Here is a 288,358-nt window from a genome sequence, read left to right as displayed (position 1 = left end):
TTGGGGACTGGTTCTGTAGTTTTTATCAGATTCTCAAGGTGTTTTATGGCTCCCCAAACAGTTAAGAATGACTGCCATAAGGGGCACTAATAAAATATTAAAGCTAAAATGGATATTAGAAGTTGTCTTATGCAGCCTCCTCATTTTACAGAATGAGTGAACTGAGTTTTGAGGAAGTTTAGTGCTTTTCAGGTCTTGCAACAAATTAGAGTCTAGGCTAGCACCTAAATCACTGGATTACCATGCCCTTATCACACTGTCTCCTGTAAATGATCGGTTTTCAAAATAAATTAATAAATTATTTTAGTTAAAAAAAAAACTGGGAAGCCAGACCATAGTAATCATTATTTTCTAGACAAGGAGTCCCTCTACAGGTTAGAATTTGGATTTCAGTTTATAAGAGATGCAATGTTTGAGATCTAAGCTTCTTACAATTTTTCTGGGATATCCTTGGTTCTTAGATAATAGAGCAAGACAAGAATCTCAAAGAACAAGGCTCTCCCAAGAGATTGATATTGTTTCCTGATTCTTAAAATGAGATCAACATATGTAAGTACAGTAATGTCAGCTATATAGATTCCCATCCTAACCACACAGGTTGGGTAAAAAGGAATGTTTTTAAATGAGAGAAATTTAACCAATCCCATCACGACATCTTGGAGTTTGGAGTGTAAATATACTTAGAGCAAATGGAGAATTAGGAGAACTATTTATGAAATAGAATAAACACAGTCACCAATTACATTAACAAGATACTTGTCACCTCCACTTAATTCTGCTTCTCAATACAGGCCATACCATACTCTTTAATGTATCCATCTTTGAAAGGAAATATTATTGCTCAAATACAGCTTCCTTTAAGGTCACATTAAATCTTCTAATAGCCAGGGTTCTAATATTCAAAGCATATAGTAATTCAAGGTAAAACAAATAGTAGGTAACATCTAGGTTAAACATATAATAGTTCCAAATACAGCCAAGAGATTTCATTTACAAAACAGATTCTTAATATTCTATAAGAAAATCTGAACAGATAAGTTTGTTTCCATACTGTCTGCCTGACATGACTTCAGTTGTAAGGTAGTATAGCCAATATGTGTTATTTACCTTTCCAAAGGTGGCTGCACAGGCTGGCTCCAGTTTCTCTTTCCGGCAGAAATCTAAATAGTGTGCATAAAGGATGCACCGTGGTAAGCAAACTCCTTCACATACAATGTAATTCTCTTCAAGCCTAAGAAAAAGGGCAAAGAATTAGGTCAAACCTTTTCTTTATTTCTTCTTTCCTTTCCCCTCTCACGTTGATTTAATGCTCCTTTTGAATACAGACTCTATACCAATGAGTTCTTGAGCAGACATGAGTAGACTTCTTTTATTCTGGATAATATTAAAAATATGATCAGAAGGATTAAAGTTAGAAGAGCAAGAACCCCAATGAACACCTGCTAGTGCAGTTAAAATACCATGGCTAAGACAAAACCACTCCTGTGTGGTCCACATCCCAACGAATAGGTCTTAACTTCTGTGTAAGTCTTCCCTGTTCAACACGCTTTGCTCTGTGATAATCAAATATGAATAGTGAAATTGAAGGTGATGGTTTTTAAAAATAACATTCTCAACACTAAAGTGCTGCCAGGCTTCAGGTTGGCAAATGTCTACAATCTCTTACTTTCTTTCACAAACTAGTTCCAAACACTGAATAGTTAGGGAAGCATGGTGATACATTTATTTGCAAAATACATAAGAGTAAATTAACTTCACTTAAGTTCGAAATGGTACCGATCTATTTCTATCTCTACACTTTTTACTGTAATCAGGACTTACAATTACCTAAAAGATCCCGTACACTTGAAACATACTGTTATTCTCTATAGATGCCTCCAAACATGACACATAAATTCAGCTCCATATTATAAACATAATTATATAAACTTTGAAAATTTAGAAGTAATTCCATTTAATTTGGATGCCTGCAATTGCAATTACACACAATTTATATAAATGTAATAACATATATTTAAGTGTTATAAATATCTGAACAGCAATCAGAACATCAGAACTTGTAGATTCTACTCTCAATTTTTCTAACCTTTCAGTAGATGATATTGGCTAAAATTTACTTATACTCTTTTTATGTATAGTAAAATCATAATTACTACTATACAAGAGCAATGCAATATAGAATATGCATTCAGATTAAAATTGAGTGAAACTCTTCTAAACTCTTTAGATCTCTGATTTAACACGTTCCCAAGGTGCATGAGATAAAAGCTACAGAACGTGTTTCCTAAGCAGGTAAAGTATCAGACATCCATTTTTCTATGACAAAGGAAAAAAATGAATCAAAACCCAATAAAATTTGCATACATAAAACCAAACACCTAGTTGACGGTGAAAATTGAAGTTAGGCAGATTTTTCACTTTAATTTTCAATTCTACAGTTTAACATCCCCGCTATAATCTATAACCTTAAGGAAAAAATTATCAGAAGGTAAATAACTCACCTAGGCTATTTTTTTTTAATTATATAACACTTTTTTAAGAGAGAGTATGGAGAATTCAAACAAAATGACAACATTTTATAGTTTCAAAAAATACGAAAATTACTGAGAAATATTCAACTATTTAAAACTATATTTTAATGACACGCATATAATGCCCACTTTTTCACCTGGCTATTTTGATGGTGTAGGCATTATTTTTGTCTTCAAAATACTGAAAAATCCTATACATAAGTATAATGTTAATTTTGGGTATGACTTTTTTCTTTAATTGTAATGCATTTACATTTATAAAATAAAAACCCAAGTTTGTTTCCATTCATTCAAGTTGAACTGAATAATGCAAGTGATCACTCAAAAGACCTTCATAATATATCTGAAGTCAAAACCTTTTAGCTCCAATTATCCTAAAAAAAATAGTGTGTCCTAAATATTTCAGATAATTAGCTCAACTATTTACTGCTCTAGTAGATTCTTAACCAGTAAATGTGATATCAACTTCAATAGTTAAACCATAATTTTAGAAAGATATTTAGTTTATATTTCAAATATTTGAAAGAGTTAAGGATATAATTACAAAAATTTACTACATGCAAATTGTAATTCAGTGTTTAAATAAAATAAGATGTGCTAGTTTTTTTAAGATACTGTTTTCTCTAGTGTATTTTTCTAAGATTTAGATCACACTTTACATATAAACAGATCATGTAACTTATCAGCAAGTAGACATTTTTACTTATTTGCGCCTTTTTTGGAATTTGGAAGGAAATTTATAGTTCTATTTCTTCACGCTACATAGAGAAGTTTAATATTATGTTTTTACTTTAAATTTCTCTTCCTTTTAGAATATTATAAAATGTACTGTATATGAAGAGAGCCTACTGATAAACTCTTGGTTTTTAAAGATTTTCCACAAAATCCAATTAGTGATATTTCACTGTAATAAATCATATGTGAAAGGTAGTTGAACATTTATTTAAGTTAATAGCGTCATCTTAACTGATTTTTCTATGTCTTCTAGTCCAAACACATTTCATCTTATGGCCAATACACAATTTTGAATTTGCTCTCTACGGATAAAGACACCGTTAAGATCCTTCCTCCTTTTAAGTTGTTTTTAAGAATCATGTTTTATAAACATAAAAATAACAAATATATAAGGACTGAATTGATTGCATGTTAAGCAAATAAGTAATAAAAAATTCATTATTGCTTACATTCGAAGAAATTATAGTTTTAGTCAATAATGAACAGAGTGATGGTTTTTATTTGTATTGCAGATCATTTTTCACCAGTACCAGAGTATGTCTCTATACCAAATATTCAGTGAAAACAATTTTTGGATGAATTTCTAATCGGTATTTTAAACTTCTCCAAGAAAGTCTGAGGGAGAAGCAAATTGAGAAAAGCAAAGAATCTGAATATACTGACTTTAAAAATTCAACAGGTGCTTAAGGGTATCCTTGGGCGAGTCTTACCACTGCAGGGTGAGCTGAGTCTGCTTCTTTTTATCCTTCATAATCTGCGTGATGGTTTTCTTCTGAGAGAGGTGTGGATCGGTTGCTTTGGTTTTGCTGTCTTGATTGTCCGCAACCTCTTCTTCAGAGGAAAAGTTACCATTGCTTAAATGCATTTCTGATTGCAAGTTGAAAAGATGATAAAGAAAATCAGAATATACAATCAATTAATTAGCCTCTAAATGTATCTTGGCGTCAAACAGGGTGGCCTATGGGGTTCAGAGGAGAGCTATGTAAAATCCTTTCGACTTAATTTCTATTTAACAATCATTTTCCTAGGGGAAATACATGCGCGTTTGCGGTATGTTTCTTTTTATTATCGGATGCCCTGTAAAAAATACATCCGCGTCCCAATCACGTCCCGGGAGACGGCAGAGCACTCACCGGCTTTAACTCCCACCGGCAGCTCCGGGTCGTCCCCTTTCTCCCCGCTGCCCAGCGCAACCCCGGGCTGCCCTTCAGCCGCCAGGTACACCCTTTCTTCGGGGAAAACGAGCAAACCCTTGCTCAGGAGCTGCACACAACACTCCTCCTGGACTTCGGGGGAAACCTGGGGAGAAGCCTGCACCTGCAGGAAGGCGTCTTCCAGCTCCGGGACCTTGGCCATCCTCCTGGCCAAGGAGACTCGGGCACCCGCCGCTCGACCGGCTCCCAGCGGAGCCCCGAGGCCGAGGCGGGGCGGGGCGGGGCGGGGCGGGGCTGGGGACCCGGGGCAGCTGGGGCGGGGACGGAGGCTGCGGCTCGGGATCCCCCGGGCGTCGCGGAGAAGGAAGGCCGCGCACAGGTACGGCTCGGACAGCCCTGGGAACTGGGTGGGCCGAGGCGGGACTGACTCTCTCCACCTGTCTGCCATCCTGGCAGATGCTCAGCTTGGAACTCACTTCCTCACCTGCGCTCGTCGAGCCTGAGTAATGGAGTCCCATTCCGCACATCTCCTTTCCCCCCTTTCCTCCTTTTCTCTCATCTTGCCCTGGGACCGAGCACTCTTTCCACACCCAAAGATCCCAGAAAGAACCAAGGCTGCTTCCGCGGACAGCCTTGACTCTGCAGGCCCAGGCCAGGAGAGGAGGACCCCAGAGCACCGCTCAGTCTTTGCACATGTCCTCGGCTGATTTATTACTGGAGTAATCCTAGGGGGTGGTGAAGGCCCTTCTCAGTGACTTGGGACAGACGCCATCGCATCCCACGAGTGTCCAGAGGGCCCTGCTCCCGGGTGCAGAATGCCGGGCCTCTCTGCCCTCCAGGATCTGGCCCTGAGCTTGGAGGAAAAGATGCATTCACTCCCTACACGTTTTGTAATTTAAACGCGTCCCTGACGATCCTCACCTCTTATACCCAGTAGTAGTGCAATGGACGTTTGTTGAAATGAAAAATGAAAGAAATCGCCGTATTTCATTTCCAATCCAAAATGGCAAGAAAGTCATGTGGTTGAAAATATCTTGTTCTCTAAGAAGAAGTCAATAGACTTGGGGTCTTTGTTGCCTGACTGCCACATAATCCTTCATTCCTTTCATCTTCTGTTCTTTTGACAGATAATGCCCTGTGCTTGCTATCTATATGCTTAGTGCTCTCCAGAAAGAGCAAGAATCCTGCTTTGGTTCACATCACCTCACCACAACCTGCAACCTGTCACCCTCATTTGGAGCGTTAGAAAGATAAATCACCCTTGACGTTTACTTTAATATTAAACTATATTACATCAAAATATAGCATAGAAAAAACAAAATGGGACCCAAGGTGATAGATGGCTGAAGGGTGGATTTTGGGGAGGAGTAATACAATCTAAGAGCATTAACTTGCCTAGGTGGCCAAGATTATGAGTGTATTTGACCCTTACCCATTTTTTTTAGCACCACTTATGGGAAAGGCACCACCTCTCTGTCAAAGGTTTTCTCCTTAGCTGTACCTCCAGAAGCTGGGTCCAGGCTAGGGCCATCTACCCATCCAGGCACCCAAAGTTCTGAGGCTATACCACCACCTCTCCCCACAACCTTGCAAATCAATCTCCTCTACCCAGTCCCCCCCACCCCCAAAGCCTCAGAGTTTTCTCAGTCCATGGGGCTTAGCTCTACAATACTAAACTTTAGAATCTTCCTTCTTTACAGAGACACCCTCAGACTCATTTTGTAAAGGAAGTCATAGTGGTTAACTGTACACAAGACTCTGCCCACTTATATCACATAATCAGAAGAAAAACATTCAGGAAAATTACTGGGATTAAAAAAAATTTTTTTTAATAGCACTTGATATCCAGGTTGATTGTGTGTGTGTAAGTCACACAGACACTAAGTGAATATCTGGCACTTATCCAGAATTGATCAGTGAAAACACAAACCATTTAAGGCTCTAAATGAACTTTTTGCCTTAATTTTAAGTAAACTCTCTGCCTAACAAAATAACATGTAAGTTCTTTGTACTACTGGTCAGAGATAGAAATCTGAAAGACTTACAATAAGTAAAGAAATTTAACTAGTAATAAAAACACTTCCAACATATAAAAGCCTAGGACAAGATGGCGGCAATGCTGAGTTATACCAAATGTTTAAAAAAGAGTTAATGCCAATCCCTCTCAAACTTATGTGATGCAGTAAAGTGGTGTTGTGAGCAGGGGAAAAACAACTTCTATCATCCTAAATTGCCATCTGTGATAATTATAATTTGACCTCATGAGAACAATGTTTTAGAGACATAATAGTGATAAGCAAGTCATAAAAACCTAGGCAGGAAAATAGGTAAATATAGAGAATGATCTTTTAAAATAGTGGTTCTAAACATTTTGTTTTTTATATTCCCATTAAGAAATTTGTGTAAGCCATAGATTCTCTCCCCAGAAGAGGAAAAGCACACACATACACTCACATACAAAATTCTGCATGCAATTTGACAGATCCCAAAAAAAGAATATCTAAAAAAGTTTATTCTGTTTGAAGAAAATAACACAACGATATACAAAAAAGGAGATTCTTGGAAGTTCCCAAATGACATCTTCCTGACTGGAGGCACCACATTAAAGGGGAAAGGAATTTGGAGTCCGATACATTAGCATTCATTCACTTTGTGACTCTGCGCACTTAACCTTTCTGTTTCTTTCTCTCTAAATTGGAAAAAAAATAATACGTCATCTGTAGCAGACTCATGGGTGCTTGCCCAGATCCTCTTGGATCCCCCTCACATTTTCAAACCACCCTTTCTCCAGCTTCAACTTCCTTTTGTTTCCAGTAACCAGCTCCACCACGAACACCACCTGAAAGCAACTGAGACTCTTCTTTGGAGGAGCTGCCCTTGGCTCCTGGACCACCATTGCCCACAGCAGAGCGAGCAAGCACCTCAGTGTTTATACATCCCCTGGGTAGCCCTTAGCCAATGACTGATGATTAAGGAGAATAAAAGTCCAGCTCATTAACCTCATGGTAGATAAATCTGAGTTGCAGTTTACAATCCAGAGCTCCTCTGTAGGATCAGGCTGAAGCATTCTCTGCTGGATAATTCCTGGAATCCCACCCTTGTTTGGCTACTTCCCCTTCTCTGTCCTGCTATCCCTACTCCTTTACCTGTTTCTCCTAGAAACACTTTCTTAAAAATCACATTTGTAGATGACTGCTTGACTCATGTTCTGCTGACATAAGACACCACATTATAGCACTGATGTAAGAATTAAATAAAACATTATAGGGCTTCCCTGGTGCTGCAGTGGTTGAGAGTCCGCCTGCCGATGCAGGGGACACGGGTTCGTGCCCCGGTCCGGGAAGATCCCACATGCCGCGGAGCGGCTGGGCCCATGAGCCATGGCCGCTGAGCCTGTGCGTCCGGAGCCTGCGCTCCGCAACGGGAGAGGCCACAACAGTGAGAGGCCCACGTACCGCAAAAAAAAAAAAGCATTATAAAAATCCCTAATACAGTGCCTGCAACAGTAAGCATTCAATAAAAGGTACCTAATATTTTTATTCTGAAACTTTAGATTGCTTTTGGTGCTCATAGGCAAAAAAAAGAAAATTTTTCTTTCATTGCAGAATGATTCTGAGAAACATCTTCCTCCTTGTCTAGACTCTTTCTGAGTGTAGTATGATCTGCAGTGACCATATATTATGAAACTTTCTTCTGTGAAAGTTCATACCTCACCTAATTTTTTTTATGTTCACCAAGATTACTTTTTAAATATAGAAACTACTTATTTTACCTTCAGGTAAAAAATATCATGTTGTTGCTACATTCAAGTAAAAGTAAGATCAGTTGTGAACCTAACAACAGATCCCCCAAATACATGAAGCAAATACTGATTTTGCAAAGATGCTAAGACCATTCAATGAAAAAAAAATTGCCTTTTCAACAAATGCTGCTGAAACAACTGGATATCCACATGCAAAAGAAAACCTTTCCACATGAATCTGAAACTTTTCTTCACACTATGTACAAAAATTAACTCAAAATGGATGAGACCTAAATATAAGAGCTAAAACTGTACAACTCTTTCATTTTATTTATTTTATTTTTAAAATATTTCTTTATTTATTTATTTTGACTATGCTGGATCTTAGTTGTGGGATCTTTTTGTTGCGGCATGCCAACTCTTAGTTGCAGTATGCATGTGGGATCTACTTCCCCGACCAGGGATCGAACCCAGGCCCCCTGCATTGGGAGTGCAGAGTCGTACTCACTCGACCACCAGGGAAGTCCCTAAAACTGTACAACTCTTAAAAGGAAATCTAAGTGTAAACCTTCATGACCTGAGACTAAGCAAATATTTCTTAAATATGACACCAAAAGCACAGCAACAAGCAAAAAAGATAAATTGAACTCCACTAAAATGTGTGCATCAAAGAATACTAACAAGCAAGTGAAAAGGAAACACCCAGAATGGCAGAACACTTAAAAATCATTTGCCTGATAAGGGTCTAGAATCCAAAATATATAAAGAGTTGTTATAATTCATCAAAAGATAGCAGCCCAATCTATAAATGGACCAAAGATTTGAATAGACATTCTCCAAAGAAGATAAACTAATGTTCCATAAGCACATGAAAAGATGCTCAATATCATTTTCTTAGGGAAATGCAAATCAAAACCACAATGAAATAGCACTTTACTCCCACTAGGATGGTTATAATTTTTTAAAATGAAAATGAAAATAAAATGTGGAGAAATTGGAAGTCTCATACATTGCTGATGAGCATGTAGAATGCAGCCACTGTGGAAAACAGTTTGGCAGTTCCTCAAATAAACATGGAGCTACTATACGACCCAGTAATTCCATTCCAAGATATTTACCCAGGAGAATTGAAAACATATGTTCCCATCAAAACTTGAATACAACTGCTTATAGCATAATTATGCCTAATAGTCGAAGCAGATACAACCCAATGTCCATCACTATTGAGTAGATTAATAAACTGTGGTATATTCATAAAAAGGAATATTATTCAGCTATAAAAAATAAACAAGAACTGATATATGCTACAATATGGGTGAAACTTGAAAATATAATGGTAAGTGAATGAGGTCAAATATAAAGGCCACATATTGTATGAGTCCATCCATATGAAATGTGCAGAATAAGCAAATCCATAAAGGCAGAAAGTAAATTAGTGATTGTGAGAGGCTGGAGGTGGGAGTAACGGGAAGTGACCGCTTAATGAATATGGAGTTTCTTTTTTGGGTAATGAAAACGTTCTGGAATTAGTGGTGATGGTTGCACAACATTGTGAATATGCTAAAAGCCACTGAATCGTACACTTCAAAATGGTTAAAATGGTGGATTTTATCTCAATAAAGAAAAAATATTTAAATAGGCAAGTTCAGGTTATAAGGATATCTTACCAGATAAGAATGACTACTTAGTCCAAGACTTTGCTATGAAGAAAATGTACAAAGTTTGGACAAACTTCCCAGGCTTATTCTTAAAATTTGAGCTATTAGTTTTGCAATTTTCCTATAAATTTCAGCTAATTATGTCTACATTCCTTCTTCAAGTCTAATTTCTTCCTCCTTCAGTCTTGAGTGTGCCATGTTATTTTCTCCTTCCTTCCCTCCTTTCTCCCTCCCCGCCTTCCACCTCTTTCTTCCTTGTTCTTACTGCATGTAGGATGAGAAAGAAGTACTAGAAAACAAAGAACAAAGAGGAGATAAAGAAAGAAAAAGGATCAAGAAATGTTGAGAGGATTGAGGGAGTCAGTAAAAATAAAGATGAAATATGTCCAGTTGGTTAGAATTTAGTTGATGGCTCCAGTTTAGATGCAGGCAGAACCATTTTTTTCCCCATAACTGCAAATCAATGTAAAACGTCAATTAATTTGGGGAAAAGCCAGGAAAATGGGTTTCAAGGAAGCTATCGCTGGATTCCATCTGGGCAGTGATCAGGACCAGGAAAGGGAACGTGCCCTTGGAAATGGGATAAATGGCAGGTATTAATGTTATTTAAAGGGAGGATCAACATTGCCTGGTGACAAATGGACAAGTCTTGCATGAAAAAGAAATTTCCCAGGTTGCAGTTTTTAGGAACTATGAAATAAAACAAAATAAAATAATTGCTATGTAAAATAATCACTCAGCTCCTTGCTTGACACTGAGCCAGAACTCACTGTAGCCATTGCCAAACAGTTACCAGACAATTTCATGAATAACAGTTACCTCTTTTACCACCATCATTCCAAAGATAGAGACTTTAGCCTGAACTGAAGTCAAGAGCTAATAACTCAGTCCTGAAGCAGAAGTGACTCTGCTGAGAGAGTGCTGCTCAACCCCATTCAGGTGTCTAGACATTTCATCAGATTTTCCTAAGGGCTGTGATAAGATACTCTTCTTGCCTTGTAGCTCTCCATACTATAAACCCTGCTGAGTGACTGATGCTAATATGTTTATTTCTTATTTGATATGTTGTTTAGAAAAGTAAAAATGCCAGGATAGAGAGTACATATGTGCATGTTATGTTACTCACTTTATTTTTCTCTAGATCAAAACTGCTTCAAAACAAAATTTAAAAAGCAGGGTAAATCTTATCTTTAGTAAAATTTTGACCTCTGGTTGTTTATAAATAAAAGATATTTATATAATTCTAGGGGTGCATATATACATGTAAAATATATTAAAGCTTGAGAAATATATATATATTTATTACAAAGTTACTGTTAAAAATGGAGAGAGAGTATATTTCAAATATTTGAATATTCACTTATTTAGTTAAAATAAAATCACTCTACTCTTATTGAAAGTTACTTTGTTCAACCTTAATATCCAGTGTCTCCGGTAACCTTTATCCTTCACATGTAAATAACCACTTACTTCTCTCTCCACTTCAAATACAAGATAGTCTAACAGTCTTTTTTTAATATAAGATCAATTGTATGTTTGCAACAGTGAAGAAAATAGATTAGATTAGTCCATATATAATAGTAAGTTATGTACTACTTTATGTGTATTTGAGAATTACTTCTTACATAGTGTTGTAATAAATACATATAGTAAAAAGGAAAAATATAATATGCAAATCAAATATTAGATGTATATGTTAAACCATAGCTGGTACATAGTAGATACCTACAAATATTTATTACAAAAACAAATGGAAAGTGGTAGCAGTTCTCCAACTTCTCTTCATTCACAAATAAATAAGACATGATTTCTCTCTTTCAATATTCTCAGTGAATTGGAGGAGGCAGACAAATTAGAATATAATAAGATAAATACTATAATGGTTACATGCACAAAGTGCTCTAAGAGCACAAAGGCAAGAGTGACCATCTCAGGCAAGGGCAGCCTCAGTCCAAGGAGGACAGTCAGAAACCTTCACAGAGAACATCTGAACTAATTTTGAAGGATTGGTATGCATTCACAGGTGGAAGACAAAACAGAATGTACAGAGGCACAAAGGCAAGAAAGGGCTAGTTGGTGGAGTCAGTAGTTGGGTGTAGCTGGAGAATAAGGAGCATCATGGGACATGGAGGATCATGAATTGAGGTCAGATCTTGAAGGGTCTTGTTCAAGCTAAGAAATGTATAACTAAAAACAAGTCACGCTGAGAGATTTTAGGGAGAAAAGTATAAAGCGTGAGTGAATTGTGGATGAGGAAGGTTAGGAAGACCAAGTGATAAAACAAAGGCTTAGACTAGAGCAACGGCAGTGAAAATGGAAAAGAAAGGAGTGATTCAAGAACATATTGAGGACACATACATGGTGATGGTGATAGATTTTTACAGTATTGGCTCCTAATGATTCATGCATTCTCCAGTCATACTTTTGGGTAATTCCTTACTATGTTGACTCTGAACTTGTCTATTAGCAAACATGCAAGCAGAGGCTTGAAAAGACTTATGCACTGGGCTCCACTTCTGTTGCTGATGCTGGAAACCCTGATATACCACCATGTGGCCAAGGCCAGGCGAGCTTGCTGGAGACATGTCAGACCCATCACTCCAGCTGCCACCCAGAATTAATTAATAGCAAGAACCAACTGCCAGACACATGAGTGATTTAAATGAAGCCATTGTAAAGTAACCAGCCTCCAGCTGACTTGCCAGTGAGTGCAGCTTCATGAGTGAGTCTCAGTGAAGCCCAGTCCAGCTGAGCTCAACCCAAATTGCTGACCCATAAAATTATGCACAAATAAATGATTGTGGCTTTAAGCCAGTAAAGTTTGGGGTGGTTTGTTACACATCAAAAACTCACTGATTGAGTGATGGATTGGTTATAGCCTTGCATGTCACAAAAAGTTGGTTGAACTTTGAGACACTGAAGTAGCAGTAGCTCGTGGGAAAAGCAATTTGGCAAGTATGTGTAGAGCAATTTTTTATTTTTTGTTTTTCATGGGGTTTTTGTTTTGTGTTTGTTTTTTTTTTAGATGAGGAAGAATAGAACTCAAAGGTGAGGGAGATTTTTGAATAATAAAACCTACTTCAAAGGGTTCAAATAAAGATCAAATGCAACAATATACACAAAAACACCAAATGAAAAATAACTGTTACCTTATACATCTGTATATATGCAGACTATATGTAGTTTATTTTTTACTTGACTTTTTAAGAAATTCACACTAGTGGGTATACACACACACAGATCTACATCTGCATCCCATTTTTGGGAGAAACAACATGGAGTGCCCAGTACACTCTAAAACAGGTCTCTCTAAAGTTTCTGGCTACAGGTAGAATGTAATTTTTGTAGGCACATCTCTTTTTCTATCCCCAAACCCAGCAAATTATGCACTTGCTTCTTCAAAATAAAGAGTCCACACAGAGTCACACTCTGTGGGTATAAACAGAACAAGATCTTCCAAGTGTGAACACTAAACCCTCTGAATAAATTAAGCATGTTTGAGGGCTAAGCAAACTCTATTCATTTTCAAACTTTTTAGTTACAGTATTATATTTACCACACAGTGGCCTTGGTGCTGAAGTAACTATTATTTCAGATAAATAATTTATGTAAAAAGATATGCTATTTAATCAACATTTAATTTCAAAACATAATGTGTAGTGTATAAGATGAAGACAGTATAGTGTCCCAAGGCAAAAGAAATAAAAGCAAAAATAAACAAATGGGACCTAATCAAACTTAAAAGCTTTTGCACAGCCAAGGAAACCATAAACAAAATGAAAAGACAACCTACAGAATGGGAGAAAATATTTACAAATGACGTGACCATCAAGGGCTTAATTTCCAAAATTTACCAACATCTCATACAGCTCAATAACAAAATACAAATAACCCAATCAAAAAACATGGTTTAGAAAACCTAAACAGACATTTAATTTCTTCAAAGAAGATACACAGATGGCCAACAGGCACATGAAAAGATGCTCAACATTGCTAATTATTGGAGAAATGCAAATCAAAACTACAAGGAGGTATCACCTCATGCCAGTTAGAATAGCCATTATCAAAACGTCTACAAATAATGAGGGTGGAGTCAAGGTGGCGGTGTGGGAAGATATTGAGTTAGTGTCTCCCTGCAACTAAGGTGCCTGATGGCCATTGGTGGGGGACCCTGACACCCAAGGAGATGGGAGGAACCCCCAAGAGAACTAGTAGGATGTGCAGGGACAGAGTGGGGGAGGAGAAGTGGAGGCCAGACAGGATCAGCATCCCTGAGGCCAGGGAGATCAGGAGAGGTAGGTGGGAGGGGCCCTCCAGAAGGAGTGGGAAAGGAGCAGAGGGAAATCTCCTGGCCCACTCACCTCAGGGAGCCTGCAGAGCTCCCAGGCCAGCCCCCTGCCCTCCAAGTTCCCCTCCTCCCCCTGGGTGCATTGGTCCTGGGGGCATAGGAAGAAGGACAAGGGGAGAACAGGAGAGGCAGGTGGGAGGGGCCCTCTGGGACAGGAGAAGCAGGAGGAGCAGGAGAGGAGGGCGTTTGCCCTGCCCACTCAAGCCCAGGAAGCCTGCTGGACTCCCAGGTGAGGTCCCCTGCCCTCTGAGACCTGGGGTGGGGGGCATGTCTGGGGCCCTTCTGTTCCTTGAGCCTAAGCGCCACCCCCCACAGCCCCCAAGGCCTTTTCCAGTCCTGTGGGTCCTGAGCATTGGTCCCGCCCACTGCCCAAACCTTTCCCTTGCTGAGGCCCTGCACTCCACAGCCAAGGCTTTTTCCCTGTTTTTCTTTTTTTTCTCTTTTCCCTCCTCCTTTTTTTTTTTTACTACTGTGGTACTATTGTACCTTCCAGTTGTTGACTCATCTATATTTTTATATTCTTTACAACATATCTGTTAGTTTCCTAGTCTAATTTTATTTTTTACTTTGTTATTGTTCTCTCTTTTTTTTTTTGCCACCACACATGGCTTGCAGGATCTTGGTTCATGAGCTGGCGGTTGGGCCAAAGCTCCTGTGGTGGGAGCTCCATGTTGGAACCACTGGACTAACAGAGAACCTCAGACCCCAGGGAATATTCATTGGAGTGAGGTCTCACGGAGGTTCTCATCTCAGCACCAAGACCCAGCTCTACCAAACAGCCTACAAACTCCAGCGTTGGAAGCCTCAGGACAAACAACCAGTAAGACAAGAACACAATCCCACTCCAAAAAAAAAAAAAAAAATGAGATGGCAAAAAAATATGTCACCAATGAAGGAGCAATGTAAAAACCTACAAAACCAAATAAATGAAGGGGAAATAGGCAATCTACCTGAAAAAGAATTCAGAGTAATTACAGTAAAGATGACCCAGAATCTCAGAAATAGAATGGAGGCACGGGTTGAGAAAATACAAGAAATGTTTAACAAACATCTAGAAGAACTAACGAACAAACAAACAGAGATGAACTACACAATAACTGAAATGAAAAATACACTAGAAGGAATCAATAATAGAATAACTGAGGCAGAAGAACGAATAAGTGAGCTGGAAGACAAAATGGTGGAAATAAGTGCCGAGGAGCAGAATAAAGATAAAAGAATGAAAAGAATTGAAGACAATCTCAGAGACCTCTGGGACAGCACTAAACACACTAACATTTGAATTATAGGGGTCCCAGAAGAAGAAGAGAAAAAGAAAGGGTCTGAGAAAATATTTGAAGAGATTATAGTCAAACATTTCCCTAACATGGGAAAGGAAATAGTCACCCAAGTCCAGGAAGCACAGAGAGTCCCATACAGGATAAATCTAGGAAAAACACACCAAGACACATATTAATCAAACAAAAATTAAATTCAAAGAAAAAATATTAAAAGCAACAAGGGAAAAACAAAAAATAACATGTAAAGGAATCCCCATAAGGTTATCAGCTGATTTTTCAGCAGAAACTCTGCAGGCCAGAAGGATATACTTAAAGTGATGAAAGAGGAAAACCTACAACCAAGATGACTCTGTCCAGCAAGGATCTCATTCAGATTCAGTGGAGAAATCAAAAGCTTTTCAGACAAGCAAAAGCTAAGAAAATTCAGCACCACCAAACCAGCTTTAAAACAAATGCTAAAGAAACTTCTCTAGGTGGGAAACACAAGAGAAGAAAAAGACCCACAAATAAAACCCCAAAACAATTAATAAAATGGTAATAGGAACATACATATCGATAATAACCTTGAATGTAAATGGATAAAATGCCCCAACCAAAAGACACAGACTGGCTGAATGGATACAAAAACAAGACCCATATATATGCTATCTACTAGAGACCCAATTCAGACTTAGGGACACATACAGACTGTAGGTGGAGGGATGGAAAATGATATTCCATGCAAATGGAAATCAAAAGAAAGCTGGAGTAGCAATACTGGTATCAGATAAAATAGACTTTAAAATAAAGACTATTACAAGAGACAAAGAAGGACACTACATAATGATCAAAGGATCAATCCAAGAAGAAGATATAACAATTATATATGTTTATGCACCCAACATAGGAGCACCTCAATACATAAGGCAAATGCTAACAACCATGAAAGGAGAAATCAACAGTAACACAATAATAGTAGTGGAGTTTAACACCCCACTTACACCAATGGACAGATCATCCAAACAGAAAATAAATAAGGAAACACAAGCTTTAAATGACACAACAGACCAGATAGATTTAATTGATATTTATAGAACATTCCACCCAAAATCGGCAGAATACACTTTCTTCTCAAGTGCACATGGATCATGCTCCAGGATAGATCACATCTTGGGTCAAAAATCAAGCTTTGGTAAATTTAAGAAAATTGAAATCGTATCAAGTATCTTTTCTGACAGTAATGCTATGAGATTGGAAATCAATTACAGGAAAAAAACTGTAAAAAAGACAAGTAGGGCTTCCCTGATGGCGCAGTGGTTGAGAGTCCACCTGCCAATACAGGGGACATGGATTCGTGCCCTGGTCTGGGAAGATCCCACATGCCGCAGAGCGGCTGGGCCCGTAAGCCATGGCCGCTGAGCCTGTGCATCTGCTCTGCAACGGGAGAGGCCACAACAGTGAGAGACCCGCGTACCGAAAAAAAAAAAAAATTAGAAAAGAAGATCAAAGAAAACCCAAAGTCAGTAGAAGGAAAGAAATCATAAAAATTAGAGCAGAAATAAATGAAATAGAAATGAAGAAAACAATAGCAAAGATCAATAAAACTAACAGTTGGTTTTTTGAGAAGATAAACAAAATTGATAAACCATTAGCCAGACTTATCAAGAAAAAAAGGGAGAGGACACAAATCAATAAAATTAGAAAAGAAAAAGGAGAAATCACAACTGACACTGCAGAAATACAAAGGATTATAAGAGACTACTACAAATAACTGTATGCCAATAAAATGGACAACCATGAAGAAATGGACAAATTCTTGGAAAGGTACGATTTTCCAAAACTAAACCAGGAAGAATGAAAAAATATAAACAGACCTATCACAAGTAATGAAATTGAGACTGTAATTAAAAATCTTCCAACAAACAAAAGTCCAGGACCAGATGACTTCACAGGTGAATTCTATCAAACATTTAGAGAAGAGCTAACACCCATCCTTCTCAAACTCTTCCAAAAAACTACAGAGGGAGAAACACTCCCAAATTCATTCTATGAAGCCACCATCACCCTGATACCAAAACCAGAAAAAAAATCACAAAAAAAGAAAATTATAGACCAATATCACTGATGAACATAGATGCAAAAATCCTGAACAAAATACCAGCAAACAGAAATGAGAAACACATTAAAAGGATCCTACACCATGATCAAGAGGGATTTATCCCAGGGATGCGAGGATTCTTCAATATACGCAAATCAATCAATGTGATACACCACATTAACAAATTAAGGAATAAAAACCATATGATCTTCTCAATAGATACAGAAAACGCTTTTAACAAAATTCAACACCAATTTATGAAAAAAACTCTCCAGAAAATGGGCATAGAGGGAAGCTACCTCAACATAATAAAGGCCCTATATGACAAACCCACAGCAAGCATCATACTCAATGGTGAAAAACTGAAAGCATTTCCACTAATCAGGAACAAGACAAGGATGTCCACTCTCACCACTCTTATTCAACATAGTTTTGAAGTCCTAGTCACAGAAATCAGAAAAGTAAAAGAAATAAAGGAATACAAATTGGAGAAGAAGAAGTAAAACTATCACTGTGGATGACATGATACTATACATAGAAAATCTTAAATATGCCACCAGAAAACTACTAGAACTAATCAATGAATTTGGTAAGGTTGCAGGATACCAAATTACTGCACAGAAATTTCTGGCATTCCTATACATCAACAATGAAAAATCAGAAAGAGAAAGTAAAGAAACAATCTCAGTTACTGCAACAAAAAGAATAAAATACCTAGGAATAAACCTGCCTAAGGAGGCAAAAGACTTGTACTCAGAAACCTATAAAGCAATGATGAAAGAAATCAAAGATGATATAAACAGATGGAGAAACATACCATGTTCTTGGATTGGAAGAATCAATATTGTGAAAATCACTATACTACCCAAAGCAATCTACAGATTCAATACAATCCCTATCAAACTATCAATGGCGTTCTTCACAGAATTAGAACAAAAAATTTTACAGTTTGTATGGAAACATAAAAGACCCCGAATAGCCAAAGCAATCTTGAGAAAGAAAAACGGAGTTGGAGGAATCAGGCACCCCAACTTCAAACTATACCACAAAGCTACAGTAATCAAGACAGTATGGCACAAAAACAGAAATACAGATCAATGGTACAGGATAGAATGCCCAGAGATAAACCCACGCACATATGGTCACCTAATTTACAACAAGGAAGGCAAGAACATACAATGGAGAAAGGACAGCCTCTTCAATAAGTGGTGCTGGGAAAACTGGACAGCTACATGTAAAAGAATGAAATTAGAACACCACCTAACACATACACAAAAATAAACTCCAAATGGATTAAAGACTTAAATGTAAAACCAGACACTATAAAACTCTTAGAGGGAAAACATAGGAAAAACACCCTTTGACATAAACCACAGCAAGATCTTTTTTGACCCACCTCCTAGAGTAACAGAAATAAAAACAAAAATAAACAAATGGAACTTAATTAAACTTAAAAGCTTTTGCACAGCAAAGGAAACCATAAACAAGACAAAAAGACAACCCTCAGAATGGGAGAAAATATTTGCAAATGAAACAACAGACAAAGGATTAATCTCCAAAATATACAAACAGCTCATGGAGCTCAATATCAAAAAAAAAAAACCAGAAAAGTCCAATTAAGAAATGGGCAGAAGACCTAAATAGACATTTCACCAAGGAAGACATACAGATGGCCAAGAGGCACATGAAAAGATGCTCAATCTCTAATTATTAGAGAAATGCAAATCAAAACTACAATGAGGTATCACCTCATGCCGGTCAGAATGGCTATTATAAAAAAACTAGGGCTTCCCTGGTGGCGCAGTGGTTGAGAGTCCGCCTGCCAATGCAGGGGACACAGGTTCGTGCCCCGGTCCGGGAAGATCCCACATGCCGCGGAGCGACTGGGCCCATGAGCCATGGCCGCTGAGCCTGCATGTCCAGAGCCTGTGCTCTGCAACGGGAGAGGCCACAACAGTGAGAGGCCTGCATACCGCAAAAAAAAAAAAAATCTAGAAATAATAAATGCTGGAAAGTGTGTGGTGAAAAGGGGACCCTCCTGCACTGTTGGTGGTAATGTAAATTGATACAACCACTATGGAAAACAGTATGGAGGTTCCTTAAAAAACTAAAAATAAAACTACCATATGACCCAGCAATCCCACTATTGGGCATATACCCTGAGAAAACAATAATTCAAAAAGAGTCATGTACCACAATGTTCACTGCAGCACTATTTATAATAGCCAGGACATGGAAGCAACCTAAGTGTCCATCGACAGATGAATGGATAAAGAAGATGTGGCACATATATACAATGGAATATTACTCAGCCATAAAAAGAAACAAAACTGAGTTATTTGTAGTGAGGTGGATGGATCTAGAGTCTGTCATACAGAGTGAAGTAAATCAGAAAGAGAGAAACAAATACTGTATTTTAACACATATATATGAAATCTAAAAAAAAAATGGTACTGATGAACCTAGTTGCAGGGCAGGAATAAACATGTAGACATAGAAAATGGACTTGAGGACACAGGGTGGGAGAGGGAAGCTGGGGCGAAGTGAGAGTAGCATTGACACATATACACTACCAAACATAAAATAGTTAGCTAGTGGGAAGCAGCAGCATAGCACAGGGAGATCAGCTCGGTGCTTTGCAATGGCCTAGAGGGCTGGGATAGGGAGGATGGGAGGGAGGCTCAAGAGGGAGGGGATATGGGGACATGTGTATGCATATGGCTGATTCACTTTGGTGTACAACAGAAACTAACACAGTATTGTCAAGTAATTATACTCCAATAAAGATCTATTTTAAAAAAAAGTCTACAAATAATAAATACCAAAAAGGGTCTGGAGAAAAGGGAAACCTCTTACACTGTTGGTGGGAATGTAGATTGGTGAAGCCACTGTGGAGAATAGTATGGAGGTTCCTTAAAAAACTAAAAACTAAAAACAGAGTTACCATATGAACCAGTAACCCCACTCTTGGGCATATATCCAGAAAAGATGAAAATTCTAATTTGAAAAGATACATACACCCCAATGTTCATAGCAGCACTATTACTAATAGCCAAGACATAGAAGCAACCTAAGCATCCATCAACAGATGAATGGATAAAGAACATGTGGGGTGTGTGTGTGTGTGTATATATATATATATATATATATATATATATATATTTCTGGTGGAATATTACTCAGCCATAAAAAAAGAATGAAATAATGCCATTTGCAGCAATATGGATGGACCTAGTTATGATCATGCTAAGTGAAATAAGTCAAGCAGAGAAAGACAAATATCACATGATATCACTTATATGTAGAATCTTAAAAAAATGATTCAAATGAGCTTATTTACAAAACAGAAAAAGACTCACAGACACAGAATACAAACTTATGGTTATCAAAGGGGAAAAGGGGGAAGAGATAAATTAGGATTTGGGGTTAACAGATAGACACCACTATATATAAAATAAATAAACAAGGACCTACTGTATAGCACAGGGAGCTATATTCAATATCTTGTAGTAACCTATATGGAAAATAATCTGAAAAAGATTATATATATATATATATATATATATATATATATATATATATATATGAATCACTTTGCTGTACACCTGAAACTAACACAATATTGTGAATCAACTATAGTTTAATTTAAAAAAAAAAAAAAAGATAAAGACAGGAAACTGCTTCATGTAATGCCAGTGTTTACTTGGGAGAAATGGGCAAAACCATAAATGCTTTTTAGTCCTAATATCCCCATCATAACAAGGCCAATAATTAAAGTTAAAAGATGTGCATTGTAGGTATGAATTTTCAGTCATGTTGTATCTACTGTCATGGACAATTTAGAAGAAATTAGATGATCTAATTTAAGGCAGCACACATTATTTATCATAATTTTGTCCTTACCTTTTTTTAAGTCAATAGCTGGCTCCAAACCTGTTTTTCTTCTAAGTATACTTCTGTACATCATTGCCCAGTTGTGACATACTCTCTAAGTAAAGGGATTCCTTTACTTAGAATCCCTCTTCCATGAATACTGAAGATTGTAGCTTTTATTTTTTCTCAGCCTTTGAATTTTTGTATTTTACAAAATTAACATGTGAATATACTGTTTGTAATCACTTTACTGTATATCATAGTTTGACTAATAATCACTAGTAATTTTGATGAAATACATTGCTTTTTAAATGTAATACTGAAATCAATTAACTCTTTTAAGAGCTCATGTAATTTCCTCAAGCTAAACAAGATTAGTTTTGCTTAGATCACTAATTTTGTAACTTGTCAGTGAGTGGAATGGATACTATGCCTACTAACTGCAGGTTGTGGTTCTAAGGCTGTGTGTACAATGTATTTATTCCTCATCTCTCACTCTGCTTGAAAGCTTTTGAGCCCAATATATCATCTTTACCGAACAATTTATCAATTGGAGGAACTGAGTAAATGTTACTCTTTCCATAACGCATTGCTTTTGGGTGCCAGTAAAGGATAAAGAACGATAGAATAACGTAATAAGTAAGTAAACATTAGGTCAAGAGAAGAGGTAGTTGGTCAGATCTAATGCAAGGTTTAAAATGGTACTTCTTGAAGTTGGACCATTTGCACCAGAATTACACAGGAAATATGCAGATACCTAACTCAGAACCAGGGAATCACTGCATGAAATGGATTTTATCAATATAGTGTCATAAATTTCTCCCATCAAGATAAGAAAAATTGGCTTTTTGAAGATATGAGGGAGGAAAATATGTCTCAGCCTAAGCCACAGTCTAAAACCTTAGAGACATAATAAAGGATCCGTCAATGAGATTATGATTTAGCATTGGCTCATTGAGAACAGAGTGTGGAGGAGAGAGTTGGAGGAAGGAGGAGGGGATGAATATGGAGGGGAGGCTGAGGAATGAGGAGGTGATCATAATCTCTCGGTAGACTCAGCTGTGCTTTCCTGGTTTTTCACATCATGGCACATGTAGAAAATGATAACGTTATATCCAACACACTGGGGTAAACAGATGAATCTTCTGATAGAGAGGGGTAAGCAGACCAGAGACTCTGAATGCCCCAAAAGAGACTGAGGGGGATCAGTGCTATCCCCTTGGGGACACTCTGTTGGGAAACTCCTCCAGGGAGCAGCCATCACTCTCTAGGTCGGCGTGTACATCACTACATGGTTTTAGCAATGCCTGGGCACTGCCTGCACCTTCTCTGCTTTGAAGAATAGGAAAACTAATACCAAGAAGTTGCTGGGTCTTTCTCCAGCTCCTAATAAAGAAAGTCATGGGATAATTTCTCCATTTCCACAGTCAACTTGTGAATACTATTAAATGGATAGAACACTACATGTGGAATATTCTTCTTGATTACTACAAGAAATAATTTACATTTGAATGAAATAATTTAATAATTACTGTATCAGAAAGCATGTTACATATGTTATCTTTTTGATTAGCCATATATGTATGATGTGAAGTGAAATTTCAAGAGAATTTTTACTATTCTACATAAAATAAGGAAATATAAAGTTAAAAAATGCAGAATATATAGAAAGGTAATAGAACCCATATTTATCCTGAGATGAAAACTGTTTGCTAATCATGTTGGCAAACAAACAAAAAACATCTTGCATTTCAGCTTAAAAAAAAAAAACAAAGGTGGGGAGGGGTAGTCAATAAGAGACAGAGAAGTAAAAAATTGGCTTTGATATTAACTTTATACAATCAAAAATAGCTAGAACCATCAGGTGATTAATATTTCAAATACAAATCCTTATTGATCATTTTCCTAAATTCTGTAGTACTAAAAATGTGTTTCCATATATCCATTAAGTCGACTGTGTTGAATTTTAGCAATATATCTTTCAACATCAATTGTATGCATCAAAATAAATTAGAAGATATATAACTTTGAAAATAATATATCAATTTAAAAAATTAAATGGCACAGAGTACTGAAAGTAAACTATAGTAACCTTTACACTAACATAGAAAACAAATAATTACATATGATTACAGGTTTTAGGTTGATCTATCTGTAATTTCTGTTTACTCACATCTCTAGGAACTTAATTCATTGACAAGTAAGGCAACATAAAATCAGATGTAAAACCAAAGTGTATATTAAGCCTATTCACAAACTTAGAGTAAATGTGAAGTAAGCTTCAATTTTATGAACTGAATAAATAGCCACTTCATCCTCACAACATAGCTATAATAGCTACTAATTTATAACTTAAGTCACATCAAAAAGGTGGTTGATTATCTGTTTCTAACCATGAGTTAATTTTGAAGGGAGACATAGGAGACATAAAAGTCAATTGGTCCCTCCAGAGATTGTAGGCAAATTGTCAAGGTCATTATATGATTTGGTGGTGGATCACGTAAGGAAAATTAAACTAATGGAAAATTCTCTTACAACGAGTTTCCATTAAATAATCTATTAATTGCCAGCTGCCTTCATCATTCACTTAGAGTTAGAAATAAGAGGATTAAAGAAGACCATAAAAAAAGGAAATTGCAATAGTTGAGACAGGAAGTGATTAAGGTAAAAAGATGGACTTGAGTAGAGTCAGGGTCACGGTAAGGATGATTTCTGTTTTGACTCTGTTCCGGTATGTTGATAATTACAAGCCTATAGAGAGAGAAAGTAATTCCATGGTGCCAACAGCAGGCATATGTTAGACTTCCAATTATTTCATCATCTACTTTGATGTGAATCAATCCAAATTTTTAAACTAGAAAAATTGGTACTCATGAAAATTTGTGAGACTATGAATACATGTCATGGATAATGAAATTCTGAGTTTAACCTAAAAGTTAAGATTGTAAAGTGATTTTTTTCAAATTCATGACTTTCTGATGTTTTAAGATTCATTGCGCCAGAGAATGAGAGGATATGATGTCTTCACTGCTTCATTCCATAAGCAGCAGGCATGATGCACTCTCTGTATGGGTAGCTTTGTGAAAAACCCTACCCTTGTGTAGGAAGTGAGGCTCCCTCCCTCTCAGGGATGCTCTTTAATTCCTGCATTGAGGGGACACTCCCAGGCTTGCTGAGGAAGCAGGCTGCCTAGCCTCACCCAACAAAATGATCTCCTCTGTACACAGATTGATGACATCCAAAGAGAGCTGAACCTCACATTCACCTGTGTGCAGTCCTGAGGTCCAGCAGGGAAATAAGAAATGCTAATGAGCATATGGAAAGTGAGAGAAAAGGAAATTAAAAAAAAACCCAAAACTAAGTGTTTGATATATTTGAATGCAAATTCAAGACCCAGAATAAACAACCAAGACAAACTGAAAGGAGTAGAATTTGGCATACTTGGAAAAAACACATGGTAGAAGGATAGCACATTGAATCTTATGAGCCAAAATGGAGATACAAGTTCCTCAGGAATGAAAGAATAAATGTAAAGCATTTATCAATATCTATATCATTAACAGTATATAACACTTTGCTTATAATTGATACTCAATACTCATTATAGGAATTAATATACTTACTGGGTTTTAATAATAATACATCATATACCAAACACAAATATGCTCAGCACCATGTTAAGTACTTTATATGTTACATCATTTTATCCTCAGTGATTCTATGACATAGGTAAAATATGACTTTTTTACAGATGATAATACTGAGACTCAAAAAATTTAAGTTACTTGCCCAAGGTCTCATGGTTAGTAACAGAGGAACGAGGACTGAATCCAGCCCTGATTGATTTAAAGGTTCATAGTCTTACCAGTATAATACCAAGCTTGTTAGACCTCCTACCAGCAAAGGGTCTGTATCATACATACTTGGACCAGTGGTTCTCAGCCCTATGAACTCACATCCCCACATCCTGTTTTCATAAGAAATATTTTGTAAAATTTTCTTTACTATGCCAGAGAAATTCATAGATAACTACACAAATATATTTAATCAATATAATGCACTGGCTCTAATATAAAGAGTAAACTAAAGAAAGAAAATAATAAGGAGCATGCATATCAAAATATTCAATAGATACACCAAAACACTTTATTAAGAAATCTGGCGCCTGTATCTAAACATAGAATCACGGTGAACAGAAGAGTTATACATGTAGCATAATATTGGTGTGGGATTTTTTTGTAACTAAAATACATGAGAGATATTGCTGTTGGTGATGTGATTTTCTGAATGGTAAGCAACACTTGTTGAAGTTCTATACAAAATATTGCAGTTATATTAGCATAAGACAAAGTAGAATTCAGAAGAAAGAATATTATCAGAGATAAAGAAAGGCATTTCATATGGATAAAAGAGTCAATTCTTTATGACCTTAATATGTATGCTTCAAAGACAAAGTTCATTGCAACCCTATTTGCAACAGCCAAGACATGGAAGCAACCTAAGTGTCCATCAAGAGATGGATGGATAAGTAAGATGTGGTACATACATACAATGTAATATTACTACTCAGCCATAAAAAAGAATGAAATAATGCCATTTGCAGCAAAATGGATGGACCCGGAGATGATCATACTAAGTGACGTAAATCAGACAGAGAAAGACAAATATCATATGATACTGCTTATATGTGGAATCTAAAAAAATGATACAAAAGAACTGATTTACAAAACAGAAACAGACTCACAGACTTTGAAAATAAATTTATGGTTACCAAAGGGGAAATGTGGGCAGGAGGGATAAATTAGAGGTTGGGATTAACATATACACACTACTATATATAAAATAATCAACAAGGAGCTGCTATATAGCACAGGGAACTCTATCAATACTCTGTAATAACTTATATGGGGAAAGAATCTGAAAAGGAATAGATATATGTATATATATAACTGAATCACTTTGCTGTACACCTGCAACTAACACAACGTTGTGGATCAACTATACTTTAATATAAAACAAACAAACAAAAAAACCCAAAAAACAAAGCTTCAAAGTTCATAAAGCAAAAACTGGAAGAACTAAAAGAAGTAACAGAAAGTCCACAATCATAGGTTGAGATTTTGACATTCATCTCTTAATAATTGTAGACAAAAAAGTAGACAAAAATTAGTACCTAGAAGATCTGAACAAAACTATCAGGCAACTTAATATAATGGATATTTATAAATTACTATAACCAACAGCTATATATATACTCTTTTCAAGTGTATGTGGAACATTTATCAAATATACTGAGCTATTAAGAAACAAATTTCAGTATATTTCAAAAGTTTGAAATCTTACAGAGTATTTTCTGTGAATGGAATTAAATTAGGAATTGACAACAGTAAGACATCTAGAAAATCCCCATATATTTGGAAATTAAATAGCACACTTCTTAGTAAATATGGGTCAAAGGAAAAAATCATAAGAGAAAACAAATGAACTGAATAATAATAAAAAACATAATCTATCAAAATTTGATTTTGATCAAAATTCATGAGATTCAGCTAATGCAATATTTGAAGGAAAACATATAGCTTTAAGTTACTACACTAGTAAAGAAAAATAGGTTTAAAATCAGTGATGTAAGTTTCCATCTTAAGAAGTTAGTAAAAGAAAAGCAAATTAAAACCAGGTAAGTAGAAGGAAACGCATAATAAACATGTGAGAAAAAATCATTTTAATAAAAGATAAACATTAAAGAATATTCAAAAAGTTGATTATCTGAAAAGATTAATAAAAGTTATAAACCCCTAGCAAGCATAATAATTAAAAAGAATGAGATAAAATGTAAATGACCAACATCAAGTATAAAACAGGAAATATCACTACAGATCTTAGATATAGACAGCAAAAGGATAATAAGGCAGTATTTAGGAACAACCTTTGGCCACTAAATTTAAAAATCTAGGTGAAACGGACAAATTTCTTCTAAAAAACAACTCATCAACACTAATAATAGAAAATCAGAATAGCCCTCTTCTATTTTAAAAAATTGAAACCACAATCAAAAACTTTTCCTTAAAGACAACTTGAGGTCTGAATGGTTTCTTTAGTGACTTCTATCAATTTTCAGAAAAACTGAGGAGAGGGGAATACTTTCCAACTCATTTCACAATATCAGCATAACCCTTTTATCAAAAGCTGACAAAGACATTACAAGGAAAGAAATTACAAACTATCCCTTATAAGCATAGACACAGAAACTGTTAACAAAATGGAATCTAACAATATATTAAAAGGGTGACACATCATGACAAAGGGGTTTCATCCCAGGAATGCAAGAATACTCTGACATTCTAAAATCAATCAGTATAATTCACTACATTAATAGAATTCTTAAAAAAAAAAACTCAATAGACGTAGAAAAGGCATTTGATGTAAGTCAGCAACCATTCATACCAAAGCACTCAGCAAACTAGGAAAAGATGAAAATTTAATTTGGGCTCAAAAAGGAAAACTATTGAGAATAACGAATGAAAATAGTTGAGATGATGCTTTACTCCTGTCTCACAAAGGGAATTGCACTGGTAAAATTGTTTTTCAATTTGGGTTTTCAAGCAGTGACAAAGATGATGATGATCATGATGATAATGACTGTGATGATGATTATATTCTATTTGGAAAATTGTTTCTTCCAAGGATGAAAAGGCTTGCCTAGGGTCTTCTGGCTCAAATGCATACAGCAGGAAAAATAGCTTCACATTCAAGAATTCAAGTTAGCTAAAGTTTAACATATTTTTCTCCTTAAAACTAAATTAAACTTACTTTTTGAAGACCGATGTATGTTCAGCAGAAGACACTGTAACAGTATTAATTCGAGGTAAACTCATTCATTCAAATATTCAACGGTACTTACTGAGTACTTCAGTAATTGCCAGGCACTTGGGATTCATCCGTGGACAAAACAGAAAACGATCTTGCCCTTGGGGAGCTCATATTCTACCCAAGCAGATAAACAATTTAATAAAATTATGAATAAGTAAATTATGTCGTAGGTTAAAATGGCATAAGCATGGGAAAAAAGTCAAAATAGTACAGGATAAGGATCAAGAGTGCTGGGAGGGTGGGAGTGCCAGGGGTGGGGACAATTAATAGTGTTAAATAAGGTCATCAGGATAGGTCTCACTGAAAGGCCTATTGAGAAGTTGACATTTGAGAAAATACTTAAGACAGGTGAGGGAGTTAGCAAAGTAGCTTTGTGGAAGAAGAGTGTTCCAGGCAGAGAAACTGCTAGAGCCATTAGCAGGAACCTGCTGAGTTTCTTCCTAGAGAGCAGAAGGCCAGAGTGGCAGGTGGTGAGTGGGCAAGGGAGACAGTAGCAGGGAATGAAGTTAGAGAAGTAATAGGGACTGTATCATGTAAGGCCTTGAAGGTGACTGTAAGAACTTTGGGGTTTACAGTGTTAACAAAGTTTACAAAAAGTTGACAGAACTTTGCAGAGTTTTGAGCAGAGGAGGGACATGGTCTGACTTACATTTCAATGTTCCCTCTGGCTGCTGTGTTGAGACTGGGCTGCATGGGGATGTTCTGATTATAGCTGGCTATCAATTTACCCCAGAATGTAGTGTTGTAAAACAACCATTATCTTATTGTATCTCTTGATTTCATGAATCAAAAAATGCAGGCAAGTCTCAGCTGCACAATTCTTCTGTTCTATGTGGCATCACCTAAGGTCACTTAGTGGTTTTTTGCTGGCGGAAGGGCTGCTCTGGTAAGTCCAAGGTGGCTTCGCTCACATCTTTAGTGTTTTGGAAGTTTGGGCTGAGATTGTCAATGGAGTACCTACACGTGGCCTGTCTACCATGGAGGTCTCAGTGTAGTTGGATTTTACATGGAGCCTCAGGGCTCCTAGACTATTCCAAGAATCAGGAAGTGGAAACGGCCCATTTCTTAAGACTTGGGCCTGGAAACCGGCATAGTGTCACTTCTGTGATATTGTGTGGGTCAAAGAAATTATAGAACCAGCCAAAATTCAAGGAGAGGGGCCATAGATCTCATCTTTCCTCTCTCAGTGACAGGAGTGTCAAAGAATATATGGCAAGCTCTCCGGTCCATTCTGTGACCACAGATTATATTCCTTCCACTTCTAAAATACACTCCCACTCTCCCCAAATCCCTAAATGTGTCATTCCCTTATGGCTCCAGGCTCCGGCTCATTATCTAGATCACATCTTTTCCCAATTTCCCATTTCCCCTGGTCTATGAGATCTTATTCTAATCAGGGTGGGGAAATCTGCTTTGATATATTTTTTCACATCAACTTTATAAGGCAAATGCTTCATGTTCTCTTGCCTTTTGCCCTTCATCTTTACATTTTTTCTTCTCCCACAGGTTCAACCCTATCAACTGAAAGTCTTAGCTTTAAGACTGTTGTCTCTGATATAAAATTTTTTAAATCTTTTTTTAAAGTCTATTCAGAAACTTATTTCCTTTCTTTGTTTTTAATCATCATGAGAACATTAATGTCACAGCACAAAGTGGATAGGCTTGGGAAAAAACTGGAGGCAGAGAGGCCATTTAGAAGGCTGTTGCAATCTTGTACACCTAAGATGACATGGACCCAAGATCCTGCTTTGGATTGAGTCAGTGATTCGTTCTCTTGCCCAGTGGTAATGCTGAAAATTATTATTGCTTCCTTAGGTTATTTTGACTCAATCCAAAACAGTTTATTATTCTGTGATTTACCATATCATAAAACTCTTGAGAAAGTCTCCAAGACCTTGTAAGTGCTCAGTACACATTAATCATTATCATTATTAGTAGTACTTCATATCTTTAAAACTAGGAATTTTCAGTTCTTTCACCAGTTGAATAATATTATTTAGAGTTACCAGTAGGTGGGGATGTTGAACAATATTTTTCTAGGTTGTCACAAGCCTTGTTCCTGACTTAAAAAAAAAAAAAAAGGCCTATGAATAAAGAACTTCCCTATTATATTACAAAATCTCTTCTTAATGGAAATTTTTTCTCAAAATTTACAAATAACTTCTTAAAGTTTTCAATATAACCATAAAAAAGATTGGATTCAGCCTAGAATATGAACTCTGGAGCTTCTGGAGAAAGGCCCTCTCACTGCAGGGGTTAGTCTCTTGCCTCGAAGCTGCTTAGTGACTCTAAATCAATGTCTCACCTCAATTTTGGACCCAGTGCTTTGGGAGTGGATTACAAAATAGAAATGAAGAATTAGTGCTTGCATCTAATCCACATGCCAAAAATACTAGAGTCTGACTCCTTCTCCTTTCACTAATAATACCTATTTAGCAACTACTGGTGCCAGGTGCTAAATTAGGTGCTTTTCATACTTGGTATTATTTAATCCTCATAGCAACCCTGGGAGGTTGGTATTATTAGCCCTGTTTACAGATAAGGGATCTGAGAAATTAAGTTACTTAGCTAGGTTCATTCAAGTATTTGATGGTGGAGACAGAATTTCAGCTCTGCCTTAGTTGACTCATGTTTTGCTTATTTTCTGCCTAATAAGATATTAAAAGAGAAACTAACTTAAACATGTGCACTGTTGGTCGTACCTCAGCTTAAGGTATTTATTGATGGCCTGTCTATGTTCTATCCTAGGAGTCAATTCTGACTAAATATCCTAAAGATGAAGTGAAACTAGCAAATATTATTTCCCTCAGGGCCCAAAATACAGCATTCAAATGAAACTGCAGCTTCAGTTTCATTGTGGGGTTTTGTTGGCATCTATGGAAACTTCCAGTCTAGTAACAAAAGAACAATCCCTTCCTGATTTACCCATGAAGTTCTTTGCTTGGACTTATCATTCTAACCTAAATGGGACATTATTTTTCTCTGATACCTCAGAGAATAACAATGGAGAGAGGTTTGAGAAGACAAGATATACAGTGTTAGAAAATAATTTTAATTCATATGTCTAGCAGAATTTATAAAGAACCCCTTCAAATCAGTAAGAAAAAGGGACAAATCCCATTTTCAAATGGACAAAGCACTTAGCACATGCGTTTTGTAAAAGATACCTGCATGTGGCTGTATCTCTCTAAGGTAAATAAAGGCTGAGAAATCAGAGACCTGGGCTGCGGTGGTGGGCTAGGGGGGATATGACTACTTAGTTTAACCCAATGTTTCCTACTTTATTAAATAAAAAATCCTTTTATCAAAGGACAACTATTAACATCTTAAGGAGGTTTGGGAAACCTTGACCTAGAGATTTAACTTTTTCTTTTCCTCTAATAGCTCACATAAAGTTCTCTCAGATTTTCCTAGCACCCAAACTAGGACACCTCTCTTGCTAGCATTCTATCATTCACTGAAATTGTAACTCATCAGTGTTTTGTTTTTCTTATCTCTCCTGGAAGATATTTTGTTAAGAGGAGTTTAAATTTTTTGTTTACTTCATAATCACAAGAAAATGCTTTTATCATCTCTTGTTTACTAAAGCAAGTTATAGTGGTTTTAAACTAAGCATGAAAGCGAAGTGTGAAAACACACTAAGTAAGAGATAGTGACAGAGTTCAAAAGTTGAAAAATTCAACTATTATTCTTTTCCTGTTTTCCCTTTACTGTCTTTGAAGCCAAATGTTTGATCTTTTGCATTTTCCGAGATGGACATATTCTGTTATTGTTAGGTAAACACAAAGACAGAACCATGAAGTTCAAAATAAATGTTTCGGCCACACCTCATTAAAAATAATATTTACTATATACTTAGTAAGAGAAAAGACAAACTGTTTGCATTTTATCTTTTATACCATTTTATTGAATATCTTAGGATAAATATAATAATGGTACAAAACATTGAGAAATATTATGTAGTTTTTCTTGAACATTTATCTACTTCAAAATATAGTCTCTATAGCCAAGTAATTTGACTTCCTGAATCTATATCAGCATCCTTAGCGTAGCTATATAATGGAAACTGAGAAATGAAAAAAATATTTTAGAGCTGGCTATTTTTCTAAGTAATGATATCAGCAAATTCTGCTGGCTCTACTTTTTAAATACGTCCAGAATTTGACTACTTCTCACTTTCTCTGCTGCTACCAGACTCATCAGAGCCAGCCTCATCTTGCCTAAATTATTGTAACGGGTACCAACTTGCTTCCAATCTACTCTCAAACAGAGACAAACTGACCCTTTAAAAATGTAAACCAGGTAACACAACATTGTCAATCAACTATACTCCAAAAAAAATTTTAAAAAAAAAAGAAAATGAAAAAGCAATAAAGTGATCTACCAAAAATGTAAATCAAGATATATCACTCTACTACTCAAAACCTTCCAATAACTTCTCATTTAAAACCAAAGTCCTTGCAAGGCCCTCATATATGGTCCCTGTCATTTCTCTGATTTATCTCTTACTACCCTCCTCCTTGCTCCCTTTACTCCAAATGCACTGGCCCCCTTGCGATTCTGGGTGCTCCCTATTCAGGCCTTTGTACTCCTCTACCTGGATCACTCTTCCCTCCCATATCCATAGGCTTCTCTCCCTCACCTTCTTTAAATCTTCGCTCAAATGTTATCTTCTCAGCAAGCCCTTGAATAACCAACTTGCCTGGCCAAAATTCCACACTGACTCTGGAACTTCCTATGTCCCTTCACTGCTTCATTATTCTTTATAACCTTCTTAATACCTTCCAATATATTATAAAACATACATTTTGTATAATTATTTGCCTCCTTTATTAGAATGTAAGCCTCATGAGGGATGGATTTTTTTCTGTTTTGTTCACTTCTGTTTTTCCAGCACCTATGCCAGAGACATAGCAGACACTCAGTAAGTATTTACTGACTATGAATACACTGTAGGCACAGTTTAATATGCCTCTTTACCAAGAAAGGAAAGAATCTACAGACAAATAAGAAGTAACTTTGATCAGTTGCCAGGCACTGAGACTAATTTAGATAAAGCATGCCTTAGAACAGAACTGCAAGTATAAATGATCCAAGTTCTCTCTACATTTCCTCAAAAGCACTGAACTGATACATGATCGGTTTACCTTTGATAGTACCTCAGGAAATGGATAATAGTCTATCAGCACACATATGTTTATTATTCAACTTTATTTCTTGTTTCCAACTCTCATTCTCTACTTTACAGATTTAAAGAATTATATACATTTATTTCTACAGTATTTGAGGACAAATTGATGGATTCAAAGAGCTAAATGATGCTGGTCAATTGAGTCTAACCAACTAGGATTCTATACAGCAGTCATAAGTATATTGTTATCTTTCTAAATAAGTTATCTGTTACATTGTCTTTTGTAATCATAACAGAGGAGATTTTACCTGTTTGTTTTCAATAGCTCTGTTATCTCTTTCTATAAGTAAACTTTGAAAAAAACCCTTCAGTGATTGCTTGCCAGCTGAAGCAGCCAGATCTGCAATAATTCACCAACCTGGTTTAAGCAAATTTGTCTGCCTTTGTTTGAGGGATTAAATCTGTTGATTATCTGGACTCTCAAGGGAGAAGAGCTGAGCTTGTCTCTTACATAATGTCTTATTTCCCACTCAAACTCACCAACCTCTTTATTTCTGCCTATATTGATGTGAAACCTATAAAGGGAAATACTCCCATTCCTGAGCAATCTTGCAGTTTTTCCACTAATAACCTGTTCATATGACAGAGTTTCTGAGTTTGTTGTCTAATTACTTATCATTTACTTTGGCCTGTTCCTGCTACTGAACTGAAACAAACCGCTGCATGTGAAGCACATATAAAAAGTTATTTATCCTTAAAACACAGACATGTGACATTCACAACGTGAACTGTGGACCTGATGGAGTATGTTGAAAACAAATAACAGGTCATGAACAGTCTGTTGGATCTATAATCAGCCAGGTGCTTACTATTCCACCTCATTAAGAGTGGAGGGTGGAGAATGAATAAATAGGGGAGCACGTATCACTGATTCCCCAAATAAATCTTCGTTCTGAGATCACAAACCAGAGAAGACCAATGTGAACTTGGAGTTTCTGCTTTTAGCTTGTGAGTGGGATTTACCAATATTCAGCTTTCAGAGTTCCTCTGGGTGCTGCAGGTTCCTAAGGTTACACGCACCCAGCCAAGAAGGGCAGTCTAAACTGTAGCCACCCATTTTTGTGCTGTTCCAATGTACTCATTCATTTGTCCAAAAGCTTGTTATTGAGTGTCTACCATGTGCTAGGCCCTGTAAAAGATACTGGATATAGCCAAGTAACCCTATGGACATAATCTCTATCTTTATAGAGTTTTAAAATATAATGGAGCAGATGGACAGTAAACAAATAACTGTGAGAGATATTAATAAATGCTGTGAAGAAAATGAATAAGTTCTCTAAGGAAGTGACAGTTAAAGCCAAAACCCAAATACAAACAGGTTGAAGATACTCTAGTATCAACATCTGTAGGGTAAAAAAAAGATTATCTTTAGACTTTTTCAACTTTGAGCTCAACACAGTAACCTGAGTAAGAAGGAGTAGGTTTCTCACCAACATAAGCATCTGTTGTATGCAGAATACTTATTAAGGAATGTGGGGATACAGGAGCACAGTTTGCAAATTCCTGAAGAAAATTTATTTTATAAACTATGCATTATTTATTTACCATAGAGAAAAGAGAGCTAAGCACTTGTCTTGGACTACGTATGTACACATCAAAAAACTGAAAAGTAGGGCTTCCCTGGTGGCGCAGCTGTTGAGAGTCCGCCTGCCGATGCAGGGGACACGGGTTTGTGCCCCAGTCTGGGAAGATCCCACATGCCGCGGAGCGGCTGGGCCCGTGAGCCATGGCCGCTCAGCCTGTGCATCCGGAGCCTGTGCTCCACAACGGGAGAGGCCACAACAGTGAGAGACCCGTGTACCGCAAAAAAAAAAAAAACCCCCAAAAAAACTGAAAAGTGAGATGTTCACTCAATCAACTAATTGTATCAACAGCATGAAAGTAGTGATTCAGCAGATTTGTTTCTCCAATTTAGCTAGATATTGAAAATGGCTTTAAAGCATGCGTAACTTATACAGAAGATGAAAGCCTTTTAACTTTTTTATAACTCCACTGAAGATAAAATATAATTTGAAATTTGAGAGATTCAATTAATACATAAAAGGAAGTTGAGGCAATGATTGGATACTGAGGCAAATCCTTTAGGATTTTGATTTCCTTGCCTATTTTACAATTAGGGATGAGCTGGGTGAAAGAAGTACTTTTATAACTGGAATAGTAATATCAGAGCTAAAAGAGAAGATGATGGAATGCTACATTACCATTCCATGTGAGATTATGAAAGGTAGATCTAAATGGTAACCTAAATTATTAAAGTTCTCCTCTTCAGAGGGAAACACCCTCAAATTACAACAAAATAATTATTTTAATAATAGCATTTTTTGCATGATTGGTAGAAAAAAATAAAATGAAAATAGCTTTGAAAAATGAACATTTGGCCTGTTCTGTTCTGAACTAATGAAACAGCATAGACTGTTTCTGCTGCTTAACTTCACTGGAAAACAACAATCCTTCCCTTCATTTTGTGGCAAGTAAGGTAAGTAGGCCTGGTCTTCTTAGGGTGGTGAGCTAGTTGTGTTCTGCTTTGTGATGGATGAGAAGTACTTTGTGGGTCTTTTGACTGGTGGTGTTAAATGATGAATGGGTATCAAACAAATGATGAAGTTGTTGGTGGAAGATTAGTGGGGATGATTTGAGTTACAAATAGGTAACAATAAAGGCAGGATCATTATCTCAGGAAACATTCCTGTGTTTCCTGGGAAGCAAGGCTCAAGCTAGTCATAATAGACAGTAGTGCTTAACTTCTCTGGGGGAAACAGACTCTGATAATCTGATAAAAGCACTGAATGCTCTCCCCAGAAAAACCCATATATGCATGTTCACTCAAACTTTTTATGCAATTTTAAGGGATTCACAGACTTTTATGAAGTCCATCCACAGACATCCTAGGATGACCTGAGTAGGATAATATCCTCTATGTCGAACATTAAAGAAAATTAATTTCCTAATGCTAAAACTATATTTTACATAAAAAAGTGCTAGGAGAGAAATTTCAGTTACAGACAGGAGTACAGCAGACAGGGTATGATGGAGCAGAAGTGTTGCAGTGATAACTGACAATTCAATGTGGAGTACACAGGGATGGAATACTGAGACAAGCTGAGTAAGTACAGGGGAACAGGGGACCCAACAGAGGAAAGATTGCAAGACGACCACAATTTGACTCAATTGTTTTATAAACTTCTTAAGAACCAACTCTAAAATTATTGATATATTTGAAATCCAACTAAACAAAATCAATTACTTAGCTATGCAGCCAACTGGGTCCACCGGGGATTTAGGCCTCTGCCATCTCATTTTACCTCTAGCTGAAGTTTGCTGAACTTTGTGACTTACAGTGCAATGGTATCCCTCTAGCATTCAATGCTGCTTAAGCATCATATTAATTGATAATTCGATTTTTACAAGTGAATGATAATAGTAATAGGCCATTTAAGATGCTGATCGTATCTAGTGACTATTGTAGCTCAGATTAGCTTACTGGGGCTGTAGTAAGTCATCCCATCGAAGTGCTACAAACTAATGATAGAGCAAAGCACCCTTACTCATTGATTTTACATCCCTTACTATACTTGTCCCAACAGGGCAATGGTGTCTTTATAAGAATTACTTGGGTAGTGCTATCACTTCTGTACTATTCCCTTTAAATAATATTAGGCAGATATCTCTTCATATAAAGATAGTTACAAAGAAATATAGAACCTTGAGATCAAAAGGAGGAGTAAGCTACTGCCATCAGTAATTCATCTCTCAAAACTTCTTCGTTTTTGTCTTTCAGAAACAGTTAAGGCTAAAAATAAAATCTTTTGAAATAGTAAGACTTATTGTTGTCATTTTTAAGTCTTTGTAAATTGCATAAAATGTACAGTAACTGTAGATTAAAAATGATGGCTAAAAGTTTTGTCCCTGGTCCAAAATCAAATCTTGATAATAATAGAAACTACAACAATGAGGATAACGTGTCCAGTGAAATTCTGAAGTAATTAGTATACTCTGTATCTTCCTTCACCCTGAACTCAGTAATGGATTTATATTTTAGGGAGACAATAACCAGCTAATGGTTCAATTATAAACATCATCATTTCTACCAGGCATGCATTTAAGATATTTGAGAAAGAGCTCTGAACAATGATTTAACCAATTGTGGAAAGCATTCCAAATTTACGAATTAATAACTTTCAGTTTGATTTTGGGAAGGGGAAGGAGGGAACTGCTATGTTCTGAATGTTTATGCCCTCCCAAAATTCAGATGTTGAAACCTAAGCCCAAACCTGATTGTATTAGGAGGTGGGGCCTTTGGGAAGTGATTAGGTCAGGAGGGCAGAGCCCTCCCAAATGGATTTGTGCCTTTATAAAAGCAACCTTGAAAAAGCTCCCTTGTCGTTTCCACCGTGTGAGGTTTATAGCAGGCTCTCGGCAGACACTGAATCTGCCAGCGCCATGATCTTGGACTTCCCAGCCTCCAGTACTGTGAGAAATAAATGTTTGTTGATTACAGGCCACCAAGTATATGGTATTTTTGTGATAGTAGCCCTGATGGATTAAGACAGGAGCTAATTATTGAGTGCCAACTAGAATATAGGAGCTTTACAAATCAAGTCAGCTCAAGTTTCAAAATATATCCATGAGATAGAGTATCTTACCTATTTTATATATGAGAAAATTATTGCTCAGAAAAGTTCTGTAACTCATTCATGGTCACATTCATGGTCACCCAGTCTGTCAGCTTCTGAAGCTTGAGCACTTTCTGCCACATGACACTGAATTTTACAGGACAAAGGCTTTTGAAAACTTTTGTTTTCCTACTTTCAGAAGGCTCCTTTATAGAAACAGATTTTCCAACTTAGATTATATTTATTAAAATAAGAAAGTCAGGGGCTTCCCTGGTGGCGCAGTGGTTGAGAATCTGCCTGCTAATGCAGGGGACACGGGTTCAAGCCCTGGTCTGGGAGGATCCCACATGCCGTGGAGCAACTAGGCCCGTGAGCCACAACTACTGAGCCTACGCGTCTGGAGCCTATGCTCCGCAACAAGAGAGGCTGCGATAGTGAGAGGCCCGCGCACCACGATGAAGAGTGGCCCCTGCCTGCCACAACTAGAGAAAGCCCTCGCACAGAAACGAAGACCCAACACAGCAAAAATAAATAAATTAATTAATAAACTCCTACCCCCAACATCTTCTAAAAAAAATAAAAATAAAAAAAATAAGAAAGTCAGATAACAAAGACCCTAAATATTGTTAAAATTACATCCTAAGAGATCATGGGCATAACTTTTGTCACTGATTTTTCAAATAAATGTCAGGTCTGAGCAATATGGTCACATGAGGGTCATATCTTCTGAATCATTCTGAGTTGCTTAATACCTATTATATAATTTTGATAGATAATTATCTGAATTTCTTATTTTTTAGTATATCTTTACCAAAATCATTTTTGAACTTATAATCATAGCAGATCTTGGAGATACCTGAGCAAAATAACTAAATTCATGAAAACATAAATTTATCCAATTGCACACATACACATACACAAATGAATAATAAAGATTAAGTAGGTAAAATGCAATTGCTAGACACCTGAAGAGTCTTCAGACTCCTGTATATTAAACTTTCTAGACAACTGAAGTTCACTGGATTGGATCCTAAGAGGAAATCCTGCCGCTAGTAAAAATGGTAAGACTTAAGGAAACATGTGACACCGTGTGAAGGGCTGTGACTTCTCCACCCTTCACAGCTCCACATGTCAATTGAACCTAAGGATAATTTCAATGATGAAAAATATCATAATTGCCACTGGACTCTTTTATTTTCTGAAATTCTTTTAAATGTATCTGCTACCCATCAAATAAATTGGATGTATTAGATTTGGAATTGCTTGCCCATGATATATTCCTCCTTAAACCAATGTTTGAAAAAGACTGATTTTAAAACGTAAATTAAAAAATTTTTAACCTCTTGATAGTGCCAGTTACTGAGGTTTATCTATCTTCTGTTAAATTCTATGAGATATCCACAAAGTCATGTTAGTTCAGATTCTGAAGCACTGAGAACATGTAGCCTGAAGAGTTCCAAATGTATAAAAATAGAATCCACAAACAGCGGTGGAAATGTCAATGATCTATGACAGAACTTTCTTGTTCAAAGCAAAATACTACTACATCAGACAAGTTTCATCTCATGTTTAGTTTTGCCCATCACCACAGAAACTACTTATTTCTAACACATGTGAACTCACAGTGATAAATACCTAAATATAACTGAAATTCATTTTTTACATAGAGCTTTTCTGGGGAAATAAATATGGGATGCTATTTTTCTAAACAGTTTATAAACTACTTTTCAGCTTTTGTGTCTTGAATGTGATACCTTGGAAAATGCAAAACTGTCCATTTCTTTTTTTTTTTTAATTTTTCAGAATATTTTTTTTATTTATAACTTTTAAAATTTATTTTTATTTTTTGGCTCGTTGGGTCTTCGTTGCTGCACATGTGCTTTCTCTAGGTGCAGTAAGCAGGGGCTACTCTTCATTGCGGTGCACGGGCTTCTCACTGTGGTGGCTTCTCTTGTTGCAGAGCATGGGCTCTAGGCACGCAGACTTCAGCAGCTGTGGCACGTGGGCTCAGTAGCTGTGGCTCACCGGCTCTAGAGAGCAGGCTCAGTAGTTGTGGCGCTTAGTTGTTCCACGGCATGTGGGAACTTGCCGGACCAGAGCTCAAACCCGTGTCCCCTGCCTTGGCAGGTGGGTTCTTAACCACTGTGCCACCAGGGAAGTCCCAAAACTGTCCATTTCTGAAGAGGGAAAACTTTCCCAAACTGCTCCCTCTTGAAGATTCTACATCTTACTTCAAAAGAAATGCCAGCATGACTCAAAGCCCTTGACATGTCAGTTGAGTAAAAGACGCTTTCACAGTGAGGAGCTGTGTTTCTAATTCTATCAGCTTTACCTGGCATTACTGCCATCACACATCAACAACGGAGTGTGAGAAAGTCTGCTATGTTCTTATTGGTGAAGAACTGTTTTGACTGTCATCAAGGATGTGAACACTGAGTGTTTCTGGCCCTTGACACTATCCAATACGTTATATGGTGTTTACAGGTGAAATAAGAATGATGTTGCTGGCACTCTGTGAGCTCAATGATTCCTCAGAACTTGCAAGAAGTGAGCAAATGAGATAAAAACATGGCACTACTGATAGTACTCATTACCTGTTTTGTGATTATTTTTGCTACTTCCCAGCCTTGCCAGACCCCTGATGACTTTGTGGCTGCCACTTCTCCAGGGCATATCATGATGGGAGGTTTGTTTGCCATTCATGAAAAAATGTTGTCCTCAGAAGACTACCCCAGATGGCCAGAAATCCAGAAGTGTGTTGGGTGAGTAAAGCTTCAGAGAACACATTTAGATTTCAAGATTATGCAGTGAGACTAGGGCATGTAAATGTTTACTTGTGTTAACATCTAAATTATTTTAACAAAATTTAAACTCATACATTTTTAAGTTGCATAAAGTTAAGTCTTGCTATTCTTCCTTACAAGAAAGATATATTAGCGCTATATGTATAATCAACCTCCAAGTACAGAGGCAATGAATGCTTCCCATTAATATATTTATTCGGATTTTGCCTATAAAGAATAACCCCTGAAGTCACAGGAGAAAACCAGTAAGACACAGTAGCCTGTCCACTACAAGCATACATAGCACAATTATATTCCCATCACCCACAAATGTGGGTTGTTTCAAACAAGGATCTTTATTTAATTCTTTGTTTAAAATAGACTGCACTTAAAATTTTTCTCCATACTAACATTTTTGTCAACACTGTATTTATTTCATTCTTGAAATCATCTAATTCTTTCATAATGAATTAAGAACCCTACTTCAACTCAGAGTGTTCCTTCTTCCTTCATGAACACTTTATATCGTGAAAGCTTGACTACAGAACAGACATTTGTCACGGAGTATTATAGAAAAATAAAGCTGGATGGAGGATACTACAGATGGTTTTCTTTAAGGAGAACAGGCTATTTGAATTCTAATTTCAGTTTGGTGACAAAGTAATTTTGTAGATTTAGGCAAATCATTTAAACTCTCTGAGTTTCAGCTTCTGATTTTTCTCTTCTGTAAAATAAGGTCCTGGATAACTTTTAAAGACAGGCAGCATCAGCTTCTGTTGCTATAGCAATGTGATCCCAGTGCTTCCTTCTAACTCTCAAATCCTGATTTCTATCTTGATACTTTTGTATATAAATTTAATCTCCTCTTCCCCCCCCTTTTTTTTTCTTTTTTTAATCAAAAAGTGTTTATCATGCCCCCTATGAATGCTTTCAGGTGAAATGTGATCCCACATCACTCTAAGATTCCTTCCTGGCATTAAGTTGGGTATTTTGAGCTACTGTCATCTTAATCATTGATTATCAGGAATACCAGCGAACACCCCGAAATAGTTAATGAAGATTTTTCAGAGCACTAAATAGGCACTGCAGATTTAAGGCCCACAATCATAGGCCAACAACTAAGGATGGAAAATGATTAAAAAAAAATCATTTGGTCTAATAAGCAAATTTATTCTGGAAAAAAAAGTCACTGAACATCATTTTGCTTTACTGTCACTCCTTGAGAGAAACAGTATTCATTCAACATTGAACAACTATTTATTAAATGCCTACATTACCTAGGTCGCATTCTAGGCATGGGGGGATCCTGAGGTAAACACCAAAGGGGTTCAGACCCTCATGGAGCTAACACGTGGGGGATTCTGAAAATATTACACAGTTTATTTGCCAGACAACTCATTACTTTAACCTTTCTTCTTTGTTTCTTTCTTTAAACTAAACACTTAATGTTCACTGCCAAACTTCACATTTAGATAGTCTGTAATGACAAACACCATTATCCAAATATTATTTATCATAACTAAATGAATTAAAAGAAACTTGAAAATATCAAAACCCTGAACAACAATATCCCCTTTTATTCATTCAAAAAGTATTTATTGGGCTTCCCTGGTGGCGCAGTGGTTGAGAGTCCACCTGCCGATGCAGGGGACATGGATTCATGCCCTGGTCCGGGAGGATCCCACATGCCACGGAGCGGCTGGGCCCGTGAGCCATGGCCGCTGAGCCTGTGCGTCCGGAGCCTGCGCTCCGCAACGGGAGAGGCCACAACAGTGAGAGGCCCACGTACCGCAAAAAAAAAAAAAGCATTATAAAAATCCCTAATACAGTGCCTGCAACAGTAAGCATTCAATAAAAGGTACCTAATATTTTTATTCTGTGCTCCGCAAGGGGAGAGACCACAACAGTGAGAGGCCCGTGTACCGGAAAAAAAAAAAAGTATTTATTGAATTCTTACTCTGTATTAGGCACTGTTTGTAACCTTCTGTATACAGTGGTGGGTGAAATAAACTTAACAGTAAATCAGTAATTAAACAACTCAATGCTCTGGAATAATCACAAGTCCAGAAGCCAACTGGAAAAACCCGCTAAAAGGGGAAATATCTATGCCTTGGAACGGAAATAGTGCATGTTATCTAGGAGAAAGCTATTGTGCGTTTACCCAGAGCCTGTTTTATAGGAGTTTTTTAACTCTGTTTTTTTAAGAGTCTTATTCGTCTGGTTTCCAACCACAATAGATTAGCATCACAAAAGTAAAAAATGGCAGAGTCTATAAAAGCAGATTCTTGGACAGCAATAAAATGCTGACATCTAACTACAAAAACATCTTCACACTGTAGAATACTAAACTGAATATTCAAAAGGATCCTGAAATTAACCAAGAAAAGGTTAAATCCTGTTCTGTAGACTCCATTTGAGAAACTGTGGGTTCCTATATACTCTTTTTTTTTTTTATTTTTTATTTTTGGCTGCACAGCATGTGGGATCTTAGTTGCCCAAACAGGGATCGAATCCATGCCCCCTGCATTGGAAGCACGGAGTCTTAACCACTGGACTGCCAGGGAGGTCCCCTTATATACTCTTGAGAAAGGTTTCCATCAAAAACTATTTTTAAATAAATAAAGTTTAGATCCTTCAAGAGATAAGTGTCACCAATTCATAAATTGTCTATTATACGGCAGAAATGAGAATAAAATAGGATATCATCATGTCTGTAGAAGAGTTATGTTCTAATTTCAAAAAAACTTGTTTCTCAACAGCTTTGAAGTATCAAATTTTCTTCAAACTCTTGCCATGATACACAGCATTGAGATGATCAATAATTCAACACTATTATCTGGAGTCAAACTAGGGTATGAAATCTATGACACTTGCATAGATGTCACAGAGGCAATGGCAGCTGCTCTGAGGTTTCTAAGTTCAACTGCTCCAGAGAAATCATGGAGTTTAAGTGTGACTATTCCAGATACATGCCAAGGGTTAAGGCTGTCATAGGTGCTGGCTACACAGAAATAACCATGGCTGTCTCCCGGATGTTGAATTTACAGCTCATGCCACCTCCATACTTTGGGTTTGATCATATTCTTTATCATGAAAGGATCAGGGTAATCTGGGAAACTAGTGGGGGAGATGCTTTTACTTTAACCTTTCTTTCTCTTCAGTAAAAAAAAAGGATGTGCCCTATTATGGATAGCATAGTGATCAAAGCACTAAGGGAGTAGTCATCCCTCAATCTGTCAGGTCTAGTTTCTGACAGTTTTCAGTGTGATTTGGATAAGACAGAAACTTCTGAGCACCTCAACTGCCTTGTTTCTAAAATAACATCAGTCAGGTACCATGAAGAAAACTGCAGGGGAAGTGAGGGGTAAAGGGGTGTGGAAGTCAAAGAAGACTCTCAAGGAGGTGACGTTTAGCCTGAAACTTGAATGAAAAGGGACAGTCAAGAGGAGAGTACCTAGGCTGAGAAAGCAGTAAGTACAAAGTTGAAATGTCCAAAGAATAACAAAAGGTCAATATAGTTAGGTCAGTTTGAGCAGAAAGGAGCAGAGTAAGAGATGCATTTGTAGAGAGGGGTAAGGGCCGGGTCATATAGCATCTTGTAAGCTGTGGTATGGTTTGCACTTTGTTCTGAGTATGATGGAAAGGCTTTGAGCAGAGACTGTGAACTACTGAGCTTCCTATAATGCAAACCATTAACCAGGAAGTAAGCAAAATGGTCTCTGAAAGACCAAAGTGTGTATTAGACAGCCCTGCACTAAGTCCTTGCACATTACTCAGAGTCAAGCAAGCTCTCTCGGCTTTGATTTTGAACCAATTAATCTTCATATCACATCACTCTGTAACTCACTAGGTCATTACTTTCTAAGATCAAGGAAGATTAGAAGCAAAATGTTAGAAAAGGCTTATAGTTAGATTATCAAGAAATGACCATCTGATAGAAGTGAACAGATAGAAATATATACATGTATAATATAAGTACATAAGAATTCAAAATATATAACTTTCTGGAGCTAGACTAAGTAAGTGCATATACCCATATAAGGCTCTGAGAGTTCCATTATATTATAGCTTAGAGAAGTTGATAATGAAAAGTTTAAGTCCAAAACAAAACAAAACAAAACAAAAAGAACTATTCCCCCAAATATCTCAGAGATAAGGCTTTGGCCCCAAATTTCTAGACTACGTATAGAGTTAGTTAAGTGACAAGTAAGAAAAGTAGACTATTTTTAACAATGGTTGTTTAATGTGAAAATGTAATTTCCATGATAGACCACACAATAGGAGAGGGGACTCTCTGTGGTAACACGGATTTTGCAGAAGCCCGGGCGGCACAGTGAAGGTGAACATAGTTATGTCAGGTACTGGGAAGGGAATTAAGGTTTAGTGAATGTCCACTGTGTGCCACTATCCATTTAAAATTTCTCCTTCAGTCTTCACAAGAATCCTGTTGTTTCGCAGGGAAAGAAGTGTTAACTAACTTAGCCAAATTTATTGGAGTCAGGATTCTAACAGTTTGTTTGACTCCAAAGCCTATTGTCTTTCCCCCATACCATGTAGCTGCTGTAAATAGTAAAAAATAAAATCACTGAGGAAGTGGCACAGTGCAATTGCAGCTGTGGAAGGTAATAACTCTCCCTAGAATAAAATCGCCAAAGCTGTAAATTAGGCAAAACTTTGCACACATTAGGAAGGTCTCCTAAAATGCTGCTGCTCTTTTGAGTAGATTAGGAGTCCGAAAACTATTGACTGTATAGCCTGTGGGTCAAATGTGGCTCTCAAGCTCTTGAGATGTCAAGCTAAGCATGATTTTTAAATTTTTTAAAGGTTGTAACAAAAAATACAAAAATAATATATGACAGAGACCACACGTGACCAACAAAGCTTAAAATATTTTACATCTGGTCCTTTACAGAAGAAAGTTTGCTGACCCCTGGACAGATGACTATTTGTCTGGATGATTTATTTTACCTAGAATAAAAATCATCAAAGTTGTCATTTATACACATTTTGAACAAACTAGGTGTCTGAAAATTCATTTTGCTTATTTGACTGGCTGCATTTTCCCATATTTATCTCTAAGTATTTAAAAAAAATATCCATTATTGGCCCTGACCTGAGATATAAGATAGATATAAATGGATATAGGAGTGTAGATGGAGATTTAAGATAGAGCTTAAACCCTTGAAGGGCTTATACTATACACAGTACCAAATGATTGAAAAGCAATGACTCTCAACAGTCACCAGGTACTAAGTATCGTGATTTAAGCTATTTATAAAGTAGTTCATTGAAGGGGAAGGATGGAAAGGATCAAAGAATTTAGAAAATGTTATGGAAACTCACAGAAATCAAAGAGAAGAATATCTACTATGAATAGCCACCTGCAGCTCATCAACACCGTAACTAAAAGTTTCTGTCCATTTCCAGGTGAGTTATGAATCAACTGCAGAAACCCTAAGTGACAAAATTCGCTTTCCTTCATTTTTACAGACTGTGCCCAGTGACTTCTACTAGACTAAAGCAATGGCCCACCTGATTCAGAAATCTGGATGGAACTGGATTGGCATCCTAACCACAGATGATGACTATGGACGACTGGCTCTCAACACTTTTGCAATTCAGACCTCAACAAATAATGTGTGCATAGCCTTCAGAGAAGTTCTCCCAGACTTCCTCTCAGATAATACCATTGAAGTCAGGATCAGTCAGACACTTGAGAGAATCATAGCAGAAGCCAGGTTAATGTCGTTGTGGTATTTCTGAGTCAGCTCCATGTTTTCAATCTCTTCAGTAAAGCCATTGAAAGGAATATAAATAAGATCTGGATTGCTAGCGATAACTGGTCAACGGCCACCAAGATCACCACCATTCCTAATGTTAAAAGGATTGGCAAAGTTGTGGGGTTTACCTTTAGAAGAAGGAATATGTCCTCTTTCCATTCCTTTCTTCAAAATCTGCATATGTTTCCCAGTGATAATAACAAGCCCTTAAATGAATATGCCATGCTCAAGGCTCTGCCTGTTGCATATACTAAGGACAGTGATCTGAGTCAATGCATTTCCAACTATTCTCAGGGGACTTTGGCCTACAAGGCTAATGAGGATATAGAAAGGAACTTCTCGCTGAGAAATGACTTTCTGTGGGATTACACTGAGCCGGGACTTGTTCACAGTATTCAGCTAGCAGTGTTTGCCCTTGGTTATGCCATTTGGGATCTGTGCCAAGCTCGAGACAGTCAGAACCCCAATGCCTTCCAACCATGGGAGGTACTAACTCACATATCTGAGAAAATTCCCCTACCATCATTTCTTTAATACGCAATATTTATATAAACTGCTCTTAACTGTATTCCTTTTATAAGTAGATACTTGCAGTGTTTGAATAACCTGAATTTCTATCGCTAGTTCTTTGTTCTTAAGGATAATAGAGTTTTTATTTTACCTTCACCTCCTACTCTGACCCACCAAAGTCGTGTTCTTTTAATTTCCAAGAAGATTCTGTTGATAGTGCTATTTTCCTTTGGTTTATGTATTTGTGTCTGATCTTGCAGCTTTTCAAAGCTTCAAATGATTATCTCTTTTGATGCTCTTAACAAACACAAGACCAGGCATGTTTAATGATCCCTTTTATTATTGCTAAATATTATGCATAAAGAAACGAAAGCTGAAAGTACCAGAAATATGACTCTCGTCTGGGTCTTCTGACTCCATACCCTTTGGTTTTCGTGGTGTCTCTGGTCGTTAAAGTCCTAACGCCTCCAGTTATGACTCTTACTTAGGGCAGTCTTCCTAGGACTCCAGTCTTCTTCAAATGAATGTTGTTAGGTCAGTCATAACAAGTTCTATGATATCTCAGGTTTAAATGAACCACTAATTGTGTAAAAGTCTTTCCCTTTCTTCTCTTTGATTAGTTTGTAGAACTCTAATTAAAGCATAATATGGCCCTCTTTAGTGAAAATTTTCCATTGTGTTTTTAAAATGTTCATAAACAAGGCATTTAAAAGCAAACTGCTGCTTTATATGATAAATTTTACTCATTAGAAACAAATTTCTCTCTAACATATATTCAAAGCCAAACCTGTCTGTCTTAAGGCAGAATCATGTTCCAAAAAAGATATTTATTAGGGAAAAAAGGTAAAAGGGAATAAGATCCAATTCTTCTGATCACATAAGTGAATGTCCATGGCAGGCTGTTTCTACTTTTGTCATTCTTACTTTAAACACCCACAAATACAAGCTCCAAGGTCTGAAGTGATCAGCTTACATTTGGGTGAATCATGTGATGGTCATAGGATGTTTTAAGTTGCTCATTTTAAAACTAGTTTTCACCTTGTAAATGCAAGGCAAAAAAAACCTAATGAAGAGGTAAGACTAGAGATTAGAATTTTTATTTTTAATTAAAACTCTCTTTAAAATATGTGTGTATACACACACACACACATATTTATATGTCTAGTGATTTTAAGATACCTGTTTGAAAGCATACTCTATGTAATGTAAAACTTTAATGAGGGATTGGTTAAAAAAAAAGACAAAAAATCTCTAAGTTAAGTGGACCATCATAATGAAACCACTACATGAAATTTTAAGAATGAGAGGTTGAGAAAGACTAATGGAGAGAAAATAGACAATCAGAGACAGATGGGATAAAGGGGAGGAGCTATAAAGAGACTCAGAAGAGAAGAGAAGTACAAATAGCAATAGCTATTTATCCTCTGGGAAAGTATTTTAAGTCAGGAGTAAGTCTCAAACATTCTGAGGAAAAATCTTGAGAAAGTATAATTGAAGCAGATCTTCTAAAATGTTTTATTTAAACACTAGGAGCCTGGGGTCATTGTTTATTGCCCCCCACCCCGGGAGCATGGTAATCCAGAACAAACAGAAACAGACTGGAAAGGAGGAATAGCGGAGTGCCTTGCTCCTTTGATCACGAGTGAGCCATGTCTATGCCAGAATTAATTGGACAAATAATGCAAACAATTGTCTTTTTAGGAAGAAATCTTCATAGACATTAAATTTAAAAGATCAGCAACATTTAGGGTCATTAATCAAAGATATATTCCTAAAAATTATTTTGTCCCCTGGCAAAATTCACTAATATTTAAATAATACTCTCTGAATGATTTTAGATTCAAATAACTTTAAAGGAGTTAGTTTTTTCCAATATTTGAGGATAATCCTTACCTTGGCTCCACATTTGGTGATGTCTGTGAGCAGTATTCAGGGATAGCACAGTCATACTTGTTTTATCTCAACAGATTTTTTTTATGTTCCTCAGATGTGTGTGAGTATACCACCTCCTTGTTGTGAACAGTGATTTTGGTTTTCTTTTTTTTTTTTCCTCTACTGTGGATGATATACAAGGTAGTGAGTGATGTATGTGAGATGAGAGAATGTATAATAGTCAAACTACTCTTTACACAATTATTTGGCAAATATTTTTTGGGTGTCTCAATGTTCCAGCCATTGTGTTGAGTGTTGAAAATATTATGGAGAACAAGACAATTCTCTCCCTAAAGGAGTCATGTGTCTAGAGGAGTAAACAATCAAACAATTAAGGAGCTGATCACAGTGCAGAATAATGCATTACAATGTTTCATATAAATACAAGATGGTAGAGAAGCATATAATTGAGGCAACTAATCCAACATTAGCAATTCAGAGAACACTCTCCAAAGATCATGACATCTCTGGTGAATATGATAGATGGGTAGGAGTTAAGCAGGCCAGAAATACTCCAGCAAAGTCACAGAGAGAGAAAGCATGGCATCTTCATGGATCAGAAAGTAGTGCCACAGAACTGGAGTCTTTTGTGGAAATTACAGGCAAATGAGAGTGGAGGGTTAGTGAAGCATCCATCATTAGGGCCTTATCAATCAGAGCATCTCAAACTTGATTACCTGGTAATATGATTCTCATGCTGATGCTAATTCAGTAGCTCCAGTGTGGGGAACCTGAAAGTCTGCACTTCTAACAATCTCTCAGGTGATGCTGATATTGCTGGTACAAAGACTATCCTTTCAATAGAAAGTCTGCAAGCTATGTTTAAAGGTTTGGACTTGAGAGAGCAAAGGGGAGCCAATTAAAGCTATTTTTAGACAGAAGAGTGATGTGACCTGCTTTCCATTGTAGAAATAGTATTCCTACTGCAATGTACATTGACTAGAGGAACACAAGACTAGACAGAGAAAGACCAGTTTGGTAATCCAGGCATACAATAAGGATGCCTTATACTTCAGGTATAAGTGCTACGGGTACTAAGGGTGTGACAATGAGGATGGAAAGGCATATACTTAAGAGGAAAGACGAAGAGTATTTGGAGATAGATTGGATGTAAAGAATGACAGAGAAAAGCAAAGATGTCGCAAATGATTCTAAATTTGGGCAACTGGTGCCATTTATTGAGATGGAAACACAGAGAAAAGTGAAGGTCCGGAAGCAAGAAGAAATTTGAAGCATTCCATTTTGGACATGTTGAATGTGAAGAACTTATGAGACATTCAAGTGTAGTGGTCCAAAAGTCAGAAGAGACATGAGGACAAAAAGGGAACGATTGTGGAGCAATGAGGAAAATAATAACTAATAATTTTTAAGCCCTACTATACTAAGCATTGACACACATCATCTCGAATCTTTAAATATTATGGTAGATCCACCGATTCTTGTTCATTACACTTCGTCCTAAAGAACTGGCAAGAAGTGTTACTGGTGACTGAGAATTGCAGCAGTTTAGAGATGGAGGGGACCTCAGCCATAAGGGTCTGGCCCGTGGGCACTCATACAGTTAGCAGTGAAACGGTCCCAGCCTTAGTCATGTGCGTTTTTGCTACACCATGGAAAAGTTTACAAAAGAGAAAGACATAGGTTGGGTACCAGACAAAGATGCAAGGCTGCTTCCTTGCTAGTCTCTAATTCGCTCACATAGATACCTCTTTTCACAAGCACAGCTCACTTAAGGAGACGTAGTGGACAGCAGAGAGGCTGGGGATACGGAAAACAGCATCAACCACAGCAGCTTAATTGGAGTGGTCTCCTGACCTGTGTTCTCAGAAACAGGTCATTACCATACAGAGGTGAATTATATAATCATGGAGATGCAAATCCTACTCTCTAAATATTTTAGAGTCAACTTATCATGAGTTTCAGAGTCTTGATGAAAAATAAACAAATAATGGATGGAAAAGGCCTTAAATAGCTTAATAACTGTAAGCATGAATGTTCAAAATTACCTTAATCCAGAGCAAATGTTCGATAGAATATTTAACAAGTGATGAATGTACTGTTTTGTTTGCCTCCACCCTCTTTCCTGTAAGAACAAACATGGAATTGTGCTAGTTTATTTACATCATACAATGTTATCATTATTTACAGAACGTATATGTGTCAGAAATTTACCCTGTAAAACCTGATTAAATGGAGGAAAAAAACTGGTGGAAATTATAGTTCAAACAAAAGAATGGAAGAGGATATGCTCTCTAAACAACTAAGTTCCTGGGGCTTACGTGTGTATATTGCTTAAGGAAGGAACAGAAGAAAAATCAATACACAGGTAGAGATGGGAACATTGAAGGTAGGGCTTTACTTGTTCTATTTTTGTTCCCTCCATATTTTTTGTTTCAGGCAATTGCTGGGATAAGATTTTGTCAGTTAATTCTACCACCTTAGATCTGACATCCTGCTTCTTTAAAGCAATACTAATTAATTTGAATTGATTAAAAGAACTAAGAAACCTGTGAGGACATATAATAAAATCAATATACATGCTTAGAGATTTTGCTAAAGTGATATTTGGTTATTGACATGACTACTGTAGCTAATATATTTACTTAAAATACAATTTGATTTTCTTATATTCTATTTTCCAAAGGGGAAAAAAACTGAAGGAAAGAAACATTCATAAAAGGTTAACTAAGGGAATTCCCTGGTGGTCCAGTAGTTAAGACTGCGCTCCCAATGCAGGGGCCCCTGGTTCGATACCTGGCCAGGGAACTAGATCCCACACACCACAACTAAGAGTCCACATGCCGCAATGAAGATCCCGCACGAGGCAGCAAAGATCCCACATGCCACAACTAAGACCCGGCACAGCCAGACAAACAAATAAATAAATATTTTTAAAAAAAAGATTAACTAGGAAGAAATAGAATAAGGATAACTCTATTCAAATAGAATAATTTCAGCCTTGTTCCATAGATTTTGCACCCAACAAAAGCCACATAAGCATCACAGATATAGATGCACGGGACCGTGGAGCCAGAACTCAAATGTTTTCCTCCCTCCCAGTCCAGTATTCTTCTCCTGCAGCACAAGCTCAATACGGCTGCCTCATTTGTCAGTAAAACATTTTCTGTTCTAGCTATATTGCATACAAGTTCTCACTGAACAAACTGGGTAACAAGAAAAGTACTTTTTCATTATATTTCTTCTCAAGTTAAAAAAAATCATTTTCTGAACTAAATTGGAAATAGAATTTAGAGATCACTTTACTATACTTTCAATTACTGAAACAGACTTGAAAACCATTGGAGATGAGAAGATCTACACGTCCCACCAAACGAGTATGGACTTAGAAGGCAGACACTAGCGGTTACCTTGGGCTCACCAATTAAACTTCTCGGGTAGGGACGCCCCTCAGCACAAACCCCAGAGCAGGGTGCTGTCGTTACCAGACTGTTGCCCAGGTCTGTAGTTCTGTCCCCTCAGCCTTCATTTTGGGGCTGATGCGCATGACAGCTACTGGCTTGGATTACCTGCTCAGCCTTGGCCAAAGGCCCAGGCTGATTGTGACTCTAGAAGGAAAGGACGAATTTCCTGCCTTCCATAACTCCAAATGGCACAGGGATGATTGCTTTGAGTCAGAAGGAAAAAAACAATGAGGAGAATTTAAATGAATATATTGTTAGATGCAATGGAAAGACCTCATAATGAAAGTCAAGATGTGTATCCTCAGATTAAGGTCCTTCACCCCTTGGCTGGGGTCCTCCTCTGAGAAAAGAGGAAGACGATCCCTGCTCAGCTTGCTTTGCTGAGTTGTTATGGAGTAAAAGGGCATCACAGATTTGAGTATTAGCATGTAATGTATGAATGCCAGGTGACTTTATTAGTTGATAGATGCAAAGTATTTTTATTTATTTGCACAACATCCCTATTAGCCAATAACAGGTACTTAAAGGTATTAAGCTAATCTCTATTAACCCTTAATCTGTGCCATATACTGGGCTAAAGTGCTTACATCCATAATTACATTTAATTCTTATAATAATCATATTAAGTAGGTTTCATTTACCTCAACTGTGGCTCAGAAAGAAATTGTAACTGCCAAGATCACACCACTAATGAAATATGGAACCAGAATTAGAGGCCAGGCGTCTGCCCCAGAGGACCCATTAATTCTGCAACGTGGAGAAAGTAAAGATGTCAGATTTCAATTTTGTAGGCTAGAGAAGCTACCTCCATAAACATTAACTTGCTTTCTCAAATTCACAGAGCAAGACTTTGGCAGAAATTCTCAACATTTCTCAAATTGTTGCCTAGTAGTTAAGCACCTTCTCAACTAATTACCACACTCACTGATCCAGAATGTCCTTTTTCTAATTTTTAAGTGATATTCCTGTAAGGCAGTGTTACAGTTGGGATAATGGATACACTTACAATATTTCTATCAGTCTTTGCTTCTGTTTTTATTGTTCATAGTTACTTGATGTACTGAAAAAATGTGACGTTCACAGATGGAGGGAGTTCATTTCATTTTGATGCCCATGGAGATATGAATACTGGATATGATGTTGTGCTCTGGAAGATCAACAGCCACATGACTATTGCCAAGATGGCACAATACGACCTGAAGAATGATGTCTTCATTGTCACAGACCAAGAAACAAAAAATGAGTTCAGGAATCTTAAGGTAATTTTGCTGTTGGCTGCTTTGTAGCATTCAAATCAATTGGTACTTCAATTGCAAAAGTCCTTGACCCCGCCAGGACCTCCAGTGGTCCTACTGCCTGTTCTCTGTCCCCAACTTCCCTCCTTAAATTCCATAGTCAACTTGTATATCACTCCCTTGTACACACCCTCAATTTCCTTGTCCATCTCTCTTCATCTTATTCATTGGACTGAAATATAATCCTGGTTATATTAAACTAATCAGTATAGCCCCCATGTAGCTGAACTTGGCAAAAACAAACAAGCAAAAAAGAAAAAGAAAAAAACCCCACCTACCTTGCTGACTGTTCTCATTTAAAATTCATGATCTCTAACCTCCAGTGGGCCCTAAATGCTATTGGGCAATCAGACTATTACCCTAGCCCATAATCTGTCCACCTTCCTAGATGGCTTTTTATACTTTCTTTTCTCTTCTTTGACTCCAACACATCTTCCCCATCTTCACTTTCAGTGGACCCTGCTTCCTATTTGACTAACAAAACTGAGACAATCAAAAGAGAACTCCAGTGTTCTGCTGCCACCACATCTGTGCCTGTATCCCTGCTTTCCATCTGGCACTGTGGATGGACTGTCTATGCTCCTAGCCAAGGTCAGCTCCTCCAGTTGACCTCTGAATCCCAACCCCTTTTACTTACTCAAGGACATTGCTCTGGCAATTCTCCACTCTCTTCTGCACCCTCAAGTATTTTCTGTGTTATTTAAACAGTGATACAAACATGCTGTTTTTCCTCCCATCTTAAGAAAAAAACCGAAGAACTCCATTGACCCCCCACTTTCCCCTCCATATACTACCCATTCCTCTATTTCTCTTTACTGCAAAACTCCTTGGAAAAGTTGAATATATTCACTGGCCTCAATATCTCTCCTCCCATCATTCTTTTGAACTCTTTTCAGTCCATCAAAATTCTTTCTCTCTAGTTAATAAATACAAACATCATCTTACTTCACTTACTGGCTAATTATTCTCCCTTCTTTATTTGCTTCCACAACAGCACACTCCCTTGGTTTTCTTCCTCTGTTTCTGGCCACTACTTCTCAGTCTCCTTTGCTGTTTCCTTACCATTCTTATTGCCTATAAATATTGGTGGGCCCAGAGCTCAGAACCGCTCCTCTTACTGGTCTGCACTTTTCCTTAGTGATCTCATCCAGGCATTTAAATAATGTCACTATATAGAAGGCAGATGACTCCCAGATTTTTATCTTCTGAATTTCAACTCAAGTGAATATACAATTGCCTGACTGACATCTCTACCTGGGTGTCTGGTAGTCATCTTAACTAATTATCTCCAAAACTGAGTTCCAAAAGCTACACCCATTGCAATAAATGGCAACTCCCTTCTCCTAGCTGCTCATGGAAAAATCTGGTGGGATCCTTGTCACTTCTCTTTCTGTCACACTTCATATCCATCCTAAGTTATACTTTCAAAATGAGTCCAGAATCTGACACTTTTGTTCTCTACTCTGTTGCTACCACCCCACTCCAAGCTAGGATCACCTGTCACCCAGATTCAGAGAGTAGGTTTCTAACTGCTCCTTGCTTCCACCCTTAGCCTCTTCAGTCTGTTCTTAAGACAGAAGCCTGAGTAATCCTGTAAAATATCATGCTCTGCTCAGAACCCTCCCTATACATCCTATTTCTCTCAGAGGAAAAGCCAGTGTCTTTAAACACCATACATTACCTGCCACCAGCACCTCCCTGACCTCATCTCCCACTACCTTCCTACAACCCCACGGGTTTTCTCAGTCTTCCATACATGTCTTCCCTTCTCCTAGCTCAACGCCTTTTACCTGCTGTTTCCTTTGCCTGTAATAATCTTCTCTGATGTCCACATGGTACACTTTCTCACTTCCTTTCTGTCTTTCCTAAAATGTCACCATCTCAGGGAGGCCTTCCCTGGTCACCTTATTTAAAATTGCATTGTCAACCTAATACTCCTTCTATACCCTCCTGTCTTTAGTTTTTCTCCTTAGCACTTATCACTATCTAGCATTCTGGAAATTTTGCTTATTTTTATTCTGTTTATTGTCAATCTTGTCAACTAGAATAGAAGGCCTCTGAGAGCATGGAATTTTGTATTTCATTCCTTACTGTGGCTCCAGTAATTGCAACAGTGCCTGGCATATAATAGGCCCTCAAAATGTATGTGTTCAACGAAAGAATGAACATAGAAATGCTTTAAGCCACTATCTTATTCTAATTTTCCCTGCCATAAATTTCAGTTAAGTAAGGTACTTTTTCCTTGAAACACAGAAACGTAGCCATCCTTCTGCGTTCTCAAACTTTCATCATTGTCTTCGTTATCATCACTGTCATCCTCACAACTACATTGTGAACCCAGCACTCTGCTAAACACCGTAACTCACACTGGATTTTTTAAACCATGCTGTGACTCATTTTATTATTGAATATAGAGAGGATTCCCTATTATAATTTCTGCAAGAAGTGCTACTTTTAACTGTTACCAAGACATCTCCTGACTTTGTAGGGGAGACACTAAATGTGGGGGAGATAATAGGATGACAGATAACTGAGTAGAGCTTTTAGGGACTAAACGGAAGGGACTGACAACCATGAAAAGAGGGACAAGGCTTCCTTTCTGATGGAAACACCCATACATATTTCAAGGAGGTAGTAGAAACCAACAAGATCTGAGATCAGTTAGGTCAGACTTCAAGAAAGTGACAAATCACGCTTCTAAGACACATGAGAGAGGGTCCTTTTCCTGTTCTCCTTTAAGAGCCAGTGTGTACTGAGTTCTGGGGCTATCCCTTATAACCTAGTGTGCAAGGCCCCAAATCAGTGCTTGTAATGAAGCTCTAGTGGAAGCTGAGAAAACAGAAGTACAAGGTAGATGCATAACCAAGGCTTCCAGTGGTGACCGACGCAAGAGGAAACTTGCCTATTTTATTTCCACTGGGCATGGGTGAGGCGAATTGCTATACAAAAGCGATGGCTGTCTAATAACTCACAGTACTTTTATCATGTACACATTTATAAATCACACACGTATTTCTATTTTCTAGTAATTAAACTTTTCTCTATAACTGTATACAAAGAGTTTTGGTGGGAAAAGTGGAGGGAAAACAGTTGGTCACAGACTGGTCTTTTCCTCATTGTAAACATCCTCAGGAACGTTGAAGAAATGCCATACGTACACAGCAGTGCCTGAAACTATTTGCCAGGAACTCTTATGTAAGTGTTTCCTTGTCCTTGGTAGTAACATTAACTTGTCAAAGAAACATCCCTTGATATTGTTACCACATCTTAACTGTGGCTTAGTTTTCTTATGTGAAAAAATGATGATAAAAATGCTTGTTCTGTCTACCATATAAGGTTACTATAAAGATCTACAGAGATAATGCACGTTAATGTGTTTTGAAAGCTATAAATCACTATTCGAAAATATTATTACTATCCTCATCATAGTTGTTATTTGTTTTCACAACAATCTTGTGAGGTCAGTAACTATTACCAAGGAGGAATTTAAGGAACAGTAAGATTAAGTGTCTTGCCTAAAGTCCACAGCTTTTTGGTGGCCAAGTTGATGTGAATTCAGACACCCCAGCTAGCTGCTATACCATACAAATCCATATACACTGCAAATTAGGGAGAGAAAAGGTTTCCAGAGTTGTATATCAACACTTATTTTCATGCCTTTGACCTAAAATGTTTAAGCTTTTAAGGAGATACATTAAATAATCTTACAGGCATCCAAGTATCAGGTTAGAATCATAAACCTGTTTCTCCAGTGGGTCAGTCAAAACACATACAGAACAAGAGGAAAGGGTATGTTCCACACAGTGCTTACCCAAGTAGAAAAAGATATTCTTGGACCTTCAAAATTTGTTAAATTTACTAGTTTGGAAATAGGAATTCTTATATTCTGTAGATGAAACAGTAATTTAGAACACCTGGTTTGTCAGTATCTATCACAACTGAAGACAGTCTCTGACTTAGCAATTCTCCTGATAGAACATTTAGACCTCAGAAATAAATTCTCAGCTACAAAGAAATACATGATATTCCTTGTAAAAATCCTTAGAAGAATAAAAAATTTTAACTTCAAACAAGTTAAATGTCTATAAAGAATTCATTAAATAAATTATGGTACATTTCTTCAATAAAAGACTGTTCAGCCACTTGAAAAAGTGAAGTAAGTTTATACGAACAGCGACTAAAAGGCCCTGCCATCTATTGTGAATGATGGAAACCAGTTGCAGAATAGTATAATTTTTGTATACATACTATATATAAAGATTGGGAAGACAAGTATCTAACTGGTAATACTAGTTTCCTCTAAAGGGTACATGATTGAGCAGACTTTCACTTTCTATGTTTTATTACTGTTTGAATTTTAATTACAATGAGCATGTTTTACTTCAGAATAAAAATTTTAAGAAAAATAATTTCTTAACCAGCCCATTTGCTGATCTGGTATTATTGCAATGAAAATCATGAAAAGCTGTTTTATATAACAAAAATAGAAAGTAAGTGGTAAAGAACATTCTAAAAGAGAAAAATAATGATAAAGGTGGGAGAACTGCCAGGAGTCAGTAGTTCTTCCAGATAAAGTAACAATAATTAAATGATGCAATAATGAAACAAAAACAAACATAAATAAAATGGAATCTTAAAATCCAAATAAACCCATTTATATATTATATTTAAGCATTCAGTAAAATAAGAATCACATAATTCCAGGAAAGTGAATATTATTTAATAAACAGGGAGGGATAATTGTAGTGCTGTATAGGGAAAATTGATTTAGATCGAAAACTTATACCCCAAATGAACTCTATGTCAGTTATTTGGTCACAGAAATGCAAAAAGATAAAAAAAGTAAAGCATTAGTTACCAAAAATAAACTTATGCTAACATATGAAGAAACATCATAACATTGGATTACTTGGACATTTTTTGTGTGTTTGAACTATCTCCTTAAGTCAACTTCCCAGAGTAAAACTGTTGGTGTGCTCACACACACACACACACACACACACACACACACAAAACACACATTTACATGGTTCTTGACAGGAGTTGGGAATCAAATTCAGAACACATGTTTTGAAAAATATGAGAGTACATATTTAGAGATAGAATTAAACAAAATATCTGAACTAAAGCCCATCCAGAACATCATATATTCTGTACTTAATTACAACAGGTAAAGTCAGAAACAACCTACGTCCACCATAGAAATAAAATAAATTATAACATTTCTTTATAACTAAATATTAAGATGCCACATAAAAAGATAAATATAAAGATTAGGCTGCAAAATGGAAATGGTTTATGACCTATAAGTGAAAAATTTTAGATGTTATGGGTACTTTACTTAATAAAGATTCTAAGGAAGCATAGAGAAATAGAAAATATTTGTGTTCAGGATGTGAGAATATGGGATAATTCTATGTTCCCTTTAATGTTATTTTAATAATATGTTATATATTTAAATATCATAATGGAGTATACTGAAATGTACAGATGATAAGAGTAAGATTGTTCCCATCAACTTGCAATTCTATTGCCACTAGTTAGGGCGAAAGTAGACTATGAAGTAAATGTAATAAATGTGAACTGGATGCCCTAAAGCACAGCTGCTATCTAATCCAGTTTTAATTGTCTGGAGGCTGACAATTAATTTAATTGTCTGGAGGCTGAGAAAAATCATGAAAAAAAGCAATGCCTGAAACCACATATGTTTTTAGCGGAAAAACTATCATAGAATGTCTATTAGATTTACCTTTGGGGACTGGGGGTTGTGACACTAAGCTCATAATTTGCTTCCAGGCACAGCACATAACACTTGGTAGCTCAGACTCCATACTGGCAAAATGGCTATATTAAACTCACTTTTTCTTCTGATACTTGAGAATAGTCTATACTTAGAATTTTTAACGACCAAAAAGAAATGAAAAAAAAACAGAAAGTACATATATTTGAGCTGCAGAATACAGACTGTGAGCTAGTTGAGGGCAGGGACAGAACTCATCCTCTTCATATGTATCATGAGAATTTAGGAAAACTCCCCTACTCTGTAGGTGTGTATTAGTAGAACAATTTGGAATACTGTTGCCACCTAGTGGGCAATTATATTTTTACTTTTTATTTATGGTCAATAGTATAACAGGAACTAGGACCCTCATGGAACACTTTTAGAACAGCTTCATGATAAACACTTAAATAGATGTTCCTGCTTAATTCAATACTAATGAATACAAGCATTAAACTAAAATATATTTTTTATTAGTTTACCAAATAAAGTAATTAAGAAATGGTAATGTAAAAATATATTCTTAGGAGCGAAGAAGCTACTTTTAAATTGACCCCCCAAAAAATTACAACTTTTAATTTTGGCAGGGCAATAATCCCTCATTTTCAACTTATATACATTTTTTTCCTTGGGGAAAAGTATAGAAATTGCCCTTATAGAACTTGCTCTTTCTTCCTAAATATTCAAACTATAATACATATGAACAAAATCTTTATAAAAAATTTAAAAACTTTTTCACCATTTATTCATTCATTTAATATTTCTTGTCGTAGCCTTTCCCTTTTCACTTAAGGAAGATCCTTTACACTTCTGTAAGGTCAGTTTAGTATAGATGAACACTTTCAGTTTTTTCCCGCCCTAGAAGCTTGTTCTCTCCCCTTCAATTATGAATGATAACCTTGCTGGGTAGAGAATCCTAGGTTATAGTTTTTTTTTTTTCTCTAAGCACTTTAAATATGTCATGCCACTCCCTTCTGGCCTTATAACTCAATTTTTTAATAAAACACTTACACAACTATCAAGTGCTTTGATGGACTCTTAGAGCAGTCCAGCTTTTTATGAACTAGGTTTCAAGATTTTAAGTGACTACTAGAGGAAGCTAGGAAACACTTCAAACTCAGAACATGATGTTTGTAACAGAAGTAAAGACTACTTAACATTTAGGTACCTATGCCTCCATTCCTATTTAACCTTTTTTGCATCATCTAAACAGAACTTTGTTATTGAATCAATGTTTCACCCAGTCAGTGTCATAAATTCTTTTGTTTTAGAGTTAGCATTTAGTCAAAGTACACATGGACCTTCCAATAATAACAAGTATATATTCAAGGAGACAGCTGTTTTTGATATTTTTAATGCTTTATTTTTGGACAGCCTAGCAGGGATAACTCTTGGATGTTTTGTAGTACTAAGCTTTTGAGAAAAGGTGTTTAATCTACACTTTCTGGTTGAATGAAAGAATGAAGGAATAATGAACAAATAATAGCTGATTTTTAACCTCTATAACATTCTCTCTCCTAGGCTATACAGTTTTAATCTTAAAAAATTTCCCTAGATTTTGGGTTTTTTACCCAACCCAGACCTCTTGTTGGAGAGCTCTGATAATTTAAATGATTTGTGGTATTAGTGCCCTGCCAATTATCCTTAACAAATTCTGTTGTTAATCTTCATTATCACAATCATAAATAGTAAATAATAGTTAAGTGTCCATTTGTAGATAGTGGTGAAAGGAGAAATATGAAAAAAAAACACCTAAGACTCTGTCGTCTTAATTAGCTATGCCTAGATATTATTAGACTTCACATTGGAAGTTAGAAATCGGTATGAGTAGCCCCAAGTAAAAAGGTTCAGAAGAGAAAAAAGAAAATTATTTTGGTAAGTTGATTTTTTAAATTCCTGAATAGGGAAAACATTCAAATAGGCCAGTTCTCTGTCTCCAAGAAAACATGATCATATAAACCAAGAGAGAGACAAGCAGCTGAAGGAAGCTGAAGAACTGTATGAAGGCATGTAGGACAAGAGGTAATTGTCTTAAGGGAATATAAGGTGGCATCATTCACATCATGATTATGAAATAACAACCCTTCTTCAATTGTAACTATATAAGTAAGGTATTATATTGTACACTTATAATGGGTAGGATTAATTTTGCAAGACCACTTCCCTATACGTGTATGAGGAGGGTGGCGTGGGACACGGAGCTGGAGAAGCACTGGCAAGTCATCATAAAAGGCTATTGCAGGATACAGATTTGAAGCACATAAAGTCATAATTGTGCCTCAAGTGTGAAAAGTCTGTAGCAAATTCAGTGTTGGGGACCATAAAATCCTCACTTTGTCATACAAGATTATTACTAGGGGGCTTCCCTGGTGGCGCAGTGGTTGAGTGTCTGCCTGTCGATGCAGGGGACGCGGGTTCGTGCCCCTGTCCGGGAGGATCCCACATGCCGCGGAGCGGCTGGGCCCGTGAGCCATGGCCACTGAGCCTGCGCGTCCGGAGCCTGTGCTCCGCAACGGGAGAGGCCACAGCAGTGAGGGGCCCGCGTACCGCAAAAAAAAAAAAAAAAGATTCTTACTAGGAATTTTGGAGTTTGAAATTGATCACGGGAGCCAGAGGATGCTCCACCAAAAACGATTAGCAATTACACACAATCTGACATATATGAGTCTTAATAGGCATTCAAGTAGGCTACAAAAATAACCTTTCAGCCAACGAATGTGAGAGACATGACCATTGCAGATGCCTCTTCACTGTCCTGGGGGCAGTTTGCATAAATAGTACTTCGTAAATATGCATATATTTCAGATTTGCTATTTCTAGAACGAATACAAGCTATGTATTATTGAAAGTATGAAAGGTTTTGATCAGTGCAGGAGCAGTTAATCCAACCTGGTTTCTTCTGAATGTATTTTTTCAGACTAATGTTTAGAACAATAGGACAATAAGCAACTCAACCAGTCAGAACTCAGCCATGCCCTGATGAGCACTGGTCACACACACAGTGCCTACCCAGCTATACAAGCCAGAACTAAACTGTGATGTTAATTGATAGTTGTTGTGCATCACTATTAACACAGAGCAATTCAATGTAACCTACCTACCTGTGCTTAGTGACATTTTAAACGTCTAGGGATATGACAAGGGCATAGATTTGAATCAGACTATGCAAAATATCAAAGCAGAAGACTTTGAAAGAGTCCTCCCTGCCTCATTATAATATTTTTTCAGGTCGTTTTTGTAGTCTGTGGATAGGGATGTAGGGTGCAGGGTTAGAAAAAGAAATAGGAAAGAGATTGGCGCCATGAAAGTTTTATATGATAACATCCATGTTTTAGAAAACTATCTCTGGAAGCTAGGCAGAGAAAGGACTGGAGAAAGAACTGACCAGAGATGAGGAAAATACTTTGGAGGTCATTACAATAGATGGTTGAGAGAGAATAAAATACTGAACTACAGCAATGAAAATGGGATTTAAAAGGAATAACATGAAGAGCTGTATACAGATCTTTTTTTTTTGGTTTTGAGATCTCATTTGGAGCTTTTGCTGGTGTCCTCAGCACATGCTTAGTACCTAGCAGGTAATCAGGCGCTTGCCTGGACCACCCACTTGATAAGGTTGCCGGAACCACTGGAGGCCACTGTAAGCTGGGTCTGCAGGGAAACTGTCACTTTAGTAACTTTCCCTACAGAGAGACTAGTAGGGGATGGGAAAGCAAGTTAGTTAAGGTCCCTCCCAGCTCCTCCTTTGGAAGCAAGGCATTTCCTGATGAGGGAATATAGTGCCAGCCAGACTGGGAACTTCCTGGGGACTGCAGCAATCTTTGCATTTCCTGCCTTAGCCCAGTGCAGAGCACACACTAGCTTTCAACAATAAAAAGTAATAATAATTTTTAAGTTACCACACTTTCCACTTAATCTATGAAATCACTTTATTTAAAAATTATTCCTAGCTATAGCAGTATACCTTAAGAAGTAAGTAAATTAACTGTAGGAAATGGGAACATAAACCATACTAATCAAAACAAGCCTTGAAGGAACAAAACTGAAAATAGTATATGCAAATTAGATGAACCATTGGACTGAGAAATAACATAGTACAGAACGTGTAAACTGAAACCACTGTGGATTAATAATAAACTCTGTGAGGAGCAAAGATTTTTGTATGCTTACCTGCTATGCTGTAACCTCAGAGCCCAGAACAGTACCCAGCACATAGGAGACATTTAATGAACATTTGTTCAATGAACAAACGAACTGTCCTGGTTTAAAAGAAAGAAAGGAATATAATTAGTTTTTCTTCTATTAGAAGTTGATTTGAGTTTTTGGTGTTTTTTTTTGGTTGTTGTTCCAATTCTAGAGCTAAAGAAAAACATCTCTCATGCAACTGTGTTTTTTTTTTTTAATGTAGAACACTGCCGAATAGTGATATTTTAATTGCATCAGGAACAGAGAACAGAATGCAAACTGTTCTTTTTCTCATGACATAAGCCACGGTTCTCTTGCCCTGTGGTTCTGCAATGCTAGAGAAGCTTGAGAGAGAAAATCATGTGTAGATACCTGACATTTGGTTCTCTCCAGGGAAATAAACTTATTTAGTTAGTTTAATATTCCTTGGTTATTATATATATAATATTATAATATATTATAATATTACAGTAATATATAATATTACTGATTGGCTGTTTCACACAGATGTTTTTCTCTAGCTCTATGGGTATTTTCAGTAATGTGAAGAAAAATAAAATATTAAAGGAGAAAACAACACATTTGAATAATGGGAGAATTTTCAAGTAGCATATTCCTGCAACCATCAAATATTATCTATGGCAACGTACTTTTTCAGGTAGGAATTCATTCTGTTCATCATGCAGCATGTCCTCAAGTATTCAATCTTTTCTTAAACTAGCCCAGATAGAGTCTATTTCATTATTGAAGATTTTCATTCATTTTTTCATCTATTTAACAGATTAAAATTAAGTATCTACCAAGTGCCAATGTTTCAGCTACACCCTTAGGGAGCTCATTGCTTCCTACAGTTCCCTACAAGAGATTTCATGAATTAAAATGCCCTTGTGTTTGGGGACTAGTTAAAGAATGTGAAGGGAAAGAAACATCTTTGAAGTGTTATGAACGTACCAGGCACATTTAGAGGGGCATCTCTAACCATCCTTTTTAAATAGCGTCCACCCCATGCCTGCTTACTTTTTTTCATCCTGCTTTTTTTTTCTTCATCTACTAAGCCCCACTTGACATTGTTCACTGCTCTATACCCAGCTCTGAGAAGTCGCTGGCATAGAGTAGGGTTTTTTTTGTAGTTGTTGCATGAACGAACTTGAAAGGAAGCAACTCTTATTTTACAAATGAGACCAAGACAAATGACTTAAATGATTTGCTTATAATTGTGCAATCCTTAAATCACAAATTAGGGGATTAAACCTTAGTGTGAAGGCAAAGCTCATGGTTCCTTCCACAATTGTGTCTCTAAATGCATATTTCTTTACTGAGATATGAATCTGTCCTCTTTTGTTAAAACGCCATTATGTGAAAGACGCAGAGTTACAGAGATCTTGCCTTCAAGAGCCTGGACAGTCTAGTTAGGAAGGAAAGAAATATGTGGGGATCCAACTAAAAGTAGGGCAGTGTCTCTGTTGGGAAGGGACCTCCGAGACAGTAAGGAGGAGGGTGCGCTAGCCTGGGGCTGGGTCCTGGAGAGCACTTTAACGTGGCTGGGGTCTGTAGTCCCTGGAATGTGAGGAAGTAGACTAGGTAGATTACTTTGGAGTAGCCAGCTTTCCTACAAGCCCTTTCTCTGAGTCCCTGTTCCCGTTTAGATACCAGAGAAAAGTGGATTCTCCCCTCTTTTTGAGAGGGAAGATAGAAAAAAAGCTCATTTTGAAGGGAGTTTGAAGAGTTTGTGGTCTAAGAAATAAAGAGGTGGAGAAAACCAGTGGTAGGAACTGAGGTCGTTTTACCTGGAAAAGAGAAAAGGACGGGAGTGGAGAGTGGGGTGAAGAGCTAGCTTCAAAAAACCTCTTCATGGGAAAATCAGAAGTTCGTTGAAAGTCCTGACACTTACTTGGTAAACATCTGAAGCGACCTGAACTTGAAGGCCTGACTGTTGCCCTTCTCTGGAGGATAGGGTTTAGATTTATTCTCCTGGGCACCAAACAGTGGAACCTAAAAAGCTCTGACGGAAACTCGTTTCTACTCCACACCAAGAAACGCCTTTAACACGAGCGGCACGGAGCTGCCTCAGGAGGAAAGTAGTCCCGCCGTCAGGTCGCTCCCGGGCCCCGCCTGGCGACCGTCTCAGTCCCCGTCCCGGGTCGCCGGCTGGGGGCGCACGACAGACTCCGGCTGCGCATCCGGGGCTCCCCTGGGAGCTGCGCGGGGCGGGGCAGGCGTCCCGGGAGCTCGGTCCCTGGTTCCGGCTGGGTTTCGGCCGGGAGACCAGGGCGCAGCTTGCTTGCCAACGTCGGGCGCCTCCTGCACCTCCGCCTGGGGCGCATCCCCCGCTGCGCCCCGGGAGCGCCCCCAGAAGCCGCGCGGCTGCCCGTCACGTCTCTCCGGCCCCCCGGTCACCCCCAGTACTCCAGCGGCGGGGCCCCCGGCGGCTCGGAGCCCCCAGGCTCCTGTGAGCAGGGACTGGGAACGGCCTGGGAGGGAGGGGTCCGCGGAGAGGCGGGCGAGGAGCCGGGGCTGGGGGACGGAGGCGTGAGCGTGCACTGGTCTCTGTGCCATCTCTCGGTGCCTCCGTACATCCCTGTCGCTGTCGCAGCAGGGAAGGCCCATAGGGTCCCCGCCGAGCACAAGCCGTCGCAATTAGACAGGGAAATCCTGCTGTGGACCGGGCGTTTCACAACGATGGAGGAGATCCCGCCTCGGATTCCGTAAGTGTGCGGCCCGGGTTGCGTGCGCCCGGCAGGGTCGGCGCCGGGCCTGGGGGTCTCGGGGTCCATCCACTTCCCGACCTCTGCGCACCTTGGAGCGGAGGCGGCCGCGGAGCCACACAGGTCTTCACAGGAACACCTACCACCTTAAGGAATTTACCCACGCCCCCCGAGTGCGGTTAAATGCCAGGCTCCGTGATTGGGCTGTGGGAGCTAAGCTAAGCTTACAGAGAGATTCTTGAAGTCGGGTGAAAATCCAGAAGTTCAGTGGGCACTTCCACCGTCGCTTAGATACCCGCCCCCAGCGAGCTCCGGGCCATGAGACAGTGGAGTATACTTAGGCCAAACGGAAGGCACCGGCCTTGAGTGCACCCGGGTGGCTGAGAGGGAGAGGGGCTCTGGCCTGGGAGGGGAGGGGTGGGGAGGGCGGCTCCCTGAAGCACCCAAGGAAACATCATGGCTCGAGGGGTGGCTAGAGAGTCTCTGGGAAGAAGCCACATCCATGTGACCTCCTCTTCTGGGATGGGAGATGTCAGGTGTACGCGGTCCTGCAGCCCTCTTGAGTACGGGTTTACTCGGACTGGGACCCACGGCGCATCAGCGTCGCTGGCCTCTTCATCATCCCAAACCCAGGACAGAGATTCGCTTGATAAAACTTAAGCTGACAGCTTCAACTCCAGGGTAAATGTAATATGTTTTTTTTTAAAAAAAGTAAATGTAACCTGTAAAAACCATCTTTCTACAGCTTCAGTTTATGCAAAGCCCAAAAATCTTCCGGGAACTTTACAAGGCAGTGGTTACAAGGGGAAGGAAGGAAACTAAGGATAACATCAATCTACTACTTTTTGAACTGATCTCAAAAAAAACCGGGAGACTAGAACTATAAAATCAAATAAAGATTTCAGATGTTCAAATATTATATTTATATGATGTAATCAATGCCTATTAGAATGGATAATGGAAACTGGGCCTACATCTTGTTCTGTGCATATTGCCTACACTTTTATTGATTGTTAATTTATTAGTCACCAAAAGCATCTCAAATAAATGGAAAACAAAATATGGCGGGAAATGTTCATTCAATAATGAATTCTCAAACATTTTTATTCCTTTCTTGTATCAAATTATTTAATGAGGAATGGACATGGAATTTGAAATAACATGGAATTTGAATCTGTTTTCAGCATTTATTCAACCACGAAGATGTTTTTTAATATTATAAAGCAAATTTTGTTTTCCTTGAGATCTATAGCCTCTAAACTAAAGACTTAGTCCAAAGAAGAAATTAGCCCCAGAAAAGCTTAAAAAGACCATCCTCAGTGTTTTTGGATTTTGAATTCTAGTGCTACACAACAGAGTAATCAAAAATGTAAAGAACCTGCATTATTGTAAATTAATACTTGTCAAGAGAACCTAGATCCATTTTAGCATGGCTGTATATGTGAAGAGACCCATTTTACAGAAATAATTTAATTTCCCCAGGATCACAGTCAAAAGAAATATTATAGGGCTTCCCTGGTAGCACAGTGGTTAAGAATCCACCTGCCAATGCAGGGGACACGGGTTGGAGCCCTGGTCTGAGAAGGTCCCACGTGCCACAGAGCAACTGGGCCCATGCGCCACAACTACTGAGCCTGCGCTCTAGAGCCCGTGAGCCACAACTACTGAGCCTGCGTGCCACAACTACTGAATCCCGCTTGCCTGGAGCCCATGCTCCGCAACGAGAGAAGCCACCGCAATGAGAAGCCCACGCATCACAGCAAAGAGTCGCCCTGGATTACCACAACTAGAGAAAGCATGCACACAGCAATGAAGACCCAACGCAGCCAAAATAAAATAAAATAAAAAGAAATATTATAAACAGAAGAATTTAACTTTGAGCAAGGTGCCTAGAAAAAGTACTGTAGTTTTGGGTTGAAAACATGGAAGTATTTGAATATTTTATTATTTTCTATAATTTTTTAAAAGCATTGCTATTTAGGAGAGCTATGCCTCCTAAGCTAAATGTTAGATTTACAATATAAACAGCTTTCGTTTTTATGCTTTTAATGGACATATAATTAAGTGACCTATAATTTTTGGACCATACACTAATGATATTTAATAATGACTGTACTTTTTCTTTTCTTTTCAGTGTTAAACTGATTTACACTAATGATATTTAATAATGACTGTACTTTTTCTTTTCTTTTCAGTGTTAAACTAATTTGGTATAGCTGTTCAAAGCCAGATGGGTGGGTAAAAAAGATCAGATCTTTCAGGTTCCATCTGGAACAAAAGTCAACAACAAGTATAATCTAATAATGTGCTAAAATTCATCTGTTGACAACTACCTTAAAACTTACATTAATCTGCCTAAAATCTGAGGAAAGCAGGCTAGATATTGGTTTTCTGTGTTCTTTCAACTAGTGGAAAGTTAAAGAAAAAAATTTTCATTTTTAAGAAGAATTGCAAATTGTCTTCCTGGAATTCTTTTTTTATGTGACTACATTCTATTTAAACTTGACAAAGATAAAAAATACTGCTGAATACATTCTCAAAAGTCATTCTTTAATTGTATGTATTTATAAACTGCCACTTCATATTACTGCAAATTTTTAAAATTTATTTTATCATAAAGGCCTACAGGCATGATTACTTTTGTAACACTACTTTGCTAAAATCTGGATAAATTGCATATAACTTTATTAATAAATAAGACTATGCAGTATTCAAGTAAGCATATAAAATGTCAGAATAATAATAAGAAAATGAAGGTGTGTTTGTCTTTTCTTCAACAAATCACTGTGATTTTGATCACTTCTTTTGAAAACTTCATGCAGAAGCCACGAAAGGAACACCCATTCCCTAACAGACATTCTCACAAAATATATAATGTATAATAGCAGTATAATAAGAGTCATCTTCACAAAATGTATAATAGTCTCTTTAATGGAGTCAGGATGGGAGGGGGCAAGAAGAGATTTGGAGGCTAGTGAAAAACCAAAATGATGAAAGTAAGTTTTCAGAAACAACCTGTTCAAAACTGAAAACAAAGCCCACTTAATAACACAGGGGCCAAATGAACATGAGTCATAGACATACATAGGCATTAATTCTTACTTTTATCCCAGTCAGTGAAACAAAAATGATGGCGAGTCAGGTCATAATCTCCAGTAGTTATATTTTGAACAGTTAGAAACCAAATATACTGCATTGTCATTTCATAGTGGCTAACATTATTTAGGACCTGAATAAATACCTGTTAACTTGAAATCGGTAAGATAATGGGCTAGCATTTGGAAATCTTTCACATCTGCCATTTGCATTCGGGGACATTTTTGGAATATTTACATAAAAAATCATTGTTTATTATGCCAGTCAGAAAATCATATTGTTTTAATATAATTAACAGAATACACATCTTGGTTTAGGCCAGAAATGATAGATGCTGCAAGTAACAAAGTGCGACTGAAAGCTTGTTACATAATGATTGGACTCACAATCATCGCCTGCTTTGCAGTGATAGCGTCAGCCAAAAGGGTGAGTACCTCTTTAAAGTAAAGATAGACTTGTGAATTTTAAGAAGGATTATGACCTTTGTTCTCCTTTGGGGGATTATTGCTGTTTTCTCAATGTAAGAACAATTTCATCTCAGACACCTTGAGCCACCTGCATATATTTATCATACTGGAAACAGCATTGTTCATGGAAATTTGAGTCAACAAATTAACTATATGGACAGGAGGGACAGAAGTTTGTTTCCATTTATAAGATAAGCAAAAACAAAAATAACAGTTTATAACATGGTTAAAATCTGCACAGGAAGAACTTTGTTGTATGAAAGTTATCCAGACTACATCATTCCTTAAATCATGAACTCAGTTAGCTATTGCATAGAATCATGAAATAGTTAGAAGTGCAAAAGTTGGAAATGATGACCAAGGTGGGCTAGTTTGCCTGTATCCTGTGTTTAAGCCCTTTCCTTGTCATCTCCAATATGTAGTTTCTAGAGGGGAATTAAGAGCTAATTACTGTCTAATTTTGCTTCTAGCTTCCCCAGATTCTTTCATCTGCTGATCACTTTTTACCATGAAGAGCAGCCCCACAAATATTGGGAGATATCTGATACATCTCTGTGAGTCATCCTTTCTCTACTCTTAATTTCTCCATCCGTAACAGCTTTCCTCTATTTTGAGCTCTCCTCTGGACACACTCCAGTTTATCAGTGTCCCTCTTCATTGTGATACCTGCAACTGAGTCCCTTAGAGTGCGATTATAACCTCTTTGTTTTTGAACACTGCATTTTAGTAACACAGCCAGAGTTGGAAATAGATTTTGGCAGCCACATCACACAGAATAGTTTGCCTGGATCCATCTTCACTCTCTAGGCACATTTAGCCAATGACCATTCTGCCTAGACCTGTGGTCCTGCTCTTCTTTACTTCTCAGGTTTTCAAGGGTATTTGAGCCCAATATTTCACACAGGGACTGGGTCTTCTGAGCTTACTGATGTTATATACATGTCTACTCATGTCTGTTGGCTCAGCAAAGAGCTTATGCTTTGAAATTATTCTCATCAAATGGAAAATTTCTTAAATGTTTGCTGGGCTGAACACTTAAACGTAGAAATAAAGAAATTCAGTCATCTCTTGTTTTTAACCTATCCTAGATAAAATGACTGTCTACCCAGTTGGTGATTCTCTAGCTCCTAAATGATAGATTGGATTTTGATACTACCTGGACCCTCCATGTTTCATACCATCTCCCCTTGGTTCCTTATGCTTCAGCCACACTAGTTCTTTTTTGTTTTTTAAGGTGTCAGACCCTTATTCTCTCTAGGCTTTCCTTCCTTCTCTTGGCCTTACTGTAGCTGACTCATTCTCCTTCTCAGTGAGAGCTTCCATGACCACCCCATCTGAAATGGCCTTGCTCAGGCACTCACTATTTTATTATCTTTCCAACTGCTCTTGAGTAAGTCGTTATATACCAGCAATCCTGTTGACTCCACTTAAGACTATATGCACAATTGGACCACTCCTCACCATCTCTCTTGATATCACCCTGGTCTGAAATAACCATCATCTGTTGCCTAGTTTATTGCAGTATCTTTTAAATGGTCTTACTCTGTCTCTCTTGCCTCTCTCCAATTCACCTTTCATTTTGAATAATTAATGCATGTACCCTAAATAAGATGGTGTCATATAGAGATGGAGAAATGGTTAGCAATTTGAGATGTATTGGGGGGTCAAAAGGATAGAATTTTGTGGTAAATTCAATGTGGGAAGAGGAGAGAAAAAGGAAGAATGACATCAAAAAGCCTGGGTTTTTGCTTTGAGCACCTAGATGGATGGTGCTGCCATTTGTTGAGATGTCTAAGGCTGGGGAAAGAACTGATAGGCATGACAGGCAAAATATGTCAAGTCCTCTATTTCGGATATACTGAATGTGAGATGCATATTAGACTTCCATCACTATCTATTTTTATTTTTTCTGCTAAGGACTTTGTATGTTCTTCAGTCTGAGGACCTATAGCTTTCCTCACTTCTGAAAAAGTCTAAGCTGTTATCACTTCAAATATGGCCTCTTTCCCCATTCTGACTATTCTTCCCACCTGTTAAAAATATATGTTGGGGGGGAGACCTTCAAGATGGTGGAGGAGTAAGACGTGGAGATCACCTTCCTCCCCACAAATACATCAAAAATACATCTACATGTGGAACGACTCCTACAGAACACCTACCGAACGCTGGCAGAAGACCTCAGACCTCCCGAAAGGCAAGAAACTCCCCACATACCTGCATAGGGCAAAAGGAAAAACAGAGACAAAAGAATAGGGATGAGACCTGCACTTCTGGGAGGGAGCTGTGAAGGAGGAAAAGTTTCCACACACTAGGAAGCCCCTTCACTGGTGGAGACGGAGGGTGGGTGGGTGGGGGAAGCTTTGGAGCCATGGAGGAGAGCGCAGCAACAGGGGTGCAGAGGGCAAAGCTGAGAGATTCCTGCACAGAGGATTGGTGCCGACCAGCACTCACCAGCCTGAGAGGCTTGTCTGCTCACCCCCCGGGGCAGGTGGGGGCCAGGAGCTGAGGCTCAGGCTTCGAAGGTCAGATCCCAGGGAGAGGACTGGGGTTGACTGCGTGAACACATGCTGAAGGGGGCTAGTGCGCCACAGCTAGCCGGGAGGGAGTCTGGGAAAAACTCTGGAACTGCCTAAGAGGCAAGAGACCATTGTTTTGGGGTGTGCGAGGAGAGGGGATTCAGAGCACCGCCTAAACGAGCTCCAGAGATGGGCGTGAGCCGCGGCTATCAGCACAGACACCAGAGACGGGCATGAGATGCTAAGGCTGCTGCTGCAGCCACCAAGAAGCCTGTGTGCGAGCACAGGTCACTATCCTAACCTCCCTTCCCGGGAGCCTGTGCAGCCTGCCACTGCCAGGGTCCCGTGATCCACAGACAACTTCTCCAGGAGACCACACCGTGTGCCTCAGGCTGGTGCAACGTCACACCGGCCTCTGCCGCCACAGGCTCACCCCGCATTCTGTACCCCTTCCTCCCCCCGGCCTGAGCGAGCCAGAGCCCCCAAATCAGCTGCTCTTTTAACCCCGTCCTTTCTGAGTGAAGAACAGGCGCCCTCAGGTGACCTACACACAGAGGCGGAGCCAAATCCAAAGCTGAGCCCCTGGGAGCTGTGAGAACAAAGAAGAGAAAGGGAGATCTCTCCCAGCAGCCTCAGGAGCAGCAGATTAAATCTCCACAATCAACTTCATGTACCCTGCATCTGTGGAATACATGAATACACAACGAATCATCCCGAAGTTGAGGTGGTGGACTTTGGAAGCAACTGTAGACTTGGGGATTGCTTTCTGCATCTAATTTGTTTATGGTTTTATCTTAGTTTAGTATTTAGAGCTTATTATCATTGGTAGATTTGTTTATTGATTTGGTTGCTCTCTTCCTTTTTGTTTTTAATATATATATATTTTTTTCCATTTTCTCTTTTTGTGAGTGTATATGTTATGCTTCTTTGTGTGATTTTGTCTGTATAGCTTTGCTTTTGCCATTTGTCCTAGGGTTCTGTCTGTCATTATTATTATTTTGCGTAGTTTTTAGCACTTGTTATCTTTGGTGGATTTGTTTTTTGGTTTGGTTGCTCTCGTCTTTCTTTTTTTATTTTTCATTTTAATAACTGTGTTTTATTTTATTCTTTCTTTCTTTCTTTCTTTTCTCCCTTTTCTTCTGAGCCGTGTGGCTGACAGGATTTTGTGCTCCAGCTGGATGTCAGGCCTGAGCCTCTGAAGTGAGAGAGCCGAGTTCAGGACATTGGTCCACCAGAGACCTCCCAGCTCCATGTAATATCAAATGGCAAAAGCTCTCCCAGAGATCTCCATCTCAGCACTAAGAGCCAGATCCACTCAACGACCAGCAAGCTACAGTGCTGGACACCCTATGACAAACCACTAGCAAGACAGGAACACAACCACACCCATTAGCAGAGAGGCTGCCTAAAATCATAATAAGTCCAAAGACACCCCAAAACACACCACCAGATGTGGACCTGCCCACCAGAAAGACAAGATCCAGCCTCACCCACAAGAACACAGGCACTAGTCCCCTCCACCAGGAAGCCTACACAACCCACTGAAACAATTTTAGCCACAGGGGACAGACACCAAAAACAACAGGAACTACGAAAATACAGGCTGCAAAAAGGAGACCCCAAACACAGTAACATAAGAAGAATGAGAAGACAGAAAAACACACAGCAGATGAAGGAGCAAGATAAAAACCCACCAGACCTAACAAATGAAGAGGAAATAGGCAGTCTACCTGAAAAAGAATTCAGAATAATGATAGTAAAGATGATCCAAAATCTTGGAAATAGAATGGAGAAAATGCAAGAAACATCTAACAAGGACCTAGAAGAACTAAAGATGAAACAAGCAACAATGAACAACACAACAAATGAAATTAAAAATACTCTAGATGGGATCAATAGCAGAATAACTGAGGCAGAAGAACGGATAAGTGACCTAGAATATAAAATAGTGGAAATAACTACTGCAGAGCAGAATAAAGAAAAAAGAATGAAAAGAACTGAGGACAGTCTCAGAGACCTCTGGGACAACATTAAATGCACCAACATTCGAATTATAGGGGTTCCAGAAGAAAAAGAGAAAAAGAAAGGGACTGAGAAAATATTTGAAGAGATTATACTTGAAAACTTCCCTAATATGGGAAATAGTTAATCAAGCCCAGGAAGCACACAGAGTCCCATACAGGATAAATCCAAGGAAAAATACGCCAAGACACATATTAATCAAACTGTCAACAATTATATACAAAGACAACATATTAAAAGCAGCAAGGTAAAAACAACAAATAACACACAAGGGAAAACCCATAAGGTTAACAGCTGATCTTTCAGCAGAAACTCTGCAAGCCAGAAGGGACTGGCAGGACATATTTAAAGTGATGAAGGAGAAAAACCTACAACCAAGATTACTCTACCCAGCAAGGAACTCATTCAGATTTGATGGAGAAATTAAAACCTTTACAGACAAGCAAAAGCAGAGACAGTTCAGCACCACCAAACCAGCTTTACAACAAATGCTAAAGGATCTTCTCTAGGCAAGAAACACAAGAGAAGGAAAAGACCTACAATAACAAACCCAAAACAATTAAGAAAATGGGAATAGGAACATACATATCGATAATTACCTTAAATGTAAATGGATTAAATGCTCCCACCAAAAGACACAGACTGGCTGAATGGATACAAAAACAAGACCCATATATATGCTATCTACAAGAGTCCCACTTCAGACCTAGAGACACAAAGAGACTGAAAGTAAGGGTATGAAAAAAGATATTCCATGCAAATGGAAACCAAAAGAAAGCTGGAGTAGCAATTCTCATATCAGACATAATAGACTTTAAAATAAAGACTATTAGAAGAGACAAAGAAGGACACTACATAATGATCAAGGGATCGACCCAAGAAAAAGAGATAACAATTGTAAATATTTATGCACCCAACATAGGAGCACCTCAGTACATAAGGCAAATACTAACAGCCATAAAAGGAGAAATCAACAGTAACACATTCATAGTAGGGGACTTTAACACCCCACTTTCACCAATGGACAGATCATCCAAAATGAAAATAAATAAGGAAACACAAGCTTTAAATGATACATTAAACAAGATGGACTTAATTGATATTTATAGGACATTCCATCCAAAAACAACAGAATACACATTTTTCTCAAGTGCTCATGGAACATTCTCCAGGATAGATCATATCTTGGGTCACAAATCAAGCCTTGGTAAATTTAGGAAAATTGAAATTGTATCAAGTATCTTTTCTGACCACAACGCTATGAGACTAGATATCAATTACAGGAAAAGATCTGTTAAAAATACAAACACATGGAGGCTAAACAATACACTACTTAATAACGAAGTGATCACTGAAGGAATCAAAGAGGAAATCAAAAAATACCTAGAAACAAATGACAATGGAGACACGACGACCCAAAACCTATGGGATGCAGCAAAAGAAGTTCTAAGAGGGAAGTTTATAGCAATACAATCCTACCTTAAGAAACAGGAAACATCTCGAATAAACAACCTAACCTTGCACCTAAAGCAATTAGAGAAAGAACAAAAAAACCCCAAAGTTAGCAGAAGGAAAGAAATCATAAAAATCAGATCAGAAATAAATGAAAAAGAAAGGAAGGAAACGATAGCAAAGATCAATAAAACTAAAAGCTGGTTCTTTGAGGAGATAAACAAAATTGATAAACCATTAGCCAGACTCATCAAGAAAAAAAGGGAGAAGACTCAAATCAATAGAATTAGAAATGAAAAAGAAGTAACAACTGACACTGCAGAAATACAAAAGATCATGAGAGATTACTACAAGCAACTCTATGCCAATAAGATGGACAACCTGGAAGAAATGGACAAATTCTTAGAAATGCACAACCTGCCAAGACTGAATCAGGAAGAAATAGAAAATATGAACAGACCAATCACAAGCACTAAAATTGAAACTGTGATTAAAAAATCTTCCAACAAACAAAAGCTTAGAACCAGATGGCTTCACAGGTGAATTCTATCAAACAACGGGAATAGGAACATACATATCGATAATTTCCTTAAATGTAAATGGAGTAAATGCTCCCACCAAGACACAGACTGGCTTAATGGATACAAAAACAAGACCCATATATATGCTGTCTACAAGAGACCCACTTCAGACCTAGAGACACATAGAGACTGAAAGTAAGGGGATGGAAAAAGATATTCCATGCAAATGGAAACCAAAAGAAAGCTGGAGTAGCAATTCTCATATCAGACAAAATAGACTTTAAAATAAAGAGTATTAGAAGAGACAAAGAAGTACACTACATAATGATCAAGGGAATCAATCCAAGAAAAAGAGATCTCAAACTCTTCCAAAATATAGCAGAGGGAGGAACACTCCCAAACTCATTCTACGAGGCCACCATCACCCTGATACCAAAACCAGACAAGGATGTCACAAAGAAAGAAAACTACAGGCCAATATCACTGATGAACATAGATGCAAAAATCCTCAACAAAGTAGTAGCAAACAGAATTCAACAGCACATTAAAAGGATCATACACCATGATCAAGTGGAATGCAAGGATTCTTCAATATACGCAAAACAATCAACATGATACACCATATTAACAAATTGAAGGAGAAAAACCATGATCATCTCAATAGATGCTGAGAAAGCTTTCGACAAAATTCAACACCCATTTATGATAAAAACCCTGCAGAAAGTAGGCACAGAGGGAACTTTCCTTAACATAATAAAGGCCATATATGACAAACCCACAGCCAACATCGTCCTCAATGGTGAAAAACTGAAACCATTTCCACTAAGATCAGGAACAATACAAGGTTGCCCACTCTCACCACTCTTATTCAACATAGTTTTGGAAGTTTTAGCCACAGCAATTAGAGAAGAAAAGGAAATAAAAGGAATCCAAATCAGAAAAGAAGTAAAGTTGTCACTGTTTGCAGATGACATGATACTATACATACAGAATCCTAAAGATGCTACCAGAAAACTACTAGAGCTAATCAATGAATTTGGTAAAGTAGCAGGGTACAAAATTAATGCACAGAAACCTCTTGCATTCCTATACACTAATGATGAAAAATCTGAAAGTGAAATCAAGAAAACACTCCCATTTACCACTGCAACAAAAAGAATAAAATATCCAGGAATAAACCTACCTAAGGAGACAAAATGCCTGTATGCAGAAAATTATAAGACACTGATGAAAGAAATTAAAGATGATACAAATAGATAGAGAGATATACCATGTTCTTGGATTGGAAGAATCAACGTTGTGAAAACGACTCTACTACAGAAAGCAATCTACAAATTCAATGCTATCCCTATCAAACTACCACTGGCGTTTTTCACAGAACTAGAACAAAAAATTTCACAATTTGTATGTAAACACAAAAGACCCCGAATAGGCAAAGCAATTTTGAGAAAGAAAAACGGAGCTGGAGGAATCAGGCTCCCAGACTTCAGACTATACTACAAAGCTACAGTAATCAAGACAGTATGGTACTGGCACAAAAACAGAAATATAGATCAATGGAACAGGATAGAAAGCCCAGAGATAAACCCACACACATATGGTCACCTCATCTTTGATAAAGGAGGCAGGAATGTACAGTGGAGAAAGGACAGCCTCTTCAATAAGTGGTGCTGGGAAAACTGGACAGCTACATGTAAAAGTATGAGATTAGATCACTCCCTAACACCATACACAAAAATAAGCTCTAAGTGGATTAAAGACCTAAATGTAAGGCCAGAAGCTATCAAACTTTTAGAGGAAAACATAGGCAGAACACTCTATGACATAAGTCACAGCAAGATCCTTTTTGACCCACCTCCTAGAGAAATGGAAATAAAAACAAAAATAAACAAATGGGACCTAATGAAACTTCAAAGCTTTTGCACAGCAAAGGAAACCATAAACAAGACCAAAAGACAACCCTCAGAATGGGAGAAAATATTTGCAAATGAAGCAACTGATAAAGGATTAAATCTCCAAAATTTACAAGCAGCTCATGCAGCTCAATAACAAAAAAACAAACAACCCAATCCAGAAATGGGCAGAAGACCTAAATAGACATTTCTCCAAAGAAGATATACAGACTGCCAACAAACACATGAAAGAATGCTCAACATCATTAATCATTAGAGAAATGCAAATCAAAACTACAATGAGATATCATCTCCCACCGGTCAGAATGGCCATCATCAAAAAATCTAGAAACAATAAATGCTGGAGAGGGTGTGGAGAAAAGGGAACACTCTTGCACTGCTGGTGGGAATGTGAATCGGTACAGCCACTATGGAGAACAGTATGGAGGTTCCTTAAAAAACTACAAATAGAACTACCGTATGACCCAGCAATCCCACTACTGGGCATATACCCTGAGAAAACCATAATTCAAAAAGAGTCATGTACCAAAATGTTTACTGCAGCTCTATTTACAATAGCCAGGAGATGGAAACAACCTAAGTGTCCATCATCGGATGAATGGATAGATGATGTGGCACATATATACAATGGAATATTACTCACTCATAAAAAGAAACGAAACTGAGCTATTTGTAATGAGGTGGATGGACCTAGAGTCTGTCATACAGAGTGAAGTAAGTCAGAAAGAGAAAGACAAATACTGTATGCTAACACATATATATGGAATTTAAGGGAAAAAAATGTCATGAAGAACCTAGGGGTAAGACAGGAATAAAGACAGAGACCTACTAGAGAATGGACTTGAGGATATGGGGAGGGGGAAGGCTAAGCTGTGACAAAGCGAGAGAGTGGCATGGACATATATACACTACCAAACGTAAGGTAGATAGCTAGTGGGAAGCAGCCGCATAGCACAGGGAGATCAGCTCGGTGGTTTGTGACCACATAGAGGGGTGGAATAGGGAGGGTGGGAGGGAGGGAGACACAAGAGGGAGGAGATATGGGAACATATGTATAACTGATTCACTTTGTTATAAAGCAGAAACTAACACACCGTTGTAAAGCAATTATACTCCAATAAAGATGTAAAAAGAAAAAAAAAAGTTGGAATGCTCAGAAAATAGTCATGCTGAAACCCTAAACAAAGAATATATTAAATTTTGCCATGCTTTTTTAGAACAGTTTAAAAAAACAACCATAACTGAAAGGGAACAGGAGGGATCCCTCAAAAGTAATATTGTCCAAAGTTTAAAACTCCCAATTTTTAAATAACAGGTACTTTGGGGAATTGCACATTAAATTCCCTAAACTGCCTACTGTTTCCAAATTTAAATATTTATGCATAAACTAGTGAACACTCCAAGCTCTTTTACTTGGTGGGGTTGCTCCCAATCAACATTTTGGTTCTGGTAGTGCTATAGAGCAGTGCTTGCAAGTGCAACTACTTGAAATTTTTATTTCAAAACAGAATGGAAAATTGAAATGTTAAAGTGCTACTAATAATGATATGATGTATGTATCTCTTAAAACTTAAACTACTGAAGCAAACATGAAAATCATTAGATGTCCTGAAAGGGGGGAATCATATGCTCATTTAATTTCAGTGGTAAACTGTTCAAATATGAAAGGTAAAAAATGAAAGAACAAATATACAACTGAGCAAACACATAATTAAAGGGTATACTTAAGGATTTCTGCGATGGGAACTCCACTGTGTGTTTAAATCTATTGTTTGACCTGTACATTATATTTTCATACATTTTCAGGAATTCATTTCCCACTAAAATTGCTGACCACTTTACTGGGAGCAAGAAACCCTAAAAATAATTGATCCAATTAGTTTCACTATTCTGTGATTAACATAGTTTCAAATACTGAAGGAAATGACGCCAGCCAAAACAAACAAACACCCCGCCCCACAAAAAAAATGAACAACAGAAAACCATGGTAATGGAAGAAGAAAAAAATAAAAACAGTAAGCTAGGAGGGCCTAAGCTTGGCTACTGTGTGATTTTGTGTTTCACAGTATATTAAGGAAGTTAAATCAGACATTCCCTCGTATTTATTAGGTTTAAAACTCTAAGCCTTAAATAAATGCATTGTACTGCATTAAAATAACAGAAAAGGAAAAATAATCTCAGCTGAAACATGTGAATGTCCCACTAGCTGCCAAGACTTGAGCTACAAAGATAAATTGGATATGTTCCCCGTTACAGCTGAATATACAAGTTCTGAAATAAAAGCAACATACTACTTTATCAGATAATGCTACCCATGAAATCTTACTGGTTTTAGAAAGGGGATGGAATTTTAATGAATCAGGGCATCTATTTTTGCTTTATTAGGCATATACAATCATAAGTGAAAACAAATGAAACAGACACTTATATAAATGCAATCGTAAAATAGTATTTTATTATTTTTAATATAGTGCTGTAACATTTTATAATATTGCATACTACTCAAATGTTGGTTTATTTAGTTTGGCAAGAATATCTTCCCCTCATCCCACTTCCCAATTAGAATTTAAAGATGCATTATCCTTTTAGAGATCCATCATATTGGCTCCTAATATGTTACATTTCATAAAACAGTAATGCTATGAACTAAAATGAGTAAAGGTTAACAACAATTACTTTGATTTCACAGTTTCACAAAGCAGCCAGTAGATTGCTGAATTTAGAACAGCAACAAAAATCCACGAAGACTTTGTATTATAATTACTTTATCCATAATGCTCCTTCTTGAGAGAAGAAAAAATATGAAGGCAAAGGTAATGCTTTGTCCAACAAAAGTCCTTTATCCAAAAAATCAACCTTTATCTGCAAATACGTTTTACAGTTACCAAATGATATGCTGTTTCTGTGCCAACAGATTTTATCACTTTTTTTTGGTTTTTATTTTTTGCTTGCTTGTTCTAGTGCTACCAGCAAGTGAACAAAATGGCACTAAAAATTAAGTTCTAGGAACAATTTTCAAAATAAAACTTAGAGTAAAAAAAACCCCAGGGCATTGAGTCAAGTACTTACAAATATAAAACAAGTAAGCATAATTGCATAGATTAGCTAGTAAAAATTCAAATTCAGACAAAAATAAAACACCGAATTTAATTCAATAAATGTAAAGGACTCTTTCAAGTATTCTCTTGATTTTTACATTAATGTTGCATGCATTGCCCTTTTACAACATGTTTTCTTTTTTTTTTTTTTGGCACAGTTTCTCTCGGATTAAAATATAATAAATCTTAGGAAAGCAAGTTGAAAAAAGAAAATTTTTCCCACAAGGGTCAGTGAAGATTAATGAAAATACATTTTGGAGCATTTAAAATAGTACATTTGAAAAGAGTAGTCATATTAAAAAAATTTTTAGGAACAAAGTATTTGCTAGTATTGGTTCAATAAAGTCATCACCACACCAACTATTACATATTACCCCTTGCATTCACATCTAATCAAATTAATTACCCAAGTAACAGATCCAATGAATTAAATATAATTTTATATATAAATGCTTAAAATATGGTCAAATTCTATACTTAGAGATATAATGCTTATTTCACTGGCAAAAATTTAAAAATCCTCCCCTCAAAGGTCATTCTATTATTTCTATTATTTTTCCTTCTGTAAGAACTATTTTGTTTGAAAGACTTAGCTTAAAGATTTATTAATGTGACTATAGGGTCCTCAAAAAAAAAGCAGGCACAGCTGGTTAGTTTATGAATTATGCTGCATTAACAAGTTCAGTTGATTAGAAAGAGTGGAACACCCTGTCACCTGATACTTATAGACTATCTGCATCACAAAAAAGTGTTTATCTGATAAATTCACCAACAATTTGGTGATCTTTAATATAACTACCCTGTTCTTTTGAATATACATATACTGAACTGCATAACTTCTACTACAATAAAAAGGGCACAGATACAATCTTATACTTAACAATATAAAAGAGGTTTGGCAGATGCAGTCAGCATTGTGGACACCATTTAAACCTGTATTGTATAGCTTGTAGGTTTTTAAGTGTCTTGCCAAAAGCTTAGTTTCATGATATTTAATTTACAAAGTGTCATACTATTTAAAAGTACTCCTATATACATTTCCTTCTTGTAACATACCTCTGATTTCCAGCAGAAACATTATAAATGCTATCATAAATGAAACCTTTCTTTATAGACTATGAATCATATCAAAAATGCTTTTAGTTCCCATCTTAAAACATCAGTAAACTAATTTTTAAACAAGTATTTTAGGTATACAATTGGAAATGTAAATAGCCTGCACGTAACTATACTAATGAAAAGACTGATTCAACAGTACCATATCTGCTTAGAAAACTACCAAGTATAGTACTGTGAGAAAAACACACACACACATATATATGTATCTGTAAATAAATATATATAATTTTCTATTGAAACTTTTTTTTTAAAGTTTCACAGTATGAAGAGGTTTTTGCTGTTAATACATAAACACACACATTATATTGACGAATCTGATACAAATGTAATCTAATACGATGGTTCATTAACAAGCAGCAGTTTGACCCTTTGAGGATCACCAAAGGGGAAAAAAATCCTAATATAGGGTTCAACCAATTAAAGAATCCTTAGTAATTTTCATGAATAGCATCCTTTTGTGTCCAAACCATTAAGTCCATTTAATCAAATTTAACACATAACAAGGTGATTTCTTCAGGAGAATTTTGCCATTCAAGTACCTAAGTTCATTATTACATAGAAAGTGAAACTTTTCAATTACTGCTCTGAAAAATCAGAGAAAGGAATACAGTATTATTTTTGCTATGCAGCACTACTTTAGATTCATGATGGCATCTCATGATGCTCTTTAAAATGAGCAGTGAAAAAATAATAAAACACTATTTCAAAAATGTTGGCATATTTGGTCAAAATACAAAATATACTAATATAATAGCATTTATATGTTAAAAACACAAACATTTAAATGTTGTGTAATCATTTTAATGTGTCCAACATGAAGAACAGCTTCTCTCTTCACAATTGCCACATTTTAATTGATTATCAGTACAATATTTCTTCTGTATTTTATAAGTAACTTTTACAGGTTTTCTGTAGTAATTTTTTTTTTTGCAAAGTATAACTTATAGCACAGTGATTTATAATTTAAGGTAATAGCTATTTTCACATTCTAATTTAGCTTTTTCTCTGTTTCATGCTTCTGAAGCTCTTTTGTTTTGTTTTTGCTTTGAGAGGTAGATTTAGTAAAGAATGGGCATATCAAACTTACTGCCAAAATGCAATTATCGACAGCTGTACTGCTAATGTGCAGTTTCTAAGAATGCTAGAAAAATTCAGAACCATTATTGTAATACTTTACTAAAGTTTTCCTTTTCAGGCTTAAATTATTAAATAATCTCATAATGTATTTAATTGTTCACAAATAGATACAAAAAGAACGATGAAAGACATATATACAGGCACACCAAAATAACAACAAAACTATAATAAAAGGTTGCATATGGATGGAAACTTGTTTTGTTTTGCTTTTTAAAAGTGCATTAACATCTTTCTTTTTTGTTCTACATAAAAACACATCAAATATTCCTAATGACATTACAAGAAAAGGGAGATATCTGAAGCTACCCTTTTTAGCCATTAATTTTTCCTCCTACCAAGTTAAAGTTGAAACCCTTCCATTGGTGCTTCCTGCTGCTGAAATACAAACTGTTGTTGGTTTTCATCCACGTGAGGTACAATACTGGAGTCGTCATCTTCTACACCAAAGTAATGTTCAATCAGATCAAAAGCCTTTTGGTAAATTTCCTGATTTTCATGACTTTGAAGAAATTCGATTTTATCCAGGCCTATTAACGCAAAGCATATGTACAAAAACAAAGTTGTTACTCGAATTTCAACATATATTTAAGTCAAAATAATGAATCAATAGCATCCATCAGTCCACTGGCAATTGGATTGTTATTTTTATCTAATTAAAAAGATTAAAATATAATTTTTAAAGGTTACTTTCCATTTACAGTTATTACAAAATATTGGCTATATTCCCTGTGCTGTATACTACATCCTTGAGCCTATCTTACACCCAATAGTTTGTACTTCCCACTCCTCCACCCCACAGGTAACCACTAGTTTACTCTATAAGAGTCTGCTTTTTTGTTATATTCACTAGTTTGTAGTATTTTTTAGATTCTACATATAAGTGATATCATAACTTTAATCTAATTTTTGCACATACTGATAGCCAACACTTATGCCTTATACTTCAAGGATGAAAGAATGGGGCGATGTGGTATGAAGAATAAGCACAGGCTGGAGAGTAGGAAGATCATAGACTCCACCCTTCTAGTTGTGTGATTTTTCCCAAATAAGTTTGGTTCCTCTGTACTTTAGTTTCTGAATTTTAAAATGACAGTTTTACATTATGTAACTCCACAAGTTGTTTCCAGAGTAACTGTGCTAAATAAAAAGCACAAAAAGGGAAAGCAATAAAATAAAAATAAAAAACTAAAATACAAGCAAGCTACCACACAAGTTCTCTCACAGAATGAGCCAAAATGTATCAATAAGGATAAATGAATACTATTTGCAAATCCAATACAGCCTATAAGTGAAACTGAAAAAGCTCATTTCGATAGTATAAGGAGAATCTACAGTGCTCTATTTTATTGCTCACAAGAAAATAATCTACATACAAGTCTGGGTGATGTTAAAAATCTTTTTCACTTATTACAGATAAACCTCTTCAATTATATGATTGCAGGATATAAGGAATAAGCAAAGTAGTCATATCTATATACAATCATAGAATAGCCTAAACTCTAGTATAACTTGGGATCAAAATAATGATTGTAGTAAGGAAATATTCTTATATCAGTGATTGATAACTTTTATTTATATGATGTTTTAACCATTGACACTATATAATTTGAAATAAAGGCAAAGTGATCTCCCAGGCTTGGTTCAAGAATTACAAATAAAAGCTTGACTCAACCATATAATATAATAGGACTTAAGACAGAAAGTGAATATTTAATGGAAATATATTGAGAGGAAAAAATACTGACTTAGATTCATGTGTTATCCTAAAATAAATTCCATGTGAGCTAAGTTAAATATTTTAAGACTCCAATCAGAAAAATCTAGCCAATAAATAAAATAATTTTCATCAAATCTCTGTGAGGACAATGACTTTGTAAACTTTGAAGGAATAGAATATTAGGCTGAACCATTTATTAATTATAAAAGAACATAGTTTATCTCATTAAATTAAAAAGGTAAAAAGGATGGGAGAAAAGCTGTATTAAAATAAACTATAAAATAAAATTAATTCAAAATTTTACAAAAAACGACAAGTTGGTAACTGGACAAAGTATAATAAAGATGTAATTGAGATAAGAAAATATACTAACACATGGAAAATACACACCACTTTCTACATGAAATAAAACAAGAAACACAGAAAAACAACTTGGTGGTACCATTTTACATTAGCTAAATCAGCAAAATCAACAAAACAAGTAAGAGGCAGTGACACTGCCGAGTAACATGCCTTCAGAAAGCAAAATGAGAAAACGTATCAAAAACTTAAAAAGAAGTTTGTGCCCAAGCTCAGCAATAATATTCTTGAAATTTTATCCCCAAGTATTAACTCAACAGAAGAAAAATATTAATAAATATTATATTTTTGTATATTTTGTATTATTTGTATATTATTATTTTGTATATTATAAATATTAAAATATATTAATGATATAATATTTTTAATAAAAATATTAAAAAATAAGCATCAGAAAGATGTTTATTTTGGCATATGTAAAATGCAAAACGAATTGGAAACAAACTAATGGTCAACTACAAGAGTGTGGCTAAAACCCCACTTAATATGGCTAAAACAGCATGCAACATTCTCTTTTTATAACATTATGTGGCTATTGCAAATCACAGAAAATTATGCAAATCACAGAAATTATGTATTGTTTGGAGAAAATGTAAAATTTCTCCAAAATGTTAAAAGTAGAACACCAAACTATACACGGACTGCAATTATATCAATGTAAACTAATTCTGCATAAGGGCAATGTAAAAAGGATGGTAAATAATAAAAAGAAATTGTTAAGATAATAGAATTAAGGGTAACTGTAAAAAAAAGATATCAAAAATATTATACTGCTTTTACACAAAATATTTTTATAGAATTAGAGGGGGAAAATGCCTATGGTAGATAATTAAGAATTGACTAACTCTCAACAAAGTGGGTATATAGTGAATGTACCTTAACATAATAAAGGCCATATATGACAAGCCCACAGGTAACATCATACTCAACAGTGGAAAGCTGAAAGCTTTTCCTCGAAGATCAGGAACAAGACAAGATTGTCCATTCTCATCACTTTTATTCAACATAGTAATGGAAGTCCTAGCCAGAGCAATTAGGCAATAAAAAGAAATAAAAGTCATTCAATTCAGAAATGAAGAAGTAAAACTGTCACCATTTGCAGATGACATATTATATACAGAAAATTGTAGACCCCACCAAAAAACTGTTACAACTAATCAATGAATTCAGTAAAGCCACAGGATATAAAATCAATATACAAAAATCTGTTGCATTTCTATACCCTAATAACAAACTATCAGAAAGAGAAATAAGGAAAACAATCCCATTTACAATTCCATCAAAAAGAATAAAATGCCTTGGAATAAACTTAACCAAGGAGGTTCATGAAAGACCTGTACAATGAAAACTATGATGACAGAAACTAAAGAAGACACACATAAACAGAAAGACATTCTATGCTCATGGATTAGAAGAATTAATACTGTTAAAATGCTCATACTATCCAAAGCAATCTACAGATCCAATACAATCTCCATCAAAATTCCAATGGCATTTTTCACAGAAATATAACAATTAATCTGAAATTTGTATAGAACCACAAAAGAACCCAAATAGCCAAAGAAATCTTGAGAAAGAAGAACACAGCTGGAGGCATCATGCTCCCTGATTTACACACTATATTATAAAGCTATAATAACCAAAACAGTATAGTATTGGCATATAAGCAGATCAGTGGAACAGAGTAGAGAGCCCAGAAATAAACCCACATATATAGTCAATTAATTTATGACAAAGGAGCCAAGAATATGCAATGGGGGAAAAGGACAGTCTTTTCAATAGGTGATGCTGTGAAAATGATAGCTACATGCAAAAGAATGAAACTGGACCACCATCTTACACCATACTCAAAAGCTAGCTCCAAATGGATTAAAGACTCAAATGTAACACATGAAACCATAAAACTCCTAGAAGAAAATATAGGTGGTAAGCTCCTCGACATTCGTCTTGGCGATGGTTTTTTGAATTTTGAAGTTGATGCCAAAAGAAAAGACCACAAAAGTAAAGATAAACAAGTGGGACCACATCACACTAAAAAACTTCTGCACAGCAAAGGAAAACATCAATAATATGAAAAGATAACCTATGAAATGAGAGAAAGTACTTGCAAATCATATACCTGGTAGGGGTTTAATATCCAAAATATATAAAGAATTCATACAACTCAATAGCATAAAACCAAACTATCCAATTAAAAAATGGGCAGAAGATCTGAATGGACATTTTTCCAAAGGAGATACACAGATGGCCAGCAGGTACATGAAAAGATGCTCAACATCATTAATCATCAGGGAAATGCAAATCAAAACCACAACAAGGTACCACTTTATACCTGTTAGAATAACTATTATGAAAAAGACAAGATAACAAGCGTTGGCAAGGATGTGGAGAAAGGGAACCCTTGTGCAGTGTTGGTGGGAATGTAAACTGATGCAACCACTATGGAAGACAGTACAGAGGCTCCTCAAAAAATTAAAAATATAAGTGTTGTATAATCCAGCAATTCTACTTCTGGTCATTTATCTGAAGAAAATGAAAACACTAACTCAAAAACCTTATGAACCCTCATGTTCACTTCAGCATTATTTGCAATAGCCCAGACATGGAAGCAATCTAAGTATCCATCAAAGAATGAGTGGATAAGAAAATGTATATGTATATGTGTGTGTGTGTGTGTGTGTATATATATATATATATATATATATATATATTCATTCCATACACAGTGGAATATTATTCAGCCATAAAAAAGAAGGAAATCTTGCCATTTGCAACAACCTGGATGGACCCTAAGGGCATTACAGTCAGTGAAACAAGTCATAGATAAAGACAAATACTGTATAATATCACTTATATGTAGAATCTAAAAAAACAAACAAATAAACAAACAAACAAAAAACGAGCTCATAGATACAGAGTACAGACAGATTGGCGGTTGCCAGAGGCAGCAGGTGGGGGGTGAATTATATGGGTGAAAGGGGCTGCCAAAAGGCACAAACTTCTAGTTTGTACAAGCTTTGGGGAAGTAATGTACAGCAATGGGGACTATAGTTAATAATACTGTATTGTATGTTTGAAAGCTTCTAAGAGAGTAAATCTGAAGAGTGCTCATTACAAGAAAAAAATTTTTAACTATGTTTCATGACATGAACTAAAATTATTATGCTCATTTTGCAGTATATACAAATATTGAATCACTATGTTATATACATGAAACCAATATATCACTTGTATCTCAATTTAAAAAATTGAGAGTAATTATAAATTTTTGACTGCTTACCATATGCTTCTTCAATGAGGGCACAGTATGGATTAATGCCTATTCCATTCTGCTTACATTCTTGTTCTCCAAGACGTAAAATATTTTCAAGTCCATTTAAAGCCACTTGGACTATTTTAGAGTCCATAACAGTCAATAGGTCACAAAGTGGTTTAATGCAGCCTAAGGCTACCAAATACCTTCAGAGTAATTAAAAAAAGAAAAGTGGGGAAAAAACATTTAAAAAGATTTAAATAAATATTATTTATAGCAATGACATGAAAATATTCTTCAGCGAAATGCTACATAAACAATTAAGTATTCCTATACAATTTCAAACATCAAAAAATTTAAATTTTCACTTACATAGGAACCTGAAAATTCTTACTCTCCTAGTTTCGTAAGTTAACATAATTAGCAATAAATGGTATTACAAATATTAGAAAAAAATACATGCAAGCAAATTGGTACTTACACCTGTTTTTGCATAGCGTATGAGCACTAAGAATAATGGGCTCAAGGTTTATTTTTGGTTTTGATTTTTATGGTTAGTTAGCCCATGAAACACATGGAGTCATATGGGGATAGGTAGAAATGAAGATGGAGAAGACATCTAAATCAAACTTCAGGAAATTTCCCACAAAAACAATTGTAGTTAATGTTCTAAAACATCTGCTATGTTTCAGAAGCATAGACGGCTTCTAGGAGCAAAACAGGCCATGTTGTGAATAATTTTAATAAATAATGATCACAAAAACTATTCTACTCATTTCCTAATGCTTTTTTCCTTTTCTAGTTGTTATTAGCTCCTTAAAGTAACTGATTTGTTCACTTGGCAAAAAGTCCACATTAAGCATGTCCTGAGGTCCATATTAAATATGCTCTAAAGCCAGGCTGCATGGCTTCAAGTCCTAATTCCACTCCTTATTAGTTGTGTGATTTTTGAGTAAGTTCTCTGTGCCTCAGTTTCCACATCTTAAGTGGGAATAATAATAGTACCAAACTCAGAAGGTTGCTGTAAGAATACTGCAGGTATTCAGTAACAGTTTCCATCCCCCCACCCCCTGGCTTTTTTAAATGTGCATACCTTCACTGGAGCACTCACTTGCCATATACTATTATTACTGTGACTGATCAAATATAATTGCTGAATGAATAGCTATCTCACAGAGTTATAAAGTTAAAGAAAAGAAAATACTTGAAAGTATCTGATGCACTGCTGATGCTGAATAATTGAAACGACTTAGCACAACAACTGGCACTCAGTAAATATTAGTGATATGCATGCTGAACCTTATCTGAGATCAAGACTTCTTCCCATATATGTAGAGTTAATGAAATAGTGAAAACTGGCTAGAAAAATAATGATCGCAGTTTGGACACCTGATTCATACTAATACTTTTTTTTTTTTTTTTTGCGGCACGCGGGCCTCTCACTGTTGTGGCCTCTCCCGTTGCAGAGCACAGGCTCCGGACGCACAGGCTCAGCAGCCGTGGCTCACAGGCCCAGCCGCTCCGCAGCATGTGGGATCTTCCCTGACCGGGGCACGAACCCGTGTCCCCTGCATCGGCAGGCGGACTCTCAACCACTGCGCCACCAGGGAAGCCCCATACTAATACATTTTAAGGAATAATATACGGAACAGACACAAAGATGAAAATAAATTGAAAAAAATACAACTGTTTATAGGTGGACAAACTTTGGGCCCCTAAGCAGATAAAAATAACACCAGCATTAAAAAAAATACAAGTTAGAACAAATGAAAGACCTTGTTTTATTACTCTTGTATTCATGACACAAATGAAATGGAAATAATACTAATTAAATCAAAGAAGAGGAATGGAAAATAAAAAGCAGAGACAGATGTTATCAACATGTAGAGATATGAATCTGAGAAAAGAAGATAACAGTAGAAATGAAGGCAATAACAGACAATGATCTCCCAATAAGCAGATTTCAAAATCCTCTACGTGATTTGTAAAATGGCATAGCAGACTGACTTCTCGTTTTATAAATTAAGAAATAAATCAAATATGCATTAGAAAATATTTCCTAAATAGTCACTTCAAGAAACCTAAAAAGTCCTGAGTTTCATGAAGGGATCCTCAAAACAAGAAGATTCTGTAGGAAGTCAGGCTTTTATAGAATTGCAAAGTAGAATTTTGCTATCAAGGAAAAAAGAGTAAAAGCAGGGAATTCCCTGGCGATCCAATGATTAGGATTCTGTGCTTCCAATGCAGAGGGCATGGGTTCTATCCCTGGTTAGGGAACTAAGATCCCGAAAGCTACAAGATGCAGCCAAAAAAAAAAAAAGAATGAAAGCAGAAGATGAAAAGAGATTTAGGAATTGCTAATAAAAATTATAATAAATTATAATAATGATAATAGCTAATCTTAGTACAGACCTTAACGTTTAGGCACCATGATAAAGCACTTTAAATGTACAAATTACATTTAGTTGTCAACATACTACCACAAGGTACTATCCATTATTGAATCCATTTAAAAAATGAAGAAAACTGTGGATTAGAGAGACTAAATGACTTTGTAAAGGTCACACATCTTTTATTAAAGGAACAGGATTTGAAAGCAGGCTGACTTCAAAGCCCATATACCTATTATTTATATTGTTAGTAAAAGAAACAAATAAATAAACAATAAAAGGCTAGAATCAAAAAGCTATCCTAAGAAAAAAAAAGAATAATTTATGGAAAAATAAAAGTGAGATACTATCCATAGGTAAAGCTAACAACCAATTAGGAATGTCTGTTTCAATTTTATTTTAAATAAGTGGATATTTAAATTTATTAGCCATTTTATAAAGTTACATGCATGTGATTTTAATGACCTAAAAAATACTTAATGCCCATGATAGTATATTTTTCAAATTAACACAGGCTTCTTCCTCAGATTTTTTAAACCTCTGATTTTTCATAAGTAGTCTGCCAAGGAGAATGATGTTAATTATACTTTAAATGAAAAAAATAACCACTGTGAATGAATAACTGATATAACAAATGCTGTCATTTCATATTAGAAATGCTTAAGAAACTTAGAAATAATGTTTTAGTTTCATCAACAAATAAAAAATATGTATTATTTGAAATTTTGTCCTATTTACATTTATAAAACAGTTTTAAAAATCTGTTTCACACCTTATCTGTTCTGGAGTGCCTCCTGATGTCGCATTAGTTATCGCCCAAGCTGCTTCTTTCCTGGTGCGAAACTCTGCTTTCTGAAGAATCTCAATTAATACAGGAAAAATATTTGCATCTATAACACCCTGAGGAGAAAAAAATAATCATAATCAATGCAAATACTATTTAAAAAATATTAGGAAGTAGATGAATTTTGAAACTTGTTGGCTTTAAAATGTCAGACTTTTTGGAAACACCTTTGGAAATATTTTATTTCCAATCTTCCAACAAAATTTCACATACTTTCTTTTTAAGACTGGAGAATATATTAGCAGAATATAAATTTTAAAGATGATAAAGCACCAACATATGATTGATCAAAATGCATTAGTAATCACTGACTCAAGGAGCTTGATGGGACACTAATAAATCATTATTTAAAAGCTTTGAGAGGAAGATCATTGCCTAACTTATATTTAAGCCTAATGAAATTCAATCCCTTTTTAAAGACTAAATGCTATGTGTCAGGCACTGTACTAGAATGCCTACTACAAGTAAATGTTATTTTAAAGGAGGAAAGTCCAGTTCTTTAAAACACTTTTCAAGAATGTTTTAAGAATCTTGTTTTAGTAACTCACTAAAAACAAATCACTGATAAAATGCTGACTTTTGCCCAAAATGACTCCTGAGATCTTCTTGTTTTTTCAGATCTGAAAGGTATTTACCTGAATCTGAGCTCTATTTCCAGCAGTGATATTTGAAACAGTCCAGCAGGCTTCTTTTCTGATTGACTCCTTTGAGCTACTCAATAAGTGTAAGAGACAGGGTAATGCAGAGCAATTCAAAATTACCTAAAACAAACAACAACAACAAAAAAAATGGAAATAGAAAGTTTTATTGGAGAAAAACTACACAAAAATATACTAATTATTTGGTACAGATGAACCGGTTTGCAGGGCAGAAATAGAGACACAGATGTAGAGAACAAACGTATGGACACGAAGGGGGGAAAGTAGGGGGTAGTAGTGGTTGGGAGATTGGGACTGACACAGATACACTAATATTTATAAAATAGATAACTAATAAGAAACTGCTGTATAAAAAATAAATAAAATTCAAAACTTCAAAGAAAAATACTATTTAGAAACAAAAATCATTCTGCATTAAAAATCATTAATTGCATTGAGAAAAAAGAAAAAAGCAATTCCTCTCAAAGTAAAACTTAAGCACTTGCTGTCTTCTACCCTCCCAATTTGCCAAAAGTTGTTCAATGTTGGTGTAGTGAAGTGCCCTGTTCTCAATTCACTCATCTGCAAATAAAAGCAGCATATTCAGAGGTGTGTCCTTCAAGTTTACAAATACATTCAGAGTTCGACTGATACAATTATTTGAAGAGAGATTTAGTGATTGGTCAGCAACCATCCTCTAAGTTTTGCCAAATGAAAAAAATATACAGGGAAAAATATATCTATCTATCAACATATCTCAAGCAGTCTGAAAGTATCTAATTCCATAACTGTTATGAAACCTTAATGTGTATAAGTCTGTTTGTTTCATTAAAATTTTTACTGTTCCATTTTCCATTTTCCTTTTCTAAGTAAGTATAGTCTGCTTTGTCTCTTTACATTCTTTATTCCATGGCAAGATTAATTATGTTCCATTTTCACAGTACCCACAATGATTTACATTAAGTTTACTTGGTTAAAAACATATGAAGCAGTGCACTGAAATTCTGCTCAAAACAGTGTATGTTTAGAAGTGCATTTTATTTTAAAGAGCTATTTTAAATTAATAACTATCAATTTCTAAAGATCTGTTTGATAACTAAGGTAAGTATCTAAATATGACCTTAAAATATTAAAACTGAAAGAACGTAGATTAGAATAAAAAGTTTACTTTATGATGGCAAACAAAGGAGGATTTAATGTTTCAGAGTTTAAGCTTCAAGAAAGACCACCCCACATCTGAAGTCAATCTGACAACACACCTTTTTTTCTTGACACCTCACCATCCTCCAAGATAGGCAGACAAAGACACACACACACACACACACACACACACACACACACACAGAGTTAGTTACCAATCTGGAAATGTTTCCTTGCTATCGTTCCTTCCATTCTCATAATCAGTCTTCAATTTACTATAAAAGGCCCTTCCATTTCCAACCCCACTTTTAACCTATTTATAACCAATCACCATCTCACTAGCAGTTTCTTTACCAGTCAAGTTTAATGCTTCTTAAACATAACTCACACGTCTGTCTCTGTACCTACGGTCACATGAATTTCTTCTAGTCTGCTGAAATTCTTCTCCACTTTTAAGATTTAGCTTTAGTTCCAACTACTTTATGGAATCTACAAAGAGTTCTCAGCACACTGATCTCTTTTTTAAATTTTTATACTATTTACTGACAAATCAGTTCTCAGCAAACATACTACCTCAGGTAATTTGCTTTGTTTCAATATATATTTTCTCCTCAATTGAACTGTAAACCCCTCAAGAGCTGAACTCCTATCTTGTACTTCTTTATATCAATATAGGTCTAGGATAGTGCTTTCAGATAGAGGTATCTGAGATGGATTGCTTACTATCAAAAATATGCTTACTGTCACATTGTAGATGCCTGCATAATTATGGTAATGCTAACACCTTGATTAATATGTAATCAAGTGGTATGAAACATGATAAACTTCTTAAAGTTCATTATGTCACCAGTTCATCACATTAAAGTCTGAACTCACCTGTGTTTGTATATCATCACCAGTCACAATATTACCAACTGCTCTTAATGCAGGTGATACAACTTTATAATCATTGTGCCTAAAAGTAATAAAAATATGAACTTACACACTATACTAAAATTTACAGAAAATTTGCAAAAATTGTACAGAAAATTCTTGCATACTCTCTACCCAGAGATCCCATTCAAGTTTCACTAATTATCTCAGTAATATTCCTATAACAAAGAATCTAACCCAGAATCATGTGTTGCACCCATGTCTCTCTAGTCTCTTTCAACTCAAAACAGTTCCTTAGTTTTCCCTTTGACAATCACAAGCTAGTTATTTGGGGGTTTTTTTGTTCAGTGATTAAGACCAAGTTATATGCTTTTGGCTGAGATGTCACAAATGCTATACAGTCTTTTCATTACATAGTATTGGATGGCATATGGTATCTATTTTGTCCATTATAGTGGTACTGGCCTCTGGTCACTTAAGATGGTGTCTCCCAGATTTCTTCACTTTAACATTACTGTTTTTCCCTTTATAATTGTTTTGTGAAGAAATACTACTTTTGGACTATGTAAAATCCCATTCCTTAACCTACTTTCACCATAAGTTTTAGCATATCTTGATATTTATTGTCTGAATTATTAATAATTATTAGTATTGTTGCCCATGACGATTTTCTAATGCTATCACTTCAACTATGTGTCTTTTCTATCTATTGATCTATCTACTTATTTTAGTGTGGACTCATGGATTCCTATTTTATTCAATAAGTTATGTTACTACAATTTATTTCAATGCTCAAATCATCCCAGGTTTAAGCAGTAGGAGTCCCTTCAAGTGGACTTCTGTGGGCTTTTGACATTTCTCTATTCTTTGAGTACTCATTACTTTCTGGGTTCATCTTATTTTTTTCTCAGTTCCAGCCCTGGAGTTAGTCATTTCTTCAAGAACCTGTTAACTCTATGTGGTGGAGAATAGTGTTTAAAAACCAAGATTTATGCATTCGGTGTGCTCATCTTGTTAGTACAGATGTGTCACTGCTCTCAGGCCCCTAAGAGGACACATAACATATATACACATATATTTACATATACATTTTTTTCTATATCTATCTTTTTATGATGAAAGCCATGAGTTCACACTGATACCTCTACTTCAGATCTAATAACACAAGATTATTTTGGCTTTTCTCCTTTTCATATGTATATCTCCATTTTCTAAGAATAAGAAGCTGGCTTCTATGATCATAATCTCTCTATATATGACCAGTCTTCTGATCCAGCTAAGCTGCTATCCTATCCTGTAGTGTGTTGGCTCCAACCCCTGTTCCAGCCTGCTTATCTGCTCTGCTCTAGTGGGTGCCATCCTTAACCTGGGTCCTGATCTGATCCCCCTGTTGGATCTGCCTTCCCATCCTTCTCAGATGCTGTCCTCAAGCTAAGGGCTATAACCCCTTATCGAACCTCTCTTTTTCTACCATCTACCTTGTTTAGGCCTACCTAATGGTTTTCTGACAAAAGAAGAAAGGATGAAAGATTATACACTTTTTTAAAAGAAGACGATGAGGAAACTACAATATCTTTCTAAAACAAGTTTTCTTACAACTTTTTAACTTCTTTGTAAAGCAAATCTGTTCTTTTTAAAGAAGGTAGCAATAACAGCCCAGCAAAGAGAAACATGATCTTTAATACAAGTGAAATACTAAATGTTTTTCACTGCACGGACTTATACACAAATTAATTACTGTAATGAACAATTAACTAGATTATTAGTTCTGTGAGAGCAGGAACTGTATTCCACACATCACTAATACATTGCACAACACTAGCAGGTAATAGGCATTTCATAAATACTTGTTGAATTAAGTCCCGCCCATTCCTAAAGAGATTAAAACTAGTAAAATTCATTAACAAACTGATTAGTTCCAAATAGAGGATATAAGAACTAAGTTTAAGGGTCAAATTCTCAGTATTATAGCTATTCTGCAGAGTGGACTTGGTAGCTTTTCAATCCTTCCTGAAGATAGTGATTCTTGAGATGTTTAGAAGGCCATTACTCTAACTGCTAAACTTAAAACACAATCATACACTTATTAACCATAAATTATAGTTACATCAAAAGTTCCACCAATCTTCGACAGACTCCAGAATCAATGACAGCTTGAATTTTATCATTGGATCCATCGGAGAGATAAGAAAGGGCCCAACACACATCTGCTAATACATCTGGGTCACTGCTAAACAACAATCGTGACAGGACATTTAAGCAAGGTGAAACCTGGAAGGGAAGAAAGAGCCAGTATTTAAAATTTTTCTCTATCTAAAACAAAGTTTCTGTAGGAAAATTGTTTCTACTCTGTTTAAAATGAAAATTTAATGCTACAAAAATACCAGAGAAACTAAGACATTCTATTGTTTTAAAATTATGATCATGAAAACTATATATAAATATGAAACTGATTATGATTCCTATTTATCTTATATTGAATAAGATATGTGGTAATTTAAAGTTCTTAAAAATAATTAAATACGTATTTGGGATGCCCTGTCTATGTCCAAATCATACACACACACCCTCAATGATTTAAAAAACAAAGTCCTACAGAGTTCTAGTTTTAAGAAAGTAAAATAAAAACATTTCTGTTTCTGGCTTCTCAGAAACAAGGAAAAGAAGAAATAGCAATACAAATCTCATCTTTGAGGAGTCCAGTAGACATTTATACCTGACCACAACTGGTGAACTACAGAAACTGAACTTTGGGGTATCAAGCATAGAGGAGGTTGAAACTAAACACTGGATTGGAAACTATAGAGATTAAGTAAAAGTTACATACTGATTGAATTGAAAACTTCCAGCCCTCTTGCAATTCCCAGCTCCCAGATCTCCAGTGGTATTACCTAGTCAACCCAATCTACCCACCTTCCAATAGGAGAGTGGAAAATCTGTCTCTAGAGAAACAAAACGGTTTTAGAAAACATACTGAAATTTTGAGTTCCTCAAAGAAAATATGGTTTTGCTGCCCAATTATCCTACAATGAAGCCCATAAGATAACAAGCCTGTACACCCATCTTCCAATCAGCTTTTTAGTGCCTGCCTCCTGAGTATTTCCAACGTGTCAAGGATCACCAGATATATGAGGAGAGCCTCCAGTAGGAAAGAGATCAAGACAAACAAACCATAAACAAAACAAAAATGTAGACAGCCATCAGAAAAAAGAAAACTTCCAAAATTATAAATCCACAGATAAGAACATTTGCTGAAACCATAAAAGAACAAAATTCTACATGAAGATGAGCAATCAAAGAACAAACAAAATTATTGTTGAGAATATAAAATATGATTGTGGAAATAAAATTTCAAAAAAATCTGAATGATAAAGGAATCTCCTTCATAGAAAATCACAGAAAATTTACTTAACAAAAGTCTTAAGCCCTATTAATGGAATATTACACTGTAAGTTTGGGATATGTAAGTAAACAAAAAAGACCAAGATTCCTAACTCTAAAGAGTTTACACTTTAGAGGAAGATTTTTTTTAAGTTAATATAAATAATAAACACATATTATGTTAAAAGGTCTTAAAAAATGAGAGTAAAATGTGGGGGTCCGTGGCTGGGGGATAGTGATAGATTTACACTAAATACAGTAGTTAGGGTAGAGCTCATGGAACAGGTAACTTCTAAGCAAAGACTTAAAGATGAGGGAATTAGTCAGGTAGATATTAAGCAGTGTTGTAGGGCAGTGGCTCTCAAAGTGTGGTCCATGGACCCCCTTGAAAACTTTAGGGGGTCTTTAATGCCAAAACTATTTTCATAATTATACTAACACATAATTGGCCTTTTTCATTTTGTTGACATTTGCATGAAAAATATAAAAGAAATGGTGGGTGTCATACAGAGTGAAGTAAGTCAGAAAGAGAAAAACAAATACCGTATGCTAACACATATATATGGAATCTAAAAAAAAAAAAAGGTTCTGATGAACCTAGGGGCAGGACAGGAATAAACATCCAGAGGTAGAGAATGGACTTGAGGACACGGGGAGGGGGAAGGGTAAGCTGGGACGAAGGGAAAAAGTAGCACTGACATATATACACTATCAAATGTAAAACAGATAGCTAGTGGGAAGCAGCTGCATAGCACAGGGAGATCGGCTAGGTGCTTTGTGACCACCTAGAGGGGTGGGATAGGGAAGGTGGGAGGGAGGCACAAGAAAGAGGGGATATATGTATACATATAACTGATTCACTTTGTTATACAGCAGAAACTAATGCAACATTGTAAAGCAATTATTCTCCAATAAAGACATTAAGAAAAAAAAGAAAGAAACGGTGGGTAAAACTATCAGCACATTTGCACAAATCAAAGCAGTGATACCAAAATGTACCACAGATCTTTGTATTCTTCATGTCCACACACTTGTAGTTAAAAGTGGGGAGGAAGAATAACCTTGAAGAAGCAGTAAAAATTACTAATTTTATTAAATCTCAACCCTTGAATATATGTCTTCTGAATATATTGTGAGATAAAATGGGAAATACACATAGAACACTTCTGCATATCAAAAAAGTAAGACGGTGATCCCCAGGAAAAACACTCATTTGAGTTACAAGCTGAATTAGCTATTTTTTCCCATGGGAATATCATTTTTACTTAAAAGACTGTTAATCGTTACTCAGTCTTAGATATTTGGCAGACATTTTTTTTTGGAAAATAAAGTGAGCCTTTCCATTGTATATCTTTTGATTTTATGTATGTGCAAATATTGTCTAGTCAATAAAAAAAGTAATTACTAAAAAAAGAGTAAAGTTCCTTTAATCTCTAAAACTCTATAATAAGGAGAGTTAAAAGTTTATGTAGACAGATTCCTTAATTTGTGTATTTTACAAATACCTTACTAAAGTTTGGAGGAGGATTTTTGCCTCTACATAAATTTGAGAGGGCCCATACTGCATTTCTGGTTGTTGTAAGTCTGTTTGAATTTGTTAATAACCTGCCAAGAAAAAGAAAAAAGGAATTGTCACTTTACATTCATTTTTCCTCTTTAGCTGTTTTCTACTATCATAACATAAAAATTCTTAATATATTTTATAAGGAATTCAAACCAACCTGGTAAAATAGGAAAAGGAATTTTTTTAAATTCATTATATTTCCAGAAACAAAAATAAACATATCACAGCTCTATTTTGAAAATTTTAAAAATATGACCTGAATGGATTCTTATAAGACATAAAACATGTTCAAAATAAAGAGTGCCATGGTAAACTGACTTATTAATTTCTATATATTTTAAAAAGAGTATATTATTAGATTACTTTTTTTAACTGTGAAAATAATACACTATACAAATTCATGAAGTAAGGACTACAAAGTGAATGAAGATCAGCTGTTGAGAAGAGATAGTTTGTTTTCTTTTGTTTTGTTTTAAACAGATTGCCTATCTTAGTATTTTCATCTGCAACCTGCTATCAACCTGCTAGAAGTACAGAGAACCTAGCTTTAAAAAAAATTCTTGTTCTGGAGTGACTTCAGCAAAAATGGTAGAGAAGGGAACTCTGGGGGCCTATCCTTCCCCAAAACACCAAAAATATTTTGCAAACTCTGTCAGAATCAACTTTATCAGAACTCTCCAAGAAAGTAAAAGTTCACAATAAGCAAGTAAACTTTTAATCAGGAAGCGGCTGAAATGTGGTAGGAGAGCTTTCTGGCAGTATAACTTGCCTTTGCCCAATCCCCTCCCCAGCCTGGAAGCAGCCTTGAAGACAAAAGCTGGAGTTCCCACTGTGAGTTCTGGTTCCAAAAGGGGCTATGGAGACTTTGTTTCCAAAGAATTGTGTTTCTCCGTTTTGACCTGTCTGGGTACTCCCTGAAGGACCAATGAAGGGCTTGCCTTTGTTTTGCCTAACCAGGAACTCGCTCATTAAGATGAATAACTGATTTGTCATCAAAAACCATGGAGGACAGAAGGCAATAATATATTTGAAGGGCTGAAAGAAAACTGTCAAACAAGAATTCTATATCCAGCAAAATTACACTTCAAAAATGAAGAAACAACAAAAGCTGAGGAAATTCCATCACTAGTAGATCTGCTTTATAAGAATAACTATAATAACTAAAATGTCCTGAAATAAAAGGACAATAAATAATGACTCAAGACCATATGAAGAAATAGCATAACTAAAAATAACTACACAGGTAAATGTAAAAGGCAGTATTATTTTATTTTTGGTTTATAATTTCTCTTTTTTCTATGATTTAAAAGATATATACATAGAGCAATAATTACAAATCTATGCTAACAGGCACACAATGTTTAATAATGTAATTTGTGACAACAGTAACTTATTGTACAACAGAGATGTAAAGGAACAGAGTTTTTGTATAATATTGAGACTAAATTGGTATAAATTCAAAGTTGTTGTTACTTTAAGATGTTAGTTGTACTCCTTAGATTAACCATTAAGAATATAACTAAAAAATATACTAAGAAAGAAATGAGAAGTAAATCAATACAGTATATTACCAAAAAAAAAATCAATTAAACACAAAAGAAGGTAAGAAGGAAGGAACTGAGGAGGAAAAAAAGATTTAAGCCATAAGACACATAGAAAACAACAAAATGGTAGAAGTACTTCCCCATGAGTATTTACACTGAATGTAAATGGACTAAACTCTTGACTTAGAATTAAAAGGCAATGACTGGCAGCATGCATTAAAAAAAACAGAAATAAACAAAAACAATTCATGAACCATCTGTAACGCACTCACAAGACACTCCTTTTATTTTATTTATTTATTTATTTTAAGTTTTTTGTGTGTGTGTGGTACGTGGGCCTCTCACTGTTGTGGCCTCTCCCGTTGCAGAGCACAGGCTCCGGACGCGCAGGCTCAGCGGCCATGGCTCACGGGCCCAGCCGCTCCGCGGCATGTGGGATCTTCCCGGACCGGGACACGAACGTGTGTCCCCCGCATCAGCAGGCAGACTCTCAACCACTGCACCACCAGGGAAGCCCAAGACACTCATTTTAGATTCAAAGATACAAACAAGTTGAAAGTGAAAGGGTGGAAGAAACATTCCATGCAAGTAATAATCCAAAGACAGCCAGGGGAGCTATACTAGCATGAGAAAAATGGATTTAAGTCAAAAATTGTTTAAGAGATAAAGAAGAACATTATATATTGATAAGAATGACAATCCATCATGAAGTTATAACACATAGCAACAGAGCAAGCATATAAAGCAAAAATTGACAGAATTGAAGAGAAAAATAGACAGCTATAGAATCATTGTTAAAAACCTCAATATACGGCTTCCCCAGTGGTGCAGTGGTACACTCCATGTTAGATCACAAAGCAAATCTGATATATTTTCAAAGATTGAAATCATATAGAGCACAACGAAATGAAACAAAAAATCACTAAAAGAAGGAAAATTGGAAAATTCACAAATATGTGGAAATTAAGTAACATACTCTTACACAACCAATGGGTCAAAAAAACTCCCAAGGAAATTAGGAAATACTTCGAAATAAATGAAAATGAAAACCCAACATGCTAAAACCTACAGAATGCAGTGAAAACTCAGAGGGAAAATTATAGCTGAAAACACCTACATGAAAAAAGAAGATCTCAAAAAAATATAACATAAACCTTCATCTTAATTAAGAAACTAAAAAAATTAGAGCAAACAAAACCCAAGCTAGCAGAAGGAAGGCAATAATAAAGAGCAGAAATAAATGAAATAGAGAAGAGAAAAACACTAGAGAAAATGAACTAAATCAAAAGTTGATTCTTTGAAAGAAAAATCAACAAAATAAACAAACTTTTACCTAGACTGACAAAGAAAAAAAGACTTAAATTAGGAATGAAAGTGGGGATATTACTACTTATCTTTCGGAAATACAAATAATTATAAGAGAATACTATGAACAATTGTAAGCCAACAAACTGGATAACCTAGAAGAAATGAACAATTTCTCAGAAACACATGAACTACCATGACTCAAGATGAAACAGAAAATCTAAATAGATACATAACAATAAAAGATACTGAACCAGTAATCAAAAACTTTCCAATAAAGAAAAGTCCAGCACAAGACAGCTTCACTGGTAAGTTCTACTAAACATTAAAGAAATCCTTCTCAAACTCTTCCAGGAAATAGAAGAGAACATTCTTTTTTTAAAAATCTTTATTGGAGTATAATTGCTTTACAATGGTGTGTTAGTTTCTGCTTTATAACAAAGTGAATCAGTTATACATATATATATGTTCCCATATTTCTTCCCTCTTCCGTCTCCCTCCCTCCCACCCTCCCTATCCCACCCCTCTAGGTGGTCACAAACCACCAAGCTGATCTCCCTGTGCTATGCAGCTGCTTCCCACTAGCTTATCTTTTACATTTGGTAGTGTATATATGTCCATGCCACTCCCTCGCTTTGTCACAGCTTACACTTCCCCTCCCCATATCCTCAAGTTCATTCTCTAGTAGGTCTCTGTCTTTATTCCTGTCTTACCCCTAGGTTCTTCATGACATTTATTTCCTTAAATTCCATATATATGTGTTAGCATACAGTATTTGTCTTCCTCTTTCTGACTTACTTCACTCTGTATGACAGACTCTAGGTCCATCCACCTCATTACAAATAGCTCAGTTTCGTTTCTTTTTATGAGTGAGTAATATTCCATTGTATATATGTGCCACATCATCTATCCATTCATCCGATGATGGACACTTAGGTTGTTTTCATCTCCTGGTTATTGTAAATAAAGATGCAATAAACATTTTGGTACATGACTCTTTTTGAATTATGGTTTTCTCAGGGTATATGCCCAGTAGTGGGATTGCTGGATCATATGGTAGTTCTATTTGTAGTTTTTTAAGGAACCTCCATACTGTTCTCCATAGTGGCTGTACCAATTCACATTCCCACCAGCAGTGCAAGAGTGTTCCCTTTTCTCCACACCCTCTCCAGCATTTATTGTTTCTAGATTTTTTGATGATGGCCATTCTGACCGGTGGGAGATGATATCTCATTGTAGTTTTGATTTGCATTTCTCTAATGATTAATGATGTTGAGCATTCTTTCATGCGTTTGTTGGCAGTCTGTATATCTTCTTTGGAGAAATGTCTATTTAGGTCTTCTGCCCATTTCTGGATTGGGTTGTTTGTTTTTCTGTTATTGAGCTGCATGAGCTGCTTGTAAATTTGAGAGATTAATCTTTGGCACTTGCTTCATTTGCAAATATTTTCTCCCATTCTGAGGGCTGTCTTTTGGTCTTGTTTATGATTTCCTTTGCTGTGCAAAAGCTTTGAAGTTTCATTAGGTGTCATTTGTTTATTTTTGTTTTTATTTCCATTTCTCTAGGAGGTGGGTCAAAAAGGATCTTGCTGTGACTTATGTCATAGAGTGTTCTGCCTATGTTTTCCTCTAAAAGTTTGATAGCTTCTGGCCTTACATTTAGGTCTTTAATCCACTTAGAGCTTATTTTTGTGTATGGTGTTAGGGAGTGATCTAATCTCATACTTTTACATGTAGCTGTCCAGTTTTCCCAGCACCACTTATTGAAGAGGCTGTCCTTTCTCCACTGTACATTCCTGCCTCCTTTATCAAAGATGAGGTGACCATATGTGTGTGGGTTTATCTCTGGGCTTTCTATCCTGTTCCATTGATCTATATTTCTGTTTTTGTGCCAGTACCATACTGTCTTGATTACTGTAGCTTTGTAGTATAGTCTGAAGTCTGGGAGCCTGATTCCTCCAGCTCCGTTTTTCTTTCTCAAAATTGCTTTGCCTATTCGGGGTCTTTTGTGTTTCCATACAAACTGTGAAATTGGAGGACGATGTTGGCTGTGGGTTTGTCATATATGGCCTTTATTATGTTGAGGAAAGTTCCCTCTATGCCTACTTTCTGCAGGGTTTTTATCATAAATGGGTGTTGAATTTTGTTTAATGCTTTCTCTGCATCTATTGAGATGACCATATGGTTTTTCTCCTTCAATTTGTTAATATGGTGTATCACATTGATTGATTTGTGTATATTGAAGAATCTCTGCATTCCTGGAATAAACCCCACTTGATCATGGTGTATGATCCTTTTAATGTGCTGTTGGATTCTGTTTGCTACTATTTTGTTGAGGATTTTTGTATCTATGTTCATCAGTGATATTGGCCTGTAGTTTTCTTTCTATGTGACATCCTTGTCTGGTTTTGGTATCAGGGTGATGGTGGCCTCGTAGAATGAGTTTGGGAGTGTTCCTCACTCTGCTATATTTTGGAAGAGTTTGAGAAGGATAAGTCTTAGCTCTTCTCTAAATGTTTGATAGAATTCGCCTGTGAAGCCATCTGGTCCTACGCTTTTGTTTGTTGGAAGATTTTTAATCACAGTTTCAATTTCAGTGCTTGTGATTGGTTGGTTCATATTTTCTATTTCTTCCTTATTCAGTCTTGGCAAGTTGTGCATTTCTAAGAATTTGTCCATTTCTTCCAGGTTGTCCATTTTATTGGCATAGAGTTGCTTGTAGTAATCTCTCATGATCTTTTGTATTTCTGCAGTGTCAGTTGTTACTTCTCCTTTTTCATTTCTAATTCTATTGATTTGAGTCTTCTCCATTCTTTTCTTGATGAGCCTGGCTAATGGTTTATCAATTTTGTTTATCTCCTCAAAGAACCAGCTTTTAGTTTTATTGATCTTTGCTATCGTTTCCTTCCTTTCTTTTTCATTTATTTCTGATCTGATTTTTATGATTTCTTTCCTTCTGCTAACTTTGGGGTTTTTTGTTCTTCTTTCTCTAATTGCTTTAGGTGCAAGGTTAGGTTGTTTATTCGAGATGTTTCCTGTTTCTTAAGGTAGGATTGTATTGCTATAAACTTCCCTCTTAGAACTTCTTTTGCTGCATCCCATAGGTTTTGGGTCATTGTGTCTCCATTGTCATTTGCTTCTAGGTATTTTTTGATTTCCTCTTTGATTTCTTAAGTGATCACTTTGTTATTAAGTAGTGTATTGTTTAGCCTCCATGTGTTTGTATTTTTTACAGATCTTTTCCTATAATTTATATCTAGTCTCATAACGTTGTGGTCAGAAAAGATACTTGATACAATTTCAATTTTTCTAAATTTACCAAGGCTTGATTTGGGACCCAAGATATGATCTATCCTGGAGAATGTTCCATGAGAACTTAAGAAAAATGTGTATTCTGTTGTTTTTGGATGGAATGTCCTATAAATATCAATTAAGTCCATTGTGTTTAATGTATCATTTAAAGCTTGTGTTTCCTTATTTATTTTCATTTTGGATGATCTGTCCATTGGTGAAAGTGGGGTGTTAAAGTCCCCTACTATGAATATGTTACTGTCGATTTCCCCTTTTATGGCTGTTAGTATTTGCCTTATGTATTGAGGTGCTCCTATGTTGGGTGCATAAATATTTACAATTGTTATCTCTTTTTCTTGGGTCGATCCCTTGATCATTATGTAGTGTCCTTCTTTGTAATAGTCTTTATTTTAAAGTCTATTTTGTCTGACATGAGAATTGCTACTCCAGCTTTCTTTTGGTTTCCATTTGCATGGAATATCTTTTTCCATCCCCTCACTTTCAGTCTGTATATGTCTCTAGGTCTGAAGTGGGTCTCTTGTAGACAGCATATACACAGGTCTTGTTTTTGTATCCATTCAGCCAGTCTGTGTCTTTTGGTGGGAGCATTTAATCCATTTACATTTAAGGTAATTATCAATATGTATGTTCCTCTTCCCATTTTCTTAATTGTTTTGGGTTTGCTTTTGTAGGTCTTTTCCTTCTCTTGTGTTTCTTGCCTAGAGAAGATCCTTTAGCATTTGTTGTAAAGCTGGTTTGGTGGTGCTGAACGCTCTCAGCTTTTGCTTGTCTGTAAAGGTTTTAATTTCTCCATCAAATCTGAATGAGTTCCTTGCTGGGTAGAGTAATCTTGGTTGTAGGTTTTTCTCCTTCATCACTTTAAATATGCCCTGCCAGTCCCTTCTGGCTTGCAGAGTTTCTGCTGAAAGATCAGCTGTTAACCTTATGGGGATTCAAGGGAATTATTTTTATTTGTTTTTCCCTTGCTGCTTTTAATATGTTTTCTTTGTATTTAATTTTTGACAGCTTGATTAATATGTGTCTTGGCGTGTTTCTCCTTGGATTTATCCTGTATGGGACTCTGTGTGCTTCCTGGACTTGATTAACTATTTCTTTTCCCATATTTGGGAAGTTTTCGACTACAATCTCTTCAAATATTTTCTCAGTCCCTTTCTTTTTCTCTTCTTCTTCTGGAACCCCTACAATTCGAATGTTGGTGCATTTAATGTTGTCCCAGAGGTCTCTGAGACTGTCCTCAGTTCTTTTCATTCTTTTTTCTTTATTCTGCTCTGCAGTAGTTATTTCCACTATTTTACCTTCCAGGTAAAATATCCGTTCTTCTGCCTCAGTTATTCTGCTATTGATCCCTTCTAGAGTATTTTTAATTTCATTTATTGTGTTGTTCATTGTTGCTTGTTTCATCTTTAGTTCTTCTAGGTCCTTGTTAGATGTTTCTTGCATTTTCTCTGTTCTATTTCCAAGATTTTGGATCATCTTTACTATCATTATTCTGAATTCTTTTTCAGGTAGACTGCCTATTTCCTCTTCATTTGTTAGGTTTGGTGGGTTTTTATCTTGCTCCTTCACCTGCTGTGTGTTTTCCTGTGTTCTCATTTTGCTTATCTTACTGTGTTTGGGGTCTCCTTTTTGCAGGCTGCAGGTTCATAGTTCCCGTTGTTTTTGGTGTCTGTCCCCAGTGGCTAAAGTTGGTTCAGTGGGTTGTGTAGGCTTCCTGGTGGAGGGGACTAGTGCCTGTGTTCTGGTGGATGAGGCTGGATCTTGTCTTTCTGGTGGGCAGGTCCACGTCTGGTGTTGTGTTTTGGGGTGTCTTTGGACTTATTATGATTTTAGGCAGCCTCTCTGCTCATGGGTGGGGTTGTGTTCCTGTCTTACTAGTTGTTTGTCATAGGATGTCCAGCACTGTAGCTTGCTGGTCATTGAGTGAAGCTGGTTGTTGGTGTTGAGATGGTGATCTCTGGGAGATTTTCGCCATTTGATATTATGTGGAGCTGGGAGGTGTCTTGTGGACCAGTGTCCGGAAGTTGGCTCCCCCACCTCAGAGGCACAGCACTGACTCCTGGCTGCAGCACCAAGGGCCTTTCATCCACATGGCTCAGAATAAAAGGGAGAAAAAGTAGAAAGAGGATAAAAGAAAATAAAGTAAAGTAAAATAAAATTATTAAAATAAAAAAATAATTATTAAGAAAAAAAATTTTTTTAAGTAAAAAAAAACAAAAACTGACGGATAGAACCCTAGGACAAATGGTGAAAGCAAAGCTATACAGACAAAATCTCACACAGAAGCATACACATACACACTCACAAAAAGAGGAAAAGGGGAAAAAATCATAAATCTTGCTCTCAAAGTCCACCTCCTCAATTTGTGATGATACATTGTCTATTCAGGTATTCCACAGATGCAGGGTACATCAAGTTGATTGTGGGTATTTAATCCGCTGCTCCTGAGGCTGCTGGGAGAGATTTCCCTTTCTCTTCTTTGTTTGCACAGCTCCCGGGGTTCAGCCTTGGATTTAGCCCCACCTCTGCGTGTATGTCGCCGGAGGGCGTCTGTTCTTCGTTCATACAGAACGGGGTTAAAGGAGCCGCTGATTCGGTGGCTCCGGCTCACTCAGGCAGGGGGAGGGAGGGGTACGGAGTGCAGGGCGAGCCTGTGTTGGCAGAGGCCAGTGTGACGTTGCACCAGCCTGAGGCGTGCTGTGTGTTCTCCTGGGGAAGTTGTCCCTGGATCCCGGGACCCTGGCAGTGGTGGGCTGCACAGGCTCCCCGGAAGGGAGGTGTGGAGAGTGACCTGTGCTCGCACACAGGCTTCTTGGTGGCGGCAGCAGCCCCCTTAGCATCTCATACCCATCTCTGGGGTCCGCGCTGTTAGCCGCGGCTTGCACCCGTCTCTGGAGCTCCTTCAAGCAGTGCTCTTAATCCCCTCTCCTCGCGCACCAGGAAACAAAGAGGGAAGAAAGTCTCTTGCCTCTTTGGCAGGTCCGGACTTTTTCCCGGACTCCCTCCCGGCTAGCCGTGGTGCACTAACCCCTTCAGGCTGTGTTCACACCACCAGTCCTCTGCCTGTGCTCCGACCGAAGCCCGAGCCTCAGCTCACAGCCCCGCCTGTCCCAGTGGGTGAGCAGGCAAGCCTCTCGGGCTGCTGAGTGCTGGTTGGCACCGATCCTCTGTGCGGAAATCTCTCCACTTTGTCCTCTGCACCCCCGTGGCTGTGCTCTCCTCCACGGCTCTGAAGCTTCCCCCCTCTGCCACCCACAGTCTCCGCCCACGAAGGGACTTCTAGTGTGTGGAAACTTTTCCTCCTTCACGGCTCCCTCCCACTGGTGCAGGTCCCATCCCTATTCTTTTGCCTCTGTTTATTCTTTTTTCTTTTGCCGTACTCAGGTACGTGGGGAGTTTCTTGCCTTTTGGGAGGTCTGAGGTCTTCTGCCAGCGTTCAGTAGGTGTTCTGTAGGAGTTGTTCCACGTGTAGATGTATTTCTGATGTATCTGTGGAGAGGAAGGTGATCTCCGCGTGTTACTCTTCCGCCATCTTTCCCCGGCCCGCCGTCCCCACAACTGTTGCAGCTTTGGCCGCTGGGGCCCCTCCAGATCTGGCAGCCTCAGTGAGGCCGCCCTCCCCTCGGGCTCCGGGGCAGTTCTGTGATGGCGGAGGAAAGAGACCCCAAGCTGCGAGTTCCAGCTGTGCCCTACCTTTTTTATGAGGCCAGCATTACCCTGATATCAAAGCCAAAGACATCACAAGTATGTATGTATATTCCTAGTAGATATGAAAAATCTTCAACACAATTCTAGGAAACTGAATCCAGCAACATATTAGAAGGATTATACACTATGAACTAATGGGATTTATCCCAGGAATGCAAAGATGATCCAATGAACAATAGCAAACAATATAATACACCACAGTAATAGCATGAAGGAAAAAAACATGTGATGGTGTCAATTGACACAGAAAAAGCGTTTAACAGATCCCAACACCTTTTCATGATAAAAACATTCAACAACCTAGGAATATAAGGAAACCACCTCAATATGATAAAGGATATTTATGAAAAACCCACAGCTAACATCATTCTCAATGGTGAAAGAGTGATAAAAAACAAGACAAAGATACCTGCTTTTGCCACTTTTAGGCAACGCTGTACTGGAAGCTCTAGCCATAGCAATCAGGCAATAAAAAGAAATAAAAGGTATCCAAATTGGAATGGAAGAACTATCACTATTCACAGGTGACATGACCTTATATATAGAAATCCAAAAAAATCCACAAAAAAAACTAATAGTGCTAATAAATGAATTCAACAATGGTGCAGGATACAAGATCAACACACAAAAATCAACTGTATTTCCATACATTGGGTACTGAACAAGTCAAAAAATCCAAGAAATAACTGCATCTAAAATTGCATCAAGGAGAATAAAATACTTAAAGATGAAATTTAACCAAGACCTGTAAAGTAAAAACTATGAAATACTGTTGAAGAAATTAATGAATACTTAATTATATTAAAAGATATCGCATGTTCACAGATGGAAGACTTGATTTTGTTACAACAGAAATACTCCACAAAGTGATGTGATATACAGCTTCAATGCAATCGCTATCAAAATGCCAATGGTATTTTTTAGAAATGGAAAAGTGAGGCATCAAATATGCATGGAATTACAAGGAACCTTGAACAGCTAAAACAACATGGAAAAAAAATTTGAAGGTAAACTGAAGGACTCACACCTCCTGATTTCAAAACTTACCATAAAAGCTACAGTAATCAAAACAGTTACTGGCATAAGGACAGACATACAAATCAATGGAACAGAATGTAAGAATCCAGAAATAAACTCACACATGGATGGTCAACTCATATTCACCAAGGGTGTCAAGACCATTCAATGAGGAAAGAACAGTCTCTTCAACCAATCATGCTGGAACAAGTGGATGTCCACATATACCTCATGTCATATAAAAAAAATAGCTCTAGATGGATCAAAAATACAAATATAAGAGATAAAACTATAAAACTCTTATTAGAAGAAAACAAAAGGGTTTCATGACCCTAGATTTGGCAATGGTTTCTTACAAATGACACCAAAAATATAAGCAACAAACGAAAAATATAGATAAATTGGACTTCATCAAAATTAAAAACTCTGTGAATCAAGGAAATTATCAAGAGTGAAAAGGCAACCCAGAGAATGCAAAAAATATTTTAAAATCATATACCTGACAAGAATCTATCCAGAATATATGAAGAATTCTTATAACTCAACAACAAAAAGACAAATAACTGAATTTAAAAATATGCAAAGGAGTTAGATATTTCTCCAAAGAAGATACACAAATAGCCAACAAATGTATGAAAAGATGTTCAGTGTCATTAGGAAATGCAAATCAAAGCAAAATGAGATACCACCTCACATCCACTAGGATGGCTTAAATCAGAATAACAGACAAATGTTGGTGACATAGTGGAGAAACTGGAACCCTCACACACTGCTGGTGGAAATGTAGAATGGTGCAGCTACTGTGAAAAAGTTTGGTGGTTCCTAAAAAGTTAAAGATAGCGTTACTACATTACCCAGAAATTCCACCGGTAGGTAATACGTAAAAAGAATTGAAAACTGGTGTTCAAACAAAAACTTGTACACGAACATTCATAGGAGTACTATTCACAGTAGTCAAAAGGTGGGAATAATCGAAATGACCATCAACTGACGAATGTACCACAAAATGTGGTACATCCATACAATGGAATATTATTTAGCTATAAGAAGAACAAAGTATTGATACATGCTACCATATGAATGAACCCTGAAAACCATATGGTAAGTGAAAGAAGCCAGACACAAAAGGTCACACACTATAATGATTTCATTTATATGAAATATCCAGAATAGGTAAATACATAAAGACAGAAAGAAGATTAGTGGTTTCCAAGGACTGAGGCACTGGGAAAAGGGGATGTGACTGCTTAATGGGTATTGGGGTTTTGTCTGGGGTGATAAAAAGTTCTAGAACTAGATAGTGGTTATGATTGCAAAACACTATGAATGTACTTACTGGCAGTAAATTGTATACTTTAAAATGGCAAATTTTATACTGTGTATATTTTATCACACACACAAAAAATATGTTCTAAAGGTTTTCCTATAAACAGTCTTTGAAGCCTCCTAAAACCATAACTCATTTAGAAATAAATTAGTTACACTGATTTTCTATATCAGGGGTTGACAAACTTTTTCAGTAAATACTTTTGGCTTCACAGGCCTTTCTCTGTTGCAACTATGAACTCTGCTGATGTAGCATGAAAGCAACTATAGACATTAAGTAAGCAAACTGATGTGACTGTGTTCCAATAAAATTTAATTTTCAAAAACAGGGGACAGGCCAAATTTGGCCTGAAGACTGTAGTTGGCCAAGCTGTGATGTATACTATTTTTCTTCACTTGTATTAATGGGATTATTAGGAGAAATTGCAAATCTTTTCTTGTCCAGATTTGCTGTATTATAAATTAAAGTTGAATTAAATTAAAACAACAAAGCTATATCAGTATAGAAAGTCCATAGACGCAAAAGGTTTATATTTACTGAGAATAAAACAAATTGAAACTCCCCAAGGCAGAATTGATAAAACCATATTATATTAATAGAAATTTTATGTATACTTAAGCATTAGCTAAATGTGAATTTTAGTGTGAACTACAGATTATCCATTATCTTTTTTAAGTTAATACCATTTTTCCTTTTGACCAACTACAGTGAGAACATCTGGCAGCTAACTTGACATTACTTCCTTTTTATGACCTTTCTCAATTTTTTAATGAACCTTTGAAACTTTCTAAACCTACTCTTTTTCTGAAATTTATTATGTTTATAACCAGGACTACATAGCTGGGTACTAATTGTTTGTCATTAGTTTTTTTTAGTTTGGTTTCTTTAGTCATAATTAAAAGCTCCTTAGAACATTTAAAGGGATTAGAACTAATAAACACTTACTTACTGTTTCATAAACCATTACCAACTTGAGATATTAACAAATAATAAAATGACCTAGAGACAGAGAGCAAAAGTGAAAAGAGAAAGTGCTCACAGTTAATCTACAAACCATATAATCAGGCCAAAAAAGTCTCAAATTGAAAATTTAAGAGATGTTTTTAATAGTATGAACTTCAAAATAACTCTGATATTGAACCCTGAATCAGTGTTTTCCTTCATGGCTCAGCTAAATTCTCAAATACCATAAAGCTTAACTCTGGATAAGCCCAAAGTAAATGAAATCACAAGTGGTTCAGTGGCCTCCACATAGTAGGTACTCAATGTTAGTTGAGTGAAATGATGCTGAGAAATCCATTTTGTCCATGGAAAGTTACGCTCTCTAAAATAATAAAATAGTTTTTACAAAATCATATCTAAAAATTTATTCTTCCTATCCAATTTCTCAGCTTGGAAAGGACGGAGAATGGGCTAGAAATGATAAGAGTAAAATTTTCCCTTTCAATTAGTTTTTCCTTTTTCACTATTTATCACTGGCATTTAGCCTAAATAAAAATCCTCTTAGTAAATGATAACCAACATAGATAAAGAAACCTATCTTTCAAATAATTTTATGTCATTTCTGTAAAGAACCTTACATTATAGGGTAATTTCTTTTTTAAAAAAAGTATAAGGTATTTGAAAAAGAAACCACTAGCTAAGTCATTTTAAGTAAAATTCTAATTCTGAAAGAAAACTCTTTGTTCTCTGAACATTTCAAAATCAAATATGAAAACCTGACACCCTCAATACATCATCTGTTCATGTATTAAATACTCCCTGCTTTAGCAACTTTTATTGTATTAAAAAATACTACTTATCCTTGCTTTGTAGAATAATTATAATATAGCAGAGTAAGCATCAAGTAAGCAAGGACCACTGTGAAGTGTGGCGTAAGAGAACATAAAAGACAGATATACAATTGGAAAATTTTTGTTGTTAGTTTTACGGACTTTCAAGCTATTTCAGGCTTGGATAAACATAAGCGAAATTTAAAAGTATCACGGAAGAACTTAATTGTGTATGTAGTAATATAGTATACAAAACAGTCTGCTTTTCCCAAAGTAGTATTTAATCATGATAACTTAAAGTACTTACTCTAAAAGAGGTGGAAGTATTTCACAATTCAAAACAAAATCTCTGCATTCTGCATTGTCACCAGCAATATTACCAAGTGCCCAAACAGCCTTAGAAAAATAAGAAAAAAAGATTCTTTTATGACAATATCTTAAATAAGATACTCTCTCTTAAGAATGAGATTTTAGTGTAGAAGGAAAAAAGTGATAGTTTTCAAGATGTTAAAACAAAACATGCTAGTAGGAAACAAGAAAGGAAAACTTTAAAAGTACCTTTAATAATATTTTTAGTCAAATTGAAGCATAGGGCATTTAAAAACTTTTTCTTACATGCTAGTGAAATGTTTATTCTGTTCAACAAAGAGATAGTTTGTCTACTCTGAATCTACATGGAGAGACAAAATAGAGTTGACCCTTGAACAATGAGGGGGTGAGGGGCACCAAGCCCTGCACAGTCGAGAATCCATGTATAACTTTGCAGTTGGCCCTCCTTATCCAAGGTCCTGCATTTGCAGATTCAACCAGCCTCAGACTGCATAGTACTGTAGTATGTATTTATTACAAAAAATCCATGTGTAAGTGAACCGCACAGTTCAAACCTGTTGTTGTTCAAGGGTCAACTGTATATCTACATTTAGTGAGTCTTCCAATTACCTATGCTAGAGGTTTGCTCCTATGCCAAGGAATCCACTCACTGGGAAGGGACTGACTTGTAAAAGAAAAAAGGAAGGACAGACAAAGCATAGGAAAAGAAGGTAAAGCTAATGTGAGAATTGGCTTGAATTGATGCTTGAAAATAAGTTTAGAGTTAGTCCAGCTTAAATAAATGGTAGTAAAAGATTATTCAAATATTAAATTTCAATTAGATGAGAAATTACACAGATGCAAATGATCATTATGTTCTCATTTCAAGCTTTTCATATAAGTATAAAAGTAGACATTAAGTTACTTTTTCAATTGGGAAAATTTTATTTTAACATCTAAAATATGCGTTAATATTTTTAACATCTACTCTAGACCTACGCTTATTGCCTATTTTTTAAGAAAAATTTTTTCAAGTGATGACATTTTGCAACCTGTGAAGTATTTTGTTGGTGGGGATATAAATTTGTTAACATTTTTGGAAGTCTACTTTGAAATATGTAATAAGAACTTTAAAATTTGTTCTTTGACTGAGTAAAGTCATTTTTCCCTAATGAAATAATCAAGGTACACATATATGTCAAGTCATATTAATATCAAGACCGATATACAATGATGTTCATCACAATATTATTAACACTAATAAGCTAGAAATAACTCAAATGTACAACTATTGAGGAACAGATAAATTATGGTACCTACCTGAATGGATAATGAGCAATCAGTAAAATTTTCTTGGAAGAATAATTAATGCTGTATGCAAAGGCTCTCAATACTAGTGTTAAGTGGGAAAAAAATATACACATAAAAATATAAATATAAACAAACAGATGGAATGGTAGAGAGATCTACAGATCAATTTGCATGAAAATGATCCAAAACGAAAATATAAAAACATTTGACTTTCTCTGGATGGAACAAATTATATGTGATTAAATTTTCCCTGTTACAACAACTATGAGAAAGTTTAATCTAAAATGGTTCATTCAAAATAATGTGATATATTAAAAAGAAACAATGAAATAATCTACATACATGCAAAGAACAAGGAATCAGACTGGCCCAGGTTTAAAACCTGGTTCAGCCATTCACTGTGACTTCGGGTAGATTACTAACTTTTCTGGGTCTCGCTCAGTATGCTCTTTTATAAATGGGAATAGTAATTCCCAATAGCTGAGATCCCATGTTTACATAACCCAGGATTATGCCTAAGACAGTTCATTCTTCCTTCCTTCTAATTTGACAGTAAATAGAAATTATTGTATTCTAATAAATGTAAAACACAGGCAACTTGGTAAAACTGAATTTCAAACCATAATCGCAAATGGTACTTTCAAGAGAAAGTTAAAATCTAGTAGATATAATAGGTCAAATTAGAAACTTACCTGTTCTTGAACATCTTCATGCTCTGAATTAAGAAGTTTGATAAAAATTGGAACAGCCCCAGTTTCAATCACTACTTTGGTATGTAGAAAAGTTCCAGATGCTATATTAGTTAATGCCCATGCAGCTTCAAACTAAGGAAAAATAAAAGTAGAATAAATGAAAGCACCCAAAAAATGTCAGAAAGGGGAAGAAAGGAAGAAGAGAGGGAGTAAAGACTTAGCTGAACAAGTCGGAGAGAAAGACTGACTTACGATTAATAAGATTTAATGTGAAATCAGATTTGATAGGTAAGAATGCTTTATTTTAAAAAAAGGACTCTTCAATCTGGAAAAATAAGAACTGAGAAGAATATAATAAAATTTACAAATCATGAGCAATAAATGAACACATTTGAATTTATAATTCATAAAACTCCTTATGTTTACAATTAGGGAGCCAGGTATTCTAAAGCAAGCAGTGCAAAAATAAATGAGACACTACTTAATAGAGTAATAGTATACCTATGAAACTTAGAATCATAAAAGGTATTTTTGTTTCCCTAGGCATCATCTAGTCCTAACCTCCTCACTTAAGAAATAAGAAAATTATAAGTCCAGACATTTAGGTGATTTGTTCAAGGTCAAAGAGTTCATTATTAGCAGATATCTTTTAAAACATGTGCAGGCCAAAGAAAATTTGTTTGTGGGCCAATCTGGCATGTAGGCCCCCAGTTTGAGGCCTCTCTATTAGATCAATGTTTCGAACTAGCATATTTCATATGAACTTGGATAATATGGCACAGCATATAGCTGCCCCAAGAGCATACTGCTGAATTTCATTAGGTTTCAAGTATAATGATTAATAAACACTCAAATCACCAATATTCTTCTTGAATACTGCATGCTCTCTGCACATGTTATTCTCACAACCTGAAATTAATTTTCCTTTTTTCAGCCTGTTAAACTCTCATTCACCCTCAAGACTAGCCATGCGACACTACTAAACCAAAAAAACCCCAGATAAGTTGCCATGTTCTCTGTGCTCCCAAAGCACTCTGTATATTGGTTTGCTAGCACTAACTGTACTATGGTATCACAGATCTGTTTGTGTGTTTGTCTCCCCGAACAGAGTGAAGAATTTTTGCAGAGAGGGACAATATCTTACTCAATTTTTTAACTACAATGCCTTATACAATGTATTGCTTAAACTAACACTCAATTTTATTCATTCATATTCACTCATTTCTTCTTTCAATCACTTAGAATTAAAGAGCCAAATAAAAAACTAGTTATCAGGAGGTTTAGGTTTTAGTCTGGACTCAGAGCTTATGAATAAGGCAAATGGACTAGATCATGATCTCCCGTCCTTTCAGCACTATCACCTAAAGACTCTGAACACTAATTGACAATAAGACTATACTATGGATAAAAGGGTCTTTTCCTCAGACACCCTTGTTGTAAACATTCTCAACAATTTTTCAGCATAAAGCTCATGACGGTTAATAGTCACAGGTTCAACACATTCCTTTGCTTACACCTAGATGTGAGGACCTTTCCCAAATTACTCAGATAAGTGGAACACAATTCTAAGTTGTAATTTCAACAACTATTACTCAAATATTAGTAACAGTCCTCCATGACCAACAAGAGCATTGAGAAATTAGGTGTAGGTCTTGTGCAATTCCTAATAGATATAATTCCACCCTGTACACTTACTTAAGAATATTTACAGCAATGAAAGTCAGGAAGAACAATCTTAAACAGTAAAATACCTGCAAACTTCAGTAATTTACTATTAGTAGCCAATTATTTGGAAGACATCTTAAAATTTTCACTATAGTATAACTGAGAAGCAATGCTCTTTAGGACAAACTTAACGTTGGTCACATTTTAAGTAGATTATACTGATTCGTTCTTTTTTCAAAAAAGGAACTAATCAATCAGATAAAAATGTTTTAAGAGGTACAAGAGCTTATACTAAAAAGTTACAACTTTAGTTAGCTAACAGCCAAAAAAAATTTAACCATTAAATTAACATTTTGATTTATGGTTTTCTAAAACAAAAGTTATTAAAGGTTGACAACTACAAAATTTTTCTTAACATTAGGAATGATTTTATATATTTTTCCCAAAATTGTTTAATTAAATAACAGTTCCTAGAAAAAATTAGCATTGCAACCTTGACCAAGGCAAGACAGGTAGCACCACCTTTAATTGCCAAGTATTTACTGAATGCTTACAATATACTCAGTACTGTAGAAGCTGCTTTCACTAGACACATTAATCCTATGTCATTTCTGGAAAAAGATTAAGAAAGTAAATTACAGAACTCACTTGTAATGTACAATTTTCATTTCTCTCAAGAAATTTCACAAATCTCTGCACAACTCCTGGTTTCTGTATAACTTGATCAATTGGTGGATTAGGTTCTGAAAATTAAAAAATAATTAAGTTATTACATAGACACAAAAACACAATGATCTGGACCCTATGCCAATTAACAGGGCACATAAAATAACTCTTTCCTAGGTTTCACTGATCCAGTTTAAAACCCTTAGCTGGATGTAGCTGAAGAAAATAAACGTTCTCATAATTGCAATGTTTACTGCAAAAAAAAAAAAAAAAAAAGCAAATTGTTTTTCACTACCATAATGATAAGAAAATTTTAAAATATTTCCTACACAAATATTTATAATTCATAAATTGAATGCTATTTAGGAGGTCACCTTCACAATATGGGAATATTTCAGTCCAATACTCAAAATACCAATCGAAGGATAAAGTATCTTCTAATTCTTCATAACCATACTCCAATTTCCAGGGATGTCTCTTTCACTATCAACCACGAATTGCCTAATGTCTTTCAGCTAGATAGGTTCTATTTTGTCAGGGTATTATTTATTATTTACAAAAATGCTATTGAAGTACCTAGAATTCTTGATAAATTCTCATGAAATGCTGAGGACTTTTGAGAATCACAAAATCTCTAAGAAATTTTAAAACAAAGATATGTAAATTGAAAACAAAGATATTTCTGGGACTTCCCTGGCGGTCCAGAGGTTAAGACTCTGCACTTCCAATGCAGGGGGCGCGGGTTCAATCCCTGGTTGGGGAACTAAGATCCCACATGCCGCGGGGCACAGCCAAAACAAAACAAAGATATTTCAGCTCCCAATAATATAAGTACCAAGAATTCTTCCTCCTCCCTTGGCTTCAGCAACAAATACACTCTTGTGGTTCTCCAGGAACTTCTTCACTGTTGTTCCTTCGGGTTAGTTTGCTCCGTTGTTTATTCTCCTCCTAAAAAATTTATTTCTAGGAAATACCCTCCTAGAAAATCTATTTCTATTTTATTTCTATTTTGCTAATTCAGTTATCACTTATCATTCACAAATCTAACCCCCGTAAATTCTTCTTTCCTAGATTCTGTCCCACATTTTTAAGTGCTTATGGTTACATTTTTCCCCCACAGCTTCTTTAAAATGTAGCATAAACAAAACCAAACTCATAATATCACTATGCTTATTCCTTCCCCTTGCCCTGTGCCCACCACACAAATTTGTCTGAGCTATCTGTCCACCTGGTTACACGAGAGAAATCTCATTTCCACTTTTGACTCTTCCTTTTCTTAATTCCTGTTTGAGTATGTTACTGATCATAAATAATGTTTAATAAGTAGAATTAACAAATGAATGATAACCATAAAAGGTCTACAAATCCTGCTTGTTTGATACAGAAAAACCTTATTATTAAGTTTTAAGTCAGTTTAAATCTTAGAAATCGTGTTCTCAACTGTTAAGAAAGATTTATTTAGGAATGGACTTCTTGGTAATTCCCTGGCGGTCCAGTGGTTAGGACTCCACGCTTCCGCTGCAGTCCGCACGGGCTCCATTCCTGGTCGGGGAACTAAGATCCCACAAGCTGCATGGTGTGGCAAAAAAAAAAAAAGGAATGGACTTTTTTCTTCCTTTTCTTCTTTTTTCTACAAATCTGCTATCTTTCTAACTTGCTCAAAAATTGGGAGATTTCTGAAAAATTAGTAAAGTTAAAACTATAAAATTTTGTTTGGGTGTTCTAAATGAAAAGTCTGGATTCTTCAAAATGTAAATTCCAGACCATAGCTTAAACTGTTCTTATAGTTATAAAACATCAACAAGATAAAATAATATATATTATTAATGCCTTTATTCCCGTCTTAAAAAAAATCAAAACAAAGTTATTAGGTTGTGGTTACCATCTTTACCTTCCAGTTCTTTCTCTTTTCCCAAAAGAAAATTCTAAATCTACTTTCCCCTTATTTTTGTAAAGGACAAAATTTTGTCTTGCTCTTTTTGAGCAGAGAAGAAAGGGGAGGTTGAGAAAAGGAAGTAAACATAGAAAATTGGTTTTCTAGTTAGAGGGTGGGGAGAAGTGGGTATTGAGACTACCTGAATATGTAGATAAAGAAATATAGACAAAGATATATATATAGATTTAAGAACCCAAATATGATCTCTTCCTGGGGAATTACTTTACAGTTACTTTCATCTAAAAGAAAGCAATTAAAGTGTGCTTGGATCATCAAGTAATCTAAAAAGTATCATGAACTTTTAACTTTTACATTGATATTATACTGACAGAATAATAGCCTACCTTATCTTATAAAGGTGATGAACTATTACAGAGAAGACTTAGTCAATATGGCAATGTAAACATAAGTAAAATAGAGGAATATCTGCTTCAGCACTGAAGACTAATCAAGAGTCATCCACAACAAAAAAGCCTTGGAGAAACAAAACTGGGATTGAAGAAAAGAATAATTTGTGATTTACATCTATAAGAGTGGCCATGATAGGGAAGTAAATAACAGATTCTAGCAAAAGGTCACTATCATGACTTAAATCAGAGGAGTTCTATTTCTATTTCTAGCTCCAGTTCTAGTTCTAGCTCCTTCCCCATATTTCCTACAGTGATGGATCAAGGAAAATTATAGTAAATCTAATATTCTTCTAGACCTAAAATATTTGGCAGGAACTCACATCAATCAGCAAAAGAAAGTATCTATAATTCCTAACATATGCCCAACCTGGGCAAGCATAATCCCACTACAAGAAACAGAAAAATCATTGAATCTATGAAAAAGATACTATATTTTAAAAGACACAGAACACCCTGAGGAATTAGGAATGAAGATAAAATCTTATGACTAAAGAATTCAATAATGGGGAAGTTGTGGTGTAAAAACTGGTGGCAAACTCTAACATTCTTAAATACAATTAAATCTAAATTAATTCTGTTAATTGGTTATAACATAATACATATGCCAAAAAGAAATCTTAAAAGAGAATATGGTAATATAAAAATTAATGATGTGTTACTATTAATACATTTAACTTATTTTTTAAATTAATGTTTTAATTTATAAATATTAATCTGACTAAAAAAAATCCAAATTAAAAAACAAAAACTGTGGAATATGGTGAGGAAGAGGAAGCTACTCTTGATTTTATAGGGTCTCCTAACATTGCTAAGCTACTTTTGCTTGGAAGATAAGGGACGGAAAAGGAAAATTAAAGGTACTTATGAAAAAGAACTACAATAAGAAAGCAAAGGTAATAGCCTGTAATCTGTGCTGAACTGAACACAAGATTTCTTTTATTCCTCGTACGTTACTAAATTTTGTCTTTCAGGAAGATACGGCAGCTAGCCAAGGGCAATTTCAAAATCTTATCAGTTCATGTATACAGCTCAATATAATTAGAATTACTAATCCTATAAATTCCATGTATGAAAGATGAGATAGACTAAGGGTTAAATTTTTATTTAATAAGGAATTTTTATAAACTCAGTATAATATTGGATAAATAACAAATAGGCAAATTATAAATTATAATGGTCAATAATAAAAAATATTCAACTTAGGTGCTCAAAAACTGCCACACTATAAGCACTATTATATAACCATCTTTTTTTTTTTAAAGATAGCTGTGTTGGTAAGAATATAGTGAAATGAATATCTGCACAAACTAAAGATGGGAATGTAAATTAATACACTGTTTATTCCCTTTGACCCACGATTTCACTTTTATAAATTCATACTAAGGAAGCTTTAGGTTATACAAGGATTTATGTAGCTTTGCTTATGATAATCAAAATTTGGTGAATCACTTTGCTATATACCTGAAATTAACACAACATCGTAAATCAACTATACCCCAATATAAAATACAAATTAAATTTTTAAAAGTTCGGAAAAAAATATCTGATTGATTGATTATTCATTTTATAGTCATGCTCTGATGTTAAAAAAATGTCTGAGGGCTTCCCTGATGGCACAGTGGTTAAGAATCCACCTGCCAATGCAGGGGACATGGGTTCAAACCCTGGCCCGGGAAAATTCCACATACCACGGAGTAACTAAGCCCGTGCGCCACAACTACTGAAGCCCACTGACCGAGAGCCTGTGCTCCACAACAAGAGAAGCCACCACAGTGAGAAGCCCACACACCACAACGAAGAGTAGCCCCCTGCTCGCTGCAACCCAACACAGCCGAAAATAAATTAATTAATTAAAAAAAAAATCAACTGATTTTGACCACAGATGTATGGGTTTATTTCTAGACTTTCAATTTAAAAAAATAAATAAAATAAAAATTTTTTAAAGTCTGAAAAATACTTCTACAAGAATTTAAAAATATGTATTTCTAACTTTATTTCTTGGCAATGGGACTAATTTGGGACTATAGTTGCTTCTTTAAATCCTTTTATATTTACAGATATTCTACAATCAACATGTGTTACTTTGATAATATAATGTTTAAAAAAGAGATGTTATTTAAAAATATATTTTAGAGAAAAATTAAGACCTACTGGCAAAGAAAGTGCCCTGAAATAAAAAAATATAATAAATAAAACTGTACTACAAATTCTTGTAAGATCAAATAAGCATACTGAAAATAATTCTTGCCTTTAGAAAGCAGCTTTCTAAATTTCTGTGTTGCTGTTAGTTGTTGATCAGCATTATTAGAAAAAATCATCTGAACCATATCTGTGGTAATAACTTCTTCCTAAAACACAGAAAATACAATTGTTATTTAAATATTTTACATTAGTAATTTTGCTGTATCATCTCTGTAATACTGTTGAAACATAATTTGAAATACATTTTTGTAATATCTACCTCTGGAATGGGTACAGTGGAACTGATATCCGGATCCTGGATAGGATTTTCTAACATAGATTCATCATTTCTGGGCAAAGAGACATTTCGGCGTTTGAATAACTGTAATAAAGAGAAATAACAATATATTGAGCTTTCCATAAAATAAATTCCCATAGAATTATATTTTTCCTTTACTGAACAAAACAATAATTTTATCATTCAAAATTCTGAATATTTTAGTATTTCTTAATCATCATACCATAACAAATTTATGAGTAGTTTTGGGGCTAAATTAGCTCTTGTCCTGTAGTCTGCTTCTTAATCTCAGGTCTTTTACCAATGTCTAGTAGCATAAGCAGAGTACACATTTATATTTTACAGCACTTGGAAAACCACATATGCTTATACTAAATTATGAGATGTCTAAGAAGAAAATCTTAGTTAAAAAGCATATCTGTTATATGAGTGAGATAATGTGGTATATTAACAGAGTTAATATATTAGATTAACAAGGAATAGAGAGCAGCTCTCAGGAAAGAGGACCCTATGCTTATTAACTCAGGAGTGAATATAAAGAAAAAAAACAGAGGAGGAAAGAGACATGGTCAGGTCACTGAGAAAGATTTATAGGTACATCTCATAAATCAAAATTGACGAAAAAAATCTGGTATCACATACTTTTTGATAGCTAAATAAATTCTGCTGTTCCTCAGTCTGTACACAGTTCTCTTTCTATTCATTTATTCAAGAGATTTTTTTTTTTTGAGTACCTACTGTAATATAGTAGAGACTATGTTAGCTACTACAAATAGGGGAACGACAAATAGTCATATTTCCAAAACAGGCCTTTTTCTACTTTCTTCATTGCTAGTCCTTTTTACACATTAGTTTTAATTCATGTATGTGAGGACCATACCCTCCTAATTATTTATGAATACTCCTAAATTTAGGTATATCCTGGAATGAAAAATGTTGAGATGCATTCTTTTAATTTTCCTATTCCTTATGTCACATATATAAAGTTCAAACAGAGAAGGCTAAGAGGTCTGCCTGATAGACTATAGGAGGAACAGTATGAATAGCATAGGAAAACGATTATAATTAATTTAGGCGCAAGAGCTATGAAAATCATAGCAACAAATGAATACAATTAACATTTTTTTAGGGGGCAAATTTTACAATGACAAGTGGAAGTGATCTAAATAGGCTCAAGAGTAAAAATTTCTTAGCACTGGAGCAGAAATATTAATGTAAAAGGTTTATCAATGGAAAGGAGAAGCCATTCTTGTTGGTGATTAAAAATAGCACAGGATTCTGATTCGTGAATTTGCTAATATTATTACTGGAGCCTAATAAACTAAAATATATATTTACCCATATTCAATTTCCTAAAGCATTTTTTTCATTTAAAATTATCTAAAAATTAGCAGCAATAATAATACTACTTCTAAACTCTTTCTATAATGTTTTTATGTTAACAGAATTAAATATTTTAAAACACCTACCTGTTCTTCCCTTTTTTGTTTTCGAAGTTGTATTCCTTCTTCTTCTCTTCGTCTACGCATCTCTTGGGGATTTAGGGCTTTATTCTTGTAACTTTTCATTCTATAGTTATCTTTCCCTGGACTAGCCATGGCATCTTAAGATTAGGAGAGAAGAAAACAGATACTGATAACTCTCAAAACAACACAAGATGTTTACTCTAGGGCAATTAAATTCAGGCTCATGGATTAAATAGACCAACAAAACCCATTCTGAAAATTATGTACAAAGAATACATTTCTTCACCGCCATATCAAAATTGGAGCAAAATGACCAAATATTTTAGAACTTAACTATCAAATAATAGATTTTGGTCTAAACACAAAGTCATTACCCTAATTCCACTGATTCTGAGATGCACTCCCCCATCCCTGGTATTTTAAACTTTCTGTAAGTGAGATGCATCTTAAAATTACTGTCAGCCAGGAACTAATCATGAAATAGTTGGGTAAAAAACTTCTAAATTACAGCTTATGGAAAGATCAAGAAATAACCAGCAATGAATTGTCTTATTTTCAATAAAATATGGTATCAGGCTTCAGTAAGCACACCTCACATATTTATTGGGGTCTGTCTTCTTTCATTTACTTAAGGCACTGCCTAAAGAACTAAAGCCACACAGGTCATGACCTGAGTTATGACTGCCTTACCAGTTTTCAGTACTAGAGTATAATTAGTTCTTTTAAAATACTGAAATACTTCTACTTTATTTTTAAGTAGTTTTATTATAAATGTTTTTTAAAAATAAATTTATATAAACATTTTAATAAGTATATTTAAAATATGTATTTTATATAAATATAAAATTGTATATTTGAATATATATAATAGTTTTAGAAAAAGAATTATAAACATTTCTTAGTATTATATTAATATTTTGGTATTATTGGAAACAAATACAAAATTACTAATACTATAACCTATCCTGCATTTACACATTAAAAAAAATCAGTCTAAAGCAGGGTTTCAATTTGAATTTAATATGAGAGATAATTAATGCCTATCTAGAATGTTATTCTGATAAATTCTGATGACATACCCATGTATAGCCAGAGAGAATGCTGTAATCAATTAGCACTTATGAAGTAAACAGGAGAGAAGGAGAGATGGGCATTTATATGCTGTCCCTGATATAGAAGAGCTAGATTAATGAACTGGCAAATTATACTTTAAGTAGTAAAGTACACTAAAACATAAGCATTAAATCCTGCGAGAGCACAGAAGACACAGAAACTAACTGTGCCTTAGGGAGTTCTGAAAGTTTTCCCAGTTATCCTGTCTTAAAGGATGAGCAAGAATTTGCCAGGGAAGAGGATGAAAGGGGAAAAGGAAGGGAACAAGTATGTCAGACAGAGGGAATATATGTAAACACAGAATTCATGAAGAAGCCTGGCATAAACATGGAACAGTAAGAAATCCAGTGTACCTGAACAAGAGGATGCATGGGAGAAGGGGCAGGAGATAAAGCTGGAAAGGTAGGTAAGAAAACATATGCTTCCTGCAATCTGGTTGAGAAATCTGGACTTGATCCTAAGGAATAGAATTAAAGAAATTAAAGTGAAGGTTGTTTCAAGCTTTGATGATAAAGACCTAAACTATATTAGTAGCTGCGTTGAAAAATATAGAAGACAGATTGATTCCAGAAACATTTCAGAAATTGATTCAATAAGAATTAGAGGCCAAATGAATGTAAGGAATATGCAGTAAGGAAGAAAAAGGAGTTGAGTATGACTCCATGGTTTTTAGTGTGAGCCATTTAAGTATAAGGACAAAATAACCCAAAATAAGGAATACCGATAAAGGAACAGAGTGGTGGTTTTGTTTTCTTGCCTCCATGTTTTTGAGATGAAAATAATGCATTCAATTATACAGCAAAAATCACTCTTTCAGTACTATGAATTTGACAAAATGCACAGGCATATAACCAACACAGTAAGATACAGAACAGCTTCATAACTCCCCCCAAAACTTCCTCACGCTGCTCCTATTAGTCCTTCTCCCACTCTTAAAACCTGACAACCACTGATTTGTTTTCTACTTCCATAGATCTGCCTTTTCCTGAATTCCACATACATGAAATAATAAGAGTACATAGTCTTAATTGGCTTCTTTCATTTAGCATAGTGCATCTATAAGTCATCCATATTGTTGGCATGTATCAATAGATTATTCCTCCTTATCGCTGAGTAATATTCTATTGTACAGATATACCACAGTTTATCCATTCATTTACCGAAGGACATTTAGGTTGTTTCTAGTTTAGGGCAGTTACGAATAAATCTGTTATAAACATTCATGTACAGGTTTTTGTGTAAAAGTAAGTTTTCATTTCTCTCGGGTAAATACCTAGGAGTAGGATTGATGAATAATACGACAAGCGTATGCTTCGCATTTTATGAGAAACTGCCAAACCACAAAGTAACTATAACATTTTGCATTCCCGTTAGCAACATATAAGAGTTCCTGTTACTCTGTATCCTGGCTATACACTTGGTATTGTTAGAATTTTGTTATTGTTAATTGTAGCCATTCTAATGGTATACAGTGACTTTTAATTTTAAATGTGTTAAATTTACAGTACATAGGGCACAAACAGAAAGTTTTTATTTATGGATGGTTAAAAATGAGTCAAAGCTCAGGAAAAGAGTGCTGAATGATAATCCAAGAGCATTAGAGCTATAAAAGAAAGATGCCCAAAGGAGAAATCTTAAGGATATTCACATTTCAGTGGAAAATGCAGAGAACAAAGGAAACCAAAAATAAATAGGAGGATCAGAAGAAAATAAGAGTCATGAAAAAGAAGGGAATTCAAAAGATAAACGAGTATTTCAGTTGTTGTAGCACTAAAAACAGGTCACCCAATTTGTTCATTCATTGATTTATCCAGCAAATTTAAGTGCCTACAATAAGCCAAGTACCATAGGAAGGAAGCAATAGATTTGATAATTAGGTCACTGGTAAAGATATTGAGAGAAATTTCATTAGTGGTGGAGCTAAAGGGCGAATGGAATGGGCTGAGGACTTCACAAGGATTTAAAACTTTGTGCTTCTGAACTTTTATTATTAACTTTCTTAATAATAACAATGTTTAGCATTATTCTCTACTTCATATATAAAAATTCTGTCACATTAATAAAAGCTTAGGCTCTTGGAAGGGAAAAATAGAGATCAGAGTTCATGACAGAGCAAACTGGGCTTCAACATTAGTTGCTCAATTATGTTCAACAGTATAAAATATCTTAGCAAAATGAAATGTTTGCAGCAATAAACCTCTTTAATATACTTACCACCTATACATTAGGCATCTTCTAGGCCACTGGCCTCTAAACTTTTTGATCACATATCCTATGTACACAAAATACATTTGGGAATTCCATGTACACAAAATACACTTGGGAATTCATCCTCAACGTGTTTATTTATATACATGTATTACTAGCTTAATAAACTATCCCATTATAAATTCACAGATAGAAAAGTTTTAAAAAACAAAGTAGTTTTAAAAGGTAAACAAACAGAAGTTCTAATATTTTCTCCCCACATCTGATTGAATCACCTTGTGCCTCCCAACACACACAGCAGACACTACTCCTTAACACCATCAGTCTAGGCAATGACATTAAAACCTTTCAATATAAATGTTAACCAAATAAAATCTAGCCCCAACAACTCATACATCATTTGTTCCTTTTTCTTCTGTAGTACTAACTTCCTGTCTCTTATTTAACATCTGCATCCTCACTGCAGTTGCTTCAAAGGGGATGTAAAGTTCAAGGAAAATGATCTTTAAAGGGGCCTCACCCAAGGGGATTGTTTCTTTCTCTGGATTATAGCTTAAAAAACTACTGTACTTCAAAGGCTGCTGTCTCATACAAGTTATTTTAAATATAAGAAATGCTATTCAAACACTGTAAAGTAGCCAGAGGAATTTTTTTTCAGTCATAAGCTTATTTTTTCACTCTCCTCTTTGAAAAACTGCTGACGTTGGGCAAACAACTGGAATCCGAACTTTTTCTAATATATATTAACGGAATTTCTTGTCTCCATAAAGCCTCCATTTCCAGGGGCTAGGGTGGCTGTTAGTAAAATTACAAGATCAGTACAAAGGGGAAAGTGCACCAACCAGAAGATCTAAAGGACAGAGCCGTTTGTTTACCAAGAGGGAAAGTCATTTTCTTACAAAATATAAATCACTGAATGTTGTAATTAAGAGACCTCAAATCAGAAGGCTTTTTTTTTTATTAAAAGGTGTTCAAAAAGCCGAAGAGTTAATGCCCATGTCATATTCTTTTGAAGTATCACTATCTCGTTTAACAGCTTTCAATTCCTTTCATCTCTTATGCATTATCGAGGAGACACGATTAAATTTTCATCTTGGAAGTGAGGTGGTCGACTATTAGAAGCATCAAAGCCACGCTCGCCCGCGTCAGGACTGAGCCCTTCCCGGCACCTGCATCCAGGTGGAGGGCAGCTCGTGGAGGTAGAGGGTGCGACCTAACATGTGTAGGCCACTGGGACCGAACCTGCCTTATTCTGGACACGGTGAAACTTCTAATAAGCTGAGCCGCGGGACAGACTGCTGAGCCCCAGAAGTGACAGGCAACGTTTGACAAGACCATGTACCAAAAAAGGAACTACCGAGAAACAGTGGAGCAGAGCGGCGATAGGATGAGATCCTCTGCCTGAAGCTCCTTCAGAGGACCAGCCCGGCTCTCGGAGAGGCTCAGTGCTCCCCGCGACTTCGCCTCCTCAAGAGAAAGGTCCGGCTGCCACGCCCCCGCCCCCGCTCTCTCCCTCTGGGGAAGCTGAGAAAATCCCGGCTTGGCCTGGTTCTGAACCCTGTGTACGGGAAGGGGTAGATCAAAACAGTGGCCTCAGGAACTAGTAGCTCCCAAAGCGACCAAACCCGAGGCTCACCCAACCTGTCCAGTGTCACTCCTACTTACCTATTAATGTGGCACTATCCGGCGCTCTGACTTTCCAGTCCCCAGCTGCGGCGTCTGCTGCGGTAACAGCGGGGTCACCACTCCGCCCCTAGCGATGAGTCTGAAGACCAGGCTCGCAACTCAAGATGGCGGCCTCCTGCGCCCCTCACCCGAGACCCCAAGGCTCGCCTCCCAGAAGCCCTTGCACGCGGCGGCGGCGACGGCGGCGGCGGCGGCGGCGGAGGCTGCGGCACTGACCAGCAGAGGGGGCGGAGAGAAACGGAAGCCCCAGCGGCACCCACCCGTTGGGGAGCCGGCTCCTGCCCGGACTCCGGGATTTTAACCCGGCGCGGTTGCCGTTGCAGTAGTGTGTCCTACTGCCCTAGTCCTCCGTGCCAGCTCTCAGTCTTTCATTCACTCATTCGTTGGTTTGCTCACCCATCCGTCCATCCACCCATTCATTTGTTCATTTTACAACGTGGTATATTGATGGAGGGCATAATCTGTGCCAGGCATTGTTTGATATTGGAGGTACAACAGTGTACACAACGGATAAAAATCTTAACCTCATGGAGCTTTATTTCCTTCCTTCCTACATTCTCTGCTCATTTGTTTCAAGCGTTTCAGTTAGCTATTTATTTAAATTTTTGTATTCTGTAACATCTGTGGATTTTTGACAAAAAGTAGTCACTGATATATGAAATAAATAACTCCAGATAAAGTACTCTAAATTATTATAACACATATATAGCCTTGTAATCCACCCTGGGGTTGAACAAGCAGTATTGAAAACAGACTGTTTTCTACATGTAGTGTTAGGCACAGTATATGCAAGATAAATAACACGATTCCTTCCCCGAAGAAATTCCTGTTTTCCATCTCTTGTTCTTTTTGTTCTCTTTTCTGAGAAATTTTTTGGGTTATCCTACAGCTCTCCATTGATGTCTTTTTTAAAAATTCTGCTATTGTATTTTTTAAATCCCAAGAGCTGTTTCATATTTTTAATTCAGGGATCAAGATAGCGTTATCTTGTAACCTTGAGGCAAAAACGTGTCTTTGTCATCCTCCATAGCTCTGAGTTTGGCACGCTGTAGCATTATAAGCCCTTTATTGATAACGTAATAGAGTGCTACTCAGTCAGGCCCTGGATAGTGGGTATTGTGGATTCGTGTAATGCCCTAGGACCTGCCCTCTCCTCGTAAATTAGGCGTTGGAACCTTGTCGGGAAGGTACAAAAAGACTACGACTCCCAGAATGCACTACAACCCAGATTAGCATGGAGCGGTGCATGCTGGGAGTCCTTCCCTTCCGGGGAATAGAAGAAGAGCTTTTTTGAATTCGTTCCTGGAGGCTGGAGCTTTTCGGAGTCCCTGGTTCTCTTCTCGGTTCACCGTGAGTGTCTGGGTAGAAAGAGGGCCTGCCTCAGTCTTTTAGGCCGGGAAAGGTAATCGACGCCGCGCACGTACTCCTCTGCCCGCAAGCCAGACGGCGTCAGCCGCGGGATCCGAAGAGGAAGCCAAGCACAGGGCAGTGTGGCCGGCTCTCCAGGCCGGTAGGAAGTGACCGTCCAGCCCTGGTTCCCTGGGCCCAACGCTTTGACCCAGTTAGTATCGGGGCTGGTTTCCTGTCCTGGCCCGGGACGCTGGCATGGACCCTTGGGTAGGCTCCGGCACCTCTCGCCGGCCTCCGTACGTCTCTCATCCCCTGTTGTGATCTAAGTGTTAGGGAGTTGAAGCGCATCCTTCTGCGTCCTGCTGTGTCCCAGCCCGGGGAACGTAGAAACTTCTTTGCGTGTGACGTTCTTTCCACTGGGGGTTTGGGAGAATTTTCATCTAAAATCAGAGACTATTTTCACTTACCTGAAGGGAAATGGAAAAAAGGACAAAGTTGGGAGTTCTTAGAAAGCTACATTTATTTAAATGATGGGAATAATTTCCTTATTTTTCATTTCCTGTTTGTTTTCTGAATAGTTTTTAGCTGAACGGTAGTCTGTAGTAGAAAGGTTGTGATGGTGATTGCTTTTTGAAAATTACTTCTTAGCAAAATCACCTTTGTGTCAGTAGCCAGTACTTTATTTGTCCGTAAAACCCAGAAATGACTGCTGATTTAGTACAACTCGTTTTGTAGACCGAACCTCAAAGAGATGAGATATCTCACCTAAAATTATGAAACCTGAGATTATAATCCAGTTCTCTTTGACTCTGGAATCAGTGCTGTTTTCTATTATGCTCACTCTGCTTTTATTTCTTTGGGTGGAGAGTACAGCCTCTGGAGCGTGACTGGGTTAGCATTTTGGCTAACCATTTTCTGGCGCTGGTGACATATCTGAGCCAGGGTTTCCTCCATATAGAATGATAATAATGATGCTTGAATTGGTTTGATACATGTAAAGCTCTTTAACTGTTAACTGCTATTATAAAGATTTGTTTATTTACCCAATTCATTGTTAATAACTTTAAAGTTTTTTATTTAGATATATCAGTTGGTAAGGTTTCTTCTCTTTGTTTTCTCTTACTTGACTTATTTTACCTGGGCAAGTTTATAAACGTTATTTTTTCTCTACCTCAGTCCAGAGACACTTTTTGAAATTTTTGAAAAATTATTTACTTTAATTTGCATTATCATTGCCTTTGTTTTATCAAAACCATAAACTTGAAATACAGTAGTGAAATTTTGGTTGAGATTTATAAATAAATGTGTGTATTTGAGGAACAGTAAGTACATTGAAAATTTCTTCATCTAAATAATCCAGTTATAATTAACAAATATAATTGCTTGAAATCATTTTACAAAATGTATTTTCTTCAACTCCTACTTTCAAACTTAAAATAATATTGTATTCTTTTCTAGTTACCTGCTGTACCATGCTATCTTGCAATATATGTGGTGAAACAGTAACCTCAGAACCAGACATGAAGGCTCACCTCCTAATTGTTCACATGGAAAATGAAGTTACATGTCCATTTTGCAAGTTGTCAGGTGTGAATTATGATGAAATGTGTTTTCATATTGAAACTGCTCATTTTGAGCGAAATGAACTAGAAAAAAACTTTGAGAGGATTAATACAGTACAGTATGGAACTTCCAATAGCAGGAAGGACAGCACCCTACAGTGTAGAATGGAAGTTAATTCAAGTATTCATTCAGCTTGTGCATCTAATCATCCAAAAATTTCAGCTCAAGGCCCGCCTAACAATGGTATTTTAAAACATAAAGACTTTTATTCAGAGAACTTAACTGAATCTAGAAAATTCCTGAAAAGTAAGGAAAAACAGCCTGACCGAACCAAAATTAAAGGATCAATTTATGAAGCAATGTATAGTCCTCCTGAATGTCCATTCTGTGGAAAAATAGAAGGTTGTAGTCAAGATATGGAAACTCATGTGAAAACAGAGCATGCCGATCTTTTAGACACTCCATTAGAAGGTAAAGTATTCGTTTTATATAATAAGTAAGTAGTAGTAGTCCCAGTTTAATATGTGGTGTCCCAAAAGTTGGTTTGTAAATGAGATCACTACAAATGTGTTTTCAGTTTGTTTATAACATTGTTCATTTGCCATTATTGCAATATGAAATTACAGTAATGGAAAAGAGTTTTGATGCAAATAATAAATGTTTCAGCTACATTGAAAATAGTTTTAGAAACTTTCTGAGGAGAAATACACTCAGAGTCCAGTTTGCAGAGGCCATTCTTTTTTTTTTTTTTTTGCGGTACACGGGCCTCTCACTGTTGTGGCCTCTCCCGTTGCAGAGCACAGGCTCCGGACGCGCAGCTCAGCGGCCATGGCTCACGGGCCTAGCCACTCCGCGGCATGTGGGATCTTCCCGGACCGGGGCACGAACCTGGGTCCCTTGCATCGGCAGGCAGACTCTCATCCACTGCGCCACCAGGGAAGCCCTGCAGAGGCCATTCTTTTATTTACCACCAGCCCAGTGGCATCTGAACTGTCTGGGACTCAGATTTTGTTACCAAGTTCTAGTTTGATTCTGTTATGATCAGAGAACGAACTTAATGGTTTAAGTTCTTTTGAATTTCTTGAAACTTGTTTTATGGCCTAAGGTATGGTATATGGTCTATCTCAGCACATGTTCCATAGACACTTGGGGAAAAAATGTGTGTTCTGCGGTTGTTGGGTCGAGTGTTCTATATTTGTCAATTAGGGTATGTTGTTTGATCGTGTTCAGATCTTCCATGTCCTTGCTGATTTCCTGTCTAGCAGTTCTACCGGTTTTTGGAAGGGAGTTGAAGTCCCTAATTATAATTGTGTATTTGTCTGTTTTTCCTTTCAGCTCTATTAGGATTTGTTCCATGTATTTTGAGGCTCTTTTATTGGTGCATACACATTTAGAATCATGTATTTCTTTGATACCATTGAGTTTTTAAGAGTAATTTATATATTTTGGATGCAAGTCCTTTATCAGATAATGTGTTATGCAAATATTTTTTCCTGGTCTGAGGCTTGTCTTTTCATTCTCTTAACAGTGTCTTTCACAGCACAGAAGTTTTTACTTTTAATGAAGTTCAACTTACTTGATTTCTTCTTTCATGGGTTGTGCTTTTGGTGGTGTATCAAAACTCTTTGCCAGACTCAAGGTCACCTTTCCCACGTTATCTTCTAGAAGTTTTAGAGTTTTGAATTTTACATTTAAGTCTGATTCATTTGAGTTAATTTCTATAAAAGGTTAAGGAGAGTGCATAAATTCATTTTTTGAAATTTAATAGATGCTATTTTTTAGGGAAGTTTCAGGTTCACAGAAAAATTGAGTAGGAAGTACAGAGACTACCCGTATACCCCCTGTCCCCTTATCCTCACAACCTTCTCCATTATTCAACAACCCATACCAAGTGATACGTTTGTTAAAATCAGTGAATCTTGACACATCAATATCACTCAAAGTCCATAGTTTACATTAGGGTTCACTCTTGGTGTTGTATATTCTACAGGTTTTTTTGGGTTTTTTTGTTTGTTTGTTTTGCGGTACACGGGCCTCCCACTGCTGCAGCCCCTCCCGTCGCGGAGCACAGGCTCCAGACACGCAGGCGCAGCGGCCATGGCTCACGGGCCCAGCTGCTCCGCGGCATGCGGGATCCTCCCAGACCGGGGCACGAACCCTCGTCCCCTGCATCAGCAGGCAGACTGCCAACCACTGCGCCACCAGGGAAACCCTATTCTACAGGTTTTGACGAATGTATAATTACATGAACCCACCATTTAGTATTTAATATCATACAGAATAGTCACACTGCCCTAAAATTCCTCTGTGCTCCACCTATTCATCCTTCCCTCCCCCTGGCCACTGGCAACCACTGATCTTTTTACTATCCATATTTTTGCCTTTTCCAGAATGTCATATAATTGGAATCATACAGTATGTTGCTTTTTCAGATTGGTTTATTTCACTAAGTAATGTACATTTAAGATTCCTCCATGTCTTTTTATGGCTTGATAGCCCATTCTTTTTTTTTTTAAGCGTTGAATAATATTCCTTTGGATGTACCACAGTTTATTTATCTGTTCGCCTACTGAAGGACATCTTGGTTGCTCCCAGGTTTTGGCAATTATGAATAAAGCTGCTATAAATGTCCATGTACCAGTTTTTGTGTCGACAGAAATTTTCAGTTCATTTGGGTAAATACAAGGGAATTTATGATTCTGGATCATATGGTGACAATGTGTTTAGTTTTATAAGAAACTGCCAAACCCTTCCAAAGTGGTTGTACCATTTTGCATTCCCACCAGCAGTGAATGAGAGGTCCTCTTGCTCACATCCTTGCCAGCATTTTGTGTTGTCAGTGGTCCAGATTTTGGCCATTCTAATATATGTGTAGTGTTATCTTGTTTTAATTTGCAGTTCCCTAATAACATAATAACATTTTCGGTACCCCGTATCAGCCAGGTCTTGGTCTTGTAGAGGTACCATTTCTTCTGTCTTGGGCGTGCTCCCAACTAGGGCATTTGATCCCAGTGTCCTGCTTTTTTGCTGAATGCTTGAATTCTGCTTGTCACCACGCAGTTTGGAGGGTACTGAGAATCCAGCCCCCAAAGTCCATATCTGAACTGGCCTCTACTTACCATTTGATTTTCCTTTTTCCTTTTCTTTTCTTGTTTTGACTACGGAGCTAAATGTTTATTATTAATATTTTCCTTTATTGTAAGAGGTTTTGTGCTTATGCTCAGGCTTTCATCTTGACCCTAGAAGTAGAAAAATTGCTTTAAATCCAACTACAAAGAGCTTTTACTTATTTAATAAAGTTAGTGGGTAGTAGAATCTTTGACTTGGCGTGAAAAATCTTAAGGTTTTAAAAATCAGACCAACTAAATTATATCTCTAATACAGATTGTAATCAACCACTCTATGACTGCCCTATGTGTGGGCTCATCTGTACAAATTACCATATTCTCCAAGAACATGTTGACTTGCATTTGGAAGAAAGCAGCTTTGGACAAGGTATGCCTATATGTTTAAAGATAAGAATGTCATGATTTAATTTCTACTTCCTAGGATACTATCTACTTTTTAGATTAGTGTTATAGAGGGAAAAAAAACCCCACAGTGGTTAAAAATAAATCTGTCCCTTAAAAAATTCTAATACCACTTCAACTTTTTTAAGAAGTTTTTTCACAGAAAAGTTATAAAGGATGAACTATTGTGACCAACGACTGAACTAGGGGTGTGAATCCAGGGTTTTGACCTAGAACATCAGTATTTAGAAGACAGTGAAATATTGTACAATTTTTAAAATCTTTTTGATTTATAAGTTGAGGCCATTCTTTCAGCAGCTGGAAGTAGTTGAATTTAGCATCTTGTCAGTAAAAATTGTTTATGAACTAGGAAGCTGCCATATGGCACATATAATTTTAAAAAGAATATGAACTATGAGACTTAAAAGTTCTTCAAGTGCATTTTCAGATACTCTTCTAGTTTCTTTATTACCACCTACTAGTTTTATAAGAGATTCTAAAGTTTTCCTCTGTCCCCTATTTTTTTAATAGTGGTATTGATTAAGTAATCATGAGGGTGCCTTAGAAGTGGAAAGGTCCTATATGATTTTCACGATTCCATTGAAACAAAATGTAATGTAGACCTAAAGAGAAACCAATGTGTTCTACTGGATTTCAGTTTCTTAAGGTACATAGATATCTCCTGTTAATGCAGGGGTTTTTAGTGTTCATTATCAATGATCCTAGTACCACTTAGTGATGTCCAGGGACAGCATTACCTGCTCACTCAGCCTAATACGAAGATGAGAATTACTGGAGTAAAGATGGAACAGTTCTCTACTGTGGTGGTTCTTTACTAATTACTGTGGAAGAATAAGTCTCTGAAGTTGAGAGTCTAATAGTTCTTACTTTGTTTATGATAAGCTTTGTATGGGTACATAAATTATTCTGTAAGCCTGTAGTGGGTAATGGGAGAAAGATATGGTCTGAGTGAATCACTGTTGATAGCTTCAGAAGTATGCTAAGAATCAGTTTTGAATTGCATATTTCTACCAGTGGAAGTAGGGAGAAATTAGGAAGATGTAGCAGAGCCTGAGAGATTTGAAAGGAAAGAAAGAATATTCAAATACATAATTAAACCATCAAATTAGGAGGTCAAGGAGATGCTGGCCAGAAGACACTCACTAATGGATCTGTGGGACACTGGGTAGAGAGGAAAAAGGGCAAGATGTTCCATAGTTGTACTATTTGCTTAAGGGTCAGACTGTAATTAAGTTACAATCTAATATCTGTACTTTGCAAACTTATATTTTTACCTTTTTTATTATTTCCTTTTTCCCCCCCTAGTATTTCTTTTAAAAACCAATATGCCTTATTTTTGTTAATGAGGGGCACTACTCAAGGGTGCTACTTAATTTCTCTAAGTTCTGGTTTCCTTAGTAGATAATAATACCTAACTTCCTAAGGTTGTTATAAGGATCCAAATGAGATAATTAATAAGAAGTGCCTGTCACAGCCTAAACACTCAGCGAGTATTGGCGATTTAAGTGGAGGTTATACCCTTACGGAAGCAGTTCAGGTTCTGCTAGATTTGTTCTCAGTGTTTCTGTGACATCGTAGTCATGAATAAATGGCAAAATAATAGCATTTACTCCTTTTAAAAAATATGTATTAACATATAAGTGAGCCTTTATTTCAGTAGTTATTTTATTCTAGACATTAAAAATGTATAATAGGTATGGATAGAGTCCAGTGTTCTAGAGATCTGGAATTGGCTCAACAGCTTCAACAAGAAGAAGACAGAAAGAGGAGATCTGAAGAATCAAGACAAGAAATGGAAGAATTTCAGAACCTGCAGGTACAAAGATTAATAGCAATTATATTATTTTGGTTTGGTTAGAGTTCTTATTTTTCAAACATGCTATCAAGGCTTCAGCCTATTATTTTTGTCTTTATTATACAAAATATTTTTTTACATATATTTTTTATAGTTCATAACAGCCACCATTTATAAGTACTCATTCTGGTCATGTACTAGGGTGAACACTCCGTATAAAGTATCTTAAAATCTTCACTGCTCCATGAAGTTATTTTAGACTTTTTTTTTTAACAGCAGATGAAGAAATGGAGACACAAAGTACTTAAGTAGCTTAACTTGCTCAGGGTTTGGCAGTATTAAATGGTAAAGCCTGGATATAAACCTATGTCAATGGGGAAAATTAGGAAATTGAGACTCAGAATTTTAAGTGTTTGTATAGGTACTTAAAACAGAAACTTAGAATTAATGTCTCCTGAGTCTTAAATTCTTTTAGTGATTGCAATTCAGGCATTTAAAAAGAACCATTTTTAATGGAAAATGCTTTTTGATGATGTTTGAGACTTCATTTTTCTTAGGTGAGTGGTGGTATCTGTTGAACTAAACTGGTAGCATCTATTATATTTTTAATGCATTAAAAATTTTAACAGCTTTTTCTACTTTTTTCAGACCTAATTTGCTGTAGACTATGATGTCATCTGTGCTAATAATGCTCATATAGTTTTTAAGTGTTCTTTTTCTATGTGCTAATAGGGTAATGTATGAGTAAAAAGGGTTTATGATTGAATAGGTTTGAAAGTGTCCAGTTAAACAGGTTTGTGTACTTGGGGTCTTCTCAAAGCCTTTAATATACTAATATGCATTGTACATATCATAATCTTCCTGATCTTATTTGACCTCTGACTTTTTTTTCTCCAGTATCTTAGACATGGCTATTCTTCCTTTGGAATATCTAATTTAGGCTATTTTTCTCATTCATGATTCATTTATTTGCAAAATTATTTTCCCACCAGGATTCAGAGGAGAAAAGAAAGTTGGCTTTTCCTAAGTCTTCTTTGCCTTATATAATTTTGAAACATTTATCAATACAAAAACTTTTCAGTGTTTAAGGGAGTTTATTATGTAAGTTTGCAGGCTACTTGTTCAGATCTCAGAAATGTTTTCCATAGGGGCTGTTTTAACATATTGTCAGTGTGCAAAAACATAGTTCATTCACTACATAGAATGAATACCTGACTGAATTATGGATTAAGTAGGCCTTTGTAAGCTAGCCTAGGAACCAAATAACAAGTACTGACAGGGTGTCTTGAGAAAATCAGCAATATGGTCAGAACTCATCTGCCTTTCACAGTACCATTAGTAGGAAGACAGGATTCTCTACTTTCCCTACTACAAGGAAAACAAGTCTCTTGCCATGATGGTTGTTTGTAGAGAAAGGCTATTATTAACTTAGGGATTTTTTTGTGTGTGATTGATTTTTCATAAAAATCTTTAAGTTGACTTCTATAAAAGTCTATAAACCAGAATGTTTCAAAATATATTTCCAGATATAAAAAATAGTGGGAAGTTTCCATCCTCATTAATGTAAAGGGACATAAAAATTAAGTCATTTGTTTTTATGTTCAATAGAGACAATATGGTTTAAATAATTCTGGAGGGTACAAGCAACAGCAGCTACGAAATATGGAGATAGAAGTAAATAGGGGAAGAATGCATCCATCTGAATTTCATAGAAGAAAAGCTGATATGATGGAATCACTAGCTATCGGTATTGATGATGGAAAAACAAAAACTTCTGGTGAGTATTTAAACATCCAAATCATGGTTTTAATATTCCATACATCACTGAAGTAATAATCAGAATTATTTGAATTTTGCTTAATTTTCATAACCCATAGTTTATATAGTTTTAGGTGAGACTGTGTGTTCAAGTAATTTTTTGTTTGTTGTTTTAAAACTCCTGAACTTTTATTTTTATAGTAAATAATTCACTTAAAAATAATTCACTTTTATATTGTGTCAATTTATTTGACATTTGAAAACAAACCTTTTAGAAAAGTTTTTAAGTGCTTACTATTTTCTAGACAATTGCTGTCTAGTAGAATGTGAATCACATAAATAATTTTAAATTTCCAGTAGTCACATTAGAAAAAGTAAGAAGGACTAGGTGAAATTAATTTTAATATTTTTCCAGCGTGTCCATAATATGCAACATGTAATAGGTATTAAAAACTGTTAATGGGATATTTTGCAATTCTTCAAAATCCAATGTGTATTTTACTTTGCAGGGCATCTCAGTTTGGACAAGCCACACTTCAGGTGTTCAAATAGCCACCTGTAAATAGTTTCTACCATATTGTTCAGTACAGTTTTAGATACTAAGACCTTTATATATATTGTATCATGTAACTCTCAAAAGAAAAATCTTGTGTACTGTTAGATTTTTCTGGATGAGGTCATTGTGACTTAGGTTAAATTACTTTCCCAAGGTAAGGTTACATAGCTAGTTATTGGCCCAGCTGGTATTCACAATCAGATCTGCCTTGTTCCAAAGAATGCCATTTTTCCTGATGTTTTTAATATTTTTTTAACATATCTGTTAGTATAGTTTAAAAAAAAACCCAAATTATATGGAAACAGCTTTGTTCCCACCACCCAGTTTTTATGAAATTTAATGTTTTAAAGCTGTAAACCCTTTCATATGTATTTTAAACCCCTTGCGTACCCCTCATTCATTCTGATTTCTGTCCTCCACAAAGGGAATCATTATCCTGAATTTGGTATTTATCAGTCTCATATATGTTTTAATAATTTTATCTTATATGTAGGTTTCCATAATAATAATCTTTTATATTTTAAACTACATGTAAATTGGTATACAGTATGTATGCTTTAATTGGATTTGCTTAAATATATTGATTCTTATAACTGTACTTCATTCATTTTGATTGCTGTATAGAATTTCCTTGTATTACTTAGGTTGTTTCCAGTGTTTTATTCTTACAAATTGTGAACAGGTTTCCCCCTTAAGAGTTTCTCTAACATCCAGACTGGAAATACTAGATTAAAGGGTATTTGCATAATTAACTTTGTTAAGGGTATTATGGAGTTGTTTTCTAAAATGGTTGGAATCTACATTAGCATCAGTGTGTTCTGACTTATACTTTGTATCGTGACACTTTTTAATTTTTGCCATTTAATAGGGCATGAGAGGAGGATACATCTCTTAATTGTATTTCTCGGATTACTCCTGAGTTAGTTTCTTCTGTAAATAACCTAGTCCCTTCCTTTTTCCCTTCTCTGTTGGGTTGTTTGTCCTTTTCTTATTGATTTTTGGAAGTCCATTAAGTATTCAGGATACTAATTCTTCATTGATTATATGAGGAGCAAATATTATACCTTGCTTTTCATATTTTGACTTTTAATCAACTTGGAATTTATTTGTGCATATGTCTGTGTGAGAGAGAGGGAAGGAGGGAAAAAGTTGAGTGAGAGAAAGAGAAGGTATGGATCTAATTTTTCCCCTTATTTATAGTGATACTTACAATACTAAGTTGTTATTGCTTGTTTATCTCAGTACCACTTAGCAAATCTGTACTGTCTCCATGTATTTGTAACACATATGTCATATTTTCATATATCCATAGGTCTGTTTCTGAAGGCTGTCTTTATACTTCAAGGGTCTCCCTGCAGAGTTTCCATACAGGATAGGACTTCCCAGCAGATGTGTAATATGATGCATTAGGGTATATAGGAAGAAAATATTAGAACTTCTACTTGTCTTTAATATGATATCCTTTAATTTCTGTCTATGCATTTGTTTTAGAGTTACTGGAGAATATAGTAGTGTATGTATAATTTAAAATAAATATATCTGTAAAAGATTGAAGAACACTGACCTGTAACATACTGTGTCCTTTTTATAAGCTACCTTGAAATTTAGAAGTAATCGATTTGGTGCTAAAGATTTGTTTTTACTCCCTTCACTCATTTCTCCCATCCCCGCACATCCTGCCTCTGGCAAAGACCAGTCTGTTCCCTGTATCCATGAGCTTGTTTTTGTTGTTGTGGTTGTTGTTTTGTTGTTGTGTTTTTAGATTCCACATGTAAGAGAGATAATGCAGTATCTGTCTTTCCCTGTCTGACTTATTTCACTTAGCATAATGCCCTTAAGGTCCCTCCACTGTTATAAATGGCAAGATTTCATTCTGTTCTGTGGCTAAATAATATTCCATTGTATGTATGTGTGTGTGTGTGTGTGTGTGTGTGTGTGTGTGTGTGTGTTATCTCTTCTCATTTTGTTTTTTGTTGTTGTTACATTAATTTTTTTACTCTTTTTTTTTATTGGGGTATAGTTGATTTACAATATTATATTAGTTTCAGGTATATAACATAGTGATTCAGTACTTTTTAGATTATACTCTAAAGTTATTATAAAATATTGGCTATATTCCTTGTGCTGTATAATATATCCTTGTAGCTTATTTATTTTATACATAGTAGTTTGTACTTCTTAACCCTACCCCTATTTTGCCCCTTTTTCCTTCTCTCTCCCCACTGGTTAACCACTGATTTGTTCTCTATATATGTGAGTCTGTTTCTGTTTTGTTACATTCCTTTGTTTTATTTTTTAGATCCCTCATATAAGTGATAACATACAGTATTTGTCTTTCTCTGTCTGACTTGTTTTACTAAGCGTTATTACCCTTCAGGTCCATCCATGTTGTTGCAGATGGTGAAATTTCATTCTCTTTTCTGGCTGAGTAGCATTCCTTTGCGTGTATGTATGTGTACCACAATTTCTTTATCCATTCATCCTTCAGTGGACACTTAGGGTCTATATCTTGCCTATTATAAACCATTATGCAGTGAACATAAGGGTGCATATATCTTTTCAAGTTAGTGTTTTTGTTTTCTTCTGGTAACAGATTGGCTTGCTGTGTCATATGGTAGTGAAATTGCTGGATCATATGGTAGTTCTAGTTTTATTTTTTTGAGGAACCTCCATACTGTTTTCAATAGTGGCTGCAACAGCTTTCAAAAGTATGCAAATATATACAGCCCTGTTGGACTGCTAGTATAAGACCTGCTGACCAGGTGATATGGCAGTGTCCCCTGGGTGACAGTCGCAAAAATCAGGGTTGCACACAAGTGTATGGGCTCTTTTCTGGAAGTTACTGGTAAGCTGGAGTAAGACAGAGGGAGAATGCCAAGGTGGCATCCACAGCCTTCGTTCCTTGAGAGCAGCTCCCTAGTCCACTAGATATGTGCCAATCCTGAAGCTTGCCCCCCAGGCTGAAGCTCTAAGACAAAGAAAGAGGCTGCCTTCAGAGAAAGACTTGGGGATATGCCTCAGTTTTTTGTCTGTGCAGTGCCCTGGAGGTGGCGGCCTTCTAAGAATTGTCTTCCCGATTGCCATAGACCTGTGAGACCCAGGAATGCAAGCCCTCCTGGCCACCAGAATCAGGCCGTCAGGGTGGCAGCTGTGAAAGCTGGGGTACCAGGCATAAAAACCAGGACACCAGCCGTGTGTAAGGCTCCCCTCCAGGAGACACTGGCTCTCTGAAAACTTCCCTAACCTTGGGAAGGAAAAAGAAATCCAGATCCAGGAAATCCAGACTTCCAGATAGAATTTTTATTTTTTGTTAGTTATGCAGATGTTAATTGAAGCTGCTCTCATTTGAAGAGTCTCATTATTTTAACATTCTGTATTCTATATAGAATAGAATATAATTTAACAGAAGGTAGATTCATCTTGGAAAATATCTAAAGACATTTAGGTGCTAAGAAATAAAAAACTTTAATTATGAGGAAATTTTCCTTTAAAAGCAAGTGCTATGATGTGGTTACTAGGACAGTATTACCTACACAATGAGGCACCATTGAGTTAGTAATAACTATGCCAAAGTATATTAGAATGTACATTACTTTTTTTTCCTATTTTTCTGTTATTCCACCTCACTCTTAAATGTCTCTCAAATCTTGATCTCTTTATCAAAGTCTATGATACTGAATCTCACATTAATTTCTCTGAATTCCTAGAGTACCCATTCCATACTACAACATTTAGTACTCAGTTTTATAGCATTTTAATTGTTCTTTTTCTTGACCGTGAATCTAATCTTTTTAAGTTCCCTGGAAATGGTTATAATGGTCTGTATTTCTGTCCTTCATAGTGTAGGCACAGCTACAACTCTTGGTTCCTTTAATTGTTTTGATTTATTGACTCTGCCTTCTTAAAGACAAAAACCCATTTTCCTATAGGATAATCTTCATTCAAGTAAGGCATTTAGTGATTGCTTTTTTGGTGCCATGTTCTATGTGAGAAAGTATGGGCTATCCAAATAAGATTTTCCTGTCAATAAGCTTCCCAGAGTCTGTAAAGTATATACAGAGAACTGTAGAATTCTGCCATGAAATATGACCAGTACCTAGGAGGCACAACAATTAAAATGTAGTGATTGTTCAGATAAAGAGGACCTTTTTGTTTGGGGTTATGGAATCAGGAAAAGTGTTTACGAAGACTGTAGCATTTGCTTCTGAAGGTATCAATAGGATTTTGAAATATAGGGAGAGTTACTAGAAGGAGGAAAGGGATAGAATCAGATGTACCCTATCCTAACACCTTGTTATTCATGATATAGCACTTATTATAATCTGGGTCCAGGAGATTTTAAGGAATATTGTCATAATATTTTGTATCCTCAATGCTTAGCATAGTGCTAAGTATTTTAAAAGTGCTTAGTAAATATTGTAATTGAATGAAAACTCCATGGTCAAAATCATGTTTAATGTGTTCAGTTAGGCCACAGCCAAAATTGTGGCAAGAAGAGTGGTTTGAAATAAAGGTAAGTTAGAGGATAGCCTGCTGTGGGCTTCATATACCATGGATTAAAACTATTCCATGGGTAATAGGAAGCTATTGAAGTTTTTAAATTGAGAGCAAGACTAGGACTGAGCTTCAGAAAGAATGATGTCCAGCAGAATGTAAAATAAAATGGGGGGTCAAGAACATTCATTCAGCAGTGTACTTTTATGTGCTGGCCCTGCAGATGCAGAAGTGAAGGAAGCAAACAGTTTCAATTCAGCATAATAAGTAATATGCCAGTATTAGGAAACTCGCATAGTAGTAATAAATAAGCAGGACAATAACCAAGATTATATCAGTAAAAAGATAAAGAAGATGGAATCGACAGGATTTAGATGTGGCCCTTGAGAAAGAGGTTGATATTAGAAATATATGAGACAGCCATAGAAAGATGATATCCCTCTAAACTTTCTAAATCTCTTTTTCACTTTAGGAATTATGGAAGCACTTTATAGGTATTATCAGAATGCTGCCACAGATGTGAGGCGTGTGTGGCTTTCTACAGTAGTGGATCACTTTCAGTCATCTTATGGTGACAAAGGTTGGGGTTGTGGTTACAGAAATTTCCAAATGCTGCTTTCATCATTATTGCAAAATGATGCTTATGATGATTGCTTGAAAGGTATGTGAAATGCGATACCCTGAACTTATCATCTGATAAAGTACATTTGATGTGGGATGAATTAATATATAGTAGGCACAATTAATAGCTTTAATAAAGATGTATTTTAGTGGATATTTACATTAAAAACCTGAATTCTGGTTGAAGGAAGAGAAAATGATACAGTAGAAGATGTCAGAAATAATGGCATAAAAACTGTAGGTTCCTGTAGAATGTATGGTGTACTGCTAAATGATATTCAGTACTTTACTGTCATATTACATATTTACTTTGTATAATTTTAGGTATGTCAGTTCCTTGCATTCCAAAAATTCAGTCTATGATTGAAGATGCATGGAAGGAAGGTTTTGATCCCCAGGGTGCCTCTCAACTTAATAACAGGTTACAGGGAACAAAGGCCTGGATTGGAGCATGTGAAGTATATACACTTCTGACCTCCCTAAGGATAAAGTATGTACCTAAAAAACCAAGTTAATGTTATTGTCATATCTGGGAAATTTTTGTTATTGTGGTTTTTTTTTTTTATCAAAGGGATAGTTAAAAAATAAAATTTAAGTAGCATTAAAATGAAAGACTTACAATGAAAAGCAGCAACTCATTTCCCCATTTCATGCTCTTATCTATTCTCGAGTCCTGTCTCTCAGAGGCAGCTGTCACTTCCATTGTTTTTAAATAATATGCTTTCATGGCCTTTTCTTGGTTTGTCACTTTTAGACATTGTCTATTGCATTCTCCTTATATCTCCCATCTGTTTCCCCTCAATTTTTGTAATATGGTTAAATCTCAGTTTTTATTAAGTTAAAGTCAGGGTTTACATCATGACTGTGTAAATATTATTCATTGCTGATTTTATATCTTTCCTGAAAAGCTTTTTAAAATTTTCTTTGAGTTAAGAATTGCCTTTCCTTTTCCGTTTTACAGTTTGGCTGCATCATGGTCAAATTTTTCCAAAAACTCCATTTATCATGAAATCTGAGGTGCTCCTTATTCCTGGACACCTTTTTCTTGAAGCTGTCTTTCCTCTGCTCTAGTCTGCATTATTTGCCTTCTAGATCCCTTCCACAGCTCTAATCATGTTGCATTTCTTCACTGTTTTCTTGAATTGGGTCCTGGATTTTTCCTGGATTCCATGTCTCTCTCTTTTTTGGATTACTCTCTTTTGCTTGAACACTTCCTTTATTAGCCTTCTAAGAAAGGGTACCTAGTCTTATTACGTAAGTGATAGTTTGTGTGGCTGTATTATTCTTAACCCAAAATCATTTTCAAATCAGATCAAGTTGTTACTCTGTTGACTTCTAGCAATCAGTATTACTAAAGAGAAGGTAAGCTGCCATCTGATTTTTGTTCCTTTGTGTATAACCTATTTATTTTCTCTGGAAGTTTTTTTGCATCTTTTCTTAGCCCCAATGCTATGAAATTTCACCATTGGATGTGGGGCTTTGATTCATTGTGTTGGGCATTTGTTTTTCCTTTTGAATCTGGAATTGTAGGCTATAAGATCTCAGTATAGTGGTTAAGGGCTTAGACTTTTTGAAGTAAGATTGCCTACAATTGATTCTAGCTTTCTGCCTACTAGCTCTATGACTTAACTTGTCCTAGTCCCACCATTGATAAAAGAACATGTAAATAGTTACTTCTTCATAGAGTTGTAGTGATAATTAAATGAGATAATAATGTCCTTAGGACTATGACTGGCATGTAGTAAGAGCTTAGAGGTTAAATGTTGTTTGATAATTATGATCCTTCCATTTTCTTTATTTTTCTTTCTGGAACTCCTGTTAGTTGGCCACTGAACTTCTTTGACTTTCTTTGATTTTGTTTTACTATCTAAATTTACTCAACGTTATCTCCCAGCTACTCTATTGAAATTTTTATTTTAACAATCATGTTTTTAATTTTAAGGGGTAATTTCATAGCATCGTATTCTTTTATGGTTGTAAAATTTTTTTCCAACATTTTCTTTTTTTCTATTCCTTGCATTTTTCTGTATCCTCCATGTTAAATTGTTTTCATGTCTATTTATTTTAGTCTTTTCCATTTGGAAGGCTTTCTTCTAACTTTTAAAAATCCTTAGCTGTCTGTTCCTAAAGTGAAGAATGAGGCACTAAAAAGCTGATTGGCGGACCTCGGCTTTCAAGAGACATCGGAGATAGATGCTTATGATCATCTTTAATGGAAAGTTTGCCTTAAGCTTCATGACTCTATATTAATTGCTTTTACTTATATTTGACCTTTTTTAAAATAGTTGTTGAGAAGTGTAAATAGTGCTCCTGGTTAAAATAGTTTGGTTTATTCATGGTTGACTTCCTCTTGAGGAAACAATACCACCATGGTCTGTTGCCAAATAGGAGATAGATAGATGTATAGATGGGGGTACATACAGGTTTTTTATGATCTTTACAGGTATTCTTTTCTTGTCTATTATTGAAATTTGAGAGAACTGACAGGAAAAATATTTAGGATATTGTTGAGGAATTATAATTAGAGGTCGGCTTCTAATTGATTATTGGGTTTAGAGACTTTGGAGTAAAAGTCCCTATGTCTCAGGTTATAGGTAGACTTTTAAAAATCAAGTATGACCCTCATTTACTACTAATGGAAGTTTTATATGTCAGAAAATTTTTGTAACTTTTATATCTGTCATCAACCATAAAAGTTATTTAAATAATTTCCTCATAAAATAAGTTTTCAGATAAATAATAAAATTTTTATTTCTTCTTAAGAAAATGATGATGAAATAAAATTAATTCTAAATTAAGAATTTTTTGTATTTTATAACTCCATTGATGAAAAAAATTTTTTAATATTTTTCTAAATAATCCATTTTGTCAATTTTTTTATAGGTGTCGTATTACTGACTTTCACAAGTCAACTGGCCCTTTGGGTACACACCCTCGCTTATTCGAATGGATATTGAGCTACTATTCTTCAGAGAGAGAAGGGAGTCCAAAAGTACTGTTTACATCTAAACCTCCTATCTATCTTCAACATCAAGGTTAGTATAACTTACAGGTACTAAGTATAACTTATAAGACAATTTATTTTTATAAGACAGGCAATTGGCTTTTGCTTTAGGATATGTTAAGATTCTGATAATTAATGGGAGGAGAGGAGTATTGTGACATTACTCTGATTTTTAGAGCTGTATTGTCATCATGACACATTCTAGTAATGGATGATGTCCTTGGTATCTTCAGGGCCACCTGGTTCATTCTCCCTTTATTGTTCATCCTTTACATTTTCCAAGGCTTTACCTCACTTCAGTAAGGCCTTCCCTACCATCTTTTTAAATTCATCTTGTTATTCTACCCCCCTCCAACAATGGCATTTCCTATCCCTCTTCCCTGCTTTATTTTTCTTTATCTAACATGATATATATAAACTTTACCTATTTACCTTGTTTGTGGAGAATTCCTTCCTATTAGAATATAAGCTCCATGAAGGCAGAAGTGTTTGTTTTGTTTGCTTTTGTATCACTAACTGCATGGAATAGTGCCTGGCATATAGATATTTCATAAAATTTGTCGAATGGATGATTTGGATTGACAGGAGGAAGGAGAAGTAAATATTAGGAATTTCATTGTTCAGGATACAAACTAGAAAGTTTAAGCCCTTCCCATTGAAGTTCTAGTATGTATAAATTGACTCTTGTTTACCTTTTGGAACCATGAGACTTTTTGTTCTTCAGTAGGTAAATTTCAAATCCATTCATCTGAGATAATTTGAATAAGAAGGACTATGCGATTAGGAAAGAAAAACTAAAATATACGGCATAGTGAAAGTAGAATTTTTTGCCATGAAGCCTTTAGAAAACTAAAATTGAACAAAGAAAACTGGAAGTGTCTTAGAACTGAAAGAACTCAGATAACCTATATGTCAGAGGGACTGACTGTATTTATATTCAAAATACACATGTGCACACACACTATATATAGAAAGTGTATATAGTGTGTCTATGTGCGTGTGTATATATAGTAACATATCTGTATATAGCTGTACATATAGGTAGATATCACATATGCACACACACACACATATATATATATATATAGCTCTTACTTGATTTTTTGATAGGTCATAGTCAAACAGTTGTTGGAATTGAAGAGAGAAAAAACCGAACATTATGTTTACTAGTATTTGATCCTGGATGTCCTTCTCGAGAAATGCAGAAACTCTTAAAACAAGACATGGAAGCTAGCAGTGTCAAGCAACTTCGGAAATTTGTGGGGAATTTAAAACATAAGCAGTACCAGATAGTGGCAGTAGAGGGTGTTCTTTCTTCAGAGGAGAAAATTGTAAGTATCTAAATATTTATTATGTGACGCTTGGACAGGTTGGACTTCAGAGTATAAAATTTTTACCTAACTCCTAACACCTCATTCTGTAACATTAGGTTGGCATAGATATTTTGTATGTCATTTAATTTCTGGAATGAACATCTTTAAATTTCAAATGGTACCTAATTTTGTCAAATATTTTACTTGGAGCTTCACAAAAATATTTAATTTTATAATACATAATTTAATTTTTAATGTCAGGGGAGTAATGAAAAATGGCAACATATATGGTAAGAAAAAGCTAACTTAATCCAAGGAGTTCTAACTCATATTGGTCTCATAATTACTGTTTATTAAATGTGATTCTAGTGATTCCTGAGGCTCTGTGTTAGGCACTTGGATATGTTGGATGAACTATTGGAGATATATATATCACACTATTGAGAGAGTGAAGTACTCTAATAGGACACATACACTTACTTATTGGATATGTACAATTCCAGAAATTAACTTCAGTACAGTTACCTCTTTATCCCTTGCATTTAAGTGATGAGTAGTACATTATAGAAGAATTCCTAGGAATTGGAAACCCTCCACTTGTATAAACTGAAGCTATGTGGTAGCATATCAAGTCTAGAAAATACACAGTTCTCAAATCTTAAAGAAAAAAAAAGTCCCTATTAGAGTACTTCACATTTGTTTCCCTCTAAAGAGAGAAGAGATAGAGCAGTAGAAAGGAGCGTTTATGAAGAATAATAGGATCATGAGGGAAAGGACTAAAATTGTTTGAAATGAGAGATAGAGCTAGAGTAATCTTTTCAGCATCACAACTTGGGATATACAGGCAAGGACTGTTTAAGAGGTTCTTCAGTTTAATTACGATACATTAGAGGTTTCTTTGCAATGACTTAAATATCAAAATTGCATTCATTTTTTTCACCCTATCATTAATTTGGCTGAATAAAGTTAGAGGTTCATTTTAACTGTTACAAAATACCAAGATGCTTGTTCACCAATATACCGATAACTTTTGACATCATAGGTGGGGTTAAGATGTTAATGGAAAAGCCCGAGTGAACTTTTTGGCGTACCCAATATCATGGAGGCTAGCTGCACATTTTATTTAGCTGTTAGCTTTCTGGTCTTGGAAAGTGAGACCTTGGTGGTGTTTCTCTGCTTGTAGCCCCATCTCTATCTCTCCTTCTCTCTGCTTTTACCTCTCTCTGACTTTGAGCCAGGATTTTTAATTTTGATTCATTATTCCATAAAAAAGGTGATATTTTCTTTTTAATCCTTTGTGTTTTGTCTTTATCTGGAATTTTCTTTAATGTTTTAATGGCTTGGCTTTAAAAATGTTTTTCCTAATTTCCTAAATTTGAAGTTGTAATATTCCTTAAGGAATTTTCATTATCTTGGAAAAAATTCCAGATTTTTTGTATTATAAAATTAATACATATTTTAATTAATTGACTTCTCCCTTACTATTAATATTTTTTAAAATTTCTTTTCAAGGCCAGGAGACAAGCTTCTCAAGTCTTTACAGCTGAGAAGATCCCTTGAAGAAGTAAGCATTTCAGTGATTGTGGAATTTTACTTTATTTTCCAAATTCAGATATTAAACTTTTAATACAACGTATGAATTCTCTAAATATTCCATTTATAATTTAATTTCTAAAATTCTAAATTATGCCTTTTAGTACTCCATTGTTTAGTAGTTATTCCAATAAAATATCTTGTTTGCATTGTGGGTTTTATATTTCTTATCCATGTTTCAGAAACTGGTTTTGTATTATAGTCATATGACTATTTATTGGGTTCTTACTTGTGTTAGGTATTCACAGTATTTTGTGTGTATTAATTAATCTCCAAAATAGTTCTGTGAGACAGGTACTGTTATTAGCTTGTGAGGAAGCTGAAGCTCTGAGAGATTAGTAATTTGCACAAGAAAGTGGTAATCATCCAGAGTGTGAACCCAGACTGCTCACCTCCAGGCTCTTACCATTATAGCATTCTGCTTTCTTCTGTTATTATATATGTAATGAAATTCACTCCTCACTACTTAGAAATAACCTTAATATTTAATAGGCATAGCTCTAAAAAGAGGGATTTGCTTTTGTTGAATATTTACACTCGTACTTATACAATGGTGATGTAGAGTGTTGTGTTTAATGTGTCCTGTAGGAAAGAAACTTTCAGATTCTGTTGGATTTGCCATGTAAGGTTGCAAGCTAGAATCCTACTCTGGCCAATTTAAGCAGAAGAGAATCCATTCAAATTATCAGAAGCTCACAGAATCCATAGGTAACTAGGGAACTCTGCTAGAACAAAGGCAATAGTAGGGGCTAGAATATGGCATAATTTACAGCAGGGTCAATCAGGTTAGGAGCAGAGGTAGAATGTCTGCTCAAATTTCAGATTCCAGAGAGGGCACATCTGATTAGCATGTGACTGTATGCCATGGGACAGAGGCAATTTCTCAAAAGGAAATCCGGGTAGATGAAGAAATGGATATTAAATAACAAAAAAGAAAAGCAATAAGTGTCTACTGCCCCATGAAAAAATGAACAAGAACTTATTTGAATGAAGTTCTATAAATATTATTTATGTCATCAAATACAGAAAGTTACACTCCAAGAATGAATAATATGTATAGCTGATTCACTTTGTTATACAGCAGAAACTAACACACCATTGTAAAGCAATTATACTCCAATAAAGATGTTTTAAAAAAAATAGTGTGTATTAACAGCAAGAACTGACAAAACCATAACCTTCATAGTCTTAAAAAATAATATTGCCAGCTGGAAAATTCTGGAAGCCATCATTTCTAATATTCTGTCATCCAGACTGGTAAACAGGTTTCTACTCTATATCCCCATGCAGTTACGCTCCTTCATGCCATCATTGTCTCTTACCTAGACAATGTAATAACCTCCTAAATGGGCTCCCTGTCTTGATCCTCTGTCAGTCCATCTTCCACACGGAAGGCAAACCATTCTAAAATACAAATGCAATTTTGTGACTTCCAGTTGAGTCCTCTTCATTGCTCATTGTTAAAATACAAACATCCCACACAATCTGGGCCCTGCATACCTCTCCAGTTTCATCTCTCACCACTCTCAAAGTTTCACTCCTTTCAGCCTAAAGACCTTTGCCAAAATACAGCTGGTGCTGCCTAGGGCCTTTACCCCCTTAGTTCTCCTCTTAGAAGGGCTTCCACTTAGAAATGCTTCCTGAACTGCTCAAGTTTGGATTAAATGCACCTTCTAAGTGTTTGATAAGCAACGTTTCTCAAAGTATAGATTGCTGAGCTGCAAACCACCAGTCTGTGACAAGATAATTATAGAAGTTACAATTGCTGACATACTTTGATTCTATTTTACACAGATAATAGCCATGGATTAGCAGTTGTTTTTTTTTTAATTGGTTCTTCACCACAGAGTTTGACAGACACTGTCCTATGGTGTAATATTTGTATCACAATACCTGCTATTCTAATTATCTACCTTTATATGTTTCCCTCCTTGAATGTAAGTGCGAAGATTTCAGGAGCAATGTCTAGTTTTTAACAGTAGCCCCACAGTGCCTGGCACATCACATATAGAACTTAAAAATACTATTTTGGTGAATGGAAATAACTAATTTTAGAAAAGCAGTGGTAGCAGATATCAGTTTGAAGTCTTTGGATATCCCAGCTAGCCGTCTCTGTGCAAATTGTTTTCCCTGAAATCAGATAAAACCGGTTTCTATAGGATGAAAGAAGAGTTACATTGAGACATTTCTTTAAGAAGCAACAAGCAAAAGAGTTAAAAAATTTGAATGTTCCCACAGTCTTTGAGCAGGTGGTGGAGTTACATACCCTCTCCCCACAGGGGGGAATATATATATATAGATGTATATACATACACACAGTATTTGCATACAATATCACAGATTGCTTAAGAACACACGCTCTAATTTAGTTATTTTCAATATTTTTGGTCTCAGTATTCCTTGATGCTCAAAAAATATTTACGTTCCCAAGGAGCTTTTGTGGGTTATGTATTTCCATGTTTGCCATATTAGAAATTCAACCTGAGACTTAAAAAAAAAGAGAAAAAATATAGAGGCACATATTCCATTAGCTGCAGCCATCAAAACAGTAATGTAAGAAAATGTCATTTAGCCTCTGAAAAATCCATTGAGTATCTTTCTAAAAGTACATATTAATAGTTATACATACAAAATTCCAAATTTTATATTTTCAAGGAATGGTATTTTGCACATCAATAGTTGCCTATATATATATAGGCAACTCTATGTGTGTATATATATATATATATATATCAGTCCCAAATAAGGAGTATGTGTGTATCAGTCTCATAAAACTGGGCTAATTTTATTTTTATTAGTCATAGTCATCTTCCTCATCTTCATCTTCCTCAGTTTCTTCATTTTCCTCTGTTGAATTTACAGCTGCTTCTTGTGCAGCCCTGAAAGCCTGCTCCTCTTCCACACTAGGGTCATCCATTTCTGTAATTTCTGGTCCACTGGGGTACTCTTGATAAACTGGTGGTGGAACTGGAGGTGTATAGCTGTCTGGACTATATTTGTGACCCCAGCCTATGTAGAAATTTTCAAACTTTCTGTAAGTTAAAAAAAAATGTAGATCATTGTATAATTTTTCAGTAAGAAAAATTGAACCTTCTTTTCTGTAAGGATAAGGTACTTAGAGTATCATAGTCCCATAATGTTAAAACAGTACAGTATATTTTAAATGCATTAGAGATGAAATATCCCTAAATGATTCTTTTACCACAGGGAATTACTGTGATCCAAACTGCTTAAGCTGGTTAAGAAAACATAGGGCCAGACCCTGTCAAAATGTACCCTACACCTGGACCACAGCCTTTCATCTTTTAATTATTTTCAGAAAAACAAAACAAAGCAATGAAGTTAAAAATTACATACCTTCCTTAGAGTTAGAAAGAATTAAGAAGTTGCCAACCTTGAAAACTCTTGGCTGGGTGAGAAGTCGGACTTGTGGTTAACAACCTATGTGTGTTTTTTCAGGTCCATCCTTGAGCAATTACAAAAGCTTTACCTAGTTAGGCCTCACGGGGGTGAAACTGCCCTCTCCACCCCAGACTTGGTGCATAGCCAGTGCACTGCAATCTCTAAGAGAGCGTTGTGGTCAAGGATTCTGGCCCCTCTGGCCTGTCATGCTCTTAACACAATTGTGTTCCTGGCCCAGGTGCCTTCATTCCCAGGCCTCTTCATCTGAGGCCTTCAGCAGAGGTCTTCTTCAGGCCCCTTTGCCAAGGCTTCCTAATGAGGGTTGGGTGAGAGAAGGGGAGACCTTATAGACACTTACCCTACTCTTGACTCAGTACCCAGTACTTTTCCCTAGTCCTCCCCACCTTTCTCTGGTCACAGGTCCTTAAAACTGCAGGAGCCTTATGTGGGGACTTGCTTGTCATTGAGATGACCCCACAACTCTGCTGACCCATCTGACGTTCCACCAGTGTGCCATTCCATGGGGGCAAATGGAACGGGGTTGGGGTGGGGGGAATCAGTCCTTCAACTTGGTTATACCATCACAGTAAGTGATTAAAGGCTTAACATTTTCATTTCTGGCTTGTTGCTTTAATGGCTACTCTGACATTTGACCGCTCAGCTCTCCAGCTCAGCTGAGCTTCTGACACTAGGTTATTAAGTAAGAAATGGAAGCATAAGACAAATGAAAGTGTAAGCTCTGGGTGAGGAATTAAAGGACGTTTACTATCCTCTTATCCTAACTCTTTTGAAAGTGATAGCCTAAATCATACATATTTTAAATTATCTTTTATCAAGATATCCAACAAAAATGATGAGATTTAAACTAAATACTGCTTAGAATTACCTCCATGAAATGAATATCAATTACTCAAATAATCATAGAAGAAAAAACATATTTTAGCCCCATTAATTGGATAATTCAGATGAAAAGGCAGAAGTCTGAATTACTCTAATGTTCTAAATTTGATGCTTTGTTGTATAAGATGGATGTTGTTTGAATTAATCTTATGCCATACACACTTGACATTCCAGTGATAACTTATAATTTCCAGAAGTTAAATAATCAAAATAATAGCCTTGTAAGTTGTCACATACTTACTTGCCATTGGAAAAGGCGTATGCTCCAGTCCAAAGGTTGGATCTAAGGACTGCAATAGCATATTGAGGAATGAGATTTGAGGATAGCCGTGTTGTCCAAGGCGGTATATTCTGGATCTCTGTAAACCAAAGAGAAATTCAAAATAGACTTAACTGCTAAATAGACAAGGATATACTGTGTAACAGAAAAGCTGTATTTATAAATCTTAAAAAACACACTTGACATAAAGTTAAAACATTAACAGCTTAACATAAGAGCAGGAGGGTATTATATGAACGTTGTGTAAAAATGAAATTTGAAAAAAAAGTGTGTATACATTTATATAGATATATATATACACACACATATGTGTATATATATATATTTGTGTGTGTTTATATGTGTGTGTACATTTGTAAAGCAGAGAAAATAAGTTTTACAAGAGGAGGCCTATGTGGCAGAGGGAAAAATACATGATGACCAAATCATTATTACGAAAGAGAGCTAGGGTTATAAGCATGAATGCTCCAAAACTGAATAGGAAGAAAAAAAGAATATGAAAGCAATAGTAGATTAGAAAAAAACCAAAAACAGTACCTCATATTTTAGCTATGTCATGTGTTTGTGATCTGTAGAATGCAAAACAAGAATGATAAAAAAGATAGCTATCAGCATTTCCACTAAGAGGTAGAGCCACCTTATACTTCCTCTGCAGTGCACTCCTGCAACCTCTGTCCTAGACCGTTCTCGGTGGGGCCAGCTACATTACATTCTTTTTTCCTACCATGTACTGTAGTGTGTGTGTGTGTGTGTGTGTGTGTGTGTGTGTACACAGGTTTCTCCCGCTATCCAAAAGTAGAGCATTCCTATGAAACCTTTTTTAAGCTGAAATGACATAGAGCGAAGAAGCAATTACCTTAGGACACATCTTGCTAATGTATTGACGAGATTAACTGAGATAAAGCATAGAAGCTCACAAGCACAGTTCAAAGCTATGGCAACTTGATGCTGAGATGCTGAGTGTAGTTCCTGGAGAAGGAGCTTGGAGGTGCCCCTCTGACAGATTGAAGTGTGTGCTACTTCTATAACTGCTCACTGCAAAACAAGTGCTGAACGCTATTTTTGCCTTTTTTTTTTTTTCTTCGTAAAAGAGAAAATCCTCTGGATTCTATCAGTGAAAATAGGTACTAATGTAGTTCTCTCATAAAAGCAAAGTGGTGTAAGTCTTTTGAAAAGCAGGAAATACCTGTGTATATATACATATATAGTATCAATATAGAGAGAATATTTGGTATATATATTAAAATATATATTACATTGTATACATAGTACGGCATACCTTGTTTTATTGTGCTTAACAGGTATGGAGTTTTTTACAAATTGAAATTTTGTGGCAACCCTGCATCAAGCAAGTCTGTTGACACCATTTTTTCCAACAGCATTTGCTCACCTCGTGTCTCTGTAACATTTTGGTAATTCTCTCAGTATTTCAGACTTTTTCATTATTATTGTATTTGTTATGGTGATCTGTGATCTTTAATGTTACTATTGTAATTGTTTTGGGGTACCACAAACCATGCCCATGTAAAACAGAGAACTTAATTCTATAAATATTGTATGTGTTCTGACTGCTCCAACAATGGTGAATTATGTTGTGCACCAGGAACTAATATTGTGCTGTAGGTCAATTATACTTCAAAAACAAACAAAAAAGCTCATAAAAAAAGAGATCAGGTTTGTGATTACCAGAGATGGTGGGTTGTCGGAGGGGGAATTGAAATTGAAGGAAGGTGGTCAAAAGGTACAAACATCCTAATAAGTAGGTACTAGGGATGTCATGTACAACATGATTAATATAATTAACACTGATGTGTGTTATATATGAAAGGTGTGAATAGAGTAAATCCTGAGAGTTCTCGTCACATCACAAGGAAAATTCTTTTTCATTTTTCTTTTTTAACTATATGAGATAATGGGTGGTGACTAAACTTATTGTGGTTATCATTTTGTGATGTATTTTAGTCAAATCATTATATCTTACACCTTAAACTTATACAGTGCTGTATGTCAATTATATCAGTACAACTGGAAGGAAAAAATAAATGGGAGAATTTAACACATAAAATTTAAAAAGGAAAACCTGGAAAGGATTCACCTTTCTAGAAGCCATTAAGAACATATATGATTCATGGGAAGTGGTCAAAATGTCAACATTAACAGGAGTTTGGAAGACATTGATTCCAACCCTCATGGATGACTTTGAGGGGATCAAGACTTCAGTTGGAAGAAGTAATTGCAGATGTGATGGAAATAGCAAGAGAACTGTAATTAAAAGTGGTGCCAGGGCTTCCCTGGTGGCGCAGTGGTTGAGAGTCCGCCTGCCGATGCAGGGGACATGGGTTCGTGCCCCGGTCCGGGAGGATCCCACATGCCACGGAGCGGCTGGGCCCGTGAGCCATGGCCGTGAGCTAAGCCTGCGCGTCCGGAGCCTGTGCTCCGCAACAGGAGAGGCCACAACAGTGAGAGGCCCGCGTAACACACACACACAAAAAAGAAGTGGTGACTGAATTGCTGCAATCTCATGATAAAACTTGAATGGTAAGGAGTTGCTTCTTATGGATGAACAAAGACAGTGGTTTCTTGACATGGACATGGAATCTACTCCTGGTGAAAATGCTGTGAAGATTGTTGAAACGAATACAAAGGATTTACATATGACATAAACTTAGTTAATAAGCAGTGGCAGAGTTTGAGAAGATTGACTTCAGTTTTCTACTGTGAGTAAAATGCTATCAAACAGCTTTGCATGCTACTGAGAAATCGTTTGTGAAAGGAAGAGTCAATGTGCTAAACTTCCTTGTCGTCTTATTTTAAGAACCCAACCTTCACCAACCACCACCCTGATTAGTCAACAGCCATCAACATCAAGGAAAGACTCTCCACCAGTAAAAAGATTATGAGTCGCTGAAGGCTCAGATGATGGTTAGCATTTTTTAGCAATACAATATTTTTTCTTCCAGTTTGATCTCTTTTTCTTTGAGTTTGCATGTATATTTGTTTTTTTGTATAATTGACCTACAACACTATGTTAGTTCCTGTTACACAACATAGTGATTTTTTTCTATACATTTCAAAATGATCACCACGACAAGTTTAGCCACTTTGTATGTCACCATACAAAGACCTTTTTATTTGGACTATATTCCCCACACTGTACATTTCATACCCTTGACTCATTTATTTTGTAACTGGAAGTTTGTACCTCTTAATTTCCCTCACCTAATTCTCTCATCCCCCCACAATACAGTATTTTTTAATTAAGGTATGTACATATTTTGGGAAATAATGTTATTGCACACTTAATAGACTACAGTAGAGTGTAAACAAAACTTTTATATGCACTGGGAAACCAAAAAATTATTGACTCACTTTATTGCAGTGGTCTGGAATTTATCCCACAATACCGCCAAAGTTCACTTGTATGTACATGTGTACATACTTATGTATGCCTATACACACACACACATATAGTGTGTAAAATTACCTAAATCTTCAGAGATTGGTGTCAAGAGAGGAGGCCCTACTTCCTGTTCTATGTAGTCAGGCTCTTCTCTTTCTTCTTCTTCTTCTTCTTCTTCTGCTTCTGCTGCTTCTTCCTCCTCACTTTTTTGTATGGGGTTGAACCAATTACAGCGACCCTGGGTATAAATATTGGAAGATTTAGTAGTCTAACAAGGACCTTAAAATATCAAAATATTCTTTTGGATTGAAGTAATTATCTGCATGACATCCCATTATGTGGCATATTGATCATTCATTCAACATATATTTACCAAAAGCTGTTTTGATCAATGTTATTTTAAGCAAAGACTGTACTATTTATTTCAAGAATCTGCCCACTTCTTGAAGTTACAGGACATTTATATATTAAAATCATTAGAACCTTGGTGAAGAAGGTAATCATTTTACTGATTTATGTGAAGGTAAGGTACTATTATTATTATTAATAACAAAAATGTGATAATAAGATTAGGTATGGAGTTTGTGGCTTATAATTTCTCATTTAATTAACTCATCTAGAGGTATTTAAGAATATCTCTTATGTACATCAAAGTATAATGAAGATTTTCTACCTGCAGATGAGACAGTTTAACAGATTGATTAAGAGTATGGACTCTGGATCCATTCTGCCCATTCACATCTGACCCTGTTGTTTATTAGCTATATTCCCCTTGTGACATTTCCTAAACCCTCTGCCTTAATTTCGTCATCTGTAAAATAAGGATATTAGTCTTTCATACAGTTCTGAGTTTTAAATGAGATAATACATATAAAGTGCTATTAAGAACAACTGGCAGAATAGGTTCTATATAACTGTTATAGAACACTGTTTACTTGTTTTTGTTAGAATCTTTTATCATTCTTGGCAAAAAAAGTTCCTTGTGTTATAAAAATAGAATAAAAGAACTCCTACCAAAATTAATGTACCATCTATATTTAACATATACAAAATAATTTCACAACACACCTAAATCTAAATCCTTATGTAACTTGTCAAATACTCCATAGAAATATTTATTTTATTTACATTTGGATCACAGGTTATACTACTTGGCAATTATACAGTACTCTGTGTTTTCACTAGGTTTTTTAATTGTCTCTGGACTCTGAAGGCCTTTGTCTTGTATATATTGTATGCATTGTAGACAGAATTTAATAAATATTTGCTGACTAGATGATAGATTGAGAATTGCAAAGCCCCTACCTGAGGGAGTATATGTTGTACATGATGAACCCAATTGGATAGGGATTCCACTAGATCAATCACTTGGATGCCTTCAAAATCAGGGTTTTCTTCAAAGCTATCTCGCCTGCCTTCTGTTTCTTCCTCCTCTTCTCCTTCTTCTTCACCAAAATGATAGAATCCTAGAGGGCTGACCTGAGTCCCTGCTGAAATTCTGGCAATTTGTGCTCGTAAGTAATTACTCTCATTTCCTGGGAAGGGTGGGTAGCTTACGATGGGGGTATCCAATCGCCCAGTGAAAAATTTCTTGATTTTTCTTGCAATAACAATTTGTGCAGGTGTAACTCCTGGTAACTTCACCCATGGTCTTCCTGGTTCATTGCAAACAAAATAGACATATTTGTTGGCACCTGTTCTGCTTTCTTCCTTTGGAATAGACTGTGGGGCCTTGTAAAAGGACCTTGGTAATTCATCTTCATTAGCTTCATTGTCTCCATTGTCCCTCTCTTCAGGTTCATCTTCCTCTTCCACCTCTTCTTCATCTTCTCCCTCACGGAATTCCACTTCAGCTACAATATAATTCATTTCCAGACCTAAGATCTTACCCCAGAAACGACATTTTTGGATTGGGTGGGTGTCAGTAAGCTGCTTGAGGGCAAGAAATATGCGATAAGTCTCATCTGTGCCCAAACCGACTCCAGCTTGTTCAAAATAAAAAGCTGACTCCATTACATTTGGAAGAGAGTGTTCTGCCTGGGAATACAATTACTGTGATTAATATTTTATCCATAAGAGAACTGTTTGCAGTCTACATTAATGTGATCCCTATTTTTGAAAACCATGACATTTTTCACAGAACTACAACAATTAATTCTAAAATTTATATGGAACTACAGAAGACCCAGAATTGCCAAAGCAATCTGAGGAAAAAACAGAGCTGGAGGTATAACCCTCCCAGACTTCAGACAATACTACAATGCTACAGTAATCAAATCAGCATGGTTTTGGCACAAAAGCAGACATATAGATCAATGGAACAGAATAGGGAGCCCAGAAATAAACCCACACACCCATGGCCAATTAATCCACGACAAAGGAGATAAGAATATACAATGGAGAAAAGACAGTCTCTTCAGCAAGTGGTATTGGGAAAGCTGGACAGCTACATATAAATCAATGAAATTAGTACACTCCCTCACACCATATACAAAAATAAACTGAAAATGGCTTAAAGAGCTGAATATAAGTCACAACACCATAAAACTCCTAGAAGAGAACATAGGCAAAACATTCGTGGACATAAATCATAGCAATATTTTCTTAGATCAGTCTCCCAAGGCAAAAGAAAGAAAAGCAAAAATAAATGGGACCTAATCAAACTTACAAGCTTTTGCATAGCAAAAGAAAATACTAACAAAACATAAAGACAACCTAGGGAATGGGAGAAAATATTTGCAAATGATGCTGCTGACAAGGGGTCAATATCCAAAACATACAAACAGTTTATACAACTCAATATCAAAAAACAACCCAATCAGAAAACGGGCAGAAGACCTAAATAGACATTTCTCCAAAGAAGATATACAGATGGCCAACAGGCACATGAAAAGATGCTCAAAATCACTAATTATTAGAGACTACAAATCAAAACCACAATAGGTATCACCTCACGCTGGTCGGAATAGCTATCATCAAAAAATCTACAAGGAGAAAAGGAACTCTCCTACGCTGTTGGTGGGAATGTAAATTGGTGTAGCCACTATAGAAAACAGTATGGAGGTTTCTTAAAAAATTTAAAATAGAACCACCATATGATCCAGCAGTTCCATGCCTGGGTATGTATCTGAAGAAAACAAAGACACAACTGCAAAAGATACTTGCACCCTGATGTTTATAGCAGCACTATTTACAATAGCCAAGACATGGAAACAACCCAAGTTCCCATCAACAGATGACTGGTTTAAGAAGATGTGGTATGTGTATACAATGGAATACTACTCAGCCATAAGAATGAACTATTGCCATTTGCAGCAACATGGATGGACCTAGAGAATATCATACTAAGTGAAGTAAGACAGGAAGACAAATATTATATACCACTTACATGTAGAATCTAAAAACTAATGTAAATGAATCTATATACAAAACAGAAACAGACCCACAGACACAGAAAACAAATTTATGGTTACCAAAGGGGAAAGGGAGGGGAGGGATAAATTAAGAGTATGGGATTAACAGATACAAACTGTTATACATAAAATAGATAAGCAACAAAGATTTACTGTATAACACAGGGAACTATATTCAATATCTTGTAATAACCTACCACGGAAAAAAGAAGTCCAACATCCTCTCCTTATAAGAAATATTTAAGTGGCCCCTTTACTATCTTGAAATAATAAAATATAGCATACAGTAATATATATAAAATAGATAACCAATAAGAACCTGCTGTAGTAAAAAATAAAATTCAAAAAACATTAAAAAATTTTAAAATGCCATATTTGCCAAATAAATAAATATAGCAAAACCTACCTACAGATATTTAGAAAATAATTTTTATAAATATATGTTTATATATGTTTTTATATATTATCATACATTTAATAAATATTTATAATATGGATATGGTAAGATATAGAGTAAATAAAAATCAATATGGGTGTAATATACAGGATAAATAAAATGAATGTATAATAAGGTAAATGCTCAGACATGACTACATTTGAAGACATAATTTAGTTAGATGCTTGCTTCTACTTATGATAAATAATTTTGGGTTTAAAATGAGAAAAGCAGAAATAATTCCAAAAAAGAAATACAGGAAAATAAAAAGAGTCTCAAGTGAACTCTAGAAAAACATTTTTGAGAAAGTAGAAAATACCCTTAACTGAGCTAGGGATAACTTGGCAAGACAACCTTTAGACCCTGAGAAATTAAGAGCACTTTGCTATTCTTACAAATGATCTGCTCTCATTTGTATTATAACTTGAGTTGAAAAATAGAGTGTCAAAATAAGCATAATGATTTTTTTCAATCCTAATCTCATCTGATTGTAAGACTGTTTCTTTGGGATCTATTGCACCACGCGCTCTGATCCTACTCTGTCTTCTATAACTATTTCTTCTTAGTCTTTTTAATTAATTGAGGCCTAAATATCAGTGTCCTCAAAATTTCAGTCATCTCATCACTCAGCACTTTATGCTTAGAAGATTTCTCCCACACCAACCCAAGTGATATGTGGTTTTTAAAATCTACTTCTCTCACTCTAACTTTCCTCCTACATTTCACACCCTTATTCCTAGCCAGCTACAAGAACTTTCAATCTGAATATATTCCAAAGATATCACCATCACTCAGTTTCCCGAACTAGAAAGTTCAGTCATCCTTGCTCCCTCTGACTCCCTTGACTCTCATATTTAGTTAAAGTCCTATTGATTCCACCACCTAAAGAGCTATTGGCATTATCCCCTCCTCTTTAACATGCTAGTCTCCACCTGGACTACTTGTCCTGTCACAGAAGTCTTCTAATACTGTCTTCCTTGTCCCCATTCAAACCCCTCTTCTTTCATTCTGCTCCACATTACTACCAAAGTTATGTTCCTAAACCATAAGTCAGACTATGCTTTCTCTACTAAAAGCCTCTATTAATTTCCCACTGTACGCAAGAGATCAATTTCTTATCAATACACGGTGAGCAGTCTAGCTTTAAAGCACCTTGCTTGCTTCATTTCCTTCGCTCAAAATCCCTCAAATCTGAAGTCAGTTTCCCAAATGCTAAATAATCTCTCTTGACATTTTATTGTGCTTTTGGCCCAGAATTTTATGCCTTATAGTCTTCACCTGGTGAACTTCTACTTATCCTTCATGATCGAAATGAAATATCACTGCCATTACAAAGCATTGCCCAGACCCTAATAGCAGAGTTAGTTGCTCATAGCTTGTCGGAACAACGCAGTAGTAACTGCTACTATTCATTAAGTTTCTAGGATGTGCCAGATCCTTTATATATAGGACCTCTACCCCTCAGGTTGTTGCCATGTGATTATCCCTGAGGCTTGGAAAGGTTTAGTCATTTAGAGTCACACAGGGAATAAGTGATTGAACTAGGATTCAAATTCAGATCTAATTCAAAAGCCCCTGTTTTTTCCACCATATCTCGATTACTGCAGTAGTCAAATAACTTTAATCGTTTTTTACCTCTTTCACTGGACTGTGACCAACGTAAAGTTAGAAAAGTCTTTTTTATGTGTATATGTCAGTACCTAGCATGCAGTAGGTATGTTTGCAAATCAATGGGTGAAGGAATAAATGAATGCTGAAGACTAAGAACAGGAATTCTGGTGTGTTCAAAGACATGAATAGAAATATTAATACTCTAAACATATCAGTCTGGGACAGAGTTCCAAGAGCTGCCTGTCTTCCTGTTCCTGAATCTTTCTACTCTCTGAGGTAGAACTTTTTATCTTCATCTGATGACTTGGTTCATCCTTTCTCTAAAACCAATCCTCTTTATTAGGAGGAATTGATGGAATCTGGTTAAGAGGCTCAGGTTCCAGCATCAAAACAGCTTATCTGTATTCTCATCCCAAAACCTAGTTCAGAACGTAGATCCCTGCCTTGTAATACTGTGCCTATAGATAGTGCAGTGCCCTATTCTCATACTGGAGTCGAACCTTCTTTGATAAACTCCTGCATGAGAGTGCCTGCCTTCTGTTTGATCCCCACATGCTGTTTGCCACCAGACTTGTCAATACTATATGTGGCTACATAATCAAGTGTTTGGAGTAAGATATTTTTAGAAAAGGTCAGCCAATATCAAATCCTTGACACCTATCACTTGTTCCTTCTGAGTATTCTATATCTCATTGTGTCAATTTGTGTCTCCCTATAACAGCTAAGGAGCTCTGGAGGGTAAACCTACTGTGCATATCCCTACTCCTCCTCTTTCTTTGACTGAACTGTATGTCCTTTTCTGAACATATGTTACTCCAAACATCAAATTTGCAAGTATGAGGACAGTTTTAAATAGTCTAATAGTAACAGAACATAGAAGCTCAGTAGATGTACAGTATAAATTACTCAGTAGAATAAATTGCAAATATGCAGGCATTTAGGAAACAGTAGCGTATACTGATTTGAAATATTTGGAGGTAAAATTTCAGTAATACAGCTGATTTTATTCTCGAATGATACCTTTTTATCTGTCACCAACTTTGTAAATATTTTCAGCAATTTATCTATGAGGATTAAAAGAAATATTTTATTTCTCTCCTGTCTCATTGACATAATATATATACTGTCAAGACACAATATGAAGAAGTAGCCTTGGAAGAGAATGCAAATGACATTAGAAGTTCTTTTAATTTTTCCAGTAAATTAAAGGGGAAAATAGGCAACTTGATTTAAAGCCTAATTTTAAATTATGTGACATTTATTCATTCATTCAGCAAATATTTAATAAGAAACAGCTACACACTAAGATCTGTACCAGGTACTTTGGAGAATATAAAAGATGAAGAAAACATTTTTTCTGATATCAAGCAGTTTAACCCTACAAACATGTAAAACAGTTAAGCCTCTGAAATACTAAAACACTGTGTGAAAACATAAGAAACTCTAACCAAGGAAATGAGTGGTGTGAAATGAGGCTGCAATACTATTTAGTAAGCTATAAAAGGCAGTGGATATGAATTTAAAGCCACACCCCACTAACCTCAAAACCCTAAGATTGACCTATTCAGATTTACAGAAGTGACTTACTATTTCATCTTCCATTTCTTGGTCAGCTCCTTCTAAATTTCCCTGGAGAAAAAGAGCTTTTTGCTTCTCTGCTATTTCATAGGCTGGAAGCATCTCATTCTCATTTTGGAGTGTATCCAGTTTTATACTAAAATGTTCCATCTTCACATCTTGGCTAACATTTTCAATGATGTCCACAGCATTTTCAGGACGCTTATCTAAGACCTTGGTCAGCATTTCAGAAAGATGATCATATCTACCCAAAAAGAGAAAATTCCAGATAATAACCCTGTCAAAAGCATTTGAAGAACATTTCATGCATTCTCAGTGGGTTTTTAGGAAACTTCAAGAACTCGAAGACGTTAGAGATTTTTAGTGGAAAAACACAGTAATTTCTACCACTGACAAGAAAAACTTTGAGCATAAAATAAATCAAAGCAAGTTCTCTTTTTTTTTTTTTTGGCAGTGCTGTGTGGCTTATGGGATCTTAGCTTCCTGACCAGGGATTGAACCCACATACCCTGCACTGGAAGGTGAAGTCTTAACCACTGGACTGCCAGGTTAGTTTTTTTTTTTTTCTTTAGTATCTGTATCTATCTCACAGATCTTAAGAATGTCAAAGAAAAATATGTAGATTATATGGGCAACCAATGTGAAGGCCAGTTTACAAATATTATATATGAAGAATATCATATTCTTTCTCAAAATATTGCTATTTTTATAAATGAACAGAAATATTATGACTGGCAAAAAAGAAGCAAGCAATTATTTTCTGTAGGGTTTTTATTCAACAATGTGAAATTTTGTATTTTAGGCAAATATTGTTTTAATTGCAACAACAATAAAAAAACAGCTTTCATGGCTGTCAAATAAGGTCTGCATATAGGAGATGGAGTTAAAGCTGTCCTTTACTAAAAGCCATTTTTAAATACAGGCTCTAAAGCACTTAGAAAATAATAGTGAATATTATGGAAGGTATTCATTTGTTACCTCAGAGACTTAATATTTGGAAATTAAATTAAATTTAGCTATTTAAGTAATGTCAGTTACAAAATCATTCAGTAAACGAAATTTTCCCGTTTTTTGTTTTGTACTCAGTTTTAAATTGTGAACTTTCAAGTGGTTATAATGAGCTCTTTTGGCATTTTATCAAAGTTTGTAAATTCATGCTTGTTATTTAACCCAGGGAATTGTGACAAGAAGTTTATATCAGTAATTCAAATAGAATCCACTGCTAAGCGGCAAATCACATCCCTGAAACGTAAGTAAATTGTAGTTAAAAACAGTAATTTATACATAATATTTTAATTTGGGTTTTGTGACGATTTCTCGCATCAAATATTCATTGGTTTCTTATTCTTCAGACTTTAAAATTATACCTCATATTTTTAAAAGCCAAGTAATAGCTGCAAACATTAGCCACGTACTGTATATTGAATGGGCATTCATTTAACGTTTGCTGATTAATCAGGAGGCATCTCAGCAAATTACATGGTGGATTAACTAGATTCAAAAGGTCCGGGCTGTATGTCCTGTACTTCTATTCATTCATTCATTCTTTATTCAGTAAACAGCTGATAGCACTGTGCTAGGCATTAAGTATATAGTGGTGTACAAAACTCACATGGTCCCTCACTCTGAAGGCCTGCACTTAAGTGGGAGAGTCAGACATTAAATATAAGTCTATAAGTCTATGTACAATTATAAATGGCCTTACGTGCTATGAAGGAAAGAACAGGCAGTTATAATAGAGTTCTGTGGAAGTTGACTTCTAAAAGATGAGAAGCCAGCCAGGAAAAGACTTAGAAAGACTTAGGGCAGAAGCCTTTCAGGCAGAGGGAGCAGCATGGGAACTGAAGAGGCCATGTGACTAAAGCATAGGGAGGGAAAGGTAAGAGTCAGTGAGTGCTGTAAGCCAGAGAAACCTTGAGCAAATTAATTTTTCCATGACTTAGTCCCCTCACTTAAAAAACAAGTGGATTGTATTAGATGTTTTCTCAAGTCCCTTCTAGCCCTAAAATTCTGTTGATTCTATTGTTATGTAACCCCGGCAGCAAGAATCTCTAGAAAATTATACTCAACGATAAGATCTGAATTTTAGCTATAATGGGATGGTCAGAACATTCCTGGGCCATTGATCACCACATTTTAAGAGATCTGGATAAAATGGCATGTATTTTTGGGTGGCCTGTATAGCGACCAATTCTCCTGGTTTGCCTAGGACTGAGAGGTTTCTCAGGATGCAGAACTTTCAGTGCTCAATCAGGACAGTTCCAGGTTAACGCAGGTAATCTATCACCCTAGCACTGGCCTGGGTGGGGACTCAAAACCAAGCCATATAAGCACTTAGAATGCTTAGATTTTGGTAGACAGTTCTTTTTTACAAGCATCTTGGAGAGATGCTTGGACTTCACTGTCTTTATGGTTTCTTTCAAACCCCAGACTCCACAATTCCTAGATTTTATTTCTGTGCACCTAGGGTCTTTAAAGAAGCTAGAGGAATCTCCACCAGTGACCTATTTTGAGTCCTATGATACAAAGAGTTATTAAGTCACTCTCTCACTCATACAGACTTTTCAGATATATTTCCATTCACCCACAGGAACACATCCCCACACAGAGATACTTTCCTTTGCCAAATTTGTCCCCCAACCCCCTTCCTCCAAGACTTACAGATTTAAGCCCGACTTGCTACTGGACTTTAGTAGGTAAGCCTTAGCATTCTGAATGGCAATCTCAAGCATGCTGGGGGCCACTTCAGAAGCCCCAGACTCAGGCTGATCCAGGTCATAGTTACTGTTTGAGTCTTCTTCTTGAAAAATGTCAAATCTCAGCTCTTTCCGTTTAGAGTTGTTGTAGCTCACATCCCTCGGTCCATACAGGTGACATTTGGTTTGCTGAGATTGATGAAAAGTGTTTCCCTCTGATTGGCATGTTTGATGAGGAGTTGATTCTCCGTTATCAGATGATAGTTCTAAATGGTCAAAGTGAGGTGTCCCAGCTTCAGAAATCACACTAGTGGTCTTGTCTGACTGCCATGGTGCCATAAGGTCCTGCACGGCCGGAGCCAGGGGAGAAGGAGTGGAAGAGGGCTCCTGAGATGGGGAAGGTGGAGATGACACACCTGGTCCTACGAGGTCATCCACAGGCGTGCTGGCTCCAGATTGGAGGATCCCAGGAGGGCTGCTCCTGGGCTGGGGTCCAGTTTCCGGCCCCTGCTCCGACTCTGAGGCCTCGGATAACGCAGGTTCAGGATCTTGGGAGGCTGTTACCATTTCTTCCCACGGCCGCCCTGTTTCCCCAAGTTCTTGGTGTTGTATTTTTTGTTTCAGGGGGGTCGAGTCTTCCATGGAAGGAGTCAAGAGAAAAAGAGTTCTGGATGAAGGGGGCGTGCAGATATGGAAGGAGGCAACGCAAGGCAGTGGCTTTGCTTAGGTCTGCTCGGCGATTTCTGGGTCCTAGTTGCTCTGCAAGTCGCAGCGTCCTATCTCCATAGCAACCCCAGGCAGGGTTCCCCTAAGAGAAATAACACATCTGTTGCCAGGATTCTAGGGAGGAGACCAAGAAAGATGAAAATCCTAGATCTGTGATTTGGTGGAGCCTCTGCTCCTCTACCTAGCTCAGCCAATCCAATCTGCAGTCCATCAGTCGCGGTTGGAAACCTGAGAACAGGTCCGACGCAGAGAGGAGGAGCCGCGACCCGGCGGGATGATTTTCAGGGTCTGATAGTTTGATTCAAGTTGCACGTTGAGGAGTGAGTCCTGCATTAGTGGAGGGACAATACATTTACAGAGCTTGTGTGTGTGTGTGTGTGTGTGTGTGTGTGTGTGTGTGTGAGAGAGAGAGAGAGAGAACGAGAGAGGGAGGGAGGGAGAGAGAGAAAGGAGGGATGGAGGGACGGAGCGAGGGGGAGACCTTGGTAATGTTGAGGTGCAGGTGACAATGAGACTCTAGTGTGCAGAACATCAGAGTCCAAGACTCAGAGGGCAAAGGTTTCTCATCTGTGCCAACCAAACTTGGGCAACTTTTGAACAATAAACAAGGAAGTCCTGATTTTTGCTCTTCTCCCTCATGTGGAATCTGCCAGATGAGTAGGCAGAAAATTACCTTCAAGGAGAAGGCAGTGCAGAAGCTTACCCTATATAAATAGACAATTCATGGGTTACCTGTTTCCTAATAATTGAAATTCAAATTAACCCTAAAGCTATATTAGTATAGTGTAATCTTTATTTGATAATATGAATGTGAATTCATAATTTTGCAATATTTAAGATCATGACTATTAATTCATATTATTCCATCTCCAACATAAAGAAGGTATAGAGGATGGAACCATATCTGGCCTTGACTAAAAACTGTAAATTAAAGCCTTTTTTTTAAGATTATAATTTAAAAAAATTTTTTTGGCCCGGGGCTTGTGGGATTTTTAGTTCCCTGACCATGGGCAGTGAGAGCAGAAGAGTCTAACCACTGGACCACCAGGGAATTCCCTAATTAAAGTCTTTAATGTTAATTTGTTCTGTATCTGTCTCTCTTTTAAAATAAACCAGTTAATACTTGATATAACTTGCAATTAGCAACATGTTGGTCATAAATTCTAATTTCATGAAAGAGCATCATACTTACCTCCCACCCCCAATTTGGTGGGAGAAGCACAGAACTCTTCATTTGTTCAAAGCTGTGGATATTTACCCTTCCCAAAATACACATGGGTGTGCACACACCAAATGTTGCATGTAATTTCTTCTGGTTCAGGGTCTCCTTGAAGTCAGAGTCCCAGATTAGAACTCTTGGAATAAGACTCGGAAAAACAAAATGAAAGGTAAACTGGAATTATAAATTGGAGATTTTTTGTAATTGATACAAGGGTTGAAGGGGGGATAGCATTTTTTCCCCATCATAGCTCTATTTTCTCCACCTTTGAAGCTGACAAGATATGATCGAGGCTTTTTTCTTGGACTGACAAGCCAGAGCAGGGTGGTAGGACCAGAAGAAAGGCATGATAAGGAACAGTTTTTTGCATCTATATTCATGAGAGATCTTAGTCTGTAGTTTTCTTTTCTGCAATTTCTTTGTCTGGTTTTGTTATTAGAGTAATTCTGGCTTCATAGAATGAATTAGGAAGTATTTCCCCTGCTTCTATTTTCTGGAAGAGATTGTAGAGAATTGATCAAATTCACCTGTGAACCCATCTGGGCCTGTTTTCAAAGATTATTAATTATTGATTCAATTTCCTCATATATATGCCTATATATGTGTGTGTGTGTTTTGGCAGACTGTGTTTTTCAAGGAATTGCTCCATTTTATCTAGGTTATCAAATTTACGAGCATAGACTTGTTCATAGTATCTTCTATTATCCTTTTAATGTCCATGGGATTTCTAGTGATGTTACATCTTTTTTTTTTTTTTTTTTTTTTTGCGGTATGCGGGCCTCTCACTGTTGTGGCCTCTCCCGTTGCGGAGCACAGGCTTCGGACATGCAGGCTCCGCAGCCATGGTTCACGGGCCCAGCCGCTCCGCGGCATGTGGGATCTTCCCGGACCAGGGCACGAACCCGTGTCCCCTGCATCGCAGACGGACTCTCAACCACTGCACCACCAGGGAAGCCCCCCCTTGGAACTTTTTAATGATCAGTGAAGTTTTAGTTTCCTAAGCTGTTGGAGCGGATGCCCTATTCCAATAATGGTCTGCCCAAAATTTTAACTAAAGGTGAAATGGAGAAACATTTTAGAAAGACCTGTATAATTGTGATGTCGTAATTTGTTCCTCTTCTTCACTCCAAGTAATCAATTCATTTTTTTCATTTTGTCATTTTGGATCTCAAAGAACTGAAGTAATTGGGAGCACATCATATCATCACATGAAATTGTACCATGTTATATTACCTAGGTCTGTCTGCTGAGGGACCTGGAAGCAATAAGAAGTCAGAGCAATGAGCATACCTAAAGCATACCTAAATCAGTCACAATCAATGACTGATTGCAGTGGAGTGGCAAGGAAAGTACAAATGAGCCTAGAACATCTTCCTATATCAGAAAAAACTGAAAGAATACTGGAAACATATCAAAAGCACACCAGAGCCAACTGGGACTTATTGCAACTGACAAATTCTGGGACATTTAAAATATTAAATAAAGGTAGTACAGATTGTACTGTTTAAATAAAAAAGATGACATGAGCCTAATACGAGGCATAGGCAAACTTTTCGGTAATGGGCCAGTAATTGTTTTAGTTTTGTGGCCCAAATATTATGTGTTTATATAACAAGAAAGAAAAAAGTTTCTACAGCTTTTCTATTATATTTTATTCAAACTAGATTATAATTTATAATAATTCTTTGTAATATATGTCTACTAAAGACAAGGGTAGACTCACAGATGTTGGGAGACAGTTTACAGTCTTAGGTATGTTTATTTTCTATAGACGTGTTTCTTTAGATGCTTTACTCAAACTCTAATCAACCCAACATCAATAAATAACTTATTTTGCTTGGCTAACAATGAATCACTGCATATTTATTTTGATTGCAGTCTCATTTTTTATTTTTGTGAAGCGACTTTGTTGAGATGAAATATTCTGTTTAAAATTTTATATTTTTTCTGTCTATTTCTTTCCTCTGCTTTGCGAGTATTGCGATTACTGCTTAGTGTGGTTATATTAATGCATATCGTATTCTTTTAGCTTAGCTATAGTGTCATTGTGTAATAAACACGATGTTTTACCTATTCTTCTATAAAAGTAATCCATTCTCCACTGTGCCTTAAAAGCATGACATTCAAATCTACTTTTCTTGTTTCTTCATAATGAGCATGTACTGGTAATAAAAAGTAAAATATTGAAATATGGCCATACATACTCTGAAAGGCTGTTTCTTTATAATGACATCATTGTAATTATGCTTATTATTTGTTTATGAATTATTTCATCAGTTTTATTAATATATGACAAAATACATTGAAAATCACTAATCACATGCACACAGCCTGATAAATATTCACAAAGTGACCACACCTATGGAACCAGCACTAAGATGAAGAAACAGTATTACCAAGACCACAGGAATTCTGTCATTTGCCTTACCAGTTACTATACCACTCCTATCGGTAACTTCTCTTTTTCTAAACCCATAGATTATTTTAACCTATTTTTTTATCTTACGTAATGTTTCATGCAGTAAGTGTCTAGCCTTTTTTCCACTCAGTAGTACGTTTCTGAGATTCGTGTATGTTTTCAATGTGGTTGTAATTCATGCATCCTTAGTAATGTACACTGTACATAAACATTGAGTTCTTTCCTTTGTTGATTGCTGTGGATAGTGGTGCCTTGAAATGTTGATGATTGTAAGTTTACTAATTTTTTCCTTTAAGTTTCTTCCATTGATTTATGCTTCACAAGTTTTTTCCCATTTGGGAATTATGATCAGATTCACTTGTATTTTTCTAGTTATTCAAAATGATTTTATCTTAAATTATTTAACCAGTAAATACATATGGAATTAGTTTAGTGACTGAGATGTTATGGATAAAAGTATTTTTTCAACCAATAGTTAAATGATAGAACCATTAGATGATTATTTCACCTTTGAACCTCTGCTCTTTCATGTAAACTTTGTGATCTGGTAAATTATTAAATAGATGCATGTGTTTCATGTGAGTTCTCTATTTTGACATTCACGTTTGGTTAAAACCAAAGAATAAAGTTCACTTAGAAGGATAAAGGATTTTTACTTTTTAATCCCACATTTATTTGTAGATAAAGGAAAAGTACACACTACAGAAAACTCTCTCAAGGGATTTACAATTCATGCTGCATGCTTTCTGTTTTTCCCTTTATCTTACAGGCTACTAATGCAGAGAATCTCCCAAATCATTTTAATGTTTGAAATTTCAAAGTGTTTACAAAACTCATGGCAACGAATGTAAGCACTGTTCACTAATTTTGTTTACTAATAAAGTTTTATAATCAACATTAGCATGAGAAGTATGTATTAAAATATATATTTAAATATGCCCACAAATTTAGTAGATTTTTTATGATTCTTTTGCATTGATTCTACTCCTCATTTATGTCCCAGATAAAATTCAAGGGAAAATATTTCATCTTCCTTTGGAATACTCTGTCAAATGTTTCATTTTGCTCCACGGTCAAGTGATGTTTCCAGTCTCCGATGGTACCTAGTGGGACAAGCACATCAACAACAACTGGGTAAGAAATAGCACTATGAGGGCAAAAAGTTCCTCCAACCCACTTTAATCTCTTCTCCAACTTACTTCAGGCTGTTCTCAAGCCAGCTGTTAGTTCTCCATAGGCTTTGATACTTCACTTTCCTTTTACAGTTATCAGCTGAGAAACAAATTTAGGACGTAGTAAGGCTGAAAATAGGATTATAGTCCACTTCATTATCAGTTAGACTTCCAACAGCCACTACCATTAAATTATAACATTTCTTTAGGGAAAAAAAACCTTAAAATATATGAAGAGATTTGAAAACTTAAATATGTTTTACTAAATGCCAGGTACCATACTTGGCAAACTACATCTATCATGTAATATTAATTCTTAATACAACCCTTAAAACAAACCAGCAACGTATTATAAGGATTATGCACCATGATCAAGTAGAATTTACTTCTGGGATACAAAGATGGGTCAACGTATATCAATTAATTAATGTCATACCACATTTACAGAACAAAGGGAAGAAAACCTCATGATCATCTCAATAGAGAAAAAGCATTTTATAATATCCAACACCTTTTCACGATTTAAAAAAAACTCAAAAAATAAAGAATAGGGAGAAACTAAACATAAAAAGTCATATATGAAATAGCTACTGCTAACATCATAATCAATGTTTGAAGACTGAAAGATTTTCCACTAAGATCATGAACAAAGCAAGGATGCCTATTCACGCCATTTCTATCTAACATAGTACTGGAAGTCCTAGCCAGAAAAATTAGCTAGAAAAAGAAATAAAAGGCATCAGTTGGAAAGGAATAAGTAAAATTGTCTCTGGTCACAGACAACATGACTTTATACATAGTAAAACCTAAAGATTCCACACAAATATTATTAGAAGCAGTAAACAAATTCACAAAGTTGCATGATGCAAAACCAGCAGACAAAAATCAGTTGCATTTCTATACACGAGCAAGGAACAATCCAAAGAAAAAAATTCACAAAACAGTTCGATTTAACATTGCATTAAAAAGAATAAAATATTTAGGAATAAACTTAGTCAAGGAGGTTAAAACCTTGTATACTGAAAACTACAAAATAGTGCTAAACAAAACTAAAGAACCCAAATAACTAGACAATATCCCTTGTACATAAATTGGAAGATATAATAATGTCAAGATGTGAATACTACCCAAAGTGATCCACAGATTCAATGCAATCTTATGCAGTAGTCCACTAATATTTTTTGCACATAGAATAAATAATTTACTATAAAATTCACATAAAAATCTCAACAGACTCTGAATAGCCAAAACATTCTTGAAAAAGAACAAAGTTGGAGGCATTAGATCTCTTGATTTCAAAACTTACCACCAAATCAGTTATCAAAATATTGTGGTACTGACATTAAGACAGACAAATAGATCAATAGAACAGAATACAGAGTCCAGAAAGAAATTTTCACAATATCAAGCAAAATGAATTTTGACACAGGAATCAAGACCATATGATGGGGAAAAGACAGCCTTTTCAATAAATGCTGTTGAGTAAACTGGATATCTACGTGGAAAAGTGTATAAAGTTGGGCTCCTACTTATACCATATTGAAAAAATTAACTCAAAAAAGGAATATATTTAAACATAGATATTTTACCAAAGAAAATATGCAGTAAATCAAAAAGCACATGAAAAGATACTCAACATCACTAATCATTAGGTAAATACATGTCAAAAACCACAATGAGCTACCACTTCACACCCATTAGGATGGCTAGTTACAAAAAATTAAAATTAAAAAAATAACAAGTGTTGGTGAGAATGTAGAGAAATTGGAACCATCGTGCACTGTTTAGTGGGAATACAGAATGATGCAGTCACTATGGAGAGTAGTTTGAATAGTATGGTGGTTCCTCAAAACATTAAAAATACAGTTACCATGTAATACAATAATTCTGTGTGAGGGTAGGTACTCAAAAGAACAGAAAACAGGGACTCAAACAGATAGTTGCACTCTTATGTTCATAACAGCATTATTCACAATTGTCAAAAAGTGGAAGCAATCCATGTATCCATCCATGGACAAACGGATAAATAAAATGTGGTATATAAATACAATGGAATATTTTTCACCATTCAAAATGTAGGCAATTTCACAACATGGATGAATCGGGATGGTGTTATGCTAACTGAATTAAGCCAGTCAAAAACGTTTAAATACTCACTCACATGAGACCTTAGTATAGTAAAATTTATAGTGACATAAAATAAAATGGTGCTTGCCAGGGGATAGGAGGATGGGAGAATGGGGAGTTACTGATTTGGAGTACGAGTTTCAGTTTTGCAAGATGAAAAAAAAAAAACCTGGAGATGGGTGATGGTAATGGCTGCCCAACAATGTGTAGTTAATGGCGTGGAACTGTATGCTAAAAATGATTAAAGCAGTAAATTTTATGTTGTATTCTGATACAAGTTTTAATAAAACTATTGAGTGGGAAAACTGGAAAGAGAAACACCATGAACAATGGAAGTTCATCGGAAAGAGAGATTTAATTTATCTTGGAAAAGAGAGCAATTTTCAAGGAAAAAAGAACATTTCTTCCAATTCAAGTGGAAAGATAAGAAATGTCCCTGAAAAAGCTGGAAAATTCCTTTGAAAATGTGAAAGTAAGTTCCAAACTACAGAAACTTGAAAGATTTTCCATATTCAACAAAAATTGAACTTCACTGTCCTTGGTACTCGATAGACTCACAAGAAATTTACCTGGAGATGCAGGTTGGAGACAAGATGAATCGTCTTCTACGCCTGATGAGTACCTTAGTATTTATAATTTAAGTAAATTGTATTCCCCTTGTAGTCAGTGGAAAAGGTTGAGTGTGATGGGCTGAGTAAAATAACAGAACCCTCGTTATCAAATTATTTCTTCAAATAATGTTTGTATACAGTAACTAACAAAATCAAGACATGCAAGTATTTGAAGATATAAGAAAATGTAGCTAAAAACAGCAGAAACTAAGACAATAGAAATGAATGAAGATATTACACATACTGCAATTATCTGAAATAATTCAATTACTATGCTATGATATTCAAGGTATCAAAGACAAAATTTAAATTAAAATTTGACAGAACTGGAAACTATAAAAAATAATATAGCAGATTTACAAGAGATCCCAATGCATGAATAGAAATGAAGAACTTGGTGAGATTTACATTCTAGCCAAAAATATTGGGTTGAAATTACTATATAAAGTAAATCTTATTATCTGAACAGTAAAAATGTATACAGTTTTAAAACATAAAAATCGAAGTGACTGCCTAGATGAACTAAATCAAAATTGCATACCCTGAACGCTATTTTTTTTTCACTTGAACAATGGTTGCATTGGTGTTCACTTTGTAGATTCATTATTATGTACACATATGGTCATGAGCTTGGGTAATTTATTTTACTTGATAATTTAAGTTTTTTTTTTAAAAAAGAGAGCTAGCATAGGAGACAACAGAAAGACTGGATTATTCACAAATATGAGTTTCAGCAGTAAAATCCTGAGGATTCCTGCTAAATATTGCCAGAGATCTCTGACATGTGTCTGCCGGGCTTTCTGCCTGCATTTTAGGAAAAGTAGAAACTCCATGACCCACTGTAAGGAGTTCCTCAAGCATTGCTTGTGTTCTGGAGAGAATCTGATGGGAAACTACGTTGTTTTAAATAAGGATCCAGATAATTTAACGGTGACCAGAATAATGCTTATAAATTAGCAATAATAAACAAAAGATTCACTTATCTGCTTATTCAAAAGCAGATCATCTGAGGATATGGTGGTAACTGGCCATTTAGCCATGACTACCACATGATTTTTCCTCGACTTTTACCAAGAGTTAATAAATAACACTCTCCTTTGTTATGTTTTTACAGTGCTATATCCTCTCTCTCAACAACTTTCTCTTCATATCATTAAAAAATTAAAGTGATACTAGTTTATGTTAATATTTACTTCTTTAAGTAAATTAATCATTTGAGAGTGCTTTACAGCTACATAGTCAGTATTTGTTGGCCCAAGCAATACATCTTCCCATTGTGGTCTGTCTTATTTGTATTTAAATCCATGACTGTTTTGTTATATGGTCAGTGGCAATTAAGCTTTCTGATGAATTTTAAAGGCCAAAATTCTTGTAATGATCTTTTCAGTAAATTAGCATCCATGTAATCCTTAGATTGCAAAAATAAAAACAGGTTTATTCATGGGGATTATCCCAATAAAATTTAAAATCTTGATATCAGTTTAGTAAATAAGGCAGCTCCAATTATACTTTGTGCTTTAAAAGGAAAGTTTCTCAGACTCACAGGAATAGACAGACTTGTAGCTGCCAAGGGGGAGGGGGCTGAGGGAGGGATGGAGTGGGAGGTTGAGGTGAGCAGATGTAGGCTATTATATATAGGATGGATAAACAACAAGGTCCTACTGTATAGCACAAAGACCTGTACTCAATATCCTATGATAAACAATAACGGAAAAGAATATTTTAAAAATGTCTATATACATGTATAACCGAATCACTTGTTTTACAGAAGAAATTAACACAACATTGTAAATCAACTCTACTTCAATATAAAATTATAAATAAGGCTGTGATAAACATGAAAAAATAAACTTTCTGATCTTTCTATTACTATTTTGTGACTAGTTCAAGATGAAATGGCTATTATACTTGAGAATATAGCTAATTAAAACATGCTTTTTGGTGAGACTGTTATTTATTTGCCATCATTGTATCCAAGTCTTGTTTTTTCCCTCCATTTGAGGCCTAGGAGTGGAAGAAATAATAAAAGGAGAATTTATTAATGAGACAAACGATATGTGATTGTCTATCATGTTAAAATTTTAGAGTAAGTGACAACCTTAGGCTAAATTACAGAAAGCTCTTACTTCCTTATACTACACTTACTTTGGTGTGGAAGGCAAGGGGGAAAGTAATTTACCTCTAAATTTAGAATTTATATAGGGACCACATTAGTGTAAAATGGTTGTTGTATTCTGAATTGTATATCACATGAACTTTCTCTGGGCTCTTTTAACAGCTTTATTGGGAGAATATTTATTTAATTTTAAAAATTTTTCTTAATTGAAGTATAGTTAATTTACAATGTTGTGTTAGTTTCTGGTGTACAGCAAAGTGATATATATATTCTTTTTCATATTATTATCAATTATAGGTGATTATAAAATATTGAATATTGTTCCCTGTGTTATACAGTAAGACCCTGTTGTTTATCTCTTTTATATATAGTAGTTTGTATCTCTTTTATATATAGTAGTTTGTATCTAACCCCAGACTCCTAATTTATTCCTCCCCTATCCTCTTTCCCCTTTGGTAACCATAAATTTGTTTTCTAAGTCTGTGAGTCTGTTTCTCTTTCGTAAATGTTTATTTGTATCATATTTTAGATTCCATATATAAGTGATATCATATGATAGTTGTTTTTCTCTTTCTGGCTTACTTCAGTTAGTATGATAATCTTTACTCTAAATAGCATTATTTCATTCTTTTTTATGGCTGAGCAGTATTCAATTGTGTATAAATGCCACATCTTCTTTATCCATTCATCTGTTGATAGACACTTAGGTTGCTTCCATGTCTTGGCTATTGTAAGTGCTGCTATGAACGTTGAGGTGCATGTATCTTTTCAAATTAGAGTGTTCTCTGGATATATGCCCAGGAGTGGATTGCTGGATCACACGGTAATTCTATTTTTAGTTTTTTAAGGAACCTCCATACTGTTTTCCATAGTGGCTGCACCAATTTATATTCCTTTCAACAGTGAAGGAAGCTCCCCGTTTCTTGGGGGAAATTAATATACCATAAAATTCATCCCTTTTGTGTGTAAGATTCAATGATACTTAGTCATTTACAGAGTTGTGCAACCATCAGCACAATTCAATTTTAGTACAATTCCATCAACTCCCCAAAGTCCACATGTCCTGTGATAGTTAATCCCCATTCTCATGCCCCAGACCAGGCACATACTCAACTACTTCTGCACCCATTGATTTGTCTTTTTCTGGACATTGAAGTTCATTCATGCTGTAGCATGTATCAATATTTTGTTCATTTTTATTCCTGAAGGGTATACCAAGGTATGGATACACCACATTTTGTCTATCCACTAGTTGATAGACATTTGAATTGTTTCCACTTTTCGCTACAGTGATTAATGTTGCTATGAACATTCATGGGCAAGTCTTTGAGAGAACATATATTTTCATTCCTTTTGGGTAGACATCTAGAAGTAGAAATGCCAAACTGTTTTCTAAAGAGACTGTCCATTTACATCCCCACCATATGTGCGGATTCCCATTTCCTTATATCTTTGCTGATGCTTGTTCTTATCAGTCTTTTTTGTTGTAGACATTATGGGGGTATGAAATGGAATGTCTTTGTGCTGCAGAAGATTCAAGAATATTGTAAAGGATTATCAAATCAAAATATTAAGTAATAGTGCTGTGCAGAACCACACTGAGGCAAGAAAGAAAGTCAGTACTTATTTAAAATTTGGATATTTGTTTACCATCAATTTTACATTAATTTTTATATTTTTAAGTATTGCACTAAAATAGTATTTATCTGGATTGCTGAGTTTTTGGTGCCTCTTTAAATCTTCACCTAAGGTAAGTGCCTCAGTCACCTCCCTGTACTCCATGGTAGTTCAAAAAGGCACTCAGGGTTACCTGGCGTCCATCACCAAGAACATTAAGTAGAAAGGCCTGGAGGTGGCATCACATAGAGCTTTCAGGTAAGGAAACGTTTTTGCATAAATGAAGGTGCTCAATGGACAAGTAAAATGAAGCCATATTATTGACAGCCTCAACCAGATACTTAATATAAATAATAAGAAACCTGAAAATTATTGGAATGTGAGCTGCTACCACATGCCCAAGATGTTAAAAAATAGGTAATTGGCTTTGACCATAGCAGTGTAAACATATTTAATGTGATATAATCATTAAATGAATATGAAGTATACTCCAAATTTGGTGGTATCTTTTTTTATTTTAAGCATTTTATTTGGTTGTATCTTTAATATATTGATTCTTGTGGAACTCTGACTATTTTGAAAATATGGATCCAGAACATTTACCACCTATAACTTTTGAATATATATATTTTTAAACTTCTTAATATTAATTTGGATGTGTCTTCTAACATTAAAATTTTGTCCTTATAGCATGTGATGAATTCATGCCTATTTATCTAAAGGCCCTTAAGAAGTTAGGACCTGTTACCAAATGTGTTTGCTTTAAAAGGTAAAGATTAATGCTAACGTCTTTAAAACTGTCACAAAAGGAAAGGGTTAGGCACATTCTCAAAGGTATGTATTTAATGTCTTTTTTTTTTTTTTTTTTGCTATTATCAACTAGTTTTGTGGGATTCTACTTGAGATAGGAAGTGTCTCTGTGTACACGTAATTTTTTACATTGGGAGGTTGGGATTTCTCTCTTTCTGACATTGGTGCTCAATTCATAATGAATCAACACACTTTGAGGCTGCCCGAGGGAGCTTGAACAGAAGGGGGGAAATTTGAAGATTTAATATTTAATCCTGAATATTTTAGTCCACCACAAAATTTAACACATTTCTCAGTATGAAAATGTATGAGGTGGTTCTGATGAAACAGAGGTGAAAATGAGAATAATAGGTTCTTCTACTAACGGTGGGAGCTTGAAAAAAATTCACATAACCTCTGATCCTCAGTTTTCTCACCCGGAAGATGAAAATCCTGTATATGAAAAATATATTTAAAAAGGAAAATTAATAAACAAATTCAAAACTGGTCAGTTAACAGTGAACTTCTTCACAGGGCTTTGTCTACAAATCCAGCCCACCTTTCCCACTTGCACCTTATTCCACCTGCTCTACACAGCCAAATTACAGTAAAGAAGTCTACTGCTGTGGACTGAATGTTTGTGTCCCCCCAAAATTTATATATTAAATTATAACCCCCATGGTGATGATGTTAGGTGTTAGGGCCTTTGGGAAGTGATGAATGGGATTAGAGTCCTTATAAAAGAAGGCCTTGGAATCTCCCTTGCCTCTTCTGTCATGTGAAGTACAGAGAGAAGACAGCCAAGAAAGCAGATTTCACCAGACATGAATCTGCCCTTGTCATAACCTAATAAAGTTAGTTTTACAACATGCTTATAGATTCCTGACTGAACTTTTTAAAAATAAACTATGTTAACTGTTTTCACGGAAAGTTTAGGAGACATACACACACACACACACATCAGATAGCTCCTCTGATCAATACAAAGAAGCCATAGATCAATGTCACAAAGTGTGGCTGAAGACCCCCCCACAAATCTCAGTCTTCAGGACCTCACCCAAAACCTGAGAAATTAGAATCTCTGTGGGGTGGAGCCTTGAAATCTGTCTTTTCACACACTCACCCGGACATTTCTATACACTTAACATTTCAAAAAACTGCTGTTACAGTATATGTGTATTTAGTTTGGAAGAGAACTTTGTCTCACTAACAGAAGGTCATTTGGGGAAGGTAAAGTCTCAGATGATTTGTGTAAAAAATGGTAAGAAATATGTTTTTCATATTGACAGGAGCATCTACATATATATATATTGTGAAACAACTAAACCAGTTAATCAACTGGAATATAATAAAATATTGTTCAGGGTTACATATCAGAAATCTTGGTTCTTCCACAGATGAATTTAGGTTCATCAGTTTACCTCTCTTCTTGGAATACATGATAGTTCAATAAAATTACACATAAAAGTGCTTTCTATGTTAACAGGACAACAGGAGGACACTTAAGGAACATGTTCAGATGAATGAGTTTATATGACAAAGTGTGTCACATTTTGGAAATAATTAGGTAAAATACTTGTGCTATTTAGGGTCATGCACTTGGGCTAGCTAATTTAATTATATAGGTTGTGACTCACTCTCTCACTTAAGACCCATGATTTCCTGCAAATGTATTTGAGGCTTAAAAATAGCAAGAGTGAAATTCCAACTCCAAAGTGTCAGTTGGCATTTAAGTCTACAGTTGAAAGATAGACAAGCGAACTCTTCAGAGTTGGAGGGTGGTCACCATAATGGGTCAATTACAGCAGCTAAGAGGGTAGCTATGGTAATACACTTTAATACAAATCATCCTTTAAAATTGGGTTAACAACTTTCTTTCCTGAATAAGAAGGATATAATAGGTCATGAGAGGCCAATGCTCCCATGGTGAAAACCAGTAAAAAACAGGTAAAGTACAAAAATTAAATTTAAAAATCCCTTAGATCTCTGGAAACTATAATTACTAGATAAACTAAAAGTCTAGAGAGGGAGAGCCCTTTGTAGGTGAAGCATCCTTAGTTGTCTTTTCAGGGTGCATGTGCCAATGCTGGGCTTTGGGGCCAGAATTTGAAACTTTAGGGCAGCAGGAGATTATAAAGAACTAAAATCAGCACTTCCAAAAAGGAGAACTAAATACTCCCATTTTTAAGGACTCATGAAAGATACTTACTGGGCAGTCAGTGGAAGGAGGATAAACCAAAGGTAGACTTGAATTATATTAAAATAGCAACTCAGTCCCCAAACAACTTAATCCTTGAAAATGAGCTAAAAGGCAAGACAAGAATATCAAAGAGTTTCCAGTTCTACAGTCAGACCTGGTTTTGCATCATAATGCTAATGCTTACTAAATATTTGCCCTTGGGAATTTTAGTTCACCTCCCTACACCTCTTGTTTTCTTATTTAGGATATGGCACTTACCTCATTCATTTTTTGTTAATAATAAAGGAGATAATTCATGTGAAAATCTAACTCCATTCTGGTATGCGGAAGGTGCCAATATTTATTTATTTTTACATCTTTATTGGGGTATAATTGCTTTACAATGGTGTGTTAGTTTCTGCTTTATAACGAAGTGAGTCAGTTATACATATACATATGTTCCCATATCTCTTCTGTCTTGCGTCTCCCTCCCTCCCACCCTCCCTATCACACCCCTCTAGGTGGTCACAAAGCACCGAATTGATCTCCCTGTGCTATGCGGCTGCTTCCCACTAGCTATCTATTTAACGTTGGTAGTGTATATATGTCCATGCCACTCTCTCACTTTGAGTCACGTACCAAAATGTTCATTGCAGCTCTATTTACAATAGCCAGGAGATGGAAGCAACCTAAGTGTCCATCGACAGATGAATGGATAAAGAAGATGTGGCACATATATACAATGGAATATTACTCAACCATAAAAAGAAACGAAATTGAGCTATTTGTAATGAGGTGGATGGACCTAGAGTCTGTCATACAGAGTGAAGTAAGTCAGAAAGAGAAAGACAAATACCGTATGCTAACACATATATATGGAATTTAAGAAACAATGTTTATTTTTTTAAGCACAAGATTTCATTTCCATTGCTAATCCAAACCCTGTTTGAGACGTAAAAAAGGAGAAAGGAGGAGAAAAGGAACGTTTCTCTTCAGACCTATAACATTCCTAAGCCAACACTTGTGGAAGTTACGAGCACTTCAATCAAAGGAGTTCAGAAAGACGGGAGGTGTTGAACCAGGGGTGGGGCACAAGGGATGAGAAATTCTTTTCTATGTAAGAATCAGAGCCTTTTATATCCTAGTTTAAAGCAGCACCTTATGAAAATCACTGTTTTTCTTAAGAAAGATAAACAGAGTGATGAGCAATTGAAATGAAAGCAAGTGAGGCAGCCAGCCTTCCTACGTTGGCCATGAATCAGCAGAGTGATACAAGTGAGTGCAGAATCTGATGGTTGGAGCTGGTGGCATCCACTCCACTGCTGGCCTCAGACTAAATGCATTGCTTCTCCTTCAACCAGACTTAATACCAGAAACCCAGATTACAGAGGAGCAGGCAAAAATCCAGGTGCAGAAGTAAGCAGTTAGAAATGTAACTGAAAAAATATCCTATTCACAATAGCTAGAAATACTATCTAGCTAGAAATACATGCTTAAGAATAAACTTAAGAAATGAGCAAGGCTTTTATAAGAACTAAGCTCTTTATCAAATGATATGAAAGAAAATACAGATAAATTATGAGCATACAATATTTCTGGTTGGGAAGACTCATTTGTAATGATGTCAGATTTTAAATTACTTTTTAAGTGTAAAGCAGTATTTAAAAAATTCCAACATTATTCCTTATGAGAGTTTAATAATTTATTTTAAATTAAAATGTCAATTCCTTGGAAAGAAAAGTATATCAGCAGAATAACGTGTCATTATACATGAGTCAATTATGTACATATAAATATTTATAAATGATAATGTCTCTTTTTATCAGTAAGTTAATGATGGACCATTCAATAAGTGATGTTGGGTCAGTTTGTTATCTATATCAAAAAATTGTTTTCTTACAACATAAGAATAATATCCAGAGTAAATAAACATATGATTTGTAAATACATGAAAATATTTGAATAGCGATCCTTCTAATTAAATCTCAGAAGCTAAAGGCCATAAAATAAAAGATCGATTCATTTGACTATATGAAAATTAAAATTTTAAATATGAAAAAGATCACAACCAGTGTTTTTTTAATTGACATGAATTCTATTTCAGGATAACGAATTCATCAGATTTTATGATCTCTTTTGCTCAAGAACTCAGGAATTACTAAAAGTAAAGTAAAAGTATTCCATAATTATATGCCAAAACAGTAAGAGGAATCCACTTTTAATCTGAAACTGAGGAATCCCTGGAAATGAACAGGCTACAGATGCCAAAGATGTAAATACACTATATTAATATTTATTATTCACTGAGGTTTTTCAGAAATGATCCAATGACAGTTAAAGATTAAAGTCTGTAAGTAAATGTATTTTTTCTGAAAGTGCTATATAGGAGGTTTTTTGTGCTGAGCTTAGAATTCTATTCTTAATTTATATCCCAGGTGAACTTAAAGGAAATCCTTCATCTTCCTGTGGAAAAGCTTGTGAAATTTGGATTCTGCTCCAGATTCATGTGATCTTCTAGTCTCCAATTGAATATGAGAAGAAAAACAAAAAGATGGCTTCAGTGAAGCTTTGGGGGAACAGGAACATGATAGCTTAGTGTTGGATAAAACATTATTTTCCCAATTTTATTTTTATTTCCACTAAGTTCCTAGTTACTCTTCCACATAGCCATGGCTCTGCCACCTTATGGCAAGAAGGCAAACTTATCATTGGAATTATACTATTGTTAGATTTAATTAGCCTCCCTACTCAGCTGTCAGCCACCTGGGAAAAAGGAAAATTAATAAAATAGGATCACAAAATTTTCCACGCTAACATTGGTTATTGTATCTTACAGTCCTTTAAAAATTCCATAAGATCATATATCATTGAGCTAACATTTACTGATGAGGGCAAGCAAGGGACAAGACCAGATATCTTTGAGCTAATATCTACTGATGAGGACATGGGTGGTCAGAGAGGTTATAAAAAGCAGCCCACATTTACACAGTTTATAATGGCAGACTTGAATTCACTCCATCATTTCCTTATTTAAGTATGAGACAGCCTTAAACTAAACTTACAGAGATACAAAGTTGCCATGACAAATAGAAGCTGATAGGAGAAGCCAGAAAATAAGCACTGATTTTAGAAACACACTGAATTGAGAATAAACAACTAAAATAAACTGAAACACTGAACAAATGGAAAACACAAACAAAAACCTAGTGCAGGAGTGGAAAAGCCAATGCAAATTATGTTCAGCCAGGTAACCCCCAAGAGAGAAGTGTTTGTGTATCTGCAGAGTAACCATGGGTATATGCTTCACTTCCACAAAGATATTTTGCTCCTACTATCAATATTTTTCTTCTTAGCCATTTCAGTCTCTAATTTTCAGGTTTTGTTAAAGTCATAGAAACACAGAAAGTTTTCTTTTTTCAAAAACCAAAACATGCAAAGCAGTTGACAATCGCCTTAGAATCTTGAACACAATAGAATGTGCTGGGGCAAACAGGAAAGAGTATGTGCCCTCATCAGGTAGGCTGCATTGTTACCAGTGCTTCATATTTTCAAGAAGAGGGAAAGAGACAACCTGAGAGGAAAGGAAAGAAATACTAACTTAGAGAAGTCAAAGTCAACATTTATTGCTATTTGACATAGAGGCATATTACCCTATAATTAATTGCAATATCAATGTCTATAATTCTATTATTACACATTTTCTATGTACTAAGTTAGAAGATCATAGAATATAATTTAGAATGATTGTATAAAATAATAAAAATATTTTAACGTTCATATTTATCAGTCTCACAAAGAATTTATTCTAAACACTCAATTACCATGTAAATGAGATGTTACTATAAATTTCTATGATACGAGATTCTGGTGTAATGAAAAACATGTAATAGTCCCTTCCAATAAGAAAAGAAGTACAAATTTTGCTGTTAATTCTCCCCGGGCGGAGGTTCAGGACACACCATTGAGGTGATGTAAGAGCAGCCAGTGATGGCCAAAAGATCCTGTGGCCAATGTCAGTGAGGCAACAAGGTAAACAGGAAATGAACAACAGTTTTGCCTCCAGCACGGCTCTAAGCACTGGTAGATTTTCAAGAGCCAGGCAGTAGACCAGGTGATTTTAGGTTACTGATCAGATACCTTCAGGAAGCAAATAATGTAGTCTCATGAAGACCACCAGGCAGAAATATTGGAAAATAAACTGTCTAGAGAAGGGAAGGGGACCATGGGGGCTCCCGTTTTTGGAAACTCTGACGAGAAACCCAGCACTTTGCACTTTGGTTCATTTGTACCACAACCCAAGACAACCATACACTGCTGAATTTCACCTTTGGGAAGGAAATGGCCTTGTCTTCTTTTTATCCCAAGCTGGCTTTTCAGAATATTTTTGTAATTTGCTCTTTGGGCATGTTCTGAAATGTGGCCTGTCTCACAGCATCATCCATGGTCTCCTCACTCAGTTCTTTTCCCAGAAATTTGCAGACTTCAACACAGAACTTCTGAGATCCCCAAATAAATCAGAGTATGATAAATTATGAAAATTATAAGAAGAAAGACATACAAATGGCACAGTGAAATGTCACCATCAGAGTAAAAAATGTAGGTGCTGGCTTAAAATACAGAGTTGCACGGTTAGAAGTGACTTCCTGTCAAGGTATATTCATCTTTCATTTGTCTACAGTTACAGTGTTCATTTGGGTATATATATATATATATTTTTTTTTTTTTTTTTTTTTTTGCGGTATGCGGGCCTCCCACTGCTGCGGCCCCTCCCGCTGCGGAGCACAGCCCCCGGACGCGCAGACCCAGCGGCCACGACCCACAGGCCCAGCCACCCCGCAGCACGCGGGACCCCCCCCCCCCCCCCCAGCACCGGGGGCCCCCCCCCCCCCCCCCGGACCGGGGCACGAACCCGCGTCCCCTGCGTCGGCAGGCAGACTCCCAACCACTGTGCCACCAGGGAAGCCCTGGGTATATTTTAAAGGTGCTTATATTTCATTTTATATGTGCTCACTGCAGAAACATTTTGGGAGTAGTTGCTATTTGTCAGACACCACCACCCTGAGTAATGGCGCAAATGAACTAAGGAATAACAATGACAGAACTGCTGGAAGTTGTGTTCAAGGACCTATGGAGGACCTATGGGGAATTTCAGAGAATTTCCAACAAGAAGATAAATTTGTTCTGGGTCTTAAAGGAAAAACAGGGATTCTCTAGATAGGCAAAACTGGAGAACATAGTCTAGAGAAATGAAGTAGTATATGCAATCTGTCTTTGCATGGAAAGTGTGAGATGCCTGGTCACAGAAATGGTAGAAGTTGAGGATCCCTGGAGCTTGACGGGGACAGGAGTAGGATGGGAAACTTGGGAGATGTGGCTGGAGGAGCTGGATGGGGCCATATTGTGAGAGCGTTGCAAAGCCAGCCAGATACTTGAATTTTTTTTTTTGGTGAGTGATTTGGACTCAAAAGGAGAGTCCAGGGCAGACTTTAACCAAAGCTAGCTAAAAGTATTCAGCAGGTCAAAGCCAACAGTTCTTGTCTTCATTGCAATCTTTCTTTTCTTTCCTGCTGAGAGATCTCTGGTGGTGTTCTGGCAAGTGTCTAGCTCAATAATGGAATAATCCTGATTGATCCAAGAGATCCCCATGGCAATTCCATTCTCCTTTACAACAGAGTGGTCTATGTCAGTCATGTGACTGAACTTTGTAGTTGAATGGAAATTGAAAGTCAAATAGAAGCTTCTGACCAATTTTCCATCACCATTTATTGAATAGACTGCCATTTCCCCATTGTATATTCTTGGCTTCTTTGTCATAAATTAATTGACCATATATGTCTGGGTTTATCTCTGACCTCTGTATTCTGTTCCACTGATCATTGTGTCAGTTTTTATACCAATACCATAATTTTTTATTATTAGAGATTTGTAATATAGTTTGAATACCGGAAGTGTGATGCTTCCAGCTTTGTTCTTTTTTCTCAAGATTGCTTTGGCAATTGCGGGCTATTGTGGTTTCATACAAATTTTTTTTTAAATAAATTTATTTATTTATTCTTTTGGCTGTGTTGGGTCTTCAATTCTGTGCGAGGGCTTTCTCTAGTTGCGGCGAGCGGGGGCCACTCTTCATCGCGGTGCGCGGGCCTCTCACTGTCGCAGCCTCTCTTGTTGCAGAGCACAGGCTACAGACGCGCAGGCTCAGTAGCTGTGGCTCATGGGCCCAGTTGCTACGCAGCATGTGGGATCTTCCCAGACCAGGGCTCGAACCCGTGTCCCCTGAATCAGCAGGCAGATTCTCAACCACTGCACCACCAGGGAAGCCCTCATACAAATTTTAGAAATGTTATTCTATTTCTGAAAAAAGTAAGTAAAGTTTTCAATTGTATTGAATTGGTAGATTGTATTGGTAGCATGGACTTTTTGAAACTATTAATTCTTTCAGTCCATTAGCATGCAATATCTTTTTATTTATTTGTGTCATTTTTTATTTCTTTTAGCAATGTCTTACAGTTTTCAATGTATAGGTGCTCACCTCCTTGGTTTAATTTATTCCTAGGTATTTTATTCTTTTTTAAATTCTTTTTGATACAATTGTAAATGAGATTCTTTTTTAACTTCTCTTTCTGTTAATTTGTTTCTTGTGTGAAGAAATGCAACATAATTTTGTATATTGATTTTTTATTCAATGCCTCTACTGAATCACCAAAGCAACACTTATCAACACACTCTGTAAAGTGTTTCCACGATTTCAGTTCTATTACGATGTCCCCCATATAAACCAAGCTTAATATCTGCTAAGTCCAGATGGTACCTGTAAAACTAATTGTTTTTCCAAACCCAAACTAATTTTTAATAAATAATTCAATAGTAATGCATTCCATCTCAAAATTCTTTGGAGCTTTTTATTTCTTTTAACCACTCTAAGGATGCCAGTGAACTTCCCCAAGATGTTTGTTTGTTTATATTTTCACCTTAAAACAAGTAAAGATAAAATCAGCGTTCTTAGTTCCTTTTTCGCACTGAAGGGCTGTGTTTTTTTCTGATCATGATAGTAGTGATTCAAATTAATCCTGCAGCTCCTTTTCTGTTAACCGTAATTCAAGTAAGATTTCATTTTACGATTTTGTGTGACTCCTCTGCTTCTCTTTCCTTAGCTTGCTCTCATAGAGCTTTACCTTCAGAAGTATAGACAAATTTAGAGCTCAAGGTCCCTTTCACCTCCCTTTTTTCCCTTATTGTATAGCATAGGTCTTCCTATAGAATGTTGAGTAAAAGTAGTGATAGCTGGCATCCTTGTCCTGTTCCTCACTATAAATGTCTATTGCATTTGATATTTGTGGTACTTTTGGTAGTCTCTGTTATCAGGTTAAAGAAGTTCCCTCATCTCCCGAGTTTATTAGTAGTTTCTATTATGAATTGCTGCTGAATCTTATTGGATGCTTGTTCTGCAGTAATGAGATAATTCAGGCTTTCTCTTATATTCTAGTAATAAGAGTGAACCACACTAATAAATGTTTAAAACAGTCTTTATGCTTGAAATAAACCCACCTTGGTCATGGTGTATTTTTTAACATTGCTGTATTTGTTTTGCTTATAATTGGTTTATGATTTTTTCATTAATATGCCATCAACGTTCTGAAAGATGTGTGATGTCAACAATCTTACAAATGTCACTACTCAACTGATTTACATCCATGATAGATTTGATACACTTTATAGTGAATCCAGGGGAGACTCACTAATCTCCTCTCCAAGATGAGTAAGAACTCAGCAGGCTGGACTGAGAACTGGTATGCGATGTCTCAAACACCTGGGCAGTTTTAAGGGTAAAGAAAAGATTTAAGATTTTATGGTTGCAGTGCTTGACCTAAAACTAAGCAAACTGAGATGTCACCAACTTCTAGGCAGAAAAAAAACAATAATAGATGTGCTAAGAATTTTACAGAGTAAAAGACTCCAGGGATAAAGCAATGTGTTACTACTTTGGGGAAAGTAAACAAGGTCATGATTTTCAAACTAGGTGGTAAAAATAGGGACTGCAACATATTCATGAAAATCAGGAATAATCTGTTTTTTTTTTTGTATTGACTTAAACTCCAGTGTACCTTTGAGCAGCATTACCCACTCAGTACAAATTGCTGAAATGGCACTAATCAACCCATGTTCTAAAAAGCACAATTTAAAAATAAGGTGTTTTTTTTTGCAGTGTAAGATTTGAGGATAATTTATTTTAATTTAAAATTATTGCATTATTATAGAGAAATATAAAGCAATTAGAGTAATTGAAAGACATATTAGGAATTAGTTCTGACTGAGATAATCTGATAATAAAAATCTTGCTGGGTTTTCAAACATATTTTGTTCCATCTCCTACTATTTATGAAATATCAGCTGTTGGCTCAGTATTTGGCTTCTTCATATGTGCCAGCAGAAATGACAGCATATGCATTTCAAATGGCCTTATATCATAGAAATTCAAGATATATTTAACTCTTTTCTGATCCTCAAAAGTTCTATAAATGTGGGTAGGCTACTGTCAATGTCTAGAACAGGCACGTCTGTACATGTGTATTACCAAACCAGAGTGAAGACTGAAACAGGTGTCCCACTCTTCAAACTTACCAGATTTTAGACATGTTATAGTAAAGACATTATCATCTCTAATTTCAAAATCATCTAGATTTGTTAATCCCTTTGAATTTTCTACATAGACTATCACGTCATTTGAAAATGACATGATTTTCCCATCTATATACCTTTTTTTGCCTTTTCTTGCTTTATTGTCCTAGCTAGGCTTTTCCAGTACTATGCTGAAGTGTTGAGAATGGACTTAAATATCCAATTACTATTACAGTTTTGCTGACATATGTTTGGATATTTATCTCATGCATCAAAGCTACTGAGCAGTATGCTACCTTACTGACTCCTTTGGTTTTGCTCCAGAACCTGCCCTGATGGCTGTGGTTTAGACTAGCAATTATTTAATTGAGTTGAGGTATTGTATTAGTTCCCCAGGGCTGCTGTAACAAAATACTGACGTACAGATGGCTTAAAGCAAAAGGAATTTATTGCCTCACAATCTGGATCTAGAAGTCCAAAATCAAAATGTCAGTAGGGACATACTCTCTTTAAAAACTGTAGAAGAGAATCCTTCCTTGCCTCTTCTAGGTTCTGGTGTTTGCCGGCCATTTTTTTGTATCCTTTGGCTTATAGAAGCATCATGCCAAACTTAGCCTCTGTCATCACATGACTGTCTTTAACCTAGTGTCTTTCCTCTTCTCATGAGCACATCAGTATTATTGGATGAGATGCCCTTCCTACTCCAGTATTTGAAAAAACAAAACCTAATTACATCTACAATGACCTTATTTCAAATAATGTCACATTTGAGGTAAGGGAGTTTAGGACTTACACATACCCTTTGAGGATAATTCAGCCATAATAGGTATAATAGATTTTTTCCCCTGTCCATCGCATCCTCTCTAGGACGTTACAGCTTTCTATATGCTGTGTTTGTACTCCATGGCTATTTTGCTTGGACCATAGTTTGACTGCTCAGGGAAGCCTAGTGACCTAACTTACGCCATTCAGCTTCTCTTCCTGAATTTGAATTCAACAACTGCTATCTTTTTTTGTTGTTTGAACTGAGAAAATTTGTGTTGCAGAGTCCAAGCTCATACCGCTCAACATAACAAGCCAATAAATGGAGAGGAGGTGTTGGGACAAGGAATAGCAACTTTATTCAGAAAGCCAGCAGACTGAGAAGTTGGCATGCTAGTTAGTGTCCCAAAGAACCATCTTACCCAAGTTAGAATTCAGGCTTCTTTTATACTAAAAGGGGAGGAAGGGCAGCTGGTTATTGCAGACTTCTTGGTGCTCACCCGACCCCAGAGAGGACGTGATAATCCTTTGCTCTTGCAGCTGTCCATATATGTCTGGTCCCATGTTCTTATAAACCTTCAACAAGACAAATGTTATTTTCTGTTCTGCATCTTTTTATCTCTATATGAATGAAAAATGTTTTGTGTTTAAATGTCAAGCCTGGGATGCAGAGCCTTGAGAAAGGGCTATTATGTATACTCAGGCTATAGGCAACATTCTTTTAGACAAAGGTGCAGAGCCAGCATGACTAAGCACGGGCAACAGAGCACAAAGTTTAGAGGTAAAAGAATACTTCCAATGTGGAGTCAAGTTTGTTCTCTGCTACTCTTGGACATAGTATATGACTGCCACCATCCTGAAGCAAAGCCAGTCTTCAGAAACAGAGGGAGAGAAGAATGTGTCCTTCACATGCAGAACAGAGATGAGAGACCATGAAGTTCTAAGACTAGAGAGAGAGGAAAAAAATGTCAAAAAGATATGAATCCCTGACAGCTTCATACTTCTTGTTTCTAGATCTTCAAGAAGTTCAAGAAAATTCTTATTCTGTTGTTCTGTGAATCATTTTAACGAACTACCCTATTTTGAATAAGCTGCTTAGAAGTAGCTTGACCGAGATGCAAGGAGAAAGAGTTTCGAAAATGAGAGAAAATCCCAGATTTAATGTTCTTCACAAAGATGTAAATAGAAGCTTTACCTGTGCAATAAAAATAAACTAATTGCATGCACATGGAAAAGTAGTTAGTTGAAAAAAAGAAATGTAGTGAAAGTAAAATTTACACTGCAGAAAATTGACTTAACAGATAGGAGTTTGGAAGTTTCCTAGAAAAGAAATTACAGGATTATGGAATGTGACCATTCTTAAGACTTTTGATCCTGTTTCAAAATTGCTGTGAAGAACACTTGAACTAGTTTTGTCACAATTTATATGAGACAACATTCATTTTGCCTTAGTCTAACATTGAGCATTCCTAGGGTTTTAAACTTTTGCCAGTTATGAATCCCAATGTTTTATCTTTTCTCCAAACTGCAAGGGTTTTGTTCATCTAGTAGTCCAGAATATTTTCATGCCTGTGAATTATTTCACAAACTTTATTAATATATGAAAAAATACAGAAAACTTCACAAATTATACATGCACAGCGCAACGTATAGTCACAGTGTCTACACCTATGGAGCCAGCACCAAGATGAAGAAGCAGAATATTACCAACACCCTAGGAATGCTCTCATTTCCCTGGCCAGTTATACCATCTCCCAAAGAAAACCAACTCTCCTTCTAAACCCATAAATTAATTTTACTTATTTTTTAATCTTATATAATGAAGCATGAAATCAGTGTCTGGTTTTTTCCACTGAGTAGTATGTTTCTGAGATTCATGAATGTTTTCAAGTACTGTAATTCACGCATTCTTACTGTTTCTCCTTTTATGAAATGTCACAATTTACTTATTCATTTTACTGTCACGAACATTGGATTCTTTCCATTTGTTGGCTATTATGGACGATGGTGCCTTCTAGTATCAATGATTGTGAATTTACTAAATTTTTTCTTTTCAGTCTCTTCCAATTTTTTAAAAAGGTTTAAAGTTTCATTAGAAAAATCATATGCAAAATAAAAAATATATTTATCAAGAACAATAATGGCATTATTTCATTCAGCAAATTCATTTAAAACATGGGTTACAGTATAGAAAGAGAAATGACAACATAAAGTCTCACACAACTAACTGATCTGGAAAACCAATCCCTTAAAAGGCAACTGTAGTTCCATTTTCCAAGCTCTCTTCTTAAGTTGAGGGTCTTCTGTAATTGGTTTTACATTGTTTTCTCCATAACAAGTTTAAAGATGCATGTCATTTCCTCATCACCAAGTACTTTATTCCCCAAAATGTTTAAACCAAGTACCTGATAACCAGGTGTCTCTGATGCCTCCAATTCTTTTATTTTGTTAAGGAATATGAAACTGTTTTGGAAGTCAACCCAAGATCAAGTCCATACCAAAGTTCTAGCACTTGGATATTTGTCCTTGTTTGCTTTTTAGGAAATACGATTAACAGTCATCAGTAGCTGCACAACTGAGATTATAATGAGTATTTTTTTTTCTCTTTGTAAAGTCTGCCTACTAGGTTCCACCTCTTCCCTGCCCACCCCTGGGAGCTCCACCTCCCCAATCAGATTTAGATTTGGGAGGAGGTGATTTTGTTCCAAGTCTCTCAATTTCTTCTGTGGTCAAATTATATGAGTTATTTAAGATCTTTCAAAAAGGAAGAAAAAAGAAGTCTCTTTTTATTGTTTCAACACGAAAATATTAAAAGCCTAAGAGAGGGTTTCCCTGGTGGCGCAGTGGTTGAGAGTCCGCCTGCCAATGCAGGGGACATGGGTTCGTTCCCCGGTCCGGGAAGATACCACATGGTGCGGAGCGGCTGGGCCTGTGAGGCCATGGCCGCTGAGCCTGCGTGTCCAGAGCCTGTGCTCCGCAACGGGAGAGGCCACAACAGTGAGAGGCCTGTGTACCGCAAAAAAAAAAAAAAAGCTAGGAGAAGTTTACCATCTGTCCCAACTCCATTCCATCAAGGCTGTCAAACAGCTTCCCACTTGCTGCGACAGCAGTGGCAGGATGCCCATTATCAACTACTGTCAGCACTAGTATGATAATCCAGATTGGGTCTTTTTCACTCCTCACTTCATTTCTAAAAAGCAAAAGCCTTTGTAATTAGTTGAAATCTATCAGAATAAATTCAGTCTCTGAAAGTGAGAGTATTTGTGTTGCTCCATTCTGTTCAGTTACATGCACATGACAAAAGACAGGATGACTCATTTATTCTGGACAAAACCAGACAGTGACAACTGCAACGGAGGTTGGCTAAAATATTCCTGCAGCTTGGAGAAACTAAAGCAAAGTGCTTTAGTTCCACCTCTTCCTCCTCCTCTGGGAGCTCCACCTCCCCGATCAGATTTAGATTTAGGAGGAGGTTATTTTGGTCTAAGTCTCTCAATTTCTTCTGTACATCCAGTCAAGTAAGAATTTGGGGCACTGAAGTAGGATGCATACGTTTCTGCATACGTAGTTGCTATTTGTAAGAGTTGGTCCAGCTGCAAGCCAGCCTGGTCGAATTGTACTATCTCTTCCAAATAAATGAAGGCGTCTTCTACCAAGACAAAAAAGTTCAATTATATGAAAAATTTCTACGGGCTTTTCTATATTGCCAATTTCAGTTTCTTCTGTGATAATCAAGTCAATGTCAACAATAGCATGAATGAAGTCCCATCTGTGCTACGCTTAACAGTTCCTTTGATCCCCATAAAGCAGTGTTCCTTTGTTCTCTGGAAGACAGCCTTTGGATCTAAAGTCTTGGTCTTCCCAGGATTGTTTTTATTGGTTTTAATCCAACAAATATCTTCAAATCTGTATGTTTACTTGCATAAACACACTCTTCCAAGGTCCAATCCCTCCCCAGAACCACACCAGAGAAAAATAAATGATCGAGGTGCTGCAATCTCATCAATTTCTAACTTCATGATATCACCCCAAGTCCAGCATTTTTCATTAGCAGTGATGCCAGTCTCTCTGTAATATTCTTCTAAAGGGGGTTCAAGAAGAATCACATCGAATTTGGGTGTTAGTTCTCTGATGTCAAAGGCTTCTATATCTGCTTGTAAGTACATAGGAGGAGTGTTAGATTTACCTGTTAACTCATCCTTCAGCCTGATGAGCTCCCTCAGTTTAGGGTATTCTTCAAATCTGTCAGCCAAACCTACATCTCTGATGAAATTTTGAGCTCTATGTCCAGTGTCTATAAAATGTTGGCAATAATCATTATGGGGATTTAAACTCTGTGTTCCCTTAAGAAAAGTACTAGAATCTTTGTAAATCTCTTCTTCATATGGCAAAATCTCTTCCTCCTGTTGCATTTCTTCTTCTTTTTTTTGTGGTACGCGGGCCACTCACTGTTGTGGCCTCTCCTGTTGCGGGGCACAGGCTCCGGACGCGCAGGCTCAGCGGCCATGGCTCACGGGCCTAGCCGCTCCGCGGCATGTGGGATCTTCCCAGACCGGGGAACGAACCTGCGCCCCTGCATCGGCAGGGGAACGCTCAACCACTGCGCCACCTGGGAAGCCCGTCCTGTTGCATTTCTAATTCATCCTTATATTCTTGCATTTTGTCTTCATCTGTCTCTCCTTCATCCTGATACTTAACGTTTTGCATTTGGAGCAGAAGTATCATAGGAAGCCCTGCAAGTTTCTCTTGTTTCAGCAATTTCTCTCTGCTCGTCTTTGCTATTTAACACAGCATCAATACTGGCAGCACTTTCAGCTCCCAACTGCTGCACGAGAAGCTGTCGCGGTAACTTCCGCCGCTCCCGGATCTCCTGCAAGTGGCTCTCCATGTCCCAACCCTTGTTTTCCACTACCTCGAAAACTTGGCAATTAGCGGATGAATACCCGCCCAGTTTTTCTTCGGAGACTGTGGAACACAAAATTCTCCAGGAGCTTCAGGCGACGGGTACCCGGTATTTTTTCAATAGGTGTTTCCTCTTCCAATGTATTTATGCTTCACAAGTTTTTCTCCATTTGGGAATTAAAAACTCATTCAGCTATATTTTTCTAGGTCTTCAAAATGATTTTGTCTTAAATATTTAACTATTAAATACACTTTGAATTAGTTTATTGAGTGATATGTTATGAATACATCTATTTTTAATCCAAATAGTTAAATAATTGCACCATTACATGAAGTAATCCACCTTTGAAACTTCGATCTTTAGTGCAGATTTTTTTTTTTAATGTATTTATTTATTTATTTATGGCTGTGTTGGGTCTTCGTTTCTGTGCGTGGGCTTTCTCTAGTTGTGGCAAGCGGGGGCCACTCTTCATCACGGTGCGCAGGCCTCTCACTATCGCGGCCTCTGTTGTTGCAGAGCACAGGCTCCAGACGCGCAGGCTCAGTAATTGTGGCTCACGGGCCCAGTTGCTCCGTGGCATGTGAGATCTTCCCAGACCAGGGCTCAAACCCGCGTCCCCTGCATCGGCAGGCAGATTCTCAACCACTGCGCCACCAGGGAAGCCCTTTAGTGCAGATTTTGTGATCTCATAAATTATTCACAGCTGCATGTGTTTACATGTGTTTTCTTTATTTCAACACCCATACTGATTTTAAACCGAAGAATTAATGTTTAATTAGAAGAAATAAAGGACTTTTAATGTTGATTAATTCTAAATGTAATTATAGATAAAGAAAAAAATACACTCAACAGAAATCTCAATCATTTGAGAAATCTCAATCTCAAATCAAAAGACATGCAGAATTCATTTTGCATGCTATTTTTCCTTTTGTCATATTGGCTACCAATGCCGAATATTACTCAAATCATTTTAATTTAAAATGTTCAAAATGTCCATCAAACTCATGGCAACTAATGTAAGTACAGCTTACTCATTTTGCTTATTAATAAAGTCGTATAATTAACATTTATGTGAGCAGCACAAATTAGTATGTATATTTAAAATATGCTTTCTGGCTGGTAGATTTTTTATGTGATTGTTTTACACTGATTCTACTCCTCATTTATATCCCAGATGAACTTCAAGGGAAAATCTTTCATCTTCATTTGGAATATTCTGTCAAATCTTTCATTTTGCTCCACGGTCAAGTGATGTTTCCAGTCTCCGATGGTACCTAGTGGGATAAGCACATGGACAGCACTTGGTGAGGAGATAGCACTATCAGGACAAAAGTTTCCTGCAACCCACTCTAATCTGTTCTCCAAGGCAAGCTAAATGTCTATCTGTTAGTTCCCCATGGGGCTTGATACCTTACTTTTTTCTTATACAGGGATGAGCTAAGAAGAAAACTTAGGATGCAGTAACACAGAGAATAGAGTTATCATCCACTACCTTATGTATTAGACTTCCACCAGCCACTGCATTAAATTATAGCCTTTCCTTAGAAGGAAAAATAAAGCCAAAATACATGAAGAGATTAAAATATTTAAAAATATTTCAGTAAGTGCCAGGCACCACACTTGTCAAACTACATCTATCATGAATATAATTCTTAACCAACACTTCAAGATAAGTACTACTTCATTAAAAAAGTTGGACCCAAATGTTTTCATGTAATGAAATCAAAGTCACAGAGGTTGGCCAGAGCTGCCATTGCTGCAGTTTTATATGACAAAAGTTTGAAACCATCATTATTCAGACAATTTTACAATGAAGATTAATAATTTGGCATTTTTAAGGTATCAGATTTTCTTATATAAAGGTTATTGTTGGAATGTGGAATAGTAAGCAAGCTTTTATGGGCATGAAAAATGCTTTATATGTAATCTGATTGAGCAATGAGAAGTGAAAACTGATAATACATGGGACAAAAGAAGAAACAATAACTTTTTAAAATATCAATATCTACATCAATTTCAATAAGATCTTTAGATAATTAAGATCAATCAATGCCCATCACATAACGCTAACTTATGAAAATTTTAGGGAATAAAATATGAATAAATTAGAGAAGTACCCATTATGTTTTAGAATGGTGTACCTTAAAAAATTAAATTAAAAAATTTTTGAGCTTAAGGAGTATCAGAAGGAAAATATTTTCTTTCTTAACAACTCCTGGCATGTTATAGGAGCACAATAAAAATGTATCACACATTGTTGAATAATTGAATAGCAGATTAGGTTAATGAGGTATCAGTCTACTTTTGACAATGAAGGAAATCTAACACATGAGGAAATTACAATAGTTCAAACCCCGTCTCTCAAAACAAAATACATGTTAACTTTACTTCTAGGATGTTCTAGGAAAAATAAAACAAAGACTTGCAGCTATTCTGGTCACATATATCCTTTGCCTCCAGATAAGACTTGTTAACCAATTTTCAAGAGTAGGGTCACTTGTACTAGAAGGAAAGAATCTAATATTTATAAGTCAGAATGGTTCTGTTTCCAGGGATACTTTTAGAGGCTATTTTCAGTTAGAATCTTTGGTCCTCTCTAGGGCCCAGATGGCAGTGCTCGGAAAGAAATGTTGGAAGCACTCCTTAATTAATCTAGGGGCCAAGGAGTCAAGAAAACGTTCAACATTTTGCTCCTCTTAACCACTGAGCATCATCACCTTTGCGCAGGAAATCTCCTTCTTTTGTTCTTGTCCAGTTTTTAGCTTTTAGAATATAATCGTAATTTGCTTGTGGATCAAGTTTCATGTTCTGAAATGTAGCCTGGTTCACAACAGCATCCAAGTCCTCTTCACTCAGTTCTTTTTCAAGAAAACTGCTGATTTTAAGCACAGAACTTCTGAGATCCTGAAAAAATTGTGTGTATAAGAGTCTATTAAGCCTATAAGGAATACATGAGTTACAGACCAACATCTTTATCACATATTGGAAAACTGAAAGTGCTTGGGGTTATTCTAAGTCTAAAGTTTGACAAGAATATATTCCTACCTTATTTGTTCTTTGAAAATGAGTGCTCTGGTTGTCAGCTCTGTTAGAGCATCCTACTGTTTGATTTTATAAGGAGAACTCACCTCAATTCATTCAAATAACCAACACTATTAGGATACCTAATAAGTTTAAAAAACTCTGCAAGATGCTGGAGAAGGTTAAGAGAATAATAACATGCTATCTGAGTTCATTAAGAACCCACAGTATCATGAGGAGTAGAGTCAAGCAAGTAATTAAATACCATGGGCACAAGAAAGAAAAGCCCAGGTTTGGATGGCTTCTTTGGTGACTTCTACAAAACATTTAAAGAATTAACATCAATACTCATCAAACTCTTCCAAAAAATTGAAAAAAAGGGAATACTTTCAAACTCATTCAATAAGGAGCATTATCCTGATACCAAAGCCAGAAAAACACTATGGGAAAAGAAAATTAAAGACCAATATCATGAAAGATAAAAATGCAAAAATCCTCAACAAATTACTAGCAAAATAAACCAACAACACATTAAGAGAATTATATACCATGATCAAGTGGGATTTACTCCTGTCATGCAAGCAAGGTTAAACATATGATAATAATGTAATGCCACATATACAGAAACGGCATGATTATCTCAACTGATGAAGAAAACGCATTTGACAATATCCTTCACCTTTTTGTGACAAAACACTGAATGAAGGAAGAATAGAAGGAAACTACCTCCACCTAAAAGGTCATATATGAATTACCTACTACTAAAATTGTACTCAGTGGTGACAGACTGGAAGATACTTTGCAAAGATCAAGAACAAGGCACTTTTTTTCAACATAGTACTGGAAGTCCAAGCCAGAGCAATTAGGTAAGAAAAAGAAATAAACAGCATCCAAACTGAAAAAGAAGTAAAATTATTTCTCTTCACACAGACAATATGATTTTATACACAGAAGACCCTAAGATTCTGCAAAACAAACTGTTAGGACTAATATACAAATTTTAAAATGTTGCACAGTACAAAACCAACAGGCAAAAGTCAGTCACTTTTCTATATAATAACAAAGAAAAATCCAAATGGAAATTTTTTTAAAATTCCATTTACAAGTTCAGCAAAAAGAAAAAAATACTTAGGAATAAACTTAACCAAGAGGTGAAAGATTTGTGTACTCAGAACTGCAAGCCACTGCAAAAGAAATTAAAGAAGACACAAATAACTGGACCAACATCCAATGTTGATGAATTGGAAGACTTAATAATGTCAAGATATCAATACTACCCAAAGTGATCCACAGATTCAATGCAGTCCTTATCAGTATCCCAGTGACATTTTCTTCTACAATTTATGTGGAATCTCAAGGGACCCTGAAAGTCTAAAGCAATCATGAAAACAGAGAGGAAAGTTGGAGGCATCAGACTCTTGAGTTCAAAACTTACCACAAAACCACATTTATCAAAACAGTGTGGTGCTGACATAAAGTCAGACAGATAGGTCAATGGAACAGAATGTACAGCCCAGAAAGAAACCCCTACATATAAGATCAAATGAATTTTGAGAAGGGTACCAAGATCATTCAATGGAGAAAGGACAGCTTTTTCAATAAATAGTTTTGAGAAAACTGAATGTTTACACGCAAAAGAATAACTATGGTATGCTATTTATACCATTTACAAAAATTAACTCAAAATGAATTAGGCTTAAATATATTTCTCCAAGGATCATATATAAAAAATGTATAAGCACATGAAAAGATACTCAACATTATTAATCACTAAGGAAAAATAAAACAAAAACCACAATGAGATACCTCACAAGGACTAGAATGGCTATTATTTAAATAAATAAATAAATAAAATAAGTGTTGATGAAGATGTGGAGTAATTAGAAACACCTCGTATACTACTAGTAGGAATAAAATGGTGCAGTCAGTATGGAAAATAGTATGAATAGAATGGTGGTTCCTCAAAAAATTAAGTATATAATTACAATATCATCCAACAATTCCACTTGGGGGTATAAACCCACAAGAATTCAAAGGGGTACAACAAAGGGGTACTTCCCTTGCTACGTTTCTGATAGTATCTTTTGTTACCTGGGTAGGCTTTCTCTCCGTACCCAAACTATTTGTCTTAATGTCTCTCAATTACAGATTCTAGTTCTTTTTTTTCTCTCTCCTCTTTCTCCCTTTCTTTCTTCCTCCTCTTTTTCTACCTTTCTCCCTTCCCACTCTCAATTTTATGCATAATCATAGTTTCAGTTATAGTCTATACAGTGATACAAAGATAACTAGGAGAATGCAGTTCATTAACCAAGATAAGAAAGGGTCTCAAAGGAATAATTTTAAAAACAAAACAGTCCTCCTACCTTCTTCATCTCCTCATACATCATGAACAAAATATTGAAGTCATGTCTGTGTTCATACCAGCCTCTGATATGATCAAACCAAAGGCTTCCCATCACTGTGGAAAATTAATACATAAGAAGGTAAAAATGTTGCACTTATTGAACAGCAAGCTACAGTTTTTCTTTTCTGCTCTGGATCATCAAGACAAATCAAGCACCCACCACTGGACTAGATCTATGCTACCTTTTTAAAATGGTGTTTGAGCAAACAAGTAAATGGTTTTCACAGAAACCTGCCTTTGCAAGGTACTCTGTGTATGTAAGGAATAGGGAATTCAGAAAAAACAATCTCAAAGAATTCATTTTGAAGATTTCTTTAAGGTAAGCCCCTTCCTTTTCCTACTTCATCCACCTGAAAACATAAGTCTTTATTTCCCCTCTTGTTGTCTGTTTTAAAATCTGTTCAGAGCAAGTTTAGCTATCTATTTATATTGGGCTGGCCAAAAAGTTCCTTCGGGTTTCGCCATGTTACAGAAAAACCCGAAGGAACTTTTTGGCCAACCCAATATTTAGCTAACCTGAATATAATTTTTGAAATGAGTGAGAGCCCTGACTGCACATTCCACAAGCCTCTTGCATCAATTAATCCTCCTCAGTGCTGGAATGAACATTTCACAGCTGCCATATAAGGCCTACCCAAGGGCCATGACAGAGCACAACAACTTCACCCAACCTAAACATTAGCTATATTGAAACACCTGGATCTAACTTTGGATCTAGCCAGTTTGAATTGCTAGGCCATTTGTAGATCTCTTTTCATTTGGTCAAAATATATCTTTGCAACCTTGACAATCCCCAGAGTGGTCCTGCTGAGGATAGAAAAACCTTTGGGTGACAGATTAAGTTGACAGACAATAGTGACCGCTTATGTGCAATTCCTCCTTCTATGATTATCCTTCTCCATCTCCCCAAACTTTTTTCCATGGGTTTGAGAATTGTTGACTAAACAGCAACATTGCCTCATAAAACGTTGCCTGAGAAATGAATTAATAGTTACCTTTTCCATCTAGAAACATTTTCATGAAATGTTCTATGTTATCGGAAGGTTCAAATGTAACTAACCAATTTGAAAAATGAAAATATGAAGTCAAAACATCCTTGGGGTTTCTATAGATGTAAACAATCTGCAGGGGGAAGAGTGAAACAATTTTAACAATTCTGGGTCATCTTAACAGATATTTTAATATCTACATAGTATTACATCATATGAATGCATAATAATTTATTTTATCTAGGAAAATCATAATACTGCTTTAGGGAAAGACAACTAATTTTGAAAAAAGCATAAGAAAAAGGAAAAATGTTGTGGAATTATGAAGGTAACAGGGTCAGATATACTTATAATGGACTTTAATTAAAACTTCAAAAAATTCTGTTGATTTACATTTATAACTACTTGATAACTTAGCAAAAATACCAAAAGCTTCTAAACTTATTTACAAGACTAGAATAAAAGCAATACGAAAATAAAGATAGAGCAATCACAAAAAATTAAAGTATATATATATATATATATATTTTGTGTGTGTGTGTGTGTGTGTGTGTGTGTGTGTGTGTGTGTGTGTGGTATGCAGGCTTCTCACTGTTGTGGCCTCTCCTGTTGCAGAGCACAGGCTCCGGACAAGCAGGCTCAGTGGCCACGGCTCACGGGCCCAGCCGCTCCGCAGCATGTGGGATCTTCCCGGACCGGGGCGCGAACCCGTGTCCCCTGCATCGGCAGGCGGACTCTCAACCACTGCGCCACCAGGGAAGCCCTAAAGTATATTTTTAAATAATTACAGATAAAAATTTCTGAGTAAAAGAAAACAAAACTCTTCTTGCAGTATGTTAAAACAACTACTAAACTATAAACAAGTAGGATTTATTCCAGAAATAGAGCATTAGTAAATTATTAATGAATTTCATTTCACTATAAATTGAAGGGAGGTTTGGGGAGGAGGGGAGACGTGGTACTGTCAGATTTGTCAAAAAAGGCATTTTATGTAAGTAGACCTTTTCTGAACAGCAAAAAGAAAAAAAAAAAAGTAAAACTCCAATTAAACTAAGAACAGGAAAAAATTATTTCTCAGCATCATGTGCCTCAAAAATCAATTGCAAAACAAAGCAAAACAAAACAAAACAAAACCAAGAAAAGACATTAAAAATGCTACAAAGACAAGAGAACAACATTCATCATCACCTCCATTATTCTGTTTTTTTCTGCAGATTTTAACTAAGGAAATAGAAGTGCAAATATTGGAAAGTAAAGGAATATAAAATGTATTATTAAGAAGAAATATATTCCAGAGAATATAGGGAAAATTAATAAAACTAATAAGAGAAATTAAGGAAGCCAAATATAATAGTGTACCTAAATCAGTGCCATTTACTTTATAATTAAACAGAAAAAATAATTGTGAAAAAATTACCTGTTCATAATATCCATAAAATAGGAATAAAAAACTGCAACTTCAGAAAAAAAAATGTGTAAAAAGCATGCAGAGAAAAACATAGCACATGAGGTGGGTTTGAAAGTAGACCTGATAAATAGAGCATCAGAATAATGCAGGATGAAATGTTGGAGTACTGCAATGCTAATGATTGTCCTAGAATTAATCTATATAATTGATCAATTCTAATCAATATCTAAATATTATTGAGGGAATAAACATATTAAAAATAAAGTTGATGGCAATTTACCTTATCAGTTATAATATGAAGAACTATCACATATTAAACAGATCGTACCAATTTTGGTATGAAGAATGCAGGGTCAGAGGGAGGAACTATGGAAATGTAATATATCAAAGTGCAGACTTCAAATTAGTTGGAAAGACTAAATACTTAACAACTCATAGATGGTCAACTGGCCAACCCCCTAGCAAATATCATGCAATAGTCGTATTTCAAATCACATGTATTGCCAGATATAATTTACAGTGAAATGTAAAAAAATAAATACATAAAGTTAATTAGAAAAAATCTGAAGTGTATTTGCATATATTTTCTTTTTTTGGTGAGGAAATGTTTTCTTGGCAAGACACAAGATCCAGAAACTATGAAAGAAAGATTGATAGGTTGATTCTATAATATTAGAATCATTCAACAATTTGTAAAGGTAAATTGTTAATTGGGAAAATATTTCCCCCATATAAAGACTTCTGCAAAACAGTAAATAAAAGACAAGCTAGAGAAAAATGGGCAAAGAATATAATAGATATTTCAAGATCTCAAAATATATAAAAAGATGCTCAAAATTATTAAAAACAAAAAGGTTGCAGTTACTTAAGAATGAGATTGCTTTTACCTAACACACAATCTCTGGTGAGTGTGTGAGGAAAAAATCATTCTTGCTATTTGAGAAGTGTGAATTGATACATTATAGAAGGCAAATAGATAATAAGTACCAACACAAAACTTTTGGACACTTTAACCTGAAAATTCTACTTTTAGGAAATCATTTCATCAGAACAAAAAAGTGCAAAGATCTATGAGAATGTTTATTGCTATATGATATGTTCATTGGCTGCCACCTACCTGTCCATCAATACACATTCAATATTGTGTAGTCATACAGCAAAATCCTACTAAACCATTAAAAAATAGAACTATATATGCTGATATAAAATTATTTTTACTATATGTTACATAATTATACTGCAAACAATGATGTATGGTGACCCAATTTATATATATACTTATAATTTTGTATATATTTTTATTATGTAAAACAAGATTATAAAGACTATAGTAATCACATTTGAAAAGATGTGGATGAATGGGGCTGGAAAACAATATCTGAATAAAGTAATTTTGTCTGTGAAAAATGTCTATAAGCTATTTCTGTGACTTACCTTAGCTTTTCGGTTCTTGAGACCTTTCGGTGCTAAATAATATGGGAGGTGGGAAGTGAAGAGACGAGGGGATGGTCTGTTGACATGGTCCACTTTGTGTTCACTGTGTTCCAGGAAGGGGACTCTATCACATGTGTTCACCAGTTCACTTCTGTTACGATGTCCTTCAAAATAAATCAAGCTTAATATCTGCTGAGTCCAGATTGTACCTGTGAAAACAAATAATCTTGTTTTCAACTCTGAGTTAATTTTTAATTATAAATGTCAACAGTAAGGCTGTCCTTCTTAAAATTATTTGGAACTTTTATTTCTTTTAATCACTCTAAGGATGCCAATAATTTGCCCAATTTTTTGTTTGTCTGCATTTACATTAAAATTAATGAAGATAAAATCAAGGACTCAGTTTCTTTTTTACTCTGAAGAGCTGTGATGGTTCTGACTCCATGATAGCAGTGATTCAGATTAATCTTTCAGCTCCTCTCTTTCCTGTACTTCAAGTAAAGTCTGTTTCCACAATTTTCTCTGGCTACCTTTGTTTTTCTTTCCCTTAGTCTCCTTTCTTAGAGTGTTATCTTTTAGAAGACAAGTTAAGGGCTTCCCTGGTGGCGCAGTGGTTGAGAGTCCGCCTGCCGATGCAGGGGACACAGGTTCGTGCCCCGGTCTGGGAAGATCCCACATGCCGCGGAGCGGCTGGGCCCGTGAGCCATGGCCGCTGAGCCTGCGCGTCCGGAGCCTGTGCTCCGCAACGGGAGAGGCCACAACAGTGAGAGGCCCGCGTACCGCAAAAAAAAAAAAAAAAAAAAGTTAAGAACTCAAGTCCTCTTTTACTTTTTTTGTTTACTTATTGTGTAGCATAAGTCTTCCCACACAATATTGAATAACAGTAGTGACAGCAGGCATTCTTTTCTTGTTCCTGATTTTAAATGTAATATTTATTTGTATCATTGTTGCACACGATATTGTGGAAATTTTGGTAAACTCTATCAAGTTGAAGAAGTTTCCTTTTCTCCTTAGTTTGCTAATGGTTTTCATTATGAATGACTGCTGAATTTTTTGAATGCTTTATTGAGATGATAATTCAGGCTTTCTCTTATACTTCAGTAGTGTGGGTGAACTACATTAATAATTTTTTAAACCAATCTTGACTCTTGAAAGAAACCCACTTTTGTCATAGTGTATTTATGATTTAACATTGCTAAATGTGTTTTGCTTATATTGGGTTTAGGATTTTTGCATTTTTGTCCATGAATATATCATCAATGTTCTAAAAGGATGTGAGATGCCAAAAGTCTCACAATGTCACTATGCAACTGATGTACCTATGTGATAGATTTGATGCAATTTATAGTGAATCCTGGGGAGACTCACTAATCTCCCCTCCAAGATGAGCAAGAATCCAGCAAGCTGCACTGGGGACTGGTGTGTTGTGTCCCAAACACTAGACTAGGATTAATGGGAAAGAAAAGACTCTTTTATGGACTGCTGTGCTTGACCTAAAACTAAGCAAACTGAGATACCACTAACACCTAATGCAGGAAAAAAAAAGCTCAATCAGATGTGCTCATAAGTTCTGAGAGTGGAAGAATTCAGGGGTAAAGCAACGTGTTACTAATTTGGGGAAAGTAAACAAGGTCATGATTTTCAAAGTAGATTAAAAGGGAGGGACTGGAGCATTTTCGTGAAAATCAGGAATACTTTTTTTTATTGCCTTAGACTCCAGTATATCTTTGAACCACATTAAATACTCTGTACAACACTGCTTCAGTGGCGCCAGTCATCCTATCATCCTATGTTCTGAAAAGTGCAATACAAAAAATAAGGTTGGGTTTTTGTCTTTTTTTTTTTTTGGAATTTAAGATTAAGAGCAATTAATTTTAGTTTAAAATTATTGCATTATTCTAAGGAAATAAAAAACAATTAGAGTAATTGAAAAGAATACTAGGAATTAGTTCTGACTGAGATATGATGGTAACAAAAATCTTCCTAGGTTTTTAAATATATTTTCTTCCATTCTCAGACCAAGCCAACAGGTCAGTATTTACCAAGTACCTCCTCTTGGTTCAATATTTGGTTTCTTCATATAGTCCATCAGAAATGACAATATATGCATTACAAATGCATAGAGATTTGAGATTTATTTAACTTTTTGTGATCCTAAACAGTTCTGTAAATGTAGATGGGTTACTGTCAATGTCTGGAAAAAGGCACATTTGTCCACATGAATTACCAAACCACGGTGAAGGCTAAAACAGGTGGCCACTCCTCAAACTTACCAGATTTTGGATATGTAATTATAAACACATCATCATCTCTAATTTCAAAATCATCTAAATGTTCTATAAGGTCAAAATCAAGTAAAGAACGATGAAAATAACAGCCTTTAAAGTTCAATAAATATGTGTCTGTGTTGTCCATAATTATTCACCTACAAGTAAAAACAGATACAATTATTTCAAAGTTCTGAGTATTTCATAATAACGACTAACACTTCCTGAGTGTTCAGTATGTGCAAAATGTCCCATGTGTATCAACTCATTTAGCATACAAACCACCTTCTCTATATTAAATCATTTACTCTTCACAGCAACCCAAAGTTGCTAAAGGTATTGTTATTACAACTACTTCAAGGATTAAGAAACTAAGATACTAAGAGGTTAAACATCTTTTCCTAGAACCCCATGAATGAGTTATAATCATGATTCCAAACATACAGATGAGAAAATTAAGGCACAAGAGGTTCGGCAAACTATTCGAGGTGGCCCAGCTGCAAGAGTGATGCCAATTTAGCCAGAGTCCATGCTTTTAATCACTTTATCATATTTTCTTAATACTTTATTTTTTTTATTTTTTTACGCGGGCATCTCACTGTTGTGGCCCCTTCCGGACGTGCAGCCTCAGCGGCCATGGCTCACGGGCCCAGCCACTCTGCGGCATGTGGGATCTTCCCGGACCGGGGCACGAACCCGTGTCCGCTGCATCGGCAGGCGGACTCTCAACCACTGCGCCACCAGGGAAGCCCAATACTTTACATTTTTATCCTTTTTTGTTGTTGTTGTTGTTGTTTTTTGTGGTACACAGGCCTCTCACTGTCGTGGCCTCTCCCGTTGCGGAGCACAGGCTCTGGACGCGCAGGCCCAGCGGCCATGGCTCACGGGCCCAGCCGCTCCGTGGCATGTAGGATCTTCCCAGACCGGGGCACGAACCCGTGTCCCCTGCATCGGCAGGTAGACTCTCAACCACTGCGCCACCAGGGAAGCCCTATATTTTTATTCTTACATTTTTTTCATTGTTCCAGAAATAGAAAATTCTTTAATTAATACAATTTTTATTTCTTTTTTTTTTTCTGGAACATAAATAATCTGCTATCTGTGAAAGAAGCTTCTGAGGCTTTGAGATCTGATACACTGTTTGAAATGAATTGTGGGAAATGTTTTGCATGAGAAATACTAACTGCATTTCCTTTGGAAATGTTCCCTCATATAGTTGCAAGATGTTTTATGGTAATCGTCATGTTTTCCAAAAGGAGTTTTTTATCAGAATTCTGAAATAAATCTAAAAATGAAAGCCAAAAATCAGAAGCAAACTGTCTAAAGATACACCTGTTCAAAAATTGGACCAGGGACTTCCCTGGTGGCTCAGTGGTTAAGAATCCACCTGCCAATGCTGGGGACACGGGTTCAATCCCTGGTTGGGGAAGATCCTGCATGTCGCAGAGTAGCTAAGCCTGTGCGGCACAACTACTGAGCCCACGTGCCACAACTACTGAAGCCCACGCACCTAGAGCCCATGCTCCACAATAAGAGAAGCCACCGTAATGAGAAGCCCGCGCACCACAACGAAGAGTAGCCCCCACTCACCACAACTAGAGAAAGCCTCCACGCAATAATGAAGACCCAACACAGCCCAAATAAATAAGTAAATAAATAAATAATTTTTTAAAAGTTTAAAATTGGACCAGGCAAGCATTTCTTTATTAGCCATGCCTGAGAAATGTTGAATGTGAAATAGGTGAGGGATCCCAGAAGTTCCAATAACGTTAGATTTAGAATAAGCATATATTTTCATTATGCACTTTAAAAAATTTCTGTGAACACCAAGAAAATGAATTTGTTAAAAAGCTGCACATATGGTTTTGTCTAAATTGCATGTCAAGAAACAATTAATCCCTTTACAAACAATCAAACTTGAAGTGAAAGCCAAGGATGACAGTGTGAGTCACTGTCACATACCTCCTGATGCCCCACAAAGCCACCCCAAACATGCCCTAAAAAACACCAATTTCAGAAACTCAGAATGCTGAGAAGAGAGGAAAGAGTGCCAGGCATTCCACAGAAACATTCTGAGCATCACTCTTTTTTGCTATTTGTAAGCTTAGTCTCTCTTGCACTGTCTCAGAAGAGAGAAAATTAGAGAGCTTTTTGTTACAGAAACAAGAGAAAAAGAGTGTAGATTCATATAGGATCTCAGTATTGGCAAATCATATATTGTTTGTATCTCCTTGATGAATATAGAAGAAAGTGCTTGGATAAAGAGATAGGACATCTAATGTCTCCCTCTTATTCATTCACTGAAGTCTGAAAGAAGAGAAGGAAAAACAGAAAATTGAGGAGAAAAAAATAAGTACATTTGTATGCTGAAGAGAGGGTGAGACTTGAAAAGGCTCTAAATCTACCCTTTTTCTACTCACTGTTACAGATAAACTGAGGAAGCAAAATCCACTTCTGATATAACTTTAAGGATGATAGTGATCCACTTGTGGTTGAGAAAGAAATATTCCCTGCAGAGTTTGTCTTGGCCAATGAGTAGTGTTCCAGGGTGTAAACAGCTAGCTCAATTTGGAAAAATAAATTGGGTAAGATTTAGTTGGCATTAAGATTATCTGTTTACTCCAGAAAAAGCAAAGGAGTCAAATACTAGAGAACTTCAGGTACACAGTAGTCCTGCTTACTTAATTTTGGCATCCGTACAAAACACAAATCAATCTGTGTGATACACCACATCAACAGATTGAAGGACAAAAACCATATGATCATCTCAATAGATGCAGAAAAAGTTTCTGACAAAATTCAAAAACACTCATTTATGATAAAAAAAAAAAAAACTCTCCAGAAACTAGTTTACCTAGTTCTCCACATTGGGGGGGAATCAGATATCATGAACTGGCTCAGAGGTATGCTAATACGGAAATGCTGTGTGGGCTATACATTTTATCACTTGTACTTAATTGCCACACAAGCACTGTACATGTGCTTTTAACAATACACTTAAAACAAGCAGTGATACATGTCATGGATAGTTATACTCTGTGACAACTTCACTAGAGGATTTTCTTTTCATCCTGAACATTGGGGTCAAAAGTATGGTTAGAAGTAAAACAATAAATTTCCATTTTGATAGGAAGACAAACACTTGGTAACAGTACAATTGAATTAGTTGGATGGTTCTTACAGGTCTGGTCCAGATTTTTATGTCAGCTGTCTTCCACTGCTATTGTCTTCTTCTCATCCTGGTGTGAGTGTCATTTGGGGTCAGCAGTCTTTTCTATAGACAGTCCAATGCAGAGGCCCTTCTTAAATGGAAATACAAATTCAGGAGTCAATTCCCTTCAGTTCTGTTGTACATGTGCTAGTTAAGAGTACCTGATAAGAGTCCTTTTATTTAGTTTGGAGACAGTCCTTTAAATGATGTCTTTTCCAGTATGCATATCCTCTTAGATAGATGTAGGTCACAGGGCATCTGATCTTCAACCAAAGATAGATTACTGTGATCTGCTTTAGAAACAAGCTTAGAATATTCTTTTACTAATTCAATTAAACTTTATAATAATGTAACATAGCAACAAGGAGACATCTTGGACTTAGATAATAAATGCAAAGCCTCAGTAAATACAAAACTTCAATATCCACAAACGTATATTATTGAAACATAATTTTTCTCTCTGGATTATCCTCATTTTTACTAAATCCAGCTAAATTAAGGCTGATTTGTTCAAAATGAGTCTGGTTTCAATAAAGATGGCCTGATTATTCATATAAATGTAATTGCTCATATAGGCTCTTTTAAATTGGCTGCACTGGAACTTTTCATTAGGAATCTCAGATTGAACTTTTAAAAGGCCTTTCAAGGCCAGGAAAGCCATGCCAATGGCCTGCCTTCAGATCCTGCCTGTGATATATATACATTGGTCAAATTTGTCTCTTTTCCAGGTCACCAGAATATCTAGATTTCTGCACATGCCAAGAGACAGTTTTTTCCATTCACCTGATAAGGTTGTTCTGAACCCAAGAGTCTCCAATTTCTGGAGGAACCAGGCAGCAAGAAAGGAAAAATATTTTAATTTTAACCACAAGTGTAAATTACCAAATTGTTGTAAATCATGAGTAGCTTGAGGAAAAGTGCTTTTTTATATCTGAAAACAAAGATTAGAAGCCAGTAGTGTGTCAGACAAGTCATAAAAATTAGTCATATTTAGTAGCTCATTTAATCCCATATAATTAATCTTTGTTCTGTTTGAGCCCAGTTTTTCCGTTAGTTTCATTGACCTTGGCTGATGATTGAGGATGATAGTGACAGTGATAATTTCAAGAAGTTCATGAAGTTTTTGTTAAGGCTTGTATGATTTGTCCAGTGAAGTGGATGTCTTGATCACTGGAGATTGTAGAAAGTACACTCCAAGTGGGAAACACATTTTCTAACCTTTTCCTTTTCATTGTGAGGGTATCAGCCCTACAGCCAGGGAAAACTTTAACCCACCGAATAGAAAATGAGGTTTGTCAGGGAGCCAGGAAAAGTCAAGGGGCCATCTTGGACTTCCCATAGCCCTGATTTTAAAAAATATACAGCTATTGCTTATTCATTTTAAATTTCCTGATTTAGGAGTAGACCGTTTCCATGCTATAAGGTCACCAGAATGGCAGAAGTCTGACAATGAGGAGCTCAGTCTTAATGATGTACAAAATTCTTTTCTCAAAGTGCCTTTTTCACAACCCTTTTATCACTTTCTGGATTCATATTAATTTGTCCCTTATTTTTTCCATCCAGAAACAGCCAACTGTAGGACAAAATTATTGGCATCATTATTTTCCTCAACAAAAATATTTCCAGTCTTTATATCTTCTCTCGCTGGCAATGTATCTCCTACTTGCATTACACATTGAAATGTTTCCTATATCATTTTAGTAGTTTTAATTACATATTATAATTTTTAACCCTTAAAAAAAAACAAAAACCTTGTTCTCTAGTGAGAACTAAGAAGAAAGCAATTGTGAATTGTTTGTCATATTGGCATTCTCTGATTTGCAAATTTAAGAACATATTCTATAACCTCTAAAAACATGCATTTTCCCAAAGCACAATTTCTTTTCTCAAAGTGGCACAAGACATGTGTCTAATAAACACAAACATCTTTAGTTTCCCTCTTGCAAGAAGATAAAAGTAGGTAAATTTAGATTTGTTTCATTTGTAAGCACTTACCTTTCTTTAAGCCAATTAAATAAAGCTCATTTTCAAATTAACCTCAGCAATATTATCCAAAGACAAAGACACATACTGAGACATACATACATCCAAACAAACAGAGATATCTTTGTTTCATCTTTTTATAGTTCATGAATCAGCCATTGCAATTAAACTTACCAGTTTACAAATAACAGTCAAAATAGTCAAATTTACACATTTGATTTTAAAAGGCTTCTTTTTCTTCCCTTTTTTCCTCCCTTGGCTTGAAGTTCTACTAATTAACCCAAGGCTGAAGTCCCAGGCAAAGTGGGCTGTGTTTTTACTTCAAGGACATGATAAGAGTTAACTTTAAGTTTTCTCCTAAGAATATTTTTGTTCTCTCAGGGTTAGTGTTCTGAAAAAAGTATTTTATCAAGCCAACTTTCTATAACTGCACATGGGAAAAGGGCCAGTTTTGGAATTTCCAAAGAGTTTCATCTCAACAAATTTTCTCCAGAGTCTAAAGAATATTGTGACCACAGTGTTAAATTATTTTTTCCTTATTTATAGGTTTATAATTATAGGTTGACCAGTCTGCCAAAATATTCCCTAGAGGGTTGTCAGTTGGAAATGAAGAAGCACTTCCCATGTTGAGTCAAATTAAACACTGCCATACTCCCTCTGAAGACTGTAGGTGAGAATCCTTCCTTGTAGTTTCTAGATTATGGTGTTTGCTGAAAATCTTTGCCATTCCTTGGCTTACATCACTCAAACTCAGCCTCTGTCATCACATGGCCATTTCACTCCGTATCTTTCTTCTTCTTATAAGGACACCAGTTTTATTAGATTAAGGACACACACCACTCCAGTGTCTGAATATAATTAATTATATGTACAATGACCCTATTTCCAAAAAAATGTTACATTTTGAAGTAATGGGGGTTAAGACATTAACATGCCCTTTAGGGATAATTCAAGCTATAGCAAGTTTAATAAATTTTATTTTCATGTCTATCTCCTCCTTTCAAGGATGCTACAAGGTTCTATGTGCCGTGCTTATACTCCGTGACCATTTTCCCTTGACTGTAAGTTGACTGCTCACAGAAGCTAGATGACCTAACCTATACCATTCAGTTTCTCTCCCTGGAGTTTTCATGTGAATTCAACAACACCAGCCTATCTCTCTTTGTTATTTGAACTAATTTCATTTGGACTTAGTGTCTGACTACAATCATGCTGAAGCACAGCTAGTCTTCAGAGACACAAAAAAGAATGTCTTCTTCACATAAAGAACACAGAAATGAGAGAACACGAAAATCCAAGATGAGAGAGAGAGAAAAAAATTGAAGAAATATATGAATCCCTAATGGCTTCATACCCTTTGGTTCTATTTCTTCAGGAAGGTAAGACAATTTCTTCTGATTTCTTGAATCATATCAATCATAATCATATTATGCATAAACTGGTCAGAAGTAGATTATTCTTATTTGCAACAACGTGCTTGACCAAATGCCAGGGAAATCATTTTTAAAATGAGAGAAAATCTCAGATTCATATTACCACAGATATGTAAATAGATGTTTTAACTGTGTAAAAAAATAATCCAATTATATGGACATGGAAAAAAAATGTTAGTTTAAAAAAACTGGAGTGAATGTAAAATTTAAATTACAGAAAACTGAGTTAATTGAAAGGAGTTGAGAAGCTTCCTAGAAATGAAATTACAGGATAATAGGACGTAACGATTTTTAAGACTATTGATCCTGTATCAATATTGCTATAAAGAAGATTGGAAATGATTTCCATTTCCACAAAAATATATGAGAATGTTTTTTTCATCCTAGTCTTTCTAACATTGAGCATTCTGCATTTTTAAACTTTTGCTAATTATGACTAAATGTTTTGCATTTTCTATAAATGGCAAGATTTTGGTTGTCTGGTCTCACAAAATGTTTGCATGTTCAGGAATTATTTCACAATTTTTATTAATTATGACATACATACAGAAAAATTCACAAATTCTACATGCACGTCCCAATGAAAATTTTCAGTAACAACACCTAGGGAACCAGCACTAAGACTCAAGAAAAGAATGTTACCAACACCCCAGGAATTCCTTCATTTACCTGTCCAGAGGTAACAACTCTGCTTCTAACCCATAGAGTAACTTTGCTGTTTTTTAAATCTTACATAGCAAATCATTCAACAAGTGCCCGGTTTTTCTCACTGAATATTACGTTTCTGAGGTTCATGTATATTTTCCATGTAGTCGTAATGCATGCATCCTAATTGTGTTTCCTTATTTGAAATGCCATAATTGTTTTTTTAACTGTACGTGGACATTGAGCTGTTTCCATTTGTTGACTATTAAGGACAGTGGCACTTGAACTGTTTATGATTGTAAATTTCCTAAATTTTTTCTTTTAAGTTTCTTCCACTGCTTTTATGCTTCACGAGTTTTTCTCTATTTGGGAATTATAAACAGATTCACCTATATTTTTCTAGTTACCAAAATAACTTATCTTAAATATTCAAATATGAAATGTGAAAATTAAATTCCACGTGGTGGAATTAGTTTAGTGAGTAATATGCTTTGGGTACAGTTATAGGTACAGCTGAAACGGAGCAGTACCCTAAGGTCCTTGCTCGTGTCCTCCATCTGCCTTTTGTCTGTGGAAAAACTTTAAGTTTCTTACTTCTCTGATAAGTTTAATCAGAGAAGTGAGAAAATGCAGAAACAAAGGAAAACAGTCAAATGAGACCACATAATAATGTAGTCATTAAGCAAAGTCAAGGCCCCTTAGTTCCCCCTCAAGGGCTGTAGATAATATTCTGAGCCATGTCCTCTGAGCTGTCTTATAGATACTGAAACCCCTACCAGGTGGAAGAAGTTAACTACATGATGACCAGGCTGTAGCCATGACACAAGCTGCCACAGTTCCAAGAATTGGCCTCAAAGAAATGGAAACAAACCGACCTTGGAACTGAAGATTAACTGTACTTAAAACAATCAAGATGACACTGGTCAGACCACCGATGACCGATTTCAAGATGACGTCAGAGCTGACTGTGCTGTTTCTGCATGTAGCCACCTCGCGCCGTCTATAAAAGAAAGGTCTTGCCCCCTGATTGTCAGTGGGGGGCAGTTGGCCTGGCACAGACATTCCCCCCACCCCGGTTGCAGGTCTCGGAAATTTCCTTTCCACCAAACTTGCCTCTTTATTGGCTTTTGAGCGGCGAGCAGCCAGACCCCACTTTTGGTTACACAACTACTATTTTCAAACAAATAGTTAAATAATTGAACCATTAAATAATTACTCCATTTTTGAACCTTTGATTGCCCTTCAGACTTTGTGATCTGGTAAATTATTGATAGATGCATTGTGTTTACATGAGATTTCTCTATTTTGACATTCACAATGATTTTAAACCAAAGACTTAAGGTTTAAATAAAAGAATAAAAGGATTTTTAATGTTTGATTGATCCTAAATTTAATTGCATATAAAGAAAATATACACGCTACAGAAAACTCCCTCCATACATTTACAATTCATGTTGCATGCTTTTTGTCTATCCTTTTATCATATAGGTTACAAATGCAAACTATCTCTCAAATCATTTTAATTTTCAAAATATCAATGTGCTCATCAAACTCATGACAACTAATCTAAGCACAGTTTAGTCACTTTGTTTTGTAATAAAATTGTATAATTAACATTTGTATGAACAGCACAAATTAATATGTGTATTAAAATATACTCCCTGGTTAGCAGATTTTTTTATATGATTCTTTCACATTGATTCTACTCCTCGTTTATATCTTAGATGAACTTCAAGGGAAAATCTTTCATCTTCCTTTGGAAAATTCTGTCAAATCTTTCATTTTGCTCCATGGTCAAGTGATGTTTCCAGTGTCCAATGATACCTCGTGGGACAAGCACATGGACAGCACCTGGGTGAGGAGGTAGCACTAACAGGACAAAACTTCCTACAACCCACTTTAATCTCTTCTCCACCCCAAGCCAAATATTCATTACTTCTCCGTGGGGTTTGGTACCTCACTTTTTCTTACAGGGTGATGAGCTAAGAAACAAACATAGGACGCAGTAAGACAGACAATAGGGTTATAGACCAGTTTCTTATCTGTTAGACTCCACCAACCACTACACACTATCTGGTTTGGAACATAACTCAAGCTCTTCCTAACACACTTCCCCTCACTCCTGTCCCATAGCCACTGCACCAGGCAAGGCCACATTGTATTTCTCACTTAGAACAACTCTTAGTAGCTTTGGAGTTCATAGTTTCATCTTTCCTATTGTCACCTTTCATTAAATAAAAACTTAATCCAAGGAAGGCTTCAATCCCTTTTTACCGAACTCATTACTGCTAAGAAAATAAGAGTTTAATGTGACAGACACTTGACCTTATAATTATTCAGACTGCCTTTTTCCACGATTTCTAAATGTTAAAAAATAAGCCATTTCTAGAAGACAAAGTATGTTAATAGAAGAGAATAATTATGAGATTCCAACTAAAGTGAATAAATTAAGGCAAGTAAACTGAATCTTAGGGTTGGTGAACTTTCTAATTCATTTCCAGTCTTATAAGGGTGAAAAGGTGGAAAACTTACTAGCTTAAATTATTTAAGCACAGACTCTGACTTATTATTGACTGACCACTAAGCTATGCTGCTATGCAGGCCCATATGTAAATATAAAACTGCAACTTTTAATTTCTTTTAATGAGTGGAGACATCAAAGTTTGCATCCTGCTGGGGAAACAGCTTCCATAGAGTTAATTTTATTCTTGAGTTCATTAAATTGCCTTTCTGAGTTATCTTGTACCTCGTTGAATTTCTTCAAAACAGCCATCTGAATTCTTTATCAGTTAGATTGCAGCGTTCTGTGTCTTCCGATTGCTTTGCTGAAGAATTGTTTTCTTCTTGTGATGCCGTATTACTGGGCAATTTCATAGTGTGTGATAATGTTAAAATGCACCTTTACCATCTCATTTGAAATGGCAAACACCTTTCTTATTTAGGGAAGGCTTTGTTTACCTTGATTCAACAGTTCAACAGATTGACAATTAGAAATCTTTGTTTTCCAGAAGCTGGCTCTTAGCACAAATTTTTGGTTTCTTTTAGTGGAGCTGACTTGCAACTAAAGTTGGGAGTGACCCTAAAAAATATGGCATGAAAAGAAGGTGGTGGCAGCGTGGGAGAGATATATGCATAGCACTGGGGCTTTGGCTGTGTCTAGAGCCCATAGGGAGTCCCAGGGGACTGTGGGTTGTCCTCTTGCTGAAATCATGGGGTGGACAGCAGGAAATGTGATCCGTTATTCTCTTTGTCTGCCTTCTGCCCTTTCCTTTCCCTCCTCCGGGTCACTGAGGTCTCTTCACAGATACAGGTGCTGCTGGAGAGCAACAGGTCTCTCCAGCTGCACCCAGGGGAGCCAGGCAGATTTTCACTAAACACCTTTCCACCTCCTTGGCTAGAGAGGCCACCACTGCCACCTTTGCCTCTATAGCAGCCGTGACACCCTCGGCTCCACAGTCTCCTTCGAGGTCCAACCCACTCACTTTCAGATGCACAAGATAGATGTTTCTCAGGTGTCCTGGTGTGCTGTGCAGAGTCACTTTTGTTTGGTTATGGATGTCCAATTAGTTATAAATCAAAGGAGAAGAGTAAAGGAATATCTTATGCCACCAAGGTGCTGATGTCATTCTCTATTTCTCTTATGTCAATGGGTGTGATTGAGACTTGGAAAAAAGAAATCTCTTCTCTCTGTATTTTTTCTAAGTGGGCGTTGATTTAAGGTTTAAATGCAGTTCAATTGTTTCCTGGGAAAAACAGGGATGCAGGAAATTTTAGGCAGGGAACCTAAGACAGGCCACATTCCAAGGAACAACTACAGGTGCCTATTTTTCTGTATAAAAATCTTACTCATACTAGAAGAGAGAGAATCTTATCTGGGAGTCAGAATTTTCTCTGAGAGCAATCCAATCTAGAGGATAAAGCCCAACATGGTCATCCAAAGCTCCATAAGATTCTAGAATCAAAACCCTATCACTCGGGGCTTCCCTGGTGGCGCAGTGGTTGAGAGTCCGCCTGCCGATGCAGGGGACATGGGTTCGTGTCCCCGTCCGGGAAGATCCCACATGCCGCGGAGCGGCTGGGCCCGTGAGCCATGGCCGCTGAGCCTGCGCGTCCGGAGCCTGTGCTCCGCAACGGGAGAGGCCACAACAGTGAGAGGCCCGCGTACCGCAAAACAAAACAAAACAAAACAAAAAACCCTATCACTCAAGTTCTTGTTCCGGGATGGTGGCATAACTCCTTTCAGCCCATCTTTCAAATATCTGTAAACTCTCTGGACAAGTGACTTAAAAACCCACGACTAGTTGAAGATACCGAAGAGTAAACGAAGGCAGACATTGCGTGGAGGGGATGCAAAACTTGAATAATTGGTCATGACGGGGATGGTCTCCTATTTTTTGTTTGATAAGTTTTGGTTTTTGCCCTCTTTGTCCCTGGAGCCAGCCACTGTTGTCCAAAAATACTGGTGGTTAAAAACGCAATAGATTCCTTAACCACTAGATGACACTTGCGAACCCAGCATTTTCAAGATAATTTACTCATTTTGGTTGATAGATGGCGATACAGTCCTCTTCAAGATCAAAAGAGGTATTTAACATCATTTACAGAGTGAACAGGCAGTCTCAGGAATACACTCTGTGCTTAACAAAAAGGACTCTATTATGAACAAAGAGTTTTTTCTGAAATGGTAATAATGTATTGTATCAGGTGGTAATACAGAATAAAACTGACTTCCCCATTCACAACCATGCTTGGGCATGTGCTTATCTTTGCTTATTTTTTCATCATAAAAATTATGAATAATTAAAGAAACTCATCTCACTTGCTACAATACAAGCAGTACTGTCTTTCTGATATAGCTAGAACCTAACATTCTTGAAGCATAACTGCAGAACCTGCATGATTTTCATACCCACAGGGATTTTCAATAGATTATACTCTGTGCTTATTTATTAACTAAGCTATTTGCTATCTTGAAGCTGCCTCCTGGCACTGAGTCAAATTCAAGACAAGGCTCTAATTATATTATCTCAATTTAATTCTCCTATAACAAAATTAATGATTTATACTCCATGACTAAGCCCTGTGTGAAAAAGTATACATTTTCTATTTTCTATACCAATTCATCTTATTCACAAATCCTCCTTCCCACTAACAAAATAAATAAATAATAAAACGATAGATTAAGATTATATGTCTCCTCCAGCGTTGAACATGGACTTGAGGTAAATTTAATTAAGACACTTTAAACTCCCTGTCAAGCTGTTTCACTCCTCCTATCTTTCCTCCTACTTCTCCTTCTCAAAAGGGTCTGCATACTGGTGGGGGGAGTCTCGTCTAGACTGGCCTATGTTCTGTCTTCTCAAGCTTTGCAGGCCTCCAGGGAAACGTCTCTCCTTCCACCGCGGCCTCTGGCACAGGTGTGTGTTGCATGAAACTGGCAGCTACTGCTGGTGACCGTGGACCTGCTTTGCCTGAGGTCTCAAGTTCCTCCTACTCAGGAGCCTCTTATCCCCCCTCCCAGGTTTCTTCTTGTCCGATTCTATTATTACTTCTTCATCCTTTATAGAGCTTGGTGGAACTTAACGTCCTAGAAAAATAGTTCTCAGCCCTATCACATCCCCACATCTTTGGGGGTTTTCCCTCTTTCTTTCATAACACTTTTTGTTTAAATTGAGGTGTGATTTACATCCTATAAAATTCATGAATGTTAAGTGCGTAGTTGATGAATTTTGTAAAATATATACATTTCCCTCAACCCAGGAAGTTCTCATGTGATCTTTTCCAGTTAATCTCCCATAACTCAGAGGAAACCATTGTTTTGATTTTCTTAATCAACATTGATTAGATTTCCCTGTCCTAAAACTTTACATAAAGCGCATCAATTATCTTTTGCTAAACAGAAAATTGTTGATAGTCATCCATGTTTGAATGTGTACCAGTAGTTTGTTCCTTTTTATTGCTGAGTAGAATTATATTGCATAAATATAACACAATTTGTTCATTTACCTATCAAGAGATATTTAGGTTGTTTCCATTTTAGGACAATTATGAATAAAGTTGCTACGTATATTCTTGTACAACACTTTTTGGACATACATTTTACATCTCTTGTACAAATACCTAACGATAAAATTACTGGGTTGTAGAATAGATGTACTGTTTACTTTGTAAGAAACATCCAGTTTTCTAAAGCGCTCGTGCCATTTTTCACCCCAGCATCAGTGTGAACAAATTGCAGCTGCTGCACATCTGCACCAACATTCAGATTGTTCGGGTTTTTTTGTTTTTTTTTTGTTGTTGTTGTTGTTTGCGGTATGCGGGCCTCTCACTGATGTGGCCTCTCCCGTTGCGGAGCACAGGCTCCTGACGCGCAGGCTCAGCGGCCATGGCTCACGGGCCCAGCCGCTCCGCGGCATGTGGGATCTTCCCGGACCGGGGCACGAACCCGTGTCCCCTGCATTGGCAGGCGGACTCTCAACCACTGCGCCACCAGGGAAGCCCCAGACTGTTCGTTTTTTTTTAAATTTTAGACATTCTAGTGAGTGTAAAGTATATTATTGTGATTTTTTCATTGTAATTCCTTTACTTTCCTAACATAAAATCCATAAATAACATGACCTAACTACATATGAAATTTGAAAAATAAATCAATATAATACCGATTATAAAGAAATACAAAGAAAGTTACAAATAAAAAATAACGTGTATTTACATATGAAATACTCAAGTATTCCTGCAGTATAAGATGTCATAGAGTAGGCCAGTCATTTCACCTACAAGCAGAATCACCATAGAGGCAACAACTCTAATGAATGCAATATATACATTGCCTTGGTAATTCATGTTGAATATGAGGAGTTGTTACCTGCAATGTTATTTTTTTGATGTTGAAATTTTTTTTTATAAATTTCTGGAAACAAAATACAATTTTTTCTTAATTTGCATGGTAACAATATTCTGAAGTTCTTAAAATTATGCAAAATAAACTTTGAGTTCACACACAACTGGAATTAGTTCAACTCTAAGGTAGACAGGTTTTTCACAGCCATGAATGTCCAGAGGAAGGTGAGAAATTTGTGCAAGATTCAGAATAGTTTTTCTTGTTGTGAAAAAGAAACAAAATAGTTTTTCTTGTTGTGTCCTCCCACCAGAAAATGTCTAGTATCTCTGGCTTCTAGCCACCCTGATATATTGTGACAGCCAAAAACGCTCCCACACTTTAACCCTGACCCAGAATCACTCCCGAGCACCACTTAGGGTCTGTGGGCAGCCAAGGGCACTGACTCAAGGTCCATCCCACCAAACTCTGCCCTCATATGTTCTGATCTATCATTGTTCTGCCATTGGGTCACCGTGCTGCTTTAATTTAAATTATTACTGTAAGACATTTATTGTAAAAATTATTGTAAGACATTTTAGGTTGGGTTCCCCCAGGAAACAGAGACGTGCCTGCAGACTGGGAAGAGCTCTCAGGAACACCACCTGTGAGGGAGTGAAGGAAGCAAGACTGGGCACAGGGAGAAGTTGAACTGCAATGCGGTTTAACAGTATCCACAGCGGGTCACAAACACGGGGCTAAGGAGCTGGGACACCCGTCAGAGCTGTTCTCTCTTGAGGCACTTTTGCTGCTACAGATGAAAATGCAGGGCAACAACTGGAGCTAAAGGAGGTGCTATCTCCGCTGCAAGTATATCTTTTGTTCTTTTCCAGAATTCGATTTTTTGATGAAATACTGGCAGAAGGAAGATGAAGAAGTATTTGTCTGAGTCTACTCAGACTGCTCTAACAAAATACCGTAGACTGGGTGGCTTATGAACAATAGAAATTTATTTCTCACAGTTCTGGAGGCTGGGAAGTCCAAGGTTATGACAGCAGCATATTCTTGTCTGGTGAGAATTGGCTCCCTTGGCTGTCTTCTCACTGTAACTTCACATGGCAGAAGGGGCAGGGAGCTTTCAAGGCCCTCTTTTTACAAGGGCAATTATCCCATTCGTCAACTCCCAAAGGCACTACCTCCTAACATCATCACCATGGGGGTTATAATTTCAACATCTGAATTTCAGGGAACTCAAATCTTCAGTCCATAGCAGTAGACGTCTTCATTATAATTTGATTGTGTAGGGCAGGTGGAATGGGAAAGGTGGGAGAGATTTGTAGACAAAGGCCTGTGAAGAAGTTCCCTGTTAACAGCCCAGTTTTGATGTTTAAGTTTCCTTTTTTTAACACTTTTCATGTTAAGGAACTATTATAATCCCCCACCTTACAGATGAGAAAGTTGAGGATCAGAGGTTATGTGAATTTTCTTCAAGCTCCCACAGTTAGTAGACAAGCCAATTATTCCAATTCACACCTCTTTCCAGCAGAACCATCTCAGATATTTTCATATTAAGCAACACATTAAATTTCAGTGGTGAACTGAAATATCAAGTATTAAATCCTTACTTTTTTCCTTTTGTGCTCAAGCTCCCAGGGGCTGGCTCAAAGTGTGCTTGGTTTATTATCAATTGAGCACCAATGTCGGTGAGAAATCTCAGCCTCACTATGTAAAAACAAACCATATGCACAGAGACACTTCCTATTTCTATTCTATTCTCAAATAGAATCCCATAATATCAGCTGATAATAGCATAGAAAACATTAAATGCATACCTTTATTAGCATCAATATTTACCTTTTAAAACAAATACCTTTAGTAACAGATCCTAATGTCTTAAGGGCCTTTAGATCAATAGAGATGGATCACTCTGATACTTTAAAAGCAAAATTTACATCAGAAGATACATCCAAATTAAAATCAATTAAGTTTTTTTAACTTTCTCTCAAATGTACAGGTGGAGAATGCTCTAGATCCATATTTTCAAAGCAGAGTTCCACAACAATAAATCTATTAATGATACCACCAAATTTGGAATATAATTCATTTTCATTTAATGATTATATCACATTTAAATAAGCTTGGACTGGTATGAGTAAAGCCAGTGACATTTTTTAATGTCTTGGGCATGTGGCAGCAGCCCACACTCCAGTAATTTCATGTCCTTAATTACTTTACCTTAACTATTTGGCCGGTAGTAATATGGCTTCATTTTGTTTGTCCACTGAGCACTTTCATTTATGCAGAGAAGCCCACTTTACCTGAAAAAGTAGTTTCTTTTCCTGGTCTTTCTACCTAATGTTCTTTAGGATGGAGGCCATAGGACCCTGAGAACATCTTTGAAACAGCAAGGACGATGGTCAGGTGAGTGAGGCACTTACCTTGGGTGCAAAATTTAAGGAGATGCATAAAATTCAACAAAGATAAATAATATTTTAATGCTGCATTTAAAAAATAAAAATCAATGTAAAAATCCATGATAAATGAATTATCCAAATTTTAAATAATTACTGGTTTTTCCTTTTAGCGCAGGTGCCGTTATGGCTTTGCACAGCACTGTGAAATTTTTGATTCGATAACCCTTTACAATATTCTTGAAACTTCCCCAGCATTTTCCCATCTTTTATTAATGGAGGGGATTTAGTACATTTGGAATCCAACTCACCCCCCTTCTTTCAAGTCCTTTGATGAGTTTGCCCAAGAAAGGTGACATGAAAAAGAAACCTATAAACTTCACAGTACATCTTTTGGCAACATTCTGTCATCTCTGTTACTCAGACACAGGTCCTAAGGCAGCAAACAAACTAGTGTCATTCACATTTACCTATCTACATAAATTCACACTCCATGTGTCATTTGTGGAAAACTTTCCCTGTCACTTTAGACCTCAATAGTCTCTCTAAAATTACTCCCTACAGTTCTTGAACTGTGTGACTCATTTTGACCCATAATCATACAATCCCTACGATTGCTGCCTGTCATGTATGTTCTCTGAAAGACAAACACTAGGAGCTACTTGCAGTCTTTTACTTACTATCTGTTTGCACCTTCATAACACCTAACAACCAGCTAGCACATAAATATTGAAAACCCACAACTTCCTTTCTTCTGGAATCCAAGAATGCATCTCTTTACTTCTTGGCACATATATCTTGGGAGTTTGGGACAGTACAATAATCAATGATCTCATCCTTTTCACTGATAAGAGATGTTACTGATATCTCTCTTGGTTTTACCTCAACTAGGAAATGTTCCTGTAACCTTTTAGATATGTTACCTTAGGTTAGTATGTATCCACTTTTTTTTGCCCTAAGGCATGCTTGCTGCCAGGAGAATGTGATGTAAAGCAGAACCTAGAAGCATTACTCAAAGTTGCAGACGGCAAATAGAACATTTCTTTGAACTCTTATATTTTATCTTTAAAATGCATAAGCATCTTGCATACTATTCCAACAATTAGGTGCCTACTCAGCGCCATTGTTCCAGGGATACAGCAATGAATACAAATATCTGTGTATGTTTTTAACTTAATAATACTGTATACAAGTTAACACGAGTAGAAAAACCAAAACAAAAATTTTCCCAAATCCAAGAGCAAAACTGATAATTCAAGACGGGCCAATTATTGCTTCAAATACTACCAGTCATGCTGTTACACATCCAGGAATTAAGTGTGCTCCAGTTTGAGAAGCAGAGTCTTTGGTTAATTCCCAGAATACAAAGCCAACAGTAAAGTTAATTTTTACTCCGGGTGAAAATATTTGGGATTATCATTAGAACTAACCAGGTTGTCTTTATTTCCATTTCATTAGGGTCTGCCTACATTCTGAAATGACAAAGGTGGTTATTCAATATCTGTAGAAAATGTGTAAAACTTAGACTTTAAAAAATTATGTGAGGGGCAAGTGTAATCATTCTTGATACTTCAAGGTCAAGTCTTCATTGACCTCATACTACACTGCTCATGACTGCTCTTCTTAACTGAACCACTCCTTCAGGTTCTTATGCAACTGCTGATCAGCTGCAGAAAGGATCTCTCCTTAGGAAAAGCAAAATCTCACGTAACAAACTTTTGGACTTCTCTCTGCATAGAAATACTGAACATACTGCTATTCCTCTTTATTGGTCAGGATCAAGTTGGGTGAAAAGCATTAAATTCCGCAATGATAGTTCTGTCTTAACTTTATTTTAATCATAAGGTCTGACTTCAAAAATAAACACGGATTGATATTGCTGTGTTTGTGGGTATATAGTATTTCTGAATTGAGGAAGCCATTTGCAATAGCACAAGTGATTTCCTATTGCGGTTAAGATTCAATCCTCCAGAACTGCAATGACTGGATAACTTGCACGAAGCCTGGCTCTCGTACCTGGAGCCCCCAAGTCAATCATTCCAAATTATCACAAAGGTCTAATGTGTGCATGAATGTGGATGTGTGGTACTCTTGCAGACAGTGTACAATCCCAAGAATTCAAACCACTTCAGACTGGTTAATTAGAAAAGTGGGGAAAATCACAATTTATAGACTTGACAACTGTAGGACAGTAGTTCTTCATCAGGAGTGTGCATCACAATCACCTGTGTCACAGGTATGAGATTTCACTGTTTTAAAACTCAGAATGAGGCTCAGTGTTTATTAACCTCCACTGAGAAAGGACCAGGAGTGCACACTTTTTAATAACTCCAAAGATGATTCTGATGCAGATACTACTATATGACTAAAGTCCATTTTACTCCTGACTATTATATGGGCTTCTGGTTTTGTTAAGACTTAAATTTACTATGCCCGAAGGCTAGAATTCAGAAGGTTTAATGCTCTGTTCGCCTCAGTCTTCTAATATTTTATATGAATGACAAACCTTAGAATTCAAAAGCCACCAGTCTCTAGCACAGAAATTCCAAGTTATTCCAATTCCTTGCATGTAAACCCACACCTGGGTACAGCAACAGCTGACCTTCCAGTCTTGGTGTCTTAGGCAGAATTTCTCTCCAACACTAAATGATTTTAAACATGTGGCCTTCTTCCCACCAATAAAAGGAATTGAACATTTTATATCTGAAATTTTAAGATCAGTTTATTAAGTTCAATGATGAAAGCCATCAGAAGAATACTCTCCTGAAAATTATTTTTTCTTAGAAAAAAGAAAGGAAAATCAACACCCTCTTAGCACAGCCACAGATGCTATGGCAGTCAAGCCTCTCTGAAGACGGGCTAGTCTATTAGTCGGTCAAGTCACTCTCCCGGTCAGCAGGATTGTAGTCTGGATCATCCTCATCATCCTCCAGCTCCAAGTCATCCATTTCCTGGAACAAAGACTCATCTACCTCCACGTTGTTTCCAGCTGCAAAAGACAGAAGATTTCCCCTGCAGTCTTACACTCAGAAATAAAAGATACAACCCAATGGCAGTACCAAACAGAGACTTCGTAAATGTGCATCTGAGGTGCAAGTGACGAAATCCTGAACTACTACTCATACCAGCAGTGATCTGCATTGGTCAGCAGAGACTCACACATTTTAAGAGCAACTTCACGCTTCCAGTTCATAGTCTAAAAAATCCAGCTACAAAAAAAGCCAATCTAGAATGAATTATTTATGATCTGGCATGTTATAAGTTGAAGACAATGATGATACAAAGTTGATTATCACTGACCATGAGACCTTTACCAAGAGTTTATCTCTTCCAATACTGGAGATATATACATCATTAAAGCTCAACTATACTTATAATTGACAAATTTGGTCTTCACTCTCACCCACTTCCCCTGTAACCAGTGGTATGCCTTTCTAAGATTCCAAATGTCTAAGCCCTATAGGAAGTAACACCCAGGCTTTGTATGAAACATCTTCACTCTTCAGTCTATCTGTAGTAAATAAAGTAGGATATTACAGTACTCTTAAATCACCAAACATTGTTTACCTTCTTTCCCTCTCAGACTCTAGTCCACTGACATTCAACTTAATGAGAAGGAGTCTTGCTTCATGCCTAAGAGCAGTTCAGTAATAAAATACAATTTGTCAAGTCCAAGCCAAAGAATAACTGACTCAGCCTGGGAGGAGCAGTGAAGCCCTCACAGAGCAGACGACCTCTGAAATATCTTCATGATAAATTTGAACCCAACCAGAAGAAAAGGGGCCAGGATGAAGCAATTCTCCGTAGGTTATGCAAAGGCAGAGAGAAGAGCTAAGACCTTGAATACTTCTAAGTGGAACACAAGATTCTTGAGGAAAAACATCTGGAGATAACACAGATGAAGGCCAAACTGAACGACTGTGCAGGTCAACCTCTCCCTCTAAGCAGCAGAGGACCGTACGGAGAGAAATGGCATCATTACAAATGGCTTTTAGAAATACCACCTCAGAGGTGGTGACTACAAGGTAGGAAAGGGTACCAGGAGGAAGAGACTGAGGCAGGGAAATAATTTATGAAGCTATTACTAAAGTCCAGTTGAAAAATAACAAAACTTTCAAATTAGGAGGAAAGAGCTGAAAAGACATTTCAGAGGCAGAATCAACAGAGAGCTTTTGGTAAGTTACTGGATATAAGGAGGCACCTGACCCATTAGACAAGGAAAAGAGTCAAAAATGAGTAAAGACAGTAAAACTTTTAAAGTTCAAGAGAGAATGGGACTAAACTTTCTGGATCTAAAACTTCTCAACAAAATAGAAAGGAAAATAAGCTCCTAAAATGAGAGGGAGGATAGATGAAGATATCCTTGTTTTCTGTTTCACGGTTTTTGGTTTTGGAATTTTTTTTTTTTGAGACTAAAAATCTTAGAACAAGAATGTAATAAGATATTAAAATTAAAAAAAAAATTGCTCAGTGTCAGTAGGAGCCCAGCTCAGGTTAAGAAGCATGATTTAGCAGTGGGCTACCTCAACAGATAGTTGATTCTTAACCTTCTTAACCTTTTCCAGAAGGTAGTCCAGGAACAAGGTCGAAAGGCCAGATGCTAGAGGATCCCCAGCTGGCATAATGGGCATGACAGAAGGACGATGAAGTACAGAACCCAGGGAGCTACTGGAGGGGTGACTGAGTAAGAAGCTCAGTTTAAGAGATACACATAGGGCTCAAGCTCCTTGAGGGCAGGGAAATCTGTCTAAATTTCTCTGCTGTATCCTCAGCGGGCAGGACAATGCCTGCCTTACAGGGATGCAATAAATATTTGTGGATGGATGGACAATGGATGGGCAAAGGCAGCAAGAGCATAAGGGTCAGGATAAAAAAGAAAAGGAAAGCACAAGGGACTAGAGGTGCCAAAGACAGTGAGAGTGATATAAAATCTAAGACTTTTGGTTAGTTCTATGTTTGAGGTTTTTATAAAGCTCCATGACAGACCATAGATTTGTGATACTAGAAATTTGAAGAAAACAGGTCACTTGAGTCATAGTGACCTGGTTTACTAGTTGTTAGAGGCAAATGTGACCATAGTGTTTATCTACTGCTATCTTTGATGTTGCTTAAGTTATCATAAAACTTTAAAAAATACATTGCTGGGGGGAGACCTTCAAGATGGCGGAAGAGTAAGACACGGAGATCACCCTCCTCCCCACAAATACATCAGAAATACATCTACACATGGAACAACTCCTACAGAATACCTACTGAACGCTGGCAGAAGACCTCAGACGTCCCCAAAGGCAAGAAACCTCCCACGTACCTGGGTAGGGCAAAAGGAAAAAGAATAAACAGAGACAAAAGGATAGGGACGGGACCTGCACCAGTGGGAGGGAGCTGTGAAGGAGGAAAAGCTTCCACACACCAGGAAGCCCCTTCACAGGCGGAGATGGGGGGTGGGGGGTGGCGGAGGTGGGGGAAGCAGCTTCAGAGCCACGGAGGAGAGCGCAGCAACAGGGGTGCGGAGGGCAAAGTGGAAAGATTCCCGCACAGAAGTTCGGTGCCGACCAGCACTCACCAGCCCGAGAGGCTTGTCTGCTCACCCGCCGGGGCGGGCGAGGGCTGGGAGCTGAGGCTCGGGCTTCGGAGGTCGGATCCCAGGGAGAGGACTGGTGTTGGCTGCATGAACACAGCCTGAAGGGGGCTAGTGCACCACAGCTAGCCTGGAGGGAGTCCGGGGAAACGGTCTGGAACTGCCTAAGAGGCAAGAGACCATTATTTCGGGGTGCAAGGAGAGGGGATTAAGAGCACCACCTAAACGAGCTCCAGAGACGGGCGCGAGCCGCGGCTAAAAGCGCGGACCCCAGAGACGGGCATGAGACGCTAAGGCTGCTGCTGCCGCCACCAAGAAGCCTGTGTGCGAGCACAGGTCACTCTCCACACCTCCTCTCCCGGGAGCCTGTGCAGCCCGCCACTGCCAGGGTCCGGGATCCACGGACAACTTCCCTGGGAGAACACATGGCGCGCCTCAGGCTGGTGCAGCATCATGCTGGCCTCTGCCGCCGCAGGCTCGCCCAGCATTCCATACCCCTCCCTCCCCGTGGCCTGAGTGAGCCAGAGCCCCCTAATCAGCGGATACTTTAACCCCGTCCTGTCTGAGCAAAGAACAGACTCCCTCAGGTGACCTACACGCAGAGGAGGGTCCAAATCCAGAGCTGAACCCCAGGAGCTGTGCGAACAAAGAGAAAGGGAAATCTCTCCCAGCAGCCTCAGGAGCAGCGGATTAAATCTCCACAATCAACTTGATGTACCCTGCATCTGTGGAATACCTGAATAGACAACGAATCATCCCAAATTGAGGCAGTGGACTTTCGGAGCAATGATACATATATTTTTTTCCTTTTTCTCTTTTTGTGAGTGTATGCTTCTGTGTGTGATTTTGTCTGTATAGCTTTGCTTTTACCATTTGTCCTAGGGTTCTGTCTGGTTTTTTTTTTTGCTTTATTTTGTTTTTAGTATAATTTTTAGCACTTGTTATCATTGCTGGATTTGTTTTTTTGGTTTGGTTGCTCTTTCTTTCTTTCTCTCTCTCCTTCTCTCTCTCTCTCTCTCTCTCTCTCTTTCTTTCTGGCTGACACGGTCTCAGTGCTCTGGCCGGCTGTCAGGCCTGTGACTCTGAGGTGGGAGAGCAGAGTTCAGGACATTGGTCCACCAGAGACCTCCCAGCTCCATGTAATATCAAACGGTGAAAGCTATCCCAGAGATCACCATCTCAACGCTAAGACCCAGCTCCACTCAATGACCAGCAAGCTACAGTGCTGGACACCCTATGCCAAACAACTAGCAAGACAGGAACACAACCCCATCCATTAGCAGAGAGGCTGCCTAAAATCATAATAAGGTCACAGACACCCCAAAACACACCACCAGAGGAGGTCCTGCCCACCAGAAAGACAAGATCCAGCCTCATCCACCAGAACACAACCTCTAGTCCCCTCCCCCAGGAAGCCTACACAACCTTAGCCACTGGGGGCAGACACCAAAAACAAAAGGAACTACGAACCTGAAGCGTGCAAAAAGGAGATCACAAACACAGTAAGTTAAGCAAACAGAGAAGCACACAGCAGATGAAGGAGCAAGGTAAAAACCCACCAGACCAAACAAAGGAAGAGGAAATAGGCAGTCTACCTGAAAAAGAATTCAGAGTAATGATAGTAAAGATGATCCAAAATCTTGAAAATTGAATCGAGAAAATACAAGAAACATTCAACAAGGATGCAGAAGAACTGAAGAGTAAATAAACAATGATGAACAACACAATAAATGAAATTAAAAATTCTCTAGAAGGAATCAACAGCAGAATAACTGAGGCAGAAGAATGGATAAGTGACCTGGAAAATAAAATAGTGGAAATAACTACCACAGAGCAGATAAAGAAAAAAGAATGAAAAGAACTGAAGACACTCTTAGAGACCTCTGGGACAACATTAAACACACCAACATTCAAATTATAAGGGTCCGAGAAGAAGAAGAGAAAAAGAAAGGGATGGAGAAAATATTTGAAGAGATTATAGTTGAAAACTTCCCTAATATGGGAAAGGAAATAGTTAATCAAGTCCAGGAAACACAGAGAGTTCCATACAGAATAAAACCAAGAAGAAACACGCCAAGACACATATTAATCAAACTATCAAAAATTACATACAAAGAAAAAATATTAAAAGCAGCAAGGGAAAAGCAAGAAATAACATACAAGGGAATCCCCATAAGGTTAACAGCTGATATTTCAGCAGAAACTCTACAAGCCAGAAGGGAGTGGCAGGACATATTTAAAGTGATGAAGGGAAAAACCTACAACCAAGACTAATCTACCCAGTAAGGAACTCATTCAGATTCAACGGAGAAATTAAAACCTTTACAGACAAGCAAAAGCTAATAAGATAATTCAGCACCACCAAACCAGCTTTACAACAAATGCTAAAGGAACTTCTGTAGGCAGGAAACACAAGAGAAGGAAAAGACCTACAATAAGAAACCCAAAACAACTAAGAAAATGGTAATAGGAACATACATATCGAAAATTACCCTAAATGTAAAGGGATTAAATGCTCCAACCAAAAGACATAGATTGGCTGAATGGATACAAAAACAAGACCTGTATATATGCTGTCTACGATGGACCCACTTCAGACCTAGGGACACGTAAAGACTGAAAGTGAGGGGACGGAAAAAGATATTCCATGCAAATAGAAATCAAAAGAAAGCTGGAGTAGCAATTCTCATATCAGACATAATAGACCTTAAAATAAAGACTATTAGAAGAGAAAAAGAAGGACACTACATAATGCTCAAGGGATCAAGCCAAGAAGATATAACAATTGTAAATATTTATGCACCCAACATAGGAGCACCTCAATATATAAGGCAAATGCTAACAGCTATAATAAAAGGGGAAATTGACAGTAATATGATAATAGTAGGGGACTTTAACACCCCACTATCACCAATGGACAGATCATCCAAAATGAAAATAAATAAGGAAACACAAGCTTTAAATGATACTTTAACAAGATGGACTTAATTGATATTTATAGGACATTCCATCCAAAAACAACAGAATACACTTTCTTCTCAAGTGCTCATAGAACATTCTCCAGGATAGATCATTTATTGAGTCACAAATCAAGCCTTGGTAAATTTAAGAAAATTGAAATCATATCAAGTATCTTTTCCAACCACAACGCTATGAGACTAGATATCTTACAGAAAAAATCTGTAAGAAATACAAACACATGGAGGCTAAACAACACACTACTTAATAACCAAGAGATCACTGAAGAAATCAAAGAGGAAATCAAAAAATACCTAGAAACTAATGACAATGAAAACATGATGACACAAAACCTATGGGATGCAGCAAAAGCAGTTCTAAGAAGGAAGTTCATAGCAATACAATCCTACCTCAAGAAACAAGAAAAATCTCAAATAAGCAACCTAACCTTACACCTAAAGCAATTAGAAAAAGAAGAACAAAAAAATCCCAAAGTTACCAGAAGGAAAGAAATCATAAAGATCAGATCAGAAATAAATAAAAAAGGAATGATGGAAATGATAACAAAGATCAATAAAACTAAAAGCTGGTTCTTTGAGAAGATAAACAAAATTGATAAACCATTAGCCAGACGTATCGAGAAAAAAAGGGAGAAGACTCAAATCAATAGAATTAGAAATGAAAAAGGAGAAGTAATAACTGACACAGCAGAAATACAAAGGATCATGAGAGATTATTACAAGCAACTATATGCCAATAAAATCGACCACCTGGGAGTCCGCCTGCTGATCCAGGGGACATGGGTTCATGCCCCGGTCCAGGAAGATCCCATGTGCCACGGAGCGGCTGGGCCCGTGAGCCATGGCCACTGAGCCTGCGCGTCTGGAGCCTGTGCTCCACAATGGGAGAGGCCACAACAGTGAGAGGTCCACATACCAAAAAAAAAAAGGACCACCTGGAAGAAACAGACAAATTCTTAGAAAAGCACAAGCTTCCAAGACTGAACCAGGAAGAAATAGAAAATATAAACAGACCAATCACAAGCACTGAAATTGAAATTGTGTTTAAAAATCTTCCAACAAACAAAAGCCCAGGACCAGATGGCTTCACAGGCGAATTCTATCAAACATTTAGAGAAAAGCTAACACCTATCCTTCTCAAACTCTACCAAAATACAGCAGAGAGAGGAACACTCCAAAAGTCATTCTACGAGGCCACCATCACCTTGATACCAAAACCAGACAAGGATGTCACAAAGAAAGAAAACTATAGGTCAGTATCACTGATGAACATAGATGCAAAAATCCTCAGCAAAATACCAGCAAACAGAATCCGACAGCACATTAAAAGGATCATACACCATGATCAAGTGGGGTGTATCCCAGGAATGCAAGGATTCTTCAATATACACAAATCAATCATGCGATACACCATATTAACAAATTGAAGAATAAAAACCATACGATCATTTCAATAGATGCAGAAAAAGCTTTCGACAAAATTCAACACCCATTTATGATAAAGACCGTCCAGAAAGCAGGAATAGAGGGAACTTACCTCAACATAATAAAGGCCATATATGACAAACCCACAGCCAACATCGTTCTCAGTGATGAAAAACTGAAACCATTTCCCCTAAGATCAGGAACAAGAGAGGGTTGCCTATTCTCACCTCTATTAACCTAGTTTTTGAATTTTTAGCCACAGCAATCAGAGAAGCAATAAAAGGAATCCAAATCGGAAAAGAAGAAATAAAACTGTTACTGTTTGCAGAAGACATGATACTATACGTAGTGAATCCTAAAGATGCTACCAGAAAACTAGTAGAGCTAATCAATGAATTTGGTAAAGTAGCAGGATACAAAATTAATGCACAGAAAACTCTTGCATTCCTATACACTAATGATGAAAAATCTGAAAGAGAAATTAAGGAAACACTCCCATTTACCATTGCAACAAAAAGAATAAAATACCTAGGGATAAACCTACCTAAGAAGACAAAAGAACTGTATGTGGAAAACTATAAGACACTGATGTAAGAAATTAAAGATGACACAAACAGATGGAGAGATATACCATGTTCTTGAATTGGAAAAGTCAACACTGTGAAAATAACTATACTACCCAAGGAAATCTACAGATTCAATGCAATCCCTGTCAAACTACCAATGGTATTTTTCACAGAACTAGAACAAAAAATTTCACAATTTGTATGGAAACACAAAAGACCCCGAATAGCCAAAGCAATTTTGAGAAAGAAAATCGGAGCTGAAGGAATCAGGCTCCCAGACTTCAGACTATACTACAAAGCTACAGTAATCTAGACAGTATGGTACTGGCACAAAAACAGAAGTATAGATCAATGGAACAGGACAGAAAGCCTAGAGATAAACCCACACACATATGGTCACCTTACCTTTGACAAAGGAGGCAAGAACGTAAAATGGAGAAAAGACAGCCTCTTCAATAAGTGGTATTGGGAAAACTGGACAGCTACATATAAAAGAATGAAGTTAGAACACTCCCTAACACCATAAACAAAAATAAACTCAAAATGAATTAAAGACCTAAATGTAAGGCCAGACACTATAAAACTCTTAGAGGAAAACACAGGCAGAACACTCTATGACATGAGTCACAGCAAGATCCTTTTTGACCCTCCCCCTAGAGAAGTGGAAATAAAAACAAAAATAAACAAATGGGACCTAATGAAACTTAAAATCTTTTGCACAGCAAAGGAAACCATAAATGAGACCAAAAGACAACCCTCAGAATGGGAGAAATATTTGCAAATGAAGCAACTGACAAAGGATTAATCTCCAAAATTTACAAGCAGCACATGCAGCTCAATATCAAAAAAACAAACAACCCAATCCAAAACTGGACAGAAGACCTAAATAGACATTTCTCCAAAGAAGATATACAGATTGCCAACAAACACATGAAAGTATGCTCAACACTGCTAATCATTAGAGAAATGCACAATCAAAACTACAATGAGGTATCACCTCACACCAGTCAGAATGGCCATCATCAAAAAATCTACAAACAATAAATGCTGGAGAGGGTGTGGAGAAAAGGGAACCCTCTTGCACTGTTGGTGGGAATGTAAATTGATACAGCCACTATGGAGAACAGTAAGGAGGTTCCTTAAAAAACTACAAATAGAATTACCATATGACGCAGCAATCCCACTACTGGGCATATACCCTGAGAAAACCATAATTCAAAAAGAGCCATATATCACAATGTTCATTTCAGCTGTATTTACAATAGCCAGGATATGGAAGCAACCTAAGTGTCCATCGACAGATGAATGGATAAAGAAGATGTGGCACATATATACTGTGGAATATAACTCAGCCATAAAAAGAAACGAAACGGAGTTATTTGTAGTGAGGTGGATGGACCTAGAGTCTGTCATACAGAATGAAGTAAGTCAGAAAGAGAGAAACAAATACCATATGCTAAAACATATATATGGAATCTAAAAAAAAAAATGGTTCTGATGAACCTAGGGGCATGACAGGAATAAAGACAGGGATGTAGAGAATGGACTTGAGGACACGGGGAGGGGGAAGGGTAAGCTGGGATGAAGTGAGAGAGTGTCATGGAGTTACATATACTACCAAATGTAAAATAGATAGCTAATGGGAAGCAGCTGCATAGCACTGGGAGATCAGCTCGGGGCTTTGTGACCACCTAGAGGGGTGGGATAGGGAGGGTGGGAGGGAGACCTAAGAGGGAGGAGATATGGGGATATATGTATATGTATAGCTAATTCACTTTGTTATAAAGCAGAAATTTACACACCATTGTAAAGCAATTATACTCCAATAAAGATGTTAAAAAAAAATACTTTGCTGTAGTTTAATGTGTAAATTGATCAAACATTCGAATTTATTCTTCAAAATGTGTTTCTTTATAGCCTTGGGAGGAAAAATTTACATTAAGTTACCGCTATGATTTTCATGGTTTAATAAAAACAGCACATTATGTACATGTGGAATTCTAACATTATCTTACCATCTTCCAAGAACTGAATATCAGATGTGTCGAGATTATGATCTGTTTCAAATAGCTGTCTCCCTAAAAGAAATAAACATATTTAACTCGAATGGCATACTTTTCCTCCATCTCCCCTACAATGCTTTAAACAGTAGAATAATATAAACAAGTTATAAAAAAACAAGTCTTAAAACCTGTTTTTTCTGTGAATTTCAATCAATTTATGAACTCAGTGAGTAGCTAAGAGGCATATGAAATGTATTTGCATTAAAATGGAAGAAGTGAAAACCTAATCTGCCTCAGAGTCCTAGAAAAACAAACGGGTTTGAATCTATCAGTCCTAAGGCTTGTGATCCTAAAAGTCATGGTAGTTATATCTCAACATCTATCCACTCCAATATTTAGATGAAAGATAAGCCATAAAAATTAATTATAATTATGTGTGAAGAAACATCACCATATGGAGAGAATGCTTTCTCTTTTTGTCCTAGATGCCTAAGTATATTATTTTCTTATAGAAATCTGTCCAAATGATCGTCTTGCTATGTAAGAAATAATATAGGAGGGCTTAAAGGAACAGGATATGAGGGGTCATACCACTTAATTTATTTTTTCCTGCTTGTTCTTCTTCTTTCATTCGTTTCTTTTTAATTTCCAAGAGTTCTGCATCAAATTTGGCCTTCCAACTTAAGAAATTCTCGATTGTAACAGGAGTGCCATGGAATAATTGCTTAGAAAAGAAAAAAGACACACCACCAGATAAATGATACAACAGTTAGAAAATAAAGCCTAATGATCTTCTAGACAAATGAATACAGCCACTCACAGGAAAAACAGAGAAAAATGGTTTCAAGTTTAAAATATTTAGTCTGATTTCTGCCTGCATTGGCTACTCTCATTGGTTTTGGCAATTTACTCTGGAAAAGTCCTTTTTTAATTTTTATTACAAAAAAGCAAAGATAATATGTAATGTGTCCCCATTGCTATTCACTGTTAAGAAGAAAGTTGCTACTGTCAATATTAATATGTTTAAATACACATCAATTCATAACACTAACATCATTGCTTATCTTTTTTACTTCATTTTAGAATCTAAGGTTTTCTTTACATTTAGTAAATATTTAAATCACTCTAGTGGAGGCTTTATAATTCTAAACTCTATACCGTAAGTGAAATAGTTTATATTTCTTGATTTTACCTGCATAAGCTTTATTAACCTTTAACTAACTGATTATTAATCATTATTGTGCCATGTGCATCAACTAAATGAGGGACCTTCTAAAATTTTACTTAGTAAAGCTTTATTAAAATTTACTTGTGCTTTTTGTGATTCCCCCCAAATTACTGAAATTTCCAAAAGCAAAAACAAACCCCCCCAAAAACAGATTTAAAGAATAATGAAAGAAAACCTGACTTTTAAATATACCTTTTCAGCTTCTTCTGCTTCTTTTTCTTTTTGTTTTTTTTCTTCTTCTTGTCTAGTTTTTATTTGATCTACTATTTCATTTAATTTTTCTTGCACGGCTGTCACTAAAGTAAAGATCATCACCATACCAAGGTTTTCTTCTGTCTATGTAACCAAAAAAGAAAAAACGATTGTAGTGAGAAACACAATTCTCAGAAAAATAAAAACAACTAACTAACCAGTGGGGGGAAAAAAGGTGTTTCAGCATAATCACTACACTTCATACATTTATAACATGATTACTAATTCAGTTACACCATAAGTTTGGACTCTTGGATCACTTAAGAATTAAGCATATATATAAAAATAACATTTTAAAAGTCTTGTAATTTGCCATATTCAACCTAAAACAGAGAAAAAAAGAAATTTCAATAAATTCTATGTAATAATCATAAATGTACATAGAATTCAGAAAACGTTTTTCTGCAGTAGCTAGCAACATCAGTTCTCCAGCATGTTTTCATGATTTTAGTTTTAAACCATTACAAATAGAAAGAAAAAAGGATACATAAAGATAAATCATAAAAGTACCTACATTCTTTATTGTTGTATTATATTAGAAAATCACTTTGCCCTCAAAATTCAGTCCATTGTCAGAGCTCTTAAAATACCCTCAAAGAACTAAAATAATGATAACATACTGGAGAACTGATAGTGCTAGCTACTGTAGGAAAAAGTTTTCTGAATTCGTACCAAAATGTTATTAGGCATTTATACCTGACTGGTGAGATTAAGGGTAATCTTTATTTTCTTCTTCATTATTTTCTGTATTTTCTGAGTTTTCTATAATATAAATTTATTATTTTGATAACTAAAAATTAATATAACTACTTTTAGGGGAAAAAATACAAATATGCGCTCTATCTCTGATCTCAGGTAAGTATCAGAAAGAAATCAAAACTTTCTTTTTGAAAGAAAGGAGTTTGAGTATAAATGAAATATAAAATGCATATTAACAAAATCACTCAGATCAAATAACTTACATTAATATATGACTGACTGAATACAGTATATTGTTCCAGGCTCTCTGCAATGTTTTTACAAGAAGCATGTTAAACCAAATATAGAGAATTAATATAACTTCACACTGGGTAACAGAGTGAACAGGGCCCAGATCAGCATCAATTAATGTTTGATATATCCTTTCCCTCTTCATTCTCTAATAGCTCCAGATATTTTTAAAATGTCAGCATTTAGAGCATCTATAGTCTTTGAAATATACAAGTCACATTTATGATGGAGACATGTTTTATGTCAGTTCTTCTTAGAAAACAAACAAAATCAGGACTTCTGCTTTTAAGCTGGTGGAGTAAGGTTTTACTTGCCCTCCCTACTCCCTACTCTGAAGATCCCATGAAAACTCTCTACCCAAGCAAGAGAGAGCTTTAAATATCCCCCATGCCCAGACTGTGAGTAGCCCATCCCATCACAGAACTAGCCAGGTAAGAACTTTCTGATACCCATTCTCCACCACTCCTCTTACCAAATTATAGGCAACTAGCCTGCAACAGGTCAGGGGGTTTAGGAGTTTTAAGTTGGAATTTTTAAGTGCACACGGGACTAGGCATTCTGAGAACCAAATTTTAACTATGTTTATAACTTAGAGTACCTAATCACACTTTTTATCACCTACAAGTCACAGGGTTAACTGAGTTTTAAACAAGGGTATAGGAAGAACGTCTCTTACTCAAATTTTAAAGGTACAGTGGGAAACAAAAATAAAGATGCTTTGTGAATATATATTCACACACACACATCATGAATTTTGCTTGTTCAAAACACTGGTTATACATATTTAATAGCATTTTCTGACTCTTAACATTACTGTAAAATATTTAAGGCCAATAAAATAATGCCATTACAAAACTTGTTATTTCCTTACCTGTAATGCTAATAATTTTAAAATGTCTGAGACATCATTATCATCTAGATTTAACTGAGAGAATATTTCATAAAGGGGAGCTTCATCTGGGTATTTTTCACTGTATGTAAACTTGAGGGTAGTCTGGACAGCTAAAGACACAAGATAAGAGATTGATATGAACACCTTAAAATGTAAAGTACAGAGAGGTCAACATCTTTGTTGAATCATTAATTAATTTACAATGTGTCAATGAAAAGTAGCACAACAGATTTTCCTACAAAGAAAAACAAGGTTACCATGAGACCAGATAATTACTAACATAAACAACATGTACCACAAATATAAGTGAAAACAAATCATAGGAATACCAAAGATCACTTCTAACACATCTACTACTTATGAGTATTTTATCATACTGCACATCAGAGAAAGAGGATGAAAAACACATTCTTTTTAAAACTCTCCTTAAGATGAACAAAATGCACTGAATATGACATATAGAAAAAGTACTACCTTAGGCTCATTTTCAGGCCTCTACCAGAGCCAGCTCCAGTGCAGGAGTCCATACTGCTATCTGCACAATGCCAGCAGGGCATTGCTAAGGGGTTGCTAGAGTACACAGCTGTGAACTGGACAGTTTGAGAGGCTATCTGAGAAACTTTTAACCTGACTCATCCATACATGTTCCCCCAGTCTTTTGGCCTGTGCCAATTCACAGATCTGACACTGGTATAGGTGTGAGATTCTTACAGGTGCATTAGTGCAAAGTATCTCTCTGCTACCTAGCATGATGAATTCTCAATTTTGCCAACTAAGCAGTAGGGCTAAACATTTTCTGTTAAAACTTACTCGTCAAAATGACCCTTTGTCTAGATTTTGCCCTTCCTGTAACTCACATTTTAATTATTAAAACCTCCTGATATTGATGATTTTAATTGAAATCTAGATTTCTCTCCACGGGAATGGAAAAAAAAACACCTCAAAATGTGCTGGCTTGATATTGTTTTAATTTTTATGTATGACGTTAACAAAGAAGTTTATATAATTATATATAAATATCTATCTATATAAATATATGTAAATAACTGTATTCAACAGCTTTTTAATTCAGATTTCAGTAATATCAATACTAACCTCATTTTCAATTCTACAAGACAGATTTAGAGTTATCAAATGATACCACTAAAACGGTATTACTGAATACCCATGACAGAATTTTAGTTGACAGGAAAAAAACAAAATCCTTGGGGTTAACACCAACTTATACAACATTCTTATCAAATTACAATATTAACTGAACTGGACTAAAAGCAGAAAAGAACTTAAGACACTCTTCCCCCAACATGTATCAAATTTAAATTAATTTTAATTTATTAGTTTTATAGCTCCTTTATTTCAATTTGTATATTTGTCTTAGTTCTACACTTGTATAATATTGGTTTTTATTTGGTTTTATGTATACACATACTTAAATAACAGTACAATATCCATTCTAAAGAGAGAGGGGAAAAATGCAGATAGGTATTTATCCAGCCCAATTTATAACAGCAAATGTCCAGTAAACAATCTAAATATCCAAAGAGGAAAAAGTCCATGCTATGCCAAGGAATACCACACAACCACTAAATTACGTGTGCATGCCAAGTGTTCTTGACAAATATGTCCTACCCTTTTCTTATCTGCTGTATTGTTAATGTTTCTGTTTCACTTTTAAGAATTAAGCTTACTGTCAGAATACATGTCCTTGACTTCCTCTCTGTTTCTCTAGAAGTCATTATTCCATAGTAAATACTGACTAGAAATATGTAACATTCATACTAAATTCTTAACAGCACCTTAGCACCTCCGCACATGCAATGCCCAACACAATGGCTGCAGAATGAATAAAATTCCCGAGAGAGGGGCTTAGAAAAACCTAAAGTATTTTTGATTAGACTTACTTTCATCATTTTCTCCAGCCTCAGATGTCACAGTAATGGTGAAGCTGGGTGGATTTTCTGATAATACTGCAAGAAATTATACACAGAGGTTAAGTTATTAAGATGTTTCCTACGGCACATGCTTTTCCTTATTAGCAAAATATCAATATCCAGTCCTGGAAACTGATTCCTAGCCTGTATTTCCATTTCCATAAATACAGACTGAATAGAACAATTCAAACGATAAAACGTCCATCAATTTCTATTTAAATCTAGGGTTTTCTTTAATCTGGGGAAAAAATACCTATAATAGATACCCTCTTTGAGTTTTATCAAATCAATTAAAATAAGTAATTTACTTTTTAATTCAAAATTTCCACCTATACATGGAAAATTACATTCTAAAAAATTTCCAAATGAAACGGCAAAAAAAAAAATTGATGTTTCTCATCAGAAGCTACCCCCTCATAAATACTCAGTATTATCACTACTTTTTATACTTATATATTCTGAAATATAATTCAGAATCTCCATGACAAACAGTAAATATTAATTTGTTAGAGTTTGTGTCTTCTAGCTCTCTCGTTCTTCTATATCATCTCTAGAACGAAGCTTTATTCTTTCACAAATTATTGAAAATCTATCATCTTTCATGGAATTACAAAATTATCCATGAATCCAAGTATCAAATTACTTATAATTTGTTAAGCAAGACATGTCAATCAACATTTACATAAATAAGAAAGCTTTATATGCTATTTTGAAGCCTGATGTCTATCTGATACTATTTACTTGTTTATGATCTATTCCCCCCACAAGAATACTGTAAAAACTCTGAGAACTCCTAGATCAGTGCCTGGCAGTATCTAGAAACTCAATAAAGTTTGGCTCAGTGAAAGAGCTGAACTAATATTCAGAGACATTAGATGATTAAACAAGGAAAATTCAAGTCACCCTTGATTGCTGCTGAGCCCAAAAGAAAAGTCTGTGCTTCACTTCAGGCCTGGGAAGCCCTGACCCCTATGCAGCTCAGCAGCCTCTTTCGGACATGAAAGAGTAAGGGGATCTCTGAAGAAGTCACCACAAAAACTACTCAGCTTTTCCTATTCGAGAACTTCTGAAGTCTTCATAAATAAATGAATTATCAATAAAATGAATTATCAATAAAAGTTTCAGGGGACTTCCCTGGCAGCCCAGTGGTTAAGACTCCGGCGCTTCCACCACAGGGGGCACGGGTTCGATCCCTGGTGGGGGAATTAAGATCCCACATGCCCAGCAGCACGGCCAAAATGTTAAAAAAAAAAAAAAAAATCAAGACATATTCCCTCATTTTAATTGAAGTTTAAAAGTACTTGAAGCAATGATGAACATCTATGATTAGTACAAAGGTGTTTGTCAGGAAGATAAGAGACTCACTGGACTCATATTTTAATAGGCCTCAGGCAGTCCAGCCTATGCTGAAAAAGTCCCTAAAAGGTAATTATAATAAAGCTTTTATAATATGATTGGCCCTACCTTTTTTCTAACAAGCGTGTGTAAAATATATTTGATGTACTTCATTCCTATTTCTTTTCATGACCAACCTTAGCATTTACATGTCATGAAATATAAACATTGCAACTGTAGAAATAAGGGTTCAACTCAATGACATTCCAACTTATTATCATTTTCTAGGGCTCCATGAGGCTGTAATTTAGGGGTTACCTATAACCAGTAACAACAGCTAACATTTATTGAGCATTACTTTGCACCTGTGCTGTTCTATGCATTTACACAAAGATCCTTTACTTCTCACACCAAAATCCTGCTTTTATACTGTTACCATATTTCACCAAGTTTAAGATGCCATCAATTATGTGATGCACCCTACTTTATGTACCACTAAGAAAGAAACTACCAATTAAACTATGATATGTAACCAATTATAAGACAAATTCATATTTCAGAAATGTTTACATGTAAAACTATGTCTTCAAATCACTTAAATATAGTATCATCCCAATTTTATAGATGTGGAAACTGAGATAAAAGAGCTATATAGCCAGTAACTGGCAGGACTGAATATGAACTGTATAGAGTTTCATTTAAAAAGAAAAAAAATTTTTCCAGCTGAGAAATTCCAGGGAAGTCATTTGAGCTAGGCTGTGAATTAAGGCATACTGGTAAATAGAGATGAAGAAAAGGAATGCAGGATAGAGTAACACGGCAAAGTGTATAATGGTGCGAAAGCTTAAGACTATGCAAGGAATTAGAAATTATTCCACTAGTGAATGTATATGCAGTGAATAAAACAAGTTGAAAATATACAGCTGAAAGTTTAGTGTGGACAGTGATAGCTTTCTTTAGCAGAAGTAATAAGGTCAGAATTCTATTTCTAAACACAGAAGATAAATCTAGCAACAGTGCATAAAGTGGAAGGGGAAAAACAAGACTAGATGCAGGATGAAACTTGATAGTTACTGAAATCGTTTCAGCAAAGTTAATGAGGTTCTGAACTAGGCTGGGAGCAATGGGAACAGCAGAGAACAGGGACAAATCTAAGATGGTGATGGGTGACAACTTGAATTTGCAGGCAGTGCCAATAACAAAAACCAGAAATAGAAAAGAAAAACCAGATGTATTTGAAGAACACAGGGAATTTCAGTTGGAGGTATCAAGTACGCAATCAGAAATGGGCAAATGGGGCTAAAGAGAGTTGGGCTTGAATTTAATTTGGGATCATCCACAGAGGTAACAGCTAAAGCCATTCAACTAAATGAAATCGCCAGAGAATACAGAGAGAAAAATAAGGGCCAATGTCAGCTACATAAGGGATCCTAAATTTGTGGAACAAAAGAGGAGGAAAAAGTGCCAAAGGTTAAAAGAAAAGCAGCAGCCATGACAGGTAAAAATAAACTCAAGAGAAGCCTATTTTATTTGTGAAGCCAGCTAAGTACCGAGAGATCCAGCTGTGACATGGCAGTGTCTACGTGCTGTATGTGTCTGAGTAGCTGTTGGTAGGGGTAATGGGGAATGAACCATTGGCCTGTAAGATCATATCTAAATCCCTAACAAGGCCCTTTGTGATCAGGCCCTGCGTACTTGTCAGGTCTCATTTTCCGTGACTCTCACTTTACTTTCTAGCCATACCCAGCTACTTGTCCACTTTCTAGCCATACCCAGCTACTTGTCCTTTGAACACATTTGGCTCTCACAGAGTCATGCTTCGGCACATATGCCCCATCCCCCAGTCTCATTCACATAACTCATCACCCCTCAGCTCTCCAAAACAACTCAGACCGTCCCCTCTTCCTTTGCTGTGGCTGCATTCTATATGAACCTCCATGAAAGAATCATCACATTGTGTTGTAAATTATTTATCTGATGTCTTTTCCCAAGAGATTGAGCTTCTAACAATAAGTATACTAAATATCTGGTAAATGAGGAACCCATGTGGTAAATGAGGACATGGGAATGCTAGCAAGAACATCACTGAACTGCCTGACCTTGGGAGCTAGGCAGAACAGGGAGGCAAGATGAACAAGAAAGAAGCTGATAAACTATCAAACCATGAGAATTCATGATGAGAGGCATGTTCACTAAAAGCATGGGAATGAAAAAACGTAGGGCTACAAAACTTATAGACAGAAAGAGGAATTTCAGAGGCCAAAATTTTAAAGATGGCCCATCCAAGCTGTGGCTATGGCCCCATGCAGTTGGAGGAAATAGAAATCAAAACTGTTCGTTGATAAAGACAGGAGTTATGAAGCCATGTTATTAGAAGAATCCACAACTAAGATGGTAAATTTCTAGTAAAGAGTATCTTATATTTGTTTAACAGTTAAAAAGTTTTTACACTTACATTATTCCTTATTAAATAGATATGTAAACTGAGGCTTGGAGAGGTTATATGATTTGTCCAAGGACAAAGAGCTGATACGCATTCCACCAAACTGCCATTACAGAGAGAAAATTGTGAACCAGGAACAAACAAAAAAAAATATTGGAGAACACTGCTAATATCCACTCTCCCCTTCTTCCAGTTATACCATTTTTAACTGAGCGTATTGCCCACCCAGGATGAAGACTATCTTTCCCAGCGTCCCTTCCAGTTAGGTCTCACCAAATGACTGAGTTCCAGCTAATGGGATAGAAAGAAATAAGCCCTTTGATAGTTTTAAGGAAATTTCCTTAAGAAACTGCTGTCTTTTACTACTTCTTCTTCTTTTTTTTCCTCCATTCCTTTATCTATCCTACTGCCTGGAAAAGGAATGCTGCCATCTTCACCATGAGCATGAGACTGCATCTTAGCGATGACAAAGAACTAAGAAGAAGCCTGGGTCCCTGAAGAATTCTTGCACCAGAGCTACACATCTATCATTTATGTGCAAGAGCAATAAACTTTTACCTTTTTAAAACCAGTTATTTGGGGTTTTCTATCATAGCTTAACCTAATTAAAAAACAAATGGAAAAGGGATAATATTCCAAAGCTTGGAGGTTACTAAAATAGGGAAACTTACTGAATTGAACTTGCAAAGATGAATTATTCCTGAGTTCTCATGAAGCAATAATCCTATCCCAATGCATTACACACTGTGAGTTGGGGCGAGTTAAGGAAAGATTAGCTTTCACTAGAGACCAGACTTCCACCACTGTGAGTGGATCAAAATACTTTTGAGAAAAAGAATAAGGTTGGTGGGCATTGCGGAAAGAACCAGCAGAGGAGCATAAGTGTTAGGTGATACAGGGGCAGATGATGGTATACTAGACAGAATTTAGGATTTTGTAAAGAGCAGAGAAAACGGAGGTAGTAGCTGAAAGGTACACTAACAGGACACACAAATGACACTAAGGTTTTCACAAAGAACCAGATCAGCTCATGTTAAAATAAGTCTCTTTGGGTCTTAGAAAGTGACTGTCCTAGAAAAACTGCTTTCACAAGATGACTTCTGCCCCATCTCTAAGATGCAATTTTAACTGTTAAGCTCATGGGTGTTACTTAGAGGTACTAATATAAGCAAATACAGGATTACGTACCCCTCTCTGTAAGATCAAAGAGAATTAAGGGAACCTGACTTTTGTTTAGCCTAAAGCTAACCAATTTGTTCCAACAAAACACCCGATAGCCAGGATTTTGACACAGAAATGGAAATAACCAAATTCAACTACCTTAGCAGGACCTTGTCAAGTGAAGCACTGAAGGAGAATGTGGTATCAGGAAAGTCCATTTACATTTTGGGAGACTAGTTGTTAGGAGGATTGGATCAATGTGCAGTCAGAATAGGCACAGAGAAGAAACTGTATTATGATCTGTTATATTTCACAACAAATGCAACATCAGGCCAAAAGTTCTCTGCAAATAGTCAAGCAACAATTCTAAAGTCAGGTTAGGTCTATGTGCCTAGGACTATGGCTGGATGAATTGTGCCTCTTCAGCATCCACAAGGGGGTCAGGATGTACTTAAAAAGGCTTCTCTGTCAGCACTCTACCATGTACTTAAAAAAAAAGTATTTACCAAATCTAATATTCAATGTGATTCAAAGTGACGTTTGAAAACTACCAATTAGTGTTCCTTGGCAAACTGACACAAACAAGTTCTCTTTCTGAAACCTGGTATGAAAATATTAAAGTATGAAATCATCAACACAAAAGAAAGCTGTAAAACAGTAAACCTTGCAAATCCTCAAAATTTCAGAAGACCAAACATGGAAATACATGATTCCAAAGCCCTCTGCCTTTTCCTTGAGGTATCATACAGAACTTGATCAAACTTCCTAAAGAACTATAAATCAAGACATCTCATTTTAATTTATTTAATGCCATTGTAGGAATGCTGATAGGAATTAGAGACAGGTGGGCTCAGCTGACACTGCAGAATACTTGATGCGTCAAAGATTCACATATTGTCTTTCATTACCCTGGCTCAGAATCCTCAAGCACTTTTGCATCTGACAAGAATTTCACATACTGAACTACATCAGAGCTTAGTACAATTTGAAAGAACCATCCAATTATTCTAGGGTTAAAAATGTATCACTGTCATAAATGCTTATGTGCACAGTACTTAATGAGTGATACCTTATGCCCAAAGAAATGAAAACAACAGCACATCTTATGCTTTCTTAACTCTGCCTACACTGTGTTCATGCCTGTTACATTTCCAATGTACTAGAAATGACCAAACGTCATGATTAAGAATATATCCAACAACTGACCCTATATTCTATTTTATTTAGACATTGATATATAAGCAAGGATAGATAAGGGAGCCAGACTCCATACACACTCACCCAGTTAATGACACTCTCAAACCCCTCTTCACTCATCCCCTTAACATCCTCACAGCACAGCTGTACTGCTGTTGAGAGAGAACATGAACAGGACTGGAGCTATACAGGGATAGCTGAGAGACATCTGCCTGTTGGCAAAGCAGAACAAAATTTGCTACCATTGCAAGCAGTGATCAAAGGGTAGAGCTAAGAAAACTAAGCTAAACAATGAAAAGGGAGTTTATGAGTTAAAATAACATTACCTTACACTCTGAATTCTGACAATCAGTGATGGACAACACTCAAAGGAAGGGATAGGGAAGGTAAATCCCACAAACCTAGGCTATACTCGCTCATGTTGGCTTTATTAGATCACCTCTCAGAAACTGAGTGAGAGAAGCCATATTGATACGGTTATCTTGCAGCATTTTCAGAATCATCTGAAGGCTTCATACTGAAGAATTCTCTTCCTTTAAAATATACCAAATGAACTTCTCATTAATATTTCACATTAGCCCAACTTCCCAAGTAATCTTCTGCTCCCCCTCATCCCAGCTGGAGCTGGATCCCAAGCCCCAGACCTTACTCTTATTACCAGTCCTGCCACTAACTTTCTGGCCAACCTAGAGCAAGCACTTACCTCTCCTGAGCCTCCACTACCTTGCTTCTAGCAAGAGGAAGCCAGGCCTGATGATATCCTACTATTGGTCTAATTACCTGTGATCTTATAGTGGACCTGAAATTTGGGCCACCTCATTCATGGGGCATTCTGCAGAATATCAGAATGTAAAAAAAAAAAAAGAAGAACGAAAGAAAGAAAGAAGAGAAAAGAAAAACGACAAACTTCAGGGACAACGCTACTCTCAAAACGGATTCTGGGTAACTTTGAGAATTCTGAATCCCACAAACTTTAAAACGCCATCGTCTGAAAAACAGCTTCTACCTGAATAGAGGTGAAAATGTGAAAACTGACACTTCTGCGGCACCGGAAAGACTACTCCCACTTGGAGTATCTATATTCGTGTATTTCACTAAACCTCGGGCTGCTGTTAAGTGACAATGAAACTCTCTGGTTTTGCCCCCGACTGAATTCCAGGCCCGAGACTCCAGGGACCTCGCCAGCCTCGCCCGGACTTTCAGATTTCAGGAAACAAGCGAAGAAAAGGAAACAGCCGTAGAGTTACTCGTAGATGCCTGAACCCTTGAGGAGAAGTAGAGAAGAGGGCGCGGTGGCCACACGGCCTCTCCGTTCCCTTCTCCATCCTGGCCTGGGATGCCGAGGGCCGTGGCGGTGGCGGCCGGTCCCACTCCACCCCGAGTAGCTGCGGGCCCGCGGCCGCGTAAGTCACCTGTGAAGGAGTCAGGGTAGATGGACTCCAGAGCCTCCAGCTCGTTGCGCTGCTCCTCGCCGTAATCTGTCATCGCGGCCCTCGCTGCAGCCCATGGATCGCCCAGACACCCAGGCGGCGCGCGGCAGCCTGGACCGCGGCGCGCTGGGAGAGCAGGCAGCTGCAGGGCGGGCGCAGGCGCAGAGTCCCCGGCTGAGAGGCCGGAGGCCCAAAGCCAGGCTAGGCCTGCTGAGCCACAGCCCAGCGCCTGCCTCCGCCTGCTCCCTAGTTCCGCGTTCGACTCGTTGGGCCTGGCCTGTGGGCCGCCTGTCCCACGCCCGCTCGGGATTTGCAGGGATAGGGAAGACACCCGGTCTGGCATTTGCCATGGACACCTAAGGATTGGTTCCTGGGCTTTGCAGGGCCTGAGCCTGAGAAGCCCCTCAGTGGCGCGTCCTTGTCCGACTTGTCTGGGCTTAAGGCCGGCCTGGCGTGCGGGGGCGTGACTATGTAGCTGGAGGCGGGACTCTGGGGGAGTCGGGACCGGAGGCGGGACCAGGTTTCTGGGTTACGACGTGGTGGCAGCGGCAGACTGGGCAAGGCATGTCCTGGTGATGGCTAGTGGCGGGTCACAGGTGATTTCTACGTTCCTGGAACCTCCAAGTTCTTGGCATCCCACGAGAGTGTAAGATCCAGTGGGCAGGGCTTCCCTGGTGGCGCAGTGGTTGGGAGTCTGCCTGCCGATGCAGGGGACTCGGGTTCGTGCCTCGGTCCGGGAGGATTCCACATGCTGCGGAGAGGCTGGGCCCGTGGGCCATGGCCGCTGAGCCTGCGCGTCCGGAGCCTGTGCTCCGCAACGGGAGAGGCCACAGCAGTGGGAGACCCGCGTACCGCAAAAAAAAAAAAAAAAAACAAAAGATCCAGTGGGCAGAGATGCAGGAGGTCTGTTAGTGCATTGGGCGAGTCCAGAAGGATCAGCCCAACTGCAGAATAGCCAGCGTGAATCCGGGGGAGAAGTCAACTGGAAGGCCTGAGATCTGGGTTCTAGATTCGGATTCCAGGCTTCACTTTTGAATTTGTAAAATGAACGCGACAGGATGCAGATCTAAATATTTCTGTGATAGCAATTTATGAACTGATGAAGGGGGTGTAAATTTGGGTAACAGTTTTGATAAGTAATGTGAAAGTAATTATAAATACTCCGAAAAGTATTCAGAATTTTTGATTTGGGAGAGTGAAACTGAGGAAATAATAGTACTTAATGTATATATATATACATCTGTTATCTTCAAGTTCATCGCAGCAGTTACAAAGAGATATAATGGCAACAAGTATATAACCTTGTTGCCATATATGGCAACAAGCTAAGAAAATGGATAAACATGGTACTTTTATGAAATGAATGCTGAAGTACCATTTATGTTTATAATAAAGGAAGATGCTTATGTTGTTTTTTTAACGCAGAAAAAATGTAAGAAAATATTCAAACATTAAAAGATTTTTCACATTCATTTGTGTTTTCCTTTGTTTTGTTTTTTGTATTAAAGCTGGTTTCACTTGTGTAGTGGGGGAAACAGTTTTTAAATAGGAAGTTCCCTAATGATAAAGGCTCTAAAGTTTTCTCTTGTTAAAATGATGGTCCCATGGACCAGAAGGCGTCTTGATCTTTTGTTGGGAATTGTTGCCTACTTATAGCAGAAGGATACGTTAAAACAAACATATTCAGGTACACTTTGGTACTGATTCCATGTCTTCAGTATTAAGGGTTGATTTGGGACATTCTTTTAAACTTTCAGGAAAAACGTGGAAACTCTTCTGATGATGGTAAGAATCAAATAAAATACAGGAAGTAACTTTGCAAATACAAGGTGCTTCTTATTCTGGATATCCTCAGCTTAGAGAAATCAATGATTTGTTATTGGAGAAGGAGCTTCTGTACAGAGGGAACAGCCAGTACTAAGGTCCTAAGGTGAGAGCCCACTTGATATTTTGGAAGCCAGTGTGGCTGGTGCACAGTGAACTGGTGTGGGAATCCAGATCATGTAGGATCATTGGAGGGTTTAGGTGGAAGAGTGACAATTTTAGAGGGACAAAGTCTGAAAGCGTGGAGACCAATTAGTCCATGGCAGTAACCTAGGCAATAAATAGCGATGACTTACACCAAAGCTATAGGACTGAACGAATTCTGGATATACTTTGAAGCTGTCAGGATTCGATATGTGTTGTACGAAAGGGAGAAGTAAGGGGTGATTTTTGGCTGGAACAACTGGAAAGGTGAAGTTCTTTTGACCACAGTGACAGGTGAGGAAGACAGAATGAGTATGGCAAGGAAGTTGATAGCACCTTTAATCCATGGATCAAAGATAAACAAGTAAAAATTTTTTAAATTTCCTAACTGATAATAAAAGCACAACTTATCAAAATAGGTGCAGCAAAGCAACCAATTCAAGGTTTATATTAGAAAGAGAAGGTTAATACTGGTTACAAGTTTAGGTAAATGGAGTGCCCCTTTATTTGCTTTACTCTTTTATTAAGAGAGTTTTTGGTAAAACGTCCTTTTCAAACCTGTTGTATATCCACTGTAAAAAGCCTTCATATTTCAGAATGCTCAAGAGTTGTTCTTTAGTTTTTTACTTCTAGAGATAACTTTCTAAGAGACTTCCAATGCTAATGTAAGGGAGAGAACATACCTCCAAATCTTTGTCACACCTACATGGGCATCATTAAGCATTTTTGGTTGATCTCTAATTTCATTTTGACACAGAGACACTTCAGCAAACACAGGGAGGTCCTTAACTTCCTGAAAGTGGAGAACTTTTATGAGGCAGATTGGCTTGCTTTCAGTGTCTCATTTTTAATTTGTAGTTACAGATGTTATAGGATAAGTGTGTTTCGAGCTCTGCAGGGATGTAAATGATTTAGTGAGAATAACCATCATGTGATCTGGAGCCAAAAGTGAGAAGCCCAGCCTCAGCCATTTACAGGTTATGTAAACTTACAAGATCATTTGAATAACATGAAATAATGTATGTGAAAGCACACTGCAAATTCTCAAATAGGATATCAGTGTAATTAGTAATATATATACATACACATATATATATTCCTCTGAAGCAGTTCTGTTCTCCCTCTTCTCTGTTCATCTTCATTGCTAAAGAAAAATGTCCCTGAGAGATTTATCTTACTCATTTGTATTTAAGTTTTTTTCTGCAGAGAATGCAAAGTCACAGTTGTTGCTTCCTAATATTAGCAGTCTTTAAAGTGTGTTTTGACGTTTATTTTTGCTTTTCTGTCCTTATGAGTTTTCTAGGCAATCTCGCCTCTCTCAGAGGTGCAGAATTGAGAATTCCCTATTTAAAGGTTAATCTTCTCAAGCACAGTTCATGTGGCTAATTTTTATTTAGTCAGGTGTCTCAAGAATTCATCACCAGTCACAAATACAGCCATATGAAATTCTAATTCTGTGAGTTCCTTTGAAGGGTAGTGAATTTCAGTATCACTTCTTCTAGCCTAACTGATCTCCCTGACTGACTCAACACAGCAGCCAGATTGATCCTGCTACAATGTAAATTAGGTCATGTTACTCTTTGCTCATAACTGCCCCCTCCCCATCTCAGATTAGAGGCCCATGTATTTACAGCCTAAACTCTATAGAATCTGGCTCCCTGGCCATCACCTGCAGCTCTTGTGACCTCTCTAACCTTATCTCCTATTACTGTGCCACTTATTCTGTGCTTCAGCCACACTAGACTCCTTGCTGTTCCTCAAACCCACAAGGCAGGTTCTCCTAAGGAGGGACTTGCTGTTCCCTCCTTCTGGAATGCTCTTTCTCCCATGCCCAAATGGACTACTCCCTCATCTCCATTTTTTTTTATTAGATTAGTATTTCTTTATTTGTGGAATTTCTCCCAAAGTGAGGCCAATTATATTGTCATTCCTAAAAACAAGCTACAGGTTTTATAATATGTATGCAATATAAATAAAATTCCCTTTCTTCTCTGAGCAGACTCATCAACATCTCAGTGGGTATTGAACTTGTTTCTAAAGAGTACATGCACTAATTTCATCTGGAAATTGTTATTCCATGATTTCTATTGATTATTTGTCTTCTAACATTGAAGTCCACCATCTCCTCTATCTATAACAAAATCTAGGCCCTCTGATTTCCTCCTATTGAAAATCTTCTGTCCCAACTTTTTTTTTTTTTTGCCCTTTTTTTTTTTAACATCTTTACTGGAGTATAATTGCTTTACAATGGTGTGTTAGTTTCTGCTGTATAACAAAGTGAATCAGCTATACATATACATATATCCCCATATCCCTTCCCTGTTGCGTCTCCTTCCCACCCTCCCTATCCCACCCCTCTAGGTGGTCACAAAGCACCAAGCTGATCACCCTGTGCTATGCAGCTGCTTCCCACTAGCTATCTATTTTACATTTGGTGGTGTATATATGTCCATGTGACTCTCTCACTTCGTCCCAGCTTTCCCTTCCCCCTCCCCGTGTCCTCAAGTCCATTCTGTAGTCTGCGTCTTTACTACTGTCCTGCCCCTAGTTTTTTCATAACCAATTTTTTTGATTCCATATATATGTGTTAGCATACGGTATTTGTTTTTCTCTTTCTGACTTACTTCACTCTGTATGACAGACTCTAGGTCCATCCACCTCACTACAAATAACTCCGTTTCGTTTCTTTTTATGGCTGAGTAATATTCCACTGTATATATGTGCCACATCTTCTTTATCCATTCATCTGTCGATGGACACTTAGGTTGCTTCCATGACCTGGCTATTGTAAGTATAGCTGCAATGAACATTGTGGTACATGTCTCTTTTTGAATTATGGTTTTCTCAGGGTATATGCCCAGTAGTGGGATTGCTGGGTCATATGGTAGTTCTATTTTTAGTTTTTTAAGGAATGTCCATACTGCTCTCCGTAGTGGCTGTATCAATTTACATTCCCACCAACAGTGTAGGAGGGTTCCCTTTTCTCCACACCCTCTCCAGCATTTATTGTTTGTAGACTTTTTGATGATGGCCATTCTGACTGGTGTGAGGTGATACCTCATTGTAGTTTTGATTTGCATTTCTCTAATGATTAGTGATGTTCAGCATCCTTTCATGTGTTTGTTGGCAGTCTGTATATCTTCTTTGGAGAAATGTCTATTTAGGTCTTCTGCCCACTTTTGGATTGGGTTGTTTGTTTTTTTGATATTGAGCTGCATGAGCTGCTTGCATACTTTGAAGATATTTATCCAAAAGAATTGAAAGATACTAGCACTCCTATATTCATTGCAGCACTATTCAAGATGTGGAAACAACCTAAAATTCGATCAACAGATGAATGGATAAAGAAAATGTGGTCAATACATAACGATAACATACTATCCAGTCTTTAAAAAGAAGGAAATTCTGCAATATGCAACAACATGGTTGAAGCCAGTTACAGAATGACAAATACGGCATGATTTCACTTATATGAAGTATCTAAAATAGGCAAATTTGTTGAATCAAAGAGTGGAATGATGGTTGCCAGCAGCTGGGGGGAGGGAGAAATGGGGAGTTACTAATCAAAGGGCACAAAGTTTCAGTCAAGCAAGATGAATGAGCTCTAGGGGACTTCCCTGGCGGTCCAGTGGTTAAGACTCTGCCCTTCCAATGTAAGGGGGCGGGTTCAATCCCTGGTTGGGGAACTAAGATCACACATGCCTCGTGGCCAAAAAAAAAAAAAGAATGAGCTCCAGAGGTCTGCTGTACAACATTGTACCTATGTACATTAACAAAAATGTACACTTAAAAAATGTGTTAAAGGGTAGGTCTCATGCTAAAGTGTTCTTACCACAATAAAAAAAAAGCTTAAAAGAAACAGGTCTGTTTGTTATAAAACTAAGAATGTATACAACATCCACTTTCCAAATATCTCTTCTCTAAACTTTATGTCTTTCTGACCTTTCTGATGTCATGTAAATTCTTGTCTGCTCCTCCTGTCCTCAATGAACTGGGAAAAGATCCACTTCCACTCCTATACAAAATTCCTTCTTATTAATGAAGAGAATATTCTGTCACCCTCACCCTTCTCTTGTGCAAAGGGGCTGTCTCTTGGCCTTTGCACTTTCCTTCAAAGACGTGATTTCCTCCCTCTTGATCAATTTCACTTCGCCAGCAAAGTGTTCTTTTACATGTGGGAATGATGTCACCCAATTCAAGAGCATTTTAACACAAATGAGGGGTCAGATATACTCACCCACTGATGCTTTGCTTATAATTAGTAGCTTTTGTTAAAAGGTTTGGCCTTCAGCAGCGTTATCTCATTAGGCAAGTGTAAAATGTTCCATAGCTGGTGCTATTGAGAAGTGGGGCAAGGTTAGAGGAAGTCCACATAGTCACATGCTGCCCGTGGAGCACAGCAGAATCAGGAACAGAACCTAATGGTGTGCCTTTTGTTTGGCTGCCCTCTCAGACCGTGCACTTGTACAGAAAACCATCATCATCCTTCCCACGTACCTACTGTATACCTACATACCGTGGCTTCCACAGAACTTATGATTGTTTCCTGGCTCCAGAGAAGGAAAGAGAGAAATAGGATGCATTTGAAGGGAATTGACTAGATGAGGAAATCTATACCCATATGAGTGAAGTGATTCTTACAGAGCTGATTAGTGAAAGGCTGCACATAGGAACAGGTCTCCTGACTTTATGCCCTACTCTCCACTCCTTTGTCTCTGAGAGGAGACAACTATGTGACTTAGGGTACTAATAATATTCTCCTCTCTCTTGTTTTCCTCATTTTGCCTTTTCTACAGGGCAGATTGTCACTCTATCACTAGGCTTCTGACAAATTCTTATGACAGGCTTTAACCTTAAATTGCGCCATCTAGCGATGTGAAAAGAAATCTCATGCTAGACACCAAATCATTTTTGACATGTACAGAATATTTTATTCAATAACAGAATATACATTTTTCTCAACATTACATGCAACATTCACCAAAATATACCACATTCCAGGCCATTAAAACACTTCCTTTTTTTAGATTCCGCATATAAGCCATATCATACGATACTTCTCTTTCTCTGTCTGACTTATTTCACTCAGTATGCTAATCTCTAGGTTCATCCATGTTGCTGCAAATGGCATTATTTCATTCTTTTTAATGGCTGAGTAATATTCCATTGTATATATATACCACATCTTCTTTATCCATTCCTCTGTCTATAGACATTTAGGTTGCTTCCATGTCTTGGCTATTGGCTTGCTGCAGTAAACAGTGGGGTGCATGTATCCTTTCGGACCATGTTTTTCTCCAGATATAGGCCCAGGAGTGGGATTGCAGGATCATATGGTAGCTCAATTTTTAGTTTGTTAAGGAACCTCCGTACTATTCTCCATAGTGGCTGCACCAGTTTACATTCCCACCAACAGTGCAGGAGGGTAGTCAGCCTTACATTTTAAATAAAAAGGAGATAGGTTACTTCTAATGTCAACTTCCTGCAACATTAAAATGTATCCATTTTATATGTGATTTTATCATATACAAGTGTGCTTTTTGCAGTTATTGACTCAATACAACTACAAAATTTAAATAAGACATTATTTATGAAAATTGTCGGCAGCATTGTAACATATGATACACAGCAGCACATGATATTTTATTTTTTTATAAATATTTATTTATTTTTAACTTTTGGCTGCGTTGGGTCTTCATTGCTGTGCATGGGCTTTCTCTAGTTGTGGCGAGCGGGGGCTACTCTTCGTTGCGGTGCGCGGGCTTCTCATTGCGGTGGCTTCTCTTGTTGCAGAGCACAGGCTCTAGGCGAGCGGGCTTCAGTAGCTGTGGTACACGGGCTCAGTAGTTATGGCTCACAGGCTTAGTTGCTCCGCGGCATGTGGGATCTTCCTGGACCAGGGCTCGAACCCGTGTCCCCTGCACTGGCAGGCAGATTCTTAACCACTGTGCCACCAGGGAAGTCCTGATATTTTAAAACATGAATAATACAGAGCGTTTCTTCAGAAAAGCTCAAAGTAATTCCCACCTATTATCTGTTTTTCCATTACAAGAGCCTTGTGAAGTAAAAAGGGCATCTGCCATTAGCCTCATTTTACATCTGTCATTAGCCTCATTTTACTGATGCTGTAATTAAGACTTAGGTGATGTCACCACGAACACATAGTAAGAAAAGCCAGTTTAACTTTTCGTGGGAATGTAAATTGGTACTATGGAAAACAGTATGGAGATTCCTAAAAAAAAAATTAAAAGTAGAACTATCATAGGATCCAGCAATTCGATTCCTGGGTATTTACTTGAAGAAAACAAAAACACTAATTAAAGAAAAGATATATGCACCCCTATGTTCATTGCAGCATTGTTTACAATAGTCAAGATATGGAAGCAATCTAAGTGCCCCTTAATAGATGAATGGATAAAGAAGATGTGGAATACATATGCATATATAATGGAATATATATATATATATATATTCCATTATATATATATAATGGAATACTACTCAGCCATTTAAAAAAGAACAAAATCTTGCCATTTGCAATAACATGGATGGACCTAGAGGGTATTATGCTAAGTGAGATAAGTCAGACAGAGAAAGACAAATACTGTATGACTTTACTTATACGTGGAATCTAAAAAGCAAAACAAATGAACAGACATAACAAAACAGAAACAGACTCACAGATACAGAGAACAAACTAGTGGTTGCCAGAGCAGGGATGGGAGGAGGGGTGAAATAGTTGAAGGGGATTAAGAGGTACAAACTACCAGTTATAAAATAAACAAGTAACAGGGATGTAATGTACAGCACAAGTAATATAGATAATATTTTTAATAACTTTGTATGGTGTGTAATCTATAAAAATATCAAATCACTGTGTTATACACCTAAAACAAATACAGTATTGTTAAGTCAACTATACTTCAATTTTAAAAATTTATAGTTTTCAGAGAAAAAAAAGCCAGCTTAGAATTTAATTCTTCTGACTTTATTCTAGTGCTTTTTCCAAAAATTAATTGTTTCTGTAAAATATACCTTTGAATAGAATATATATATATATATGTACAACTGAATCACTTTGCTGTACACTTTAAACTAACACAACATTGGAAATCAACTATACTTCAATAAAAAATAAAATATAGCTTTGAAGATTTTCTATTATGATCATCATTCTGAGAAAAATGAAAATGTGATATTTGCAGTAGAGTTACCATAGTTGATTTTAGTTGTAGTAATGAAATATTAGAGGGTTTAACTTAACAGGCATAAATCCCTGTGTTTATTGTAAGAGCAAGCCGAAAATAAAGTTGTACTTCTCTCCTGTCTAAGGTCTAAAAGAAAGCTCCTTAGTTACACAAAAATATATTTCATGGTTTCCAAACACATTTATGATAAAAGGTTTATTATTAGGAGAAGGTAATCAGAGATAAACTTGATCATTTAAATCAAGATAATCGTAAAGGATAGGTTTGACAAGAAATATTATGATGTTGCCGTTACGAGTTAAACATGAAGAGCTCTGATCCTCCTCAGATTCAGAGCGGTAGTCTAACCAAGTCCAATGTAATGGAGATTAAATATGAGTACAGGGCTTCCCTGGTGGCGCAGTGGTTGAGAGTCCGCCTGCCGATGCAGGGGATACGGGTTCGTGCCCCGGTCCGGGAAGATCCCACATGCCGCAGAGCGGCTGGGCCCGTGAGCCATCGCCGCTGAGCCTGCGCATCCGGAGCCTGTGCTCCGCAACGGGAGAGGCCACAACAGTGAGAGGCCAGCGTACGATAAAAAAAAACAAAAACAAAACGAGTACATATCCTGCTCAGCCACATTCCCACTGTGTGACCCTGAGCAAGTCATTCAGCCTGTCCAAACCTCGTTTTCCGTATCTGTCAGGTGAGACCTCTTCCAGCCTTAGTTCTCCTGATTTTCAGGTATTGCTTTCCCTAGCTAAACTCTGGACACAGAACTAGATCATAAATAGATGAGTGTGTTGATTGTAGCTTCCAAAGCCTCCCTTAGGGCATCCGGGCCTTCTAGTTACTGATAGCGTTTACAAATACTTGGCCTGATGCAAACTCTGTTCATCAAAGCTGGGAAAGCTTTTTACTGTCAGGTCAATGTCATTATGATGGTTGTTCTGAGGGGTATAGGGGGAATTTATGATTTTTCAGTAAAAACATCACATCATTGGTGTTGTCACAGTAAGATGAAACTTTTAAATAGAGAAAAATATGATATAAAATATATAAAAAATAGAAACAGACTTATAAAACTTGAAATTCTGATCCTTAGGTTGAAAAATTGGAACTCCATATATTGTGCTTGTTAGAAATTCTGGAAAGCAAAAATGAGATCTTTTACTTTGAATAGTATAAGTTGAAACCTTGGAAAGGTAAGGGAACTCATGATCAACTTTACTGAGAGCATCTTTATTATGAAAATAGAGCAGTATAAATCTGCCCTTTAGTTTAATGTTTTAATCAGTATGTGACACACAGTTTTACTGTATTTTGTGCCTGTTGATCTTCTAAGAACTTGCTGCTGGCCACCTTCTTTTGTATATATTCCTATTCTCCATCCAACTAGAGCAAAAATGTTTTACAAAGAATGAAAATAATATGATGTTTTCTCGAGTTATGTTAATAGACATACAATTTGACTTGATACTTTCTTAGATTGTCCAGTGAAGTTATAGTTCATTTCTGGGAAATTTCATTTCCCCATCACATCTGTAAGCTTTTCCAAAGGAAGGGAAATTTCAGACATTCTTGGGGTTTGGACCACCATGCCATGGCAAACCAGCACATTGTAGACATTCATTAAATATAGAAGTGAATTTACAAAATATTTGAAGATTTTTTTTTTCACACCTTACACACTGTTGCTTCTCCTATTCTGTCCAGAAGAGGGCAGTGGGCAACATTCATCTCCAAATTAAAGACTCTTTCCTATCCCTTCCCCCTTATCCTGACTCTCACTACTGGCAAAAGCCCCCTTATTTCAAGCAATATTTACTATGGTGAAAATTCAATGCTCCAAAAATGTCTGGTTGCTCACAATAACAAAACAGCAATAACAAGATTTGAATTACAATAGGATCCTGGGCAGGAAAATAACTGACTGTTATTAAATAATAGACAGTAAACTCATCTTGATAATTTTATAGAAACATTTATTTTTTCCATGATTTATATGAGTGTAGAAAGTTTCGGGGCAAGATTCATTCTTGCTACATTGATGTCAATTGTAATTACAAAATGCAAACATTAAAGGGGTAGTCAAATCACTAGATATTATATTTCACTTAACTTACTTAATGGGCTCATATCTTTTCCAGTTTATTTTAAGGGCAAATAGAAAATACAATTGTACCTTCCTCTGGTCTAAGATCTAAAAAACATCTCTTTAGTTACACAAAAATATATCTCATGCTTTCCAAACATACTTATGGTCAGTTTTATTATCAGGAGATGCTAGAGACAAAAATGATCATTTAAATAAATCATTCCCATTTATTGTGGAAAATATTTGAAATGTATCCTAAAACTCATCATGGAGCCAAATTGTGTTAGGTGGGCTTCTTTATGTTGCTGGCATTTGGGTTGTCAGGTCATAGGGGTTTATTGTGAGGATATTCTGGGACACGACAGCTAAGCCTCATGGAAGAACAGAAAATCAGTCAGTCTTGTCGTCTCAGTAGCAGGCATTTATGGTTCCCTACTTCAGTCTTCTGCCATTTTGGTGACTCAACTACTCTCTGGTTATTATGCTCTTGCAGCTACATATTAATATCATTCTATTCTTCTATATCTTCTCTCCATCTCAGTGATTCTGCTGCCTCTTGGTTTCTGCTTACTCTCTTTTCCCCAGGCATTTTTTGTCTTCTGCCCAATCATCCAAACTGTGACTCTCTCTGTGTGTCTCACATTCAAAGTCCCAAAAAGAGTCACTAGCCTGTGCAGCCAATCACTAGCCCTCTGCTGGGTAGAGTTTTCATGCTAAGCCACTTTCAGGCCTATAGCCAAACTATGGACTGACAGTCCGGGTTCTCAAATGCCCATCCTTGTCCGTTATCTGTGGCCAAAACAATAGGGTAATGAGACACAAAGCATGGCCATCGTAGGGAACCCCTCAGGAAGGGCATTTGGTTATGAAAAACATCCTGAGTTTTCCCCAAATGGGGAAAAGTAACTGGCAAAGACCTTGTTCTTCCTGTCTAGGAAATTAGTAGCAGTAATTTATGAGTCTTACTTCACCTATGAATGCTCTGCTCACTTTATTCATCTTACTGTTCATCTTGACGCTGTTGTTTGTTTTCCTTTGTTCCAGAAGCTAGAAGTCCTGTATAGAATAGTGTAGCAGGCTCCATTTAGCATGCTAACTATAAGGTATTGAAGTAGGGAATTGTCATTGTTATGCATTTTGGAGATAATAATCAAGTAAGCAAACCTTTCGCCAAAAAAAAAAAATACTTCCCCCATGAGGCAGTCCAAGTGAAACTACATTGTTAGTTGAAAGTAAATATTTTAGACCATTAGCAAGAGTGGGGCAGACATTTCTTAGAACAGTAAACTCAGAGGGATGCTTTGGTGGAAGGGAGACAACCAAGTTCTCCTAAGAAAAATGATTTTGTACTACAGTAGATAGTATTAGGTTTTTCTTTTGAATTTCTTATAAAGGAACCAATCATAAAAGTTCTGGTCCTCTAATCCTATGGGGCTTTTGCTTTTGTTTCTCTTTTTCTAAATCTCTTGCAGTCCTTTCTCTTGGCAGTCTGTGTTTTTTCAGAGAATGTTACCAGAGATGACCTGATTTTTTTATGTGAATAGAAAAACTGCCCAGGTGAAGTGAACTTGAACCAGGCCATTCAAGTCAGAGACATCAGCATATCTTAGGATATTGTTTTTCTCTTAAAAACAAGACAAACAGTTTTGTTCCTTATGTTTCCGTATTTTACTTTCTCTCCTTTCCCCCCCCCCGATATTTGGCTCCTTTCATTTTCTAAACAATGTACATTTTTAAAAGAAGTACTTTCCCTGAAAATTACCATATTTCACAATTCTGAGTATAAGCCTAAATGGAATGCACCCAGTACCAGGCACAACACGCAGGGTTATGTTGACATCATAACTGTGCACAAAATGGAGAGGCTGTTTTCAGCGCTTTGAACGTTTTTTTTCTTTTTTTCCTTTACCAGGATGAAAATTTAAATCTTAATTTTAAAGTTGCCTCCATTCCCACACCACCCTCCCACCCAACATGCAGACACACATAGACAGACACATACCCCTTCCTTTTACACACAACTTACTTAAAGGGATAGACGAAGAAATGCAGCCCAAATGGCACGAAATAGAGGGAGACTTGGAACATTTTTATTGCTAGGCAATGCTTGCCCTTTGTTGAAATCTGTCACTGATGTGGGGACTGTATTTTGCCGTGATGTGTCTTGCTTTTACCGCATCAGGGCTGGGAGCGTGTCATTGCCTCTGCCTAGTGGTCAGCACCACCAGATGATAACATGCCCTGGCCCAGCCTTCCTTCTTCTGGAACATGTGCTCCCCACACACATACTACTGGAGGCCAACTTCCACTCAGCTCAAATCTATCCACGTCAGGCAACTCAAAGATAACCTGCCAGGAATCCCAACAGTGCAGGGTGGGAAGGGGGAGAAGGGGCAGCGTGGCTACCACTAATTTCACCTCCATCACACAGCCAAGCATTGTGACTCTGTCACGAAGATTCCCCAATCCTAAAATATTTAGGTATCTTGCCACTGTTTTATACTAGAATCATTTGTAAATAGAAGATTGAGTATTTAGCCATGATGGTATGGGCCACTAACCCCACCCAAAAGATTGAAGTGGGAAACTGAGGTCCTCAGAGTCTACATTGCATTCCGGAGCCAGGCATTCCTTACCTGTGACTCATGCAGGGAGCTGAAGGGTGGGAAGAAGCCAAGTGACAGACTCGGTCATTCATCAGAAGGGTCTGGGCAGCCCTGGAGGGTCAGATTCACAACGAACAGGGTGGACTGGAGACCAGGTCAGAGGGCAGTTCTTAGCACAGCGCAGGCAGAGGTGGGTCCCAGGGTTAAGGCACAGGGTGTGCCTAATTCCCAACCCCCTTCCTAGGATTACTGCTTCCTTTCATCCCTCCATCAAGCAACGGAAGCTAATCAGATTAAGTCTAAATAGAACATCTTTCTTTGCTATTACTTACTATTTTTCAAAGGCTAACTCACAATTTAGTGGTAGAGGTCTATTGAATTACTTTACTTTTTCCAACGTATGATATTAAAATAAGTGGGAGCCCTTGGTAAACAGGGATTGAATTCCATAGAACTCACAGCACGGCACCAGACAGCATTCCAGAGAAGGATGGCCTCACAGTTAGCTGAATGTCAGGCCATTTTCCTTCTTAGTAACATTTTTGAGCAAGGAAGACGGGAGTGAAAAAAATTAAAAGGATAGAAAAACCCTTTATAGTCATAAAATTCTCAGTATTTAAAAATGGTGAATATTAACAGCAAAAGGAACACACAAAATATTTTGAAAATTCTTACCATTTGGTCCAGAAATATGGCGGAGGAATTACTAAAAATAAGAAAATTGTTTAAACAAACATAACCATTTAGGCTTAATTTCCCCCTCTGAGTAAGCAAGAACTGCCTTATGTAAACACCCACGCACTTGCTCTGTTCCCCTTTGTACTTCTGGGAGGGGAGAAAGAAGAAAAACGTAGAAAGTTTTCATTTGTGGACAAGCTTGTGTGCATAACCACAAGATCTGTGGGTTCTGCAGACTGATTAGGTCTAACCCAGAAGACTGCATCAATTACTTAAGGCAGATTCCCGATATGAAAGCAAGGCATCTGCAGGAAAATTACGCTTAAACTTTTATTGTTACTATATTTGTGTAACATTATTTTTCTTTTAGTCACAGAAAAGTATCTCTTAAGGCTCAATTCTCAGTAAATTCTGCAAGTTATCTCCCCTTACTCATGAACGTCCATCTTCCACTCCTGTTCATGATCCAGTCTTACAAGCAAACTGGCTTTGTCTAGGCATCTTGTCTCCTTAGCACTATTACCAAAGATGTTCCAGAAGGAAGTTTTCAATCTTCCAGATATCTCAGTCCATGAAAATCTACGCTGTCCTAAGTTTCCATTGGAGATTCTTGTTTTTATTCCTATTGCTTAACTTATTTGGAAGAAACTCATGAGAGACTGACTTATGAAACAAATCTAAGTGTGTGGATTGAAAATAGCAATCGCATGGGGAACGTTTCATTAATGTAACTATTTACAATGAAACTCCTTACCGAGAGATGAAAACAGTTGAGGAAATACTCTGGGAAACAAAACCCCCAAGGCTCAAGCAACCTTTATCTGAGCCTAAAGGTTCAGGAACACATGCGGAAGGCCAGCCACCCCCAGAGACACGTGGAAGGCCAGCCACACCCTTGGTCAGCCCTGCTTGGTGTGACTCTTAGTTTGTGTCAGAAGTAAGATTTTGTCCAGACTTGCCCTGACCTCTCAGTGAGGCTCTAGGGTAATGGTTATGAATCCTGACTCCCCCATAGAATCTCCTGGAACTTTCCCCCCCAAATCCTGATGCCCAGGCCCTAATTTTGACCAATTAAATCACACTCTCTGGGAATAAGACTCAGGCATCAGAACTTTTTTAATGCTCCCCAGGTGATCTTAATGGGCATCCAGTGCCCTAGAGCAGGGGTTTTCAAACTGCGTTCCTTGGTGCTCTAGGGTGATCACTGCAGAGGCAAGGCGGCATGTGCTGACTGCTACCCTCCCGTCCCTCAGTCCAAATTCTTCCAGAGTTACCACTCATTTTGTCTCCTTTAAGTGTTTCAAATAAAATAAAATGTCATTGGAAAAAAAGTGGAAAACATTAGAGAGATGTAATCAAGGATAGTCTCGATTAAAACAAAGCCCACCAGTGGTTGGGATAACTAGCTTATCTCTCGCAGAGGAGGTAGGGAGAGAAGTTTTGTCTCCCAGGTCCTTCATTCCAAAGAAGATGGATATTGATCAAACACTAGTCTGTAACTCTATATTTGTCTGCATATTTCTTTAACCACTTTACTTCCTATATAGGGTCAGTGAAACTCACTCATAGCCAATTGTTTAAGGGAGCAAGCGTTTTAAAAGCACTAGCCCTCGTGTTTCCTCTCATGGCACAAATACCAACAAAACTCCTGGGAGAATCATCTTGATCTGTTGATATCATCAGCAATTATTATTATTGCAGAAGCACATCCTTTTATGTTAAAATGTAGGAATAAAACGTTGTTACAATGCAACTAGTAATCATTTTATAGGTTATGTATCCTGCCAAAGGATGCATATATTCTGAGGTATTTTCTAAAGCAAAATTATTCAATATTCACCTGAGTTGATAACTTTTCTTACTTTATCCTATTCCTTGAAATGATCTAGAGAATGTGATTAGGTGAATTGATTAATTCATTTTTCCCAATTTAATCTCAGTTTCATTACAATTTAAAACGTTCAAAGATTTTTCTCTGGCATTGGTGCAGCTCTAGTGTCAGGAAATTTGAAACTGTGAAGAGAGAGCTGTTCACACAGACAGACAGAAAGTTGTGCTCTAAAAGGTATAAAACTTAAAGTTTGGGGACTATTCTAAATCTTTTATGAACTTTCCCTTGCTGAAAATTCCTTCTTTATCAATTGTCTTTTTTTTTTTTTTTTTTTTTTCGGTATGTGGGCCTCTCACTGTTGTGGCCTCTCCCGTTGCGCAGGCTCAGCGGCCATGGCTCACGGGCCCAGCCGCTCCGCGGCATGTGGGATCTTCCCGGACCGGGGCAAGAACCCGTGTCCCCTGCATCGGCAGGCGGACTCTCAACCACTGCGCCACCAGGGAAGCCCTCAATTGTCATTTTTACCTAAGGAAATAAAATGGGAAGTTGACCTCATCAATATAGAGAACTAGAAGCATAGTTAGAGCATAACTGTCTCAAATATCTAGAAACCCAAGGTGGAAAAGCTGTGCTGAAAGGGAAAGAGGCCAGGGACCCAGACAGAGGCCAAGAAACTTGGAGATAGGCATCAATTCCCAGGAGTATATCAAGAAGCCAACTGACTGGGAATTCATGTGCTACTGGCCTTAAGATTTAGGATGACATAATTGAAAGAAATTCTGACGTATTAATCCAACACTCTAATATTACAAGTGAAAAAACTTGCTTCAAAAGATTAAATAAACACTTGAGAATAAACCAACATGAGGCAGCATTTGTGTGATGGAGGTTAGGAATCAGACTAATTCAGGTCCAAATTTAAGCTCTATCTCTTACCTGCGGCTTAAACTTAACCTTTTTGAAATTTAGCATTATTCATAAAAAATGGAAACAATAATCCTTCCCAGTATGCTTGTGAAATTTTAAATATAAATCTTATGTAAAGTATCCAGCACATAATAGTTTGTTAATAAATTTTAATTCTGCCTTTCCTCTTCGGTGGAATAGCAAAATTTAGAATATGATCTCTCTTACAGCTGGGCAAGTATTCTTTCTGCATAACTCAATTTTACCAAACTACTGAACTTTGAAAATATTATTTGAAGCAACCTAAAAGCAGTTTCCTTCCAGACTCAAATATGACATTTTATGTTTGTAATAAGAATCTTCTGAGCTCCCTGGTGGCGCAGTGGTTAAGAATCCACCTGCCATTGCAGGGCACACTGGTTTGAGCCCTGGTCCAGGAAGATCCCCCATGTCATGGAGCAACTAAGCCCATGAGCCACAACTACTGAGTCTGCGCTCTAGACCCCGCGAGCCACAACTACTGAGCCCGTGAGCCACAACTACTGAAGCCCACGTGCCTAGACCCACAACAAGAGAAGCCACCACAATGAGAAGCCCACGCACCGCAATGAAGGGTAGCCCCCTGCTCACTGCAGCTAGAGACAGCCCGCACGCAGCAACGAAGACCCAATGCAGCCAAAAATAAATAAATAAATATAATTTTTTTAAGTTAAAAAAAAAAAAGAATCTTCCAATCTCCAAAAGGGATTAAACTAACCTAATGCTCTTGACCAAAACCGTACTCCAATAGGTATAAGTACAAAGCCACTGACACTTGCCTTGCCTACAAGTAACCCCAGGCCTCCTTCTGGTGTTACGCTCCATGCTCAAGTCCAGCCTCAGTAGCTCAGCTTGCCCTTCTACCTCTCCTAAAGTCTCATTATGTCCCAGTACACATTTGGGGCTTCATTTAGGTTCAGTCAGAAGCCACTGCTATAAATGATTAGAACTGGAGCCAGATCCTTCCTTGTGTCAGCTCCTCAGGGCAATCTAGGTTCCCCTGGGAACTTTGGGCAATGATGGGATTGGTTGAATACAGGACAACAATCAAGGCAGCAACCACACAAACGAGAAAAGTCTTCATCCTTGCAGCTGCCATATAAAAGGTACATGTGCAGATCCACTGCTCCTTGCTATTCATCTCATAGGTGAGGGGCTGCAAGTATTGACTTTATGCTGGTTGCATGAATGGGCAAAGGAGAAGGAGAGGGTAGGAATGGGTTAAACAAGAATCAAGACCACAAGATAACTTAGCTTTTTAAAATTATTATTAAATTAATGATTCCAATAGGAACATAGCAGTGGCTTAGTTCTGAATCTAAAACCATAAGGTTTCTTAAAAATCATATAGAGCAACAAGGAGAATAATGGGAAACTCACCAACTCCATTTTCTTGAAACAAGAGAAAATATTTCTCCATAATGAAAGAGTATAACTTGTAGCAGGGAAAATTGATCCAAAAGACCTATCTGAAAGCATATTTGGTACTGTTTTTGGACTTTAAAGATGAAGAAAGAATTTTGTGAGAATATAGGTTAAAAACATCGTTAGTAATAAATTAAGATGGCATCAGATGTTTCCTTAACAGAATTCAATGACAAAAGACAGTAGAGTAATACTTAAAATATAGTCAAGTAGAGAAAGTGTGAACCAGCTAAACTGTCCTTCAAGTATAGAATAGGTCAATAACTTGAATATGTAAAAATTCAGGGAATAGGATTCCTGAGAACTTTTTCTGAGAATAATACTGGAGGGTAAACTCCAGGCAAGCAGGAGTTGATTGACAGAACTTCAGCAAAAAGAACTGAGGTGAGCACATAGTTTATTTCATCATATAGCTATTATGAAAAATTTCAAACCTACACAAATATAAAAAGAATATGTAATAAGTCCCAAGTACCTACTATCCAGTTTCAATAAGTATCAGTATTTTGCCCTTCTTGTTTCAACTATCAGCTCCCCCTTTTTTTGTGCTGAAGTATTTTAAAGAAAACTCTAGACATTCTGGTAATTCACGTATAAATATTTCAATGTGCATCTCAAACTGGTAAAGCATAAACCAATGTGCTATTATCATACACATCAAAATGAACAATTTCTTGAAATTATCTAATACCCATTTAATACCCATTCATATTTCTCTAAATATCTCAAAGATACCCTGTGTCAGTGGTTGTTTGAAACAGGATACAAATGAGGCCCACATGTTGTTTCTGGTCATTACATCTCTTAAGTCTTTTATTCTCCTTTTTTTAATGCCATTCGTCTACGGAAAGCTGGGTCACACGACCGATAGCATGTCCTATATTCTATATTTACTTGGTTGCTTCCTCATGGTGTTAATTAACTTGTTTTCTCTTGCCTACATTTCCTATAAACTAAGAGTAAGATCTTGATTAGAGTCAGATTTAGTTATTTTAGGAAACAATATTTCACAAGTTGGACTGTGTACTTACTCTTGCACTGCATAACATAAAGAGTCACATAATGTGTGGTTGTCCCATTTTTAGGGATGCTAAGACAGAGGAGTGGCTTCAAGTTGCATGTTCCTCACCCATCCCGCCTTCACCTGGTAGTTCAGAATTCATTATTTGTTGTCCAGATCCATTATGTCATTAGGGGTTGCAAAATATTTATTTTCTAATTCTGAAAAGCTCTACAAAGAATAAGATAATTTAAAAATCAGTAAGGTATAGTGGTATAAAACTAATATGCATAAAGTAATAGCTTTTTCATGTACTCAAATAACCATCACTTAGAAAATATCACAGGAAAAAGAAACTATTAGACTAGCAGCAAAGAAGTTACCTACAAATGCACAGTGCTTGCAAAACTTATGTAAGGAAAACTTTAAAATATCGTTAAGGGATAAAAGGTCACCATGAATAAATAGAAAATACATGGAAAGTTACCCCATGTTCTCAGGTTGATAACAGCATAAAGTCTAATTCAGTAGGTTTGGGGTGGGGCCCAAGATTCTGAAGTTCTTCTAGGCTTCCTTCCTTGGTGTGGCCTGCTTTGTGCTTTAGAGCAGTGGTCCCCAACCTTTTCGGCACCAGGGACCGGTTTTGTGGAAGACAACTTTTCCACAGACCGGGGTTTGGGGGGGATGTTTCAGGCGGTGATGTGAGTGATGGGGAGCGATGGGGAGCGGCAGGTGAAGCTTCGCTCGCTTGCCCGCTGCTCACCTCCTGCTATGCGGCCTGGTTCCTAACAAGCCACAGACCGGCAGTTGGGGACCCCTGCTTTAGAGCAGTTGTTCTCAAGATGTGATCCCTAGACCAGCAGCAGCAGCACCTGATAACTTGTTAGAAATGCAAATTCTCCCCCCAAACCTACCAAATCAGACACTTGGGCTCAGCAATCTACATGTTAACAAGCCCTCCAGATGATTTTGGCATGCGTTAAAGTTTGAGAACCACCACTCCAGCACTTCTAAAAATTAAGTTGCATAGGAATCACCTAAGATCTCGTTTAACAGCAGGCTTGATTCAACAGGTCTAGGATGGGGTCTGGTTCTGCATTTCTAACAGCTCCCTCGTTTACTGATGCTGTGGTTTGAAGGCAACACTTTGAGGAGCAAGCCTAGAAGACCAATCTGTTTCTAGCTTTTACTCAAGGCCAACCTATCCTGTGCCTTCTACTGCCATTTTCTTCTAGGTATTAATGATAATAGTATGTTTCTCCTCTCAGTTACTTATTTTAAACTGAATTAACTCACATCAGTGTGTTCCTTTCAAACCAAAATCATTAAAAATGAATTTCAGGCTTTGGTGGAGCTAGTTTGGAGAGGTGCCTATTCAGCATCTATCAAATCATTCCATAGAGGATATACTGCTTCCTGAAATCAAGAGGAAAAAATTATTAAGGAAACACCTATGCATAGGGAGAATTTTTGTATAAATCTATGTATAAATTCAATTTGCCTCTAATTTCTCTCTTTTAATAAATTCTGATTTTCACATATTAGTGAAAATATTAGGGCACTTACTTCATAGTGCCCCCAAATCTGATGGCTTAAAACAACAAATATTTTTTTAAGCTCATGATTTTCTGGATCAGGGATTTGGACAGGACATAGTGGGGACCCCTTTGTAATGTCTGCAGCCTCAGATGGTGTGGCTTGAAAGTCTGATGGCTGGAATGACTTCACTCAGACCACAGACCTGGGACCTTTTTTCTGGCTGTCAGTTGGGTCCCCTGGTTCTTCTCCATGTCTTGTCTGCTGAGGCTGGAAAGTCCAAAATGACTTCTTCACTCAGATGCCTGGTACTTTACCAACCTATCAATAGAATGACTCAAAGAATTGGAGTTAGCCAACTAACTCTTTTTAATCTCTCTCTCTCTCTCTCTCCATTTGGCTAGCTTGGCTTTCTTCAGAGCTTGGCGCTCTCAGGGTAATTGGACTTCTTACATGGTGGCTGGCTTTTACCAAGCTGAGCATTGCCAGAGACCAAGGCATAAGCTGCAACAATTCTGCAATCTGGATTCACTTCTGCTACGTTCTATTGGTTCATTAAGGTCAGAATCAAGAAGAGAAAGAGACTCCATCTCTCAATTGGAGCCACTGAGCCAAGTTTAATTTCCCATGGTTAGGTTTTATTACAGTGAAACTCAGATGCACCAAAGTTGCACGGGAGATGGTCTGGCTAGAATCAAAGTAAATGCAAAAAAAAAAAAAAAACTAGCTATAAAAAACTTCTTAGAAAGTTCCGGCTCATAGAGCCCATAGTTAGCATCTCTTCCTAACTCTGCTTTCAGTGACATCACCGTGGTAACTTGAAATTACATCATAGAAATTGGCAAACACTTCAAATCAGGGTTGGTTTTTTTTTTCTTTGAGAGCCAGTTGTTAAACATTTATCACATACCATGTTTAAAACCCAAACAGTATTTCAAATATTGCAACATCACAGCCCCCACCTCCCACTCTCCCACCTACACACACACATACACACACACACACACACACACACACACACACACAACCTGACTCTGCACCTCCAAGTTCCCAAGGATATGTTGTTTCAGGTCTTATACCTATAGGATCCTTTCCCCAATTTGGGATAATGTTCCATGGTAATAAGGAGTTCATCCCCAGGATTCTCCAACTAGGAGGCAAGGACTCTCTGTGGTATAAGATGTGAGCCACAGCATAGAACATGGTGCCTCTCCCTTAAATATCAATCCCACTCAGAGATTTAGAGGGAATTAATATATCTGTATAGTTAAACTAATGTGGATATATTACATAATAGAATGCAAAATTTGCATTCTGTAAGTGCCCACAAAAGTGTTTTTAGCTTTTTATAAAGTCACAGGAAATAAATGAACTTCAAGGTTGAAAAAAAGTTTTAACATGTAATATTAATATATGTCTATATCAATAGTCATAAATATATATATGTATATTTGTGCTTGTGTGTATGTGTATTTTTTAATGTAGAAATGGTTTCATGAAGGCAAAAGTACCTAGAGCCCACAAAAGTCATAATACAGCCCTGACCGTAGGGGTCTACTTTCAGTGCATAGTGGAAACATGTGAAAAGCTCTGAATTTTAGGCATCATATTCTTTTAATGTGTTATTCTGAGAACCGGTGTCTTCAGATTCCAAGGAAATGAATTTCAAATGATAGAATTTCACACATCCTTGAAAGGCAGTAGGATAGGTTTACTGAGCGAGGATTTCTACCAACTACACTGCAGATCCCACTGTACAGAAGTCTGTTAAGAGTACCACACTCACTCACAAGTCACCACCGCTACCCCCGGATGCCATGACCATATTTACACAGAGTGGCAGACCTTCTTGCATGAATCTCACTGTCAATCATAAAATCTTAGAACTTGAAGCCCCTGAGCCCAACCCCCGACAAATGCGACAGCACCTCTGTCACCATCCTTGGCCAGTCACTCAGCATCAGTTTGAGCACGTGACACTGTCTGCAGCTGGGAGCTGCAAAGCTGCTTGCCTTTGCGTTATTGTCTTATAAAGAAACACTAAATGTGAGAAAACGCAGAGATGCTCGGGTAGCTGTTGACGCAGTAGGAAGATGTCTAGACACCACGAGTCAGTGATGGTCGGTGAGCTGCACATTTTGAGAAGCATCCACAAGCACCATTGTAGTCTCATCATCCTCAGGGCGAAGTTCCAGACCACCTTCCACCACCCTGTGGAGGACGCTGTAATGTTGCTGGTTTGGGTGGAAAGAATGCAGCTCTGAAGCAGACTCCCAGGCCGCAAAGGTAGGCATGGAGAAGACCTCTGGCCTCTTGTTTTCGAAGAAGCATTTCAGGTTCCTCTCACTCAGCTTTTTGGCATAGTCCAGGAGCGTATTTTCCAAGTACTCCTTCTCCGTTTGTGCATACGTCTTCCAAAAACTCAGCTGAAGGTAGCTAACTTTTGATCGGCAGCGAGCATAACAAGCGGTGAGCAGAGAGAAGAAAGCTGCTGAACAAATCAGGAACCAGCCTAGAATCTTAGAAAGAAAGAAATATTGAGGACCTCCAAAGTAAAGCCACTTCTCCGGGAGCCGGGGTAGTGTTATTGGGAAGTGTATGGCTAATTTAATACCAGACCTCGGTTGAAATCCTTCATCTTAATTACTAACGACAGGTTTTTTTTACAGTCAAATAAAGTTAGGGTTTACCTAACCTCTATTCTCCATCCTACCCACCATTGCTGGTATGCAAAGAAAGACCCAGAAAGTAGGCAAATGGAAATGAGCAAAAATATAGATTATCCAAGAACTGGGAAAACCAAGCCCTCAAATAGTACTAGCTATTTTATATATATATATATATATATATATATATATATATAAAATCACTCATTATCCAGGATAAAGTGAGACAAACGTAACACAATAAGGAAACTGAAGCTATAAGAATTGGAAGCCTGCATAAAAGCCAAGAAAAAAAAAATAGAGTCATTGCAAACCTTCAGGATTTGCTGGTTCTGAATTTGGGTAATTGGAAAACACAAATTCCTCTCTGAATACGAAATGGTTCTGCTGGGGGGTTTTTCTGAACTTTAAAAGCAGAAGTCTAAGCAGCTCAACTTATCTTCTAAACTTTTTGTTGTTCTAATTATATTTTTCACAATTGGAATTAAGTTCATATGTGGACAGCTAACAAAGCTCTTTCAAAGTTTCTCTTGACATTTTAGTTAAATGGCCCTTAGTATTTCTCAGCAGATGGGCCTATCTGAACACAGAAACAATCTGCAAATAAACCCATTCAGACCGTAACAGAACCACAAATATGCTCCAATGCTTTAAACAAGTGTTTCCCAAACTCCAACTCCAGACTATGGAGGTCATTGTACAGGGTCTCAGACCCCACATGAATGTTAATTCTGGGTTGCCACTAGTTGGGTTTAAATCTCAACTTTCTCCTTTCTGTGGCTATTCTCCATGCCTCAGGTTTCTCAGTTGTAAAGTGGGGCTTACCTACCTCAGAGGGTAATTTGGGGCATTAAAATGAGATGATGTAGACATACACGTGACTCAGTAAGTATCAGCCATTGTCATGTGCTGCTACTTTTCAAATGTATCCATGTCTATGTAAAAGCATTACTGAACACAGGATATCTTTCTGATGTGATTTAACAAATGAAGCACAGCTTCCATTGTGTGAAAAGTCCTCACATTTACTTTAGTCACTTGTGCTTAGCTCCCTCGGATCTTCCTCTTTTCTTTAACCTCTACCTTTCTTTTTCCACACAGGTTCTCCTGTAGGCCAGTAGGCCATCTCACCTCAGTATCTGAACCAACGCTGCTGTGTCATCAACTGTTTGATCAGCTTCAGACTCCCCTTCCCCCCATTGCATGACCTTACCTTCGACTCGCTCTCACCTGAGCGCTGAGCTCTGAGCACTGAGCCCTCTGTTCTTCCCTAATTCATGGTACCCAGGGTCTACCTAGACATGGTGGATGCTCCCACCCCAGCCCTCAAGAGTGTCCCGTTCTGCACGAGTCTTCTCCCTGAAACCCTGGCGTTTTTCTCGTCAGTTTAGAACACTTACTCCGTGCCAGCAGCTTTATATCCATTTACGTCCATCATCTACTATACCTTCCAGCACCCCTCCAAGGTAGGAGGAAACTATGAGGAAACTGGGACCCTGAGGGGTCAAACCAGTAGCTCTGGGCCACATAGCTGGTAAGTGGTAGAATCAGTATTCAAACCCAAGGAGAGCGAACTCCAAGACGGAGTTCTTGCCACTGCTCTACCCTACCATCCTGAGGAATAGCAAGCCACCCAGCTGGATTCTTTTCTCTGCTCCACCCATGGACGCGGCACCTTTTACCCCCAGCCGCACACCCAGCTGTTGGTCTGGACTCTGTCGCTCCTGCCTGTGGGAAGCACTGTAGTCAGCACCTGCTGTGACACAGCTCCCTTTGTCCACATCTCTTATGCCTCTTCTAGGAATCAGCCCCAGGCCCTTCTCATTCCTCTGAAAAGTAAACAGGTCAGCGTGCCCAGGCTAAGCTATGGGAAGACGTGCATGATTTCCTTATGCCTCTGTTTAGAGAGGAAAAGTTCACACAGTGACAAGTGTTTGGATCTACCTGAATGGAGCCTGGTGCCCGAGGATACAAATCATACATCACTCATTGTATCGTAACACTTGTAATTAATACCCTCCTTCAACCAAAGAAGGGAGCCTGGCATGTTTTTATCTAAGATGCGCTTTATGCATGAAACAAAAGATTTTGTTTGGGGAGCATTTTTAGGCTTAGCAGTTTATGAAGAGAGTATGACTATATCGCCAACCAGTTTTGGAAAGTATGATTTTAGAAAAAGATTTTTCCTTGATGTGTTGTTGAAAAGGTGAGTCTATGCTGAAAAAAAGTAAAATTACACTATTTTCAGCACATTTATTCTTAAACAAATAGCGTTCCTGACAAACTGTGGATCTACTTATCTACTCTTATTGCTTATTTTGATTTGGGGAATGTCATTCCTGCTCCTCACAAGTAGGAATTCAGTCTTTTCCTGAGGCCAGGGCCAGGCTCACATCTGGATTTATGCTCACGTACCTGGAAGGATGACAAGCTACTTCCTTGTGTCAATTAGGTAAAGCTACAATTTCCTGCTGTTAAATAAAACAGTGCCCCAAATCTTGAGCTTCTAAAATAATGTAAGAACTTTTTTAGCTGTAGAGCACAGAGCACAGGACGAAACCTCCCTGGAGAATATGGTCCCGTTTCACTGAAGGCTATTTAGAGACTGCCAACCCCCACTTTATACAGGAAGTTCTCCTCCATCTTGACAATATTTATACATAGAGGTAGCAGTTGCCAGAAATCATGCAAGGGAATCTCTACACTAATTATATTATGTGCGGCTTTGGAAAGTATTATCTCATTTCGTTCAGCTATATTTTAATAGATATGTGTGTTTTTCTGAGAAACCAGTTTGAAAATAATTAATAGGAGGCAGTAACTTCTAATTACTCTGCCATTAGCACTCTATTATGAGTTAGTGTCATGCATTATTTACAAAATCAACCCAGAGAGATTGTCTTAAAATACGTAAGTATTTACATATGTATAACTCAGAGGAGATTTCTTTTCAGAAATGGAAAAGACAATCCAATCAGCAATTTTACTAGCCAAGCAACCACTGAAAAGCTTTTCCTCAGATTGTCTTAATGCTGCCCCGTGTTCCAATTTCCATTTAGTTTCAAAATGTTTTAGGAGGATTCAGACTCAGCCCTGGCTCAACAGAGTACTGAGAGAATACTTCAAGCTCACTCTGGGGAAAAAGAGAAAAAAGTCACGTTTGTCCTTTCTTACCTGAGACTGGGCTTGCAGGGACAGTTTCAGTTCTTCGTTGTCTGTATGGGTCATGCTGATTTTGCTGCAAGGTACTTTGTGAAGTTCGTCCCAGCACTCTTTGGGCTTGCCCTTGCAAATCAGCCCCAGGAGTCTTGAACTTTTGGTCCCACTCATGGCACATTCATAAAACGTCCCATTGAGCAAAGCCACAGAAAGCCACATTACTGGAGCCACCAATGAACTCAGAGTGATCTGACCGAGGACATAGAAGAAGCGGCAGCTGTGGCCCCTGGGGAAGATTTTCCTGGGATTCACACAGCAGCCTGTGAAGAGTCTCCATGACCTGTTGTTCAGAAAGAATCCCAGGATCAGTAACACCCAGGCAGGAGCAAAAAGGAAAACCAATCCGTACACCACATTCTCAGTGCTGCAGGGACACTTAAAAGCCACGAGTGAAAAGAGACGCTCACCTCCCACAGTCAGCAGAGCCAAAAAGCTGTAGCCAATAACAGTTTTCCGGTGGAGGATGAATCTTAAAATCCCCTGAAAGGCATCCATGTTGGAGATACACAAAGGGAAAACGCTTTGCTCTTATTTATTGGCAGAGCAGCTGTGGCAGTGGCCGAGGGTGGAGCTCTTTCTTTGTTAGAAGCAACAGTCCTTCTCAGACTGAATCCAGCCAGATAAGGAAACAATGTCATTCCCTAGGAATGAATATTTCCCAACAGTGTTCAGATAATGCCTCCTACTGGTGGATATTAGGCCGTTAAACTAGAGCCAAAACACTGAGAATGAGAGTAAATTCAAAGTGAACAGCCTCCATTTTTGTGTTATTTCCACGTGGCTCGGATTGAGAATCAGAAAGAAATTGCGACTCTGCAGATAGTAATAGTCTAGGAATTTTCCAACCAGAGGATCAACATTAGCGGAAATAGGGTTTCAGCCAATTGATTGAGAGCCATTGAATCAAGCCTCCTAGCCTAGAGTTTCATGATGGTATTTTTCTCTTGCTGCTTAAGACTTTTGCACTTTGACTTAAGATCTGGAAGATTCATTTTACATCCTCTTTAACTGACTAGTGACTTAAGCCAAATTTTAGGAGTTGGGCTATTTGAAATTTATATGGAAAAGTTCAGGGAGAGTTTGAGTTTTGAATGAAAGACAAAGTGAGAAGGGTCCTAATCATTTCTTTCCTAGACTTTCATAGTAACCTCTTGATTGGTATCTCTGCCTTTGACCTCATGACCACCCCCATTCTCAACCCTAAATCCATCCTCTATGCTGACATAAAGGAGATCCCTCTAAAACAGAAAACCAGTTCCTCCCTAGCCTACTCACACCTTTGGGGCTCCCTGTTGCCCACAAATTGATAGATGCCAACTTCCTCTGAACCTCATCATGGTATTTCATGCCCTTGACATGTTCCTTCTATCTGGAATATTCTCCCCGCCACAACACACACACACCTGACCTTGTCCACCTGGCAAACTTTCACTCAATATTCATAAACAGGGTAGAAGCTTCTTATTCTGTGAATATTTCAAGGGTTGCTACCAAATATATAACATTGTACTTGCAGAGCTTATAGTATTGCAGTTATTTTTTTAATATCTATAGCTCCTCTTTAACTGTGAGCTCTTATAAAACAGGAACTACATCTTATTACATTTTGTATTCTGGGCATAAATACGATGTCAAACACAGAATGGATGCTTACTCAATAATTTGTTTTTCAAATAGTTACCGAACTCCACACTCCACTCCACAGTGTGCCAGGCACTGTGCTAGGCAGGCAGTGCTCAATGAGTACTATTGAATGAATGAATGAATGGTGAAACTTTTAGTACTTCTAATTATAAATAATTTAAGGAAATTGTCCCCATATCTGTCCTACACTGCTTTTAATTTTAAAATTAAATTAATTAAGGCACTTGAAAGACAACAGTCAAGCTGACAAATTTCCATTAATGAACTTCAGATTCCAGGCCTGTATATTTTGTGATAAGGAAGTCCCTTGGACTAGAAGCCAGGGAACTAAGTTACAATGTAAACTTAGCCATGTCATTTTACTTCTCTGAGCCCCAGTTTACTCATTTGAGAAACTGGAGGTATGCAAGAAACAGTCTCCAAGACTTCCTCTATCTCGACATTGTAGAATTCTTTCAGCTCTTTAAAACAGCAGACTTTTTTGAGAAGCTGCGTTATGACTCACTTATGTGCCTCCCACCACTAACCCTTGTTCCTTCTCAGAGGCTTGTCATCCTTGGTGTTACGGCTCCCTCCACTTCCCAAAACACACCCTTGGGTTTAATCTTGCCATGGCACCCTCTGCCCTCTGCTCTGTCGCCTTCCTGTTGTGGCAGGTGTGTCTTGGGTCCCTTCTAATTCAGAATCTTATCCTTTACTAGGCACATGTGACAAACATTATGCTAGTACACTGACGATTGGTAATATTTTAATTTCTTACCCTCCTAAAGGATATTCACTTTTGAAAAAGATTTTTTCAAAAAGGATGCCTTAACTCTAAGTTTCATAAACCATATTATTTCCATAGAAAACTTGTCCTTTAGGATACTCCATAAAAATAAAAGGGTTGAAGGGTTGTCCAAGTCAGAGGGTCAGTAAATTTCAAAGCTGAGTGTGAACCCAGGCTTTCTGACTACACACGCCACGAGCTTAACCATTGTGCCTGGAAAAGGGTATTTGGGTGTCTTACTAACAGTTCTTTGTTCTAGACCAAGTTTTGTAAATTTTTTCCTGTTTACTAGGTTGCTTTCAAGATGTACTTGGGAATTACACCAAGTGTGACCTGTAACAATTCAAGCAGAAATGAATTTTCCCTGATTCCAGACAAGAATCCTCTGGTGGAGTTTGTGGAAGAGCTCCCTGCTGGGCGATCTTCTCTGTGCTACTGCAGTTTACTCTGTGGGATTATCAGAGGTGCCCTGGAAATGGTAAGGCACAGACTCTACTTTGCCAGGTATATTCATTATCTAGTGCAGTGTAACTACTCCCAAATGCAGCCTCTTAAAACAACAAATATTTATTATCTCACACAGTTTCTGAGGATCAGGAATCTGGTAGCAGCTTTGCTAGGTGGCTGTGATTCAAAGCCTTTCACAGCTTAATGCACATGCAATCAAGCGGTTGGTCAGGGCGGCAGTCTCTGAAGGCTTGACTAAGGCTGGGAATCTACTTCCAAGCTCACTCACGTGGCTTCAGTGCCTTTCTCGCAGTCGGTTAGAGGCTTCATGAAGTTCTTTGTCACATACGTCTCTTTGTAGATCTAATCACAGCAGGTGCTGTCAGCTCTGGGACAACGTTGGAGGGGACTACCTGAATGATAGGAGGCGGGGTCATTGTGGACCATCTTGGAGGCTGGCTTCCACACCTGAATTGTTCATTGATTTAACCAAGACAGTGATCAGCATCTGTTAAGAGGCACAGAGCATACACAGATGAACAAAACACAGTTATTGCCCTTCAAGAATCTTCTGTCCAGTAGAGAAGTCAAATGACTTAGGGCCACGGGCGGACCTGGGATGGGGTGGGGTGGAGTGGGGTGGGAGGTGGGCAGGGAAGCTTTCCTACGGAAACTCTGAGCTGACATCTGAAAGATAAAAAGCAGTTAGGTGAAGGTCTTGGGGTAAGAGGAAAATAATATTCCAGGTAAAAGGAGGACCTTGCCCCAAGGCACAAAAATAATATTTTGTTCAAGGGACAAGGAAGTTGAATTAGTTCAGTGTGATTCACATGTAGACTGGGGAAAAAAATCAGGTCTGAAATAGGATAAAGAAGTCTCCAGCTTTCATGGGTAACAGTTGATTATATGTGCTGAATGACAAATATGTATCAGACTTCATATGGTCCCAAATATCCAAATAATTTCAATGTAGTCTTTTTGTTATTTTAACTGATTTTCAGTTAAAGTATGACAAAGACAAAAAAGATCTTATGGGGAAAAAATGAGAGTGAATTTAGCTTCCATATTTCAAAGTGCACTGTACATCCTTCTATTGGATGGTGAGCATCACAAAAGCATGGTTTTTGCACACTACAGGAGCAGATAAGTTGGTACACCAAAGTCTATGGTTTAACAAATGCAGGCTGGTTGACCAGGGAATTCTTAGTGAGAGAGGGGAGTGAGTCAGATAAGACTCAATAAATATTAATTAACTGCCTACTAGACCCAGGCTTTTTCACTTATTATTTGCTTTTACTAGGTATTTTTTAAAACAATTTTATTGGAGTATAATTGCTTTACATTGTTGTTAGTTGCTGCTGTATAATCAGCTATACATACACATATATCCCCATATCCCCTCCCTCTTGCATCTCCCTCATACCCTCCCTATCTCACCCCTCTAGGTGGTCCCAAAGCACGGAGCTGATCTCCCTGTGCTATGCGGAGGCTTCCCACTAGCTATCTATTTTACATTTGGTAGTGTATATATGTCCATGCCACTCTCTCACTTTGTCCCAGCTTACCCTTCCCCCTCCCCACGTCCTCAAGTCCATTCTCTACGTCTGCGTCTCTATTCTTGTCCTGCCCCTAGGTTCTTTGGAACTTTTTTTTTTTTTTTAGATTCCATATATATATGTTAGCATACTGTATTTGTTTTTCTCTTTCTGACTTACTTCACTCTGTATGACAGACTCTAGGTCCATCACCTCATTACAAATAACTCAAATTTCATTTCTTTTTATGGCTGAGTAATATTCCATTTTATATATGTGTCACATCTTCTTTATCCATTCGTCTTTCGATGGACACTTAGGTTGCTTCCATGTCCTGGCTATTGTAAATAGAGCTGCAATGAACATTGTGGTACATGACTCTTTTTGAATTATGGTTTTCTCAGTGTATATGCCCAATAGTGGGATTGCTGGGTCATATGGTAGTTCATATGTACAGTGCACTTTGAAATATGGAAGCTAAATTCACTCTCATTTTTCCCCCATAAGATCGTTTTTATCTTTGTCATAATTTAACTACTAGGTATTTTTTACTAGGTACTTTTGCTTATATCTTATCTATCCCAATGACTTAAAATAGCTGAACAGGTACTCTATTGAGGGTAGGTCAGCAATATGCTGCTCTTATGTGAGTGTATATATATATATATATATATATATATATATATATATATTTCTTTTCTTTTTTTTTTTTTTTTTCAGTACAGGGGCCTCTCATTGTTGTGACCTCTCCCGTTGCGGGGCACAGGCTCTGGACGCGCAGGCTTAGTGGCCACGGCTCACGGGCCCAGCCGCTCCACAGCACGTGGGATCCTCCCAGACCGGGGCATGAACCCGTGTCCCGTGTACCGGCAGGCGGACTCTCAACCACAGCACCACCAGAGAAGCCCAATGTGAGTATATTTTAATGAATAGAGAAGCAAGCCCTAGGGTTTACTTCAGTGTCTGGGAAATGAGAAATGCTTTATTGTGGAAAAGAAGGCCTGGGTATCAAATATTCATGTCTATAATTTCAATTTTTAATTTTATACTTATAATTTATTTAGTTGGTGTTTTTTCACAGCTCTCAAAGCCATAAGTAATTGCTAAATGTTGTTAGGACAAGTGATTATGTTATTGAGCTAATGACAGAGTGATTTATAGCAAGTCAATTGGAGAAAAATCATTTTAAGAAGCCATTTATCCTTGGAAGTTCTGCTTGGCAAGGCACATTGAGTCAAGGCTATCTTTGAGTTGGGAATTTGTGTTCTTCCTGAGATGGAGCCTTAGTTTAGACCCACACTGTGAACAAAAAGGGGCCCACATGCTGGGCTTGCCCCAGAATCAAGCAGGTTGAGCCTGTCCTGGACCACCCCTCTCTTTGCAGACTCACACACAGAGCTGACCACAGCCAGATCATCAATGGAGGACGCACAGTAAAGGGCCCTTTATCCACAGAAAAAGCTCTTTTTTTATCATTTTGTAAAGAAAGTCAGCTCTTTACAGGGTAAATGAAACTGAAAATAAAGACAGAAAAAATTAGGGGTTTTTTTTTTAAAACCTGAATGACTCAGGCCTGTTTTGTTTTGTTTTTTCTTTTTGTCTTTCCTAGGTTCATTTAGCTGCTGATGTTACATTCTTGCAAAACAGACTAAAAGGCGACAGTGTGACAGAAATAGGAATAACATTTCTGAAAAAGCTGGGTGAGGAAAAATACAGATGGAAAAAATGAAGAATAGCATGCAAAATGCCACAGGCTGGCTGGTTGAGCAGTTAATATTAGCTACACATATAGAGCCATAGAAGTTTTGAATTGTTTAATAGCATGGGATTTAAAAGACTTATAAATCAGCCAGAAATTTGAAATGCAGGGCACTAAGATTTAAAGCTGTTTTTTTCTTTGCTTGTAAATCACACATTTTCAATCTCTAGTCCGCAAGATTTCATACACAAATAACTCCTTGTAAAATAGTAAACATGAATTCTACATGTTACATAATCCATCCTAAGAGAGTCTGTTTTTTTTCATTTTCTTATGGTAATGAAAAAAATGTATACGACCTACACAGTTGGTGTATTTATCCCTTCTTACTGGAAAAATGGATGAAATTATACAATATCAATGTCACTATATAAAGACAGTTTCTAGATACTGTATATTGCATTCTCTATAGGAACAGTACCATTTGTAACAATTTTCCATATTTTTGAGAAGCTGTAGATATGAATTTTCTCGTATATAGGCTTGGCTTATAGTTTCGGCCTCCTGAAGCTACTCTTGACTTGTAATCATCGAGGCAAGCTATTTATTTGAATGCTAATTCTGAAATATTTTAAAATAGCATTGAATTTTACTTCACTTAATTTTTAGATAGCTGGTAATAACCAAATTCCTTCCTTTTCTCAGGAAATATTATTGATGGTCAGGCCAGGAAATAAAATGAAAGGTAAAGAATGTTCTTTGAGAATAATTTCTTATCCCAAAGCTTATTCAGTTAGAAACTTCAGTATCATTTTTATCCCCTAAAAATCGTACAAAGTGTATTTTGTTTGTGACCAGAACATTTTTAAAATTCAAAATGTACTGGATTAAATAAATCATAATCTTTACCAGACCATAAGCATATAGCAGTCCAGAATCTACTAGGCTCTGCAGGGAACTCAAATTATAAGTAAAAGTACCAATTAGGGTGGCACCATCAGTTAAAACTGGTGTAAGTAATAAGGTAGTGGTAGACCTCAACTAGGTCTCAGGATCCTGAAGATACAGTCCCAGTTCTGTTTCTAGTGGCTTCAGCTGATCCTGACTAGTGGCTAATCCTGGGCAAGGCACATCATCTCTCAGCCTCTCTCCATCTCTGTCTCTCTGTCAGTCTCTGTCTCTGTCTCTGTCTCTCTCTCACTTATCTGTAAAATGAGAGGATTGGATGTAGTAAATATCTAAAATTGGGCTTCCCTGGTGGCGCAGTGGTTGAGAGTCCACCTGCCGATGCAGGGGACACGAGTTCGTGCCCCGGTCCGGGAAGATCCCACATGCTGCGGAGCGGCTGGGCCTGTAAGCCATGGCCACTGAGCCTGCGCATCCGGAGCCTGTGCTCTGCAACGGGAGAGGCTGCAACAGTGAGAGGCCCACGTACCGCCAAAAAAAAAAAAAAAAAATCTAAAATTATATCAGTGAGTTTAAATGACATAAACAACCACCACTGAAATTCTACATTTTTGGACTTTAGAAGGCTATGGGGAAATTGTTTCCCACCTATTCAGCTATCTCTTCAAAAGGACATTGAGGTAGGTACTAAGGACAAAATAAGGTCACTGGGGCAGCTGCAGCATCAATGGAAGGACTTTCAAACCAATGCCACAGAAGACCAGGAGTAGAATCTTGAAGAAGAATGTTATCTGATATCAGAAGTGATATCGTAAGCCATGGATTTTAAACGGATGCCTTCAAGGATGTTTGTCGACAATCCACCCCAAAACTTATTTTGGGATGTTTCCATCTTCTGCTCAGTTTCCTCTTTCTCCTCTATAGTACACTCACCCCTCCAGAAACCCAAGATATTCATGTCTAAGGGTCTCCCTCTGAAGTCAGCACTCAACAAGCTTTCTTGAAAATGTTCCATGACTTGGAATATTCTCCTACTTGTCTACACCTTCATCTCCTTTCTTTCCCAACCCAGCCATCAAAATTTGCTTCTCCCGGTCCTTTTATTACCCACCCCCCGAAGGCAGCTAATCTGATACTCTCCGTGGTGCTGAGTGTTGGAACTGGTGATTGCTTCAAGATGGGGTTTGTTCTCCATACTTTTTTGTTTTCCTCACCCTGGAGAGGGAGGCAAGTCTCTTGGCATTGAATTTATGCTATGAAAGATGATCTATATAACCAAGAGAATGGCTCGTTTGTATTCAATCTTGAATTGTTCCATCTTGAAGAATGCAAGAATCTAGAAAGTGCTGTTCATTAGAATTATGAGAGACACATATATAAATTTTCTAATAACCACATTAAAAAAGTAAAAAGAAACAGGTAACATAAATTTTAACAACATATTTTATTTAGACTAATTATCCAAAATATTATTTCAACTTTTAGCTAATATAAAAATGATTATAGACATTTTACATTCTTTTTTATACTAAATCTTTGAACTCTAGTGTGTATTTTACACTTTTAGCACATCTCAATTCAATGCTAAGTTTTCAAAGTTTACAGTAAAATGCAGTCCTACCAAAACAATCAAAATGTGTTTAGTGCTGTTTAGTAGCTTCAGTTTTTTAATCTAAATTAATTAAAATTAAACTAAAATAAAAATTCATTTCCTCAGTCACACTAGTCACATTGTAAGTGTGCAATAGCCATATGTGGCTGCAACTACTGTAATATGTACACAGGTCTAGAATTCCCAGTCAAAGATCTATTGGATCTCCTTGACCTTGGACACAAAGAATAAGTGGGGAGGATCCAGGTTCATGGAGAGGGAAAGAGGAGATGAATAGAAAAGATAAAAGGTAAAGAGAAAGAGAACATCAGAGATGCATCAAATTCTATCTCTTCACAAACTGAATGAGGATTCATAAAAACAAAAATTCTTCATAGTAAAGAAAGGTTGCACACCACCCCCTGGGCTCCAAGTGTATTTTCATTGCCTTTGTGTAAAGTTGAGTCTTTACACAAAGAACTTGTGGAAATTGCACAGTGTAACTACAGAGTTATATACTATTTTTATTTCATAAAAGCCTTCACTCTGAACCCCAAACCTTAATCAATGCCGAGATTTCTGTCATCTTGGCACAGCCAAAGGGAAGAAAGGTTTGGGACAGAGGGATAGTTTCGTGCTATTCAAATGACATCACCAGATGGTTCCTCGAGCTGTTTTCTGAGGAGACCGGCCTTGGTTGCCTGTTCACTGTTTAAAGATGCCAGGAATCAGACATACTTC

General features: G+C 36.9%; 10 protein-coding genes, 1 long non-coding RNA gene and 1 pseudogene across 22 annotated transcripts in view; 5 read left to right on the top strand and 7 right to left on the bottom strand.

Moving 5' to 3' along the window:
- Positions 1 to 4,622, bottom strand: part of RFX6 (regulatory factor X6) — a 54,972-nt gene extending 50,350 nt beyond the window's left edge. Inside the window, exons 1-3 of the mRNA XM_029224323.1 lie at positions 4,400 to 4,622; positions 3,977 to 4,133; positions 1,108 to 1,231 (exon numbers count right to left, since the gene is read on the bottom strand). Coding sequence (XP_029080156.1) covers positions 1,108 to 1,231; positions 3,977 to 4,133; positions 4,400 to 4,622 — 504 coding nt within the window. The remainder of the gene's footprint in view (positions 1 to 1,107; positions 1,232 to 3,976; positions 4,134 to 4,399) is intronic.
- A 36,009-nt stretch (positions 4,623 to 40,631) lies between these two features.
- Positions 40,632 to 47,786, top strand: GPRC6A (G protein-coupled receptor class C group 6 member A). Its single transcript, XM_029224324.1, is given in 5 exon segments — positions 40,632 to 40,834; positions 43,615 to 43,766; positions 43,769 to 43,925; positions 46,288 to 46,586; positions 46,589 to 47,786. Coding segments are annotated over 5 exon segments (1,383 nt in total). The 5' UTR covers positions 40,632 to 40,640; the 3' UTR covers positions 47,170 to 47,786.
- A 1,679-nt stretch (positions 47,787 to 49,465) lies between these two features.
- Positions 49,466 to 72,226, top strand: FAM162B (family with sequence similarity 162 member B). The gene is made up of 5 exons (XM_029223532.1): positions 49,466 to 49,679; positions 53,583 to 53,758; positions 65,853 to 66,463; positions 69,877 to 69,985; positions 70,497 to 72,226. The coding sequence occupies exons 1-5, from the start codon at positions 49,466 to 49,468 to the stop codon at positions 70,536 to 70,538; spliced, it is 1,152 nt and encodes a 383-aa protein (XP_029079365.1). The 3' UTR covers positions 70,539 to 72,226.
- A 10,709-nt stretch (positions 72,227 to 82,935) lies between these two features.
- Positions 82,936 to 129,995, bottom strand: KPNA5 (karyopherin subunit alpha 5). 5 transcript variants are annotated; one of them, XM_029224334.1, is made up of 14 exons: positions 129,866 to 129,995; positions 124,883 to 125,016; positions 123,396 to 123,497; positions 123,183 to 123,282; positions 118,571 to 118,665; positions 116,258 to 116,389; positions 114,253 to 114,341; positions 99,906 to 100,005; positions 97,127 to 97,290; positions 95,023 to 95,101; positions 93,004 to 93,129; positions 92,297 to 92,424; positions 89,162 to 89,340; positions 84,084 to 84,331 (listed from the first exon to the last, which is right to left on the bottom strand). In XM_029224334.1, the coding sequence occupies exons 2-14, from the start codon at positions 125,009 to 125,011 to the stop codon at positions 84,144 to 84,146; spliced, it is 1,611 nt and encodes a 536-aa protein (XP_029080167.1). In that variant the 5' UTR covers positions 125,012 to 125,016; positions 129,866 to 129,995; the 3' UTR covers positions 84,084 to 84,143. The 5 variants fall into 5 exon arrangements, with proteins under 5 accessions (XP_029080168.1, XP_029080167.1, XP_029080170.1 ...); XM_029224336.1 differs by lacking the exon at positions 84,084 to 84,331 and adding an exon at positions 86,864 to 86,901; XM_029224335.1 differs by lacking the exon at positions 129,866 to 129,995 and having other exon boundaries at positions 82,936 to 84,331.
- A 1,172-nt stretch (positions 129,996 to 131,167) lies between these two features.
- On the top strand, positions 131,168 to 184,574 carry ZUP1 (zinc finger containing ubiquitin peptidase 1). 5 transcript variants are annotated; one of them, XR_003793720.1, is made up of 15 exons: positions 131,168 to 131,236; positions 132,695 to 133,270; positions 136,184 to 136,294; positions 138,024 to 138,145; positions 139,733 to 139,901; positions 145,405 to 145,593; positions 145,878 to 146,043; positions 148,437 to 148,588; positions 149,668 to 149,888; positions 151,383 to 151,434; positions 166,938 to 167,031; positions 167,658 to 167,732; positions 174,313 to 174,390; positions 174,547 to 174,677; positions 181,045 to 184,574. XR_003793720.1 is itself a non-coding variant. In XM_029223984.1 (10 exons), the coding sequence occupies exons 2-10, from the start codon at positions 132,709 to 132,711 to the stop codon at positions 151,428 to 151,430; spliced, it is 1,740 nt and encodes a 579-aa protein (XP_029079817.1). In that variant the 5' UTR covers positions 131,168 to 131,236; positions 132,695 to 132,708; the 3' UTR covers positions 151,431 to 151,617. The 5 variants fall into 5 exon arrangements, 2 of the variants coding, with proteins under 2 accessions (XP_029079817.1, XP_029079816.1); XR_003793719.1 differs by lacking the exon at positions 181,045 to 184,574 and having other exon boundaries at positions 174,547 to 174,770; XR_003793721.1 differs by lacking the exons at positions 174,313 to 174,390; positions 181,045 to 184,574 and having other exon boundaries at positions 174,547 to 174,770.
- RSPH4A (radial spoke head component 4A) lies at positions 154,129 to 170,229 on the bottom strand. 2 transcript variants are annotated; one of them, XM_029223980.1, is made up of 6 exons: positions 169,145 to 170,229; positions 166,493 to 166,727; positions 160,751 to 161,482; positions 159,530 to 159,683; positions 156,007 to 156,124; positions 154,129 to 154,495 (listed from the first exon to the last, which is right to left on the bottom strand). In XM_029223980.1, the coding sequence occupies exons 1-6, from the start codon at positions 169,819 to 169,821 to the stop codon at positions 154,258 to 154,260; spliced, it is 2,154 nt and encodes a 717-aa protein (XP_029079813.1). In that variant the 5' UTR covers positions 169,822 to 170,229; the 3' UTR covers positions 154,129 to 154,257. The 2 variants fall into 2 exon arrangements, with proteins under 2 accessions (XP_029079813.1, XP_029079814.1); XM_029223981.1 differs by lacking the exon at positions 159,530 to 159,683 and having other exon boundaries at positions 154,275 to 154,495.
- Positions 184,575 to 184,907: 333 nt separating the features above from the next.
- LOC114896147 lies at positions 184,908 to 187,791 on the top strand. Its single transcript, XR_003793729.1, has 3 exons — positions 184,908 to 184,983; positions 186,259 to 186,426; positions 186,590 to 187,791. It is a non-coding gene; the product is annotated as an uncharacterized LOC114896147 (long non-coding RNA).
- Positions 187,792 to 196,541: 8,750 nt separating this feature from the next.
- On the bottom strand, positions 196,542 to 199,181 carry LOC114896152 (annotated as a pseudogene).
- A 297-nt stretch (positions 199,182 to 199,478) lies between these two features.
- Positions 199,479 to 212,500, bottom strand: LOC114896153 (amine sulfotransferase-like). 2 transcript variants are annotated; one of them, XM_029224064.1, is made up of 7 exons: positions 212,379 to 212,500; positions 209,965 to 210,116; positions 207,692 to 207,900; positions 204,856 to 204,982; positions 203,820 to 203,914; positions 201,153 to 201,339; positions 199,479 to 199,709 (listed from the first exon to the last, which is right to left on the bottom strand). In XM_029224064.1, exons 2-7 carry the CDS (start codon positions 210,104 to 210,106, stop codon positions 199,588 to 199,590), a joined length of 882 nt encoding a protein of 293 aa, XP_029079897.1. In that variant the 5' UTR covers positions 210,107 to 210,116; positions 212,379 to 212,500; the 3' UTR covers positions 199,479 to 199,587. The 2 variants fall into 2 exon arrangements, with proteins under 2 accessions (XP_029079897.1, XP_029079896.1); XM_029224063.1 differs by lacking the exon at positions 212,379 to 212,500 and having other exon boundaries at positions 209,965 to 210,717.
- A 16,657-nt stretch (positions 212,501 to 229,157) lies between these two features.
- Positions 229,158 to 252,225, bottom strand: RWDD1 (RWD domain containing 1). 2 transcript variants are annotated; one of them, XM_029224340.1, is made up of 7 exons: positions 251,850 to 252,225; positions 244,272 to 244,337; positions 242,350 to 242,480; positions 240,429 to 240,572; positions 239,600 to 239,732; positions 239,021 to 239,083; positions 229,158 to 229,447 (listed from the first exon to the last, which is right to left on the bottom strand). In XM_029224340.1, exons 1-7 carry the CDS (start codon positions 252,208 to 252,210, stop codon positions 229,326 to 229,328), a joined length of 1,020 nt encoding a protein of 339 aa, XP_029080173.1. In that variant the 5' UTR covers positions 252,211 to 252,225; the 3' UTR covers positions 229,158 to 229,325. The 2 variants fall into 2 exon arrangements, with proteins under 2 accessions (XP_029080173.1, XP_029080174.1); XM_029224341.1 differs by lacking the exon at positions 251,850 to 252,225 and adding an exon at positions 250,522 to 250,536 and having other exon boundaries at positions 229,160 to 229,447.
- A 22,378-nt stretch (positions 252,226 to 274,603) lies between these two features.
- On the bottom strand, positions 274,604 to 279,538 carry CALHM5 (calcium homeostasis modulator family member 5). Its single transcript, XM_029224111.1, has 2 exons — positions 278,982 to 279,538; positions 274,604 to 275,660 (listed from the first exon to the last, which is right to left on the bottom strand). The coding sequence occupies exons 1-2, from the start codon at positions 279,519 to 279,521 to the stop codon at positions 275,253 to 275,255; spliced, it is 948 nt and encodes a 315-aa protein (XP_029079944.1). The 5' UTR covers positions 279,522 to 279,538; the 3' UTR covers positions 274,604 to 275,252.
- A 2,140-nt stretch (positions 279,539 to 281,678) lies between these two features.
- On the top strand, positions 281,679 to 285,172 carry TRAPPC3L (trafficking protein particle complex 3 like). Its single transcript, XM_029224311.1, has 2 exons — positions 281,679 to 281,917; positions 285,031 to 285,172. The coding sequence occupies exons 1-2, from the start codon at positions 281,744 to 281,746 to the stop codon at positions 285,148 to 285,150; spliced, it is 294 nt and encodes a 97-aa protein (XP_029080144.1). The 5' UTR covers positions 281,679 to 281,743; the 3' UTR covers positions 285,151 to 285,172.
- Positions 285,173 to 288,358: the final 3,186 nt, after the last annotated feature.

Source organism: Monodon monoceros, unplaced genomic scaffold, assembly GCF_005190385.1.
Source record: "Monodon monoceros isolate NGI ecotype Baffin Bay Population unplaced genomic scaffold, NGI_Narwhal_1 Super_Scaffold_15, whole genome shotgun sequence".
NCBI lineage: Eukaryota > Metazoa > Chordata > Mammalia > Artiodactyla > Monodontidae > Monodon > Monodon monoceros.
The sequence above is the reverse complement of the archived record's forward strand: the minus strand, read 5'-3'. Positions and strand labels throughout refer to the sequence as shown.

Bases quoted from the DNA above. Each gene is read 5' to 3' on its own strand.
- LOC114896153 (XM_029224064.1), bottom strand. From the start codon at position 210,106: ATGGACAACACAGACACATATTTATTGAACTTTAAAGGCTGTTATTTT. The intron at 204,983-207,691 runs GTAAGTCACAGA...TTCCCCCTGCAG, and splicing joins TCAAGAACCGAAAAGCTAAG to ATTGTTTACATCTATAGAAA. The intron at 203,915-204,855 runs GTAACTATTAAT...AATTTTCCACAG, and splicing joins AATGTTTCTAGATGGAAAAG to TGATGGGAAGCCTTTGGTTT.
- RSPH4A (XM_029223980.1), bottom strand. From the start codon at position 169,821: ATGGAAGACTCGACCCCCCTGAAACAAAAAATACAACACCAAGAACTT. The intron at 161,483-166,492 runs GTAAGTCACTTC...TTGTATTCCCAG, and splicing joins AAGAAATGGAAGATGAAATA to GCAGAACACTCTCTTCCAAA. The intron at 154,496-156,006 runs GTAAGTATGTGA...TTTAACTTACAG, and splicing joins TACGCCTTTTCCAATGGCAA to AAAGTTTGAAAATTTCTACA.
- CALHM5 (XM_029224111.1), bottom strand. From the start codon at position 279,521: ATGGATGCCTTTCAGGGGATTTTAAGATTCATCCTCCACCGGAAAACT. The intron at 275,661-278,981 runs GTAAGAAAGGAC...TTTCTTTCTAAG, and splicing joins CCCTGCAAGCCCAGTCTCAG to ATTCTAGGCTGGTTCCTGAT.
- TRAPPC3L (XM_029224311.1), top strand. From the start codon at position 281,744: ATGTACTTGGGAATTACACCAAGTGTGACCTGTAACAATTCAAGCAGA. The intron at 281,918-285,030 runs GTAAGGCACAGA...TGTCTTTCCTAG, and splicing joins TCAGAGGTGCCCTGGAAATG to GTTCATTTAGCTGCTGATGT.
- ZUP1 (XM_029223984.1), top strand. From the start codon at position 132,709: ATGCTATCTTGCAATATATGTGGTGAAACAGTAACCTCAGAACCAGAC. The intron at 145,594-145,877 runs GTATGTGAAATG...GTATAATTTTAG, and splicing joins TTATGATGATTGCTTGAAAG to GTATGTCAGTTCCTTGCATT. The intron at 149,889-151,382 runs GTAAGTATCTAA...TTTCTTTTCAAG, and splicing joins TTTCTTCAGAGGAGAAAATT to GCCAGGAGACAAGCTTCTCA.
- KPNA5 (XM_029224334.1), bottom strand. From the start codon at position 125,011: ATGGCTAGTCCAGGGAAAGATAACTATAGAATGAAAAGTTACAAGAAT. The intron at 123,498-124,882 runs GTAGGTGTTTTA...TCTTTATTACAG, and splicing joins AACAAAAAAGGGAAGAACAG to TTATTCAAACGCCGAAATGT. The intron at 89,341-92,296 runs GTGTGAAACAGA...ATTACTCTGAAG, and splicing joins GGCACTCCAGAACAGATAAG to GTATTTGGTAGCCTTAGGCT.
- RWDD1 (XM_029224340.1), bottom strand. From the start codon at position 252,210: ATGCCAGACCGGGTGTCTTCCCTATCCCTGCAAATCCCGAGCGGGCGT. The intron at 239,733-240,428 runs GTATATTTAAAA...TTCTTTTCTAAG, and splicing joins AAGCAGAAGAAGCTGAAAAG to CAATTATTCCATGGCACTCC. The intron at 229,448-239,020 runs GTAAGATAATGT...TGTCTTTTGCAG, and splicing joins TATTCAGTTCTTGGAAGATG to CTGGAAACAACGTGGAGGTA.
- FAM162B (XM_029223532.1), top strand. From the start codon at position 49,466: ATGGTAGAGAAGCATATAATTGAGGCAACTAATCCAACATTAGCAATT. The intron at 49,680-53,582 runs GCAAATGAGAGT...TGACGTTCACAG, and splicing joins GTCTTTTGTGGAAATTACAG to ATGGAGGGAGTTCATTTCAT. The intron at 69,986-70,496 runs GTGAGTACCTCT...TTTTGCTTCTAG, and splicing joins TGATAGCGTCAGCCAAAAGG to CTTCCCCAGATTCTTTCATC.